Here is a 246,337-nt window from a genome sequence, read left to right as displayed (position 1 = left end):
ACTGTTTTGAATGGAAGAACTTCTAAATGGGGTAGTATTTCATCTGGAGTCCCCCAAGGCTCTATCCTCGGTCCTCTATTCTTCCTGATTTATATCAACGACTTGACAGATGGCTTAACGTGTAATGTGAAACTATTCGCCGATTACACATCGATCTTCACAGTTGTAAACGACCCACATGAAGCTGCACGTGATTTGAACAATGATTTAAACCTCATCAAGCTTTGGGCACACAAACCAATTCGACTTACGGCCTCGTTTTGAAAATGCCTCCTAACTTAATTATACGACTTTCTCAAGCTCAGATTTGGTTTTATCACCATAATTTTAGGCCGGATACAATTTTCCATATTATTTGTGCTTGTATTTTGGATTTTACGGTGCAATGAAGTTTGAAAACTTATAAGAGATTTGAGCGCAAAAATCATTCTGGGGGAAACTTGACCCCCCCCCCCCTAGTCGCCAATCACGGTCAAATCCCTTATAAAAATTTTATCTTAATGTCGTCATAAAATCAATATCGTGAGCAATACCAGAATGAAAACTTCCAAGTAGACTAAAATCATTGCTCTCAATCCGAATCTGAGGTCAAAAATTTTGTACAAAAGAATTTTTCAAAATGAGGCCGTAAGTCGAATTGGTCTATTGGCGATTGACTTTTAATCCTGATCCAACTAAGCAAACAGTTGAGGATATCTTTTCTCAAAGAAAACTCCAACGAATCATCCTCCCATCTTTTTTAATAATATTCCAGTAACGAAGGTCCACGAGCACAAACACCTTGGTATCATACTTGATTCTAAACTATCATTCGCTAGTCACTTTCAATCAATTATTTCTAAATGTAAACAAGGTATAGGGATGTTGAGATTCCTTTCAAAGTACATGCCGCGATATACGCTCAACGAAATGTATAAACTCTATGTCCGTCCCTATCTGGATTATGGTGACGTAATATATCACATTCCACAAACTACTCATGATTGTAGCCAAACTTTTACATCATAATCATATGCTCTTGTACCGGAAAAGCTATTCGTTAGATGTCCAAATGATAGCTCCAGAGCTATCTTTATTCCTCATACAAAGACATGCCTTCTTAGTTGCAGATGCAATCAATGGTTTCTTAGTCATAGAACAGTTCCAAGGAACAAGATGTTCGTAATATCGTAAATATGTGATTTAATGTACATCAATCGAAAACTCTTCTCGCGATAAGTCGAATGATGTATTACTTCAATAAATTAGACATACTTGTCTCAAATTATGGCCGTGAAAAAGATTTTCCAGGTGCCTATTTTATAACGTCATTTCCGGTCAACGCCCATCGAAAATCAAAATGTACCCAAGCACTAGCCTGTGCTCCAGACCCCTAACTTGAAAGTACTTTCAAGTTAGGGGTCTGGAACACAGGCTATCCAAGCACATTTTGTAGAGCGTTCTTTAAAATACCAAAAGCAACTTTAAAAACAAGGTCTACTGAAAGTTGTCACGGAACCGTAGATTTGACCCAGCTACAGGGCACACAGACATTTCTCATTCTATTGTTTCATGGGTGAAACCATTCTGTGATGAAACCAATATCACCTCATTAGGTGAAACGCGGTCATTGCCGATAATGGGCATAATCACGGCAGTCAAGTATAATGATGCGTGCAAAAGATTAATCGCAGAGGTTGGGGTGCAGCCAGGGGAGTGTGGGACGTGTAGTTAATTTAACCCCTTTAAAAGGGGCACAAAATTGTACAAACGATTGTTTAATATCGTATTTCTAGCGGTCTGAAATTACTCGAGATGAGAACTAAACTGAGGAGAGCATAATTAACTCTAAATTTTTATTATAAAATATAATTTTGTTAAAATGGCGAACAGACATGGACAATCAAATTATTACAAACTGAATAACTTCAAGGTGTTAAATACCACGAACTGCTGAAATATAGAAAATTTCTCCGAAAAAGGAAGTAAAGTATTATAAAAGTAGACAAAAGTAGGAGTCGCTACGAACGTTTGCTACAAAATGCATAAAAGTATATCGAAAAACTGTACAGGTATATATCTTTATATCACCAGGAAATATGAAGATCTATGAATCACGGTGGTCGTTGGGATCACACACAACTGCTCAATCAAACACGTAGCAGGTACACAATTAGACCCCGTTTACACTGTGCCGGATAAATTTTATACGCATCAAAATTAGTTCAGATAGGCGTCGCGTTTACACTAGACCAACGCTATCCGCACAAATATGAGAGCGGCTATCCGAACAAAATTAGTTCACCCAGGAAAGTGGATTAAATTAGTTCGGATAGCTATGTGGTGAAGTGTAAACGCTTTTATCCAGATAAATTTTTATCCCTATCGTATCTTGCTCGAGAGCGATTGGCTATTTCATTCAATTTAGTTTTCACTGTCTCCCAATCAAGACCTTTCGCCATCTTGGTTGCCTTGTTGTCGATAAAAACTTGTGTTAAAAGTGAAGTATCTTGCATGTCCACATAAAATTTGCATCTTTGTCAGCTTACCCTACTTTCTTTGCTTGCTCAGTGTCATTTTGTTTCAAGAACAAACTATTAAAACAAACTAGGCTTAATTTGTATTGACAATATCTTTGGATTTGGTCTAAAAGAGAACAAGATGATTCTGAAGAGAGAATGAAGTCTTTTTACGTTGGCGGGAATTTCGTTATTATTTTGTTGCCCAGAGAAGACTTCATTTTGGGCGTTCTGTGGATGATTTTGGTCATGTGACTGCAGTTATTCGGCACAGTGTAAACGGGAGGGCAAAGTGGACAAAATTTGTGCGGCACAGTGTAAACGCAAATCAATCCGAACAAGTTTTATGCGGATAAATTTCATCCGACACGGTGTAAACGGGGTCTTAAAAACTCGAATTAATTCTACTCTAGTTGAATTCCAGCAGAAACAGCTACAAAAGCCCCTTTTTAAGTATCTTTTTGCTGTTCTTTCAAATTCACCATTCAAATTTCAGTCAAATCAAATATCATCATTCAATTTTACAATCAATTTTCTAAAGATAAGAATTTCATTTTTCAAGAGCTACTGTGCTTTTTATCACAAAATTTGACCGATATCTCATTGCAAACATTTGCAATTGGATTCCATTCAGCGACCAGCCTCATACCCAGGGAAAAGCATTCGCAAAACCGCATCTAGTTCCGAATTGATATTGAGGTCCTTGCTGATATCATGTCTGCAAACGGGGCAAGTTTCCAGTCCTGCTTTGAACGCTCTCGATAAACATGCCTGGGAAGATAAAATTTGAAAATGCAAAGAGCTTTCGAACAACTCAATGCGTTTTCAAAAAATTCAAGTCCAAAACTGGTAGGTTTTTTGTGCTGAGTTATATGCAAAGAATTATGAGCAAAGAAGGCTGTAAAAGCTGTCCATTATCTATATGTAAAATCATCCTTTGCAATTGGCAAGTCAGTTCTAGCTGAACTTGACCAACGTCTTGCAACTTAGCTACGAGGCAACTGAAGCAAGCCTAGCGGCAATGTTTCTGTTTTTTAACACCCAACATAAGCCCCAGTTTAGGATATGGAACACTCCATGCACATAAAAATTCGGCGAAGCTACAATCTTGGAGAGAGCCGTTTAGACAAACCCCTAAACACATGCCCGGCAGCATTCATGTAAAGTCCAGACTCTACCCCCTTCCCCTATTCAAGGTTGGGGTGCACGCAATTTAATAACAGACATGTCAACATTTAGTTGCGGGGGAAGGGTGAAAAATCTCAACATGATCTGTCCAAGATGATAACTACATTATTACCATTCTGTTTGTGAAAAAAATTTGCATTGATCATACTTATACCTATTTTAATGAAAATATTCAAATTGGAAAAATGGAAAACAGTGGAGAACTAGCTGAACGGACAGAGGAGAATTAATCACATCAAAGAAGAGCTGCAATGTGCGTACCTTGCAAGTATTGTGCACGCATTTTGTTGTGACTGGCGCAAAAACAACTTCCTGACAGCATATACACATGAAGCTATCTTTGACTGACTCCAAGAAAGCCTAAGAAAATGGTATCACAAATCAAAATCTACTGAAAGATGAATCACAAACCCCCTTAGACAGTGGCGAAGCCAAAGGTCCTGCTGGTCCTGCTGAGCAGGACAAAGAATTTCCAAAGATAAGATTTACTGTAAACAATAAAAAATTTCTTCTTTGCAAAAAGGAAGTTTCAAATTCTAACTGATAAACAGTCCCCAGTTCCGCCAGCTGATACAGGCATCCCGTGCTAATCTCAAGGTCCTGTTCTTTTCTACGGCAACCCTGTATTTTGGTCCTGCTCATAACTATGATACCCTATGTTTGGTCCTGCTTCACAATGGGCTTTTGTGAATTTAGTCCTGCTTCACAATAGTCTAGAACAAAGAGCAGTCCTGCTCAATCTCGGGAGCAGGACCTCGTCGAAATGATCATCATAACATTTCGTAAGCAGTTGTGATTTGATTGGTCGAGGGTTCACCTACGTAGGTCAAAGAGCATTGTTTTGAAAACCTTTGGTCCTGCTATTTCTGAAAGCAGGACTGCAAGAATTGCCCTGTGCATTCTCGTTCTGCTATGAGACACTAGCAAGGAGGCCAGTTCAAGTATTATGGCGAGGCGATGTGAATGTGGATTTCCTGCTTGCTTTGGCAATACCAATGATATTATTATTGACAACAAAACTTGCCTCAGTTGAGCTGCATAAATTTTATTTGTAACAAGACAGAGTCCAAAGTTCGCGAGAAAGAAATGGCAAACAACAAGGATTGGCTGTTTTAGGCTCTCTGATTTCGGCCTTCGTACGATCTTTTGAGGCACGGAATATCATGATGGCCTAAATAAGATTTTCATAGACTTGGACAAGGACGATGAAAGCATAATTGAATTTATTGTTGTGTGATTGAAAGTTTGGAATTGGAGAATAAACCAATTTCAGCGGAATTTGCTTTTTTCCACCTAAATTGTTTTCTCGTCTAATGGTTTGGCTAATAAAGTTGTTTTCATTGATAACGCGACACATTATTCAATTGTACCTCTCTTTATCAGCTGCAGAATAATTGTTCTGCAGAATATGTGAACCTGCCCCTACAGACTTTAAACTCTGTTGTTTATTAAAATTATTTTAATAGAGTATCTAGATTGGTAAGGTTTATAAGACCAAAATCTGAAATACCACAAATATATAATATGCAACTTCAAATGCCACCCCTACCCCCTTTTATCGTCAAATTTAGTTATCACCAATTTGAACTTTTACTTCAGCTGTAGAGGCTTACTACAATTTAACATAGATTTTTTTGAAAAGTAAGCACCCTAAAGCACGTCTTTAAGTATGGGTTTATTTTTCAAAAGATAGACATTGATTTAAAATTTGCTTTTTACTGAATTTAAGAAAAAATTCATCTGCAAAAAAGAATTTTTGTCCATGGGCGTTTCCTATTGAATAAGGGCGTCGCCCTGTCCATATAGCAGGACCAACAATTTTTGGCTAGCTTCGCCACTGCCCTTAGAAAAGCTAAACTGAGGTATTTTGATTGAAATACAACTTGGGCCTTTAGTAGCCGTTGGTATAATTTTGTCCTTTGGAGAAGTGATTGAAGTCCTTTAGAGAGCTGAATTGGGTTCGTTGATATCACTTCAAGGATGTCTTTGGTTCTATCACCTTTTAGAAATCATGAGATTAAACAGATGAGAAAAAACCGCAATTATCAAGCAAGTGACTCCCAGTGGAGAGAAACCCTAAATTTTCCATTCAACTAAAATCATCTCAGGTAAATAAAGCGAGTCTGTGGGCAGGCTAGCATGTGACATATTATGGGAACGATGGAACAATCAATCATTTTACTGAAAGATAATCATGTCTGCGGATGAAGGCATCTGTGCTCTCGATCGACATGCAACAATCCAGTGTCTTTTCGGACTTAACTAACTCATACAATAACAATACAGTATCACAATTCTTTGTCTTATTGGTTTGCGACGACAAAATGAAGTCAGAACGAGCCCCAAGACTTCCAAGAAGCCTGGCAGTCAGCTGTAGCACTGTCAGACATTCAACAACATTAATAATCAGTTCTACCAAACACTACGATCATTGATCGATCATTCAGCATCACATCTCATCTCCGTTCAGGAGGACCAATCATATCTATCTGGCCTAAAACTTTATAACTGAATTGCTAATACAATAACTTTTGAAATAAGCTATTGTTCAAGTGATATTGTTAATAGAAGCACAGAACCAACCTGGTAATTTACAAGACCACTCGTCAGTTCATTCCAAGTCTTTTTATTCAGCATGTCTTTTTCGACACTTGACAGAACTTCATCCGGCAGGCTGTACACGTTTTTCGACTTCTTCTGGGGCGTTTCGGAAGTAGCGTCTTTCTCTAAAAAGAAATAAACCACTGCTAAGAAATTTCCGATTATTGTAGAAAACCCCTTTTTACATAGTTGAGAGTACTCTTTGAAAATCTTTTACAAAAATTTGACCAGACCATCTCAACCAAGAGCACCGTTTTCTTGTAAGAAGCCCATTGCACCAATTCTAAAATTTTTGTAAAAGTTTATGCATCTAGCTAATAGGCTTATTCTTTTAAAGGTTAACCCCGAATATGCGGGAAAAGAAAACAAAAAATTCAAGAATAAACCCACCTTGTCAAAATTCCCTTAAATATTGTCTTCATTTCTTACCCAAATATTTCGAAGTAAAATCACGTCCTAGTTACCTCTTTTCCTTTTGTGATTAGAATTCTCTTTGGCTGGAGTTTTGCTATTTTTTGCTTTTTCAGCTTCTTTCTTCTCTTGAGCTTCTAGATAGCCTTCTGGGTACTGAAAAATGAAATATTCAACGGTATTTAATTAAAATGATTCAACTAATAATTTAATATTGGTTGTTTTAAGAAGCAACAAATTTTTAAAAAACATATTTAAGCTTTTCACCTGAGACTCTTTAGATTATTAAATGTCAAAACATCGATCGAGACTCTAGGGTAGAAATATATACCTAGTTGCGGATCAAAATAGGCCAATCAAAAACGCGAGCACATGACCGTAATGGTGAATCGTCAAATTATAGTTAAAAAAATTGGCTATTTCACTGAGAGGGACAAACAACGAACTAAACGATTTCCCGCTTCTTGGGCAGCTCACGTGCACTACCATCACTCTTTTTATTTGCAGATTGAGAAACAATTATAAATTTGATAAAAGAATCGTCCAGTTTTAAAGAAGCGTATTTGCAAACATCCTTACCTGGACAGTTAAACCAAGATCCTTGATTAATTTCTTTCCTTTTTCGGACCACGGGGGTGGTGTCTAAAACAATGAGCGAAGAGCGTCAATGTAATTAATGTGCTTGTATAAGTTAGTAGCTTCTTGAAATGCCCTTCCTGGTCTGCAGAAAATGAGCACGTATGGTTATGGAGCACTTGGTTTGGAAGCCCGGCTGTGTGCAGCTAACGGCCGTACGATTAACTCACAGAGAAATCTCGCGAACAGAAAACACTCTACAGAGTAGGCCTAATGCGACATGTGACGTGGAAGCATGGTGAAAGGAATTAACAGGCACGGGCAATCAATAATAAAAGCAGCAATAAAAACAGAAAAGAACAGAATGAAAAGACGCCTTGTGTATGAAAATTACGCGTTCTTGTATCAACTAATTGTGAACTAAGATTGCGATTCTTTAAAACTCACAGGGTCATCTCTTCGCAAAAGATATCTCCATACAACGAAACCAGATTTCCCTTTCTCAGGCCAGTATTTTACGATCTGAAACACCAATTTATCACAAAATGAAAAAATATAGTTCGAAATATGATGTAGAGTTAAGAAGCAAGCATAGATATGAAAATGGCTAAGATATTCGTCAAAAAAGCAAAAAACGAAAACTGGCAAAAAGGAGAAATTATTCAAATAAAGGCCAGAATATTGCATAGCATGAGACAAATGATTTTAGTTCTCCTGGCGCCGTAATATCTGTCGTTTACACGCAGTCCAGACCCATCAATCTTGATTGAGCTGGTTCCTCTTGCATCGAGTCAAAAGGTTCTTCTCACATTTCCTTCCTACAGCGACACTGTAAAGCTCGTAAAATACTGTCATTAAAAGGGCAAATTAAAAAATGATTGGCTACCTTATAGATACCATCATACCGAACCCCTTCCTCTGGTGCAAATTTGGAATGTTTTCTAAACTTTGAGCTTCGAAGCTGGTAGCATAAAGAATAAAACAAACTCTTTAATAACAAGAATCAAGATTAAGTATATCACTATGTGATCTTTATTATTATATGATCAATATAAACGCACTAAACTGTATTTTAAGATATATAAGTTTTATTGGTACAAAAGTTTCATAAGAGAATTTTTAAAGGTTTGATGTTACGTTAGTTAGAGAAAATAATAAGCAGACTGAGGTTTCCTAAAGGCGATAATAACTTTGTTTTGCACCCCCTATCGCTAGCCTGTGAACTTCTTTTAGCAGTACAGGTTTGAGGGACCAAAAACCATTTTTACCCCTGTTTCTAAAGCAGCTAGAAAGTTTTCGTGAGATGTTTGATACTATATCGGATAGGGGGGAAGGTGAGAAATAGAGAGAAATAGAGTTGGAGGGGAAAGACGAACTTGAACAATTTCAAAGCCCGGTCATGTCAGAAATATACTGAAAAGAGGCGGCACCTGGAGAGGGTTATAGGGGCTACGGAATAGGTATCGACAATGTCGGGGGAAAACCCTCTTGAGTTTGGCCAAAAGAGAGTTATATCAAGACGTGTCGATATTACAGCAATTCCAGCACACCCCCCTTCCTCTGCCAGGGCAGTCAGCCCTTTCGTTGGATAATTTTTGGTGCCACCCCTGCTGTTCGAGTTACCAGAGTATGACAAGTACAGTATTTACCACTCTCACTGGTTTTCCTTCTTTCCAGTTCTCAGCTTCCCCGCCATTTTTATCATCTATTTTCGCGTTACAGTTCTTGGCCAGCGCCCTAAAACAAATGTTGTCAGGTTGAAAACACACAAAAGGAACAGCAAACAACGATTTTCTATTTCTACTGATTTCTATTTCTATTTCTATTTTCTATTGACATTGGTGCTGAATTTGAACAAACCTGTTCATTTTGGTAAGTTTTTGGTCACAAGATTGCTCAGCTGTTCGTTTGTTTCCAGAAAGATCTCTTCCACCGCTTCCGGTGTAGAAGAATTCTTCTCCCTTGTCCTACAGAGAAGATAAATTTGCTTCGTTAATAATTTTGAAAACAGAAACAATTTAAAGTAGCAGTAAATTAAAAAAAAATTAAGTATCAGACATAGCGAATACTTGAAGGTTCACGTGCACTGTCAAACTTTATATTCTTAATAGATAAAGTTTCCGCTATTTTAAGAAAAATATCAAAATAACATCTCAATAGCTTCTCAAAAAAGAAAGATTTCTCATAAGCCCGGTTTCTTTAAGGCTTCTCTCTGTAACTATATTAGATAATACCGCGACTTCAGATAGGTGGGATTATTGCATGAGCAGAATGATGAGAGAGGGCAGGGTAATTCAATAATAGGGAAGCACTGGAAAGGTAGAGGAAAACGGGAAAACAATTAGGCTCACCAAATCATCCTCGTAGCCACCGGCTAGAACAATAGAGTATGCTCCTTCAGTCTCCCTTCCGTGTATGCCACTTACATGAGGACGATGGACACCAGCCTCACTTGCCTGGAATCAACAAGAAAAGATTCAAAAAGGGCGCTTGTCAGGCCCAAATAAAGGGAGAAGTGAAACAAAAGTAGCAGGAAGACAGAACTGGATAAAGGCAGTTGAAAGGGTGAACGGTAAACTCACATTAACAAATTAAAAACTAAAAAAGTGGTGAAATCTATCGCAATATTATCGCAATGTTATCGTAATATTATCGCAATGTTATCGCAATGTTATAGAGCAGAAAGAGGAGAAGCGGTAAAAAAGACAGAGGAAGAGCGGGACAGAGGCTAAAACAAATTCAGGGGGGTTTAATTAGACAGAAGGTTAAGGGGAAAGAGGCGTGAAGGGGAAGAAGGAGAAGAAAGGATATGATGAAAAAGCATAAGAAAAGACAAGAGACAGACGGAGAACAAGGAGCGGAATAAAGATAAAAAAGGAATTGGAGAGAAAGATAAGACGTTGTGAAAAGGGAAGGGAGGGGAAAGGCCAAAATAAGAATGAATAGGGAATCTGGAGAAAAGGGGGCGAATTGTATAATGCAAAAGTAATGCAAAGGTCGATGAAAAGGAAAGGGGAGGGTATTGGGGTAAAAGCAACTGAAATTAATGAGGCAATCTGATCTTCTTCTTCAGGTATCTGATCTGGACTTGCAGACATCGACGATCATTCTTCTAGTCCGTTCACTCTTATTTTATGTCCTAAGAATTTCAACGGTCTTTCTCTGATGGTGTTGAGTAGTGATCTCTTGTATTTAGCCATTCGCATTACTACTTCGGTGGTTTTTCTCTCTGTCCATGAGACCCTAAGATTTTCGGATATACCACATCTCCAACGGATATACCAAGATTCCCTACCATAGAGAAAGACGGACTAGATATAAGTCCTCAGGGTACGGATTTTCGTGTAGAGGCTTATATTCCTGTTTGTGAACAGCACTTCATATTGTTAAATGTGGACTTGGACATACCCATTCTCTTCTTGATTGCGGTGTCGCTCTTCCCATCTGGTGTAGTAGTCTGGTCGAGGTATTTGAAATTTTTCTCTTGTCTAATAATCTCTCCTTTGCATGAAATCTTGCAGGTTGGTATAGCGGCCTTTTTGGAAATTACCATGCACTTCTTTGCGTTGAGATGTAGTACTTTCTTTTCATTTCTTCTGCCACTGTATTCAATATTCTTTGCAACTTTAATGAAAAGGTCTGTATTCACTACAGTCATTATAGACTCTAATTGCTGCTTGCTGTTCCCAGTATAGGTTTCTGAGGACTCAAAGATCTTACCCCAATATATTTAGCTCTGACAATAGGTCAAACAAATCTGAGTGTCGTATTTTGTCAAAGGCCTTCGAGTAACCTATGAAGCAGAGATACAGGTCTTTCCTTACTTCTATGGATCTTTCCATGATAGTCTTCAAGGCAAATATTGCATTTCTTGTACCTTTCTTCGTCATGAATCCAAATTGGGTGGCCGATATTTCTGGTAGTATAGTAATAAAGGAACTGGAGCGGAAAAGCGGGGAAGGTATGAGGTTAAGAAGAAACAAAAAAAGAAAGATGTAGAAAAGCGTAAACTGCTGGAAACAAAAGATGGAGCCAGGGTAGAAACTGAAAAGAAAGGGAGGAACAAAGAAGGAAACTGAAATGGACTAAGTGGTTTCTTACGATGGCACATTGAAGGAAGAAAAAACGTAACATGGAAAAAAGTGGAAGCATGAAAAAAAGAGTAGAAAAAGGGGAATGGACCAAATTAAGACTTTGGAAAAGAAATTTGTATTGGTAAAGCTAGCTAAAAACCGCAAACAAGAAGAGGTTAGTGCAATTACTACCTGAACCCTGAACCTCCAAGCTGAGCCTACAGGAACGCCAGGGACGGGTCCGAAATGATTTGATGGTACTAGGGTGCAAATCTTCGTTCTTCCAACACAGGCCATTCCCTTTGGAAAACAAAGGAAACTAACTCAATATTTACATGTAACAACTGACACGAGATAAAAGCTTGCTGCAAAAGGCAACTCTGTGAGATTTGAAAGCCTATAAAACCAGGTAATTTATAAACAGAGTTTGAGCAAAAGAAAAGTGAACGACATCTATCTCTTGCAAGCATATTTAAGCACAAGAATGAAGTCGACAGAAAATGGTAAGCATGAGTGGTGTGCAGCAGGTCTAGATACCATTTAAATATAACCTCAAGTTTCTAAAAAAATCGTCAATTTATACTTTTACAAAGATTTGTGAATATGGAGCCTAATTATACCGGTCAATTTCATCTATATCTGAATAAGAAATATAAAATAAATCAATTAATTGCTGCTGAAACAATAAAGACAAGAAAAAATACCTTTCCCCAATCTCGCTGGGAATTTCCAGAGGTGGAAGCCATTTTCTGTTTCCTTTTGCTTGATTTTAGCTTATCACCAACCTGAACAATCTGGGAATACAAACATTTAAACAAACTTTGTAAAAGTATGGTTACAAATTTACAGCAAAAAGGAAACCCGTCACACTTGATCAGATGTCATGCTTGCACTCTGATTACATTTTCAGGCAGGCTTGAGCTAACTTTAATTATGAAATCAGCATTGTCCTCATGGGCTCAGCCCTTTCTCTGGATAGCGTGAAAAAGAAAACAGCACAGTCTTCTTATTAGCCAACTCTTCATATTTACTAAGAAGAGCCTGATGCTTAAAAGTTCAAATTTTTAGACCATAAAAGCATTACGAGATCAAAAGGATATTAAGGAATAACTCTCAAAATAAACACCCCTGGACCCCCCTTTTTTACTATTTAATAATCAAATCATAATAAATATTTCAAATCATAATAAATATTTCAAATCATAAGAAATATTTCAAATCATGTATTGACTATAAAAATAAGTTACACTTACTTCTGTTGGATCATTTCTACACTCAGGACAGTACCTGAAAATTAAATGCAAATATTATAGCTTCAAAATAATCTCTTTACAATGATCAAACGTACACAGAACATCTATTTCCTTTTCTAGATTCCAAGATTCAATATTGCTTTTCATAACAAAAGAGAAACATATAGTTATATATTATGTTAAAAAATATTACGTAAGAAACCAAAAGTTATAAATTATGTGTTAAAAATAAACCAAAGTCACCAACATTCTCTGAATGTTCTTGGATTAAATAAAACAATAACAAAGGGCCTTACACACCAGCTTTAGAAAACAGCAGCATTGTGAGGGGGCAAAAGGGCGCTTTGCAGTATTTTGAAGTATGTGGTAAGGAAAATCTATTGGAGGAAGGCCCCAGACCCTTTGTGGGTCTGTACCTGCCTCTAAAAGCAACTGCTTGGAAAGCATTTTTTTAACAAAAGCTATGTACTTAAAAAACCCAAAAAGCAACAAAGATTTTGTAAAAGTAGGAAGATTTAAACATTAATCCCATAGCTACCATTCGTCTTCGTCTGGAATACTCTCTAGTGGTGGATTTAAGCAGTCTAGGTGATATGCCATTTCACACTCATCACAGATGATCTGTCTTTCAGGTTGATGCTTTCCTCCACACTTGACAAAATAACATTAGAATAACTGAGGATAGTCAGAATAGAAAGAGGGACTAATTCTGCAGTGTGATCAAACAATTATCAAAGTATCACTAAAAATGTCAATGCTGTTGACTTACCACACAACAAGAGCACTCTTTGCAGCTCTTTGTTGGGTCATCTTTGCAGTGGCTACAGTCTGGTTTGACTTTCCCTGAAGGCATAATTAAAATATATACTAACTGAAAAGTGAAAATCAAAAGGAATAAAACGATGATAAGTCTAAAATCTTAATGGCTATGGAAAAAATTTTGCTCATACACAACAAGAATGTTATCGCTATCTCATTTTTCCAAGTGAGAACTTTAAAGCTTAAAATGGAATCAAAATTTCAATACATGTTTGGGTAGAAAAAAATTGCATACAATAGTGAAACACTTCCTAAATTTTGACATAATAGAAGCAACTTACTTTTTTCAATATTTTCGTCATTGGCATTGGAAATATTTACATCACCTGAGGAAGGAGACATGCAAGATTTCAATTGTTTTAGCCTGCTTTACAAATTTACATTATTGTAGTATATATCTATAATTATAACATGAATAAAAATTGACATTAAATTTTAAGGTGGAAACAAAGCATAATGAACTGTTTAATAAATAATGGTTTGATTAGTGCTTGAATGCTTGAAGCAACATGTTTCTGCTTATAACATTAAAACATTCCCTTTATAATCTTTATGTTATCTCTATTAAAGTCTTTTGATCTTAAAAATGTTTATATCATCTTTTAGACAAGACCAGCATTGATACAAAACTTTGATGAAATTTGTCATACCTGATTTCTCTATTTTGAAAATCTCATCAACAAAAATGATCCTACACTCTTCTGAGACATCACCATTCTTTCTATAATCAAACATTTGTTTTCAAAAAGTACTTTGGAAAATTTCATTATAAGAAATGAGTTAGATTAATTGAAACATCTGATTACTGACACCTTCATTTTGACAGAAACCTTTTGCAACATACTTGAAAAGTATATAGCTTTAGCAGGCCTTTTGTTTGCCGTGACTGATCAATTAACCTTTCAGCATTGTTGATTTTAGATCATGGCGAGGCTTTATCTGAAATGTACATGATGGTGTGTGTTGTTTAACTTTGCCTGGAATGATCACTAGCAACAAGGAAATCACAAGGGCCCTGACCCATTTGCATTTTGTTACTTAGGAAAGGACCTGCTGTAGAGATCTTAATGTGATGACATGTAAATGGATTGGTAACAAGATAAATGAAAAGCTGCTTGAGTAAAAAGGGGGATTATTTTTATGATAAAAAATATCTAACTTATTAGCAACAGATCTATGGTTCACATAATTTGTTGTTGGTAGAAATGATTGACCCACCAAGAACAGAAAAGAAAAGATATTCCTTTTCTATTCAGATAATAAAATTAACAAGAGCCTTGACAGGTAACACATAGCTTTAGTGCCACAGGGAACAGAAAAATATGACTAACTTTTACTCATTACATGAAAAAATAGGAAACTTCTTTTAACCAAGAATATTGACCCACCAAGAACAGAAAAGAGAAGATAATCCTTTTCTATTCAGATAATAACATTAACAAGAGCCTTGACAGGTAACACAAAGCTTTAGTGCCACAGGGAACAGAAAAATATGACTAACTTTTACTCATTACATGAAAAAATAGGAAACTTCTTTTAATCAAGAATAGTTTTACAGGTAGGGTTGTTGTGGTAATTTTGGTAAATATGTAAATAGAAAACTCATGATCAAGAAGGCTTTTTATACTTGCCCTAGAAGAATTTTTCCATACAATATATTTGCTTGTCTTTTATTTTCCTGTAAAAGAAAATTTCATACATAGAGCATTGCAAATAAAAAAATTGCTTTGACAAAACACAAAAAATAGACAAATATAATCATAATAGATCAAAATATCACTCTTGGTATTCTTATTAAAAAAGAGAACTTCTTGTGATAAAACACGCTGATTATTCAGGATTCAGCACTTCATTGATTTTATAAAAGTGGAATGCTGATTACACTATTCGGTGTAGCCTAAGTACATATGAACAAAGCAAAGCAGCTTTGATTTTTTGCTTGATATTCTCAATGTAACACCCAAACTGTTTGTTGTTGTTGACAATCCACAGGCATTCCTTCCAAATACTGGGTTGTTCCTGCCTGTTAATGGACATTATATGCAAGTACTAAAGCATCCAACTAACAATCTGTCATAAAATTTTCGATGCTGTGATTTGTCTATCAACCTCATGCATAGCATGCTGGACAATAACAACTATTTATAATAAGCATCTTAAATTGATTGTAACAAGTCAGTGGGGATGGGCTCAGCTTGGTACAGGTGAATCAAGGTTGGTACTTATTGATTCAGGTTAGTGCAAAAGGACTCAAGTTTGAGTGAGTTGATGATCTGATAGTGCAAGACTATTTTTGTGTTTTTTGTGCTCTTTCTGTAACTATAATTTTATTTTGTGATTTTTATCAAAATATAGAAGACACATTAGCGTTAATTAAAAAAATGATCAAAGATACCTTTCTGGTCACAACAACATCATACCAAAATCCACGTTCTTTTGGCTCATCTGAGTTATAATTTGCCATTACTTTGTCACCAACTGTGATCTAAGAAAAAATTATTATGATCATTAGCATTAAGAAAATTCAGTTTCATAATGTGAGCAATATTTTCATCTCATTAATCTAGAGTAGTTATTGTTTTCTCTTAGGCATATTCTTTGTTCATGTATTTGTTGTGACTGTGTCTTGATGATAACTAAATTTAAGGCCTTTAGGCTTAGGTATGACAATGGGTCTACTTTTCTGATAAAAAAAGAAATTTCCAGAGGATTGAACATACATCACCTTGTCATGATCTCATCATTTTCATGGTACCTTACCCCTAAACATATTCATATATTTTCATAGGTACGTAAATAAATATATAATTTATTTGTAAATATGTAAATATTTATTGTATAGTATATCAACATCTCCTGAAGAGCGAGTTATTCATAAAGCAGGCTTGTAAAGATTAAACATGTGGTTTGATTTTTTTCAACTCTAAGCTGTATAATTTATTTGTATATATTAATTAGAATTGCCTTGTGCAACTGACACCAAGCACTGTTAAGTCTGAATAGACAACACAATCTGAAAAATATATAAATATTTATAAATAATATTTGGTAAATTATGTCCCATCACCTATCATCATCCTAGAATGTTTTTCATTCATGTTTTGTAATAAAATAATTTTGATCAATATAATCCTCTAATCTTTAAAGATTTTTTAGCTAGTTGATTAAAAATAAACATTTTTAATTGAATAAGTTTTTATTACTCTATAAGTACCCAACTTAAGCCTATGGTTCGTATTCCTGGGCCAGAAATAATCACCAGTTATAGCAGTGGCAAACACCTGGGGGGTGGGGGGGGGAGGGGGCAATTGCTTTACAATACTTTGGAGAACAATGTTCTTTTGTTCTAAAAAATGGGAAAATGTGATGTCATCTTATAAAAACAGTAGGCTTGCCCCCCCCCCAATATTTGTTCAAGTGTCAACCCTTGCCTTACAGGGACTACAGTCCCTTCTCAAAAGTGTTGTTCTAATGGAACAGTTGTGACAGTGCCTGGTCAAGTTAATGAAAACAAAAAGAAAAATACATTGCTAACATTTATAGAATGACAATAGGCATCACTTCATAACTTCACTCACTTATAAAACCAAATGCTTACTATAATAATTCTAACCCCTGTAAAACTGACAAACAAAGCTCCTTTGCAAACACTCAGCGACAATTCTTTTGTCCCCAAAGAAACTTTTTTGACCTGCCTGTTGACCACTTTTTCTCCAGTAAACTGCTTTATTACATAAGTTTCAATAAGCTGTAGACATTATGAAGCCTATATATTTTGCAGATTCATCTTATGAATGACATGAAAGGCTTAAAATTGTCCCCACTTGCCCTGCATACTCCATATTTTGTGTTTTTAACATTTATCAAAAAATTATTTTTCTTTCTTTTGAAAAAAAAATTTGCTAGTAACTTTTCTCAGAACAAATTTCTCACTATGTATTTGCTGATTTAGCTTATTTCAAGGACCTTTTGCTCTATTTTGACTTACTGTGATAATACTTTTTTACTTACAAGGCATAAATAAGAATGAGGCCAATAATTTTAATCAACTTTTAGAAGGGGAGTGTACATCCGCTAAGTTAAAAAGAAACTTAAGAACGGTTTTCACAAAAAAGAGTACTATGTTATCAAACAAAATCAGATTTGGTTGCAAAAAGTACCAGAAAAGTAATCTCAATATACTTAAGGGCATTTAGATCAACTTTACCTCATCCCACTTAAGAATCATTCGTGCTCTTGGTCTGACTTCTGATTCCTTGAGTTTCAGAACTTCATTTTCATCATAACTTGCAAAGAATAAAAATATGTCCAATAACATGATTTTTGCTGACTACCAAAGCATTTCTGTTGTATTATTTAAACCCAGCTTAAAAACTTGCACATGCTTGCATCTACACTTGACTTTTTGCACATGCACCTGACCAACAATATCAATCAAATCACATACATTACACTTTAGCAATATAACTGTGAGCTTTGTTTATTGCAGCTCAAATGCCTTCATTGACAAGTGGAATCTGATAGAGTGCTGTTGTGCAAAACAATTTGTAGTCAAATTCAAAGTCTACAAACATCTTTGCCTGTGTACTTAGCCTGGACTTGTCTTGGTACAGCCATAGGTTAGGAATAGGTTATTTTTGGTTTATCTTGGTTCATGTTAGGCTAAATGACACAAAACATGACCCCCTTTAAAATTGATGACAAGTCTCTATAATGAAAATAAGAATAAATCATATTAACAGTGTTCTTACCCTTCAAACTGTGCATGGTAGCATAATTTACTATCTATATCATCTTGTGTTACTTTGACTATAACTGCCTCAAACCAAGCACCCATTGTAGGATCCATTGCATCTACTTTGTCATGAACCTAAAAATCAGAGTAATGCTGTTATGAAAATATAATTTTTTGGTAAAACATTACACCTGTTTAAGTCCTAGTAATAGGCTTCCCACATGCCTGAAACTCCAGAGCCTGCATTTGCACATCCAACACCATGTTTGACTGGCCTTTTCTTTTCCTCTTTTTTTAATTTCTCGTTAATTTTCTTTATCCTAATTTTTAATTTTTTTTGTGTTATCTTGATAGCATTTCCCAAGAGCATAATTACGTTTAAAAACATGTATTATTTTTGTTAAATTATTTTGTTTTCTAAAAACTTAGGGGCCATTCTTAAAGGATGTCCTACAAAAAGTATTTTCGGACCCTCCCCCCCTTTGTCTAAAATTTTCCATTCTCAGAACCCTCTATCCCTCCCTCGGACCACCACCCATATCATACTGAAAGCTATTCAACCATGTATATGTAAAAAGAAAGTAAAAAGCTATTCTTGGCTCTAATCAGAAACTGACTTGACACACAATTTTTAATTTTCTAACAGGTTTTTGTATGATGATATATCAAACACAGCATTAGATATATAACCAACAAAAATTGTGTTTCTGCAGATGGCTGCTTCATAAAGGTGGCATTATCCACAACAAGAGCTATGTCGCCCACTGCTACTTCATATTTCTCATTTGCTGCCTGTAACACTCCTCAGTGCCAACTTTTTGTGGCCAGTTATCTTGAGATGCATTATTGCCAGCTCTAGCAAGGTGAAAATTTGCTGGCAATGCACAAAATGGCACTGGTATCTGCTGCCACCTTATTCTGCAAGCTTTTCTGCAAAGATGGACAGAACAAACACCCTATCCCCCTATGTCCGAAATTATTCAGATTCATCAAACCCCCTACCCTTTCAGCTCAGAGGTCCCTTGTAAATGACCTTAAAAAACCCCATACACTTTTTCCAACTGTGATATATTTTCACAAGTTGGTACATATTGTATTTAAAATTTTAAGGTCCATTTTTTATAGATCACACAACATCCCACGCCTTAACTTTTCAAGGAATATTATTACCAGGACACCAGCAAATTTATGACTGATGTACAAATGCAAGAACAAACAAATTTAAAATGAAATTACCTTGAACTGTGAAGCAAGTGCACCATTATTCTTGTCATCTGCTTCATTTACTTTCACCTGGAACATTAGAAAAAGGAATATGAAGAAACAAGTTCATGTTTTTAAAGAAAAAGACAATCAACAAAATTTGGTAAACAAATACCTGTAGGTCTTCTTTACAGACAATATTGTTGTTTTCCTTCTTTTTAGGTGACTTCTTATTTTTGTCTTTGGGGCTACAGACTTCCTCAATTCGGAACATAACTTGTATAAGTGCATTCAAGCCAACATTGTAATCAAACAGCGTGTGACCATTTTCCAACTAGAAATAAAATTTAAATTGATAGTTAAAGAAAAATGAAAAGCCTCACATGCCGCTCACATGAAAAGCCAACCTGACAGCAGTGTAAATAAAAAGAACGCCCATAATGGCTGGGACCATGACATGAAAAGTCACATGTTTCTGAAAACCCCTGCAGAGTTTCTTGCTTTAGCTGGACACATTACCTTTAAAGGTTTTGCAATACTACACAATATCAATTGTTCTGTCCTTGAAATGTTCTGTTGTGCCAAACTTGTCCAAGCTTAGAAGTATTTTATCGAAGGCATGATGGGCGATCTGACAATAACAAAGCCATGAGGAATTATATTGTTTGCTGAGGGATTATCATATATTTTTAGCTGAAAAGAGATGTTTAATTTGATCAAGTTATTTATCACTTAATGGGATTTTGATTTTTATACTGCACTCTTATTTGATGATAGATTTAAGGCTTTTTGCTCCTTGCAAATGCATGCTTTTATCTTTGCACAAACCCTCTAACCAGAAAAAATGCAGTCACAAGGTTTCCTCTCAAATATTTTGACAATTAAAAAGGACTATAAAGTGGACAAATGGCAATCCTGGAGAATTGTACTTCCAATTTTTTTTTCAAAAATAAACATAAAAAAATTCCCCCAAAGCTCTAGCAGAACAAAAACTCCAAATAAAGATGCAGTTTATTTGAAAAAAAGATCGAACAAGAGCAATGATTGAACTTCTTTAGGGTTTATTCGCAGTTTTCTAGCTAAGTTAATGAGATGGGTTCCCAGTCTCCTGTTTTCTTAATACAAACACTATTGCAAGTGCTAAAAGATATCATTATATTATGATCTTAGGCCAAGAGTATGAATAAGAAATAAGAAACCAAAGTGCGCTTATGTAAGCAAAATCAACCAAGCCAAGACAAGCTGTCAATGTGAACACAGCCTAACATATGATTGTACAGCAAGTCCTTGTCCCATACATACCTGTTTTCCACTGAAGAAAAGCCGCTGCCTTTCAGCACTAACACCAAACTCTCCAGCGATCTTTGCTTTTAAATCTTCAATTAAGGTCAATTTGCTAATTTTATCTATTTGGGTAGATTTCTTGCCATCCATAGTCCTTACTTGGATCCACATTTTGGAAGATAAGTTTGTTATCTATGAAAGCAATTTTGTAAATGTATCAAATGAAAAAATCAAATACAATACAATATTATCAAGCAACATAACGGCCCGTAATCATATGGCAAATCACAGAACTTATTGGCTAAACCTGATCAAACACATCTAAGTTCCAAAGGCAAGGGCCAGGGCCTAAACCATGTGGAACTCCACATTTAGAAATTATCTGCCTGCACTGTATACGTTGAGATTCAGATTATGTTTTGATTTATGGCTGTAAAATATTGCATTTCATGTTTGAAAAAAATTGTTTGCAATGTGCTATTCAAAGATTACTCACAGTTTCCTTGCAATCATCAAATTTATAGTGATCTACAACACACCATTGACTGAAATTTGGCGCGAACGAAACACGCATGCGCACGTACTGAAATCATAGGGGGCGTGGGAGGCGTGACGTTTGTTGGAAAACCACACAGTCCACTTGTAATTTTTGTTTTCTTAAGACCTTTAGCCTGTGCTCCAGACCCTTAACTCTTCCTTCAGGTTAAGGGTCTGGAGCACAGGCTAAAGACCTTATATGCGAATTTTATATTTGAGGACTTTTGGGATTTTAAATGTAAAAATCTTGTCTTCGTAAATGTAAAATTCACAGCCTGGAGCGGACCCACCCACTAAAAGGCCCTGTCACCGTTGCACTTGCACCGCTTTGTCTTCTTTTTGAAGGGGGTTAAGTTGAAGCAATTAACTTATTTTGAACAGGTAAAGGTGAATTTCCGGATAAGAAGCTTTAAATTTTAGAATCAGTAATCAGTATTGATTAAGCCTACAGTTTTGAAAAAGATCATACCCTATATTGATCAGAAAAAATGAGAGAGGGAATTTTTTAAGAAACTACGAGTACCGTATTTCCTCTAAATAACGCCGCGGCATTTGTTACAAAATCCAACTTTTTGATGCGGTATTTAGCAGAGGGCTGCGTTTAATGCAAAATGAAAAGTGTGTGTTAAATCAGAAATGACAAGAAAAATGGGATAAAAAAGAAAAAACAGACTTTTATAATGTCTTCTTTTCCTAAAAACACGTACTAGAGTTTGTAAGAAAATGTTTTAAAATTCGCAAAAGATGTGTTCACGTTGAGGAAAATTCAAGGAATGTCACTGTCTCCGTCAGAGTCATCGTCCCAATAATTTTCATAGCTTTCGAAGTGTATAAACTATTCGTTACTTGGTCGGTCTTCTAATAAACACCGCTGCCTAAGAATGGGCGGCGTTTGTCAGAGGGCGGCGTTCATTAGAGGAAATACAGTAGTTGACATAATGAGAAATTAAGAATCTTCAGCATTCTATATAAAACTAATCTGCAGCAAATAGCTTAAAAATGGACAAAGCGAAAAAGGAGAAGAATTACTGTTAATTGACTTGAAAGAATGTTCATTTTTATCATTATTATATTTATTCAAGATCTAATACTGGTGATGTTTTTATGTTCCTTCACTTCTTGCGAAAATATTAAATGTTCATATTCCGTTAATCCAAATTTAGAGATTTAGTGCTTTTATGCTAAAGACTAATTGTTTGAAGTAAAATGCTGGTAATTTTACAGAAACTAGAAATCTGGAATTAGGCTTTTTCCAAATATCAATATATTAGGTACAATAGAATTAAAGGTAGAACGAAAAAATTCCTCTGGTAAAGTTAGAATTTTCATCCTTCCACGACCGCCAACATTAGCCACTTGTTTTTGTACCCCCCCCCCCCCTCATGCGTAAATTTGTAAGACATAGAAAAAAATTACGATCGATGCAGTCAGGTCCACTCACTGCAATGCACGTTTGCAAGTTTAGTGTGAATGTGCGATTCTGTCGAAGTGAAGTAAATAAGTGATTTCCAAAATCAATTTTCAATATCGGTACCAATTTTATGCACCAACATGGCCATCGGTAGGGTGGGAAGTGGTGGGCGTGCGAAACCCCCATTGAACAACTTCTTCTCCAATTTTCAGACTTATCAACAAATGAAGGACCAGTCATCCACTTTCCTTGGTAAACGGGACTTAAGCACCACCTTGAGAACAATAGCTTGCGACGGCCCTGTGCATCAAATCATAGTGACATCCAATTACATTTTCGAGGGGATGCTTCCAATTAAATATTCACGATGTTCACTTAATTGAGAGCAAATAGGGGCAAGCTTCAGTGCCCTGTTTTTACTTTCAGGAAACGCATGACCTTAACATTTTAGCTCCAAGTGCTTTCATTTTTTCTTTATTCTTTCAAACCATATTTCTTCTTTAAGCGCACAGGGCCTTTTCATTACCTTACTAAGGATACTTCAGTAACATTTATGCGAGAACCTTATACAAGGGGGTACTTATTTGAGGTTACATGCTTATCAAACTTTAAAAAATAAAAACTTGAAATTTTTTTAAAACTGAACAAAACAAACCTCTCAATGCCAAAACAAACCAATTCGAATGTCCCAAAATTTAAAGAAGCAAGTTTCTTCTATGTTAGGTCATAATTATTGACATCTCCTTCCAATATCGTTATTTCTGTTATTTTGCTTATGTGTCAGAGTAAGTCACAATTTGAAATGAATTTTCAATGGATCATATTCTTGGGTAATGTGAGCTTTAAAGTATTTGGGGGCACTTAATCATGCTGGGGTACTTTTTGGAGGTGGTGTTTATTGGAGGAAATAGGGTAGAAAGTTCGTTCCAATGAACAGTGAGTATATTAACATTTAAAAATCATGGAAACCATATAACTTAACTGGAAATGGTTTTCAGCATATTGTACTTAAAAGTCCATTATCTTAAAGAGATCAATTAACATCATACCAAAATAAAATATGTTAAACTTGCTTTGCATAAATTCTTTGGAAAAATGAACTTCTTACAATAAAATTGCAGGTGTTTTCTTTCAATGTTGGTTGTATCTGGAGAGATGAAATCTGCCAAGCTCTAGACTTGTTTACAATTAAAATATAGAATTGAATTGAATAAACAGAGCAACTGCCAAACAAGAACCACCAGAATAACACAATTACAAAGGTTCTAATCCAAATAAATTAGCATTGGGTGATTTTGATTGTCTTAAAGTCCAATTTTTGTTCAATGACAATGATCATAAACTCATCTGATAACAATGGTCATAAACTCGGCTCAAAAAAAGAGGGCAATGGAATGGAAATTAACAAAAGCAATAAAAATTAACAAAAACAAACCAAGGATAGGGATCCAATCACAAATTTCCTTAGGTGCTTTAAGTTTGATTGCAAAAAGACATTTTTCAGTCTTCATGTTTTATGAACAGCTGACAAGTAAAAGATTACTAGCACATTAAATAAGTTGTTCAATTCAGAAAAAGTTTTTATTTGCTTCAACTGTATTGTATTCAGGTTAATACACCCAAAGAAAAATATCTGGTCTTTATACATATAAAATAACAAGCAGTACTGGCAGTCTTTGATGAAGAAAGTCCTTGTCTATGTTTTTACTTGATTGTTGTCTGCTTCAGATTCTGTCTTTAAAGCAACCTCATTCTCAGCACCTGGAAGTTGTTCAGCTCCTTTTTCTGGCTGCACATTGGCCTCAACAGCAAATCCTTCAACAGCCTGTAACAACTGCAAAAGATTTGCAGCCTGCAGTCCCTCCATATGTCTTTCAGTAACTTTATTGTTTTGGTCTAACTCCACTAAGACAATACCGCCTACCTGATTGTCTGCCAAGTCTTGTATACTGTTTGCAGCCATGCAATTTTCACCTAATACAGAACTGCCATCTGCTGCCTGAACAACTGCATAAGTGACAGCATCTTGATTTGCTGTGCCTTCTGTACTAATGGCAGCAGCATGACTTGCTTGAAGTGATTGAAGATGTTCCAGAGTAACAGTATTCTGGGAAACAACAAATTTGACAAATGGATGGTTTTCAGCTGACTGTAAGTCAATAATGTCTCCTTGAATGGCATCAAGTTGGCTATTTTCACTTGATGGAGGAATATTATCAACCACCATATCTGCACTAACAGAGTTTTCTGCAATTTGACCTTCAGCATCATTGTGATCTGCTTTGCATTTGATCTCAACTTCATCTCCTGATTGAAATTCCTGTTTTACATCCTCTTCTTCTTCATCTCCTGTATCCTCTACCTGCATAGCAGCTATAACATCCTCTCCTAGAATCTCCCCATGCTCTTCTAGATGCTTTACATAACTCTTATAAAGTCTAAAGTCTTTGTTGCATTTTTCACAAGTGAGAGATTTCTGATGAACTCGCTGATGTCTTGTTAAGCTGGAAAGGTATCCAAATGCTTTTGAGCAGACTTCACATCTGAAGCCTTTTCCTACTGTATGAAGCTTTTCATGTCGTTTCAAGCTTGAAACATATTCAAAACAACGTTGGCAATGGGAACATGGGTAAATTTCTTTACCTGAATGGGTCTTCAAATGCCTCTTTAAACTTGTTGCATACATGAAGGCTTTTGTGCACTCTGTACATGTGTAGGCTTTTCCTGTTGTTTCTTCAGAATGCAGTTTAAGGTGTCTCTTTAAGCTTGAATTATATTGAAATGTCTTTGAGCAGGCCAAGCATTGATAAACAATGGGAGAATCACCTTCCTTGTGCTTCAGCATGTGTCGCTTTTTGCTGGAAACGTGTGTAAACCTCTTGCCACATTCTTCACAAGCGTAATTGGCAAGTCTCATAGATGCAAGATTGCTATCTGCTTCACTTTCCATTTCATCTTCTTCAAATTCCTTCTTTGTAATTTCATCAGCAGTTGGAAGCACAACAATGTCAAAACTTGGTTTGTCAGTAGCATCAGTGACATTCTCTGCCCTTACTTGCCTTGTTTCTGTAAATTTGGTTAAATCAGTCTCATCCTGTAAAGCGCCGATAGCATCTTCATCGGTAATGGCTTCATCAATGGCGACGTCTCTTTGTTCTTCTGTTTCGGTCCCATGTTCAACAACTTTAGCTCCATATGCCGAAGAATTTTCAACATAAATTGTACTGTTCTTTTTTGAAATCTCCCCACTTAAATCCCCGGGTACCTGAGCTACCGTTTGACTACTTTTAACAACACTCGCACTGGACAGTATATCCGACTGCTGTAGGCCTTCGCTGTTGATGGCGCCATTGTCCTTTTCGGCCTTAATCGTTTGCTCCGCTCCATGCTCTGCCGCTAAAGCAACTTTTATCAACTCGATGTTTTCGTCCAAAACGTGTTCTTCCTGCTCATAACCATCGTCTTGTGATCCTTGAGCTTGTATCCTCACTTCGCTGGCTTTATCCTTCTCAACTTCACATTCAATTGCCCCGCTTCCAACAACAACGACAACACCATCCTCCATTTTGTCTATAGGCGGGTCATCCACTTGCATCGGTACATCCACACTTTTGGGCATTTCTGCATCCATTTGTCCAAAGAAAAAGTGAAATTAAACAACAATCTGGAAATTTATTAAAGAAAAAAGTTTGCTATTTGTTCTAAAGTCGAGTTATTTCTCAAAAAAGCTTCAAAACACCGCCATATTTGCCATCAAGCAACCGCAACCACAAAGCTTTTGGACAAACAACAACTACGCGCATGCCTTCACGTCACGTGATAACCTACCAGTCAATCAAACTCTAGGACCACTGCCACATGGTTGAGTGGTACCATCCAATTTTTGATGTTTAATACAGAATGAGATAAGACTTTCACCGCTTTCCAAGCCCCCCACTTTTACCAAGAATCTCTCAGCTTTGCCGATCGATAGCCTTGATCCTGCAACAGGGACAGATTTTGCGGGGGATATAGGGTGTGCGACACCCCCCCCCCAATATTTCTGTTTCCTTCGGTAAATTTATAATTTTTTGGTAGTCAGTAGGAACAAAGTAACGCTTTCTTACCTTCTTTACTTTTAAGTTAAAAACCGAATGTTAAATTTGTTTCCAGTGGGCGTTTCCATCATCCAGCAATGACCCGAAGGGTGTGGGATCAAAATCCAATTAGTGTCTAATATACCCCCCAATCGTTGTTACTTAAATCCGTCTCTGTCCCGGCTGAGACTTGGGTGATCATCTGATTTATTTAATAAATATAGAACACGAAAAAAGCTTTTAGGCTGATGGATATATGGAAAACCCGGGAGAGAGGTAACTTCCACGGTGGTAAGGGATGTGCCATTTTCTGGGGTATTTTGGTAAAATCAAACATGGTCATAAATTTTGGCATTGAATTTTAGCATGACCTTAAATTGTGGGGAATCGTTTTTAAAAGAAATGTAATATGTTTTGATTTACTTGATTGTGTTGTTGGATTTTTGCATTGAAATAAATTTAAGGGAATACATTCCATATTGTATCTAAATTTTGGGGTAGGGTTTTTGGAAAACTTATAAATTTTAGGGCATGTTTTCATATTTTAAAATGACACACTCCTGCCCTCAGCCTACTGAAGTTATCCCTGGGATGGAAAAGTCTCAAAAAGAGCTATCGAGCCACATTTCTTGTTGCTAGATTTTGCATGCCACTGGACACCACTGTTGGTTAAGTCTTACGCTTTATGCTAAGTCTTACAAAATTTTTGTGATTTTAAAGTCTTACAAGGAACGCTGAAAATCTTACGCCTTTTTCTTCATTTGCAATATTTTTTTTAACTTGTTTGTTTTAAAAAGTATGAAATTAAAGAGAACGTGCAGTTAACAGACGTGTTAATCAGCATATTCAGAAAAAATATTGAAATTTGAATATGAAGGACATTGCAATTTTGTAAAAATATGTTCTATATGAAGGAAGTTTGATTGGTTTGTCATTACGTAGTGTAAGGCAGCCAATCTTGAGCTTAAAGATTTAGAAGATGCTCGGAAAGAAGAATCTGGCCATCCAAGCCCAACTAATCCACATTGATCAACTAAATAGGGGGCATGATCATTGCGCTGTACATTACTATGGTAATTGAGTTGAAGTACCAATGCATCTTTCTGCCGCTTTTATATAATTATATCAAGATGAGGATCTATAGAAAATATAAGCTATGATCCTAAAACCGTCTTATTATTTTCATTGCTTTTATTTCCTTATTCTCTTTTATCAACTCAACACGTTTCAAAAGATTTTGCAAACTGTACAGGCTTTTCATAAAGTTAGCAATAAACTAACGATAGTTTTGATTCGGTTTCCAGTCTCATCTAGGCAGTAAATTGCCTATCCAAAAAATTCATAATTGCTCTTGATACATTGGTTAATGCATAGGCGTAGACTTGCATTTTTTTCAGGGGGGCTCATTATGACAATTCCTAATGGCAGCTGCTGATGTCACAGGATAGAAAGTGGATTAGCTAAGGGCTTGAAGGCGATTTTTCCTTGAATTTTTCATTAACGCAATTATCTAATGCAACAAATCTTATGCGTCAAACCAATAATATAACAAACTAATCTAAAAATTGGTAAAGCATTTCCTTATTTTCCAGGGTTTTCGTCAGGAGGGGCTGAAGCCCCAGAGCCCCCCCCCTGAGTTTACGCCTATGGGTTAATGTGTTGTAGCATGGATGTAGTCACTTCTTCAACTCTTCATTTAGCTTAAGATGGTATACAATCAATCTTCATATAATACAAACGTTTTCAAGGTCGCTGCAACAATAGACACAGCAGAATGGCTGGCATCCTGTGCTTTTCTGTCTCTATGTAAATTGTCAGCATATCTATGTTGAGCGCTTCAGCATATCTTGGCTTACACTGTGTTTCAAGTGTTATTCCATGGTAAGGGCTGTTTTGATTAAAACTCAGGCTGCAGAACATGCAAGTGAATTTTCCAGTAGTTGCATTGATGGATCTTATTCTTAGAGTCATCGTCATTTCGTTATACATTGCAAATCGAAGTGAGACAAAACTTGCTTGCTTTTCCTTGATAGGCGAAGATTTGTACGAGCGATATGTCAAGATACCACAGATTCGAAATAACTACGGATTCCATATTTTGAAATAATAAATTTTAGGAATGATTTGCCTGTATAAATATGTGAAAACATTATCGAAAATGAAACGCTGAGGAAAAAGGAGAAATTTTCTTTTCGATCCGTGTTGACAGAGATATACGATTAACAGGAAAGAGGCTTCTTATAACTGGCTTTCTTATGAAAAATGAGTGTCATGCAGCGGGAGAAAATGAAGAAATTAAAGAAACCTGCTGTGTTACTTAATGAAAATTACTTTCCAATCTTACTTCATAAAACAGTAGACGTAGACCGACTGGTAGAGAGCTGAAGTGTCTCGGTACTTATCACTTTAAACGGTACTTTTCAAAAGAGAAATAATTTGTAATGTAACAAAAAACTGCAGCATATGCAGTTTTATAAAACGTAGCCTAGATGTGTTGGCCAAACGTTTTTGTAAAGAATTTCCTTACAATTAAAAGAAACGTTTGCTTCCTCAAAAGACTTAGATCTAGTGAAAAGAGAATCAAATGACCGTTCCCTCAGACAACTACGTATTGATCTAACTAAGTAACACAACGAATCATCTAACCTAGAGATATTTTTGCAGTTTAATTCTTGGAATTATGTTCATTGATTGTAGTTCCTGGAATAGAAGCTTGCAGGCATAGGGCATCTGTAAAGTCGAAATATGTCTCGATGACTCGCAATAGTGGCACCTGAAAGAGAGAATATCAAAATACCGTCTTCACGTTGAAATCACCAGGTAAGGTAAAAGATGTACAGGCATTTTACAATTTTATTTTTGCAAACGCAAAACATATGTGAGCTGAATGCAGGCTCGAGGCAAAAATAGAGCTGAGGAGTGGGGAGGGATAAATTCGTCCTGATTCTGAAAAGTTTGATCGGGTACCCCCCAACTTCTCTTGATTGGTGCTTCCTTGAATCTTGCTTCCCTAGATTCGTCTACATTTTGAGTCTAAAACTGTTAAATGAATGGGTCAGTAAAGAGGAGACACGGACATGAGAATATCGACAACGGTAGAAATGAGCAAAGAAACTCGTGCCATACCATCCGGAGTATCCCATGAGCCCACAGTGCTCACAAACATCGACTTCAAAGGCATCGCTAGAAATCATGAGCCTTTCCAAAAGGAGCATGCTGCACAGAAAGAGGAAAGATTACAATATAATGACACAACTTAAAAATAAAAATTAATAACGAATACAAATGAAGTAAAATACAGCATTTAAAATACCACAATTCATTACGACGAGACACGAAACAATTCCAAACCATTTTAAGATTAAGCATGTAACATTTCTCTGGAAACATGAAGAACAAATTGACAGAAATAATGCTTTTAATAGCGATTTCGGTAGACTGAAAAGTTCCAATAAAGGCATTTTCACTATGCTGAAAAATTTCTTACAAGCAAGTAGGGGGAAGAAGAATAATGAAGCGATAGAATGGCTTGCTCACCTGGCCCCGTATCCGATTAGACAATCTCTCTCCATCTCACCAAGACGTAAGCCACCATCCCTGAGATCATAGAAGAAGAAGATCATGTCTAAATTGTAATTACCAGAAGAATCATTAAGGAATCTACCCAGGCAAGTATAATGTTTCCTTTGGTTGGCTACAACACTTTCCTTTTGGACACTAATACCATAAAAGATTAAGCTTTTGTGCCGTTCATCTGAAAGGGTCCAGGCCAGCACCTTTTTGCTCAAGGTAGGTCTCCTCTACCACAACGCCTCAATGCTTCAAAAGAAATAATTTTGTTCTACAAAATACATCAGCTGAAATAAAGATGATAACACAAAACTGAGAAGAAAACACTGACCGAGCTCTTCCTTCTGTAGGTTGCCTTGTTAGAACAGCTCTTGGGCCCTTTGTATACAAAATATGCCAACTGAGTTTCACTGCTAAAAATGCTGCACACATTGCTTATTTTAAGATGATAAGGGTCTCTCAAACAGTAAGGGCTTGAACAAACTGATGAAATAAATATCTTGCAGTTTTACATTTACATTTAAAAGAGAAATTTTCAAACTAAAGGGTACAAACGGGAACAAGAAACATGCAATGAACGATCAGAATTAGTGAAAATTTTCAGGACGCTAATTTCGAGTTGAAAGAGGGGATCTATGAAACGAGTAAGTGCTGATTGTTTGGGGCAAACCGAACACCGGTGTTCGAAATACGACATAGCATGGAAATGGCAAGTTCAAACTTACTTTTGCTCTAGCGTGCATTTTATCAAGAACCATATGCTTCAGCTTTTGGTAGTAAACTGGTCCAAAGAATATGTACGCATTCAAGGGTTCACTGAAACATGAATTTACAAAAGAAAAACATAAACACCGCGTACAAAAAACTTCAGGTCGACAAAGAAATAAGGCAATAAAAATTTAATCGAGTAGCTTTTAGGAAACAAGTTATTATTGTGAAAATGGAAAGCAAATGTAATTTGCGATACCCGGTTATTCCCGATGTGACGTAATCTTTTCCTTGGTAATTGAACCCATATCGAACCAGCGTTTCGCAGACATCTTTCACTTTACTTCCACCAAAAGCTGTCCAAAAATAACAAAGAATTCAAGCATCCAAGAAGAATAATGCTTTCAAGATCAATAAAAGGCAACAAAACCTTAAAATAGTAGGCAACGGCACTAGGTAATCAAAACGAAAAAAGACTAGCTAAAGACAGGCGACGGATAAAACGCCGAACGACAAAAACGACACTCGATCGAGCAGAAACAAAAAATTGATTTATCTTATTTTGGTGATTTGACGATCGTTTTCAGGGATCTGTTTGGAAGGGGGCAAGTGGAAGTAACTGGGAGGGATATTCATAGGTAGTTGCAAATCAAATTATAATCAGGCATGCGTTTTGCGTACCAGAGCAGTGGATCTGCAAGGATATGCAAGATTTCACTTCGACAACTTCAACAGTGTCGTGAAAATTGAGTAGCATTTTGGTACTGTATATAAACATGAGCAAACTCGTCGGGTATCTTCAAGCAACAACGAAGAGCTAATGAAAAGGTTCATTAGAGTCTGGGTGATGATTATGTGTTTTATTTGACCTACCATCTGATCACGTGTTTTATTTAAATTTCTACAAATGATAACTAAAATGGTAGCATGAAATTGAACACGTGTGGATTACAATAGGTGTTGTACGGAAAGAATGTAGCAGATCATACCGGTGCCATAGTGAAATTTGCCTTCCAAGACACCTGCTTTGCCAGCAATCAGTTCGATCAACTTGCCAACGGTCATTCGAGACGGAAAACCATGTGGGTTCATTATCTGCATGAATTTCAAATAGATAAATTCGGGTATAGAAAACTTAGCTATAACTAACTGGATAGAAATGAAAATAAATTTCGTTACTAAACATTAAGATTCTATCATAGTATAAACAAAGTACGAAAATGACAATATTATATAACAAAAATAAGGACTTACAATATCTGGGCATATTCCCTGTGAAACAAAACAGAAGAGTCAAAAAGAAAAGTTCATGAATACTTGGTATATATATATATAATCTTCTAACTGCAAATATTGTTATCTTAGATCAATTTTATAAACAATTAAGGGGGAAAAGCAACTTAAATCCATCACCTTTGGCCATTCTGCCAAATGTCAACATTTACTAAAGATTCTAGAGTGCACCAAAACCTATGTGGATAAAAATCAATTGGCAAGCAACATGGCCTTTTCATGAAGGCCTTTCGGAACATGTCTACATAAAAATGTTTTGGGAAATATCTAGGTACCCTGATTATTGTAGACAGAAAAAGTTCGTTTTTTCTCATTGACACATAAACTTAATTGAGGGATTAGCGGTCGCTGATTAATGAGGGTACCACACATACGCGTCATTCTTTTTCGTAAGTGACATTCGATCCACACCTGAATATAAATATCCAACTAATGATAGGTAGAACACGGCAAAACGAGGACATTCCATACTCCCAGGACTGTCGGACGACGATCGTGCATTTTCTTTCCGCTTTTATGTATTATTTTGAAACAGGTCTTAAACCTTAAACTTCTAATATTCACAACACTGTCGTCTATTAACCAAATTTGTTATTACAAATACAGGGATTAAGCGGCTTTTGTTAATATTTTGGGAAAGGTGTTCCAGGCCAAGCTTTACAAAGGATGAAAAATGGTGAAATTACCATTTCTGTAAATGGCATGTCTTCCTGATTGACTATTAGACCACAGACCCTAAGAAAAATGTATAAATCAATAACCATTCAACAAGAAAATTACTCAAACAATAAAAAACCAGTCAAGAAGATAACAGCAAAGTTTGTCATAATTATCGAATCGATACGAAAATCAATTTAAAGACCATTCACCCAATCAGAATGTGAAAAGTAATTAAAGATAACTGTAAAAGTTTCATCGATTTCTGAACTAACACATTGATCCAACATACAACATTATTGGTAGACAGAAGCTATCATAATGTTTGGTGACAAAATCAATGTTTGTTGATTGATGAATACGAGCTATGAATACAGCTTTTTAAGGAAAACTTTCGACAAACACAGCTTCATGAAAAACTAGAAGAAATCTTTAAACAGTATCTCTAACAGTATTATCATTTCCTCTTTCATTGACGTTTCTCACCCTTTCTGTCCATGTCTGCTGCTAAATTTGTCTCCAAGTTCAGGTCGTCTTGTCTGACGTAGCAAGATTTTTATCAGGAATGCCTGCAATGCAAGATGACATATTTAATCTTTTAGATGTTTACTGGCCTTGCTGAATCGCGAATAGAGCAGGATTGCCAACTGGCCTACTGGGGGGCCAAATTTGAGAAATCTGGCCTTTTTAAAGCATGTTTGGCTACGCAGTTTTGCTTTGGCCTCCGGCCTCATTTTGGCTATTTTTGGCCTCCTAAAGGAATGTTAAAAAATGATATCAAAACCACATAAAATCAAAAAAAAGAATGACCATAATATGCCCATGAACCAGACAGACATTTGATTTTATCCAAATGAACCAGTGCCTGAATTGCTCATGTAATAACGCGAAGTCATTGCTATAATTCAAAACTTTTTTGATCTATGTTCTAACGTTTTAAACTCATGTCAGACGAAAAGCTCTAGTATGACTCAAAATGTTTGCTTTTTTCAAACCCATTTTGAAATAAAATTCGCAATTTATCAATAATCAATAACTCGCATAATAGCAGAGATTGATCTACCCATTTGTAAAAAGTTAGAATAAATAGTGAATAATGCTTTAATTTTCTCGAATTTTTATCTACGATTACCAAGTGGCAAAGTAAATATGACACTGCAAGGAAGTACAAGAGTCTTGGGAAGCGCAATATATTTGGCTTACAGAGTCTAGTGACGGGAAGGGCAACGGATATACTGCAAACTGTGCTTGTTTTTTACTGCGCTTGCGCATTATGACGTTACTGTGTTATAGGTAAATTTGGCCTTTATTGACGTGATTCGGCCTATTTTCATAAACAGTTTGGTTACTTAGTACCCAGACCATATGGCAACCCTGGAATAGAGTGTTGGTTGTGATAAACTTGATGGATTTGAAATCCCAGATATCTCACATCTTAACTCTGACAGAAACTGTGAGCAAATAAGGTCCTATTGTAGACGACATCGAGTACGACGGTGTATCGTACGAATTATTTTTCTTGAAGTTGAATTGAAGGCAGGCAAAGAAAAAGAGCAAGTCTGAATGGTAACAAGAAGTGAGCATTGAGGAACCACACCTCTTCCATGGTAGACGTTATTAGCACTTTTTCGACATACGACGGTACAGGGCCTTTGTATCTGAATTGAAAAAGACAAAGCAGTGATGATCATTTCAAAACGCAGAAGAGGGATCGTAAAAAGTAGAAACTAAACTAATTGCTGAAGACAGAAAATTAAAATTATTTCTAAATCATTGTAAATTGTGGATAGCCAATAATCAAACGACCTTGCAACATTGAAATCAACTAAAAGAAATAAAATTTATTTAATGTAACAGTTTTTGCTTTATAGTGTATTTTTTAATAAGAAATAAAACTTTTGCTCATTGGCGCATCAAAAGCTTTGTGTCGTTTTATATGGCCGACTTATATGTTAAAACGACCCAATTCCATCTTTTAAGCTATCAAAACCTTCAAAGAAAGTTGAAAAATCAAACAACAGAGTGAATGCTGATCATGGTTGCCAAGCACAAAGCTAATCCATTGCATTTTGGACTGCGTTTGTCAAATATGCTTAAGGTGCTCAGCAACTAAAAGAGTTTACCTGACTGTAACCAGTTATATGTTGATACAAAAACGGCATCAAAAACTGTGTTTTCATGGGGACGCTCAAAATGGTCACATTCCTGTTGGAATTGTACCAGTAGGGTTCATTTGGGTTAAGCATTTTAGATTAAGGAGGAGATTTTGTGTTTGAGTCCGAAACTCAGCGGGGACCTCACCGAACAAGTTTGCAAAAAAATTGTTTGTTATTGGGAACCTATTGAAAAGGGGAAAGTTTTCAGGACAAAGTCTATGGCAAAGAAGAATATTAAAAGGGGAATGTTTACTGGAAATGAACGTATTATACCATAATTCAACTTGCATACAGATTGTTCTTGCCCAAAGTCTCCTAATGATGCAAATATCATACGGATTGTCAGAAGAATGTTTGAAAACATTTGTAGGCACTCAGCAATAAAATTACTCTATAATCCCATCTAATCACTTCTAATCCCGACCAATTCCACACAATTGTTTGTACTTGTATCAAAATTAACTAGGTCATTTTTATTTGAAGGGAAGTAGAAAAAAACCATTTGTATTGTAAAAGATGCTGTAGCTATCAAATGTTCTTACTTTATCTAAATTAATTTTCTTTTTTTGCTGGTAAAATTTTTTACTTTGGAAAAACTTTCTCCAACTTTAATTACTTTTCGGAACCTTGTTTTCAGTTTCCAATAACTTCTGCAGCCCTGCTTCAAAAAGAAGCCGAGATTAGCGCAAACGCAGCTAGGTATCAAATTCTGTTTACATCAGACCAATATATGCCTTTCAAATCTTTAACATTAGGAACAGTAACAATTCCTCTTTATCAATCATTATCAGGTCTCTTTAAATATTCATATTGAGCAATCTTCTCAAAATGGAATTGAAAGTTTTGCATACAGCGGCTTTCAAAAGAAAAAACCAAAGAAAACAACTAGGAAATTTATAAACATAGTTTCATTTATCATAATAAATAATTTCATCTCTTCCTGTTGAATAAACCAATCTACCAGTTTCGAAACTAAAATATTGATTTTCAGTCTACGTTAAAGACAAATCGACCGCATTTTATAAAAAAAGCCTGGAAGGAAATAGATAATTGCTGCGGAAGGAAAAGCGTTGGTTTCGTTATTTTCCTGCATTTTGCTCGATCAAAATCAGGGCCTTGTCAATGCGTAGTGTAAATACAAAGAAAATGAATATCATCTCGCTTTTCAGTAGAAACCATATCAAGGATCATTCCCCTTGAGCATTCATCCGCAAGGACTGTAAGATTCCATACGTTTTTAAGGAACTTTTTAACAACCAGCCATGACGCCTTCCAATCTAAAATTGGCGGATGTATTGCGAGAAAAAAATTTCGTTATTTGATTTCTGTGTTCTTAGCCAAAGAGAGTCCAGCGGGACATGATGGTTGGGTCATGACAAAGTGATCGTTCTCAACCAAGCGCCAAAATTTATGGCTTTAGAAAGGATTTATCCAATCATAACAACCAAATCACACCGTGCTATGTTTAACAGATAAGCTCGAACAGAGCTGGCTTGGTCGCTGAACAGAAAATCTAAACATGTAGCTTTAATTGCAAAACTGCATTGTTTTGAAATGATGAATCAGAGGCTTTCCCTTCGAGTAAGTGCCCAAAGTAAACAATATATTTCTTGCTTCTTTGGCAAGTTTTCGCAGCAGTTCTCTTTGCACTGTGTTATTCGCCTTACCATAGACTTTTAAACTTATAAGATAAAATAAATTGACGATAAACAAGCGATATAGGAGTGACAATTTAGAACAGGCACGACGATTATGAATTGGATTCTAAAACCCGCAATGATAGGCTGGCACTAGGGCGGACTCTTGCAATACCCAAACGCCGCAGCAACGTTTCTTTGAAGCCGGGAATGCGGTAATAGTATATGAACGGATTGATGATGGTATTAGTAAGAGATACTGTAATTATTATAATATAGATGATATCAAAATGTTCCTGTTGCAGAAAGGCCTTGCCAGATAAGCCACTTACAGCAACCAGCGCAAGGTATACAGCCAACGGGGAGTAGAAGAGAATGAAGCATAGAATAACGCTTGCGATCGCTCGTCCGGCCCGAAGCCGACTCGCACTTACAGCATCAGTGCCACTATTCTTGGCCATTGATCTAGCCTGCTTCAACTGCAGCTCTTTCTTTTTGACAATGTTCATAATTGTAAAATATGATTTTATAATAATGAACAACATCACAAAAGTATAAATAAAAATGACACTGGAGAAGAAGGCATGTCCGATACTGATGTAGTTCATAAGCGGGCTCAAACCAGGCAACATCCAGCATAACACAATTAGGAGTGCTGTTTTGCGAATCGTCATGTATGCGGTGTATTGATGGCCCTTCGAGAGATGCATGTAACGATCATAGCTGACCAGTGCGATGCAGCTCATAGACGCACCCGTCAGAAAAGCGGAAAAGAACCTTCGCACCGTGTTGAAGGGGCAATTATGGCGCATTTCCAGTGCAAACAACTGCGGGACAAACAAAGGTCCATGCAACAAGCCTCCACACAAATCTGTCATGGCAAGCGACAGTAAAGTCAAGTTCGAAGATTTGCGCAGTCGACGATCTTTCAAGAACACGTAAAATATCGTGGAATTCCCGATCAAAGACAGCAGGGAAATCAACGAATTAAGAATGCCAAATATCACGCCAACGAAGTTCGATATAGTCTCAAAATTGTTCTCGCACTTTTCCATTTTTAACCTTTCGAAGAAAGCTGAAAATACATGTTTGTAAGTATTATAAATAACTGTAAAAAGCCAACCCGTTAATGACCTTCAGCTGCAGCTGATTTGGGAAAACCGAACGTTATTGTTCCCAACATCCAATAGATAATTGACGGAGAGATTTGAAAACACCTGGTATTCCTTTGCGGCTAACTGCTTGAGTAAAGCGTAGAGTATATTATTTTAAGTAATCACCGACCAATTAAGATGGTAAGACATTCCCGATGCAACTTTCAAGCTTCCAGAAGAATGCTGGAGATAGCACTATTAGCAGAGCTGAATCGATAGATCAAAAACAGGCAATCCTAGCCGCTTTGCAACAATCCAGGCTGAAGAAAACACGCACAAATGATCTCCTTATCAAAAACGAGCCATTCCAAGATAAATTTTTACGAACACTTGGCAGTCTTGATCTTTACTTGTGCATGTTGTAAAGTTGAGTCACATATAAACTCCCAACTGGTAAAGTTGGCCTCGAGCGCTTGTCAAGCACTTAGTACTCCAAACAAAAGGCAGAAGCCAATAAAGAACATAGACCAACGTGCAGCAAACTTCTGCAGATGAGCTTCTTCTTAATAACAATGTCGCATTATCCTTAGCCCTTTGTCAGTAATGATCAAAGAAAAACTAACAAATCACCTCTTTGCGCACTGCCTTAAATTTCCTCAATATTGTTGCCATGGCAACCAAGAGTAAACGTCTATATACAGACAAAAGAAACTTCCAAGCTTCCCTCTTTGTCAAATTTATCCAGGGTTACAGTGGGTAGAATATATCAAGAAACAAACAGTCACCGCCGAAGAATAAATTGGAATAGGGGTTATCAGTTTATCAGTGATTTTTACCTTCTGGGCGGAGTTTACGAGGATTTTTAAATTAAAAATACAGATCAGGTAATTCTTAAATGGTTGATCACACAATTTCATGACAATTACTTTCGATGATGATATGGGGATTACAAAAACTCGACATCTGGTTTAATGGGAAAATACTCGAAAACAAATAAAACCTCATGACGATGAAAAGCTGAAAACTATATGCCCTGGCGAAGTGAGTCCTTGAAGAACAGGCAGTCACTGCTTTTTGTGATGCGTGAGCAAACACTGTTATGCTAATTCCACAGCCAAGCTTATTGCGAAACCGAGTTGGTAGAATCATTTTAATGTGTGAAACATTCAACTGAATTTAAAGACTCGAAGCAGTATCAAATTCATGAAACTAATCCCTACCATGAAATAAAAACAACAATTACATTCAAAAAATAACAGCGAATGTACAGTAAGCTAGGCTACTAAACACCAGGAAATTGGAAAGCTAGCTTCTCTTGAAAAGAAAGTAAACATCACGTTAAAACAGGGTCAGCAACATTAAGAATTTATTTTATGACATACCCCACGGGGACATCTCTGTATTCAGGTGGAGCCTGTGGGGCTAAAATGTTGATTTGTGATTAGAAATCAAGGTCGACAGACTGTGAGAACAATAAAATTGAAATCAGGATATAATATGCAAATAAAAAGAAAATGTTAGCAAGCCAGAGGTCGTAATAGCAATATATCCTTGTTCATATTTGTTCAAACAATAAAAATGCGCTCCAACGAGGCCTCCCACTTCACGGAACTTCAACGAAAGCAAGCTAACTGGTGAATGATCAATACAGTGATATCATTCGCCTAAAAGTTCAACTGACCTAAAGGACTTAGTAGATTGTAACACATGGCTCAGATGCTCAAACGTGCTTCAACAGTTCAGAATACGACTCGAATATTGCTCGGTAATAATAATAAGCTTCAGAAATTTACCGCTTCCCAAAGTTATTATTCAATGCTGTAAAAAAGTGTTTGAATCATTGTCGTTGATAAATAAATATTTTGAGCGAGAGTTTGGGTTTTCAAAGCAATCATACTGATTTTCCGAGTGCTCAGTGATAAAGGTCAAAGGATTCCGGCTTATTATTTCCACGAAACTCTTCTAATAACTACATTCCATTGCATCCTCCCCCCCCCCTCCCTTACGTCCGTCCCGTTGGCTATAGCTTGAGTTCCAGTCCTACTGGCCTACTAGTTTCAACGTACAGCAAACTGGACGAAAATGGGCGAGTCTAGTTTTTAAAAAAGCAAATTTTGAAAAACAATAATTGCCAATCTTCTTGCTTTGATAAAACATGAACTAATAGAAGGATAATCCACAATGATTCGAGCAAATACAATGCTGCTAAAATATTGAGCCTGCACAAAAGCAATTTGTCAAATACATACTTCCTTTGGAAGCCTTGGTGTACTGGTTTGTTACTGTAGGCATCGATTTGTTTACCAAAACTTGGCGATTTTCAACACATTCGCCTAAAAAAATAGCATTTGTTAGTAGAGAATAGCGAACCAGTCTTGACTGTTTTTTCAAAAAATTTCAGTTAGACTAAGACGGCAAAAAATGGAAGCTTAATGAAATAAACGAATTATCGAAAATACAGAACAGCACAATAAGCAGTCAGCGAATGATCAAGAGTGGCTAAATAAAGATACCCAAGGTGCTGAAGTCCAGTTCCCGTTCACTAATAAGAGGCTACCCTATAAGTACACGTGATTTCCGAATTCCCGCCTCGTTTTTTGCCCGATTCCCGACCATCAACTCCCGAATCACGGTGTTATCGATTCCCATTTCCCGATTCCCGCTCACAAAAAGTTGCCGATTCCCGATTCCCGCTGCCCTGAAAAACATATTAGGTACCCTCCTAATGACAATCATGTGATCCCATGATACCATCAACGAAAGAGCAAAATCTAGTGGTAGAAGGAATAAAAAGGCAAAGAACCAATTTTGTTCGCTTGTGAATAACTCACAGAAGTCTGACCACCATTTTTTCAAAGAGTATTGTCAAAGAACATCTATAATATGCACCGAGGAAAGAACGCTAAGTTGGCCAGTTTTTCATTCAGGGAGTTATAATAATAATGATAACAATCAATCTGGAATAATATAATGCGAGAAGCAAATGTTTTTCAACACGAAGATGTTTTCAGGAAGCCAAGGTGAAATATCATTGCAGCAAACAAGGCTTAATCAAAGTGAGACAAATGCGGACTTTGACAAAATTTTGTTTGCGGCTTTGAAGATACTTTACTCACAAATTATACTTCAATGAAAAGTTTTTGCAATAGACACCTTTCAAAATGTCCGGTAGCTAGTTATTTCATATCTCATGCCATAATGTCAGTTTTTCGGAGATAATCTCTACGTCAAATCCTTTAATCTCTCCTTTTTTCTATAAACCATAATTAAGGATCAATTCAAATGAACCTTCTGGCACCCAGGTATTTGAGTAGTAAAGTGCATTACTTTAAATTATCTTCGAAAATAAGGTTCGTTCTTCATAGGGCTCTCATGCAGTCTAGTAAAATAACTCAAAAAGTTGAAATATGAGGAGAAGTGCTAGGGACTTCCAGAGGCTAAAAATATTCTTTAAACCTGGGACGCCTTAGGACCCCGATTTAAAATTTGGATCTACGTCTTTCTCCATGGCTTTTCTCATATCAACGCAAAGTCCCGCGTCTCCATCTTTTTTAGGAATAACCACTTGCGGAGAAACATAGGGTGTTGGTCCATCAACACGCTTTATAGTATCTAGTTGTATAAGATTATCCAGCGCGGCTTCAACTTTCTTCCGCATGTGAAACGGAATTCTTCGTGCGGCCTTTGCAGCTTGACTTCAAAATTATTCAGCTGGCCTATTCCAGTAAAAAGCTGTGGATAACGGTCTCTGAGTTGGTCACTGTTTAGAGATGTTTTTGAAACAGTGTTCAGTTTCAAAGTGACTAGGCCTAATTCGCAAGCAGTTTTGTAGCTACGCAAAGAACCAGAACGTCCCTCTAACACATGAATGGTTGAAACGGCCATGTTGTGTTTTGATTCTATCACTGCTTCAAACGTTCCAAGCACTTTCAATGGTGTCGTAGAAGCAAATATTTTAGCTGTTGATTTCATAAGAGTAACAGGACTTTTAGGTCAAAATTTATCAAATGTGTCACTGTCCAGAATATCTGTAGAAGCACCGGTGTCAAGGACATTTTCACTCTGATGCCATTTATAGTGACAGTAGTATGCGGTGTCTTTGCTTGTGGATTTCCAAGAGTAAACAAAACAAATATTCATCGTCGCTACTTGAGGCAGACAGTTGGCGTAAATATGGACGGACGGTTGAGTTGTTGTACATAGTTATGTTCTTGACTGTCGTATCTGTCCTTTTTTGAAAACTGTAGTGTTTTTTGAGATCTGCAAACTTTAGCAAAATCGTTAGCTTTACCACATGCAATACAAGACTTTCCACGGGCGGGACAAAGTCCTTTTTAAGGTTAGCAGAAACCACAGTTGCCGCATATTGAACTGGCGGACGAAAAAACCATTTGCTGGGCGCGGATTGCTTTTAGATGGCTGTGTGTGTCGACGTGCTCTCACAAATTTGCATTTTTATGCTTGATTGTTACACCACTAGATGAATCTAATGACTCTTCTATCTCTTGTGCTTGATGCTCACTCACTTCAAAGGCCACTCTTACTTTGGACAATAAATTGGCTAACTTTGAAGCGTCTTCGCGGAGAGCGTATCTCCGGAGTCGTTTAGACGTACAATTTGGATTATTGTAGCTTTGATTTCGTTGTCGACATTTAAGAATTCACAATTTGTGGCAAGTTTACGCAAACGAGTTGCGTATTGATCCACAGTTTCTCCCTGCAATTGCTTAGCTTGACGAAACTGAAATATCTAATAATGCACGATTTTCTTCGGAAGAAAATATGCGTCCAACTTTTCGACGGCAGTTTGATAATCGTCAGCAGCACCATTATCTGGTATTGTGTCGAAAATTTCTTGAGTTTGTTGCCCAACTTGATACAAAAGCACGTTTACGTTTTGCATCGGTAATATCCATTGCTAAGAGATACGTCTCGAAGCGCAGGAGCCATGATGTCCATCGCTGACCAACAGAACTTGGATCAGTAAACGGGTTTAGGGCAATAATTGAGCAAGATCAATACGCCATATTTATAAATATGGCTGTAGCCATATTTATGTTGAAAAATATATGTTTAAATCCTCGTCGCCATTGATTATGTTCTGTGTCGCAGGTAGTACACAAGAAAACGTAAGTTTAGTAGGAGCGTAACAGAACATATATCAAAGCCTGAAAATGGCTTTGAAAAAAGCAAACATTTTACAACAAACAAAAAGCTTTTTCGTCTGACACTCCTCAGAGCATAAAACGTCAGAATCAGGGTCCGAAAGAACACGATGAAAAATATATACCCAGTTGTGTCCATCCATTCATCCATTCAAAATCCATCCATTCAAAAGGATTGCATCCCTACCAACCAAATAAGTTCCATCATTTATGAATTTACGTGCCAGTCTGATTCTGGCTACGTAGGACGCACCTCGGGACGCACAACCCAAAGATTGGGGGATAGGATAAAACAGCATGTTCCTTCCAACATAAGAAACAAAACTACCCCTCAAAGAGAACAGCCTCCTCGATCTTGTAGGTCTAGAAAAACTGTCAAAACAAGTGATTCTGCCATTGGTCAACATCTTTTAGACAACCCAGATTGTGCAAAACTCTATAATGACGACATGTTTCGGATAATTGGCAGAGCCCGGTCGTCCTTCCATCTAGCAGTTTTGGAGTTGATCTACATACGAACGAAAAAGCCGCCATTGTGTAGACAGAAGGAGTTCGCTTTCTCTCTTGGACTCCAGTGATAATTTTTCTTTAGGCTCGCGGCACTGATTGGTCAACTATACCGGTCTTGTGCTTGCGTTTTTCTGATTGGCCTATTTCGATCCACAACTGGGTATATATTTTCCATCGTGTTCTTTCGGACCCTGATTCTGACGTTTTATGCTCTGAGGAGTGTCAGACGAAAAAGCTTTTAGTGTGTCGTAAAATGTTTGCATTCTTACAGCATGGTTCTCTAATTATCATATCATTCTTATTTATGTAATGATAAATTAATATGTGCATAAATCACAACATCACACATGTTTGTGCGAATCGAAAGCAACTGATCGAAAACATAAATCTGAAAAAATAGACTAAGATGCGGCCCAAAATTTGAGGTATACATTTTTCTACCAAACCAAACTCACACAATCAACCCCTTTTTAAACTGTAATTGCATTCTACAAAAAACTAAAAAAGAAAACACATATTTTACTAAGGGTATCGTGTATGGAATATCTGTAAGATATGTAGCTAGCGAATCTCTTTGCTAGCCTGTTATCTTGATCCATTGTTGGGCAATATTCTAAAGAAATCTGACAAGCAAAAAGTATGAGGCGGTGACGCAGTGAAAGCCCATGCATTCATAAAAATAATAAGTACTGTTAATAGGAGATTTGCATTTGACTAAAAAGTATGCGAAAACTTTTTTGCTGTTGGGATAGTCCGGTAAAGCATCACCATACCTTTCGCAATATCTACCTGTCATCAATATTTTATAACTTTCACAGCTGTCGTGAATGATAAAGCGAAAAAATTAACAAACAACTGTAAGATTCCTAGCTGAATGATTTTCACTTCAACACTAGTGATAAAAAATAGTTTAAAATATTGAGAAAAAAGGGAGCTGTTTATAAATAATCTGTAAATCACAACACTTTCAAAGAATATTCTTAGCTGTTTGAACGTATTTCAGAAACTAAAATTAAAGAGCCAAATCAACATTGATCGCCTGTAAAAGAAAAAAGATTGCGGCATATTTGATGAAGAGGAAACGCTTTTAGCTGAAAGGAAAATATTCGGCACACCTGGAGACACTATTCCATCGGAGTCGAGGGCTTTGTGCTTGAATATAATGTCTCCTGTCTCAGAGTCCCGCGCTGGTCCTAATGTAGACAGACAGTAAATTAAAGATCTTGAAAACAAATAGTTTGACTGTACAAGGAACATAAAATATCAAATAACTCGTTCATTGAAGACTTACCCATAACTCTGTCGAAAGTCTGAAAATAAAGAAAAACGATTTTAAAAAAGTCATATCTTTTAAAAAGTCAGGGTCATATAATTCTTAGAAGCCTAAAATGGTCATATATTTTTTTTGAAATTTATATATGACATCAAGATGCAATAAACAAGTTTTAAATGACGGATGAACAGAATAGTATTCAATCTCGAAATAGCTCGATTGAGAATATTCAGAAGGTTTGTGCTGAAAAAGGGGAACCGAAGTAAGGCGTGTTTCTCTCAGCTTACTGGTAACAGCTTTAGAAAAACTGTCATATTTTTCTCAATAAATCAAATAAATGGTTTTATGCAGCATTATAAAAAAATAAAAAAAGTTAGCTAAGGTAAAATGTACCTAGGTACGTGCCTTATAAATGCAGCAATAATAGAATTTACTAGAATTAAATATACCTGGTTGGCATAACGCTTGAGCGTTGATTTGGCATTTCTGTAAACAAGACATCTGCCGAATCCTTTAGAAAAAGTTGATGAAATCGAAATTAAAGACAGTGGAACCTCTCTATTGTATGGAACCACTAGGATTACGAAGATTATAGGGAACCAAAAATTAATTTCGAAATACAAGGATTTCATTATACAGGAAAAATTCAATGTGGCCAACCATTTAGTTTGTTATAACAAGAAGTTGGTAATGAGAAGGGTTTTAATTGCTGTTAAGACGAAGTGTCATCTCCTACCTAATAACAACCACGTGCATTGTCAAAATTTGAGAATTCGAGGCATGTATAACTTGACTGACCATGATCTGTATCATAGCAATAACTTAACAAACAACAGCAATCGAAACTACATGCAAAACCCTTCATGCAGAACTACCTAAGCTTGATAATACACTTTAGCGTATAAAAGTATTGTATTGAAATTAATTTGCTATTAAGCAACTTATATGTGGAACTTTTACATTCAGCATTCTTCTTGGGAAAGAACATTTCTATTTTTTGAATTATCCACCTTAAAATAAGCATTAATCATCGAGGAGATAAAATTTCAAATAATCTAGATCACGTTACCTCGGTCGATGGAAGCTTTATTCAAGATCAAAGCATCCTGCAGGAAATTCAAACAATGAATTTGCAAACATATCAAGAAAACAACATTATACATTAGCAAATACAAACAGTCCCAAAGCCAAAAATTGATTAAATTAATAATTATTGGACTTTTGTGATAACATGTTGCATGTTTTATTTCACTTAAAAAACATCCTTTTGTAGTAACGCTACAATGAAAACAAACGCGATAGAAACAATCATCTTAGAATCTCGCGGAGACTCACATTTACAAAAATAATTGAGCATTCCTTGCCTCAAAATAACAATTACTTCGATATCATATCATCGCCTCAAAAGAATCCTTACCTCGATATCATATCATTGCCTCGAAAGAATTCTTACCTCGATATCATATCCACTGTAACTCATAACCGCCACTGTTGCATTATGCCCTTTGTTTAAAAAGATGAAATTAACTAAAAAGGCTTTTGCAATTCCATTCACTTTCATTCAATCAGTTATACGAAAGCTCTATTATTGCTCAAGTATCAGCTTGACTAAAAAAACATACGACAGTGTCTTAAATTGAGAAAGAAGTTTTGAAAAATTAAGAATTTTCAGGAAAATCAAGGGTAACCTGCGGGTAGCTTGTTGAAGTTGATGATGTCCAATGTCTGAAATTCAAAAAAACCGTTTGAAAAACTTCAAACATAGATAAAACATGTTTCTATTCAGCAGATATCATACATATTAGCTATAGGGATGTCTGCAGTCAGCAAAGAACATTGGCAATGACAGGGAAACCTGAATCATAGTGATTACTAATTAGATAAATCAAGGTATATGGGAAATTCAAGAGTTTTTAAAAGGGCTTAGAAACATGTGATCGACTTTAGTCAGTATGTTATTTGAGGTTGATCGAATGGATGATGCAGGAATAAATATAATCTACTCCACTGTTTGAAACCTTAATGTATTGTGATGCTAACCTTTGATTTGACAAGAGGTGCATGTGGATAAGCCAGCAAATACATCAAGGTATCGATTCGGTTCCTCTGGTTATACCCTATAGATCCTGGAAACAAAGACAGAATAGCAGTATAAGTGTTTATTGAGAAACAAAGAACGACCTATTTTACCTCCAGGCCCCTGATATACAGTCCTGTTACATATACAGAGGTAGTTCAAGGGCCGTTCAATGTTTTATCAAAGGTAGGCAGAATCGTCCAATAAGATTCTCACAATAGCATTTGGCTCTCATTAATATAATTCCATTCGTTTCAACATAAAAGAGATTTCCGCTTAAATTCTTACATTTTATACAGAATAGCTTTGAAAAAAGCAAACATTTAGTAAACTAAAGCTTTTCGTCTGACACTCTTCAGAGTTTAAAACGTCAGAACATAGATCGAAAACTCCACGCTAACAAATATATATACCCAGTTGTGGATCGAAATAGGCCAATCAGAAACACGAGCACATGACTGTAAAGGTTGACCAATCAGTGCAGCTTGCCTATTAGAATGTTACCAATGGAGTCCTAAGGTGAAAACGAACTCCTTTTGTCTACACAGTAGCGGTTTTTCCGTGCTTATGTAGATAGATTCTAAAACTGCTAGGTGGAACGACGATCGGGCTTTACCAATAATCCGAAACATGTCGCCATTATAGTTTTTTGCACAAACTGGGTTTTCTAGCAAATGCTGCCCGATAGCAGAATCGCAGGTCTTATTAGTAATTTTGGATTTGCAAGACCGAGGTGGCTGTTCTCTTTGGGGATGTGTTTTGTTTCTAATATTAGATGGAACGTGTTGTTTTATCCTATCCTCCAATCTTTGGGTGGTGCGTCCTACGTAGCCAGAATCACGTAGGACGCACCACCCAAAGATTGGAGGATAGGATAAAACAACACGTTCCATCTAATATTAGAAACAAAACACATCCCCAAAGAGAACAGCCACCTCGGTCTTGCAAATCCAAAATTACTAATAAGACCTGCGATTCTGCTATCGGGCAGCATTTGCTAGAAAACCCAGTTTGTGCAAAAAACTATAATGGCGACATGTTTCGGATTATTGGTAAAGCCCGATCGTCGTTCCACCTAGCAGTTTTAGAATCTATCTACATAAGCACGGAAAAACCGCTACTGTGTAGACAAAAGGAGTTCGTTTTCACCTTAGGACTCCATTGGTAACATTCTAATAGGCAAGCGGTGGTCAACCTTTACAGTCATGTGCTCGTGTTTCTGATTGGCCTATTTCGATCCACAACTGGGTATATATATTTCTTAGCGTAGAGTTTTCGATCTATGTTCTGACGTTTTAAACTCTGAAGAGTGTCAGACGAAAAGCTTTAGTTTACTAAATGTTTGCTTTTTTCAAAGCTATTTACAAGTTTTGTACCACCAAAAGATTATTTTATACAGAGTGATACAGAGTGAGTAATACAGAGTGGGTAATACAGAGTGGGTAATACAGAGTGGGTAATACAGAGCGGGTAATACAGAATGGGTAATACAGAATGGGTAATACAGAGTGGGTAATACAGAGTGGGTAATACAGAGTGGGTAATACAGAGTGGGTAATACAGAGTGGGTGATACAGAGTGGGTAATACAGAGTGGGTAATACAGAGTGGGTAATACAGAGTGGGTAATACAGAGTGGGTAATACAGAGTGAGTAATACAGAATGGGTAATACAGAGTGGGTAATACAGAGTGGGTAATACAGAGTGGGTAATACAGAGTGGGTGGGTAATACAGAGTGGGTAATACAGAGTGGGTAATACAGAGTGGGTAATACAGAGTGGGTAATACAGAGTGGGTAATACAGAGTGGGTAATACAGAGTGGGTAATACAGAATGGGTAATACAGAGTGGGTAATACAGAGTGGGTAACACAGAGTGGGTAATACAGAGTGGGTAATACAGAGTGGGTAATACAGAGTGGGTAATACAGAGTGGGTAATACAGAGTGGGTAATACAGAGTGGGTAATACAGAGTGGGTAATACAGAGTGGGTAATACAGAGGGTAAATCATGTGGTTGTTAAAGGAAACTATGACCAGAAGTGTATAGAACCCTGGGTAAGGAAACGTGGGCAACGAACGTCAAGAAAAAATAGAAGAAACAAATGTTTTCAAAATATATACAAAGAAGGGTTGGCAAATGCTGCATAAAAATTGAGTTGACTTGTGTACCCATTGCTTGCTTGCCCATAGCACACTGATACGTGTTTCTTGGGGACTGATTGTGATGGGGGTATGGCACCAGACCAACACACACACCAAGAAGGGTGAACGGCTCTATTTCCAGATGAGTTGTTGACCTATGAAATCAACAAGCTTTTCCATCATTTCTTTAGTATTTTATGAATACATATATATAATACAGGTGGGTTTAAATGAACGAGCCTTTCATTAGACAGAAATCACACAACACAATTATAGCATTGTAAAACTTATATTTTATCAATATTATCCTGATACCATAGCAGATTTAACCAAGATCAATCTCTCTAACAAAATCTCACGATGAAAGCTCATCGCTGAAGCAATATTCAAAGAGTCTGGGAGTCAAAAACCTGAATATCTAGGCGGTCAGCCTGAATCCTAAAAACTTTTTAGTAGCATTCTTATTAAGGTAAAAAGATATTCCACAATGTTTTGCCAGCGATATCAATGTTACGTAAGTGGGACAAAACTGAAAAGCAATTTGTCGGTTCGTAGATACGGCCTATCTGTTGTTGAAAATTATAGTAAATGATCTTTTTTCAAAAACTTCCTTATTCGTTGTTTTTAAAGCAAGAATTTAAAAAAATATGCAAGATTATAAAGTTTTCTGCTTATACCGGGTCTTTCATGCTTAGCTTGGAAGACACCTTTTAGAAAGTGGTTGAGGTCTTTGATTAAAGGACAAAAGAAATGGAAGTCCTGGGGTTTGCCCGCGGGAAAATTATTAAAAGCACACCATTCGAAGCCAGACACCTTTATTTTTTGTAAAGATTAACAGCACATTCTTAAGGATACCTCGCTTACCTGACTTTGCGAAAAGTAATCTTATTTCCCTCTATGTTTGTTTTGGGATTTAGAAAGATACGGATAACAAGATGAAGTGAAATAAATTGAGTTAAAAAATAGATCCCCATTTTTTCAATATTACTGTTAAACATTGTTTTACAAAACGAGGTTGCAAAATTGTGGGATAGGTCGTATCCTCATGGCGCCACGTTATGCCCTGAAATTTGAGGTGAAATCTAGTGCTATCATGTATGAAAGCAAACAGCTTTATTTTTTTACTAAAAAAGTAATCTGAGGTGAAAAGGTCCTGGTTTTCGTAAATAGCCTAATGTGATTAACGTACTTTGTTATGTGGTTTTCGTACAATGCGATGTCAGCGTCGTTTTCCTCGTTGACATCCAAGTACTCGACCAGTCCCTGATGGAGAAAATCTGCAAAACTCCTGAAAGTAAGAAAAAATATGTTACGTACATATCCTTCTCTTGGAACAAATTTATGAATTAAAAATCTGCTTGTTTTTTGCAAGAAAAAACTAACTAAGAAAAAAGGAAAAACTTCAAGATGAATCAAGTAGACAATTGTTGATCGATAGTTTTGAACCAAAGTTTACCTGACTCCTCTGATCAACTCATCTATGTGGTCCTGGACGACAAGGGGGACACCATTTTTCACGATTATGTACGGTCTGCAAAATAGATTGACAACTTTTATAGATTGACGTTATTAAAGGGCCTAAAATATGCATATCACACAAGTGCTTTTAAATCTTGTTTTAAGCTGAAACCTCTTCTTTGGGTGATTTTTTCTTTACTACTTAAATCATAAATAATGAGAAAGAAGAGGAAAATTTTTTACGAGTAAATCTTTTATTAGCAGAATACCAAGTCATCTGAGCACCTTTTGAAACTGAAAAAATCATACCTGCACATCCTTCCGCCATCAGAAGCGATGTAGACACATCTGTTAAAGTAAAGAAGTTAGAATAACGTTTCCAAAACTTTGCCTCATTATCTATGGTTTGTGTTGAAGAATCAATGAAGAAATCAAAACAGATAGCAATGCCCTAAAAATTAAGGACTTCAGCTTTTCATTTCGGACAAGTTTCTGAAAACACTTTCTGATAAAACGAAATGCAATTATAGACAAAATAAGGCCAAAATAAAGTTTTCCAGCTCAAATTACAGTAAGCAAACTGAGTTAGGTAATTCAAATCAAAATTATGTTTTCCTCTAGATAAAGTCTTCATCTTTATTGCTAGCAATAATGATAAAATTGGTCATCTGTATTGGTTCCGTGCTACCTGCCCTACCGAGCTCTTTAGTACCACATCGGATTCGTTTTCTGAATAATTAAACCATTCCATGAGCCATCTTGCTTGAGTTGGCTTTAAAAACGACAACTTATGAATAAAATTCAATCCCTGCACATGTTATCTCCTTGGCATTTCACAATTGCTTGTAAGAGCTGTTTGGCAAGTCTACTATTACCAATATCGAGGGGCTGAAAATTATGTGTGATGTTTATGGGCACAAATATCTTTTCGTTCGAATACTTTAAGACGGCAGTATATGATACACGTAGAAATCCATGTTTATCTGAATCAAATGACACATTTACGAATAGGAGTGGAAACGGTTTTTTAGATTCAAATGTTAAATCAATAATATCCTTTTTTTGCAAATTTATAACATGGATAAAGGGAAGTCCAAAATTTCAAATTAAAGCACAATATTTCTAAATTGGAGCCTGTCAAGAATCGGAATTTTACCCACAACGATCGACACTGTAATTTTATAGACAAGACATTCCGTAGGGTCTAAGAGCCTTCTATTTGTTTAAACTTTTGAAAAGTGTTTTCAAAGGTTCCACAATCAATCAAGCCTATTATAAACCCAAAACTATTGGGAAGAGCCGAGTAAAAAGGTCTGGAACACTAACCTCCCAATGCAGTTAGCCTCAGGAGTCCGCATCACAAATCTTGTAAGCATTTGCTGACTCCCACTGTTCGTCCCCAGCCACCACCCTTAACCCCACGAAAAGATTGCTATGAGCTGGACTTTAGGGAGTAGAGAAAACACTGCAGGAAACCAAGAAAAAAATACCATTTTATCCTTACCTTTGCGATGCATTTGCGTAGATAGAAACGAATTCGTTAATGTAGCCAGCTGAAATTTATTAAAAAACAAGCTCAAGATTTCATCAAAATGCGAATCATAAATGCTTTTAATGGACTTCGATAATAAGAAAAATGCAAGGATGCTGCACTGTTGCGTAAAATAAATGTAAAGGAAACAATTTTTTGAATAAACAGCTCATTTTCATGGCTTTGGAACTGTTGCCATGCACGTCTTAGATTACTAACTACTTTATATATTCATTCAAAGTCAACAACACAACCCATTCATTTGCCAACGTTGATATCCAACTTTTAGTTCAAAGCTATAAAATCAACGGGTTAGCATTGGTTCTAACAGAATTATTGAAACAAATAAAAAAACAGCAGAAAGGCTGCTACTGTCAAAAAGCAACATAAGCTCACCTCTACGCATGAGCTTGAATGTTCTCAATAGCCTTGCGTGGTTGCGAATTATTCCAAGAAGATTTCCTTAAGGGACACATAAACAATATTAGCTGAATTTACATGGAATGTGTCACATTGCATTAGAAATGTGGGCAATTCAATCCTTTGGGAGGGCAAAAGTTTATGTGATAACATGATGACATACTTTAGTTATTGACAAAATCTAAAGAAAAGAGTCATAATCTGTCTTAAACCGTTATGAACATATAAGAGACCTCGTTTTCATACAATAAAACATTTTGTGCGGAATTTATTATACGATCAGTCGTAGCCCTGCCGTGAATCTGGTCCAACAATGCTCTTTCTTCGTGGTACTAAATATTATGCAGTAGGTTAAGTGACCTGCAGTTTCATCAATACAATAATTTTTTGTTGCAGATTAATCATATATGTATATATATATATATATATATTGTAAAGCTATAGGTTAATGCATAATATACTGTAATAATAGCAAAATAATAACGACATATTATATTAGTATTATATCTCGTTAGGTTCAACAATACTCTTTTATAAAAACAGTTTTCATCGACTTGTGCTCTCAAACTATGAAGACCAAACTTCGCACTTTTCAAATGCATTGTGCACAATCAAGGTGCAAAAAACGAAACAACAAATAATGATAAAATCGGACTCACCATTTAAGAATACTTGATAAACATAAGGCGAGCTAAGCTCTTCTCCGGATAGCAGGTTGATATCCTACAATAATGGAGACATATCTCTGTAAATGTAAAAACGGGGGGAAGGGGGAGGCCCCAAATAAATTGACCAAGAAAATGAAAAGTATGCCTTTAAAACAGTTTAAGAAACCTTACTGCAGCAAATATTATTCATTTGATCTGAATGTCACGCATGCTGCGTTGATATGAATGCCTTTTTCTATTCCTGTTATAAAGATCCGTGTATAAGTTTTCCCCACCATTCCTTCAGTGTTACACAATAAAAAAACAATAACGCACAATACTTTGAGCACTGCTTCGGTGAAAAGCGTATCTACAAAGCATATCCTACTAGCAAAGGTAGTGAAATAGTTCGTTACGTCACTGTAATGTAGCACGATAAGGACTTTTCGCGGTTTAAAATGCAGTATTTTTTGGCTATATTGAACAGGATCAAAGATTGCTTAACGTCAGTCCAAGAGAAGAACTAATCTCTTATACAGACAACTCTCTTACTTTCGGTCATGACAAACGCCGACAAGCAATAAAAGAATAAAAAACAGGCTGAAACAGCACAAGTAGCTGGTGGAAAGAAATTTAGGCCAACATCATATGGCGGGTTCAGCAGGCAACATGTGGTTGACTACCTATAGTGAAGAGGGCAATAGGCTTTTATCTTTTAACAACATATAACATATAAACCCTTGAAGTGTTTAGAAAAGAACTTTGATTCCTTTAATAATCTACTACATTAGAAACACTAACCTCGACTCCCAAATTGAAAACCAGTCGTTTGATTGGCTCTTCGTCTTGATCAGTGCAGACATGAGTCATTAGTGCAAGGTTTTTCACTAGTCCACAGCCTTCTCCTTCGGGTGTGTCGGATGGACAAAGCAGGCCCCACTGGGAAGGCTGCAGTGATCTTGGGCCGCTAACTTTTCGCGTTTTCTCAAACTGTAAAATAAGCAACCGCTTAGGACGAACTTCAAGGTTGCGTACAGCGAACTTGATATAACATATGAAAATTATAATAGAATGTAAATGAATGAGTGACTTAGAAACAACGAACGGTTATGAAGATGCTTCCACATCGTCCTTACGCGGTCAAACACATTAGCGAAGTGCAAGCAAACACCAAGACGAAGGACTGGGAATATAGTCGTTAGGAGCGAACACAGAGAGCCTTATAACTTGTAGCCTTATTCAAATGGTTGTGGGGCAAATCATAACAAAGAAGGCAACCAATCCTGAACACAGGAAGCTTAAACAGATGAAATGGCGCTGCAAGAAGCATAACTCGGACATGCTTTTATTATATCTTTAGTTTAATGAGCTATTTCATACCTGACTTGTAACTCTTGTCATCATCCCCAACGCAGATATATAAGATAGCCTTGACAAAACCTGGAATAAAAATTGACTTAAGAAAACCTGAACTATAACGTTTAAGGTATTGCAAATGCGTCATTCGCTATTGCAGAGATAGCACATTCTAAAATAGCATTTATCTTAAACTATCACTAAAAGTCTGCAATTGCAAGAAGACACGCCATATTTTCACTAAAAGTCTTAACAAAACTACTTCATGCTACTTATTTCAAAAGGGGCGGATAGAGACTTGGGTTGAATTACGGGCAGACCTACCTAAAAATATTTCCTGCCTGCGAGCACAAACTGTCTTGCAAAAGTTGCCTGCAAAACTTTTTTCATACGCATTGCGTAGGAAATAAAATTGTTTAAAATAAGAGACATAAAGTAAGGTTTAATTACGCAAAGACCGATAAATTTTCAAAGAACTACTTTCACAGAAAATTACTTTAGAATGACGACGGTCTTAAAAAAATGGCGTTATAGAGTTTAAACAAACTTTAGCTTACGACAAAAAAAGAAAATGGCAGTCGGTTTTATTGCTTGATACTGTTTGATACTATAATTAATAATACAGCTTTTCTAATATTTGAACCATTAACAGCAATCACAATTTCCATCACTTGCGTGCAACTATCGGTTGCACGCCCCACCTAGATTGGTAGTTTGTCCTGAATTTTTTTACACGGAAGCCTTCAATCAATAACTGGTTCAACCGATAGTTTGCTGCAGCAAGGCAAACAGAATAAACAATCATATCAAGCTTTTTGGACATTTTCACAAAGCGGTAAAACTTAATATTAACATAGTGAAACCTATAGCTGAAATGTCTCTCTAAATTCTTAAATAATTGAAAACTTTGAACAAGTCTATCTAAGACTGCTTTTTCAGATGTGCCTGCAGAAGTAATTTGATTGGCATGGTTTGCCTGTGAGTGCCGCTCGCGCGCTCGCACACTTTAGCGAGACCTGATTACGGGTGTCTTTACTGAGTCAGAAAGCGAATTACTGCCAGATATGTAATGGCTTCTCTGGTGATTTAGCAAACTTTAAAAATACATTTAAAGCTACACGAACCTGTGTAACACCAACTCTATGCATATTAAATCTTTTAATTATCCAATTTCCCTGAAAAAAATTCATCATATTTAATCATGTGGCTAAACCTGCAATGTTGCAAAGATGCCTGACAAAAAACATTAAAACTACACAAATATTGTACTTTAAAATTGGAGAATTCCCATTCGATGCTCCATTTTTCGCGAAAGAAATCTTACATACATCTTACAAAAGTCTTACAGAAGCCTGATCATCTACAAACAGTCATTACTACAATCCCGAACAAGATTGTTGAGACAAAATTTGTTTTTGCAATTCTATCTTTGCGTTGCCCCTGTAAATTTGAATCCCTCTTTTCTCCCCAAAATAATGTTGAATTTGTAGTTCCATCATGTTTGCTTCAAAAACATGCATTCAATATTGAATCAGGGGGGGGGGGGGTCAAAAGAAAGAAGAAACATCGACTATACTTGGAAATTCTGGACAATTTTTGTCCGGGTTTGTAGGTTGATGAAGAAAACAATAAAGGACACAAATGCCATAAATACAAACACAAATACAGGATCGTTTTAATTTCGAGCGCTAATAGGTAAAGGTCAATGTGTAAAAATACTGTTGGTTACTAGTTAACGCTTTGATCACAGTCAAACCAAGCAAAGTCATTAAGATTATAATTCCAAGATTTCGCAAATAACAAATTCAACTAAAATGATACCAGATACAAAAAGTCTGGTACAAGATACTAAGTTGTATTTTCCAAAGAATGCTTGCTTCAAGAGGCTCTTACCGAAGAGATTGCTGCAGTCAATCCATTGGTTATGAGGTCTTGTCTCATGTGTTTTACAATGTCGAACTGAAATTTGAACGTATTTTATCATCGGTATTAGCTCATAAAACTCAACGTAGAAATCGAAATACATTGATGTAAACAAACAAACACACTTTTAGCAATTGGACTGAAATCAAGCTGAAATCAAGACCCTTGAATTTTAAATCTTCTCCTTTTGGTTTTGTACAGGTTAGTCCTTAGCACAAGAACAGCTGACGAAGGATCTTGCTGAAATATTTCACGGAAAGTATGATATACCAGATATTGCTAATATTTTTAAAAAGCTGTGCTTACAGAAAAAGTTCCTAGCAATGACTTTCTGGTTTTTCTTAATACCTTTAGATATAGATCATTAATTCAGACTCGAGTAAAGCTTGTTTACAGTTACTACAGCAAAATAAAATTAGTATGTTAACGCAGATATTAGATGTAATCTGCAAAGACTCACTTGTGCAGCCCTTGGTTTAGGAATTGTCAAATCAGCAATCCTCTTCAACTAGTGGAAAACAAAATGCTTAACTTCAAATACACTTGTAATTGCTACGTTTGCTTGCAAGCTGCACCAAAGAATTTTGTCAACCATTTTGCATAAATTACGTCATCATTAAGCAATTTGTGCTTTAAACTGGTAGCACGTGCTTGGTAAGAAGAGCCACATTCCATAAACATAAATAATATTTAAAAAACATATTTACCTCATTGTTAAATCTCTTGAACAAGTCTTCGAACAGGAGTGATACCATCTGTTACAAAAGACCAGAAAAGATGTAAAATAAAACAGCAAAATGAAACCACGTTTCAAAGAAGCTTTAATCTTTGGAACGTATAAAGTTACCATAGCAATGATTTGTTTACCTGCCCAGCTAGTTCCAGTCGCTTGTTTCCATAATAATCCCGATCATCAAATTTTATCTGCAAAAAAGGGTTCGAAACTCGTAAAAGACAGGCTTATACTATGCCCTACCTAAAATTCACGCAAAGTTAGCAATCTCTGGAAATGCATGAGGTTGAAAATGAAAATAATTCAAGAAAAAGCTAGAGAAACTCACAAGCTTTTTAGTAGCCAAAATGATCCTACGAACCATGATTGCAAGATATGCCGCTTTTGCTCTGAAATTGTACCCCGAAATCTGCGAAAAACAGGGGACTTGATAAACGAGATTCTTAAACTGAGTGCAACTAAAAGAGTTGTTACAATAACAATTGACATGCTTGTTACCATATCACTCTCGCTCATATAAGAGCGGGATAAAATGTAATGGAACGGGATAAAATTTATCAAGCGGTCTTTACACAACAGTTTAGCAGTTCTATGAACCTATAAATTTTCGACAAAATGCAATCACAAGAAGACAAACGAAGTACACCACAAAAGCTCCAGAAATTTGAAGCGAAGAACAACTGCGAAATTGAGGATACGGGATCGCATTTCGCGAGACACTAGCTACGTACGGGATTTATTATTATACTGTATGAAAGGAAATATCAGGAAAACGCTCAAGCAATTTTACAATGTTGTAATGTTTTTTTCTTCAAAGTCAAGGAAGCTTTGGTAACTGTTAATTGCATCATTTGCTTTTAAATGATTCAATCGTGACTACCCATTACAATCATGATGTGTGAACATGTGAAAAGTGGAAGCACTTATATTGAATTCTAAAAGCTGTTTGTTACCACTAGGTTTTGAAAATTTGAGATAAAGCGAGTAAAAGGGATAAATTATGTGCTCAGCCGTTGATCGAAAGAAGCCTATAGAAGATGAGGTTCGATGTGATTAGCTGCCTTTTAGCCAATCGATGTCCTCTCAGCCTGAAAGAAGAATCCGAGAGAGACAACTGGCTCTTAGCATTTAACTGAGAAGAAGATTTCTTCGCCATTATATGTGTGTTTTTCATTCCCATTGTCTAGTAGTAATTATCGATGCAAAGAATATTAAACAATGAAGGATATCCAGAATAATTAAAGCGGATGAAACCACTTTTGCAGGTCACTTCGCATACTTACAGGGACGTGTGCCAAAATGGTTCTTTTGAGCAACTCTCTAGCATCTTCAAATTTTGTTCGAGTTTTACCCCAAATGGCTTTCTGTTTCACTTTGCTTCCTAGGTAATGCAGCGCCTAGGAACAGACATTCCAATCAATAAAAAAGTGCATGAATTCAAGTTAAGAAAGAACCCATCAATCTTTTTTTGTTTTAAAGCTATTGAAAAATATCAAATTAAAAATGATTACAAAGATATAAATATTAGCACTAAACCATTAAAAAACAATTAGCCTTGACCTTTAAGAGGTAACTAAACTGGTTTAAAATTTACCTGATTTTTGGTATAAACTTGCAAGTTATTGCATTCTTCTAAGGATGAGGCGAATGCATTTAATACATCCTCTTCGGTACCAACCATTTGCACGATCTCCTGGTCGGATTCAATGCCCATTGCTTTGAAGATAACAACGACATTCACATCCTATCGAGAAGAAAACATTTCAGCCTTCAAGTTTCCTTTGGTTTATCTAGAGATAGGTTTAGCTTCTTAGCCACAAAGAAGGCGAAACATAAAGAATGGATGAAAATCAACGAAGCAGCGACAAACCTCAGAAAAAGTATTGTGCTTCATAAAAAATTTGCCATGTTTCTGAATAACAGCAGTACGACTTTTCACTTCGTGGGTTGAACTGCAAATATGAGGCATTTTATATCACTTTAGACAAAGTCAAAAAGTAAAGAGCAGCGCAAAAATGCCAGAAGGTGTTTTGTATGAATGAGCATAAAAGGATGAAGGCTGCGACAGAATTGTTTATTCATTTTGTCCTAACTTGAAAAGAGCGACCAATTTGGGGCTAAGGATACATCCACAAAAAGCAGGGCAAAAGAAAAAGATTTTGGTGGTTGGCCAAAAAAGGAAAAAATGTCCAACGGGGATCTCTGCAAAAAGAGAGCTCTTTGTCAAGGTTGACACTTGAAGATAATAATTTGCTGTCTTCCGGCAAGCTATTGAGAGCAATGTTCGGAAAATGCGATCGAAACAAACAAAAATGTCGGCAAAAAAACGCTGCTGATACTTTGGTTCAGTCGCTCACGGTTTTAGTCAGCTATGAGTCACACTATGACCCATTTATCCCCTCCCTCCCTCCCCCTCCCCTCTCATGTTTTTTTACAACTGCGTTATTTTTGCGGATTTTTAACAGGCAAAATATGTCAATGAGAAAAGATCTTGTGCAAAGCACAACGCTAGAGGTTACAACAGAGTTCAGCAACTCTTTGACACACAGCTTTTCTATGATTTTGATGCAAATCTCCAAATTTATTGCAATTTTTTGCTTACCTGGTTACTGAACAGCCTATAATACCTTTCGAATCTGGCTCAACAATCATACGATTCTTTGACAGTTGTTCTTGAATCAAAATAACTTTCTCAGAACCTCTCACAATGAAATAGCCACCTGAAGAAAATGGAGAAAGCATCGCATGAAATCTTCAACAATTTTACTGAGATAATTGATCAAACAGGATATCTGGTATGTGTGCAGTTCTTATTGGGCTTGAAATTCAAATGGAAAATTAAATGCTGGTCATTTCAAGCACTGTTAATTAATTGCTGATATCAAAAAGTATTTCTTCAACTTACTTTGGACCTTGAAATTGACATATCGAAGAAAAAGCGTCAAAACGAAAACATGGTAAACAACAATTTCTTTGGCAAAGAGGACAGCGCCACCAGGATAATAAACAAGCTGGTAAGGTGCAAAAAAATTGAAGGATAGCCTTATTTACAAAGGAACCGTTCTGAAATGAGTTTATAAAGTAACCAAAATTCCCTTTTTTGGGCAACACTTAGCAAAGATGAAGAGGTTTATGCTGCATTCCCAACTCCAACCACTTCATCTTTATCGACAAAAAGCCCTGAAATTATCTAATGCAGCAAGCCTTGACATAACGTACCTGGGTCCATTGGACATTCGTTTAATTTTGCTAATTCGGCTTCACTTTTGCCAGCGAGAACACAATTCGAGCTCCGCAGCATTATCGGCATCCTAAAAAAGAACTCATCCTTCACAACAGCACAAGGCTTGTTTACGCATAGCCGACTAAACCATTGGCAATGTTTCCAGCTCCTGTTGATATCGCTGAGCAGTTTTGTATCTCATTCTGATAACGTTCAAACAAATAGAATCTAGACACATTTTTAAAGGTTCCTTTGCTATATCGCTTCGTTTATTTTTTTAAAATGAATTCATGAAAGTATCTTGCAGAAAAAGTTCAGTGTAATGTTCATAAAGCAGTTAATGCTGGGACAAGAGCTACTGTTCCTTGTAGAGAAATGAGTAGTGAAATGCGAAAGGATGGACCAAAAGATCTCTAGATGATCGTAAAGATTTCTGCACGAATTCAGCAGAACTAAAGATTAGGCTACAACCTACCTGCCAATTGGTAAATTATTCCTCACAACTCTCTAGAAAAAAGGAAGAATTTGAATGAAACGGAACAATTTCTGTAAAAATGCTGGATGGCAACCTGAGCATCAACTCGTCTTCATAACTTGTGCAACCCTTTTATAAAAATTCGTATTTTGTTCTTCTGCTGTTGTATTAAGACATTAAGTCTAACACATTATAAGCAATTGTAACTTCATCAATAAAATTTTTCAGAAAGTGGATACACATCAATCATTTTTTTAAAACCATCTCCAGCAAATTAAGGTATTTGTTGCTATAAGCAGATATTCACTATTTCAAGAAATCTATTTCATGTTTTTGAGAGTGATATATGTAGACACATGCGATTGAAGACAATTAGCAAAAGCGTATGGAAGAGGCAGACAGAGGCACCAAAGAAGATGGGAGGTGAAATTCTATGTACAGGAACACATCCCTTCTTTCTCTAATCTTCTATTTTTTCTACTTCAAAATCATGACACTGTTGGCAACCAATATAAAAAGGTGAATGGAATCAAGCAAAGGGCAAATAAATTCAAAGCTGTACCCATAACGTTAAGCACATAAGATGTACACAACCTGCAAATGTAAAAGCTCCAAAAATATTCTTTGGGCAGTCATGTTGTGTGTTGTCCTACATTTAAATGTTCAAGTAAGGTGTTAATGGTGTTATCAAAGTTTGGTTTCACCAGCAAAGAAAAGATGTAAAGATTACTATAAAAGAAAAAATCTACCATCTTGTTGCCTTTTTCATAGAGTTTCGGGTAGACAATTTTTACTTTATATACATCACAAACCTGGTTGCCTCTTGTATATTCAACATCCACTGTGATTGGTGCAGAGTAACTAAGGTCTCGTAACCGACACTAAAAGATGGAACGCAAGACTATTGGAGAATCATATACAACAAGAATCAGCCAAATGATCCCCATGAGACTAAAAAAACATACATATTAAATAACTGAACAAACGAGTAAGAAAATAAGTATAAAACAGTGTTTTAATGTGATTGAAAACTAAGCAATAGCCAAGAAATTGTTTTAAGGTAGAAATCTCTCCATGTTTTTTATGAATAAAGAGCAGCAAGGCTTCTAAGCTTATGTTTAGTGCTACATGCATTGAAAATATTACCTCGTGTGGGCTGACAGCCCGCGAAACATTGAAGGACTCTTCGACATCAGGTGTTCCAACATTGATGTTTAAGTACCTATGCAAAATAAGCAGTATATTAGAAACACTAGTTGATAATAACTGAAACAAAATTATACAGGTGCGACTAGTCCCCTGGCACGAAATTGAAGAAATGAAGTGACCCCCCAAGTACAGTCGAGTCTTGAACAAATGGGGTGAGTGGAAATTTCTCCAAATGATGCTACACAGGTTGAATTGTGTGCATTCACTTTAAATTGCAAGCAGAAGGAATATAAGCCAGATGCTGATTTCTCAAGATAAAAAAAGCATTTAGATTATCACAGTATGATAAAAAAATCTAGTTCTTAATCAAGTTTGCACATTCTTCATTACCGATTTTTCATTACACTACCAAGAACTCATTGTACATCACCTTGCAGTTTCTTTACACACAAGGCTCAAAAATAGTAAATGAAGGCCCAGGAATAAGAATGCCATGGGTTGATTTTTAAAAAAGTTAGCACCTGGGAGGTTGATTAACATTCCTTTTGACATGACAGCAAAAAATACACAAAGGCGAAAAGAGCCAATTCTAGTTGAGCAGATGATGGAATACCGTTCAAAACATACTTGAGATACCAAACAGGGTCTGCTTCTGTGGTAACTTTGCCATTGGCTTGCATAATTTGTTTGATCTCAAATAAACATAAAAGAATTAGTTTTTTGTTTGAGGAAAGCATACAAATAGTTTATAGAAGTGCTACAATCCAACACAATTTAACTTTTGTCAAAGCAACTGAAAATTATCAAAATCTATCCTACTGAGGGATCATGTAAGGAACTTTAAAAGCTTAAAATTTGTAAAGTAGTGTTACCTCTGTATTAATGAAGTAGTTGAAGGAATCGATGTGCTGTTTGACAAGGCCTTTGACCTAAAAGACAAAATTTATACTTGTTAAATGAAGCTTTATTAAAGTATCTAGTGTTTGAATACCAACAGTGAATTGTAACTACTCAAAACAAAGGTGGGAGTACTCTACAATGGTTCCTTTCTTCACTGTCAAAATTATGGCAAAAAGTTAATCTTGGTTTCTTGTTGCATCCAAGCTGCTCTGCAACATCATAAAAGCTCTACGAGAGCCCATTAGGACAACAAAATAACCATAAACATACTTGGAGAAAAGCAGGAACAAGCTTCCATTTGTCCTAGAATATCAAAAAGAGGCAGAGCTCTTAATCAAAAACTCTTTTACATAACAAAGCAATGACAAAAACAAGCAAACCTAAGCTCTCCCTTTATGTGACTATTTCTATGTGCACAAAGTTAGCTAAGTGTGTGTATGAGTTAACACAATTTGAAACTAAAAATGTTTTCCACCAATACATCTATGTTTAGAATTAATGTATACATACAACTTGGTGAAATCCAGACAAATAGACAAACAGACAAGTATTCCATTGAAGATTTTCATTATAATTGTTTCCAATGATGTAAAAATGATGTAAAAAAGATGTAAAAAAATTTGTATAGGTCTTAACCATTAAAAATGCTTAACAACACCCTTTAGAAACATATCCTAATGAGATCAGAGGATTCACTTGTGGGTCAAATCATTACGGGGATTGTGAAAGTCCTGAAATGGTGACCTTCCAAATCAAATAAACATATTATTCTAATTTACATCTTACAATACATGTAATACATTTTTACCTTTGTAAATACTGAAAAAGGAAAACTTTTAAAATTATGTAAAAATGTAAAAAAATACAAATTCAATTGTTCTCGCAGACAGCACAGTGGCATGAAGGCAGTAAAATGGGGCAGGGGTGTCTCTGAGATAACTTCTGCAAAAAATACTTGAGTCAAGACTATAAATATGGTCAATACTCCACAGTTTTGCTCTTGGAAAAACACATTTGTCAGATTATGAAAGCAATAATTGACTTAATAGAAAGGAATACAGGAGGATTTAGAGGAAAATATGTTCCATTAATCTTTAGATGAAGCTAAACAAAGAGCTATAAAAATATACAACTTGCAGAATAAAGCACAAATGAACACCTGGAAATGGAAAAATAAAAATACAAGATAGGCAGGAATGCAAGGATTTTGTCAAAAGAAAATTTACAGAACTCCTAAAGCAGAGAAAAGCTCAGTTTAGCAAAACTTATTCCATATTACATAGCTTAAATGAACCTACTCTAAAGCTTATGCAAATATGATCAAACTTTTTAAAGGAAATATTTATAAAGAAAAAGTGTTCTTTTAGTCCATATAAACAACAGTTCTTTACTATGATTAAAGAAACTCACTTCAATGGCTTTCACTGGGCAAGAAAGCTCAAGATCACCAGGATCATTTCTGACAACCATGCTGCCAAGTTGATCAGGTGAACATCAGATATCAGAAACCTGTTAAATTTAAAGAAAACAAATATGAATTCAGCCCTACTCCTTCTTTTCAGGCAAGCTTTGGCCTTTAATTTGTTCACAGGTCCTTGAAGATAAACTTTTTTTGCAATATAACTTGGTTTGTATGGATTGCTTAGAAATTCCCAGTATTGTTAATAATCAGCTTCGTCTGTTCATCAAACACTGATAATCTTATCTAAATAATTTCATTAGGATAACTAATGAGAAAAAATAATTGCATTAAATTGTTCTTCACAAATTCCATAGAACAGTGTAGGGGAGAGAGAAAAAGAGACAAAAAGAATTTGTGCTAAATGGGTTCAAGCAATATTGAACCAACTGTAATGGGAGTAGAAAATTATTGATATTAGCCTGAAATTAAGACATAAGAAGGCCTCCACTCAAGATCTTCAAAATATCTAACAGGGGTGGAGCTAATTATCTTTATATGTTTTAATTTAGGGGGGGAGTGAACTTTTCAATATGATGGTTTAGAATAGCTTTTGGCAATACTGTATCTTACAAAATCAATTGAAGGCATTGGCCCCTGTTTTCTCCTGCCCCCCAGACACTGATGACCCTGTGGTAGTGTAGGTCATCCAACTAGTTTTGGGTGGAGGATAGGTCTTACGAAATACAAATGGACTATGGGTGCAGCAAACTAGGCAAGCAAACTTGTATTTTGATACAACGGTTTGCTGCCCAGTAATGGGTCCCCAAGATATTAGCCCATTAATTCTAATACTATGAGGCTTTTGGCCTGTGAGTAACATTCTATTATGATACTATAGAGATATGCAGCACAAAAACATAAGATGTATCATCTGATTAGAGAAAGTAAGAATAAAAAAAATGAGGAATATTGCCTGTGACTTTACAGAGTATTTTTTGATGCTTAATTTCCTGCATAACATAGAGAATCAAAACTTCATACAAAGCAACTGTTACAACGGCCTTTAGTTTAAACAAATTATTTCATGACTTCTGCTTTTTCTCTTTATATTCAGTGTCTAAATTTTGTCTATCAAATTATCCATCCAGAGGCATGGCTAGCAAAAGTACAGCTACATTTTGCAAATTTACAAGTTAATTACCAGCAATGTTTTTTCTATAAGCTTAGCCTCTGTCCACCATCCCTTCCATGACAGTGGCTGTCGTAGTATTGGAAATGAATAACTAATACCTTATTGCTGTTCACCCATTCTTCTATCATAGCTCAACAGAAGAATTTTACGTCACACAGGGCACAACAGACAAAGGAATTTTTGGGCAGTGTTATTAGTTTTCGGAGGCTAATACCATGGTTGGGGCTGTTGATTACGGCATGGATTAAACAATCACTTTTCAAAGATTTCAATGAGGATAAGGAAAGCTTTCATTCAACAAACAGAAAAGCAAAAATAGCTTGGCTATATGAATAGAGCTTGTTGCATCAATAAAATTGTTGTAAAAGAGTGGCAACGTACAAAAAGCAAAATAGATTTTTTAAGGATCTTAGAAAAACAAAGTCCTCTTTCTTTGAAAATAAAATGGTATTAGACTAATACCTTTGATACCACCCAAAGCTGTTCATGTCTGCATGTAGTGGTTGTATAGGTCTCTTTGTCTTCAATGTTGAGATGTGGGACTGAAGTGTAACCCCCCTACAAGTTCACTTGGCAAGTTGATTCTAACACAATTCAGTCCATAGAACAAGCTCTATGGAGTAAATTCTCGACCTTATAATCATGGGTTCCTTAAAGGGTTCCTTAATCTTGGGCAAAGCTTTTTTTGCAAAAGCATATATTTGAAATTTAAGATTAGGAAACTTGCAAATGCCCACAGTTTCAAGAAGTTTCAAATATCCAAGCTTGTAGTCTCAAGTTTCTTTCTGGCACCCTATGAAAACCTTTTTTGTTACAGACAATAACCTAAACTAGAAATAGCTCTTGCTAGTACTGCCTGCAAACAATTAGTTCCTTGAAAATGATTGTTTTGAAAATTTAGGTCAGGACATTCGAAGAAGACACCATCTTGGGTTTTCACAATATTATAAAAACAGCTATGTAGTTGATGCTAAACTATTCTTTTTATCAAGAATTTTTGGTGTTCAGTTTGCTTTTGATTTAAGTCCAACACCCTTTTGAAAATCATGAAGTTTTTCGAGGGTTTGACATTCATTTTTCGTTTTCTTGAAGTAAACAAAGACGTATGAAAATGGACACGTGATAGAACGGGTACAGCTAAAATCGATTGCGATACAGCGATGTACAGGCGATAATCACGACAATCATAACTTTTGCTCGTACGGTCTCGAGTTTTTGGAAGAAAGGTTTGGCATTCGACTGGTTTTGATTCCCAAAACTTCGAATCAAAACTTCCATCCATTGCGGAGAACCGAGCTGTGATGCAGCACCGTTTTGGTGCCAAAAAAAACCGAAGGCTTTTAACAGAGTCTTGGCAGAGCAACGCTCCGAAGATAATTGCCTTCTGCACAAAGTGGTGGTGGTTAACAACCTCCTCGACAAAGCCGATTGATTGACAATGAAATTGATTGACAGTTGTCATGGCAGCAGAAAAGTGACAAAATCTGCTGACATAGTGCTGACAACATGAACTGAAGCTTCCATATGCTACTTATAAGTGGGGTAGACTATAAGCCATTCACTTGCGTGCTATCGCGCGCAAGTTGCGGGCAATAATAGGCAGGTCCAAACTATTGCGACTTTTGGATCTTCTTAGCAATTCACAACTTTACTCTTGACCAGCCTTGGCTTTGGTCATTGGCAGAAAACCCAGGCTGGAGATTCTTAAGATCAACGACTTTAGCCTTATGCCATAATACGTCATTTCAAAATATCAAATCAAATATCCAATATACTGTGTGAGAAGGAAGAAGAGCAGGGTAGGCTGTCCACCAGGTTCTGTGAATCTTGCAATGAGGATAATATAAATATAAGGATAAAATTCAGGAACAAAGCAAAATGGTGACCAGAATTCAATGTTATAAAATATTATTTTGAAAATAAATTAAATTAAACAAATACTAATATTTCCCCTGGCATACAGGACTTCATCAGAGAAAATGAAACAAATGAGGAAAAAATTTGAAATGTGAGATGGTGATGCCAGATTTGTTGATGTTGCATGGTATGAATGGAGCGCAGTGGAGAAAAGGGAGGGAAGGGTGGTGGTGTAAAGGGAAGGGTAGTGGTGTAAAGGAAAGGGTGGTGGTGTGAAGGGAAGGGTGGTGGTGTAAAGGGAAGGGTAGTGGTGTAAAGGAAAGGGTGGTGGTGTAAAGGGAAGGGTGGTGGTGTAAAGGGAAGGGTGGTGGTGTAAAGGGAAGGGTAGTGGTGTAAAGGGAAGGATAGTGGTGTAAAGGGAAGGGTAGTGGTGAAAAGGGAAAAGTGGTGGTGTAAAGGGAAGGGTGGTGGTGTAGAGGGAAGGGTGGTGGTGTAGAGATTGGTGTAATGGGATGATAATGATGACTATGAATATGAATATAAAAACAGAAATAACAATAATAATTATGATGGAACTGAGAATAATGGAATGTTGATAATAGTAATGGTGGTGATAATGTTTGCAATGGTAGGGAAAACATGAGGACGGCGTGATAGGATATATGTTGTATTGTAAAGTTTACGGTCGGTGGTTCTGCTCATGCCGTTTGGGGTGAGGGGTTGGCCAGGCCAATGAGATATTGCTCTTAAGCTCGACGAACACTCTCTCGTTTGTCATTAAGTCTAAGTAATTGTGTAATATCCAGCAATATCCAGCCCCATTCTGCAGCAGAAATCTATCTAAGCCTGAGATGCAAACCATACTTACTCGTATTTCCTGAAATATTTGGATAAAATCGCTTTATCATTTCTCGTTAGTCTTGGATTGTCTCAAACAAGCCTTGAATCAAATGTTTTAAAACCACATCGTGCAGTTCTTACATGCCAAATTTCAAATATAAAGATGGCAAAAGCCTATGGTAAAAGTCTAGTAAAAGTCAAGCATGATCACCTCAATTTCCTCGTTTTGATAGTGAGGTTGCAAACATCAAGGAAGGAAAAAATGGCGCACCTAAGGCCGCCGGACGGTGAGTTTTTATCTTGTGTATGATTCAGTCACTTAATTGCAAGCTTAGTGTGAATGTGAAACCATTAGCTGCTTATTCTTTCTCTTTTTATGATACAAGTATTGGGATCAAGAATGTTCAACACCCTCTGCTCGCAGGGAGCCTCATATTTAAACTTTCGGTAGCCCTGGCTGGAGCTTTCCCCAATGTAATGACTGCGCTTAGTTTTTTGCTCAGTTTGCCATTGCCATACGGAGGCTCCTCCTGTGGATATTCAAGGGGCCCCAATCGACTTGGGCCCGAGGCCCCAACATATGTAAATTCAGCCCTGCATTGATGTTACATGTAAGGACGTTGTTACAACATGTAAGCAGTGGTGGTCTGGCCTTTTTCGCCAGGAGGGGCCAGCAGCAAAATAGCGCCATTCATGACTAACATCATTGTCTATACCTGATAGATTGGCAGTCTGGGAATGCTCTTATATTTTTTATGTAAAGGATAGACTGACCCCCACGTGAGCACAGGGTCCCAAATAAAATAATTTTTCATGGGGGTGTCAGGACAAGTTAGATCGACTCACGTACGAAATCGACCGTCGCTTCGAAGCCAATCCAAGTAGATAATGATAATTTAGATTAATCTAATTAGAAATGTGTCAAGAACATGTTTGGGGAAATTCCAAGAGTTATCCCTACGATGTGGTAAAATTAGGGTTTTGTTCTCTTTGTAATTGTTGTGTTCATTTGGCACCTTGGATGGGAATCAAAAGCGCCAGATAAAATATTTACCTTTGTTTTGCTAAACTTGTACTTTGCAGGCAACTAAACAAGCTTAAAACATACATATAACACAACTTACAGTCAGGGGTCAAATTAGGGGGTGTTGGGGTAACAAATAATCAAAAGAGTCGGTTACTCATAAGACTAGAAAATGCGATTTCTAACATATCTTTGAAATTTTTTTTACACAAGTGAAAGGTGCTAGAAATGATTATCAGACTATGTCATTTGATACAAAAAGAAGTAAATATTTAATCAAACTTTAAAGAAATATCTTTAAAGACCAAACAAAACGGCGACAAATTTGTGAAATGTGTGAATGTGTGAAAGGCCACAAATTACTATGACTACAAATAACAAAATAAACAAAGTCCAAACTAGCACTATTACAGGATAAAAGAAGAAGGGGTTTCCAGGTCAAGGTTCCAAAAACCGCAATGTGTCACCAGTCTTTTAAATAGTCCTGTTCCCAAACATAGGGTATCATAATTATGAGCAGGACCAAAATACAGGGCTGCCGTAAAAGAGAACAGGACCTTGAGATTAGCACGGGATGCCTGTATCAGCTGGCGGAACTGGGGACTGTTTATCAAAAAGAATTTGAAACTTCCTTTTTGCAAAGAAGAAATTGTTTATTGTTTACAGCAAATCTTATCTTTGGAAATTCTTGGTCCTGCTCAGCAGGACCAGCAGGACCTTTGGCTTCGCCACTGCTAGTCACTTGACTGGTGAGAATTTTTACAACCAGAATTTACTAGAACATAATTAAAAAATACAAAGGCAGATCAATCGGGGGTAGCTGTTATCTTTGCATGATGGCAGGCATCCAGGCTGGAAAACTTGCATAGGCTTTTGCAGTTATGCTTGACTTTATGTGCTGCTCCTTGGACCTCTTGTGACCCAAATATCAATGAAGTCTTGTATAATATACTAAGGTAATGTATATTTGGGCATCCTTGCTTGCAGCTAAAATGTTCCTGCTCATAGGTTGCAGCTGATAATATGTTTTTGGTCACAGTGATGCATTGGGAAAATCTGGGCTGCAGAGTACTGCAGTTTCCAATGAGATCTCTGGTGTGCAACAGCGAAATTTCAAATTTGCAAGTGTGCACCTCAATCATGCACAATAGTACACAGAACTATGTAAAATGGGGGTAGTTAGGACTTTGACATCGGGGAGCCCCAACATTTTTTTACCAACATATAGAAATGGCTTTTTTAAAAGTAACGTGAAGAGGTAATGTACAAACATGTACAAACAAACACAACAATGGGCGAGAAGGTTAACATGTGCATGTTTTGAAACTCAGTACAACCTGAAACACTTTTTAAGATCCTAAGAAAATCAATCAAGTTCTCAATTGAATATAAGCGATTATGTGCATGATTTTCCTTTTAAAGGTATATGCACAAAGGAAGATAATGTGCATGGCTGAAAGTTATTTTACTATCAAATCAATGTGAGATTTATGTCAATCCAGAATAAACTTAAATTCTTCATTTTCCCTAAGCAGTAAGGCACACCCACACCACACCCAGATTTCAATGTGCTACACCCTTTTCCAGGTGTGCAGGGACATTTTCGGGTGTGCGTCTTGGGCGAAATCATACATGGGCAGGCATTGAAATAAACAACATTCAAAAGTGAGCCCAAAATGTTCAATCATATGAAGATCTTGAATCCATGGAAGTTTTCAGCAAACTATTTTATGAAGATGTAGGTCAGAACCCTGAGAAGAAACCAGTTTCAAAAAGCATAAGAGAATCATGATTTTAATTTTTGTAATATGCAGTATGCTGTGAGGACCTTGAATTCATCAACATGGCAATAACTTGTATAATTTTTCGAGAACTCTGCAAGTTACAACAAAGATTTTCTAGTCAGATGAAAAATTGTAACTTTATCAAGATAGAATTTTCAAATATATTCTCAAGGGTTCTTAGTTAGGAAAACCATTTTAACTTACAAGGCACAATCATAAGATGAATTGCTTTAGTCTTCATGTTTTCCCTTTTGATGACCATGAAAGAAACAAAGATTCTCTTTGCAAAAGTGAAATTTTAAAAGAAAATTCTTGAAGAGCTTTATACATGAAAATTTTCTGTGACCACCGGCTATATGGTCAGGTTGGTTTTGTTTAAGGGTTGAGGGGGATGTGTGCAGTGTGAGAAATTCTTTCTCTATTGCCATTGCAATGAAGTTCAATGGAAGTCATAGTGGTGATTTAATAATAGTTAATTTCATTATAGACCTGGCCTCTGCAGGAGATCTGATTACTTGCATACCAAACGCAATCCTTTCTGAGCTGGTTAGTTAAAATTTGTTCTCGGATATTTATACTTTATTTATATAATTTATACTTTGAAAAATTTCAGTAATTATAAATTCATTTTCGTAGACAGATTTGCTAGGGTGAATGTCTCATTCATCTTTTTTAAAACTTCACCAAAAAAAGGCAGATTTTCTGAGATCTAAACATTTAATCTTTTTAAGTACGTTTGAAACTTATGCGTTTTAAAAGTATTTATATTTGATTCCTGAAACCTAAAAACTAAAAGCCCTAGAAGTGTGAGATCTCATCAAAGACTGTCATAACTTTTTTGTATAGCTGGTGAATTTGAAAGAAAGACTAAGGTATTTTCCTTAAGAATTTGTATTATAATACTTTCATTCTTTCATTTAGTGTATAGAAGACATTCATGTTTAATGGAGTTTTGTTATGTTTGTATTCTGAATCTCTGTCAACAAATTTGTCCAGCTTTCATTCTTTTTAGTGCATGAATATTTTGATGTTCATTCAGTATAAAAAATCTGATGTTCAGACATCCAGGATCCATGAGGTATGTTTTAAAGTTATTATATTATATCACCACTATAATTCTTATAATCACCATCATAGCTTTCAAAATCTTCATCATAATCTTTACTACCATGCCATCATCATTTAAACTTTTGTAACTGTCATCCTGGTTATCATTTTGAGTTTTTGGATGTGCATTTTTTCAAAGAAATGATGCCCTTTGATTTTAGCTACTTCAAGCACAAGATGTTTCTATCACTGTTTCAGAAGTCCAAAAAGCTGCAAATGCAATCTGTTTTCATTATAGGTAAGCAGTTGTTGTGATGATCTTCCAATCAGGTGGATGATCATCTTCTGCTTAACACCATATATTGTATTCTGCCAAACCAGTCTAGATTTATTTTCCTGTTTCCCTATTTTTTCTGGCTTCAAGATATAGAGTATAACTCACTTTTTAAGTGATACCTATTTTCCAATCGATATTTGATTTTATTTTGGAATAAACTTGATTCTTTTTCTAGATGCGCAGTGGCAAATAAGATGTCTACTGAAGATCTAATTGCAAGCCTACAAAAATACATGTTTTATGCAGATGATAAAATTAAAATTATTTCAGAAGCATGGAAATTGGAGGTAGGCTTTTTATCTCTGCCTGTGGTTTCGTTCCATGTGAATGTTAATTAGGTGTTCAAACGCTGCTAGTAGAAGGTTTAGATAAGAGTGATTGTGTCATTTTAAGCCATTTTCTGCTGTGATTCAATGTTGTACAACAATGTTGTATAAGTTTTCTTATCACCATAAAAAGGTGAGTGTCTAAGAGGAATAGTGTATTGACTGTTCAGCCCTGTTAAGATGGGTAAAGATATTGTCTGCCTTAGTAAAAATGTGATTTATTTTGAGTTCTAAGCATGTTGACTTGAATAATGTAGGAAAATATCCAAAAAATGAAGATCAGTCTGATTTAGTAAAAGTCCAAGTTGCTCAGGGTGCAACTTACCAGAGTTCCCCCATAAATACCTAAGCTATAAAATCTATAAATATTCCTAGACCATTTTCTCAACCGGTAATCAGTTATCAATTTCTCACGAACGTTTGAAAATATTGTTTTCTTCTGTTCTTTAAATTTGTCTAAAAGCTTTTGAGTTGTCTTTTTACTTTCTCAAATGTGGTTTGTTTCTTAATTTTTGAAAAACCAGGTACAAATCTATATTTTAGGGTAAATTTCTTATGGAAAATGACATAAAAGACCATTTGAATGTTGGTGAGGTGAGTATAAGCAATTAATTTTGCATGATGATGTAACACGAAGCTCTGTTACAGAACCATGTCATGTTTCAAGTGAATTTTTTTCTAATACTGAATAGCATGATTAGCTAACCATTGTACACAAAAGTGCAGTGTTACAAAAAGAATGATGACTTTGAAATATAAATTTTGCTTTGAGAATTTCCTCAATCTTTTTGTAGTTTTGGTTTAAAGATCTATGTATATATTTTTAAATCCCTCTTTCTGTAAAAAGTGCAACAACATAAGTTTATTAAAAATGTATTTTTTTCATTATGGTTTATTATGCTTGATAGGCAGAGCTTGAAAGGAAGAGCTTTGCTTTGCAAAGACAACTCCAGACATATATTCTCAGATGTTGTTCTCAGGGAACAGAACACATGCATATACTAAGTGACAGGTCAATCTATTCGCAGCACTTATTGTATAATTTGCTTTTAGCTGGTAAGTCTTGACTGGAAGCTGAGTATGGCTGTCAGCTCGACCATGTGCAAGAGTTTAAACGCACCAATCGTAACTATGTTCATTAAAGTTCTGAACCAAAACGGCGAAATTATTGGCAAAGCTTTTGAAATGACTGTTGATCAGTTTCAGGTATGTTTACAACACGTGCTAGGTAACCAAGGCAACACTTATGGTTAAAATTGGGGTCTTCAACTATGAAAGGAAACAACTCCCCCTTCCCACCATCAGTCAACTGCATTCAAACAGATAACTTCTTATTCTATATGAATTTTCAAAATTGCTTCATCTTAAAGTGTAGTGTTTTGAAGACTGTTTGTGGTGGTATCATTTAAGAGCACCAGAATTTAAAAATGCAAAGGAGTTGTAATTATGGGCTGAGCTTGCTCGAGCTTTTTCGCCAGATACCTTGGCCTTTTTAGTTGGGCAGAAAATCACCAATTCCATCTTTTTGACGTATTGTTTGCTGTGTTTTAGGCTGTGTATTAAATTAAAGGTTGTAATTTTAACCTTTTTCACAGTCATTTATTCTTCAAACATTTGTATCTTTTCGTCGTGCACAGAAAGATCCATTGTGGCCCACCACTGATAAAACTCTGCTTACTCTAACGACTTTACTTAGTGACACAGTTCTTCTCAAAAGGTGTCCATTTAATTTCAGAGAATAAAGTAAAAGTGTTTGGTAAGACAAGTTGACTATACTGAACATATACATTTGACAAATATGACTAAGATTACAAAAAACATACAGACATTCCTGCTCACATGCTAAAATAAATGCTGAAATAAGTCTACCCAGTGTTTTAGTTGTATCAACTTCTTTATGTTACTACAAAATATTTACTTTGCAAATTCTGACCAATTTTTTACATTTCCTTTTAGAAATTTTCAAAGCAGCTTGAAGACACAAAGTCTGTTCTAGATACTGTTTGAAAAATACCTGACTGCGCCTAGGCCCCAGGCTGCGATCTCCACAAGTGCTTTTGATTAAACACGACTGTCGACTTTTGTTTTACCAGGGAATCTTCGCCGGCAATAATGTACGACAGTATTACTAACTGATTACGTAATGCAGTTTAATTTAGTTCGGCAGTGGATCTTAACTGATTTTTAGTGCGATATTAAACTTGACATTAATTGTTTTAAAATATTAACAAATATCATTTATCGCACTTCCTTAATATACAAAGTCAATTCTGAGTATTCCAAGTTAATTCTCTGTAGCAAGTTAATTTTTTCCCCTGTCAAACTAAATCCTAAAACTCCTCAGTCCTCAGAAACTTTTGATAATAAACCAACATATTAGCGAATGTGTTCAGGAAATTTTCTCTAGCAGCCAATTTTTTACCCTAAAACTATTTGACCCTAACACACCAAGTATTGCCTGTGTACTTCAAGATTGATGCAAAAAAGTCAACTATGGCGATTTTCGTATACACGTATGCATATATTTTATCATACGTGAAACACGTGAATTACAATTAACTGCTTTAAGAAATACTTTACAATAACTACTTTGGCATCTATGAATTTTCAATCAAATTTAATATGTAGTAATAGAATTTGAATATCCAAATTAATTAAAAATTCGTTATTTTTTATGTGACAACATCAACGGGCTAGAAAATATCATATTATTTCCTTCCAAAAATAAATATTTTCATGAGAAAAATACATGCCTGACCTGGTCGTGGCACTCGCATTCATTTGTTCCAGTATATTAAAATAAGTGTTCAGTAACTACCTACTTAGCAAAATGGTAGCAAACCGGTATCCAAGAAAAAGATATAGGAGGCCAGGGGTGAATATTTAACTGGAAGGGCAACGTTTGTTTACAATTAAGCAATCCAGCTGACCAGAAGACGTCATTTCTATCATCTTTCAAGTTGCCGGCGAACGGGTCCAAGGTTCCACGAGATTGATTCGAAATAACTTATCATTTAGTACCGAAACGTACTCCAATTTCTAAGACTCTATAATATGACACCTTGAATAGTTATTCATTCCAATCGATGTTTGTTGACAAAAAACCACATTGGAAAGTACGAAATTAGAAGCTAAATACAACGAATCTTAATTAGTAGAGGTTGCGGGAAAATAACCGACCAGAGCGAATCTTCTTAAGAATTTAAAATTTCAGTTCTGAAAATTGTCTTCTGTCTTCTAGTGTAGCTCAAACGTGGTAATCTGAAAAAAGAGTCAGTTAATAAGTTAACTATATTCGGTAACTCCTAAATTATAGTTGACCAGATATAAATGATAAGTCAAAATACGAAAATATCGAAAAGATATCTCAGGAAATTCTATTGATAAGCAAAAAGCCTCATGTTTATTAATTAGAAAACAAAAATGATTAATTACCTTATCAAGGATCTGGAGCGCAGTCAGTCTCTGAAACGGGTCCAAGTTCAACGTCGCTTCATAGAGTGACAGGAGATTTGGCGACCCGTTTTCGGGTATTGGTGGGCTTTTTGCGGTGCCAATCTTTAAGCAAAGTGAAATGTTAAGCATCATCGAAAAATTTGAAAAAACCTTTGAAATGTTTTATTGGGTATGATTAATATTACTTATTATTACTAAGATGATGGCAATGCTGCTCAAGTTTCGCTGGAATCCGACAGCCGAAGGGAAACACCTACAATGCCAGACAAAAATAGTTGAGACTTCCAAGAAAACTTTATGTTTTCTCTTTCCTTTGAAAAATAGTTTTTCCCCCTCCCCCTATTCAATGTTGGATACATGATTTTGAAGTAAAAATGATAGAACTACTAATCCAATATTGCTTCGGGGGAAAAGGGGGGATTCGGATTTTCAGGGGCAAGGTAAAGTAGAAAATTACAAACATTGCATTTTGTCTCAACATTTTTGTCCGGGATTGTAGTATAATGAAGCACCGTTTCTTGTTTCACTGATGGAAATGTGACTGGGCTGAGATCGTCACTACCATCACAATTCATTCAACTAAACAATTTAACTGCGGAAGGCAACTTTGGAATCTATCCTGTTGACCTTAGCACTTCCCAAAGCCCTCTGCTCACATTTCGGTTTTATGTAATAATCCTGCATGTTCTATATTATACTTTGAGTTGCTCTCTTTCCGTGAGGTGGCCTTTTAAATCACAATAGCGACTGTAATCTATCTCACAGTCCAAAAACAATGAAAACGAAGTAAAATTCCTTGGAATAGCGTTATGACTATAGCGTTATGACTATAGCGTTCGGTCTGCGGTGTCATATATTTTCATGCGCTTAAGTTTTTGGTTCGTTTTCATTAGCACACGAAATTAATCATCCATGTCCCGAGTAAATCTTTCTGGAAGAACAGGTGCAGCCCAGAAAAAGCATATTGGAAAATCTTAATTGACAGCAATTCGATTAAGTTACGAGAATGCAACTGCAGCCTTGTTAACACTGTACCTCTCCATAGATTTCAATCAGTGCAGTCTCGTTTGTAATCAAATACTAACATAATGTACGGATAATGTGAAAATCGTTACGTTTAGATGCACTTTTCAAAAATTACAAAAATCTCAAATAATTGCAAATTATAAGTATGTTCAAAAAGTTCTAATTTGGCTACAAAATGTATTGGTAATGACCTAACCATATAAATGAAAGCAACTTCGCCCATCGATTCTGCTTGCTTCCAAGGAGGGTCCCCTGTATCCATGTCGACAAGCACGCAGCCACAGCTCCAAACATCAGAAGTAAAGGAGTTGACTGTCCCGTTCTTGATCATCTAGAATGGAAATGGCCCCTCACAAAAAATTCCAATAGCTATGAGTCAAAGGCAGCTTAAACAAGAGGCTAGACAGAGCTTCACTATTAGCTTACCAGTGAAAGTTTTTGTAAAAGCTATCGAAGGTAAAAGTAGAACGAAGAGGCCGTTTGAAGCCTCCCAAAACGCCGGGAGGAATTGATAAATGTCAAGCACTCGCGTTATCAACTATATTCTACACTATCTGCATACAGCAAAAATTCAACATTGATGTAAGTAAATTCACAGACCTCCGGGCTTCTGTAACGTATTGTTCCTCGTGGCTTCAATACCCCTCGATTATATTCTGATGATGTGGCATTGATTGCCAAGCCAAAATCCGCAAGCACTGGCTGATAGCCTCCACCATTTCGAGAAACCATTAGGATGTTTTCACCTGCAAGGAATGGATCATAATGAAACAAATTTTAAACATATATTCGAATCAGTGAGTCAAACTTGAAAAACTTGAATTTTATTTTACTTATTCCATCAATTTTAATTAATCAATCCGGGAGAATGTAAAACCACGTGTGCATAGTATGACCCTACGAAGAAGTGCCAAAGACAGCTTTGTGCGCATTCAATTTGTCATGATAATCATAACAAAATTGGAGGAAAAATCTTTTCTTTGATTTGTCATGGCCTTGAAAGAATGTGCAATAACTAAGCCAGAAAAAAGATTCTCACATCAAAGTATTCTGACTGCAACTCGGGGTATTGCAATGAAAAGGTGTCTGAAAACTTTTAAAGCGTAAGAAAATTACCCCGAGATGCATAAGCAGTTCAGCTATCTACCTTATTGATTGTAAATTTTACTTTTCGACATGGATTATTTAAATCATTTTTAGGAAAGGAAACGTTCGTTGAACGTCGAAATATGTAACAGTAAATGCACTCCAATCAGGTCGTAAACAATGCAACTTTGGACTATGTAATACAAAATATATGATGAATTCTAAACCAAGTTCGCCATTACCCTAAAACTCTCAACTATTGGGGTGATTGCCATCTTTTTTTGGTTATTTCTACGTTTTTCGAGCGTTCATTCTGCTCTTTGGAATGGTAGTCCAACATGATGAGACAGGGAAAACCTGTTGTCAACAGAAACATAGATGGCACAAAATATTTAAATCGGAGATGAGGGGGGCTCTGAAAAAAATGAAAAGGAACAAAGCCGCTGGACCAGAAAAAAAACCATTTGAGCATATATCAGCATTGAAAGAGTTTGGTGAAGACAGCGTTAAGACAACTGTAAAAGAAATGAACGACAGCGGAGAGATACTAGAGACTTGACAAAGTCGATCCTCATTGCACTAGCAAAAAAGCCAGGAGCCATTGACTGCGAGTTTTATCGGACAATTAGCCTCACGAGGCACACGACGAAAATACTGTTCAGAATAATTTTGAATATGGCAGGGAATTGGATATGACGGGAGATTGGCGAAGAACAATGCAGTTTTCTACCAGATGCAGGAACACACAACGCAGAAAGAGCATTAGAAATGCAAACTGCTCTGTATATTTGTTACATAGGTTACAGAAAAGAATTCGATAGGGTGAAACATGAAAATATTTTTTATCTTTCGGAACAACTCGACCTAGATGGTAAAGAGCTGTGAGTAATTCGGAACTTGTACTGGGAACAATCTGAGTAGGAAATGATCACAGTAATTACACAAAGATTGAAAGAGGTGTAAAGCAAAGTTGTGAAATAAGAAAAGTAGAAGGTATCACAATTGAAGGAAGGAACATCACAATTATGAAAAACTGCAGGCACTCTAAAATAAAGTGGCAAATGAAATCAAAACAAACTGCAAGAAACAGAATGTATGGCTATTAAAAAGGAAAAGCAACACCAAGTATGTGAATTGCAAGTAAATGGTAACAATAAAAGGCAAGTCAAGAAGTTCGATTACCAAGGAAGCATGATAATGGTTGATTGGGAGTGTGAGGCAGTAAACAGAAGGAGAATTGGCAAAGCAAAGGATTCATTTCAGAAAATGTGAAAAATACTCAAAGACAAGAAAATGGAAATGGAAAAATTAAGAGTTCTACAATGCTACATCTATACCGTTCTGAACTATGCAGTGAGAGCTAGAAGATTTCCAATATAATGGCAGAGTGACTACAGGCTATAAAAATGTGGATCATGGAAAATATGCTTAAAATATAATGGAGAGAACATTTCAGCAACAAAGAAGTCCTGGAAAGCTGGAGGATAGATAATTTTGCTTAGAACATTGAAAAAGAGGCAGCTAGAGTTTTTAGGACACGTTATGAGGAAAGGAGGGTTGGGGTGTTTAGCAGTCAATGGAAAAGTAAATGGAAAGAGAAGCAGAGGAAGACCACTTCGCAGGTGAATAATTTTCATTTCACAATTTGAGTCTTGAAGTGCCCATTGGAAAGTTTAAAGTTGCTATCTATTAACAGAAGGCTCCTTAAACTGTTGATATATTTTTCAACATATCAACTGTCTGAGTGATAAACCTGAGCTCACAAAATACGAAATTTATCATTTTAGATAATCAAAGCATTTTCTTAACTTCATTTTAGATCAATAAGAAAATTAATTATACAAATTTAGTTACTTTCAATGGTTATTTAACCCATATAAACCAATCAGTGTACAAATGATTGTATTTGACACAATATTACAAGAGGGGAATACAAACGTAATTTGCATGAGGTGGAATATTGAGTAAATATGTCGCAAAACTACTCACTCTTGATGTCAGCATGAATAATATTCTTGCGATGGCAATAAGCTACACCATGCATAATGTCATAAAAAAATTTCACAATTTCTCTACTGCAATGCAATGATGAATTCTTCTTAAAAGCACCAAGGAATTCTTTAAGAGTTCCTCCTGCAAATAACATCACAGTTTTCAATCATTATTTTCTAGGCACACGAGTGCAGCATAAATTTGTTAAATCTAAATGTCCTTAAAATTTACTTCTATTTACTCTAGAGACATTTTATCAGTAATGAAGAACACAATGAAAGCAATTTTTTAAAGCATTCCATTTCCTAGATAGTAATAATATTTTGAAACCATATTAAGAAAATATCAGTTAATGTAGTCATAAAACTAGAAGATGTTTACGTTTTTGTCTTCTTTTCAAAAAATATATATGCTATCAAAAGTAACATCAGTTAAAAGGATGTCAAACACCCTTGTTTGCACAATGCCTAAGATATTTTAAAAAATCGAAATTCAGAATGCCTTCGTTAATTATCTTTTTGATGTCCTGAGTTAATAGGAGTAAGATATGCACAAGTAGATGCAACAACCAAATGGTAATTCATGCTGAAAAAGACTTGAAAGTTTATACTATTGAGTGATCAGAAATAACTCAATGATATTTCACCTCTAGTTGATGAGAAGGTGGTCATCTATTAAGAACAACAATTTTTACATCAATCAATACAGTTGTTGTGTTTAGAAATAATGTCTACTAGCATTGCCAACAATCAAAGCCAAATACTGAGACTCAAGGAGGTTAGAGATTGATGGATTGTTACCTTGGGCAAACTCAAACAGTAAGTAGAACATGTTTATATCTGAGATTAGAGCAAAATATCTAATCACATGTTGTGAACTTTGAAGAATTTGCAGAACTTTTACTTCTTCAATATCAAACACCTCTTTCTTTATCTGCAACAAAAACAAACCACATCACTGAAATACCTTTATAGAAAATGCACCAGTTAAGGTTTATGCAAGAGAATTCAAAAGATTGTCTTGATAAGCCAACTTTTATTTTATATCCAGCAATACTTCACTCATTTTGCCAACTTTCTGGTATACACTGCCCTTGCAAAAGTATCCTGACAGTTTCGAACGCAGTTGCAAATTTGTTGTTAGAGAAATTTGTTTACAAGTTTTCAAGAAAACGTTTCCATAAATTTCCTAGACTTTTTCTTGAAGTGTTTTTGGCCTTTAATCTACTTGTTCGTTGAAAAAGAATAATCTTATCTTTATGTAAGCAAACTCTGAAAGGGTTTTTTTTCTTAAGATGGCATCAACTGAAACTAAAGAATTGACTACTGAGCAGTGTCTAGAAATAATGTTTTATCACAGTCATGGGAAGAAGCTATCATTATATTGTTAGTATCATTGGATGCACAAAGACTGCAACTTTCGAGATATGCAAAAAAAATGCAAACCAAGAAGTCTAAGAACCAAGAAGAATTGTGAATGTACCCTCGTACAGACCGATTTCAGCCATGGACCGAAAGACCAGGGGACCAGGGGGGCCTTGCCCCCCAAAAAACTTAAATAGTATAAGCAAAATACTTTTATTTTGTAAAATATAGCTATTTTTATACTACTTTACCAGGGCTGGCCCCCCAAACAAAAAGTTGTATCTCAGTCTATGATTTCAGTAAGACTTGCAGCTGCTGTAAAAGGAATAATATGGCTTTATGGCCCTGCACTGAATGGTATTGTTGCTTCGCAAGAAAGTTTTTAATCTGATAAATGTTACAAAATGTCATCCATGTTTTATAATTGATTGGTGGCATCTCCATGCAGAAATTTTTCCCAACTGAGAGTAAACACATTGTATTTCTCTTTATTTGAAAATATTTGTGCCTCAAGAACCAGTTTGTAAAAAATTATCATGTGTTATTGGCCTATTTTGACTGAGTCCAAGTCACCTGACTTTGCTATTCTCTGCATATTTAACATCAGTTTATACATAAAGCTTGTAGCGCAAAGGTTTCTCATTTTAACACAAAATGATTAGGGACAAAAAGCGCAGAAATTTTGCAGCATTTTAATGTTCTGGTTTATTTTGAAAGGGTTTCTCAAAAATAATTATAAATTTACAAAGTCGTTATCACCAGCCTATATTTGTTTTGTCTAAAAGCTCAATTGATATTTGAACTGTCCGGGTAACATCGCGAGGGGAGTGTATTGTACATCCATCTTTGAAACAATTTTTGAACTTGTTGAAAGAAAAAGAAAAAAATCAAAATTGCAATGCTTTCCTTATATACCACATCTAATAAATCATCAAATTCATTAACTCTGATTATTTTATAGCATTGTCACACTCAAAAAAGTGAAGGACTGTAAGGTATGCAAAAAATTATATTTGCACAAGAAGTCATGCAGAATGGATGGAAAAATGAATTCAGTATCAAAATTCTTATTAAATGTAATTCCCAATTTTTGGTTGAACAGCTACCAATGTGACAATATGCTCTCTAGAAAATTATAATTTCTCACACTTTCTGGGTTTACAGACCAATGTGATCTTTTCCTTGTAATCTTATAATTTGCTGGTAAGCAATACATGCTGACAACATGAGATATCATATTGAAATAAGTTGTAATGAACCCAGACTTTATTTTTTTGAAGGATGGATTGCAGTTTTGAGAAATTACTATTTGTTTTTCAAAAGGCAAACAAAAACTGAGATGTAAGTAAAATCCTACCAAAAAATTATACCATTGAATTTGTTCTCAATCTGATTAAAAAAATTTTACTTGAAAAAACAGTAGCATTCAGAATCCAAAACATCATATAAAGTTATTTGGTAGAAAATTTTATCAAGTCACAATCAAATAGTGATCTATCCAAAGGTTTTTGGCAAGGAAATTTGAGAAATTTTTTATTGGTGTTTCCACTCTTACCTGCTTTAAAGCATGGACCCTTCCATTGGCTTTATCTTCAACTTGAACACAAGTGCCAAAAGATCCTTCACCAAGTAGCTTAATGATATGTAGCTCTTGATTTTGCCACATAATTGGTACCTAAATTAAAGGAACTGAATAATCCCTTTGCTGTAAGATAAGGCATGCTTACCAAACAAAACACAAATAAAACATATGACAAATTCTAATGAAGCTTTAGATATTATTTTTAATTTCAATGTCCCTTGGCTCTTCTTACTCCTAAACTAAATATTGTTTCTTTGTGCAGCTAGTATGGCTCAAAGAACTCAAACAGCTAGAATGTGTCTGCTACCATTGGTAAAAGCATTACATTTGGCCACAGGAGTGATTGCGTTCTTTGAACACTAATTTTAAAAAGCAAGTTCTTCATGGGAAAGTTACCTACATAATTAGGATACTTGTGCACTGATTTTGCAAAAACATAAACAAACTGAAGTTCAAGAAAATTCTACTTTCCCTAACAAGTTAAAGAAAACTTCTGAATCAAGCTGCATAGATACAATGGCTAGGACTGTAAAAATCAATGTAATGATACTTTGTCTCAAAAGAAACTTTATTATCTAAAAAAGATTGGAAAGTTGCCTGAGGTTGCAAATTTAATGGCACATCTCCATTTTGTTCCAATGATCTCATTGACCAATCTGATTTTTCACCGTCACTATATTCCATATGATCATCTTGGGAACCCTGGAATTCATCAACTTCCATTCTTTCCTGGCTACTACTTTCATCATTTTTTGGTTCTTTTTCTTCTAGCTTGAAGTCACTAGGAGGCAAAGGTTTCTTCCTGTTTTTTCTGTCCTTATTTTCATCATCATCATCATCACCACCATCTCCAGCTCCATTTGCAGCTAGTCTAGTATGACCATTGGAACAAAGTTCTACTCTTTGCTCTGGGGTAGAAGAAGTGGTATCTTCCCCTTTATTTGTAGACCCTTCCTTTCCTTCACCTTCACAATCACCTTTAGATGAGATAATTGGCCAGGCAATTAACAGAGGACTGGTAGTGAAGCTTGTTTCAAGCTTGGAATTCTCCTCCAACTTCATAGTACATAGATCTGGAGCTGAATAGCATTCTCTAAGGCCTTTGTTGTGCAATATTGAATCCTCCGTTCCTATAAGGTACATCCAATGGGTTGCAAATGTGCTTAATAACTTAACACAAAAATTATGTTAAAAGGAAACTTGACTTACAATAAAAAACAGGTCAAGTAAATGTACATTTATTTGACATGGGATCTATCATCTAGCAAAATAAATTAAATTAATTTGGTAAAGATAAACAGGGATATATAGGGCCGTAATAACCAAAGGGCAAGGTGCCTCAAGTAAAAAGGCATCAGAAAAAAATTCCCAGCTTTTGCTTAAGAATAGTCTATTCTTTTGTTAACTGTCGCTTTGTTTTGAGCGTGTGCAGGCATCTTGTTAATGGATAATTGCTGTAATCAGACATGTTTTTACATGGTTTGAGAAATTTCGTCATCTATAAGACACTACAGTCAGGATTATATATATGACTCTCTTAAACAATAGCAAAGGGCGATATCAATTCTATGAAAAGGGCACTTTGTCCCCCTATATGTTATATTTAAGGGTTCGGAACAAGTGTATCGCCAATATCTAATAAAATATTTGGTGTTCGAAACTTAAAACCTGTATGAAGTAAAAATATAGTACGCAAAATGAAAGAGGGACTTTCCCAAATTAACTTTGTTATGATCGAGGCCAAAATGAGCAGGCATTTTTTCACGGGAAAACTGTAGATTTGAGGTCGAAACGTGCAAATTCCTCTAGAATATCGAGTTGCCTTTCCAATAAATCTCGAATGAAGATCCTGTAGTGATTTTGCGAAAAGTTATTTTTGATACTTCGATACGCAGTTTTCGATTAATGTCGGAAAATTGTCAAATTTTAGTAAGTCTTTACTAATACATCTTACGAAATTCTCAGTTTCCAAATGCTAAATTCCTCTTAAACAATCTTTAAATATGTTGTTAAAACAAAAATAAACTTAATATCTCTTTTAAACTTAAAGTTATTGATGATTCCGTACAGCGGTTTCCGTGCGAATCGTCAAAACGAATCGTCAGAATCGTCAGGCCTATATAATTCAATCGTAAACGTGGCCTCCCACTAAAATCGAAAAAGCATGTATATTTGAAAAAATCCTCACCTCCCTTCTTTTTTGCAGGACTTCTTTTGACTTTCACTGTTTCTATTATCAGTTCATATGCAATGTAAATTATCATGACGTAGCACAAACAGGAACTTGCCATGAATACGATCTGTACCTCCAACAACAAAAGGGCCAATCCCGAGAATCTATCTTCATTTTGACAGTTAAAATCAGGCTCAACGTATTTCAACGTATGCATGCCTAAAACATTCCCTACACAAAGTGTTTCTAGCTGACAGTACAAGGTCCCGCTTTCAACAGTAGGTCAGAAACGTCCTTCGCGTTTCAGTGAATTCACCAAAAGTCAATCAAAAGTCAACCGAATGTTGTTTTGAAAAATTGTCAAAGAATATCTTGTGATTGAGTTTGCTGCTCGATTGTCTTTCTCGTATGCCTTCCTTTTTCAACTTTATTTCGTCCTCCACTAGTCTCCAAACAAACTACTTAACTTGGAAGTCGGCGAGGGCTTTTTCGCGGAATTCGTGTTGCAAACGAGACTAATAAATGCTACGAGGCGAGGCGAGTAGAGTTCTCAAGTATGACGTCACAAAAAACTATTTTTAGAATTTTCGAATTTCGAATTTAGAAGATTTGAAATTCGCTAATTGATTACTATTATTTTGGCTCAGTTCACAAAGTTATGAACTGAGACCAAATTACAGAGGTGCCAAAGACTCGGCCAAAGCTTATGCTCATCTGGACATATTTCAGCCAATTCGTAATACCTTTAACTGATTTTGCAGATTTAGAGGTATTTCATTGTGCTCTTTCAGGATATGGGGTATAAGGTAGTGACGCCATCACTTGACAACTCAGTAGGGTATAAGAAAAATATTTCGTAAGCAGTGGCGGATCCAGACTACCGCCATTACCGCTCGAGCGGTAGTCAGATTATTCAAAAAATTATTAAAACAAGGATCATTTTTATGTTTATCCTATAAATCATTGTCATTGAGACAGAAATGCTTATTGCTATGGAAATTGCGTGCCGAGTGGCTGAGTCACGTGCTTGCAAATAAAAAGCTACACTCCTGGCCAAAAATAGCTGAGACATTTGAACAAAAATGGTTCCCCTTCCCCCTGGGGTCAATGTTGGTTAAGATGGTTACGGAATAAGTGGGGATCACTATATCGGTTACCAATCCAATCACAACATTGATTTGAAGGGAAGGGGGGCGGTCGATTTGTAATGTAAGTAGCTTCATTTTTTGTAAGTGTCTCAGCATTTTTGGCCAAAAAAAGATTGTAGCATGGGGGATGATGAAATCATGGCTTGCTAGCTAGGGGCGTTGAGTCAGTGTAGAGCGGATTCGAGCTGAACTGAGCGGTAGTCAGCCTGCCTAGACCAATCAAATAATCAGAAATCACAGCCAACCTGGGTGGATGCATACAAATTTTGTTGACAACCAATGAGCGACAGAGTTGACTACCGCTCAATTGAGTAGTACTGCCGCTCAACACGGCTCAAACGTTACAGAAAGATGGGGGGATGCCTACATAGTCTGCAAGTGGGCAAACTGTAACTTCTAAGCCGATGTGACCTATAAGTTTGTACAATACCCAAATATTGGTAGGAATATATTTTTTTTAAGAACATTAAGACTCAAATATTCTAAATATTTAGAAGGCATCAGGATTAAAAGTCAGGCCCACAAATTTTGCCGAAAATATGATTTTTTGTTTAACAAAAGTTGCTCTCAATAATTACAAATTTTATATGGCTTTTTGAACTTGTAATTTAGGCGACATTTCAAAATGAGATATTTTAATATCAGTTAAAACATAATATTACTTATAACTAGCTCTATATCAGCGAGTTTTGTCATTATAAAACCGGTTCCTATTTTTGAAGGGGCCTATGAACTCTTAACATTTCATCTTGTCGGAAAAAACCTACAAAATTTGCATTTTCAAACATTTTTCAAGGGAAATGCGGCTAGAATGTATTTTCAATGAATCTGCTAGTCTTAAAAGGTCTCCAAATGCTTCATGCGATTTTCCTGAAAAGACAGAAAAAATAGGAGCTAAAAGACATTATTCTTCATCATTTTCTCCTTCGATGAAAATCAGTTTATGACGTCATTTGTCTTTACACTTTCTTAGGCCTACCGTATCGAAAATGATTTATCTTCGAACTACATTCTTTTTTATAAGAGCCAGTAAATTTAATTTCAGGCTGGTTGTTCTTGAGTTTTTTCGAAGATTTACAGCTGGATGTGTGCCTGTACGTCCACACTGTTCAGGCTTTGTCGCTTGACCTCTCGCATAGTACCAGAATGATCAGAATTATCACCAGTTATTTAGCGAAACGTGGGGTGGTCTTATCAAGTAACCGTTTACGTTCAAAAAATGTAAATGATAAAAAGGTATCCAAATTATGACAAAATTTTTTTTAGCTATTTACTATTTACAATTTTCTTCTCAACTATCTACTTGCCAAGAAGGATGATTTATTTTTCAGGGAAACAGGGTCGAAGCGCTGCCGAAGGGCAAGCACCCTGATACCAGATGCTCTACGTCCTAGCTTGATACATACCCCTGTAGCCTGGAATTACTTTGTTGTCAAAAAGATTATTGACTACTCAGGAGAGTGTTTTGTGAGTCATAACTTCGGATTCATGTCCTGACTGAGTGTGATATCCTGACTGGGTGAGATCTTGAAAATCATCATGAAGGTTCATCGAAAAATCATCGAAAAATTACAGCCCTTGCAAATTGATAGAGTACCTTGGCACAGAAAGATAGCTCTCTGCTAATGCTCAAGATGCGAAAGATATCGTACGAGCAGTGCTGTATACCAATCTCTGCCAGCATATAAAATGCAAGAGGAAGAAAAGCCAGTGTTTGATCAATGCTACGAGTCAGCTTTGTTGATCAATTCTGAGGCATTAGCAAGACCAAGGGAGAAATAAGTTAGAAACAGAGTAGAGTCAAAAGTTGATGACATTGAGGAAAAGCAAAGGAGAGAGGGAAAATAGTCAGCGACAAAACATGCGCATCACACCAATAAATACGAGAAGAAAATTCGATGTAGAAAAGAGAGAATAACAGAGATTAAGCACAACACAAACGCTGTAGCATGTAGAGATTCAAGTTCAGCATAAGAAAAAGAATTTTTTTCTCTTGAAATTTACTCTCGAAAAAGGAATGAACAATTCTTTAAACAGCAATATTCTTCCGTAAGATATGAAAACCGGTAGTTCTTCAAATAATCAGAATATCTCTGATTTCAAGTTCGCGTTTAAATTGCATTTACGTTTAAGTTCATCGTTAAGTTTCGTCCCTCGGACAGATGTCTGTTTTTAAAATTCCAGCACTTGAACCCTATTGACAACAGGAACTCTAGTTGTATTCATTTGCGTTAGTTGCTACAAACAAAATTGATTGATACTTAATTGTTAATTACAAAGTATTTCGAATTTATTTTGCAAAATCAAGATATAAACATAAATATCTAGAAAACTTGTAGCTCTATTCAAATGCATTATTTGCAGGGTTTAACTACCAATGAGTATAATTCTGACCGTTTTATGGCGTCATCAACCGCGAAAAAAGCGTACATTTTTAAAAATAGTCATCAGGCAAATTTGGAAATTGCATGTAGTTTATAACAAGAATCTGTTAAGTAAACAAATATTTCCTTGTTTGTTGGATAATGAGAGCATGTCCGCGAAAAATACCTAGAAAACGGGCGAATCGGCTATCACGTATTGATCCCAAAGCTGTTCCCAGCAACCTTGGTTCTCCGCAGTGCTCTTTCCATTGTTTTGTCTAAAATTTTGTTTACATTTCAGTAAAAGGCTAATGTCTCTCTGATTTGTTTTTCCAAGCTCCGCAAAATGCTTATGAAGATTAGCCTTTAGTTGTTCTTGCTTGGAGATTTTTCTTTTCTTGCACTTCAAACTGAAAAAAATGAGCAAGTAGACATTTTAGGTGAATGCAAACAACTGCATTCAATATGAGGGAATATTTGGAAGCATTGACAGCAATCAATGGGAAGAAATTTAGCAACTACTAAAATTTACTTTCCTTTTCGACCATAAGGCCTTAACACCAAAACAAAACGGGTTGTGAAAAACATTATAGACTTTCCATGTCTAGGAAAACGCTACTTTGTCATATCATCATTGTCACTAAGATTATCATCGTTATAAACCATGTTATAAACAGAACAATCACTACAAAGCAACAACAACAACAACAACAGCAATAACAAACGCCTATTCGTCAACATAAATGATCTTGTTTTGCTTCTTCTGTGAGGAACAGATTTCAAAGTACCAAAAACTTTAACTGATTTACCTTGAAATCAAATAATCCTCTTCTTCGATGATTTGCTGATCGTAACATTCACAACACGCAAAAAGTGTTTCCAAATAAAACTGAGTTAATTCTTTTGAATGTAAAACCATCTCAATGATTACTTTCGCTGGAAGTGACAGAAATCTCTCCCAACATCCCGTCCCATTCTTGAATAGATTTTCTAAAAAAAGATATAGAAAATTTCCGCATGTTAAAAGTATCTTGAAGTAAAAGTCTAAGGCCTGGTTCAAACGTCGCGCTTCTCATGTGCCGAACCTAACTCGAGAATTAAGTACATGAGGGGCGCGACGTTTGAATCAATTTGGTACGGCAAATTTAGTTAGGAGCGGCAGACTAGTTTGGATCGGCAGAGCTTGCCGAGCTGCACGGCTCCAGCACGGCACGGTTTCAAACGTCGAACTTGTCATGTACCGAACTCAATGCAAAATTATATTTAATTTATTTTCCTTCACAGAATTCATTTCTTTCTTGGAGGGCGCATGCGTTTCAAACAAATATTTGAGATTGTGCGCCTTAACCAAGATACTTTATGTAACAATCCTAAAACCCATTTGGCGCGACATGATTAAGTTCGACGTTTGAAACGGGAGTCGCGCTTAACATGCTCAAGTGTCGCTCCAAACAGAGTTAGGTTCGGCACATGAGAAGTGCGACGTTTGAACCAGGCCTAAGAAATTGATCAGAACTAATTTGCTAAAAGCCAGCGTTACACATGACCTTAACTTGGCAAAGTAGCACTTTCAAATCATTAATATTTTAATAAAAAGTATTTTACTGATGTTGGCATTAAGTGAAAAGATATGAACATGAGTGTTTCCGTTTTTATATTGAATTGAATTTGATCGTAACATGTTCGTGTCTTTACAGTGACGAGTCATGTCGTACCAATATAGTGATGTATAATTGTCGTAATATGTGTTAATCTGTATCGGCGTCCTATTGTGTTGATCGGTAAAAAAGGCTTCCTTTTAAGTTGTTTTGTACTTGATTAAAGTTCAGTTGATTAAGAGAAGCACTCAAAGAAATACGTTGCCGATCTCTCTCGCATCTCTCTGCCGAACGCATATCGTTACATAAGCAAGAAACTCGGAGTAGCAACTAAGAACTGTCCTCTTTCCATACATCAAATAGCGTGTACAGTTCTGTCTATACGGTATCGAGCATTTTATGACAGACCAGTAAACAGTCATTTACATTGAAACCGTGATACGATTTCTGGCCCTTCTCTAGATAGAAATATTTATATAATAAGCTCAATTTGATGTATCACATCTTTTTGCATAATTATTCATCCATTTCGGAAGGCTTAAATTCTTAAAATGTTAAATAGCTGCGTCCTTTTTACAAACATTCACTCCTTTACACTACGAAAACACTTCCTAATAAGAAGCTCCACATGCGGATCAGTGTAGCATAACATGGAAGATATCGTCAAACACTTCTATTGAGGTAGAAATAACATTCATAAAATGACTGGCAGGCACGTTATAGATCTTCCTAACCATAAAGCTGATGTTACCTTTGATGTACTGGGTAATCAATAACATGGATTCAGCGTCTCCATCGCAGGAAAGATGAACAGCAGCGAGCATGATTAAGGCGACGCCTTTTTCACTTGATACAATGGCATCTAACTTTGCAATCCATTCTCCTTTAATGGAAACACAGCGTGGAAAACGATAAGTAACATACTGAAGGCCGCAAATAAATGAAGTGATTAATTGACATAAATGTTTGATGCTGTTTTTAAAAGTCTACCTGAAATATTCTGACAATTCATCACCTGATTAAGTTGATTATTTTTCAAGGTTACCAGATAATGTTAACAATTTTTTATTTTCATACATTTAAATGACCATCAAAATGCGTCGGGATGTAACGCATTTAAAAAAGGTTCCAGTACTTGAAATGAGAAAAAACCAATAAGCAAAGTGTTTTGTTGTGGATCCACATTACTACCTGAAATAACTATTGGCCCGGTTGTTGGACATTTTACACTGCTAGGTACCCTGTGTTGGGAAAAATGATTATTTGACTCGCATCAAATTTTATAGGTCAACTTGCATCTCAGATTAAAAGAAAGTTCTTCCCTGGATTAAGAAGTCTTTAAGATTGTATCTGCATGAACCAGCAAAAGGTTAATAAGACTAGGCTGAAACACCTCAACAGCTTCACGGTCATTTGATTACTTACGTTTGCTTTCTTTCCTTTTTGATTTACTCAGAATCATGTTTTTTAATAAACGTGCCCCTGTTTCAACTGACAAGCTTGTATTTGCATCTGTAAATTTCGCTGCATCTTCAATGTTGGTATTACGATCCTGTTGTCTTTTTTCACTGGCCTCTCCACTGCATTCGACAAAATGCTCCAAATAAACAATATCTTTAGCATTCAAAATTTCATTTCCAATTGCGACAATTTTCTTTGATATCTCTTGCATCTTAATCATATTTTGTAAGTCAATAGACAGTAATAGAGGCGCTTGTTCCATACTGCATTTCAGGTAGTATTGCTTTATTGTTTCAGTATATATCTCAGCACTGCACCAAATATTCTGGAGGATGCTACGCGCAAGCATCTGTCTGGCCTGCTTAAGATCTTCAAATCTCAACACCCTGCAGCCTAGTCTTGATGCCAATTGTAAACTTTGTTTTTCTAGCTCAAAGCAAAGCTGCTCTTTGTATTTTGGTCTTGACAAAAATTTCTCATAAACCTAGAAAGAATTAAAAGTAGTAAGGTTCAACCTTAAGGAAATTTGAAGAGATATTCTCTGCAGAGACAGTGCTGCAAGGCTCAGCTCCAGCAAAACATTTGTGTAGTACTTGCTCAGTTAATAGCCAAACAAACTTTTATTTCTTATTAGTTTATTGCAGAGATTATCTTACATTTTCTAAAAATATAATCTCCAAGATTTGAACTATTGGGAAACAGATCGTAAGCATCTCTCTATCTACCCAGGTCCCTCAAGATAAACGCAGTTGTATTTGATATGGAAATTTTGGTTTCCAACCTTCTAATGATCTGTTTTATGGTTTTTAGATGTGTGAGGCAATATATAAAGCTAAGAAAACTCCAAATTAAATATATCTTTGCTACATGTTATGTAAAAGCAAAAATATCAATGCTTAACTAAACCAAATAAAAACTTCAGCATTATTATTTTCTGGAAGAAACATTACTCAATAGTGTCATCAGTTAGAAATTATCTCAAATTGAAAGCAATGATAATTTTAGGTATGAGAATACATTTTCAAAATAGTCTGCCCATTGAAATGCTCTTGACAAAGCTTGAGTATCCCACTCTTGCAGATGGCTAGTCCTTGACATCCCTAGAACTTCTATAAATGAGACAGTGTTCTTAAGAACTTGCTCCATGTATCCAAGCTGGTCCTAGCAATGGAAATGATTTTAAATTGTTAAAGAAAAACCAATACACATATTTTGATATTTAAAGCTGAAAGAAATACATTTTAATTTTGTCCTAACTTTTCCCCCTCTTTTCTCTGATATTTTAAACTGTGTTATTGACACTTTTAGGGGGCTTGATTAACCCCAACTGTCCATTACTCAGGTTTTAAACCCAAATAATATCAATACACACAAACAATGTCTTTTGTAGATTTGAATGTCCTTTTGAAAAAGTCCTCTATACCCTGGTTGAAACTCAGGAATTTTCAGCAAACAAAAGCAAAAATTCCTTCAGAGCTTTATTGTCAAAGGGCCACAAAAACAAATGAAATCCATTATAAAAATGAAATTAATCAAACATTGTAAAGGTATGCCTAGAAAATCAGTTTGAATGATACATAAAATGACTGCAAGAAGTGCTCTAAAGTACCCTGATTTTTTTCATGTCCAATTTTTGCTAAAATATTTGGTGTGGAAGTTCTATGGTATATATATATGATTCTGAATACAGTATCAGCACTATTTCATATACATTTCTTGATCTATTTTGGCACAAATAGACTGGCAATCTAATTGGCTAACTAAAAATCTGCTTAAAACTTATTGAAAAAATCCAGAACTTCTTATTCCTGGTATCCTAATTTTACAAATGCACATAATCTTCAAGAGTTTCCAGCCGAGTCTATACAATTTTGGCAAGTAAACACGATATTGAGTTTGTGACTAAAAGACTAGTTGCTTTAGAAACAATTAGAGATTTAATTCCCCCTTTTTTCAATTTAAGGCGTAGCCAAGAACTAATCAAAATCAGCCACACTCTGCAAACCAGGCCCGTAGCCAGGGAGTGACATGGGGTGGCAATGCCACCCCTGGAGCAAGAGAATACCAGCTGTTTGCCACCCCTAGAATTTGTCTCTACATTATTTAATGGGGGTTTTCTTCGTTGTCATTGGATTGCCTTGACAATTTGATTCAAGCTAATACTTGTGGAAGGAAAATTGCTTATTAGGGTCTCTTATTACCCTTATTATCACTTAAGATTGTGCCTGGCGCTCAAAAAAATGTTCGCTGCCAAGCAAACACTTGGCGCTACTTGGGCGCTTTTCATGTGAACAAGAAACCTTGTGGACAATGTGCTATAGTATCTATACACCCAATCTGTGGTCAGCAACATTCAGCGAAGTAGGGCCTTTGTTCCAAAGCACTTTTATAATTTTGTCAGTACCGACAGAGATATTGTCAGCGTCAGTGTTTGTTTCCACTAACTCTACCCACCGCCCCCATCGCCACCCCTACAAAAACTGTGTTTGCCATCCCTACTCCACAGGCCTTGCTACGGGCTTGCTGCAAACCCTCTTTCGGCGGTGACGATAGCTAAAGCTACCAGCATAAATAATGCACAAAATATACATGTTATAACATATACACAAAATTAACATTAGATTTGAATGATTCGTACCAATCACAACATTATTCACGTTCTCGTTTTCTTCCCCGATTTTCGCGCCATGAAAGCCGTCAGAGCGAGGCTGATTTCGTGCGAACGAGGTGTTTCAGGATTCCTTTGTAGTAATCATGTATCACAGTAACACGTTCCCTGCAAAGTTATTCTTATCTTGAAAATTTTGTTTCTGGCCATATCTTTGAATTCGGTATGCTGCCAATAAACAATGCTAAAAGAGATATATCTATATATAAGTTACGAATTTTGACGCAAAACGAAATAACTATATTAGACCAATCTGAAGTAAATATTATAAAAAGCCACGAACACGAAACCATAAAGAGAATGTGGCCCATTCCAACTGTTTTTTCAAACTCGATGAAAGTTTGAATCAAAGTTTGAAGTTTAAAGTTTAAGGGCCACTGATCTTTGTAAACCTTGGAAACATTCTGTTAATTTACCGGAAGTCGCGTTTCTGGAAGCATGAAAAATGCACGGTCAGCGAAATATTGACTTTCGAATATTTCAAATCATCAGAAAGGGTTTGCAACGTGCACGTGACTTACCGTCTTCTGCCAGAATGTTCCCGAGGCTTAAAATGACCAGTGGTCTTTACTCTTATGGCTTAAACCTTCAAAATTTCGGTTAGGCTGGTTGCTAGTGGTTATGCAAAATTCCCAGTCAATCTGTAGCATTCATTTTGATTTCTTCTTGAGAACATCTTAACAGGGACCGTGGTGCAGGGGGGGGGGGCTAGGGGAGGCTTTTGCAAAAAATGCCGAATATTAAGTATCAAACTACCAGAAAAGCCTCTTTTTAAAGTTAAATTTTAGTCTAGGAGATGCATTTTTAGCCATTTAGAAGGCTTTAATTTTAAAAATTTTATTTCACGTCGGACCCAACCATGGTATCACTAAACTGGATTCTTAGCTCTACTCCACCCCCCCCCCCCAGCCAGTTTCAATTTGGGCCATCTCTGTTACTGTGTTATCACAATTTATGTCATTTTACCCAACTGCCTTGTTGCTTGCACCAATACCCAAATATGGCTTTCATGCAAAGTATGTGCCCATTTGTAGTTATTTTTTCCCGGCCCTCTTCTAGGAGCCACAACGGCCCTGGTTTTGATACACATTTGTTCAGTTGTTTCCAAAGAATAAGTTGAACAAAGCAAAGATAAAAATGTCATCCGGTGTCCCTAGATTCCCAAAAAAAGTGCCAAATGATCACCACAGTTCCAAAAGAATGAATTCCCTTTTTTACCCGAGTACGGGGTCCTTTGGCTTCTTTTTGAAGATATTTTTTTAACACTTTCAATTTTTTAGCTGCAAAGATTTATTTTGAAGACTAGGTCAATTTTGCATTACCCTGGGTACCAGACTCACTATATATATCCAACTTGCCCTGACATCTGAAGGCAGAATGGAACATTTAACAATTTCTAAATACTTTGCTTTGGTTATTTGAGTTAATGTCATCTCCCCTTTTAAGGCCTTGACAATAGTCTGACAATTTAAGAATAATGTTGACTGTTTTTAAGTATAGTGAAGACTCTTTAAGACTATTGGTAAATCGACAAATTATCAATAATTGGGAACTCTATTGGATGTCAGCTAATGTGTTTTGTTCCATCCATTAGGCTTACTATCTTAAATTGTCAAAGGAGACATAGCTGCAACAAGGGCAACCAAAAAGAGAGCAAGGCAAGGGGGCAAATTTTCCAAAAGCCTCGACGTCTAGGGGATCTTATAAAGTATTGAATTCCATTCAAAGAATAGAAATTATCAACAGTAGCAAAAGTATGCGTAAATGTAGTAAATCTTCCTTGTAAGCGATTGTAAGAAATGATTGAAAAATTTTTTAAAATGCATCTTAAGCTTATTCTGGGCGTGGTGGCAGAAATGTTCTTCTGGTTCCGCTCTCAGGGGGTCTGGGCCTCGTCTTCCGGTTTTGCCCCAGGGCTTCTGAAACCTCTCAGTGACCCTGGCTGAACATTCTCCAATGCAATGACTGCACAATGAATGCGATTTGCCATGCGGAGTTGCCGCTGATGAAAGAAGTTTCCCCATGCTGAAAAGACAAAAGAAAAACAAGAGCGCCTTATGCTTAATGGCAGCAAATTTTGTAGTGCCGTCGTTTAGAAGTTGAATTGTGCATTTTAGGATACAAGCATGAAAGTTAGTAAAAGTACATAATTTGACATGATGCTGAATAAGATGAGATGCAGACCCCATTTCAAAAACGCCCCCAAAAGCTATTTTTAGTTAGGGTTACTTGTACCTAGTCAGGGGCGTCACTTCAAACGTTTTGTTGAGGGGGTAGGAGTGGCTACATATTTGCCCTGCAGAAAAAATTTTGCCCTGGCAAAAGTTGGAAATGTTGGAAACTGGCCCTCATTTCCCGTAACACTAAAATACTTTTTAAGGTAAGTTGTTCTCGCTTAGGTCCTTGCTCAGTGTATCCACAAGTTCACCGATGTGTTTGCCTAACCTTGGGGAGACGAGCAAAAGAAAGTTTTTTAATGAGTGACGCAACCCTCCATCTTGGATTCGAAGAGCATGCGCTCATTTTTTACAACACACTCTTGATATACACACTAGCATTTCACAAGATGAGGGTAGCAAAGCTTCCCTCAATGTCATCAAAAATCATAATAGGCAAACATATATAGTGTTATGATAAGGCATGTGCTTCTACTGCTATCCAGTTTATCTATGCGTAGGAGAAAGTGCCAAGAATAAGTTGCAGTTGATCCAAGACAGAGCCCATAAGATCATAGCTCCTACTAAGATATCGATCGACGTGTTTAAGTCGTTAATTGACTCTTGCCCTCCACCACTGCGAAACATGTTCGAGCGATTTGATCATGGCAAAGACACACGAGGAAACGGCTCGCGTCTTGTGTTTCCAAAAGTTAAAGCAGAAGCTGGAAGAAAAACATTTGCCTTACAAAGCACTGATTTTTAATGGATTGCCAAGCGACCTTATGAATGAATCTCATTTTGTAAACTTTAAACGGAAGATAGATACCCTAAGTTTTGTATGAAAATTGTGTAGCATCTTAGCTTTTATAATTTTACGTTGTCAACAGTTTCTTTAAACAGGACCCTTATTGATAGCAGTATTTTACATGTACTGAAAAGGCTTACTTTGTATAAATATGTATTATCATTATTTTTATTATTATGTTCAATTACATTTTTTTTACGAATTAGGTGTTGAATTTGGTAAATTCCTTGAAAGCAGGTTGCAACAAGCTACCAAAGGTTTCAAGGCTTCATTCTCCGTGTCCTACATAGACAGTACTCTCCTTGAGATTCGAGGAGAGCCTAACAAAGTCGTTTTTTGTATTACTTCAATCCTGATATTGTCATCATATTCCTTGATGTATCCCTCAAACTTCTTAGTAATCATTCCCAGAGCACCAATCACCACGAGAACCACTTTGACCTTTTTCAGATCCCAAAGTCTTGCCATTTCGTCCTTTAAAGGCTGGTATTTCTCAATTTTCTCTATTTCTTTTTCTTGTACCCTTTTGTCACCTGGAATGGCGATATCTATTATTGTAGCCTCCTTAGTTCTATTGTTCAGCAATACAATGTCTGGTTTTCTAGCTTGTATGTGTTGGACGCATTGTATCATCATATCCCATAACAACTTTTACTCTTCATTTTCAGCACAGCTATTTGGCTGCTGGTTATACCACTCATTCGCTCTTTCTATGTTTGCCTTTTTACACATTGCCCAATGCACATACCTTGCCACATTGTCGTGTCTCCATTATTATTGTCAAAATTGTTTCTGTTGCTTTTTGTTGTGTCCACTATACTGCTGGCTAATGCCTAGGCAGACTATTTTTGTTGTTCTATTTTCTTTCATAAAAAGTTTTAACAATCTCGCAGTTTTGGCTGAGTACCCATTTTTGACATTGTTCGATTACTAATTTTGCCTCCTTCTCTCCTTCACATAGTCTCTTGATTTGACACTCCAATTGCTTGCTGTAACAGCCTAGAAAGTCAAATACAACATTGATTTGATCTATTTTGTATCCACGATTTAACCTTTCCAGTGACTTTCTCATTTCAGAATACTTGTCTTGTTTTTCTTTCTCTCTCTTGGCAATATATCCAGGTGCACATATAGTCCCCTCTATCAAACTGACCTTTTTCCTACTTTGTCAATTATCAGCATATCAGGCTTAATCAGGGCCGTCGCTAAGCACTTTCACTTAGGGGGGTGCCAGTCACCAATTTGCCGACAAAATAGGGCATGGCCCAAGATATTTCAATGTAGGGGTGTGGCATTTTGACGCAATTGATTTTGTTTATCAAAGAGGATGTTCTCGTTGATCAATCATCGTTTCAATTTTCGAGTGACTGTGGGTATTTGGGTTTCGAAGGCTTTGAAATAAAACCGAAAGACGAGGTCCCTCTGCGAGCGGAGCGAGCAAGAAATTTTTGCGACCAAGCCCTTCAGATTGTCTTAAAATGCATTTCAGAATATTTCTTGCAGTCATTTCTTGCAATCGTTTAGAACTTTAAACTATTTTAAGGCATACCTACGTTTCATTGATTTCATTCTTAAAATGGACTTCATTACTACTTGAGGCCCCCTTGACCTCAAGGCCCTGAGGAACTTTGCCCCCTTTGCTTATGTTAATGTGATGTGCCACCTTAATTTTTGAGATCTTATAGGTATCCTCTACAGGCTTGAAGCCCCTTCCACCACATTTCTGTGGCAAATAGAGCCTTGCTATTGATTCTAAGATACGTTTTCCTTTATGCATCTCGACTACCTTTCTGCTTTTCCTATCAAGATTTTGAATATCTGCTATCAACCAATTACTTGTCCCCATGAAGTATTCTAATGTAGGCATAGCAAAGACGATGCAAGCTGTCTGTTTTCTTGGTACTGACAAGGGTGATGACCATATAACATTCAATCTTCGTAGATACTCTTTTTCTGCTTGTTGGAACGTGAACTTGTCCAGCTGTTCGAAATTTTCATACTTTCCAAGGAATTTGTACTTGGCGCTAGATTCCATAACTGAGATGGAATCCTTTGCTCCTATTGGTAAATCTTCGCTCTATGATACTTTCCCTCTAACTACATGCAAAGAAGCACACTTTTCCAGGCCCCAGGACATCCCAATATCTTCATACATTTCCTTAACTTTCTTTGTCACGACTGATATTTTGTTCTCTGATTTTGCATGGAGTTTTAAATCGTCAACAAATAATAGGTGTGTTATCTTCATTGTCCTGTCGTGCGTCAGTTGGTAACCCTCATATCCTCTAATCGTCCAAGCTATTGGGTCAAGACATAGTACAAAAAGCTTGACAACAAAGCTGTCTCCTTGCAAGTATACCTCTCTTGACATTTATTGGCTTCAATTGTTCCTTTCCATTTACTGTATCGACGGTTATTGAGATTTTCCAGCCTTTCATTATGTTTTATTATTATTATTATTATTTATTATTATTATTATTATTATTATTATTATTATTATTATTATTATTATTATTATTATTATTATTATTATTATTATTATAATAATATACCAGTCCGTCGTGGTGTGCTTCAAGGTGACTGCCTCAGTCCCCTACTATTTAATCTATGCTTCAACACATTCATACAGTACATAAAAGCTGAAAAATACAAACAGTTAGGGTTTTCCCTACCTGAGCAGAACGACCGTGTGTTTCAACCAGTCCATTGGTTTCAATTCGCAGACGATGCTGCCGTTATCACCAGCAATGAGAAAGAAAACCAACTTCTACTGAATTGTTTCACTCGCTGGTGCCAATGGGCTAACATGATCATACGTGTCGATAAATGCATCACTTTTGGAATAAAGAAATTTTCCACGCGTTCTCTTCAGTATCAACCTAAGCTTTTCATAAACAACAAACCTATCCCATCTGTCTCGAATGGAAACTCTTTCAAGTACCTCGGTCGTCATTTTGACTTTGAAATGACAAACCAAGAACATAAATCTGACCTTTTGTCATCACTGTCAAACATGCTTAAACAAATCGATTCCCAGCCTCTTCATGCAAAAAATAAGCTACGTCTTTATCACAACTTCGTTCTTTCTAAAATTTCCTGGAACCTTACTGTAGCAGATCTTTCAAAGACGTGGGTTGTCGAGAATTTTGACAGCCTCGTATCCAAATACATCCGCCAGTGGCTCGACCTCCCAATAAGTGCTACCTTGAATAGCATTATTCTTTCTAAAAACCAGTTTGGACTCAGCCTAACTTTACCATCCACCAAATTCCTACAGTGTCAAACAGTTTTACGAAACGCATTGAAATCTTCACCAAACGATAACATTCGCTCTTTATGGAAAAATACCAGCAGTAGCACAAATATACAGTATGATATATATAGGAACACCAAAGAAGCATTAAAGGCTGTCCAGCATGAGCATAAAGATCGTCTGCAAAACATCCTAACCTCCCAAGGATCTTTATTATCACATCTCTTTAACCAGAATCTTCCAAAAATAAACAAACTTTGGTCCAAGGTGCAAAGTAGCATGCCTCAGAATATTTTCAATTTCACCATAAGGTACCTGAACAATACCCTTGTCACACAGAAAAACCTGAAAAAATTGAACTTGAGCCAGACCTCTGACTGTTCTTTCTGTTTTCTGCCAGAAACATTCCTTCACGTTGTTGCTGGCTGCAAAACATATCTGGAACAAGGCCGATACACCTGGCGACATAACTCTATCCTAAACTTTCTAGCTACGTCACTAAAAGCTGTCGACGAATCTACCATCTACAATGATATACCTGGCTTTCTTTCACCATCAATCATAACTGGAGAAAACCTTCGCCCTGATTTTCTCTTGAGGACTAACAACAATTATCTCTACATTTTAGAGCTAACTGCTGCCTTCGAATCCAATCTTGACACAAATGCTACAAGAAAACACAACAAGTATGCTCCTCTCTTATCTGGTTTACAGCGGCAGTTCAAATGTGTCTCCTTTGTTAATCTTTCTATGAGCTCTCTTGGCATCTTCGGTAATTCCTGCAATTCATTCTTCAAAATGTGTGACTCTCTCTCCATCGATCAGCAACAAAAACAGTTTCTCATTTCTAAACTTTCCAACATTGCCATCCGAACTACGTACTACATATTTTGTTGCAAAAATAAGCCATGGACAAATCCGGAATTACATCCTTTTTAACTTTAGTTGTTTTATTTTTTTCTCAGTTTTTCCTTTTACCTTACGATTGTTATAGTTTTTTCTTGTAAAACCAGGCTAGCCAATTGCAAATTACCTTGTAATAGTGAGATTTGTAGTTGAAGTTTTAACTGGAATTCAAAATGAAAAGTTTCCATTATTATTATAATGATATTATTATTATCATTATTTAATACCTTTGGCATTAAAAAAATCTCAACACGCTCCCTACAATATCAGCCAAAGCTCTTCATCAATAATGAAATCGTCCCTCCTGTCATAACTGGAGAGTCTTTTAAGTATCTTGGGCGTCACTTCGACTTTAATATGAGCAATCAAGAACATATGTCTAAGCTCAGCTCAATCTTCACAGAACTCCTAACGCAAATTGATTCTTTACCTCTCCATCCAAAGAATAAGTTGCTTCTTTATAACAGCTATCTTCTCTCGTTTTTTGAAGTTTCGTGGCACCTCACAGTAGCCGATCTATCAAAAACCTGGATCGTCGAAAACCTTGATAATCAAGTTTCTGCATTTATCCGCCGTCAGCTCGATTTACCCATAAGTGCTACTTTAAGTGGCATTATTCTGTCAAAAAACCAGTTCGGTCTTAACTTGATTCTTCCTTCTGTTAAATTCATGCAGTGTCAAACTGTTTATCGTAATGCACTGAAATCCTCTCCCAACAAAAACATCCAATCTTTGTGGAAAAATACCAGCCAGAGCATGAACATCCAATATGATGTTTACAGGAATACTAGAGAAGTATTGAAGGCTGTTAGATCAGAACATAAAGAGCGCCTTCAAAACCATCTTGTATCTCAAGGTACCGTTCTTTCCTTCATCTTTGACCACTCTCTTCCTATAGCCTCTAAAATATGGACCGCGGTTCAAAGCAACATGCATAAGAACATTTACAATTTTACTATTAAATATCTTAGCAACTCCCTTGCCACGCGAAAAAACCTATCTAAATGGAACATTACTCAGTCTTCCGATTGCTCTTTTTGCCATATGCCAGAAACGTTACTTCACATTGTTGCAGGCTGCAAAACATACCTCGAAGAAGGCCGTTACACATGGCACCATATTTCTGCTCTGCATTAAGCTTCCCAGCACAGTCTTCCGAACTATACCTAATTGCTCTTTACGTAGACCCCTCAGGTTATCTTCTACCCTCTATCATAACAGGAGACTATTTCCGTCCTGATCTACTTCTAGTCACTTCTGACCATCGCCTATTCATACTCGAGCTTACAGTAGGATACGAAACTAACTTGGATGTTAATGCTAACCGCAAAAAAGAGAAATACTCGCATCTCATTCACAGCCTAAGCTCAGCCTATTCTTCTATCAGGTTTGTTAATCTTGCTATCAGTTCCCTAGGTATCTTTGGTCTCTCCTGCTCCTCTTTCATCGACATGTGCAACGCTCTAGATATCAGCGAGAATCATCCCCGCTTCATGATCTCCAATCTATCCAACTTAACTATCCGTACTACCTATTACATTTTCTTCCGCAGAAATAAATCTTGGAATAATCCTGAACTTCTTCAATTCTAACAATCTCTGCTACTGACAACTTCTAAAACAAACAATGACGACCACACTTTTTCCTTTTTTTGTTGTTGTTAATTTCTTTTGTTTATGCTTGTAATACTTTTTCTTTGTGGACCCAGGCTTTGTGAAAGGTTTCCATTATTATTCTCGTCACATTATCAGAGGCTGCGCGCAACCGCCACTGGTAGCAACTTCAGTTACACCAAAAATGGCGCTTAGTCCCGTGATGCATTTCGGCCAAGATCAAAACGAAGGCGCCTAGCCACGAAAGGAGTAAAATGTGGCTGCTGTGAATTTGTAATTTTTACGATGGAAAATGCTGAGCACCAAGCCGATCCAGGAAAACCAAAGAAAGGGTTAGTATCCTCTAGTATAACATAGCTTTCTTTATTATTTATCTAAGGATTTACGAGGATGTTATTGGTTTTATTGGTTACAGGTCGGCCAATGATCGTTTGTTTTCAATACAATCAATCGTACATTCAACGAACATAACCCTATTTCGTTGTAAATAAAGCCGCTATTTGAAAATAACGTAGTTTTAAAATAAGAAGAGAATAAGGACAAGAGGATACCTAAAGTGAAACACTATGATTGTGACCTGTTTGCGTATATGGTTTATATTTAGAGTTCGGTAGTTTAAAAATGATGGCCTAAAATTAGAGGGAGAAGCTTTGATGGATTATAAGAAAATTTGGGTACTATTTTGGCGCGAAAACAGCCGTTGCTATCAGCCCTCTAATTTTCAGTGATTATGTTTTTGTCAGTAGTTAATAAACCTAGAAATGGAATTTATTTTCTATTTCTATTAAATAATTCCACAGCTTGTTAAGTATTCTCATTTCTCGTCACCAGTGGCACATCACCAATCTCAATGTTCTGCCTCCTGCTGATACCAAAATTTGAAACTGCAACCTGATTTTACAATAGAATTATTATTCTCTGTTCCGGCAATTTATCTTCGCATGCTAAAAATGGATCATAGAATTTGAATCTTCATGTTGAAATTAGTCTGTGCCAAAAATTTCATGCTGTTTTGGGCCATCATGCAGCAAATTATCCCATTTTCAAAATTTAGCTTTTCCTTTATATTTAAATGGAATTTTTTGCTGCAGTGAAGATTTTTTCACTACACCAGAAAATTCCAGTCAAATCTAAAGAAATTTCTAAATATTCAAATTGGCGTAACCTGTGCCCGAACAGTCTTTACAACATGAAGTTTTCAGTACAAGCTAATTTCAAGATGTAGGTTTCAAACTCAAAGTCCACTTTTGAAATAGGTCTGTAGATGATACAAAATTGATGACATCAACCCTGAATGGAGAATAGAAGCCCTCTGCATCTAGGGCACACACAGCTCAAAAATATATTTTTGGAGGTGATTCCTCTGTCATATGCAGGACCAAAAAATACCTTGGAGTCAATGTAGCACTTTTAAAAAGGAATTTTTAATGAGAGCTTCTTTGTTGTCAAAAATTTCAACAAGAAAGTATTGATTTAGGAATTGCCACATAGTTTTATCTTTAGATGGTACTGTTATTTGATTTCCTCAGTAGTTTTACTGCAGGTCTTGTTTCTAAATTTCCACATGCCATAGCACTGATCAGACACCTGTGTGCCCATTTATGAGCCCTCCACAATCCCTCTCCATCTTATTCTGTTGAAAGCGGTTAGAACCTCATCAATAACAAAGGGAGAAAATGTGGTATAGACATGAGAATCCTGATAAGTTGTGAAATCTAAATTTTTAACCTTGTGAATTATTCTTATCGTTGTGAATAATCCTCCTTGTAACCAGTCAAATTTAGCTTTTCCTTTATATTTAAATGGAATTTTTTGCTGCAGTGAAGATTTTTTCACTACACCAGAAAATTCCAGTCAAATCTAAAGAAATTTCTAAATATTCAAATTGGCGTAACCTGTGCCCGAACAGTCTTTACAACATGAAGTTTTCAGTACAAGCTAATTTCAAGATGTAGGTTTCAAACTCAAAGTCCACTTTTGAAATAGGTCTGTAGATGATACAAAATTGATGACATCAACCCTGAATGGAGAATAGAAGCCCTCTGCATCTAGGGCACTTTTTCTTAGAAGCCCTGTCCAAATGTCATCTCTCGCTGATCCTTCTCTCAATTTTGTGTCATCACCAAATAGTCAAGTTTGTTTAACAGATTTCCTTTCTTAAGGCTGAAATACACGATCAGTTTCAACTTCACAGTTTTTTGTCAGTTTTGACTGATAGATCTACCTGTTTACTCAATAAGTCAAAACTGATGACCTAGTATTATTTTCTTTAATTTTCACAATGAATCGTGACACAGAAGGTGCAGCTATAGCATTAGTTATAGCTGTAGTTTCAAAACGAAAAAGAGAAATTCCATATGGAAGGAAAGATCTTTGTTGGTTAGACCATGGCTGTTAGGAGCCTATGATAGTTGATTAAAGGCTGAAATACATTATCCTTTTTTATGTCCGTTTTTACCTAAAATAAACAAATGACAAAAAAGCAAGAAATTCTTTGGTGTTTTATATTTTGATGTATTTTACCGGTTTTGCCCACCGTCCCGAGTAACTATAATCATTTTAAAACATGAAGCAAATGATAATAGCATCAGAGCTAAAAGTAGTCCACTAAATTTCATTCTTAGGCTGCAGAAACCATTATTATATGACAATTTGCAACCATCTTCTAGCCCAGTGCTCATAAAAGCTAAGTCAAATTTTTTCTCATAGACCAGGGTTAGCATGCACATGTTTCTAAAATACTATTTTCAAATGGTAAATTAAGTTGAATTTTTAAACAAAAGGCTTCCAGTTTAGCCTTAGACCTGAGTTGGCATGCACATGTTTCTAAAATACTATTTTCGAATGGTAAATTAAGTTGAATTTTTAAACAAAAGGCTTCCAGTTTAGACAAGATTTGTGCCATATTTATTCTGATCTACTTTCGTAAATTTGGCATCTTCAGCAAGAAGAGTAAAGAGATCACAAAGGAGCTGGCCATATTCCTGAAATGGGGCAATAATGACATTTTAGGCTATAATATTTAAGCCCACGACAAGTGAAAGACTTTGCCAAAGGCCCATGCTGGAAAGCTCATTTTCTGTACGCTCTTGGTTTTACGCCAGTGATTTCAGTATCCAGTTCCTACCGCCAGCTGGGTTAAAAATAAGCAGAGCGTAAACAACACTCTCTAGAAGGGCTTATGCAATATGGCATATTTGTTCAATGGGGGTATCCTGTTCCTCAATGAATTATTCAATGTAGATTGTTTTCAAATAAAAGTGGAAAAATTCAGAAAACAGCAGGTTTTGACAAAGGCATGAAATTTTCAAGGGATAAACTTGGAAACAGAAGGATAGCGCTCTGGATTCAAAGAGAGGAAAATCTGCAATGATATTATTATGTTTCAAGCATTTGCACTGAAACTATTTGTGTTGTTGTCAAATGGTGCCATTTTCAAATTGTGCCGTTTTCAAATCATACAGTTTTTAAACTGTTTTCATATCCCTACTGATGAGACACAATTGAAAGTTGGGGCCAAAATATTAACATTTTTCAAGGGTGCCATGAAGACTGCCACAATCATTGGTGGTAATAGGGATTGCTGGGAACTGCATCTGAAATATTTTCAGTATCAAGTTTAGTAAAAAGATCCTTGGCAAAAGTCTTAAGCTTTCCTTTATTGTTATGCCACCACAGATATAAGTTGTGAGAAAACTGAAGAAATGACATAAGAATAATGGGTTTTTTTTTAAGGCTCCATATACTATGTAATCAGGGGCGGACTGGCTAATTTTTTTGGCCTGGGCCAATTTTGATCAAACCGGCCCATAATAATAGCAAATAAAAAACTTGAGGAAAATGCAAGTAAATTTTAGTCTGTAAGGAAAACAAGTTTTTAAATTCAGCAATTTTGTGCATGGTTAACAGAACATGGTTAACCGAACATGTTAAATATGTCAATGCTGACTAAATAGTAAATAAACAAAAATTTTAACTCATTAGTTTGACTTTGTTTCTAAATACAGTAACTTATATGTTGATAATGCGATCGTTCTGGATGTCTTCTAACAGGTGCTTTTCTAAGAACATTAACATGAAGGACTCCAGGTTTGGCTGCGAAAAATCACTACGTAATCTGATCTTTATATATTTAAAGTGGAAAAGCTTCTATCACACTCCACTTGTGACAAATAATTTTATAATCCTCCGGAAAACCAAAATGATTTTCAGCAGCCCAAAAATATCGATTTGTCAATTTCTGACCCCAAAAAGAGAACATGGGCACCCCTGTTGAAATTTTATCATGTAGCACCATACCCCTGTTGGGGGGGGGGGGGGGTGGTGCATTTGACTTATGATAGTATAGGCCTAATAAACTTACCATAACTTGTATGAGTTTATTGAAAGGAGCAAGAGCAAGACCCTGCTGTTTTTTGTGACGTTTGTCGCTTTTGCTTGATAAAAAAGCTGAATCCTTTTTTAAGCTATCGTAGCTGAATCCTTTTTCAAGTCTCGCAGCTTTTCCTCACGAAATTTCTGTGCATCACCTTTGGTCGAAGTCTTCTTGCTCATCCCTTGTTCTACGTATGTCATCTTCATTGCCTCACATCACAGAGCAAATCCCTTAGTGAGCTCAAATTTTTGGACTTTTAAATTTATTACATTTAGCAATAGCTTGTGCTTAGGGAAAAACATGACCAGCTTCAAGCAAAAGCTAAGTAAAAAGACATCAGGGCAGGTTAAAATCTTTTGTATCGCATTGAAACAGGGGTGTTACAGTATAATATGTCGCCAAAAAGAAAAATACCGTCAAGAGAAAATAGAACAAGATGTCAATAACATGTTTCCTGAAGAAGTGTTTTTGGGCTGCGGTGACAATAATGAATTCATAAGTTTGATGTTTTTGGAGTACTCGCGTGTATATTTATTCTTTTCCACAAAGTCTCTGAAAATTCAAGGCAAACAGATGAACTCATGGGTAAAGTTTTTTGCCTCGGATTCACTTTTTAAGCTAATTTATTTTCTTGCACTTTTATCAACCGGCCCCTAAACCGACCGGCCCTTCGGGCGATCGCCCGAATAGCCCGACCAGCCAGTCCGCCCCTGTATGTAATTAAACCTTTGTAGACATAAGACAAAGCATCAATATCACTCCATCACATCTAAAACAGTCTAGGGGTGCGAAATGCCACACTTGTGCTAATTTATTCCCAGGAAGGCCTGTGCAGGATATAAAAAAGGGATGACAGTAGGCTGCTTACACATATCCTTTAAAAAGGATTATTTTTCCTTCTTTTTGTCATGGGTAGGCCAGTGAAGAAAGCAGCTGCTGGCTGTTTACTACTGGCACTTATTGCCAAGCGTCTAAAAAAGAAAGGTAAGATTAAAGCAATTTGAGTGAAACCGTGGCTCCAGAGCAGGAGACTGTCTGCAACTTTGCTGAATGAATTTCATTTGGAGGATTGTGTCAAATATGAAAGGTTTTTGAGAATGGTCTTGAATTTTTGGATGGGCGTCAGCCTCACGAGGTGGTGAGAGACTCCCTACACTCTTTTTTTTATAAAAACAACTTTGTAAGAACACGAGTATCAAAATTGGTCAAAAGTTAAGAACTTATTGAGAACAAGCTGAAGCTGAGCTACTCTGAAATGCAACTTTGAACAATGTTTCATCTCAAAAACGAGGATTTTTAGTAATGTGTGAGTGCTTTTTTGGTAAATATTCAAGCTTGTCTGCAAGTGAAGGTTGTCTCAATCACTTTATTAGCAAATGAGGCCTGAACACCTCCCTAGAACGAAAAAGCTAGCAACTGTGCTGCTTACACCCTATAAATTTTAGAACACATTAAGAACAATCCAGACTCAGATATTTAAGAAAAATTAAGAACAGTCTGCTTGAACTTAAATTTACTGGTTCTTATAAAAAGAGTGTATCTATAACACCATGTATCAAGCCTGTGGAACTGTTTTGATTCCAAACCAGACGTCATGACGTAACATGAAGACATTTGAGACAAAGGTTTCATAGCCTTGTCAAAAAGACAAAAGAAAATCTATCCTTTTTTGCTGCAAAAGTTGAACACATCCAACTCGCATAGGTGAAAGGGAAATTATTACTGATGGTCCTTTTTTCCAATTTACACGACCAGTTTTTTCATCCTTGAGGTGAAAACATTCGTGAAAAAGGTCTGTGTAGTTCAGCCTTAAATTAGCTTCGCTTTGAAAAAAAGGAACTTCATCAAACTTTGCATCACCATCTTTGTATGAGCATCCCACAAACTTGGTTCTTCCTCCCAAACTCTAATAACAAATTCCATTTTTTTGATGCGCTTTGCATTGCCAGCCATTTCTTTTCAAAAAATATCTCCTGAATCTTCTAAAGCTACAATGTTTTTGAAAACACAATATTTCTGTTAAGAGAAAAAACGTCTTTATTCATTTTACAAATAAAATAAAAGGTATCTTGTTTAAGTTTTATTTATTTTGGTTTTGATACTGAAAAAAGGAGGTTATATTTTTTTTGTAAAAGTCTCTATTGATTAAACTTCTGTCAAATGCTAGAAAATTTTGATATTCTGCTTCCTATCTGATGAAATTTAGTTTTTGACCAAATTGTCTGAATGATGAGATTTTATTCTTCAGAGTAAGAACTCATGAAACTAGAAACCTGCTTTGTAGAACCGGCACTGACATTGCTTTTCATAATTAGATGTTTTTCTAATTTTTTCAGGATCAAACTTCTTTCCATTCTTGATAAGCTGCGAAGCAATGCAAAAGCGGATCATAGTCTTGATTGCAAGGTCTGAAATTTTTATACACTTATAAAGGTTGTTAGTTTTGTGTATTCTGAATTTGAATTTTTTTAATTAAGATGCAAGTTAGTTAGAGTTAAATTCAGTTTTGCTTTCTTTTTTAGACATATGTTTGTAAAAATATTTATCTCCCTTTTACAAGTGTTTTTTGTTTGCTACCCATTAATGTAATTAATTTCGTTGTGGAAAATGGGTTTAGACACAGACTCAACTCCATTCCCTACCACAAGCATTTTATTAGGCATGCTATTTATTTGCTCCCCCACCTGCTGCCAGGCAGACAATTTTAAAACTTCAGAGAGCCATTTTTGGAAGTCTTGCTGAGCTTTAAAGCAAAAAAAATAAAAATTTTCTTTTTAAACTATGAGGAACTGCCAGAGCTATGGGTTGAGGTCTGTCAATGTCTTCAACGAAGTTTAGGCTATTAACCAGACTTTCACTTGGCACAAAATTTAGTTTTTCACAATTTAGAATCTCCATAAAAGTATCTGAAAGTTGCTTGACTGATGAATAATCTGAGAAAGTATTTCTGGAAAAGCTTTTTTGGTTGTCATGACTACACTGATTTTCTCTAATATTTTTAACAAGCAACAAAGATGGCATTATTTAATAAAATTCAGTGGAAAAAGGATTTTAAAAAGATTTTGATATTCAGTGATAAAATGTAAACATGTTAGTAAATAATTGTCGCCGTCTTTTCAGCAAGGCCATTGGATTCAATTCTGTGGTCTAATTTTCTTCAATATAATTTTTTTGTCAGATATTTCCCTGTTCATACCAAAGGAAGTCTGTTGTCTGATAATGATTGAATGTAACTGCTCAGTGAAAAAGTTGGTAAAACCAAATTAATATAGAAATAATAATATCAATTTCTTCTTAATGTAGGGACAGAATGAAGATGATGACATGCCAAGGTAAAATGTTTCTCTTCACGTAGTGGTACACCTTACATCTCTTTGAGTCTGAGTTTGATTCATGCTATAGAAGAATAACATTGCTACCTGGATGCTTCTTATATTAAACAATTACAATAAGTGATGCAGGCTACACCACCAACGGGCTACACTCTAAACAAAAACCACTATACAACAATACAAGGACAAAATAGCCTGATGGGCAAAAAGGCCTAGTGCCATTGCATAAGGATGAAACTACGAAATGTAGTCTGTCCCAAACATCATGGCAAGACATGTTTTGCAAATTTGTTTTGGACGCTTAAACACAACAGACGGTTTTAAAACTGTCTGCAAATGCAATAGAATTTAATTTCTAAAGGTCATGAATCCAATCAGCTGCTTTTCTGAAAGCCTTTTCATCTAGATGCAACAATCTTTTTTAATTCATTTTTGTATAGTTTTATTTTCTAAGGCCAATCGCATGTACCAATCTGATAATATCCAACCATTTCATTACTTGTATGGCAGTGGTAACACCAGGAGTAATGAAACTTATAATAGTCAAATAACCCAATGAATTGTCAATTCTATCAGCAACTTACGTTTTTTACAAGCTTAACCCCAGTATTCAATTATGATCTATACAAAAGTGACTAATTTTCAAATGATAATTCGATAAAGCTAATATAGGTATGAGTTGATTAATTGAAGTTAAAGGTTTGTCCATCAATATGAGGCATCATGATGAACGAAGAGTTTTTAAGACAAAGTGGTACAACTGATGAAGCAAAAACTAACTGCCATATTTTCTCAAGCAGCGATTGTTTTCAAAATACGTTACGACAAGATTCATTGCTGGATAAAAATATTGATAACATGCCAGGAACGAAAACTCCTCAGAATGAACAAAGGAAAAATGTGACATTCCTTGGCCGATAATTCATGCTAAGACTATTTCCATTGTGACATATGTATTCAATGCGTTTTGTGTTTGCAAGCTTCATGTTGGCTACATTTGTAAGCTCAATAGTCTCGCCAACCCAAGTCTTTATCTCGATTCGTGGAAGAAAAATTGAACTTGAAAGCTTTTCATTTTTGCAGCGACAGGGTTCCAAATTCCAAAGCAGCTGCTAATAACGCTACAGATTCTGAAACAGTGTCCAAAAATTCATTTGTGAAGATATCATCCTCATCAATAGTTGATTTGGTGTCAGAACCTGGGGATGCTGGGAATGCCGGGGATGCCGGGGATAAAGAATTGCCAGTATATGACGACAGTGAAGCCATTACTGTAGTCCCCTTGGATGAGGAGGGTCTATACGAGGATGTACCTCAGAACAATAATGTTGAAGATATTGCTACAGTAAGTGGACATGAAATGCCAAAAATGGAGGATGACCCAGCAGAACCTTTGCAAAATATAGAAGAATCGCGAGAAAGCGAAGCAACTTCACACTTAAGTAACTATATTTTGTTTCATCTTTTGCCATCACGGCTAATGTTCCTGGTACTTTCGTGTTCGCGTTAGCCATTTTTCTTAACTTCGTTGTCGCTTTTTATTCTAATGCACTTAATTTGGATACTTGATCTACTTCATGCTTATTTGCTCTGTTTTTTGCTGCACCTTTTTCTTCTGGCACTTTTAAAACACTTATTTTGCATCATTCGTTTCTTGGTTGCTTTCCATCATCCTGGTTACTTGCTTGCCTATTCCTTGTTCATCCAAACGTTTATTGAAATATGCACTGCCTTTACACCCTTTCAAGGTAGATTGCCTTCCCATATCAAATGCACTGGATGTGGTGAGAAGCTGAAGACACACAAGGTTCTGCAGCATCCAGTTCTGGGTGTGCTCATATGCAAGGTATTTATCACAATAGAATTTTTAGCGACTTCAAAAAGTAGGGAATAATGACTTCAGACTGCAGGGAGAATAATGAAGTGGCACTACGTTTCCGCGGCTCGTCAATAAGTAAGGAGAGATACTGAATATTTAGTCAATAAATTCAGCATTAAGAGTTTTAGCATTTACCCATCTCGTTCTTGCAGAGTATGAATCAACCAGGGCTTGGAACCGAACCTGATTGGGATCATTAGTTGAAGACAGTGCAGCCTTTTTTGCTGCTATACAGGAATACGCTTAAAACACCTGTCTTAACAGGCTGTTTAAATTGAATTTTTTATTACCATGCCTTTTCGCAAAATCAAATGCCTCCGTTTGCTTCTTGTTAATTCACTGATCGTATTTTCTAACTGTATTGGCAGTACGAAAAATGCAATGTAATCGCAAAACATCTGATCTGATTGAATAGTCAGATTGAAACGCTGTAGCATCGCTTTCTTTGTTTCAGGCTTGCAGCAAATTCTACAACTCAAGCTCGTTCAGTAGAGACAAATTTGGCATGGAAGAATATTGTAAATGGTGTGGAGATGGAGGTGATTTGATTTGCTGCGACTTTTGTGAAAAGGTCTTCTGCCAAAAATGCGTAAAGCGAAACATGGGGGAGGAATTTCTCAAGATACTTCTAGCTGCCGAGGAACAGAAATGGAAATGTTTTTCATGTGATCCATCGCAAATCGTTCACTTCACTGATGAATGTAAATCAATCATAAAACTGATAAAAAAGATCAAAATGGCGGGCTACGCATTTGAAAACAAGAAAACACATCTTGGTGGGCCTAGCCAACTTGAAAGGAAAGATAGACTATTGAACATTACCCAAACTTTAGAGGATGCTGGGGTGGCTGCAAAGGAAGTGAAAATTGAAATTGATCCAGACATAGCCAATCTTATTCAAAAAGACGTGAATGATATTTGCGTGATAGAATCTGAGGATACCCAGCCAAAAGTGAACAAGAAGGGCTTGGCGAAGGTCCAAATTAACAAACGGAATTCAAAAGAAAATCTAAAGACATTAAACGACACTTCGAGAACAAACTCATTCGACAATGACATATTTATTATGGACAACGTCACAGAAAATTTTGCTATAGGAAGGCAAAACGGGACAGAAGACAATACCAATGTCGACCAGTTGTTACATTTGAAAGAAAAATTTAGCCTAAAGGACTGTAATGTATTGCTAGAAAGGGCTGAAATTCCAACAGACATACTCTTAGTATTTGAAAAACAATGCAGTAATGCCAGTCTTCACAATCCCAGGAATGATGACAAAGCTGACAGGCATAATGTAAAATCTTTATCGTTAAAACAAAATGGGACTGAAAGGGAGGTCCCAGTTTATATTTTGTCATCGGGAAATGGAAACAAGGAAAAAACCGAGGTCGATACAGGAGAAGGTAAGTTATGTGATGGTTATTCAAAGCCAGTTAAAAAGTCAACTACAACCAAAGATATTGTCAACCAGAGCCCTGTAGGGCTGGAAGGTAATGTCCTAGGCTTTGAAAGCGAGAGTGACGAAAGTGATTTCAAGCCAGATAGCGAAAACACTGAAGATGATGAGGAGGAAGTGAAGTCTGAAGAAGATGAAACAGATGAACTTGATGATTCCCAAAATGATCGTCTTCACAGTAATAAAGCGGAACTAGACTATAGCCATGATTTAAGCGATGCAAGTCACGGTAAAGGTTCAAGTGAAAGTGAGTTTGACTATCAACGGATTAAAAACCGTTCAATTAGAAGTAAAGGGAGAAAAACGACCAACGAAAACCGGTCCAAAGCTGTTCAGTCAAGCTCAAGCCAGGATTCTTCTGATGATAAAAGGAAGAGTGACAGTAGTAGCAATTCGTTACCTTTAAGCAGAGGAGCTAAGAGAAAAAGAAAGGGCTTTAATTCCTCTAAAGGAACAGAGTCATCCGAATCTTTATCGGATGCTGCACACAGAACGAAAAAACGAACGCGGAGAAGAAGAAAAGTGTTGCAACAATCTTCTGAGAGTGAGGACAGCAAGGATGATGACAGTGACGAAGACAAAGATGAAGAAGAAAAAGCAGAAGAAGAAGGAACGGGAAAAAAGGGTAAAAGGAAGAGTGGATTAAGGGGGCGAGAAAGCAAAGCTAAGCGTACTGGGAAAGGACAAAAGCGTAAGGGAAAGATTCTAAGCTCAGATTCAGACGAAAGTAGTGATGACAAATCTAAATCAAAACGCAAGGGGAGGCGAAATATTAGACGTATTTTAGCAGAGGAAGAGCTCACAGAGGAAACTCGAAAAGCACGCCAACTTGAAGAGGATAGGCGAAGGCGTCTTCTCGAGCGTACTCAAGCAACTTATGAAGAGGAGCAAGCACTTAAAAGGGACAGTGTAACTGGCACTTTGATTTTGGAAAGAGACAAAAAAACAGGCAAAGCATTAGTAGAAGTGCACCATAGCCTCGTTACCAATCTGAAACCGCATCAGGTTGAAGGCATCCAGTTCATGTATGACTGTTTGTTTGAATCACTGGAAAAGTTCAAAAATGGGGAAAAAGGAAGTGGTGCGTTGCTTGCACACTGCATGGGCCTTGGCAAATCTTTACAGGTATGACTTTGCAGTGTTTTAAAGGAATATCAAAGTTCTTAGAAAAAATCATTTTTTGGCAGCTAAACGTTTACTTTGAGCACTATTCGGGTAACAGTTAAATATCTTGTACTCTTGCCGCCTGGCATGCTTAGAATAATGACATCTGGTATAAGTACTACATGATAGCATCAAAGAAATGCTGAATCATCCTGAAATAATGGAGCTTCTGGTCGCTATTCTGAGTGAATAAGATTATGGGAAGTGAAATTCAGCCTCTCAGCAGTTGTGCAACTCCAGTTATAAATATAAAGCCATCAAGCGTTGACCTCTGTTAATAACCTACATATATTATTGAAACTTGGCTGGAGTAGCTACCCATGCATGTATAACTCTACTCACAATTAAAAAATCCCTAGTATACTTTTCCCAAATTACAATGGTTAAAATTCTATGGAGCATGGCTTGATGAATAAGATCCTTATTCACAAATTCTATAAGGCAATGGCCTCACTTTGTTTTTTCCTTATATTTGGATATTCCCTCGCCAATTTGAGTTTTATCTACAGTTGTTCTCCAAAAAATTATTTCACGGAAATTTACAGTATTGACAAGTTCTCATCGATTTTAAAAACTCACATCAACTATGTTTCAGATATTGAGAGGTAATTTATAGCATCAAAATAAAAGGAAGTAAAAATGTTGATTCTCTTGTTAATGAAAGACTGTTGGAGAAAGATTGGATTTTATAAGTACGTAGATGGGTGTCACATGCATATTTTGCCACAAAGTTAACCCGCTATCAAAATGATGTTATGTTTTTCCTTTTTTCTATCAATTCTATGCAGATTATAACTCTACTGCATACCGTGGCCAATCACCCAGAAATGAAGCTGAACAAATTTCTGGTGGTGGCGCCCCTTAACACAGTGTACAACTGGGAAACGGAGTTCGAGAAATGGCTGGAGCTGGATGAAAGGATGGATGTAAGTATTGCCATTCAGACGAGTGTTATCGGTTTTACGCGCTGTTATAAAAACTGTTTCATTTTTGTACTTAAATTATTTGTTCATTATATTGCCCTAAACAGTTTGGCAGATTTTATAGAGACAAAGCACTGATTTTGTATGAATTTCCTTTCCTTACGAATGCCATAAAGGTTGTACCTAAAGTAAGATGTGCCTTCGAGACAACCTAAACAACGCTAAGTACGTATGTATATGTTGGTATTTTAAGCTCTCAAAGTTGAACTGACTGACTGTATTGTGTCCTGTCAGCCAGCATGCTCAAACGGCTAAGTTACCGTTTGGCGAGACACTGTATTACATGTTTTGTCTTTTCAGGTCCATGTTCTCTCTGACTCTGGTCACAATATGAAACTGCGATTAAACATGTTGAGGAAATGGTACAGTCATGGGGGTGTCATGATCCTTGGTTATGATATGTACCGCAATTTGACCCAGTTCAGAAGAATTAGAAATAAAAAGCACAAGAAAATAATAACAGAGACACTTCTTGACCCAGGTGAATTCACTATTGCCTAGCTAAGATAGGAGCAGGAAATCACTTGTCACTACCCTTGCCCATAATTCAGATGTGACAATTTTTTGCATAATTGCAGCTCAGCATTAGCACGCTGTTTTCAAACTTTATTTTGCCAAGCATTTTCCAAACGTTCTCGACTTCTCCTTGAAAGTGAAATGTCAATACAGTTAATATTTCATCAAATCTTTCTCACTGTATGATTTCCGTCATTTTCGAAGCAGGTAATGAATGACACAGTGAATGAAGATTTTTTAGCAAAAGAAAACATCAATAATCTATTTGGCACGATATGAAAGAACATTTAATTATAAGCCATTTAAATTCCTATACCATCTTAAATGACACATGCTGCAAAGCTATTAATACAACCGAATCTCGTTCACAGCCAGCGCCACAGCAACGAAACCTCTTCGACCAATGCAACCTCTAACTTATTTAGAATATTTCTACTTAGATAGGTCGGGAATTTTCAAATCCGACTAAATGTCGTATGCATGGACTAGTTAGTAGGTTGATTATAGTAATTTATGTTTGTTGTAGGCCCGGACATCGTTGTTTGTGACGAGGGTCATGTTTTGCGCAATGACTTATCCGCAATCTCTCAGGCATTAACCAAGATCAAAACACTACGTAGGGTTGTATTAACTGGAACCCCTCTGCAGAACAACCTTCTGGAATGTACGTCTTTTTGCTTTTCTTTCCTATTTTTTCTACTCCTTGAGAAAGGCCCCTTTACGTGAACCAATTACTTAGAGTCTAAGGGTTTTCTGATGACCTCCATAGTCTAAACAGCTGGGGAATTTTTTACGCTTGTTCTTTACCCTCAATACCAATTGCTCTTGCACCCATGGAAGCATACAGAATCGCCCCTTGCTCCCATGACAGCTTAGTGAATCATATGAATTCTTTGTTACTGTTAATGCTGTTTTTCCCCTCTTGTAAGTTAAATTTTCAGTGACAGAATAAGCACGTGTGGACTATGCGTCACACTTTTTGTAGAAGTGTCTCGAATTAAACACGTTATTCCCTTTGGCCAGTACTTTGATACTAGCCTGTAGCTTGTTGTACTCGGCTAATCTACCTACTTAATATGCGGAAGGTTTTTCATCGGTGGGCAAAAAGAAGGTGTCAAAAGCTCGTTTTCGTCGTTTTTCAACAGAGAAATTACTATGATTCAAACTCTTTTTCCAGATTTTGTAATGGTTAGTTTTGTAAAGCCAAACCTTCTTGGGACAAAGAAAGAATTCACAAATATCTTTATGAATCCTATCGCAAATGGTCAGTGCTCAAACTCTACCCCTGCAGATGTGAAGATCATGAAACAGCGTTGTCATGTCTTGCACGACACACTTTCTGGCTGTGTACAGGTTTGCTTTCTAGTTTATTACAATTTATTTATATATTTACATTTATATATATTTATATTTATTTGAATTTATATTGTAATTGATTTACCTTGCAGCATTTCGAGAGAACAGCTCTCTTGTTTTGAATTCTGGTTCCATTTAAACCCATGTATTTTGTCTCTTTTTATGATCTTTAAGATTCTGTGTTCCTGCTTTGGATAGCCTCATTTTTTTATTGCTTGATTTTGTTCGGTGCAACAGAATTCGATTGGCAATGTTGTACGTTTCAAACTTTGCATCATATATTGGATTTTAGAGTTTCAACATAGTGCAGTTCACCTTATTTGATCTAATATATAAAAGTGACTATCTACATTTCCCACACTACCTTTATTTTTTCTTGACTTAGTAACACAAGAAGGAAGATTGTTTGTGTTTGGAATGCTGGAGAACAGCCCTATTTAAAAACTTTTTTTAACACCATTCGTTTTAACTTTACTCATAGTACTAACTCCAAGCTGAAGTAGGCTTTTCTCAGACAGCAGCTTTTGACCAATGTTTGCCAGGTTTTCAACTTCCCTGATATATAGCTGATTATCCCATGGTCTGGCATGGTTTATGATATGGAATAAGATTGATTCCCTTAGTTTAGTGTAAGTGAATTCAAGTATTACTTGTGTATCAAGGATTCTTTCAATTTCAGCGAAAAGATTATTCTGTTCTGACTCCACTTTTGACGCCAAAGCACGAGTACACTATATTTGTGCGTTTAGGAGAGCGACAGAGAAAGATGTATCAATTTTACTTGGATTCATTCGTGTGTGGAAATTTAGCCGACGTACGAGCAAGAGGTATATTTTATTCATTATTGTATTATTTTGTTTAACAAAACATTTGGAATTTCTGAGAAAATATCAGTTTTTCGTAGAATTTCTCATTGACACAGTACTCCAACGATAATCTGCCAGCACCATTTCTTATTTGGTCTGTTACATTGCATTATTTGTTATATCCTATGATTTTTGCTACCATATCTTCTGTATTTTATCTGGACGTTGATATTCTCTTATTTTATCCAAGTATTTTCTGCTTGGCAATCGTAGACAAATTTTATTCATGTGACATACTTTTCATAATTGTATGGGACTAAACCTGGCCTTGGTTTTGTCATGCAGAACAGAAACGGGTTCTATGTGATCTGGGCCTTTGCTCTTCCACGCCATGTTTCAGTTGTTATTTCGCTTTAAGTTTTCATTCGTATTTTTTACCTAGGAACTGGCATATTTGCCGACTACCAATGCTTGATGAAAATTTGGACGCATCCTTGGGCAGTAAAACTTGAGGCAATTAGGAGGCTAGAGAGAGAAGCTCTGGATGACATTAGAAACTTCTTAGATGACAGCGAGTCAGAATCTGAAAGCAGTGCTGAGGAAAAAGCTCGGGAACCTGGATGGAAGTCAAGTGGCAGCGAAACAGGTATTTATTGCACTATTTTGCGTGATGCAGTTTGTGATCTCATTTACGTTATCTTGCTTCTTGTATATAATTAAAGGTTTAATTCAACTTTGGGATAGCAACAGGGTCCTTGTAATGGGTAGCCAGATGATTTCCAACCAAATCAAAAGTTACCTTAAAGTGGTGTGAATTATCTTAGGCGAAATGTTTCAAATCCAAAAATTGAGTTGTGAAATTTGACTACAAATGTAGGGAATACATTTTGGTGTTGGATGTGGACTTATTTTGGGAGAGCAATTTACACGGAGGGTGTCTTATTTCTTGCTCAAGTACATCTAGTTTGTTAAAGATTAGTTTTCGAAATTTGCTATATCTAGGATTTAGATCATTTTTCCCTGACAAATAATCCCTGACACATTTTTCCCTGACTAATAATCAAAATGTTTTCACAGAAATTTGCCTATTCGAAAATGGAAAGAATTAATGGCGGAAATAGAAGCTCGTTAAAAATACATTAAAAGTCGCTTTTATCTCAAAGTTCTCGTTGAAAGAAGGCTGGAATTATAAGATGGCTCGCGTATAAACCCATTTCTTTGTGACGGTTTGATATTTTGTTTACAGAACCAAGAATGGCATCAAGTGCTCCTAAATCCCCAACAAATGCAGGTGAAATGGATACAGGCAATAGTGTCGAGACTGGACCACATAATCATCAACCCCATAATTCAATGCAAGATCGCATTAGCCATAGTCTCCGGTCTAAAAATAGCAATTCAGCTGCAACGCTTGCCAATGACAGTAACAAAATTACTCTAAAAGAAGGAAAATCCGAGTTGGCCTTGGACAGTAACGTTTTTGCTGTTAATGATACAGACGAAAGTTCTAGTGATGACGAGTGCCCTAAAGAAAATATGGTTACTGTGAAACCGGGAGAAGAACCAGTCCGGGGGATGGGAAGCACTAGGTCTGGTACTCGGTTTAAGGACGCAACAGAAATGGAAGAAGAAGTTGAGATTAGGGAATGGTATGACGATTTTATTGATGAGGGCGATGACACAAATGTGGAATTGAGTGGCAAGCTTGTGCTGTTGCTTGAGATACTTGCAGATGCTGAAATTGTTGGCGATAAACTTTTGGTTTTTTCACAAAGCCTCGTCTCCCTTGATTTGATTGAAAGGGCTCTAGGTGGCGGTAAGATTGGCGGGAATGAAATGAGCTGGTGTAAAGGGGTTGATTACTTCCGTTTGGATGGATCAACTCCAGCCAAAACAAGACAGAGATTTTCAGAAATATTTAACGATGTCGACAACACAACGTGAGTCCAGAGAATTTTTTATTGCCAACATTAAACAAATAGATAGTAATAATGACAAAATGTTTTTTTTCATTTTTTTTAAATCTCCTTTTCCCTTGACAAACATTTACCTTTCAAATATGTTTCCTATGTTAATGGATTGATTAAAAAATAAGTATTTTCATGCTGCAAAGCTAGTTATGCATCCTAAAAACAACAGGTAATATTGTCACCAATCAACCATTACACTGCCCCTATTTTTCTTTCAGCGCGCGTTTATTCCTGATCTCGACAAGAGCCGGATCCTTGGGTGTGAATCTGGTGGCAGCCAATCGCGTGATTGTCTTCGACTGTTCTTGGAACCCATCTCATGATGTCCAGTCAATTTTCAGGGTTTATCGTTTTGGGCAGGATAAACCTGTCTATGTATACCGATTTGTTTCACAGGTGAGGAACTTAGAACACCAACACCACGAACCAACGTGGAAACGTTTTCCCCTTTTCACATAATTCTAAATAAAGTGGTATTGAAAAGGAAAAGCGGTGTGATAAAAACTGTCAAGTATTCATATTGCTTACGTTTTTTCGTACTCTTATCATAAGTTGTTCGTTTTTCCGTCTCTCTTCCTGCAGACACCCCTGCTTTTATGAGGGTATTATCCACCTCTTCTGTTAGTTTAAAAGACAAGTGAAGGCATTTCAGGGAAGGGGTAGATGCTTTGAAAAAATTGATTGGATATGCTTTTGGTCACTCTTGTTTTTTGTGTTTGCATTCTTTTATCCTAAGTAACATAACTTTTATTAATACTTTGTTTCTACATATGTTAACGCTTTATTTAATCTGTAACAAAGTCAACACTACATTGACGGTGCAACTGATCAATACTTCTACATGTCTTCTGCATATTGATAATCTTAATATTTTGTTTATTACAGGGAACGATGGAACAGAAAATTTACGAGAGGCAAATAAATAAGCTAGCGTTGTCTGGTCGGGTTGTCGACGAGCAGCAGATTTCAAGGCACTTCACCGACGAAGAACTGAGGGAACTCTATGTATTTAACGCTGAAGAATACAAAGAAGGGGATGACACTCCTGTCCCCCAACTACCAGCTGTAAGTGTTGCAATTAACTAGATGATAGGTGAACAGCCGTTAGTTACAAAAGATTGGGAATATTTCCTGCTTCTGCTCAAATTTTGTTCTAAACTTTTGCGATTCTATTTTCATAAAGGACTTTATTAGTGGTCCGACCTATACAAAGATCCTGCTTATAAACTCTGACGTATGTGATTAAGATTGATAGCATGTATAGCAATTTGGCTGAGACCACGCCTTTTGTCCGACTTGTGAAATGTCTGACTAATGCGAGTCTGCCCTAAGCGAGTGTGGCTGTATTTGGTCATGGCTTCTATTTGTTGGTGTGCAATCATGTCGTATCTTTGCATGACAGGATCCCCTGCTGGCCGAGGTTCTTCAACGACAGCATCCAAAATGGATTGTCAAATACCAGGAGCACGACATCTTGCTGGAAAACGTCGAAGAGGAACAGTTAACGGAAGAAGAGCGGCGACAAGCTTGGGCTAGCTACGAGGAACAAAAAGACCTGGCAAAGAACGCATTTGGTAAGAAAAAGCCGTTCCCTTTTCGGCCTAGCCTATTTTTGCAAGCTCTTTCTCGCTTTCAAATATAGGCTTCATCGCTGCGGGTCTGCTCGCCCCATACTTATAGCGCCTCGTAATGTAATATGATCATATGATCTTTAAAGAAACCATTCTTAGGACAAATCATCACAAAATGGTTCACCAGTTTTTCGAGACAGGCATTAAATTCAAACCAATTCACTGAAGGTTTAAATTTGTTAATGTGCTAATGCGAAAGGTAGTGATGGGCAGCAGATGGCCAATTTTTTTCTAGATTTCTGCCTTTTAATTGTTTCTTTCTAACCTACCCCGACATTTTGTTGAAGCTAAAACTGGATTTCGAATATCATTTTCATTTTTCATTGTTATTCATCTGTGTGAAAAACAGATACCGTTAATCCATTCTCGCAACTTTTTCTTAGTCATCATCCTATTAGACAAGATTTATCAGACTAAATACCATTGCCTACCTGCATATTATAGCGAAAGTGAATGAACGCATGCGCATCGCCCAAGAAAGAATGCAAACGATGCAGCAACAGGCACAGCTTTACCGAGAAATGCAGCTCCAGCATCAACATCAGCTACTTAGTGGCCCAGAAGGCCTGTCACAACAAAATCAAGCAATGCGAACACTTTATGTTATGCGCAACCCGAATCAAAATGTCAGCCTAGCCCCCCCTCGGAGTATGCCAGTGACGTCACTTTCAAGTGAGGAGAGATTTCGCAACCTACAGATGGTGGCTCTTGCCGGTATGCAAAGCCAAAGGTTACCATCTTGGAGACCAAGGACCCTACCTAGAGACTTTAGGCCAAACATCACGAATACAGGGCCGCAAATGCCCCCGCTGAGGTCAACAGGACATCAAGTAATCGATTTAAGTCAGCTGGAGGCTAGACAAGTACGGCCAAACATTCCCACAATGCATCCATCGAGATCTGCAATTAATTTACCACAAGGAAACAATTTACGTTTTGTAAACCTTCAAGGCTCTTTGCCTCGAAGTGCTAGTGTTCCTTCGAACCCCGTGTCTTATGTACCCCGTAGAACTTGATATTATCTTTGATTCTTAATAGTGGTATATATGCTTCTAGTTAAGGCCGGTTTGTTAGTTCCAGTGTTCCTATCCGAAATGTTGTCTTGATAATGCTACTTCTTCTGCCGGCATCTTCATTGCTGTTTGCTCGTTCTGAGCTGAAATTGTTTCCAACGATCGTTGCGCTTCATGGCCAGTACACCAACAAATGTTGCATCAGACAGAACATGCCTACCAGTGATTAATTGCAATTTTTAGAACCATAAACCTCAAGAAAGCAATCGCAATACCCAGTAAGTTCTATTTTAGATATATGAATTCTCTTAATGCGGCTTAACTCGGAAAATTTTTGTAATTCCCCGCCGACGTCAAGTTCCCAAAAAGTGTTTTGCGGAATTTTGTTAGAATCCTTTTATTAGAATTTTCATATCGAAGACTGGATAGTGGTGTTTTCTTAGTTAAAGGATAAGGAACACTTCGATTGCATTTGTACAAAAAGCCTGAACCACGCAACAAAAAGGTACCTTGCATATGTAGAATTACATAAATGGGCAATGCTAAAGTATTCATAGCAAGCAGGTCATTTGCAAGCTGTTATATTTCTATGCTGTCTAAGCACACATCAAGACTTTGCACACATAACCCCATTACCTCATTTGGTAGGTGACTCAATAAAAACCTCCTCTTCTGAACAAATTTCAAACAAATGTGCGCAAGGCCTCAAAGTTTTGACAAATTTAGTTCACGCTGCGTCGATAGCTTACGTATCGATTTGCATTGTTGCGAAAACTATGATGTTGTCTATAAAGTTTTTGTTTAAATCCTGAATATCCAAATCCAGGATGAAAGTAGTTGCTTTGTAGCTTTTATAAGCATTTGTAAATAATTTTTTGTTCTAGTTGACGATATTGCTCAGCTTCGTTGGCTTTTAAGTCAATTAAAACATGCATCGATAGAAAGAGGGGTTTGTTTTAAAATAATTATCGCTCGCCTCCTCTTCACATCGAGGCTCACTGTGCTTGCACAGTTTTATTCATTCTAATTGGAGATAGCTCCTGATTGGCAGTCTCTATCCTCTGCTTCAATACCACGGACGCCCATTTGCAGCCTCAGTATTTTCTGAGCGGCTTGTGATTGATTCCCCTGTGTTCAAGGACTACGATGGACTTTATTCCTCTCTCAGTTGAAGAGTTTCTACGCCCTTTTCCATGTTAAAAACCCTACTAACACGTGACATTTTCTTTGGTGTGTATACTTGGTTTCGCCAATTCAGAGTTTTATTGATGGCAATGCCGACTTATCAAGCTATATCGCACCACCACAAGCATGAAGAACTCAGCTTTAATTGTTACATGATTTTTTTTAAAGTGGCTTTGAAAAAAACAAACATTTTACAGCATACCGAAAGCTTTTTCGTCTGACACTCCTCAGAGTATAAAACGTCAGAATAAGGTTCCGGTTGTGGATCGAAATAGGCCAACCAGAAAATAAGAGCACATGACTGGTCTAGTTGCCTGTATAGACCAGACGGAAATGGCAGGGAGTACCACTTTTGGGCGGGGAAGTTTCGATTACCGGTTTCGAGTTTTTTATCAACTGGGGATATTGAGTTGTGATGGTAAATAGAGATTTTCCGCTGTTTTTTGGGGTAAAATGGGGGTTAAATCAGGATATGTTCCTGCTTATCCTCTGCGAAGGAAAAATGTGGCTGGAATAACGTTTTTAACAAAATAAATCTGGTCTAAGCAGAAGGATAGTTTATCCTTTTTGGTAGAAGTACGTTTAAAGTAATAAAATGAGCTTTAATTAGCCACGTGATGTCTAATTACCCCACTGTCCCTATATGGATATCTTATTAAAATGGGAAGCCAAATCATCCTTTGAAGTTGGAAATTTACCTTAGCATGCAATTGACTATCAGAACTTTTAGAAGGGATTGTCGTGGTACTCAAACTATGAAAAGGGACTTGTTATCGTTTTTGTCAACCTACATTGATAGTATTGATTGGTCACAAAGAGTGCTATATATATACGCTTTGCTAATACAGATGAGATAAACACGGAATCTTGCTGACGAAATCAAGAGCTAAAGCTATAAGTATGAATGATAGGTAGGAACAGCACAAATCAAAAGCAATTCAATGCAAATGAATCCAATATGATAAAGCAAAGTTTAACAATAAATTATAATTTTGATAGGAATTAATGTACTTTATTGTCTTTCCTGTCTCGTAAGGTAAAGAACTTCGTCTTAAATTCAGCAACCAGGGTTTTTTTTCAGGAAAAGTTGGAGTTGCACATTTTTCTCGGGAGCACTGTGTTGAAGAAATAATTATTGGTTCTTATAAATATAAATAAAATTTACACGATGCGCAGGTACAGGTTGCTTCTTCTCCAGACTAGTGGCGTAGCCAGGGTTAGAAGATTGGAGACGCAAAGAGGAATTGGACTGCAGAGGGTCCGGGGCTTTACCCCCGGGGGCTTTTTACGTCGCAATGTTTGGCTAATCAAACACAATGAACGTCATTAGTAGCTTTTTGTGGCTGACTATATTCTACAACTGTCGATTTCCTTCACAATTTCTCTAGCGTTTATATTCTGAATTGTGTAAGGCGAGAAAGCTCTACATGCAAAACTGATTTTACAAAGCTGTAAGCCAACATCTAAAGATAATAAGCAGTATGCATAAATTTCAAAGTTCATAATCCTTTATCCATTATCCTAATTTTAAAAGTTCATTATCCTTGGAGCACAATCTGCAAAGTCCCCGGCAAGCACTTCAGAATTCAATTTTTTAAGGATTGAAGCGCTTTAGCATTTCAATTTCTATTTTATCGGGAATTTTCAAAGAACCTGAATGACTTTTCTATATAAACCCTAAAACGAGGGGAAATTGTAAACAATTCAGTAGAGGTACAGACGAGATGCCTTGCAAGCGAAGCGAGCAGGACATTTTCGCGACCACGCCCTTTAGATTAACTTAAAATTTCAGAATATATCTTACAATCGTTTGCTTGCAGTCTTTAAAAAAGTTTCAATTTTGTCTGAAATGTCAACTCCACCCTGAAGTGCTAATTTTGTTGCAGATTTGCACTCTTGTCAGACACCAACTGTCTGTGCATTGGGGCCGCCCCTGCCCTGCCCTGCCCCTGCCCCGCCTCTGTCTCCCCCTCCCCCTTCGCTGCGCTGCTGCTCCAGACCCCTTACTTGAAATTAGAGGTTTGGACATTGTTAATATGCATGTTCAATTGCCATGCTCATCGGTAATATAATTTAGGCCTATATAACAACACTCCATTAAAAAGAAAATCTTTCAGAATACACTTTTAATTTAATATCAATTTGCAGAAAAAGCAAGTAGATTCAACTCAACTTGGAAACAAAATTATAAAGTACATTGTAATAGAAAACCAAATTTTCAAGCATATGACAACCATTGTGAGTTTTTGGCTATATAGAATCACAAAAAATCAAAGTTAACCATATAGATCCTTGAGAAACAAAATTTTTGTTTGTGGAGCAACATTTAATAGCGATGTAATATATAATTTTTTAAAAACTTTAATAATGTCTTTTTTCGAGCTATGTCAATTAGACGGACGATAGATGAAAATAGCAATTGCACATCAGCTTGAGAAGTAAATTTTTAATTGTCAAAACTGGTGACATGATTTATTTTTTGCTCTGAATGTTCTATGATTTTCTATGAGTTTAAACAGGCTCCTGCTTTGAAGCTATCAATTTCGTTGTTCGTGTATGTGTGAGTTGGCACTCTCAATAGTAGCTTAATAGGAAAATTCAGGTAATATCGGTTTAGTGGAAGAGATAGTTAGGCTATTTAGGGAAGTTAGATACATATGATATCCACATGAATGTAAACAAACTAAGCGTTAATGATTTTAAGCTTTCTTGTTGGCATTAAATCCAAAAAAGGAGGCCTCTCCTGGCATCAAATTTCCTACAGTTTTTCGGAAGAAGCGTCAACTGCAATTCACAATGAGGTTCAGATCTTTTTAAACGCATTTAAGAATTTCAAGATGGGAAGAGGAAAAGACCGAGATAAAACTTTTTGTTTTAGGGGGCAGCCCTAATAAATAAGTGTAACATTAGCCATATTTCATAAAATAAAAGTATTATACTTATGCTACTTATGTTTTGGGGGGTTGAGCTCCCCCCCCCCGGCCCTCTCTGGTATTTCAGTCCTTAGGAAGAGGGGCCAGTCGAAACCTTATGATAATCTGAAGAAAGCCCATCCAGTTATGTTGCATAAACTAAAATATATAACAAGGGCACCATCAAGTAGCTTTCAGCCTGTAGATTTTTATTCAAGTGTAAGTCAAAAAATTGTTCGAAATAGAGCATTTTTCAGCAAACTGAAAGCATCAAAATTCGAAAATTTTCTTTTCCTTATTATAACAAATAATATATCATTACATCAAGTTGCCACAACCAATAATCCTTAGCCTGTGCTCCAGACCCCTTTTACTTTCAAGTTAGGGTTCTGGGCAGTGGCGTCGCGTGACCATTCTTGCTTGGGGGTGTAAGAGATGCAAAACCATATTTTACCGACAGAAATTCTTTTGTTACATTAATATTTTGTTATAAATTTAATTCTACCGACGAGTTCTCTGAAAGTTGGGGGTGTACAACCCCCCAACCCACCTCCCCCCACACCCCACCTCCCCCCACACCCCACCTCCCCCCACACCCCACCTCCCCCCACACCCCACCTCCCCCCACACCCCACACCCCACACCCCCACACCCCACCCCCTGGTAAAGGGCCCAGAAGAATAATTTTTCCAATAGATCTATAGGCTGAATTGGCAGGGGCATAGCTAGTGGTGGGTGTAGGGGTGTGATTACCCCCAATTCTTTATGAAGTTTTCGGTAAATTTTTTGGTTGTCGGTAAAATCGTCTATCGGTAGGTGAAATAGCACTCAGATTTTTCTTAATCTTTGTCTTCGTCGGTAAATGACCCTCCACCCCCTAGTCTGGAAGGTCAAGCGACGCCACTGCGGATTGGCCCTTTATCTAAATACTAAGTTAATACAAATAATATACTTAATCACCAATGAACAAAGGAAATAATTGACAGAAAACTTTATATAATTTACACATTTTGAATTAAGTAGTGTCGAATCAACGGAGAATTGATTCCTGGTAGTTCTAAAAATCAATGATTGTTCTAAGAATTTAAACTGTTCTGAAATTTCTCACATTTATGATTTGATAGATGAATCATTTTAGCAAGAAATTTTATAATGCCAACATTTTCTTGACTCCTCAAACAAATGCATTACAGGTTGTTGTGCATGGTTTTGATGATTATAATACCCTTGTTTCTTAGTGTTTTACGAGAAGGCTGCGAGGAAATTGGATCCAGGCCCCCTGGTAGCCTCGTGTGAACATTTCTCGAAAATTCTGGGGATTTCTAATTCCTTTTAAAAGATGCAGTGAGAGAACCAGACTGGAATTTTTGAGAGTTCAAAGCTAATGTTGGAATAATGTCTGTTGTTGGATTCGATGTCGGAAATCTTAACTGTTTCATTGCAGTTGCTAGAGCAGGAGGTATCGAGCTCGTAACCAATGAACAATCTGAGAGATGTTCACCGTAAGTTCTTCACCTTACAATTTTTCTAACATGTTCTCATCACATTGTATCATTCTTTACAAAGTTGTCCATCGGCATCAGAGGGTATTTAGGGACAATGTACACCATGTTCATTTAGGTTGAGTTATGCACAACTAATGACAAACAGGAGACTCTACGCAGGTGCATCTCACGGAAATCCCAAATACCAATGAAGGAATCGGACGTAAAGGAATTCAAAATTGTAACACAAACACCAGAGCAACTATTTGACCGTTTGAAATATAATATTGCCCCTCAAAACCAAATTATGTATCTTTAAGCATTAACTTGAATTTAATCGTAAAGTGAAACTTATATTTGGATCCTTATATTTGGTAAACTATCCTCACTGTTATTGTATTGAATTGAAATAACAGTAAAATATTCCTATTAAAACAGAAGTTTTTATGTTTTAGAATAAATGTTAATAGTAGTTTGTCTTTTGCTTGAGCCTATGGCTGATTCTTTTTGTGTCATATATGTTTTTTAGGTTACACACCTCATTAAGCAATCATATTGTCAATATCCCTTTTCAACATGATTTCAGGATGGTGTGCCCATTTATGGGAAACTCTAGATGTCATTTAGTTTAAGTCAATTGTAGTTGTCACCAATCCCTTCTATTTGTTTGTTTTTGACCTTTATCTATAAAATTAAAAGCCAGGCTGGGAAACATATGTTTTATTAGTGTTTGCCTATGGGTACAGGGAGTACAGAAAAATTTGGCAAAACTCCTAGTAAAAGCCACCTAGCCAAGGTGGAATTAATAGTGAAAGAACTAGCAGAATTAAGGATAAGGTGGGAAGGCCAATCCATGGCATGTCTAAAAAGCATAGCATAACATAAACGTAACATAGCACAACAAAACACTTAAAATAAAATAACATAGCATTACATGCATATAAAATAACATATATCATAATATAGCATCCAAAGCAAAAACAAGATTTGTATGTGATGTGTCTGCTTTTTCCCTCTAGTTGCAGATATCAGGCAATTTGATAAAAATATGAAAGAGAATTCAAGAAAACTAATTGCCTGGCAATGTTGGTTGTTAATTCAAAATAAATTCTGATTAGACTTGTTTAAAGAAATACTTTTTGATAGAAGAGCTTGTAATTTGATTGCCAGCTAGGTTTTGAATGCATGTGTGCTCTATAATTGAAGTTAGCTGGTATATATATATAGTTTTCCACTTTGCCCTGTTGCGTAAGGCATGAGTACTTTGGCTGCAATGGTCTTGTAAAAACCCAACATTTTTCACAAAGCAAGGCAAAAATTGACAAACTAATTGTCTGTCAATCACTGCCAAAACACTGCTTTTACCCTAGTAAAGTCATTTTTCCCTGTAAGAAAAATTACCAGCAACATTGAAAACGCTCAGGTAAAGAGCCAGCTTGGAAGCTAACCATGACAGTCAAGTTTGTTTTGGTCTTGTTTTTCATTGCTTTGCTTTTAAAAACAGATGTATTTGAAAATAACTTTAAAACAGAGCAAGATGAAAATAAATTGAATTAAAGATGCAAATTTACAGGGCAAAAAGTAAAATATGATGGTGTCGTTCATCCTTTAAGTGGAATGTGTGAACGCATAGTGGTCTTACAAGGATTTTTATATGAAACAGGGATTCTATAAACATTATGTGTTCACATAATAGGACAGTGATAGAAGTATGAAGTAAGCGAAACAAATATGGAGAAGTTTATCTAATGTTTCAGAGGACCTAGAAGGGTTTCTTTGTTATTTTATTTATTTGATTGATGGAAAGGTGATCACCATCATAACATTATTATATAGGCAAAGTGTTGTCCTGCTGAACATGTTTTCATGAAAAGGCCTGTATATTGGGGTCTGTTATTTAAAGATGTATACCATCAACAGTTGTTCACAAGAGCCTAAATTCAAGCCAACATCACAATTTGGCAATTTGGCACAATTTTGGATCCTCCTTTTTTACTGTCTTTTTATCATTTGTTCAAGGGCTTTTATCTCCTTCAATGAAAACCAAAGACTTACAGCATCTGCTGCTAAGAATCAAGTAAGTGATATTTTGAGATATGCTGCTGTTAAAAATAATTTACACAGACACAAGAGAAAGACTATTGATATATTTGGATAACTGATTTTGTCTGCAGTTTACAAAGGAAAACAAATCAGGTTGCTTTTTTAATTTTTGTTGGTAGTTTCCCAATTACACATTAATTCTACTTTTATTTGAAATCAAGAATTGTATATAGCAAGGGAAGTCACGTCATGAAAACAATGTGTGCAAACTGTGCATACAATATCTTGAACAAGGAAAGTGCATTCAAGGCTTTTTTGACCCATATTCCTGCTGTTCTAATAAAAAGGTTACATGTATTGAATTCACCAGAATTTACAATCAAGGTTGAAAAGAAAACTGCATAATGCAGAAGCCAAATTTGTACAATAGACGAGTAAAAGAAAACACAGAAGATTCGGTAGCTAGGGGCTATGGGAAATTATGTAGAATCTATCTTCCTGATATTGATGATTAGAAAATATGTGCAAAAGAGATGATAGGCTGTTGTGCAAATTAAAATAGATGTGTAAAGGTTGCTGCAGAGATATGAAAAAATCAGGATAAGATTAGTAATAGAACCAAAGTGTGTGCAACTGAAAGAAAAATTTGGCAAACACCAATACTATATAGTAAAAACTATTTTGACAAATTTGCACATATGCCTATCTTGTGCTTTCATCATGCCTTCTAGTTAAGAATTCATCTGCCCGCTTGGGTAAGCTTACTAGGGCAATTGCCTGTCTTACAATTATTGTTAAAGGAAGTCCTCCAGGGCCTGAGGGAGGTATTAGGGTATCAGCTGTCCACAATTAACTTTCCTTTTGTTTTCTAAATGCAATATTCTTTGATTACTGAAAATGTTGTAATCAAACAGTTTGATGTAATAATATAATATTCAAATAATGAATCAAAAACGCTTTTCCTTTCCTGCTTTTTCTTAAATACTCTTCCTGTCTCTTGCGAGTGAGATATATCTTTGCAAGGGCAGTCAACAGCCCAGGCCAATAATTCAGGGAAGGCAATTGCAATTGCCAGCACAAAACAAAAAGGCCTGGATTTTGTTCTATTTCCCCTTTCGATATTTTATTTAATGATGGCTATCTTCGGTGAATTGTCTGACCAATTCTGTCTGGAATACTGATATCCCAAAACTTAACTTACAGCTTAAATGTACCTAGAATTAATGTTATTCCCCATTCATACTGGTAAAGACAATCTTGTTACTAATGATTTTCTTGAGCAGTAATCTTGATAAATATTTACTTCCCTTCACAAGTTTCCTTGATGCATTCTGCTCTTACTGTCCTGCAACACCTGCAGAACATGTTCCTAATGCAACATCTGCCTAACCCACAAACTGTCTAACTGCTAACCACAGGAAAATGTCTTTCATTTAAAAAAATTTTTGCAGCAGAGAGCAAATCTACCTATCAATTACCTCAATCATATAGAATGCAGCAAACATCACAGTGGTACCTTTCAAAAGAAAATCTTGAAAAATAAGGGAAAAGGGACAATAATTCCTGTAATGTTTTTTCATTTTATTCCCAACAGATGGTGACAAATGCAAAAAATACAATAAGCAACATAAAAAGATTCATTGGTAGAAAGTTTGATGATCCATTTGTTCAGCATGAAATTGCTCTTGCTCCATTTAATGTCATCAAACAAGAAGATGGTTCTGTTGGCATCAAGGTATGACAACTTGGCTTGTTCATGTGTGGCACATCAGGATTAACAGACAAATTGAATGCAAAAACAGGCTTAAAATTTTGAAATTTAATTTTATATATAATAGCTTAAGAAATCAAAGAAGACTATTTTAAAAGAATATCAACAGCAGTTACAAAAATTACGAATACGAAAAAGGATACCACAAATTAACAGTCAATGTCTTGTTATTGCCTGCCTGATAATTTTCGAATTTTTCAAATTCAACAAAAACATTTTAGCCTTCATATTTATTTCTATTCAGGCCAATGCTTACCATATAAGCTTTTTAAGCCACAATCGGTTTGTTCAATTATTTAGGCTATAGAGGGAGTGCTTAAAAGACAGGGGTGCTTATTTAAACTTTATTTTGTGGGGAGGAGTTAGTCAAAAGGTGTGGAGAGAGGCTAAATATAGTTTTTACAAAAATAATTGAAACTTTCAATAATTTATCCTTTTAAAATAAGCAAGTTATGATCATAAGTCTTTGAGTCAATTTATCTCTTAGTCTCTGTTGTCCTAAATGCTTCAATTATATTAGATTTTATTTTAATGAGGTTCCTGTACTGATATCATAAGCCAGGGCCAAATATTCATAGTCTTTATGATTAATCAAGTTATTTTATCTTTGACTTCAATTTTTTCACTTATACTGAATTGCCACTTTCCCAATAAGGCCTCACTCTTAAATCTCTAATAAAGAAGGGGAATAGAAATAAACAAAATTTCATTTTTCTGCCTATAAAAAATTGTATTTAAGAGTTAATCAAATATTTTTAAAGCACTGCAGCATTTAAGAAACATATAATTAGTTTTGAGTTACTTTATAAATGCCTTTGTTGTTGATGGCTCAAACTATTAGTAGAGAACTTCAAGGGAACCTTGAGAAAAATATTAATGTCTTGATCTTTTTGTGTTAGGTAAGGTACCTAAATGAAGAAGAGGTCTTTACTCCAGAACAAATACTTGCAATGCTTCTCACAGGTTTAAAGAACATTGCTGAATACAACCTTGGCAAGCCAGTACAAGACTGTGTTATCTCAGTAAGTGCAATCTTTGGTAACATAATCTATGCATTATAAGCTTTAAATGCATTTAAAGTTTTGCTATGTGACACACTGCTGTGTCTTATCTATTTAAAATGTACAGAGACGTGACTGAAATCAAATGAAGCTCGAGAACTGTTTTATCTGCAAATGGTGATTGTAGAATCTATATGAAGCAACTCATTTTTTCCTGTTAATTTATATTTAAGCTACTATCTTTATATTTGGCATGAGAGTTATATAATCAGATGGAATTCTCAATGTTCAACAGGTACCCTCATATTTTACTGATTATCAAAGAAGGGCCCTTCTCACTACCTCCAAAATTGCTGGACTTAACTGCCTTCGACTCTTGAATGAAACTACAGCAGGTATGAATTTGTGAATATTGACCTTTTTACACTTCATTTGAACAGGCATTACTTTGTCTTTGTATTACTTGGATATTGGGTTTTTTAGATAGAAGTAATTTTGGGACTTTATCTGCAAAGGTTTGCTGCATAAGGCTTTGATGTCCTGAATTGTCAGTTTTTAGTTTGCCAGTTTTGGAATTTGAGAGCATTCTTTCTGTACTTTTGTTTTTTTAGCAACCTAAAGCTGTGAACAATAAAAAAATTAAGTTGTTGCGTATGATATTTTGACTTAAATTGCTTGAATTTTTTTTATTCCTTTTTGTTTTGATTGATAGTGGCCCTGAGCTATGGGTTGTTCAAAAAAGACTTACCAGCAGCTGAGGAGAAAGCAAGAAATGTTGTTTTGGTAGATTTAGGACACTCGGCCTGTCAAGTTAGTGTATGTGCCTTTAGAAAAGGCAAAATCAAGGTAAATCTTCAATCCTTACCATTTATCAGTTGAGCCCCTAGCTACACTTATGTTAGAATCACACTACCTTCCTCATATCAGATCATGGCACACCCTCATCTGCAAACATTTATCGCTCGAAACGTCATTAATTATTTTAAAAAAAATTGTCCTGGTACAATTTACTTACATTGATTGTTATTAAAAAAGTTATATAATCTCAAAGAAGAGGTGTCAAATGTCACTGGTGAAACTTGCCCTTGAATTATCAAAAATATGCATATATAGGGGCTCTTTAGGTATGCACCCAAATGAATAGTCAGATCTTTTGTGGCCCTCCAGATAAGAAGTTGTTTTTTTCTATCTTGATTAGTTAATATGTTAGCAACTTTTTGTAAATGGCTCTGAATGGCTGATTAAAAGATCTAAATGCCAAATGAAGGTGAAAATCTTACCATTTTGTAAAATAAATTAACAAAGAAACGCTTTTGATCGATGTTCAACAATAGTTGGTTTAAATTAGCTTGAGTATGCATAACTAGAAATTGTACCAACTTTAAATAAAGAAAAGAAAATGCATTGTAATTGTGTGCATTTTTTTCTTTGTCTTTTAGGTGCTCTCCACTGCTAACGACCCAATTCTTGGCGGAAGGGATTTTGATTACATTCTCAGGGATCATTTTAGTGCAGAGTTTCTTGTAAGTGGCTCGCTACTAATCTTTCGTTCAAATTTTCAACATACTCAACAATTTTTATAACTGTCTTTGAATGTTCTATATATGTTTATAAATATAAATATACAAATATATAGAAAGGAAGGTAAAATCATAATTACAGTGACGTTTAGTAGCTAATTTAGATCGTTTAAGGTTAAGGCGAGATTCAATAATCATTATGAGATGAATTGCATGCACAGTTCTTCAATGCTCGCTGATTTTCAGAAGGAAGAAATCACATCATCAGAGCCATGTAAAAGAGCCAATTCATGTTAAAACATTTTGTTGCCCTGCTCAAAACATTTAAATGCAATTATTGTTTTAAACTAGATTTCCCTTTTGCAAAAACCTCTGAGGAATTACTTTTTTGTTGTCACAAAGGAGAACTTTTAGCCTCGAGTTATGCACAATTAGTTAAAGGTATCACTTTTCTGTCCATTTGCAGAAAAAGTACAAATTGGATGTTCAGTCAAAAATCAGGCCCTGGTTAAGACTGTTAACAGAAAGTGAAAAGATGAAGAAACTGATGAGTGCCAATGCAACGGACCTCCCTTTAAACATAGAATGTTTCATGGAAGATAAAGATGTATCTGCAAGGATCAACAGGTAACTTTGAGCATTATAGCAATGAAGGTTACTGTAAATGTCTACCGTAACCTTAACTGCTCTGCATATTAACTTAACTTTTAGATTTCTTTTAAATTTTCTCCGCCTGCAAGTTTACGTCATGACAGGGTTCCGTCTTATGTCATGAATTGATGCTTGCAAGTGGCAATTCATGTTGGTCAGTGTCCACGTTATTCAACTTGTTTATATCTAGTTGTCTTTTTCTTCTTTCTCAAGGTCTACAATGGAAGAGTTATCAAAGGGCATCCTGGAAAGGCTACAAATCACACTAGAAGATGCTCTTCGGGGATCAGGTAACACATATTTTCGCTTTGGCCAGTATTCTTAGGAATACGAATGCAAGGTATGACAGAAAATTAAGCGTAAAAGTGTTGATATCGCTTATTGAGGTATATGGAAGTAAAGCACTCTGGTGAAATGAGAGCAGAAAAAGTACAAGGGAAGTGAATAGCCCTTGATAAGACTTTGTTTATATATACTTTTTATAATGATACTAGTCAGTTTGAAATCTCATTTCAGATTGGGTGATTTTCATCTTTGAGGATATTTCTTTGCTATTTTCCTGTTTGATTTTGCCTGAGAACACTGATGTAATGTTGTCAACATTTCAGGTTTGTCGGCCACTGATATTCATTCTGTTGAGCTGGTTGGTGGGAGCACAAGGATCCCAGCCATTCGAAATGTTGTGCAAAATGTTTTCAAGACAGAACTTTTCACCACCTTAAACACAGACGAGGCAGTGGCAAAAGGATGTGCTATTCAGGTACTTGTTAATGTCATGTTTGTTGCAGAGAATATTTATCAATATTATTGTTGAAATGTAGAAGAAATAGGTATTTGATAACTGCAGCTACTTTGATAACCGCATAAGTTGCAATGTTCAACCTTAATGTATTTACAAAAGTATGCAATGGCTGTTTATGCTTTTTTATTATCCAGTGTGCAATGCTCTCCCCTACTTTCAAAGTGAGAGACATCGAGGTTGATGACGTAACACCGTATCCCATCCATTTATCTTGGAAAGCACAGTCTGGAGATGAAGATTGGTTAGTAAAGCCTTTGTTTGTTCTGTTTGTAGATTTGTCGGTAAGGCTTCATTGCTCCACGTAATCTTGGGATCTTGATTGCCTCAAACGCTATTTTTATCTTCAACCCACACCTTTCGCTGGCCTAGAAAGTTTATCGTTGAAGGTTTTTGTACCAAAAATGGGTAACAATTTTGCATTGTGTGAAGATTTTTGAGATATTTTAAGTTTTAGATGCCCAAAAACACACTTAAGCTAACTTTATTTTTCATCCTTGCCACATCGACATTCTATTTTCTTATCATTTTAATTGAAAATTAAAACACTTTTCTAGCACTTGGAAATAAATATAGAAACAAGAAAGGAAGTATTTGATAAAGTTTGTTACAAACAGTATTTGATGTGGACAGCTGATCTTCTATTCACGTCAAACGGTGTCCACAATAAAAAAGAACAACATAACCTATTTTACATATATAATTGTTAGTTTTGTTTTGTTGGTTAGTTTTGTCATTTCTTTCGACAGTGAAATGGAAATATTCTCCAAGGGTCACAGCTTCCCTGCCACAAAGATGCTTACTTTAAAGCGAAAAGAGCCTTTGGAATTATTCGCCTACTACAAAACTGAATCGAAAGTACCTCATACGGAACGGAATATCGGTTTGTTGTGAATATAGTTTGTCGCTTGTTACTTGACGACCTTTTTTGAATATTCCCCAACCTTTCCCTAACACAATCTACTTTAAAGTTGTTTAGTTATTGTAATGGTGCTTCATGCTGCTGTGTGCACCTTCGGTGCAAAAATTTTAATATTTTCATGAGTTACTAAAAGTTTTCGAGAATGGAATCTTGTTGTTTCACCAACTTTGCTTTGCGCTGATTTCATTGTGAAGGAGACTGTATGCCTTTTACAATGTAGCACCTAGTATATATCTGCAGTGGCAGTATTATGAGTGACATGTACGACAAGCCAACTGACAATTAAATGTTAAGTCCCATCAGTTCTTAGGTCTTGAACGCCTCTGAAGAGAGGGAGTCTCTTTGAACAATTTATTGCTTTTTTGCCAGGCCGTTTCCTTATAAGCGGTATTACCCCTACAAGCACTGGTGAAGCTGCAAAGATCAAAGTGAGGGTGCGTCTTAATATCCACGGAGTTTTGACTGTTTCAAATGCATCCATGGTGGAAGAACTTCCCACCCCGCCGCCCAGCCCAGAGGCAAACAAGGAGACGCCTGGAGAGCCAATGGAGGCTCAGCCATCTGATGGTGCTGAAGCAACAGCAAAGGAAAATGGCATTGTCCCAAATGTAGAAAATAAAAATGAGGATGAACCAATGAATACTGACAAGGAGCCGGATAGTTCAAGCAATCAACAAAAGGTTTGTATAAACATCTCTTGTGAAATTCTTGTGTAAACCAGTTGAAGGGAATCTAGCCTCCCGTTGGGTTTGTTTCAGAAGTCAGATCGTTATTTATCTTAGCAAAATACCTTTTGAACAGGCTTGCCGGGAGGAAATATTATTCAACTACCTGTACAGTTATGTTTAGTTTAACAGAGAAATGTCTGTTAAGCTGGTTTTAATTATGTTAACGATATCTTCTTTCTTTTAATAGCCCTTTATAAAAATAAAACTTAAGCCGAAAAGTTTGCTGTCTTGATACATTTTAATGCAGATAAATCAACAATGACATGTTTTCTGTTTTGACTGTTTACTTTTGAAGGCTTGGTGTTATATTGTTCACCGTAAATCCTCAAATGATGACTACCGTTAATTCTCTTTTTACTCTCCCGGGGGCTTATTGTTTTCAGCACTTTAAAGGGGGCTCATAAGAGAGGGGGGCTCATAAGATAGGGGGCTCATAAGAGAGGGGGGGCTAAATTGAAAGAGGGGGCTTAATAAATGTTTTGTAATAAAAAACCATTTATAGTAGTAAACTAATTTTTTTATTTGCGAAATAAAAAACTTAAACTCAGCCTTCTATACCAATAATATTGTCATCGTCGTCAATTATTAATTCTAAAATATCTTCTCGGGCCATGTCGCCTTCTGAAATCGAGCATTCGAAAAGGTCGACTTCATTCCTCCGAGTACCAATGGACTGTGATTTTGGTAAAAGGCCCTCACATTACCCGTGCTTAATGCACATTAAATCTTTGTCTTCGGATCTGTCGTGACTGGAAGAGACATGGTGTGAATTTTGATTTGATGCGAAGTGTTGAACGACCAATGAATGAAATGAAGATCTCTGTTTTTTGTCAAGTGAAAATTTTTTCGGCATAAGTGAAATTTTTTTAGGGAGGGGCTAAATTGAGAGGAGGGCCTATTGAATTTTTCCTTCTGAAAAGGGGGGCTAATAAGATAATTTACGGTATGCACAAAAAACTAACAGTTTACTAACAATCGTTTGGTGGCATTGTTTGCTTTTTTTAAAGCCACTTTAACAGTTTAATGTTCAATAAAGTTCTAGATCAAACTGAATGGTAAGATGCGACCTGGAAAATGAAAACTGTGCAACGCCTCCCCCAAATCAGCACCCCGTTGGAATGAGCGCCCCTTCAGGCAGGCAAAAATGTAACGATTTACGGTATATTGTTGTGAATGTAATGTTTGTTAATGAACTAATACGTAGCTGTCTTATTGTAGGAGAAAGCCGATGAAAATTCAGAAAGCAAGCAGAAGGAAGGCGAAAAGAAGCCCGAGGAAACGCAGAAGAAATCAAAGAAGAGAAAGATCACCAAAGATCTCACTGTAGACTCTTTTGTACCAGAATTAAATGACCAGCAAATTAACAAGTTAGTCGAAAAGGAATGGGAAATGATTATGCAAGTGAAACTAGAAAAAGAAAGGCACGACGCGCTTAATGCGGTCGAAGAATACGTCTACACAATGAGGGATAGAATTTATTCAGTTTATGAAGCGTATATACTAGACGAGGTTTGTGCTAGAATATTGATTCTAGTTTTCTGTTTGTAATCATTATTAAGTTTACTTAAAAAACCGGAGAGAATTCCTACTGCGTTTACGAGAACTGACTACAGCAAGTGATGTTTCATCATCGCCTTTGAAGCTGTAGTCTCAACAAGCACCGACCGTAGTTTCAGTCACAATAATATTTCAGCGCATTTTTTTGCATTCTGCGGCTGACGTGAATTTCTTTTTGAAAGAGAAAAAAAATTAGCACATTCTCCCTCTTGACCGAAAATCTCGGTAAATTTGATCACAATTTAGAAAAACAGCTCACTAGGGTAGGGTCTATAGAGCAGTCTGTTATTTCAGAGATTCGTTATAGATACCAACATTGGAAAATGAATTTAGTTATTTCCAATTTCCAGCCTAAATTGGTTTTTTTTGTTTGTTATTATATTGTATTTTGTTACTTCTCTAGGATAGAGAAAAGTTTTCGGCACTTCTCAGTGAGACAGAAGATTGGTTGTATGGAGATGGCGAAGGTCAGCGGAAAGATGTGTATGTCAAGAAGTTAGAAGAGTTAAAGGTTCATCTTTTCAAGATTTTCAAAAAATTTGCTTTCGTTTCAAAGATGGAAACGCTCTGTATTTTAGCTGGTTTTTTTCTTTTAGGAGTTAATGCTTTTCAAATATACAGGTTAATGAATTTACCGTATTGATAATGTCTAGAGCCAGTGTTATTTGTAATTGTATTTGCAATAGTTGTTTTGTTTTTATTGTCCCATGATTGATCTTCTAAATTTCCCGGTTTCCCTTGTTCATCTATTTTCTGCCATCACCAGCAGTTGCACTTATAGCGAACCGCACGTGCCTGAGATGTTCTTACATGTTTCTATTTAATTTTCCTTATTAAGTGATAAATATCTGACCCTTTCCACAGAAATTCGGACAACCAGTAGTTGAAAGGTGCACGTTACATTCAGAAGTGCCTGCAGCATTTGAATCCTTTGGGCATTCTTTTATGCACTTCCGAAAGATAATGGACCTGTACCATAAAAAGGTAAGCCGGATATATGTTTGTATTCATTTACAAGAATTAGAAATTGTCACATAAACTTCAAAATACATGAAAAGCGGAATATCAGCACATCCTCTATTTTGTCCGGTACTCCTCCAACGTGGGAAAGTGTCCAAAAGCTAATTGATGATTCAATTCGATGTGTGATCGAAAATAATGTAAGAGGGAGAATATCAACTTGATTGTTTTCTTGTATTTGACCAATCATTAGACCAGAGGTTAGGAATCGGTTCAAAGTCATAGCGTGTGCCATTGCGTCTTTGAGTTATGGATGAACCTAGAGTTAGATTCTTAGATGTTCAAGTAAGGAAGGCACATGGCTTGCGCAAAGAAATTTCGCACAATAACTAGCGCATCAACAATGTTTACGTAGCCAATATAACTAGTTTCATTTTTTATATCTTTTCAAAATAGGATGAAACTTACTCGCATATTGACAAGGCAGAAATGGAAAAAGTCCAGAAAAAGATCGATGAAAAAATGGCCTGGCTTAATTCAAAGATGGTGGAGTTCCAGAATACGCCGAAACATGTAAAACCAAGTATAACTCCATCCGACATTCAATCAGCGAAAAAGGTAATCAAACCATGTGACAATTTAGGTATCGACAGGTGCTTCACGGTGATACAGCTCCTGACAAGATCTGCAATTTGTGTAAACTTAAAGATTTTGTGAATTTCACAAAACAGTTGTGATTTGGCTCGACATTGATATTTTTATAATCTGTTTTTATAGGAATTAGAAGATTTCTGCAATCCAATTGTAACGAAAGCGAAGCCAAAAGTAGAACCACCGCCAACAAACGGAACCAAAGACTCAGCAGGAGAAGATAACAAAAATGGCAAAAGTGATGACCAGAAAAAAGAAGAAAGTGCCAAAAGTGAGCAAGGTGCCAAGAGTGAGCAAGGTGCCAAGAGTGAGCAAGGCAAGTCAGCAACACCCGAGGCTGAGCAAGCTGGCAAAAAGGAAGAAGATGCAACGATGGAGGTCGATTAGTCGTGATATATAATTTATTATGCAAGGATTTTGGTAAAGATTATTTGAATACGAATTTAGTCGTTTTACTACTTTCTGATACAGCTTTCGTTTATTGTATTGATACCGGTTGAATTTCAAACATTTGCTTATAGGTAGGGTGAACTAAGTAGAAATTAAATTTAAAGGTATTGCTCGTATTCAAGTGAGAGGAACATTGAGAAAAAATTAAAAGAAAGCTGGCATCATGTTGCGTTGTTGTCTGTTTATGTTCTGTTCTGATTATATTCTAAAGTGTAGTTCATAATTTTTAATTTATCTTCAAACACAGCAAATGTTTACTAGATTTCTCGATAGAAGGCTCGTAAACACGTTTTTTAAAGGTTTTTTGGAGATTTCCTTGAAAACTAAGCTCTTTGATTGGGCTGCATTCGTCTTCGATTAATGCCAGTATCTTGTTACCTTCCAGGTAGGGTTTTACAACCTCCTATTACCTTTGCTCAGTTCCGTATGTTCCGTATGTTCCAAATCATCAATGATTTGATAAACTGATTTGTCTCCTTTGGTAACATTTTAATCTTGGCATACAGAAACAAAAAAGCTCTTACAGTAGATTTTCTAGCACTTAGGTGTGAAAGAACAATTCAAAGAACAATATGAACAAAAGCAAAGTAGAACAGTCGCCCAACAGTATGTAGCCCTTTTATGAATGCTTCTATCCAGTTTAAAAGCTTCTGGGCGTCACTACATCTCTAGTAGAATCCAGGCTTTGAGAAGTCAACAGCATCTGGACCAGTGTAACATGACTGGATATTTTTTATACATTCCAAAAAGTTACGTAAAAACGATACCCCGGGGAGCATCAACTCTGTCTACCCCGGGGCCATAACATAGAGAGGGAAAATGCAAGTTTGTAATTACAAATACTTAGATATAAGATATAAGAGGTGGGTTGGTCTATGAGATGTAAACTTAAATCGAAGCGTTTGGTTTAAAAAAGATGCTTGATTGCGAGATTTAAAATTAGCTTGTTAGCTTCTAAGGTCAAACCTTCATTTCCATATCAAAGGATTTTCAATATATTGTCATCTAGAGCCTAAGGTTTACCATAGGCTTCGAGTACATTTTTGACACCAGCGAGGAGACTTCTTCAAGGGTCATTAAATGAATGGCAGAGCAGCAAGAAGTGTCCCGTATCCTCTATACCATCGTTTGTTGGACATAGTAGGGGGGGGGGGGGGGTTGTTGTATCTTTGAAATTATGCTTGAATTTAAGAAAATTCAGTTTGCTTAGTCCTACCCTTAATTGGGTTAGATATGCAACACCTTTTGGATTGTGGATACCATACACGGAGTGGAGACCTGATTTGTGAGCCTAATTTCTTCTTACAAATGCTAACAGAAGGAGATTCTCTTATTTCGGGATCAAGTTTGTTCCATTTAAGCAAGGAGTTTGGGTAAAAACTAGATTTAGATTTTTCAGTTCTTGCCCTTATTTGCCCAACAACAGATTGATGTCTAAGGAAATAACTAGGTTCATTAAGTACTGAAATATAATCCCTTGTGTACTCGGGAGCCATGTTGTTTATGATTTTATAAAAAAGAATAAGACGTCTACTTCATCTTCTAGCACTTAGCGATGCCCAAACAAGTTCGTTTTATGGCTTTATCTAGACGCCCCTCTCCAAGTTCCTGATACTGCTAGAGCAGCCGAATACTGAACAGATTCAATTTTTTCCATCAAATAATTTTCCGCCGTAGTCTAGATGGGGTCTTGCGTATAACTGAAAACAAGCAACGTACTTCTAGACAAATATTTCAACGTTCCGATCGCTTTTCTAGAATTAGCTATAGCCGTTTGTATGTCAGCTGAGAAAGAAAGTTTAGAATCGAGTGCTATGCCTAAGTGTTTATGCTGGACAACTGTTGTTACGGGTGTTTTATTTAAGGGGTCGTTTACAAAAGACGTCCAAGCTGAAGGGGGCGGAGAGGGGGGTTTGGTGATTCAAGTCTCAGTTTGCATAAAAAAAATTTTGAAGGTGGGCTGCAGTTGACTAGTGTTTGGGAACAACCTGTCAAAGAAAGAAAGATTTACATAGGTCTTCTGCAACCTAATGACAATATCACATCTGAAACCAGAAGGATACGAGCAAATGGACCTGCCGTATGATTTTTTCTGTACATCTGTGCAAAAAAGCAGAAAAAGGTGGCAACAAATACCAGTGCGGTTTTGTGAAATGCCGGCAAAATTTCGCCTCTATAGAGCTGGCCAAAATGCACCTCAAGATACCTGGCCACAAATGGTTGGCACTGAAGAGTGAAGAGCGTCACAGAGTGAAACAGCAACTGAGGAAGATGAAGTAGCAGTGAGCGACAAAGCTCCTCTTGTAGATATTGCCACCTTTTGCTGCTTATATCCAATGCTTTATTTGAATATAACATCATACAAAAAACGTATTAGAAAATCAAAAATTATTCATCAAGTCAGTTTCTGATGGAAACAAAGAACGGCTTTTTACATTCTGGCTACATTTACATTGTTGAATAGCTTTCAGTATGATATCGGTGGATGTCCGAAGAAGGGGGAAGGGGCTCTGAATACGAAAAATGCCGGACAAAAGGGGGGAGGAGGTCAAAATATTGATCTTTTTGCTGGACGTCCTTTGTGAATGGCCCCTGAGAGGATCACAGGATTGTCTATTTCCTTACATTTCCTTGAAAATATTAATTCAACAGCTTGTTTTCGAGGATCCGGATAGAATCACTTTCTTCAATTGTGTGCCCATGATGTTATAAGATCCAAGTCATGGTTTAAGTCACTAGCAGCTACTTTGGGATCTTGTACGATCCTAAAAAGTGATGTATCATCCGCAAAAAGTTTCACCCTGCACCTCAATTTCTGTGTTCGATCATTTATGTATATTAAAAACAGTAAGGGGCTCAAAATTGAGCCCTGCGGAACGCCAGCAGCAACATTACCCCAAAGGGAAGTCTAGCCATTTAATGGAGGTCTTGTTTCTTGTTTGACAAGAAAATTTGAAGGAGTAACAGTGGATTTCCCGAAACACCACATCTTTCTGAGTGTATAGATTAGCCCTTCATGCCAGACCGGGTCAAATGCTTTCAAGATGTCAAGATAGACAGAATGTACTTCTAGAGTAGGGTCGCAGCCAAAAGCTTCGTGAATTGAATGAGTTATGGAGAGAAGTTGATTTATTGCTGAATCGCCTGAACGGAATCCAAATTGGTAGGGGTTTAATAAATTTTCTCCCTCTAAAAAGGAGTACAAAGTCTCAAAAACGTTTCTCAAAAAATTTGCTAAAGATTGGGAGGAGAGAAATGGGGCGGTAATTTTCCTTAAGATTTTTCTTATGAACCGGTACCACATTTGCTCGTTTCCATATTTCAGGAAAAGTACCACGATGCAAACAATTTTCGAAAATCAATTTCAATGGGATTATTAAAGAGTCGTCACACATTTTTATCAATCGCTCTGAAAGTTCATCCCAACCGTGCGCTTTGTTTGAATTCAGATTGCGGATAATTTTTAATATTTTCTCATCGGAGATCACAAAATCTCGAATTTCGGATGAGGTCACAAGTAAATAAGCGGTTCTTCCTTCTTACACATTTAATTTACTTTTTAACTTGTCTGGTATAAAATTTGAACTGATATTTAAAAGTACTTTATTGAGAATCTCAACTTGATTATCAGGATTTGTTATTTCTTCAAAAGTCTGTTGCCAACGGAAAAATTCTACACTTTTCCGAATTTAGGTTGGCCTGTAAAGATAAGATCTAGGCAAGATTGTGATTGGCCAATCATATGGGTCGGCCCAGATATAAACTGATGTAGTCCAGTCAAGAGACACTTCAGTCAAGAGACACTTTCTTTTTACAAATACAAACAGAAACAGCTAGATACCGATGTAGGCGTATCTGATGATAGATACCTGATGCAGTCCAAGGTCGGACATTAGAGGTTCGAGTTGTTTTCCCTCGTCGTTCTCATTATCTCTTTCCCATCATTGATGAGAGCGACAGTTAAAAATCTCCAGTTACCATGATGGCCTATGGCTCCTCAGGAGACATTTTAGATATAATTAGTTCGAGATTATTCATGAAACACTCAAACTCTTGCTGACTCTGACTAGAACTTCTGTACACAACAACGAAAAAGTACTTTTTCCTCTCGAGAGAGAGTTCACAAACAATACCTTCAGGCAATGAAGTACATGGGCTCCGACAAAGGTTGAAAAGTGGGGGGAACCAAGGGAAAATTTAACACCCACAACAAAAGATTTTGAAAAAAACTCTATTGTTTTGCAAAAAAAGGGGGGGCCAAGGCCCCCCTGGCCCCCCCCCCTTCGTCGGAAGCCCTGAAGTAATATCTGGCCTTTCTTTCTTGGGAATTGACTCTCTAATATACAAGCAAACTCCATCCCTTTTGATATTTAAAGGTTGATTGCATTTAATCAAGCCATACCCTTTCAAAACGAATCTATCCTGATCAATTAATTGTATCATCAAGATGGGTCATAATTAAATACGGTGTTGTATGCCTGTATACTGGATGTTTTTTATATGATATTAAAGATAACATGCGGTTTCCCACTTTCCTGTTATAATAAACACTGCATATTTCCCTAGTTTTCAAGCTTAAAACTATGAAAATTTGTTTCTTTCCCTGTAACTATTGAGAACCTAGTTAAAAACATATTTTCTTTCTTTGTACCTATTCATATACCTCTATGCAAAGGCAACCTTATCATTGTCAAAAACGGGTCATCTACTTCAATAATTTTTGGATTCGGATCACGTAACCTGAAAGAGAATCATGAAGTATCTTGAACTCTGCAAACTCAGTTAATTGTGCTGCAAACTGGCTGGAGTAAGGTCACACGGAACATTTTCAACAGATTAAACAGATTTTGCGCATTTAAAAGTCTTTCCTTAATGGCGTTCTTCAAGTAATGTGGTCTTAAATAAAAATTACCAAATCATGAGTACAATATTCTTCATGTTATCTATATTGCAACATTTTGCGCAAGAGACCCACCCCCTGGTTATTTTGATAGAACCTTACCCCAGCCTCTGTGTCATATCTGTAGCTATAAATTTTAAATCAGTTCAACGGAAATCAAGTCAAATTGGAAAAAACTGACAGAGGAAGACGGGTCCAATGGGGCTTTGTTTGTCTCTAAATGTTTCTTTGCAAACAGCCACATTAGTGTTGGAGGTTTAGTTGGGACATAGCTTGCTTTGTTCTAAACCACCCAGGGCCAACGTGCTGATGCTGATCTCTTTTGAACCAAAGAGCTCACTGAAATTGCATAGTTGCTTGTGCTATAGTTTTCTTAATTGATGACGTCACATATATAATTTGATCCCATTTCTTGAAAGAGCATCATGAAGTACCTCTAGGGGAACAAAATAAGATAAATGATTTACAAAATTTTCCCCTCAAACCTCTGTAATTACATAATCATCACTATAGAATGTTTATTGTGTGTGAAAGGAGGAGGGCAATTTCCAAAAAAAGAGATGCAATTTGATAACATGTTAAGATTGATTGAATATATAGGTTCTGTTAAAATGGGATGTAAAATTTGTTTGCTAATTGTACACAAATCTAAAAGATGAAAAAATATCCTAAGAATACTTGGTACTACAATTCACAAAATGAGATGCAAAAAGAGCTAATAGCTTGTATGGTGGAAATGCCCTCGAGAACATTTGGACTCAAGGTTCCAGAAGTTTAAACTTGGTTTCACTACATCGCCGTAATAGTTTAATATTGTCAATGTTTTCATCTCATTTGCCAAGTCAGCTAAGAGATCGTCTGAAATCTTGTTGCACTGGCGCAGATCGAGAAATTTTAGCTTTGGCATTTCAAGTGGCACTCTTCGAAAAGGTATTCCATAAAGTTCATGTAGCCCACACAGATGCAGCTCTGTAACTTCATGACAGGAATCCATTATGAAGTTTATTCCATCATCAGTTACTTCCCAACACCAAGAAAGATTAAGTACAGATAAATTTGGACAGCTGTTAAGAAAAAATATTCCAATATCGTAATAACTATCATTTTCCTCAGAACTCATACTTTATATCCTAAGAGTGCTTTTCAACTATAAAAAGTTTGAATATATCTGTTGTCTATAATTTATGTAGCATTAAGGCTCTGATTTTTTACTACATTTCTGAAAAAATAACTAGATTTCAATAGATCCATTCGGCAGCAGTAGTTTGTTATGAATATCTTTTAGTAACTTATCAACATGCAAAATTTCTAAAAATTGATCAACCACTATAATATCTGTTAACTGCAAAAATTTAGCTTCCTTCATCTCCTTCTATTGTACACTTTGCTAGTTTTCATTGAAAGCTGCCACACCTCTTTTCAGGCACCTTGCCTCCTTACAATAATAATCAAACAAAATTCATTAAAATTTAAAATAATCTAAAAATTTATTCTGCAAGATTTAGTGAAAATGCTTTCATCTGCATAAATGAATTTTCCAATATTTAAAGAAAAATCAACAAAAATTTATTTTAAAAAACATATCCACACTGAGGGCCTACATTGAAAAAAATTATGCAAGTAATATCTATCTTATAGGATAACCCTTGATTCAAAGCCAGGTTCTAGTTTTATAAATCCAGCACAAGGAACAACATTTTGAATACCAATATCGTCTAGACAATCAAAATCATTCTATAAAAATAAAATAATCTTATTGATATTTCTGCCAGGCAGATCATTTTAGCTCCATTCCTTTCAAGTACTGCAGGAAGAAGTTCACCATATCAAATAAGAGAAGACAGTATACCTTTCTGATATAGCCCTCAAGCACTGATCTGACAGCGAAGAGCATTCAGCAAGACCAAGAAATCCCAAACCGGGACTCTCCAGGTATCTTAAGTTTTTTATTAGCTCTAGCATGGCCTCACGGCTGAAATTAAGTCCTTTTTTCAGTTGCAAATGCTTAAGATATTTGAAGTGTTTGATCCCGTCCAGAGATGCATCAGTAAGAGCATCACAAAATGATATACTTAGCACCCTGTAAAAATAAAAAATGATAAGTGAAAAATAAAAAAAGATAGCTAAAAACCTGATGCTTTGAGCATTTACTCATTATCAAATGGCTAGAAAAGAAATGAGCCGAGCAAAGATGAAGCAAGATTCAACAAACAAGAAAGAATGCATGCGACCTACCTAAAAACAAAATAGGGAAAAGGAGGGATATAAGAATAGATTAGCAGTTACATTGCATCTCTTATTCTCTCCCATTTGTCAAATTTAATTTAGCCTTCTCTTTGCTCAGCTCATTTCTATTCTGGCCACTTGATAACAAATAGATACTCAAAATGTTTTGTTTTTAACTATCAAACAAATTTATTTCACTTTGGTACTCAATCTATTTGCTAGCTATACTATTGTGACTTTGGTTTTACTTTGAAAGACTGAGAGACCAATTTGAAACCAATCTGTGTAATGAAATTTAAAAAATAACAATCATAAGACAACATCTTAACTTCAGGTTGTTTTTATGGCAATTCTAATATTTATTGTCTTCAAAAAACACTAACAAATCTAAATGAAGAAAACTTGCAGTATATATTGCAATTTGAATTTAAAAGCCTGATGTCAATAAAAAAAGTTGAAAAAGGAAGATGCAATAATTTGAGACCTGATATTCTGGCATTGTGACAATAGACTAACACACTCATCCATCAAATCGTCACCATCAAGTTGAATTTCAGTCAAGTTGTTGCGCTGTTCCCTGATTAGAATCTCAACAGAATTTTGTGATATCCATTGTATGCCATCAACATTGATTGAAGTGATGTTTTTAAAGTTGTTTGCAATGAAAATAAGTCCATCATCACTAATCAAGTTGCAGTGGGATAAATTCAGGCCATGGATAGGTTTTCCTATTAAATACATCAATGAAGCATCTGAAATCTGGCATCCTTCAAAGTTTGCAAACATTAAATTACAACAGTATGTTGACATAAGCTTTACTATCTCATCATCAATTTGGCTACAAAAGGCAAAGGAGATGACCTCAATCAGTGGACAACTTTTGAAAATTGCCTCAAAATCTGCTTTCTTCAGATCTGTCCGTCCTTTGATGTCTAAAACTCTCAGAAGAGAGCACCAGGACAAAATGACTTTCACTAGTAGCTCACTTGAGACATCTTTGAATTCCTGTTCAGTTATTACCTCCCATAAAGTGCTGTCTCTTGCATATGCAAGCCAGGTGACACAGACTGGAGCAACATATCGACAAAGTTCTGTAGGACTAAAATAGGAAAATATTCTCAACATAATTTCATCAGGTAAATCACTTATGTTGTAACACGAACTCTCGTTAGATATTGTATTCTGTGCTTGAAAAATTCCAGGTTCATTTGCTGGATCCCTGTCCTTCACATCTAGACACCTTATGGTGACATCAGTCCAACTGCTTGAGCAAATGCAAATTTCCTTGCTGGAATTTAAACTGCTAGTATCGATGTTTTTTGAGGATTCGTCGTCAATAGCAAACTCATTTCTCCTATTAGATAAACAATTCCTACATATTGTGAACTCCTCGTTACCATTGGCAATGATTTGTTCTTTTTCCTTGCTATTTTCGACCTGACTTTGCATGATAAGTTCATTATCATTAATTTTAGAATAGCCTTCATGCGGCTCTTCCTTCCTACCATCCCTCGACCTTCGTTCAATTGTTACTGGGCCATTTTCTTCCCATGCCGGTCGTGGAAAACCAGGATGAAAGACTGCACTGCTTTCCTGGTGTTCATCAACGTTATTTTCATCTTGCTTAGCATATTCTTGCAACGTTGGTAACTCAGCATCGATATCGATTATTTTAATTGTGTCTTTTTTGGTCTGTTTTGCTTCTGCTTCATCAGCGCTCGATTCTTTTCTTCCTGTATTAAAATTTTCACAGCTTTTGAACTTCGTTGTTTCCTCGTCCATGTTTATCAGTAAACGAAACAACGACAACAACGAAAGAGGAGCTCCCGGCAAAGGCCTCTGAAACGACGATCTTGCGCAAATTGTGATAAAAGCATGAAAATCTGCACAACTTCACAGTTTGATATGCTGAATAAGATGAGGTCGGGACCCAGTCTGAGAAATTCTCCTAAATGCTATTTTTAGAATGCTTAATTGTTCCCAGATTCCTAAATTGATTACCTCTATAACTTTGTTGGAAACGAAATTAATGACATGAGAATTAGTACAAATGCTAATCATAACACGGTAATGTGATTTAGAATCACATCCATCGTCAAAATGCCCCCGAGCCCCCGAATACTATTTTTAGACCATGTACCTGTTCCCAGACCTCTAACACGCTTATCTCTACAACTCCGCTAAAAAATAAATTAATAGCAAGCAATTTGGTTTAGATACTAATTATAGCACACTATAAGGATTTGGCTCGATTATGCATCTTCAAAATGCCCCCAAATGCTAGTTTCAGAATGCTTAATTGTTCTCAGACTCCTAAATTGATTATCTCTATAAATTTGTTGAAAACGAAATAAATGACGGAAACAGAAGATAGGAGTGGAGAAGGGGATTTTTTCTTCTTTTCGGCTAGACGCTCCTCCGCTTCTCCGCTTGAGTTTTTCTTACGCATTAAAAGTTTTGTGGAGTGACTGTCTCTCTATCACGACATATCTCTTGGAGCTCATTCTTGTAACTACCGCTCTTGCTATCTGATCTACTACGCCCATGTGTGTTTCCGTTATTACCTTATATGGCATAATGACCTAGTCCTATGACCTATCACATGTATGTATTGTTTCCTATGCGTGGCTGACTTGTGACCTTTGCACTTATCACTTGCTACTGTTCGCTTTATTTGCACACGAAGGATAATACCTGAACTTAAACTTCACAGCATCTATTTTTATAGAAATTTATATCTTCTCTGAATCGGACTGATGGAAAGAAACAAGTAGTTTCTAAAAGGGGAGTTTTCTAAAAGGGCCTCAAAATTTCGGTCACACATTTTTCAGCCCCTTCCCCCCCCCTCGACCATACAGCATTTTTATACCATTCAAATTTCTCTATAACTGTGCATGCTCAATAACGTGAAAATTACCAACTTTATGTTAAGAAAGTATTAAGAAGGTTTTAGTGCACAAAATAGGAAAAAGCTATGAAAGTCTGAAGGCTTAGCTTAAAAACTTCTTATGAAAAAAAAACGTGTATGAAATTTTGGGCTTATTCAAACCTTTCATCTAGCAAAACAGTGAGAGGGATTGGAAAAGCGAAAAAAGGTACATTTGTAGCAAGGAAAGGCAAATTTATAAATTGCAAGGGAAAATATTTGAATGGCATTACGTGGTGTCTAATGTAGTTTACAACATAAAATTGCATATGAAATACAATCAAAAAGCTAACATGGGATAACAGAATGAAGTTGACTGATGATCGCATTCAGGGCCCGCGCCACGAATTTGAAAGTAGGGGGGCCAAGGCTAAAAAACTTGGGGGCAAAGGCTTCTTACCTCTTTTACTGCAGCTTTTAAACTATTTGCTTCGCAAAAAAGTGGGGGCCATGGCCACCCCGGCACTGGGCTTTTACATGTAGAAGGCTGGGACCGCGCATAAGACTTAAAGGAGCTAAATTACAACGAATTTAAAAATGTAGCTAAAAGAAGCTACAACCTGACAGAGGCTTATAAAAAAGTTGGGACAGCATTTGACACTATATTTAAGCTAAAAATTTATCTATTCTTATCAAAGTTTGTTTTAAAGTTTCTTAGGAAAGCCTATAGCCTATAGGTATTTTTCGACCACTGCTCCCTCCCTGACTTGTATATTCTGTGTATGGCCATGGCTTTGAAATGGTGTCAGCCCTGATCGATATTCTTCAGTTTGAAAAAATCTTCTACTTTAGCACCAGTAATAGGGTGTGATAAAATAAAACGCTCTGCTCCAAGCTTGATCTGCTTAGTATCGGTGTTTCCTGCAAATCCTGATCATCTGAATTGAAAAAAATTTCTTTTGATATGATGGAAGCCACACAGGGGCAAAGCCAAAAACCTTCTTTTGGAGAGGTAAAGAAAGGGCTTTCGCCAAAAAGGGCGTGCGCGTGCCTCACTCTTTGAGGGTGTAACTAAAAGATCAATTATCTTATATGCTGCTTTTATGCGTTTCTATTTCGAAGTTCCTATTTTATATAGTGCCATACTTTGAAAGTTCAACTACTACAGAAATGTTAATACGTTACAATTGTTGCAAAAAAGTGACACTTCAGGGTGAATAAAAAGTATTCCTTTGCCCGGCAAAAATCCTTTTGGGAGGACATTATTGCCATGTCATCAAGAAGTGCTAGCCAAGAAGGCACTGTTACAATAAAGAATCTTTGCTGTCATATCATAACTATTCGTTTACGGTTGTTTGCAAAATCTCTGTTTTTTCTTATTAAAATAGAGTTAATCGGACAATGTGCTTTCAACAGTAGCCATGATTTTGAACAACTTGGACATTGCCCACGCCCCTGAACCAGCTGATTCTTACAACTTTTTCTGTGAATAATGAAAACAATTCTCAGAAAAAGCAAACGCCTATGAAACCACCTCTGAACACCTTGAGCAACCACTTCTGAGACCAAATACAATTTTTTTGTTTTCCAAAGTTGAAGTAAATATGTACGCACGCTGATGTGAATATAATTAAGTCTTTCATTAACCTTCCTCAAGTAACTGAATTAAAATACAAAAACGAAGATACCCCAGAAGTTTGCTCATATTTCCCTATGAGGTTGTTTGCACAATAGGGTAAAGTGGGTCTTTTGCATAATATCATTCAAAGCTGGTTTGACCTAAACAGGTCTGAAATGAGGCAGTAGTATGTCATACACAACAGAGCCTCGGACGAAGGGCGGGGGGGGGCATGGCCCCCTCACTTTATTGCAAAACAATAGAGCTTTTTTCAAAATCTTTTGTAACGAGTGTCGAATTTTCCCTTGGTCACCTCACTCTCCAACCTGTGTCGGAGCCCATGTAAAAGGCAACAACAGAATGCTTTCCTTGCTTATTTGAAAACCATCATTAGCTAGGGTGAGTCTCCTTGTTACTGCCAAAAAGCAGCCTTTTTCTAGCCTTGGCCTCTTGTTCTTTTTAGATAACTAAATCCCAGCCTGTGATAGTTGTAAAAATCTATGTACTCTGACGACCTTGTTGTACTGAAATATTTCCTAATATAACATGCACCATGCTGTATATGCTTTTAATATTAATGACCTACAGATTTCTAAATAAATTGACACCTTCAGAATTTTAAATATGTCAGATAAAGCAAGTGAATAGAGTAGAAAATTAAACAGTCAGAACTGATCTTAGTTATTGTGTATGCTAGTATTAACAAAAACAATTAATACTGTTTGCTTTTGCATTTCAAGATAATAAGCTCCATTTTAATATCAAAGTCTTCACTGGTGACAAAAACTGCTCCTTGGTCAACTTTAAAAACCACAATAAAAACTTTTAACATATTATATGACATAATAACTAAAGTGAATATATTTCTAGTAGTTACAAAATGAAACAAAACAAGAAAAGAAACAAAATTGTCAAAATTTCAATGTCTCTAATTTACCAGACTTTGTAATATAAGAGCCAGAAAAGCCAGCAGGAACAATAGGTTGCTTCAATAAGTACTCCAACTCCCTTTTTAGAGACTGTAACACTTTGTTATCCTTTTTCCCTATCTTCTCTGTTGGATTCTGGTCAACATCTATTTCTAGATCAAGTGACTTTGAAGCTTTTTGAAACCACTTCTTTTCAGTTGATAATTTGTTTATCTTATGTTCTTCTTTGTCAATTTTCTTTGCTAAGCTAACTCTTCTCTTTATATCAGGTAGTAGTCTTGTATCAATCTCTAAATATGGAATGTTTTCAGTCAATTTCATTATTTCAAAAATTTTTCTGTATTCTTTTAGATCACCTGGTCCTTCAAGTATAATGCTCTGTCCAACATTCATTGCCCGAGCTGTCCGCCCACTTCTGTGGATGTATATCTTAGGATCCTTTGGCAAGTGATAGTGAACAATTGTATCAACATTTGGTATATCAAGGCCTCTTGCAGCCACATCAGTTGCAACCATTACTGAATCGCTATTTGCTGAAAATCTATCTAGAGCTTTTAGTCGCTGTTTTTGTTGTTTACCAGCATGCAACTGCAAAGCTTTTTTTCCAAGAATTGTAAGAAAATTGGCAATCTTTCTTGTGGTGTTGATGCTGTTTACAAAGATCAATATACGCCCAGTAAAATTGAGTAGAATGTAAAAGAGATAGAGATCTTTCTCTTCATCAGTACACATGACTCTATTCTGCTTTATTTGTTCTGCTGCAATGTGCTTCTTGGTGAGGTCAATAATTTGTGCCTTTGGGCTCACTTGTGCCTTGTCAACTAGTTTCTGTACACTTTCTTCACCGCTTTGAGATTTCAATTTTGCTGACCATTTTTTGTGGTACTGTGGTACCGCCAACGTGGCTGAAAAAAGGAATGTTTGCCATTTTGATTTTCCAAGTGACAGTCGCCTCAGTATCTCTGTTGCTTCTTTAAAATGTCCAAACTCAAGCATTCTGTCAACTTCATCAATAACTAAAAACTTGATTTGATCAACCTTCTGTAAATGTGGATCACCATCCTTGATGATGCTGAGCAAACGACCTGGAGTTCCAATTATTATTTCTGGGCATTTTCTCAAAGTACGTTCTTGTTTTTGGACTGAAAGTCCTCCAACGATGGCAGCACAGTTGACTGAAACATACTTTGTGAGATTTTTCATTGTTCTGTGGATCTGAATTGCCAGTTCCCTTGTTGGGGTTAGAATGAGTGCATAAAGGGGTTTCTCTAATGTATTTGTGGTCTGCACATCCTTAGATATCTTATCAGCCCTTTTCCTCTTATAATCCATAATATGCGTTAACACAGGCAGAGCAAAAGCCATTGTTTTACCTGAACCTGTTTCTGCCGCACCAATTATATCTTGATGCTGAAATATTGCCAGTGGCAAGGTAGCTGTTTGGATTGGCGTTGGCTTTGAAAAACCTTGCTCAGATATTGCTGCTAAAATTTCGTGAGGTACTCCTAGGCCCTGCCAGTCACTCATATCACACTTCAGCTTTACGTCTTCCTTATCATCACTCTGCTTCATATTGTTTTGATCGTCTCCGTGTTCTTCTTTGGCCACCTTTTCACTATCTGCATTCGTTTCTTCGTCTGTCATCATATCAATTTGTTTGGCATCACTTAATGACTGGTTACTTGACACATTCCCTTTTTTGGTTCGCTGTTTTCGTTTTTTCTTTTTTCTTGACCGTTCCAAAACAGCAGGCTCTTTCTCTGATAGGCTTTTTTCCCCAACTTTTCTTTTCTTTGGTCCACTCTTGGCCGTGGGTTCTACAAAATCTGCTACATTGTAATCTATAAGTTCTTCAAAAGAAATCAAGCCCTCCTCTTTAAAGCTAAAAATGTCATTATCTTTAAAGGGAACAGATTTCCAACCTCTTTTTCTTGATGTGCTCTTCTGTTTTTGAGAATCGATGGACGCCATTTTTTCGTGAAGCATTTTCACGTGTGGCTAATGCATCTGAACGAGACTAATGTCACCCCCAGAGCCGCTGACCAGCTGACCTCATCTTTTAGCCTGCACGCAGTAGCTTACCAGGGGAGGATCCAGACCAGATTTAAAATGGGGACGCTGAAAAATGTTCAAAATCTGGTGAAAAGAGTACGCTGTAAACAAAAATTTCCGACCCTAACTTCTGACAGAATATCCAAGTTGTCCTCAGTTAAAATAATTTCAAAACAATTGTATCAAAGCAATTATATACACTTAGTGAACAAAAGTATTGCACCAACCCCCCCCCCCCCCTTCCTCCAAAATGGCTGCATCGCTGCGAACTTTTTATAGCAAATCCAAATTCAAATTGCTAAAGCAAGTTAAATAAAAGCTTTAAGATGACCGTTTGGGTGGGAAAAGTGGGAAATTTATCTAGGTATAGATATGAAAATGAAAAATGCAAATATATTCTTTATTTCTTCTTGTTTTTTAACAATGTCGACCACCGCGAAAGCATGAAAACTGAGCAATGATGTAATATATTTGCAACAAACAAGGTTTTTCTTTGCACAAACCTGTAAGATTTCATTAAGGCGAACTTGGAAATAGCTACTTACTTTTTGCTTGGTTGCCCAAAACTGTTAATTTTTCTGACTGTTATTAAAGGCATAATTTTGGATACCATTTCGTAACATATTGCAACAGAATACAATCAATAAAACATGCCAGTAGCCTTTAACTCCATCTATTCCAGCCAATTGCGATGTTGTTTAGAGAACACATATTACAGCAATATGTTCAAAACAACATTTCATCTCCTCATTGAATAAGAATACCAAAATTTCTGCGATAAACAGTCGTAAACAGTGACCCGCCAGTGTCCAAAAAAACCCTCATTAAAAAACGGCTGTAAAAGTGTTGCTTTTCGTTAAATTCAAGGCCATTAATGATCTTTTGGGATCTCAAACAACTATCTAAATGTGATCTTGCCAATGTTTACTGAAATTTATCATTCAGCGTTTGGTTTAATTTAACAAGTTTTATAAGGGTTTCAAAGCTTCGAGACTGTCCAATGAAAAAATTATATTTTTTGATATTTTAGATAAAGTTTTGTTTGATTGAGCTATAATCATGGAATGACGCCACAAAAGTGGTTTGAATTTCAAAGGGCATGTTGTTTACAACGCTGACGCCATTATTCATTCATCGAGGTGGTGCAATACTTTTGCTCACCTAGTGTATAGTTTGAGCATGAATGAGTCTTTCTTGTTCGGTAAATTTGCTTGCTGAACATTAAGTTTCTATTATTCTTGGCGTAGCGTAACGCTCTAAAACTTCAACTGTTGTGAGAAACATGTTCCTGTGAACTGGTGAAAGTACGAGGCTTTCTATTTGCCGCTCCATCATTGTGGCTTGATCTGTTGTGATCATACTGGAATGATCTTTCCTTAGGGCCGTAAATTCAGCTGTATCATACGGGAAAATCCAGCTGTAGGGCCGTAAATTCAGAAGGGCGTCACTGTTGAAAAAGGTAAGGTAAAGGCTACAGCCTCAGCTGGCGGCAAACATATTGCAACTATTAAATTCAAGGAACAGCTGGAAAATGAGCCGGAATATTCAGAACGTTGATTTAGAACCAAGGATTCTTGGCACAGTGGACAAACATTTTATTATGATTATGATAGTCTTAGGGATCGTTGGGGCATGGGGCACCACAAGACATGCAACCAACATTCGCCATTCCTCTCGTCTCCCATCGTTTCCTCTATCTGCCTTTTCTTCACCCTCCCTGTACGGTGTTTTGGCAAGTCTTTAAAATCTTGTGACATGCCCATACCACTTCACTTTGCGCCTTTTTTCCACAGACAGGAATTTTTCGTTGGGTCCAATGGCTTGCCGAATCTTGTTTGGCACCTCTTTGTGATATGGTCTTTGTATGAGATGCCGAGGAGACGTCTCCTGAAACTTCTCATCTCCAATGTCTGCATTTTCCTCTCTATCTCTGCTGTTTAAGTCCAGGTCTCACAAAAATATAGAAATATGGCCATGACCAAGGAGCGCAACAGTCTGATCTTTGAGCTGAGGTCTACGTTCTTGTCACCCCAGATGGTCTTTGGTCTTCAGTTTTGCGAGTTCTGCTATGGGCTGGGCAATCCTGGAGCATATTTCAGGCGTGGTTGCGTGGATCCTTCATCGGTGACTATGGCTCCCAAATATTTGAAGCTTTGAACAGTTTCCAGCGTCTTGCCATCGACATTGATGCTACTGCCGATGCCGTTCGTGTTGTTGGTCATCAGTTTGGTCTTCTTTGCGCTGATTTGCATGCCATATGCTATAGAAGTCTTGTCCTCCGACTGAGCTAACTCTGTTTCTGCGCCTGCCAGGCGGTCTTTGTTATCTGCAAAGCGTAATTTTGCGATTGTCCTACCTCCAATGCTGATTGTCGTTTTGTGATGTTCAAGTGCGTCAACCATGATTTTTTCCAAAATATGTTGGAGAGGGTCGGGAGAGCAGACAGCCCTGTCTCACTCCAACTGTTGTTCTGAACCTCTCTCTTGTGCTGCCATCTGCACTGGTGGCCTTGTCATAGAGGTTTTGTCATAGAAGATACGTATAGTTGTAGATCAAGTTGATTTCAGCAAGGTTACTAAATTGTTAATCATTGTTTCATAAAAATCTATGAGTCGAAGTTATAAGCTCAAATGCACAGAAAATTGATTAAATTTTCTCACGTTCTGTGATCCGATGGACATCATTCGAGTTTTGCATGAAACAGAAAGGACCTGGAATCTGATTGTGAAAGAAAATTGCATAGCTATTGATTTTCTAAGATCAGTGTAAATTTGACATATATTTCATGTAGGAATTTTCCAAAAGGTTCGTTATTGCCATCCACTCGAGATCATGAAAACGGGCTTTTTGATAAACCATTGTGGAGGCTATTTTCAAAACCTGTAATTTCAGGAAGTAAAAACCCAGTTTGCGTGTAAATGCAAGCCAGAAATGCAAAAAAATGAATTTTGTAAAATTGTATGGATAGAGCCTATGGTTACATAAAACAAAGCATTTTTTAATCCAACTTACTAAAAACAGAACATACACCTATAGTAAAAGGTCATCGCTTCAATAAATTGTAAAGAAACAGCCTATTCCTGAAATGTAGATTCTTTAATTTTAGATTAGAGACAATGATATAAATGCTCTTTAAGGGCGGAATCAAATAATCAGAAGCGGTTATGTAGAGGGTATGGCTGATTGCATGGACAACTTTAGCAGCCCACGCCTGCAGCTGATGAGTCAATAACGGGTGGTCAAATGGGTGTTGAAACTTTCTAGAGAATTGAATTTACCCAACCCCTGTTAATAGGTCCTAAATAGTGTTTATTCTCAGCATTACTCATACCAAAAACTCCACTCCAAAAAGGACAGGGATGAGACGTGCAAAGAGCTATTTTCGTTTATGAAAAAATTTGAGAAATGGATGATAATGTATTTGCGTGTATATCCTACTCTACTTCAAGAATTGTTCAAGAAGTGTTCTATATCACTACAATCAAAAGACCTAATGCTTGTTGATTGCGCAGCTGAACTATGTGAGAGGTTGACGATCTCTGATTGGTGAAAACACGAGAACCAATGAAAAGAACTTTATTACGTTAATCCATGGATTAAGACATAATTTAACGTTATTTAGCCTAACTGTTGCAAACTCTTTCAGACCCCGTTTACACTGTGCCCAGGGGCGGACTGGCTCTAAATTTAGGGGCAGGGTCAAATCGTCGAGAAAGGGCCCCGAAAATCAATAATCTTCACTGGAAATTTAATTGTGACGTAGGATAAGATATGAGAGAAAATCATGACATTGCGAGGGAAAAAATTATTGTTTTCTAGCTGAAGGACTTTTAAAGGGGGGCCTCAGTGATAAAAATGGAGATGGTATTTAGAGAGGTCACCTTTTTCAATCACTGAGGCTCTGGTACCCAGGGTAGAACTAAATAAAATATCTAAGTTATTCAAGAAATATCTAAGCTATTTAAAAAATCTTGATATATAATTTTCCAGTCAAAACATAATAGGGGTTGATATTTATCCGCTCACTGGTTAATTGGTTGCCAGGCTAATTGGTTGTTGCGCAGCAACCAAGATGGTAACATCAGTAACATAGGCAGGGCAGGTGAAACGTCGATGAAAGTGGGGAAGAAGGGACATGTTTGGATTGTTCAGGGGTTAAATAAAGGCCACCACCATGACTAGGAATTCTGGTCGAATTCAAGGAAAAGTTTCGAAATATGACATTCTAGGGGTGGACAGAAATGCACCTAGAATTCTTGCCACATCAAGTTTGTCGAAAGGAAGATCCTAGGCAATATATGTAAGCTTTCATTTACAATAATTCCTCATCCCCTAATAGTTTCTAATTGCCAAAAAGCCAAGATCTTATTCTCAACTTTTAGCGACACGCCCAGCATTTTCAACACACATAACTTTGAACAAAATTTCTAAATGCAATTATAAAAAGCCCTGTCTTGTCTATTGAAGACAGTAAATAAATGTTCTCAGTAAGAAACTTTTAAGAATAACGAGTCATTCCTTTCTTTGTTTAGATATCAATTCATGTCTACATTTCTATGAGCATAAAGCTTGTAATGCATCTCAGTCTTCCAGCTGTATCTCGTTTCTTTTCCTTGTTTAGTTTACAATGGGAGACATTTTAAACTTCTTCATTTTTATGCAGGCCTGTAGACTGCAAAACTGGATAAGGAGCTTTTCCTTTATCTTCAAACACAATTTTCGCAAATTATTGGACATTGCCCCCTACGGGCCTGTTATTTTACAAAGTTCGTCAGGGCAAATCTCGCATGGTTTTCGCCACGTCAGCAAATTTTTGAATAAAAAACTAGCACAGTCAGACCATGCCAATAGTATTATGCCAAAATTTGGCGTAAGTACCGATGTTTTATGCCTAAGATCTTTTGCGAATCATTCATGTTTTATACTGGAGCAAAGTATGGATGTACTTGAGCAAAACTTTTGTCAGAGCTATGGGGTTTGAGCCCTTCTGCTGTTTTGATCTATACTCCCAATTCTATTTGGTTAGCATTGAAAAATGTGCCTTCCTAGAAATTGAGTCACAAAAATTGTCATGTCCTTACCACCTGAACCTATGATTTAATGAAAACATTTAATTTGAGGGCCCGAAGAGAACATTTATCAGATTTTGGAAATTCCAGTTAAGTATCGTATTATTGCATTAAGGACAGTGAGCTCTAGGCCCAGAGTTCTGCGTGCTTACATGGGGCCCAAAATTTTGGAAAATGCTTTTTCAGTACTGAAATACCGCAAAGTGATCTTTTGATTCATTCCATATCCACTAATCTTGAGAGAGTCTCGGTGTTATGGCAACAGAAGAGGGCCCCTACCAAACAATACGAGTTTTCATTTAATAGCAAAAATAAGAGAAAACTGCAATAATTTTGGGAGGGTAGCCCGACCGGCCAGTCCGCCCCTGACTGTGCCGGATAAATTTTATACGCATCAAAATTAGTTCAGATAGGCGTCGCGTTTACACTAGACCCACGCTATCCACACGAATTTGAGAGAGCCACAAAATTAGTTCACCTAGGAAAGTGGATTAAATTAGTTCGGATAGCTATGTGGTGCAGTGTAAACGCTTTTATCCGGATAAATTTTTTACACATCGTATCTTGCTTGAAAGCGACTGGCTATTCCATCAAATTTAGTTTTTACTGTCTCCCAATCAAGACCTTTCGCCATCTTGGTTGCCTTGGTGTCGATAAAAACTTGTGTTAAAAGTGAAGTATCTTGCCTGTCCACGTAAAATTGGCATCCTTGTCAGCTCTCCCTACTTTCGTTGCTTATTCAGTGTCTTCTTCTTTTTCAAGAACAAACTATTAAAACAAACTAAGCTTAATTTGTATTGACAATATCTTTGGATTTGGTCTAAAAGAAAACAAGATGATTCTGAAGAGAGAATGAAGTCTTTTTACGTTGGCGGGAATTTCGTTATTATTTTGTTGCCCAGAGAAGACTTAATTTTGGGCGTTCTGTGGATGATTTTGGTCATGTGACTGCAGTTATTCGGCACAGTGTAAACGGGAGGGCAAAGTGGACAAAATTTGTGCGGCACAGTGTAAACGCAAATCAAGCCGAACAAGTTTTATGCGGATAAATTTTATCCGGCACAGTGTGAACAGGGTCTTAAACGTAGGGATGAATTATAATGGACTTTATTCTGATCTACTGGGAGCAGTAATAGCTTTTTAAAAGAAATCAGGGGACAGTAGTGTGAGCGAACCATGAAAACGAGGCTACGATATTGATAGGTGTGGCAAATTGGAGCTTATTATTATTATCAAAACGCTAGCAAACAGACGTATCTACACACTATTGAAAACATTCATTCTAAAAAACTCTTGCGAAACGTCGTTGTATTGAAATTTTCACGAAGATTAAATCTTATTCGAATCATTCTTTGCTGTACGGTTTTTTGATGAATTTATGGTATTTCTAAAGACAACCAGGTGATTTCTTTCCATATTTCCATATTTCGATCAAACTATTTATCTTACATTTATTCTGAATATATACAGTCCTCTGAAATTTAACTCTTGCAAACCACTCTGTTATACTTTTTACCCTACAGCGTTTACGCTCTTTATGTTTATGTTTACGCTTGAATCTGATTCTAAGTGGGGTTTCTTAAAACTAGCTCTGATTTTGCTGAGTACCATAGATCCTCGATTCTGCCCAGAAGTTTTATACATTTTGTTTTAAGCCTATTTGTGCTGTTTTTGACTTCCTTGGGTATAATAAAGAAGCAGTAGTTCTGGAGCTTGTGTTTTGGGTTTTGCAAGGAAGAATTGTGACTTAAATGTTTAAGCGCTTTGGGTAAGGCTTATCTTGCCTTTGGAATGCTCCTTCCACGCTCTTCTTATCTCCCGTCCCTCCCTTTCTATTGATAAGAAGCAAAGTGTTTATCATCGAATACCTGATAATTTTTATTGATCTTTTAGAGATTTTAGTGCATCGGTTCCATGGTGGGGAAAAAGAGGGTTTTTGAGTCTATTCTCTGTCCAGAATTTTAAGTTGCATTGTAATTTGTGCCATTAAGTTGCATGTAAGGTTCAAGGTTTTATAAAGGTTAGGTGAAGTGACTTGTGCCAATGTACCAACAACCAATGGTCGCTTCCTTTGATAAGGGAATGCAACCTCAAGACCTGAGTTGATGAGGGATGTTGCAATGTCTTCTGAGGGGATCCTTCATTTAAATTTAAGAACTTCCTTCCCGAGAAAGAAAGTTAACGGAAACGAAACGTTAACTTTATCCATAAATTATATTCTGCAAAATATATTTTCAATTTCCACAAAAAGCCTTTAACATACACAAATCCACATTAGTGTGTGAAAAAGCAAAAATTTTGATTCATAATCCAGACAAAGACAGAGATCTGCTGAGGTAAAAAATAATAAGTTTTTGTAAAAATATTTCGTCTTCGCATTTACGTTTCTTTTAATAATAAATTTACTACAAAGATGAATTCTTTAGGACCCTCATTTTTAGAAATTTTTTCCGGGGTGTTGGGGTTTGCCTAGCCCTCAAACCCTGTTGTTGCGCCACTTGTTCTTCTTTCCCAGTCTCTTTCTTACGTCCTTGCGAAGGAGCCACGGATAAACAGGATGTCAACATGACCAATGTTCGAAATGAAAAGGGACTGAAATCAGGACACGAGAAGAACAGAATAGGGGTTTTGTCCAAGACTTTAACTGCTGTTATAACACAGTATATGAAGCAAAATAAATGTAGCGAGGTATGGAAACTTTTGTCTTTATCAATCAATCAAAGCATATAGCTTTGATAAATGACTAACTTTTTTTCGATTTAATTATTGAACGTTGGACGATCCTGTATTTCTCTGGGAGAAAATTGATCGTCGTTCTACTTCCGACGCCAAATCGTATGACTGCGTGTCATTTAACTTGTAAGTGCCAGGATTTTATATTCTTAGAAAACAACTAGCATTTAGTACATTTATCATTATGCCGGCCCGAATTTTTATTTTTCATGGCCGAAGCCTGTTTGGAAAGAAAGTTAATGTCGTGAAATGTAAGGATAAAGTAGGCCTTTAATGGGAGTAACCATTCCTGTGGAACAGCAAGTCGAGTTCTACATTACGAGAATTTGATTTGAATCAAAGTCAACCGAAATCAAAACACAGCGGAAGAAGTGCAACGCAGGTGTGAAATTAGGGAAACAGGATAAATCAAGGAATGGCTGGATTTGAAATCCGTTTTGTGATAGTAAACAATTTTTATGAGAAGAACCATGCCACAAGTTTACTCTTTTTGAATTAGCACTGTGACTTTACAATACCCTTCCTTGTTTAGTAATATTTTCTATAAGGCTGTAAACATTCAGGTAGATGCATTTTTCACAGCATTTCTAGTATGAAAATAAAAAAACCTTTTTGGTGGTAGACAGTTCTCAGTTGCAATCTTGGGTTCATGCTTAATTCGATCATTAGCCTTCTCAAAACTATATTATAATAGTTTTATGTTATTGCTTCTATTAACAAAAATATTCTTTCAGTTATTTGCTTCATTTTTTAAATAAGATTTTTGTTAGTCAAAACTTGTTTTTTGTAGAAAGTTGTAAGATATGTAATGTTTGAAAGCTGATTCAATTTTTGGACATGCAAAGCTTTGTTAAGTTATTTAATAAAGGAAGTTGCACATTTTTATGCCAATAGAGATTGCGGAAGTGATCCCTTTTTATATTTTTCAATTTTATTACATACTTTCTATCAAAGGTAACTGTAACTATAAAATATATTATGAATATTCAGTATAGTTGCCAAAAGCTAATACATTATTATGGGATATTGCTTTGATATACAATTATAATGTGATGAAACAAGATTAATTATAAAGAGGAATAATTTATAGGTAGAGAAGCTTTGACCCACATTAAGGAGAGAAGCCACAACCCCCTATAAACCTAGTTTTCACACTGGGCTAATATTGGAAGGTGTTTCGGTGGTTTGATAAACACAATAAATTGTATTTTCTAAGCATATTTAACAAATATGGCAAGGATAATTACAATAATTCCTCTTTTGTACCGATTTCAGTACTAAATGTGAATAGCAATAAGTCAGGCTGTCTTTTTCAATCAAAGGAAAAGGTATTGTGTTTCTTTTGGTGAATGTAGGTGAAATTAGAAGTCTTGCGACACAATGGTTATACTCCGAAATTGTAATGTTCTACAAGTTTAAGGAATGCTTTCACTCATTATTTACATCAGGGTGGTAGGTTTTTCGGTGTCATCTTTGCCTCTTTTCTCTGGCCACCCATTGCATGTTGCTGTGTCCTAGCTGTAATAGAAGTCTTTGTTTTTTCAGCATCTCCATCCATTATCTAAATAAATAGGGTGGTAAGACTGAAAACAGATCCTGTATTGTTTGTTTCCTTTTATGAAACATACAAAAATTCTTCAGTGAACACAGATATAAAAAACAGTTCCATTCCATATTGGTTTTCCAATTTAACGCACTATGTTTCACCCAGACAACTTTCACCACCTTTTCAACAGCTTGTGTATTGCTGTTAGTTTGGGAATCAAAATCCTCAGACAATAGCCTTGTCAAACAGAATCATGATTTTGATGAATATCTCCCAAATTGTTGTAGAATAGTTACAATTTTCAACAGGAAAAGGAATGATGATCATATATTATTATCATGAAACAATTTTCATAATTTTATTAAATTGACCAGTTGATTTTGAAATCAGCACATTGACACTTTCAGGAGTGTGTTACTGCTAGTTGGTAAACATTAATGTACATGTGTCCATTTGTTTATCCATTGTAGTGGAATCATGGTGTATAACTACTTTTGTGATATAAAAGAATATGTTTTCTTTGTAGCCATTCATCCAGTTGTCTCTGTTTAAACTGTAAGGAAATTATTTCCTTTCAACTGGTCTAACGTTTATTTTTATTTTTGATGTGCTTCAAGGAAACCAGTCAGTAATTTTGATTCAAAAAAGTTTAATAAAATCATTGTAGTGATGTTTGTTGCCTTTGTGGTATGTACTAAGGAAATTTCTTTCTCAATGTATGGGTCCTTTCTTTTTGATTAACCAATCTCAGTAAACATTAAAGCATGTTATAATTGGACACCTGCAAAACTGACTAAAGAAAGACTCTCCAATCTTATTGAGATAAGCTAGGTTCACAAGCCTGAAGTGAGTTTGAGAGGTGTGATTTAATGTAAGTAAAACCATCTACATTTCATATTAACAATTAAATATGCAGTAAGTTACTGGCCCTGTGTAAATCAACTTGAAAATGGCTTAAAGTGCCATGCAATTGAACAAATCTACAGGAAGATATTTGAAACAGTAATGGCTGTATGTATAAGACCGAGGAAGATTTTCAGAACTGCATTTATTTGCAAACAAACAGAAGTTCTGTCCTTGTGGTTTTTCTTTGAAACCAAATCAACATTTCAGAACCCTCATCTTATTGAGCAAATGAATAATATGCCAGTGAAATTTTGCAAAAGAACAGGCAAATGCAACAAAGCAAATATTTGTTCAGATTGTGTTTTTTATATTGCTGCAGCTCATGTTTATAAGTGAATTCTATTGAGAAATTATATAGAAATTGCTTAAAATTGAAGACAGGTAATATATTTGTGAAAAAAATACTTTGTGAAAACTCATTACTCATTAATTTTGTTAAAAACCTAGAAGAGTACTTGTTGATAGGGCATGGCAGTGAATGTTTCAGTGTTAGGACTGCTAGAGTTTTCTTCAGTGGAAAGCTGCTTGCTCTGCAAATTTTCACAAGTTTAAAGTTTTAGCACATGATTCTACTCAAGATCTACATCCATGGTGAAACTGTGCATCATGATATCAAAGAGTTGGGCACCCACTGCTTGCAGATGCCTGCAAAAGAAAATGCGAGTTAATTGACTCAGATTTTCTAGTTATTTATCTTTATATTGCATATTATGTTGACTTTTTCCTTTATGAAACTCGTGGACTAGTACTTGTGGTTTTCTAATGGCCTTACTAACTGTGTATTCATTTTTCAGTAATTAGCCTTTACCAGGCATGATGAATTTACTATCAATGAAACATCACTTTCCCTTGGTAGTCCGTGGCTACTGAACATTAATCATATAATTGCTCGGAAATAACACTATTCTTCGTGTTTTTGGCAAGGTTCCTCCAGTATTAGGACATTAAAACAATCTGGAATGGCGGAAAGTGGGGCAGCGTGGCAAGCGCGCATCTTGCCCCCTGATGGCCCTTGATAGGAAGGACAAAGGTGCTCCAAAAAGCCCTATCATTATTATTAAAGGAACTCTATGCAGTATTTTGACTAAACTGCTTTTCTCAGTCAATTTTTTGTGACGTCGTTATTTCTAAACACTGTCATGTGCCAGAAACTAGACAGCTTTTTCAAGATGCTGACGGCAGGTTTAAATCGCCATACCAGGTATGAAAGAATCTGTAGAAGCTGGGAATCGATTTTCAAATGCATGCCCGTGTCCGTTAGTCTGCTCCGACGCCTCGAAATCGTTCTGGCTTCATCATATTCAAATCAGAATTGTTGTCCCGAAAATATATATTTTTCCATCTTTTTCAGGTCAAAAAACCTCCGTTTTGTCCACCTTGATGAACCCAATATGATAAAGTGGTTTGACGCCGAACAGTTTTTCGTTCAGTATAATAGTTAAGTCATTTTCAAAATGGAGCATTAGATGGGCGGAGATACGGCACATACCACAATAAAAATCAGCGGTATGGTTTGTATGTCATGTGTGAACTCTATAGAGAGCCAGCTCGGCAAGCAGCTGGGCGTGGTCAGCATCAACGTCATCCTGCAACAAGAGCTAGCTGAGATAACTTATGACCCTCTTCTGACTTCAGTCAAAAAACTTTGTAAATTGATTGAGGATATTGGATTCGAGGCTAGCTCGTCGCCATGTGATAATACCGATAATGATAGTTATGATGACTATAATGACATTATGGAAGTTGTCATCGACGTAGAAGGAATGGTGTGTATGTCTTGCGTTGAGAGCATCGAAAGTGTCGTTGGTGACCGCCAGGGGGTTGTTGAGATTGCAGTGTCTTTAAATGAAAAAACAGCTTCTATCAAGTATGTTGTTGGCAAAGAAACAGAAGCCAGCCTAATAGATGCAATTTCAGAAATGGGTTTCGATGCATCTCCAAAAACAAATTGTACAACAAGAGACAACAAGAATGTCACAGTTGATATTACCGGTATGACATGTAACTCGTGTGTTCAATCCATAGAGGAAATGATATCTGGTGTCCCTGGTGTGAGTCTCATCAAGGTTTCGTTAGAAAATGAAAACGCCTTGGTGTCCTACAATTCAACCGTTACAACAGCTGAACAAATTTGTGATCAAATTGAAGATATGGGTTTTGAAGCAAAGATAGCTACTCCAGGTAGGATCAAACCTTTTCTTTTTATACATCTTGTCATAGTTTTAAAATTTTATCGTTGTTTCAACAGTTACAGGTTTGTGCTATTGCAGCTTCCGTGGCAGTTTTGTACATAGAATTAAATGCTATCACCATGTATTAGCACTTGAAAAGAAATGATTGGCAAGATGTCAGTCTTATCCTGCTTTGAGTCAAGTTACTTTGCATTTTTTGGGACAAAATTTTGTATAGCCCCAAAGTGATTCTGAAATTCCTGAAGTTCTTTAAGTCATGTCCAACCTATTCGAATGGAAACGACCTAAACAGCACAAGATTGGCACTTTTGTTTCTGTTGGATATTCCATTCCATCAGTAGTCAAAATCAAATTTATTCGTCCGTGTTCCGATTAGCCACTATAAGAATCAACCCACTCAGGCGGCAAATCATTGCTTTGTTTTTGAAATGAAGTACTTGTTATGGAGTACGATTATATATGTTAGAGTAAAACGCTTTGTACCCGGAATGCTGTTTGGTTTTGTGAAACAAAACGCCTTTAAAAAACGGATCTTATCGAAGGGTCAACTGATGAATCATGGCCAGAAGTCTACCTTTCTGATTCATTTTCAGCTATTTTAATGTTGGTAAGTGCAATGTTGGTAGGTTGGTCACAAGTCTCGCAAAAAACAGAAAATATTTTGGGAAAAAGATAGATCTTCAAGTCGCTGTCCTCGAGGGTCGAGTTGCAAGGGTTACGTTGCGGGCTGGATCGCGGCAATGTTTGCAATTGTGTAATGATTATGAATAAATTAAAAGAATTCTTCCCAGTTCCTTTGCAACAACACTCCGTTCATACTCTTATGTCGTGTCCAACCTATTCATTGGACAGTTGATGTGTTCCCTTTTCAAATCAATTCAGATTTTCTTACTGACAGGGGATTTTCAGCGCATGGAACTTTAGAGTTTAAGCAAGGCCTAGACGCGCTCTGGGTGTTTTCACTAATACAAACATATTTTCTAAAGAAAGATATTCTTGATTTCAAATGTCGAATGGAAATTCGACTTGACCGTCAGCGCGAGAAAGGTGCCGAAGGCTTTTTCTTTTAGTTTCTCCTTGCATACCGTCTGATTTGTTTGCTGATCTAATGATACTGATACATTTTTGTTTCCTGGGTGTCTTGCAGTTCTCCTCACAAGATCAGCACACGGAAATCTCTCTCGAGACACGGGTGCACAGAGGCACGGATGATATCGTAAAGTAAGCTGTTAATACCGAACCAAGGTACCTGCTGTCTGCCTGCTGCACTGATCAATCCAAGGCACTCTCGTATAAGCAAAGAAATGTGCTTGTGATTCTTCGCATAACTGTTTCTGATTTAGATTTTAAAAGATGAGACGGCAATGCCGTTTTCGCTAGTTTCGAGTTTCAATAAAGATGTTTCAGAACTTCCAGAAAGCGCAAAATGATTTTGTTTCATTTTTTCAGCGGTGTATTCTGTGGAAATGTAGGAAATAGAAACGTGCAGCCTGTGCTTGTCGTTAGCATTTCAGGTATAATAAGAAGAGCATTCCTAATAAACGTGAAAAAGCACGTCATTGCCTCACCAACCGCCACACGAACAGCTTACTGTTCAAAATTTCTGATGGTTCCTATGTGCAGGTTGTGTAAGTTCTTCGCTGTTTTTGCCACCTTCGACGCAGTTTTAGGTCAAATCTTCTTTTTATTTTGAGTATTCTTTACCAAAGTTGGTTATTAGGTTTGTGCTGGGGTACAAGTAGAGCCAGGAGATATTAGGCTGTTGGTTGCGCTTGAAATAAGTTAAGGGTATTAACATTAATAATTCATCGTGCGAATTAAATCTGGAAATCAGGAGGGAGGTATTTCTATGGAACATCTGCTATTCGAATAAAATTCCATCGTTGAGAAACTGGCCAGTTTGTAAAGCTGAACATTTGAATAAAGAGTTGCTCTGTGCAGTTGGAGCGAAATTTGATAGCTTTGGAGCCAGTCTGCGAAACGGTATGAAGGCAAATTCAGTTCATTTATATTCAAGTTCATTTTGCAACGTTTGGTAGATTGATGTGTGCAACTTGAGCGACGATCTCTTCTAGGCGCCCAACTATTCTAACCGTTTTGTGTTATATATCAGCTTGAAACTAAAAATGAAAAAAGGAGTGAGTTGTTTTGGAATGCTGTCTTGTTTAACGAATGCCTAACGAATCAATACTTGTTTATATACAGAATGTTCAGATAAAACTACAGACTGCATAATTCTTTGTTTTACATTTCAAAGGAGCTGTTGACATTCATACTTTTACTCTATTTTATGTATTTGCAATCCATGGTCGGAAAGAACCAAACAGAGCTTTTCTCAAAGGAATTGATTTCGTAGCCATGTAACTATGCATACAGAGCTCTTCAAATGCTAATTAATGATGCAGATTCCGGTGTTTCTAATTGGGTCAGTATTGCCCGTTCCCTGATGACCCTTTACAGAATACATACAACCGATAACTCTTCTATCGTGAAATCAAAAGTGTCTTCCAATTTTAGGTCAAAAATTATGGAAAATTTAAAGAACAAATTATTCTCAAAAAAGCTTTGTACATATGCATCTTTCAAAACTGTTTATAAGTTTGAGCATTACTTAGACTTGAAACCTAGCAAAGAGAAAAGATCCAACTTTGCAAAACTACGTCTCAGTGCTCACAACCTCAGGATTGAAACAGGTAGATACGGAAAGAATCCTATTCCTAGGATTGATAGAAAATGTTCGCATTGTCAATCTTTTAATAAAACTGCTGTGGAGGACGAAATTCATTTTTTATTAGTTTGTCCACTTTACAAGACTGCCAGGAATTCTATGTTATCTATGATTTATTCAAAATTTCCCAGAATATCATCCCATGATCTTTGTGATAAGTTTATTTGGTTGTTGAGTCAAGAAGATACGGATTGTCTGATATCGATAGCCAATTTTATATCGCTGGTTTTTGAATCACAGGAATCTTTTGGGAAGTCCTCTATGTGCATATTTTCGTAACGTAAACTTTCTAGCTTATAATCATTTTTTCATCTGTTTATCTTTGTATTAGCTGTTTGTTGTTTTCTGAGATTTTTTGTTAATTTGTAATTATGTGGCCATTTCGGCCTACAAGCCTTTCGCTAAAATGTCTAGAAAATTTGAAGAGAATCTTCTAATTCGTCAATTCCATGGCGAAACTAACAGTTCAGAAAAGATCAGTTGTCGGTCTTCACCATCATCAGGGGTTGTCTAAAAATGGCTTATTTATCATTCGAACCAATATTATCATAGCACACAGCAGAGATGCATAAGATTAGTTTTTACTTTTCCTGAATCAAATCAACCTTTAAAAGAAGATATTTCTATGAGAATTCGTAGTAACATTTTCTCTTTCTCTCTTTTGTTTCCTCAGTTTTCTTTTCTCGTTTGCCCACACTCTCATGTTTCAGCGTTGTCGTGTAATTAATTGGCTAAACCTGTGTTCTGTATAAGATTAGATTGCTCTTTTTTCTCGCTTTGTTGATCGTCCTTTCGTTAACCAAACCGTTTTTTGCTCGTTTCTTCAGTCGCCTGTTCAACTCTTCGTGGTCCTGTTTTCTTTCTCGCTCACTATCCCTAGTCGGTAGACCCCTATGTGCGTTGTTCTGTTGTGTTCATTCATTCGTCTATCTTTCATTCGCAATGTGATTTGAATGAAATTTGATCCCAAGACCTTATCAATGCAAAATAATTCCGACTTTAATATTACCGCCTTGTTTTATTTGAAAATATATCATTTAGAAAGCGCTACAAACTTCAGTTATGTTTTCATTGAAAATGGAGTATCAGGCTTCTAATGTGTTAGATAAAATTCATCTTTTCTAGCTTTGAACTTTCGCCCAAGACGTTTAATTATGTGCACTTCCTCTTTTTCAAACAAGAACGTCATTCATATACTTTGTAGTTTATGAAAAAATCTTCACAGAAGTGCGAAAATATCTCGAAATCACCATATCTCTCTTTCTTTGTGTGCAGCTAGTTTTTGTTCGGCCTTGATATTTGCCGCATTAATAATTGACAAGTTCTTTGCTTGAGACGAAATCAAGTTATTGCCACCTGCATTCTGCGAAAGACCCGGCTCATTCAACGTAAACACACAAATTAACGTGTTGTAGATGTGTTCATAAATCTTCAATTCGCCTTCAAAGTCGGACTGTAAAGCTAAAGCTCTTTCGACGATGCGCTTTTGAGACTTTGGCCTATCACCTGCTTAAAGTAAATGTGTTGAATATTCGAATTTCGCGGATTTGTTACATTTTAAGATTATTTTCCTAGTTTTCAGACAAAGTTCTCTCAATGCATTTGACGTCAATAAATTTTGGTAGATCTTTGGATTCTAGTTGATATTTGGGAATGCTGCGTAGTATGTCTCTTGTAAACTTAGGCCGCGACGAAGGCGTAGAGCTGGAAAATGATATTCAAATTGAGAGGGCTAAGTTGAATTGTTCTAAATACTTGCGAAAGGAATCTAAATGTATCTCAAAATCAATTTTTATCTCCTTTCCTGCTTTTGAAAGGCTTTCCTGCTTTTGATGTATAGATGAAGAAGATTTGTTGAAGATTTGTTGATAGTTTTGCTGGGGATGATCCTGTTGGAGTGGAAATTTTCGTACTGAAATAAAGACCCTGCTTGGTTTTACGTCCATTATTTGATGTGCATGCTTCATTGACATAGATTTAGTAAAGAAAATGAGGAACAATGAAACTCGCCGAGATATGGAAAAAAGGACGATAGGGAAAATGTTGTTATGTGTTGATATTACGGCCCGGCATACATGGTTCTTCAGAGCTTCCTCATCACTTCATGGCCCACCCTTTTATGGTGGTACCTGTTTGATACCCCATGTTTTGTCAAAGATCGTGAAGAATTATTTGTTCCGTAGTGCAAAAGTGCAGCTGTTTTTTTCGTACTTTTAGGCCGTGGTATCACCGTGCCTATTTATCTTGTCAATATTAACACGAATTCACACAATGCACTTCTGTTCTTGAAACTTGAAACTAGAGTTGAATCATCTGCGTACTTCTGAGCTGGGAGGAGGGGAGGGGGTAACACTGGTCACGGCAGCTATTTTTGCATGGAAATTGTGCTTCAATTCAATATTTTGCTTTTAGTTAATGTTGGTTGTCAATTTAGATTATATCTTTAGCTTATATCACTGAATACGTTGTGATGTATTGGCTCTTGGAAGACATTTTGTGATAATGGCTATATTGGGCTCTAAACTGTGCCTTTTCTGTAGACGTACGAGTTCTGGCATAAATCTCAAAGTTGAACAAGATTTATTGCTAACACGAAAAAATTGAGTGCATATCGTTTTCACATGCTTGACAACCTTCCTATTACTGCAGAGTATAAATAATAAGTAAACTGCCGTTGAAACGGGAAGACGAGCAAATCTTTTCTTAGTTTGTTGCAAATCGAAAATAGTGACGTGAAATTGGCACTGTATTATCCCTAAACACAGTTTCCCACTCAGGGAAAAACGGTATTATGTTGTGATGCTGATCAGTGTTGGCACCTGTAGCCCCTGTGCCCCATCGTGCAATGCAATCACCCCCTTCTTGGTGTACTACTGAGGAGATATGCTGCGATTTCAGGCCTAGGTATGTCGTGCATGGACATGCCTTTTCTCGCTTTGCCATAACCGTTAATCCCTGCAATATCCCCCTCGTTATGTCGTCTACGTAGTTTAAAACCTTCAGTGAGATTTACGCAGATTCTAGCAGTGGATGATGCTACAGTTGCACAATCGATAACATTTTTTGTCTTAAATGCAATGGATAGTGTAGCTATACCTTCCACAAATACTTCAACCCTCCATTCGATCAGTTCCCTTCTCCATTTCATGTTGAAATTTATTTATTTATTTCTCGACATTTTGTTTATTTCATCATAAGCAAATTAAATTCACTGATAAAAGCACCAAGCATAGAAATGTATTAGATGCAAACAAGCACTGGATAATTGCAATACAAACTCCTGGTATTTGCAACTGGAAGACACTTGGCAAAGACTAAAATTAAAGTTCGTCTTGTCCATAGTCTATTCAGAAACCTTTCCTCTCTTAAAAGTCATCTGCCCCCCCCCCTCCCCCAACAATAAAATGTCTCAATAAACATTCACAAATTTTATTAATGTCACAAGCTCCTGAGCGGTGAAGTGTTTCTGAACCTTTAGGGTCACACCTAAGTGCCTGGCTGTACTCGTAATGGTAAAAGCTGCCACAACAGCACTCTTAACAGCATTCGTTGTATGTTGCGACAGCATTACTATGTCTTAAATTTAATCCTAAATTACTCGCACTGAGGGGCTGTCCTGTAAACCTTTCGAAAGTGAATAAACCCGTAAATCGCAAGTAAACTGTCTCTGGGATGAGACAATAGTTCCTTATTTACAAATAGTGCAAACCGCTTTACACTTTCATTTTCTATATTAACTGTCTAAGTCTTGCCTGCTAATGTTTCTTGCACTTTCTTGATTTTTGGTAAATCACTGCGTCTCGCGTTCTTTGAACTGATATTTCTTTAATAGAAAACGTGTAGTATTTTGAAGTTCCCCACAAGTTGAAGAATTATGCATATTAAAATGAACGCAACGACCAGTAATTAGAATTACACGTCAGTGACTTTGCACTGCTTAAAGGTGGACTGACACGCAAAATTAACATGATCTGATACATTATTATCTTTTAAGATTCAACACAGTTTTCGAGTTATTGAGCGTCAAAGTAAGCCACGGAACATTTTCCGAGCACGGACGAGTATGCCCGAGCTTCCCCATAATCGTGACGTCACAAACACCATGTTCAAATCAAATCACCCGTACTTTTATGATTCGGCAGAAGAGCTTCGATTCATTAATTGAGTAGGTTTTGGCTCCGTTTCGACAACCTGATTGGAAAATAGATTATTACTCCTTTGCGAACCTTTCATAATAAGTTTTGCAAAAATATCGTATTATTCAACGCGTTTGAGGGAGGCCCTTCCTCCGTCTCGCAAGACCCAGTTTGTTGCGAGCCAACATAAAATCAATAAAGGATCCAGCAAAGGTAGTTGCTCCGTTGGTTAAATATGATATTCTTTGATATGAAGGAAGTTAAACAAACTAATGATTTGAAGATTTGAAGATTTCTTGTTGGCACTAAATCTAAAAATCCACGCTCTCCTTAGGTGAAATTGTGTCCATTTCCCCTAACGTTTCTCGGTAGAAGCGTCAACTGCAATTCACTATGAGCTCCAGATTTATTTTAACATTCAAACAGCTTGCTTAGATGGAAATTTAGATGGAGGGATCTAAATTGAAAACCAGTGCTTCTTGTTGCCTAGCTTTAGAAGTAACTGACAACATGGTCTTTTTCAAGACCACGGCAAAATTGTACCAATTGTTTTCATCTGCTGTTCAATTTGTTTGCAAATAAATAATTTTCAATAGGATTAGGATAATTGCTTTTGTGAAATGTGCTTAAAAGAGTGCATCTCCAGGGAACTAGAAGCATCAAAATTCGAAAATTTCCTCCTCCTTCGGCGGCAACCATAGTGCCGCCTCGGCTAGTAAAATATCCGTTACCCGTTCCGATATAGAGATTTGACAAAACTATTAGGAAAATCCCTTTTTATAGTATAAAAATGAAAGTTGCTAATTATATGCAGAGTAGGCTTGACAAAATGTATTGCAGAAATTTGTGACAGCAAATAAAGTATTTCAGGCAAAATTTTTTAAATCAGGTAAATTTGTAGTCCACACCCCCAACAAGGCTTGCCTCACGACGGCCTTGCGATTTCATTAGCCTCGAATTTTCGTATATCTTGGATCAAAGGCTACATAGATCTTCTCGAATAGTAAGTGAAAAAGATGAACTGAACTGTGCAGTTCGTGCGTGATTTGCATTCAAGGAATAAAAACACGGTGTTTGTGACGTCAAGCGCACTGGGTCACATGAAATGCCGACAATGTTCGAGCACTCAACGATAATTTCATGACATTTTAAGTGGAATTGCATCAAAACGGACAATAATAACTAGCCGAAAACTTGAAATTAAGATTTGATGCATCATTTTCTGCATATTATAAAAAAATGGTTTTGCGTGTCAGTTCACCTTGAAGTGTGTTTCAACTTTTTCCCTGTGAAAAGTTTACTAATTTCTCGTCTATGTTGAAAGTGTGAGATTGCTTTAAAAAATAATTGTCGCGAGGCTGTAAAATATAAGTAATCTGATTACAGGATCTGGAAGCACTGTATTTAAGCTAAGCCCGTGCAGCTCGCCAGAAGCTAGTCCACAGCTCAGCGTCAAATTTAGAAGAGTTGACAAGATACCAAAAGTCAATGGTGTTCACTTTGATGCGAATCAGACTGATGGCCTCGTTACCATTCCTCTGAATGACAGCAACATGGATAAGTTACCGACTGCCAAAGGCTTGTATCTCGTCACTGGAATGAGCTGTTCCTCGTGTGTAGCAAAGATTGAAAGAGAGGTTGCAAAAAGGCCAGGTTAGATCACCTTCAGCCATATTTTTATAAAGTGATAAATTTATATGTTACCTTGGCCAGGCAAAGATAACTTTTATATTTTAAGTAGATTTTTTCTTTATGTTATGCTAGAACTCTTCCCTTTTTCGTAGCTATTGTCATATTGCCAGGGAAAGGCAAAAAAATTAACGTTGGTTTTTATTGCGTTCGAATTAAACTTTTTCAGCATAGAAATGAGGGTTAGTTTGGCAGACAGGGCGGGGGGCGCTGCACCTTTCTCTATACTTGCAAAATCTTTAAATCTGCTTTCCAATGGAATATTTTGTATGAATAAAAGCTTTTCATTTATATAAAATAACTACAGATTGTCTATGGTTATGTTTTTCTTTGTATGTCACTTTTTATGTTCAGAAACGAAATGAATTGAAGGGCACAAATAATTGCAAAGAAGCAAAGTTCTTATTCCTCACATCGTAAACTTCTGGTGATGGAACGGCTCATTTTTGTGCGAACAGAGTCCATTTTTGTGAGAACAGAGTCCGCAACTTAATGTTTAGACTCCAAAAGGTGTGAAATGTCCCAAATTTTGCCACAATCTGCCTTCACAATGAGCTCACTAAAACGGGAACAAGTTAAAGTTATCCCTCTCACCATGACCCAAAAGCTTGCCCAGATCTGCTTTGAATTCAGCGGTCATGTGACATCCCAATCACGGAAGCAACGGAAGTGAACAACGCTATTTTTGTTCCAAGAACAACCTCTGTCCGATTGCAGCTTTTTTCAACCATAGTCATGTTTCAACCTACCTGCTTTGTATTGAGTTGAAGTTTAGGTTAATTATGGAAATGGCATTTGCAAATGCACATATTAACGATGTTGCTACACGTGATCGAAATTCTTTGCAGGAATTCATTCGGTTCTCGTAAGTTTGCTCGCACAAAAGGCAGAAATAGTGTATGCCCCCGAGGAGACTGACGAACAGCTGATTAAGAATTATATCAAAGATCTTGGCTTTGGTGCTGAAATATTAGAGGCGTCTGCAGGACAGCACATCGTTGAAGTTCAGGTAAGGTTGACCTTCACCACATCCACTAATAATCTCTACAAGCTATAGCATAATCGAGATGTGCTGAACATGTAAAAACTGATCGGCATGGACAAAAGCATTTCCTAACGTATTTCTTTTGGATTCTTTTCAATGTCAAAAGAAAATATGCAGATTTAGGAACAGCGGTGTGGGAATAAGGTCCCGGGATTCGGGTAAGGCAGTTTTAATACCCTCTTATGACCACCCCAACATATTGACTGGTCCGTGTTATTGACTGTCGCCGGTTGCCTCTGTTGATGATGATCTCTTCGCTACGATGCATACACCTCCATAACGCGGACCAGTTGATAATGATTCTGTTGATGGTGGTGATTATGATGATGACGCTTAATATAAACAATGAGAAGAAACAGGAAGGGAAATAAAGCCATGTGGGAAATAAGGAAGTGCAGGGAGTTTCCTCTTTTACTTTCATTTTTCAATGGGTCGCAAAACCTTATTGAGCAAGCGGGATAATCGTTCTGATATCGCCAATTTTCAAATAGAAATTCGTTCTTCTCAAATTACTTGGTAGCTGACGTCCTTGTACCTAGGGCAATAAGAGTCCTACACACTCAAATATACCGTTACGTAAAAAAGCTGACATACTAACTTTGGGGGTAAAAGCCCTTCCACCTTTAGTGAAGTTCTTGGTTATGAAATAACTTTATTACCCCCAATTTTATGGAAGGCTTGCCCCTCAGCTGAAGCCTAAAAAGTGGTCGTTGTCTTCTTGGCAATGATGTGTATGATTTTTAATGAATATGTTTTGATCTCAAAATTTCAAGACGATTGAATTTTCATCATTTCTTTTTTTCTGCAAAACTTGTCTTTTGTTTCTTTATTGCCCAATTAGGAACGTTTAGTACATTTTTATGACCAATCACACGTTAATGCATCTGATATTCAGCTCACGCTTGATATTGGCCCCATATGGCTTTCAAGAAATTGCTTTTTAAAGCAGTCATTTGACAATATGTAAGATTTCCGTACAAAGTAGATATAGATATAAAAATAGAAAGGTAAATGAAGTTTGATATAAAGAACAACATGTGATTAAGCTATGCATTGTCCTTCTTTTTTTCTCGAAATCGGGACCATCTTAAAGGAACCGTGAAAAGAGTATGAAAATCGCTAGAAAAGCATTTGAAAACTAAAAAAGTTCGTTTCATAAATCCTGGTGGCCAAAGTCTATTTATCTCTCTTCAAACAAGCATGATGCAATGCCAACGAGCATTATGCAAAATGTGTGTTCCCTGCATTCTTCCTCATTTGCGAATTGGCACTAACCGTTGCTTTTTGTTAGCTAGAATTTAGCAGGACAAATTGCTGACTTTAATCGTAATAATGACCACAGCAACAAGAGGGTTATACAAATTGTTTGAATGTGGTGTTTATTTGAGAAAATTGAACTTTAAAATCCATAGGATGGAAATGAGACTTCTATCTTTTGCACAGGGGAGGGGGAGGGGGGGGTAGCATATCCTTTTTACTATGACACCAGAAGGAGTAACTTTAAATGAAGACAAAGTGATAAGATTTGTCAAAGCGTTGTGCAAACGGCGGTCATTGAGCTTGCATGGGTTAATGACAATCTTGTGAGAGGCCGAAACGATTTATTATCTAACGCCTTTTGCCAACCCCCCCCCCCGCCTCCTCCGTCACTACTCTATGAAGGTATGGTGATGTATAATTTTAAGGGGTCATTTTGGTCATTTAGCCCTATCAGCACGTATGTTGAAAAAGGCATGTTTTCATCCCAAATGAAATCTCCGAAATGTATCTGAAAATATCCCATCCAAGCTTTTTTGTCCGAAATTTTATCGTCTAAAAATATTTGCATTAAATATTATTTGATCTTGATTTCCATTCACTGTTTCAACTGTGGTTTAAAACTCGAGAAATGTCATGACGAAGAATAACTTTAGTTAGTGTGTGAACTCGCGAAGGAGTGGTGTCTGATTACCGTAACGTTGACTCTATTCAGTAACTAAATTGCAAAAATTCCAGGATTTCCATAACAATTGTTGCTGTAGCCAAGCATTTTCCAAACTCATTTCTTCAACCAGTATATTTGCTTCTACCGTTTCATCCTTTGCCAGCTGCTACCTTCACATGCGTATCTGAAGTTGATTAGAAAAACAAGATATTAACTGTAAAATTTGTTAAAAATATTCAACAGATTCCGAGCATGGATGACGAGGCTGCCATTTATGCGGTGACTACCGCTATCCAGAATAAGCAAGGTGTCAACTCAGTTTCGCTTGATTCATCCTCAAAAACAGTCAAAGTTTCTTACGAGCCGTCACAAACAGGAGCTCGTGACATCATAGATGACATCAGGAAAGCAGGCTTTCCAGACGCACATTTGGCTTCAAAAGGAAACAACATTTCTAGTCACGGAGAGGAAATACTACAGTAAGCAACCCACAGATTTATAGTATTGTTGACAATTTTGTCAATCAGAAATACTGTTGATTTGCATAACTACCCTAGCAAAGACAATCAATCTCTTGCCCCGAATCTTTTTTCTCAGCAGCCTTTGCATTTTTCAGCAATCTGTTTCAGGTGGAAGACCTCATTCTTATGTTCTTTGGTGTTTGGCCTTCCGGTCTTCATCGTTACCGTAGTTTACATGGTGCTACACCATCGCAGCCATTTCGAAGACATCAAAATCATCGATGGAGTTTCCTTACAAAATTTTCTGCTGTTTTCTCTCTGCACGATTGTCCAGGTAAGAAAGTTGGCGTACAATTGTAGAGTTACCTAGCTAAGCATTTAATTCGATGGAAATGTGAATTTTTGAATAAACTTTGTCAAAAGTTTCAAATAAAAATAGTCCCTGAAATTCCGATAAATTTGCTACTCGGTTTTCTGCATGCCTTAATTTCTAGCGTAGATTGTTTTTATACAATAAATTCTTTCCACTTTTCCATGTAATGTTTTGTTAACCCACTCAGTCTTTTTCTTGGGGACCTTGCATGAGAATCGAAGTGGAATTTCATGGAGGGATGAGTTACGTGTCTCGGTCATGTCAGTGGCAAAGATAACCGGTCATGTCAGTGGCGAAGATAACCAAAAACAGGTGGTCCTGCCGAAAGGGGGTCTGGGGGCTACGCTGCCAAAAAAATCGCGTGAAGCCACGCCCTCAAAACCCTCGGAAAAGGGGGAACGCCCTTCTGGATATGTTGAAATCAAGATTACAGTGAAATATTTTTCACTGCCATATTTTGGAAAAAAGGGGACGAGGGTTCGGATCCTTTCAAGTTCCTCCTGCCTTACATTGAAGAAGTCAGGCGAAGGTGAAGGATCCGGTTCGGATAATCCGATTAACCTCGTGTCGTACACGACAAGGAGTTTTTTGACTGCATCAGCGAATCACATGTCGCCTAGGGTCAGGGAACGCTCTCCTAGAAATATGACATCAGGCAAAACATGGTAGCTCTCCGGATTGTTCATGTCCGCCAATAAGTCAAAAGAGCATCACAAATTTTTTTCCAAAATATGTAATATTTGAAAATGTTTTCATTGATTGAAAAATTTGAAATCATTAAGTAAAAAGAAATTGCTTGTACAAATTGTCATATACAGTTGTAATACATACTGGAAACGTAATTGATACAAATTATTTAAGAAAGTAAAAATATTTTGTCACAACATGGATAGATCTGATTCATGGTAGATAGGGTCACCTAGGGTCTTGAATTGATTTGTTTTGAATATTAGTGGAGATCCCTGACATTTTGCCAGTACAATACAATCTGTGTCACAGAATAGGAATGAAACAATTCTTGTTCTGTGTCTGAGTCACAGAGTATCGTCGGGACCTCTGAATTGTATGGTAGTTCCCTGTTAAGGCAGGTTGACGAACTGCTGACTGAAATAAAATTCAAGGAAGCCCGTTTTTCTGTCATGTACACTCCATCTCCCCTCCATCTCGACTTTCCTGGTACATACAAACAAAAATCGAAGATTCTCTCTCGGCAGCAAACTTTTTCTACTTTTTATAATTAGGCCTTTGAATATGAAAATCTTTTGTGACCACGGCGCAGAAAATCAACAAATTTTACCGAAACATAGGGCTCCAAAAGTCTAGGTCCTGCCTTCATGAATGAACAGTAGTGCTATTGTTTTCTTCTATTGTGAGGCAGGACCAAAACAGGGCTACGAGGCATTTGCCCATTGTTGGGCAGGACCAAACATAGGGTTTAGTACTGCCTACGTGTATTGGGCAGGACTGGCCACAGGGCTAAATTCTCGACGATATCAACCTACGAACGGGATACTCGAAATTCCATCCCAGTCACCCTGTGTCTCAAAATTGAAAAAGGGCACAGCCATGAAGTATAAGGGTAAAATAAGACAAGAAATGCCTTTGAATCAGGCATATAATGATTTCATAAAGTGAATCAATTTTTCTTATTTTAAAAATTGTTTTTTGGAAATTTGTGTTCCTGCCCAGCTGGACAAGCAGGACCTTTGGCTTCGCCACTGGCTTCTGTTCTTGTTTGTTATTGCTAGGGTGATGAGATTCCCTGTCTCAGTCCATTCTCAAATGCTTATTCATAAGTGATTCTCAAATCAAGCTCATTGCTCCTACTTAACATTGTATTCTTACATCTGTCTCATCTCTTTAGGTACTGCTGCCGAGCAGATTTTCCTACTTTCTTCCAAACTCGTCTCCTGAAACGTGTGGTCATCTCCATCTTCTTTTGATTACCTACTCTGTTATGGTTGCCGTCTCGGCACGATCTTGATTTAATCCACGTGGCTGTTCGGTCGCGTTATGCTTTTACTTTCTATTATTTGCTCACTTCCTCCCAATTATAATGTGAACATCTAGCATATGTAATACTTTTTCATAATATGCTGTCTTTGTATGAATTATTGTTTAGCTTGGCATAAATGTTTGTAGCTATTGATGTCAACTATAAATTTCGTCATCATTGATTTATTTGAGTAACAAAAAATGATATTTTATTTTTCGGTCAGGTCGTTGGTGGCAAACATTTTTATGTATCGGCATACAAATCCATGAAGCACAAAGCAGCTAATATGGATGTATTAATAGTTCTTGCGACAGGGATATCATATCTGTATTCTGTAAGTTTAGCTTTCAGTCGCTATAAAGTAAAATAATTGCTTCTTTATATTCTAGTTTCTTTCAATATCTGGTTTCTTTTCAATTAAATAATTTGCAGCGTTCTCTATAAAAATGGTAAATGAATCAAAAGCCGAGAGTCTTGTTTGGGTATCTTTTCTGCATTTTCTAATGTTAGTTGCCTCCTTAACGACATTCTCACCTTGGTTTGGAGGAGTAAGGAACCGCTCATGGTGACAAGGATCTTCTACTTTTCACAGGTCATGGTCTTGTTCATTGCAATAGCAGAGCGGTCTGCACATAGTCCGAAGACGTTTTTTGAAACTCCGCCTATGCTGTTTACATTCGTGTCCTTGGGGCGTTGGCTAGAGAACATTGCAAAACGCAAGACATCAGAGGCTCTCAGCCGCTTGCTTTCGCTGCAGCCAACCGAAGGAAGCCTAGTCAAGATCGACAAAAACACAAATGATATTTTATCGTATGTATTCATTTTGTTTTCGAAGTTATAAAAGAACAAAGTTGTCATTTGATTTTGGTTTTGAAAATAATTAAGAGTTTGATCATCTAAAATAATTTCTCAACTCTTTCATTAGTGACTTCGTCAGGCACGTCTCGTTCACTAAAAGTGTTATTGTATTGAAGTCATGTGAAAATCTTTTGTTTTCGCTTTTCAGAGAACAGAAAATTGATGTTGAGTTAATACAACGTGGCGATATTTTACAGGTATATTATCATTTTATAGGTTTGCTTTGCCTCTGCAAATCATGATGAAATTTGTCTCTCTCTGCTGTTCATGATTTTCCTAGGTTTTTAGTTTAAATTAAAAGGCTAAGAACACCAACAAGTACCTTTGTTGCGGGACTATTTCGGGACCTGAAATTGCCAATCATATTTCTCGTCACTTGACAACAAGACAAGACATAAAGTCCCCGATTTAAAAGAGCCAAGTTTTTGCCGCTATCATGTAAAATACAATTCCAAGAGCAAGGCTTGTGACAGCTGGTGATTGTGCCTCTTCAATTGCCCCTTCAGCTGGGGTACAGATGGCCATTCGCATTGCGGGCAACAATTTCATTAGATGTTTTTGAATAAAAATTCAAAACCTGTTTTATTAAGACTATTTCAATTAGATTCTACTTGATGTTTATTAAAATTAGCATCGATTCTACCCATTTTAAGTTACAAGTTTTTTACAACATTTTTACTGACCCTTATTTTTGTAACAACTTATGTTTAATGTAATTTTTTATATAGATATTGTCTTAAGCGCCTTTTGATACTGAGGATAAATGGTGGAATATAAATGTCATTTACTGTTATTAACATTTTCTGGTCAATAGATCTGATATATTTAAATAGAGCACGAATACATAACGACAGATAATCAATACTGTTGAAATGCTGAGTATGGTAGATGCACTTGCAAGGTCAGTGTAGTGCTGCACGTCAAAATTCAAAGTTGAACACCAAATTTATTTTATTGCTGTTATAAAAACCTTTCTTTTGCATGTCATATGAATAACGAAAGGGAGTTTGTACACGAAAGACATATTTGTGATGACAGTCACGCGCGAGAGCTTGTCGAAAACTGCCAAACTCTACAGACCATTTGAAATGATTTGAGAACCGTTCTCCTGTTGTTTCGTTTACCCTTACGATGTTATTTCAACTAATAGACGAACAAATTGTTAATCAACAGATCAATGTGTTTGTTACTTTGAAATAAAATTTGGCATAGCATTTAATTTTCGATATTACTTCTAGGTCAAACCTGGTGGAAAGATTCCTGTTGACGGGAACGTTAGCTTTGGGTCATCTTCCGTTGATGAGTCAATTATTACGGGCGAATCCTTTCCGGTTGCGAAATCTGTGAAGGATCGGGTAATTGGCGGGACAATCAATCAGGATGGTGTCCTTTTTGTAGAAGCGACCCACGTTGGCCAGGACTCAACGTTGTCCCAAATTGTCAAGCTCGTCGAAGAGGCGCAGACATCTAAGGTACGTCGCAGTGATTATGATGTTTATGTTTCCATGAAAATTTTGATTTCAGAATTTTCAATAAATGTTATCACAATTGCAAAGGCCGTTCATTGATACGCGTGACTAGCAAGCTTTTATTTAGGTTGAGAATTATTTTTACTGTTGGAAAGTCTATGTTACTACGCTTGCTTCAGAAAAATGTCGTGAACACAAACGATTGACAAGGAAAATGTAGTGAAATTTTTTTCAAATGTTCACCATCCATTGCAATTGCACGCACTGCTAAGCAATATTGCATACATCTTATTTGTCAGTAGTTGTTATATTTACACATTACCGTCGTATTTATCAAAGAGATTTCCCACACTACTAACCATATTTTCTTTACACGATTGCATTATTTATTAGACAAAATAAAATTTTAGTATTGAACAACAGCAGAGAATAAATATCAGCAACTAAGCAGTGTTTTGCCATTGAGATTAACAGTTTTCTTGCCATTCTTGATTTTTTAGGCTCCAATACAGCGTGTTGCTGACACAATTGCTGGGATTTTTGTACCTACCATTGTATTTCTGTCTTTGATGACCCTAATAATATGGGTTGTTGTTGGATTCTCGCGTCCGGATTGGGTTCATGAACATTTCAAGGTAAACTCTACTTAAAGCAAAAAATTAAGAAACAATTTAATTATAAAAAAACCAAGAGTTCAGAAATTAGTTGGCTTTTCGAGAGTTTAAACAAAGCAAGTAAATTAATTTTTACCAATCTGAGTACAGCATTAGAACGAATGGAAGAATTATCAACAATTTTCGTTTTCTTTCCTGCTGCAAAAACGCTCCAAGCAAGCTTCCGTTTGAGAATTTCGTAACACGAAAAATGAATATCGGACACCGAATATCAAAATTAATGATATCATCGTTAAAAATCCCTTAAGAAACAATGAGTATTGGAATGTTCTAAATCGTTACGAAACTCGAGTACTCAACTTCGATCTTTTTGTTTCCTATAAAAAATGAGTCTAAATTTTGCAAATCTTCTTTAGACCAAAGTTGACTATAATGTTTTAACTTTTTTTTATCATTGTGCTTTCATATTTGGATTCTCAGAGATTAGTAGAAATTGCATATGAATAAAACATGAATATTAAAACGAACTAGATTAAAAACTAAAATGAATCACAGATTAGACCAAGTAAAACACAGTCCTTCTACAATTTCAATAAAACCTTTCTTGCTAAGAGTAATTGAGTTAATTTGAACGGAAAAGTTTGGGCGTCATTTTGGTTTTAAAGGATGTTATGCAGCTTCGAGTGATTAGATCAGTCTACCTATAGTTGAATAAAAAAATATTCTTAAAATCTAATGCTAAAGCTGGTTACCTGTCAAGTATCTGCAAGTTGATGAAGAACCGTTTTTACGATGTGATGTCATAGCCAAATTGTGCAAAAGGCTTTTTGTCTGCTTTCATTCAGATTTATCCGGTCGATAAACTGAGATACGAAACGATGTTATCTAACATTGGTCAAGTTTTATCATATGAATTGGAAATAGATAAGTATAAGTAGACAAGAGTGAGCTACAGGCAACTTGTATTCATTTGTCGAATGAAAAAAGTTTGAATCGTTCGATAGAGCAACATCAATGCTATTACCTTAATTAGTGACATCTGATACACTTTTTAATCTCTATTGCTTTCTTTTGAATGGTGGTCCATAATTACTTTTCCTTAAGTTATTCAGGAACCTTACAGGATCTTTCCCTTATTGCAAATGTTTCAGCTTATTCAAACTGAAACGAAGCTAAGTAGAAGTGATTTCATCGTAGACTCCACTTCATAGAAAGAGTGAGGTCATTGTACAATTTGCATTCAGATGCGCCATCTCTGTATTATGCATTGCATGTCCTTGTGCGCTTGGTCTAGCTACACCAACGGCTGTAATGGTCGGAACGGGGGTCGGTGCACAGAATGGGATTCTCATCAAAGGAGGAGAGCCATTGGAAGTGGCGCATAAGGTTAGAATATGCATTACGCCCAGTAAGAATTTGTCCTGTCATTTGCTGTTTCAGTCACTTCAAAAGCTTTCTGGGTGCCCGCTCTCCCCCAGAAAATATAAAGTTTAGCGGAAAGGTCATTGTTGGGTGTAACCAGCAACCGATTCTCTACATGGAACATTTTTGAGTAGCATAAACGCTTACTGTTCTTATATTCAGTGTCGGTACCAGTGCTTCACTTATCGCTGGACAGATTTCATGACTTCTATACCCAAGTCTTGTACGTTAGTTTTCAACAAAATTGCATCCCTTGGAGAAACTATGATGCCTTGTTATTTGATATAACTTGCTTTCACTGTTTTATCATGATTGTTGCTGCCACTATTTTGATGCATACAATGTGTTTTGGATTTGTCGTAGAATGACGTAAAATGTTCATCTTTTTTTGCACTGCCCCTACCTTCGCTTACCATATCCTTCCTACTTTGCAGTTAACTTTCACCGAGGCGAGGGAGGGGGGGATGCTAACATAATATTTGTTTGGCGGCCGATTCACTGGGATACCCTTTTTTACGTATGAAAAATTATTACATACGATACGAGTTTTCTAAAGTGGCTTTCTTTATTCATTCGAAAGGTATCAACAGTTATTTTCGACAAGACTGGGACAGTCACTCACGGCAAACCGAAAGTCACGAATCTTACATTGTTCACTGATCTGAAAAAGATGCCTTTCAAGCTGATGTTAGCCTTGATCGGGACTGCGGAATCGAGGAGTGAGCATCCTCTCGCCAGAGCTGTGAAGGAGTACGCTTGTGAGGTAGAACGCTGCTTCTTATTGCGTCAATTTCCCATTTTGTTGTCTTCATCGCATGGTAGTTGCCTCGATCCCATTGTGATTAATCAGTCATTTAATTTGAACTTTTATCTCTTGATAGCTATTTAGTGTTTCAAATATATAAACATGAGAAGTAGTGCGCAGGAGTAACGCATATTGACGATGAAGAATGGAATATAACTAAATAAAACTCTTGGTACGGAAACAATGGCTATTAGCGGAAAGTCGATTTTTCTCCGATTTCCTGGAAAAGGCTTTGTCATTTTTCCGGTTTAAAAGATTCATGATAAGCAGACTTATCCGTGAAACGCCAAACCATCCTTTTATTCGTGATATTTTTATGTATTTAAATTCTTATTGTTGATTATTACTTCAATGGCGATTTGGGAACGATGAATGACTGATTACATGAATAGTTATAAGTAAGCAAATCTCAACCGTGCTTATGTTGACATTTTGTGCTCGGGATGTAAAAGAATGTATTGACAAAAATTGAATGAAAAGGTGTTTGTTCCGGTGATGTACATTCATAGCGCACGTAGTGCAAAACATAGACTTCTCAGAATAAGAAAGTCAAGTTTCTCCCGCTAAAAAGAATGAAGCAATTATAAAAAAGAGGACGCCAGACCCGACCCAGATCTTCAGGGTTGCAACTTTCCTTAGTTTAAAAGGTTTTTCCTTCAGTTTGAATAGTTTCAGCTGTGTATAATCTTTGAAAATTGATTACGTTTTAGATGCTGGGACTGGAGACACTCGGACGGTGCGTCACTTTCATGGCGCTGCCAGGCTTCGGTTTGTCATGCAGAATCAGCGATGTCGACTTCTTAAAAAAGACTGGCCCACTATCGTCGTTTAAGCGAAGTGCGTTAGAAGTGAGGGTAAATGGTGTATTGTGCGAAAACGATGTTGATAGAGGCGTTAACCGTAGAATCTTGACTGGTTAGTATGCATTGAGGATTTCATTTTTTCTTTCGTTCAGGTTGTTTCTTTTTTTAATTTTTTAGCTATAATAGCCATTCTAAATCCTAATAGTTAAATGCCCTCAGTCGTACCAAATTAAATGACACGAGTTGGTGTTAGGTTTATGCTCTGTTTTTCAGATCTTAATGTTGACGATATTAATGAAAATTCGGAACTGAATACAAAAGGGCCTTTTGATGTTTACATTGGGAATAGAGAATTAATGAAGAAACAGAATATTGAAATTGCACCAGATGCAGATCAGCAGATCAGAGAGTTGGAAGAAAAAGGCAAAACTGGAGTTTTTGTGGCTGTTAATGGTAATAACTCTTTTGATTGGTTTGCTTTGTTTATTTTACTTTACTTTTCTGTTTTACTTTTTTGTTTTACTTTCTGTTTGAGGTCTCGTTTGTGAACGTTATGACAACTCGTAGTGGATGCTAAAATATGCACAGCAGGAAAGTTTAGTATTCAAACGACTTTTTATCAAATTCGAAATTTCAAAAGGAAAACAAAATGACCATGTATTTGTCATTAAATGCGTTTTGAATCTCATGTGGTGTTTCACTTAACGCCTTAGTAAAGCTTAGAAATCTGTTAAATATTAGACGTTTTGAGTCGTTTTGCTGATGCTGTGAATTCTCATTCAGGAGAACTGGTAGCAACGGTTGCCATTGCTGATTCTCTGAAAGATGAATCAAAATTGGCAGTTAGCAGGCTGCACCAAATGGGCATGAAGGTAATTCTACTGACGGGTGACAACGAGCGGACAGCTAACGCCATCGCTAACCAGGTAAGTCAGTAGGCTCTACGCCCTGCAAATATTTTACTCTGCTCTGCAATTTTCTCAATGACTTGGCATAATTAATATTTCAAAACAGCCCCAGCCTTAGGTGATTGTGATGCAGTTATAGGGTCACATTTTTGTGATTCAATAGCCTTTCCAGTTTATCTTTGATCCAGTTCTCTTTTGTCGATTTAGTGAGTCTTGACGCCGTAGCAACTCAACTGGCTTTCTTAATTCATTTCTAAAAGTTCACCTGCTCGTTTCATTTCTTTATTTTCCTATCCACATGAGATCATCGCTCTTTTCGTTCGCATTTAAGCTGGGTATAGACACCGTGTTTGCTGGCGTATTACCTAATCACAAGGTGAAAAAAGTTAAAAGTCTTCAAATGGCTGGCAGTGTGGTCGCCATGGTTGGTGATGGTATTAACGATTCGCCAGCTCTGGCACAAGCAGATCTTGGTGTTGCCATAGGAACTGGAACTGATGTCGCTGTTGAGGCCGCTGACATAGTGCTAATCAACGTAAGGGGCCTTTAACATTGTATATCTTTGATTTTGGCCTTTTGCTAACACTTTTAACACTGGTATTCAAGCGATACTTTCTAGCAGCACTTAGGCTGAAAATCCCAGGCTAGTTGTCCTCCTTTAGTTCTATAAGCATTTTGTCACGATTCACTCGTTTCTCAGTTAAGCTGATTGATTAAGCAAATAAGTGCATTAAACGCAATAAGATTAACTCTAAAAACGCGTTTATTGTCATATAGTTTTTTAACTTCATTTCCAAAGTAGCACAGAAAGCTGAAGATGTTATTCTAAATAGTAAATACTTAATAGCATTCTTTTTTGTATGTCAGAATACAGTTGAAGTTGTCATTAGGCAGTAAGATAGCAGTTCTAGGAACTAAAATTTGGACCTTGGAGAATTTGCAGAGAATGTTTCTGTAGCTTGCTGCGGTTTTTCAATTTGAATTCTGTATGAGAACATTGCATGTTTTGCAGAACAATTTGATGGACTTTGTTGCTGCAATAGATCTGTCCAGGAAGACTGTCAGTCGCATTCGTATCAACTTCGTATTTGCACTTGTTTACAATATGATTGGAATACCGATTGCAGCTGGCATTCTGCAACCGGTTGGTGTTGTCCTGGAACCGTGGATGGCAAGTGCTGCCATGGCAATGTCATCTGTTTCCGTGGTAACATCATCCCTGTGGCTTAAACGGTACGCCATTTCTTCGAATGGACAAGTTAATCGTAGTGCATGTTTGTTGGCAGCCTTTCCTGTTTGTTAAAGATTAATTTATTTTTCACCTCTGGCTCTTGTGGTATTTTCCTCTTCATTAACACTTTTTTGACGAGTTCCATCGTTTTAACAGCTGCTTTTACTCACTGTGTGTTACCTCCTCCGATTCGCGCAAAGAGCCCAAGGCCCTAGACGCACCGAACAGGAAGAACTTTTGACACACTTAATCTCTACTGCTCATAGAGAAAAGGGATTAAGCTTGTTAGTAAACAAATGCTGATTTTCCAGTGCGGCCACCCAAATTGCCAGTGAACCAAATTCACTAGTCCCTCAAAGGTTTCGTCGTCCTGCCCCAGAGCAGGACGAGCTCTGGAAACCGGAAATGATTAGCAATTAACGCATTTTTCTGGTGTCACACAAAACCCAAAGTCAAATCGTTATTTGTTTTAAACCACATTACATTAGCCTAACAGCAAACAACCACTTCACGCACGAGCTGCAGCGCGCTTGAATTTCTTAGCGGAAATCGGATTATCTTTGTCAAACTTGAAAAAGTATCCTCAATTTTCCACTTTGACAAAGATAATGAGTTTTATGTCAGAAATCAGTGCGTCTAGGGCCCAAGTGAAGCCGTTAAACCTCTATACAGGGCCAGGATTATTGTCCGCTGTTTTGACGTTCCGTTGTAAGGAAACCTCTGTAAGTGCTTGTTTCATTGCGTACTTATAAAGTATGATTTAATTAGGGTTTCAGTATTTTAACGCTTCTGCTATCAATTTTAATGTTTCTTTGTTATGTTTTAGGTATAAAAAGCCGTCTTATCATGAAAATGAAGGCGACAACGAAAGACGCCTCGTAAAGCACCGGAAGGGGAAATACCGGGTATTTGCAGCAATAAGCCGGCAACGAAGCTTGTCTGACTCAGAATACGGACTGCTGTCTCATCAGGATGAAGAATAGCATTGCAATTAAGAGTTTTTTTACAAATTTAATGAAAATTTATTTGAACCGATGTTTTTAGAACAACGTTAATGTTTATAGAAATGGCATTAATCTTACTTCAGCCGATCAATTGGACCTTGTATTCGTAATGGAGTGGATCTAATCTTTCATATTGGACAGATGATCCTATTCAAGATTGACTTCATCGCTTAGTGGCGTGCGTCTTTGATTTCTACGGATGTTGGATTGTTTTACATTGTACATTGCTTTGACGGCCAAAATAAAGCTGACTTCAGCAGATTTGCTATGTCAAGGCCGTAGCAGCTATTGTTCTTAGAAAGGGCTTTAGTCCCAAAAGTTATAAAACCCTTTGTTCCCAATTACAAGTCCCTTTTGCCTCTATTTTCTCAAACAAAGGTTACTCCAATAATTCTATTCTTCCTACGTCACTGCTGTGCTTGCAATATTGGCCTCAAGGTTTTAGACTTTTAGCTAGATATATACATATTATTTATTCCCTGTTCTCCTTTTCCGATGTTTTCCGAAATAGAATTTTTTATATTGCAACGAAAATTAGAAACAAGGTCTTCGGAATTGACGTGCTGGAAACGAATTCAAGACGTTTGTTCATTGATTTGCTAACATTTAGTCGCGACTCGCCCGTTTCTCCTCGTCATGAGCAGGCATCGGTTGAGTCCGCAAGTACCAGAAATGTCTCCTAATTGGGTCAACGGTGCAAAATCCTTTTCCCGGATCTTGTATTGCCATACTCCTTCAAATTACAATTGTAACAATCATTTGATGGCGCGATGTTACATTCTATCGCGCTTTATTCTGTTGGTTTAATTATGGAAAGATGGAAGAGAAACCAAAAACTGTTTTTTATTTTGTTATCTTTAAAGAACATGCTTGTTGTTTTGGATATTGATAGGATTATATTATTGGTTAATGTCTTTAATTTTTTTGTGTTAAATTCTCTAAGGGTAGGAAAGTTTTTATCGTGATTACAATAACTTTGATGCTGACTCATACATCTCAGACCTAAGACAGGTGGACCTCGTAAAATTAATAAATGCTGAAAATAATCCGAATGCAAAATTTAATGTCTTTCAGGATACACTGTTAAATATTATCAATAACCACGCCCCCTTAAAGAAAATGCATAAAATGAGAAATAAACCCTGGATAACAACTGGTATTCTTAAATCAATCTCAGTGAAAAATAGATATTACTCGAAATTTTTGAAAACGAAAGATCCCTCATGCTACCAAAAATATAAAGGATATAGAGACCTTCTAAATCATCTGATAAGAAAAAGCAAAAAGATCTATTACATTTCCTATTTTGACAAATTCAAAAAAAATTCGAAAAAGGTTTGGTCTGGCATTAATGATATCATTCAAAAACAGAAAAAGCACTCCAATGACCTTTGCCTTTCAATTAATGGTAAATTGACCACTAATCATAAAATCATAGCAAACTGTTTCAACGAATATTTTACAACTGTTGCACAAAGAATAGTTGACAGAATGAAACCCCCCACCAAGAAGTTTAAAGATTATCTTAAAACACCAAACCCAAGAAGCTTTTTTATTCAACCCGTTACACCTCAAGAAATTAATGACTTAGTTGCCAACTTAGACGAAACTAAAGCCAATGACTCATATGATCTACCCGTAAAACTCATTAGACTAGTAAGGTACACAATTTCATTGCCTTTCTCTTCAATAGCTAACTCAACATTTGAAAAAGGAATTTTTCCAGAGAAATTGAATTTTGCGAAAGTGACACCAATACACAAGGGCAAATCAAAACTTGAACTTACTAACTATAGACCTATCTCAATCCTACCAATCTTTAGTAAACTTCTAGAGAAGGCAATGCACTCTCGTTTGGTTAACTTTTTAGACAAGTACAGAATAATTTTCAGGCATCAATTTGGATTTCAAAAAAATAAATCAACAACATTGGCAATCTCAGATCTCTGCACAAAGCTAGTTGAAAACATTGAAGGAAAACGTTTTTCATGTTGTATCTTTCTAGACTTCTCTAAAGCCTTTGATACAGTCAATCATGGTATTCTGTTAGATAAGCTCGAACACTATGGAATAAGAGGAATTGCCCATTCTTGGTTAAAATCCTACCTTACAAAAAGAAAACAAACTGTCTCAGTTAATGGCGAATTGGCAAACGATCTATCTATTAACTGTGGAGTTCCACAAGGAAGTGTCTTAGGCCCACTTCTCTTTCTGCTATACATTAATGACATATTCAACAACCTGTTCATTAAAACAAATATACGTCATCAGCATGAAACAAGACAGTCTTCAAATGACAACTTCTCTTTCCCTTTGGTCTTGACAAATTACAAACAAAAGTCAATTGTATATGAAGGAGTCAAAATTTGGAATTCACTGCCATTGCAAATTAAAAAGTTACCGAATAAGTCATCCTTCATCAAAAACCTGAAAGTTATTTCTTAAAGTCGAATTGATATACTTATTTGAACCCAATTATGAACATTATCATTAAACATATATTACCACCATGCATCTCACTATTGTGTTTTTAGTATAACCAATTAACATATCTCATTATACTAACCCTATATTATCTTGATATTTCTCCTTTTTATTTTTCATTCACATTCTTCTTTTGAAATCGATCACCTACACCTATACACGTCCAATCGGGCATTTGACCTAGATAGCTCCTTCTGAGTTCTTTTCATATGTCCGACAGCAAACATACCAAACTTTGAACTATCTACTGTTTGTAGTTTTTCTTTTTTGTAAAAAATGATTGTTATTTGTGGTTCAAGTATTAAATAGAAATGTAGTAGTTAATTATTGCTGTGAATGAAATGTTTTGAGTTTTTTTTTTGAGTTTTTGTGACCTAATTTATTGTCAAACAACAGATTTTGTTTAATCAATTAAATGTTGGACATTCTATCTAACCGATTTTAATAGTGTTTTATAGACCTTTGGAATCGTAATAAGCTGTTGATGCAGCTTTGCTATTAAAAAATTTCTGCTTTAGTTTCACGGTTTTGTTCGGTTTTACTGTCCACTGCAAAAATGTTCTTATTCATGTCTAAGGCTACTATAAAAGAACCCTTGAACACGCATCTATAAGGATCCACGTAGATACACTGATTAGGAAAAATTCAAAAATATAAACCGGTAAGCAGAGGCGGATCCAGGCTAGAGTAACCTATGCAGAAGCATAAGTCAAATTTTTACAGCAACAAAATAAAATAGAAACTATAAAAAATTTTAAATCAATAGTTTCTTTGGCAAATTCTTTAGCAACGTCCGTCCTGGATCTGCCCCCGTTGATACAAACAATCTTCAGATGACAGGGCATATATTTTGCTGACTATCTCTCGGCCTCTGCACAGAATAGTCGAGAGGCGATTCTAGGCATTTATCTGGTCCGTATTTTCTGAATCCAGAAACTTGTTTGTCCCTCGAGAGCCAATCACCGCTTTTTTGACCTATGCAAACGTCGTCTAAGCCAATCAGAGTGTACTTTACCTCTGCAATCATTTATCAAATCAAAAGTTGAGCTTGTCTCTGCAGCGGTACAGCCAACCAATAGGAATCAGAGTTGACCTATGCAAATGTTTATAGTGGTACACTGCAATTGTTTGTTGCAACCAATGAAATGAGAATTGACTATCACTGCATCACCTCTGCTAAGGAACTTCTAGCTAAGTCAGTCAACCTTGCAGTGTCTGTTCAGTACTGTTGTGGTATGACCATGGCGTTCGGAATATGGGGGCTCTGGTTCGAATCCTACCGGGATCGGGCTACCCAAAAGCTTTTTCTTTCGAATTCCAGGTAAACTGAGTCTTCTCTTTGCGAGTCGTTTCCTTAGAATTCCTTTTTGGAACCCCCTATTAAATATCAGTGATACTGGTTTTATTCTGAAAAATGGCGGGGGGACCACGGCCTCCCAACTTTTCTGCAGACCTTTTTTAATTTTAGACAAAAGTGAAAATTAATGTAGTATATCATTCTGCAAGTAACTGTGCCTTACATATGCCTTTAGCTTTAGCTTGGTTGCTATGTCTTTACCATAGAAGACATATAAATCTGAATATGGGAAATAAGATCAAAGAAATCGGTCATTGTCTAAGTTGTACAACGAAAAACAGCTTGGCTTAGGAAATAGATCGAGAAACCTGATCCAGAATAACTTGGTGCCAGCACAAATTGACGGAGTTTCGTTTTTTTTATTGGCTAAACTTGGCTCACAAGGTGTTTTTGTTAACAACCATTTCTCAGGAACATTACAAAAAAAAGTCGCTAGCGATGTGGAAGGGAAAGAAACTGACGAAAAGAAAATTTTTGAGGACACGAGAAAGAAAGAATGTGCAGATTTGTTCTATAAAAGTAATATCAAGAAAACTTCAAGATTTGATTGTATCGATAATCCATTCCGACTAAGAAAGGAAATCTAGACGCAATTACAAATTCTATTGAAACTATTTTTGACCAGTGCAGTTTGAAAGTTTTAGAATCCCGATTTTTTGTTAAAAGCACCTTTTTTCCGAAATATTTAAGATAAGATGTTACAAAACAATATCCTAAGTGTACAAATTGCTTAATTTGCTTTTATTTTGGTTGATAGTTTTTCTGTTTTTGTTAAATTTATACATATTGATTAAACATAGGTTAAATATATTGCCTCGGACTTTTCTTCCATCTATTGTGACGAAGTAACACTAACGGCGACAAGGACGAGGTGACATCATCATGGTCGATGCCAAGCCGTTGTTCAGGTCAAAGCCTAGTCATTGTCAGTTGAGTCATTGAACCAGAAGAACGCCATCGGCCGAGCGATGGCTAAGAAAAAGTTGATGTCTGTGCTGTGTCAGTAGAGTGAGTGATGGGCGTGGCTGTGTCAGTAGAGTGATTTATGGGTGTGGTTGTGTCACGTGATTTGTGCTGACGTCATTTCTATTGTGACGAAGAGTCTTTCGGTTTCCTGAGAATTTGATTTGTAGAAATAGGGTAAGATGTGTGTTTCGTGGCGTTTGCATTCCCTTGGTTAATCTAGGGGTATTTCAGGTTTGGGCATAGTGTGGGTCTCACCTTGCTCAGTGAAGCCACAATACAAGTAGGCTGTTTTATTTTCCCAGCCCTCCTTCTCTCGTTTTGTTTATTCATGCAAAATGCCTTTCGGTATAGCTTTGCGTGTTGAGTTTCTTTAACGGTACCGTCAAAACCTCTCATACCTTTAGGCACCTTTTATACTATTTAGCGTCTTTTGATGCTAATAGGTAGGACTTGTGCATCGGGTATTAGTGGGGAAAAGAGGCTTTTCGTGTCCATTGCCTCCCAATTATCAATCATATTTGGGGATTATTGTGTAACTCCCCTTCTAGTGAATGACTTATAGTAGGTTGAGCGATTTGCAACGATGCACCAACGGCCCAACTCGCTGTCGATGATGTAGGGACGTAGCCTAATGACTGACCTTCTGATGTCTATGGCAGCTATTCTGAGGGAGCTTTTCATTTCATTTTTCAGATTCAATTTTCCCCTTTATATGGCATTAGTATTTCATTCCTGAGTACGTAAATTAATATATAGATGGTCATTTTTCTTGTATCAGTTGTCACTGGAAAGTTGGCCAGTCTCGTTGTCGCTTTGCTGAAATGATTATGAAATTGAAGAAATGAATGTTTGTACTGTATTGGGAACGAGACTGGTTAATGAGTTGGACTTCAGATAAGAATACCTGCATTAATTAGCTCATAACACGATAATAAATGCATCGAGTTAGTGACCACAAAATTGTGCGCAAATTGATGCCTTATCAACGATAAAAACTTCATTATTGCTTTAATGACAATGAAATGACCAAAATTATCATTATTTTCATACTGTTGATAATTTGTCTTACGTTGATTACCTTATGGCCAACCTTTCCCTCGCTAAAGAGTTGGTGATAATCATGTCTTTTTAATGAAGTTGATGATGATTTTGAAACATTAAAATTCTCACATGAGCTCTTAACTGCATCGCTATAAATGCTTGACACAGGTGAATGCAATTTAACCAAGACAAAACAGAGGTAGTGCAGACAAAACAACTCTTAAATTATGTGATAAAAATATTTTATTGCCTTCCCATTGAATTTGGACTGCTCTTTACTGTTGCTATCTTATAAGACCTTTTTTATGAACTACTTCGTGAAATCTTTTGCTTTGGTTTTCTCAAAAACTACAAGGATATGATGGAGTTAAATGAATATTGTTTTCTTCATAAACATAAAGGTATATTGCAAGATCTCCAGGAGGCGAATCTTTTGTCTTTTGCTGTTCCTTACTTTTTGAACCACAGCCACTTATGAAGAGAAGAGGTCTGAGCTACTCTAGTTCAGCTGGTTGTTTTCATTCGGACGCCGTTGATCTTGCAAACGTTGTATTGGAAAGAAAGGGTTAGTTTCATCTGTCGGAAATTTGTCTTGAAATTGATGCATTTTTGCTAGAGTGAGCAAGAATGGTAACTTGAATCTAATATAAATTAATTTGATTAGGTTTTAGCGTTATTAGTCGTGACCATTTGATAGAAAAAAGCCAGGTTTAATTTTCATAACCTAGCCCGAGATATCAAGATGACGACCTCTGACATTTGAATCTACCGGGCATCGACTCCAGATCTATCTGTTAAGTCCATCAACGACTATCTGGGGTCTGGGCACGCAAAGGAACATAACTTTTGCGAAAGGAAAAATTTATGTATTTTACCAGGTTCCAAATCTTTGATTGGCTGAGCGACCAAAATTCTGCATACCTCATTAGCCAATCAGAATTCAAGAATATGACAAGTGCCACACAGCTAAATTTAGGTCAATTTTGGACGTTTTTACCACTAGCTACGAAAATAATGGTGTAAAATGTGCTGAAAGATAACCTACACTTTCTTTTAAAAATTGAATCTTTGATGAATTTACGAAAAAACTGGCGTTGTAGTCAGCAAAAATTTTTCTGCGAACGTTAGTTACGAAGGCTTGAAACTTTCCTTTTCAAACCCATATAATAATTAGGGGGGAGGGAGAACAGCAAAATTACTTAATTGCTTTTAATCCTTAAAGGTTGTTTTATCTACTAAATTAACAATTATGAACTTACCTTTACAATCCACTGTTAAAACAATTTCTTGTCGGCATTGAATCTTTTGTTACTGATAAAAAATAGCTAGATGAGAGAAAATGCAGGCCATCTTTTTCTCAAAATAGCTACAATTGTACAATTTCTCTTGCCCTCAGGTACTTTATATATGTATTTTAAAAGCTTGAAGATCGATGAGAAGCTCGCGTCCTCTGATGTTCACTGCTACGGCCGTGTAAAAGCTGAAGCAATTCATCAAGGATGAAAAGGGCGGGAAAATAAAAATGCATCATTTCCGAAAAATAACTTTGCTGTGTAAAACATTTCATTTTCTTACTTTTCATTTGATCGGTGATCCTTTCGCATTTTTTCAGACAACCAGAGATTTTTCTTCCAAGAAAAGGTAATTTTTGGAATATGAAGCATATTTCATTTCGTATATGTGGAACAAGCAATGTAGATAATAATATGTTTATGATGTTATTTGATGTTCTCGTCTATTTCTTTGAGATAATATAAGCCAAAAGAATTTGCGGTAGATTTTATGCTATTGGTATTTTTCCTAAACGTGAAGCATGAAAAGCCTTTTAGACTAGGGGTGTACCGGATCAGGATTTTCAGAATCCGGCCGGAACCGGATTTACCGGATTTACCGGAAACAAAGGCTAGACTGGTGAGCAATTTAAGCCAAAATGCTCATAAAAAGGCCAAATCAAAAACTCTCTCAAGAATCCATCGAGCAGGCACTGGTTATATTTCTACGCTTGTGCCTGTTAGATAATTTCTTAACTTTGATAAGAATCTTACTTTTTTCCAAAACCCTTTGCTAATATCAAGATATTATTTAGGTTAGGTGATAAAATTTGAAATTTGGTTAACACTTTGTAGTTAACTACTAACTATTCTATGAATGTAGTAATTACTTATTAATTTTGGACGTCTGCTGAAAAGGCCTAAAAAGCCGATCTGGCAACCCTGGACCAAATTTGTGAATTATATCATCCAGTCCTCCTGTTTCGTGATGACGAGCACTTTCATTTCAAATCTGTTTTCAAGGTGCTTGTTTTATCATCGATATTGTTTAGTTCTGGAAAATCCATTTTTAATCACTGTATGAAGGGAGTCTGACTTGGTTTTCCAAATTTTCTTAGTTTTGATTAAAGTTTTGGAAAATCCGGCAACTGGCCGGATTTCGGAAACAAATCCGGCCGGAACCGGATTTTCAAAAAATCGGCGATCCGGCGCCGGATTATCCGGCCTACCGGATATCCGGTACATCCCTATTTTAGACCCCTAGAAAGATTGAAAAAATTAAAAGAGCAACCCAGGTGTAATATGGTTGGTATCTTAACAGGTCTACAGATCAATAGTCACTCGAGTCAATGCTTGAATTTAATAGTCTCTTATATCTTCAAGTATTTGTAATTACAAACGTGCATTTTTTCCCTCTCTATGTTATGGTCCCGGGGTAGACAGAGTTGATGCTACCCGGGGTATCGTCTTTGTAGTGTATGTAAAGTAGCGTGTAGTTAAGGCATTACAGTAACTTGTTATGTAACTTTTTGGAATGTATAAAAAAGTCAATGCTGTTACGAAGTAGATAATTTTCACACAAAATTTAAAGAGGTATTCAGTTATTTTGTTATTCCATATTTCATACTGGGAAACAACGTTATTTCATACTTCATGACTGAAGGACCTAAATATTTATATTTTCATCAATTATTTCATATTTCGAATACCCCTTATAGGGCCTCATAAGAGTGAAATATCCTTTTGGAAGCGTTTCCGAGTTTCAGGGAACCCTTCAGTTTCTTTCAAAGATGCCGAGAAAAACTGACGTAATAGGAGGGTCAAGGAGATCGCGTTGGCGAAGTTCATATGGTATTGCCACAGAATATTCTCTATTGTGTGGTATTGCTTTCGATATGTAAGTAAAATAGTTGATTAGTCATAGTGGGTCACTACTTCCTCTTTAATCTACTCTGATGTCACGGCTCCTCCTCCATGGAAAACATTTCACTGACGCAGTGCAGGGGCGATCATTAGAAACCAAAAGGAAATTCTTCCGCAGTTGGCCCTTTATCTGGCAACTTTAAGTTACAGGAGAACAAGCCAATAGTTCTGTCTATTAGGGGACCCAGTCCTCTAGAAATTAACCTAGAATGCTACGAAGACTAGTCTTTGTCGTTTTTCTTGCCATTTTGCTGGACAAAAGTATCAAGTTTTCATACAGTCTACCAAGACATCTTCAAGAAGGTAAGGTCAAAATGGGCCTTCATTTTTTCTAAACAACGATTTTTTAAAAGTATACTTTTAAGTTGAAATAGTTGGGAAAAGATATGTTCCCTTGAGAAAGTGTCCTTAGTTTCCGCAATAGTTATGAAAAAGTGTTGTTTTGCGGCTAAAATATCAGCCAAATTTTCCTCAAAGGTTTCTTGTTTTGGTCGTTTCTAAGTCGATAACAAAGTTGCCCTTACCCTTCTTTTGTTTTTCCAGGAAAACTAAGGCCTCTCAATCAAGTTTTATAAAAATCATGAATTCCGTTTACCGTAACTTGGAATTGAAAGATCCCATTTCTTGTAAATATCTGAGAATCAGGCTTTGGTATCCTAATGATAAAATAAATTTACAGATCTATTTGCACCCGGACCCACCTATATTCATAAGACGAATTGTTTATACTTGTAAGCTCAAAAACAGTTATTTTAAGTGTTTATTCAATCACAGTCTTCGATTGCTTGCTCTTTTACCTGCCACTCACCAGCTGCATTCAACTATCGTTTTTGCAGGTAGTTTTATTCGGACGAAAGTAGGCCAATCACGGTATCTTCAGTTCACCACTCGCTGCCAGGAATCGTTCAAGCGTGGAAAACAATCAACGAATGCTTTTGATAGCCATGAAATTTTGATTTCTAATTGTTGAACATATAATGTCGTTGTAGATCAAAATTAAATGCCCTAAATATTCAGGTTTTAGGAACATATAAATAACTTGATTCAGAATTGATGTAGTGTAGGTAGTGGAAGTCAAGTATTCCACGAATCTTGCAGTGGTGAACTTTGATGATCGGAATTTGTCTGTGTTTTAGCTGACGACTCTTTTGAGAAGTTAGAAGAATTGAGACGGTTTGAGAAAGATAGAGAAAAGGATAGAGAACATCTCAGAAAGAAGACCACATCTGATGAAGCAGGAAATATTGTTTCAAATGGAGGTATTTAAGGCATTTTTTGTGTTACTGCAAACTTATAAATGTTTAGTAATGGTTGGGCATTTGAGTTCAGGTAGTTGGGACTTAATCTTTGTCTTCTTACTGGAGCACACTGAGTATAGTGTAAATGTTATCAATCTCACAAAGTTGATTTGCTTGTTGACTTTATTTCCAGCCTATACCAATACCCATGATATCCATAGTACAGACAATTTCTGTACCAAGATGATAATTTTTTTCTTTATAGCAAAAATCAAATGACTTCGAGGAAGTTCCTGACATTTTTTGGTTGTTCCATTAAAATTAGGAAAGCTGATCAACTTGTTTATCAGCTTGCAGAGACCAGAATTTTTTTCTAAGTTGTCAATAACATTTGCCTTGCTCATTATTGTTGTAAACATTAAAAAAAAATCATTTTTTAATAAGTCAATCATTTTTTCTTTTATAGAGCTGTTTGAAGGGGACATGATTATGGATGATGACTTGAGACAAGCTGTTTTAGGAGAAGCTGACAAAAGGAGCATCCTCAAAAATAGCAACAAATTGTGGCTCGATAAGATTGTACCCTACGAGTTTGCTCGAAATATTAGTAAGTTTTCAACTAAACCTCACCTAGCCTACAACAACATATAATTTCTCATTCAGGGAATCAAGTGAGGGGGGGGGGTGGGTGTTCATGCAACAGTGCATGAGCAATAGCGTGTTTATGGTGTAGAAAGCACCATATAAAGACCATACCTTTTCAAGAAACATTGGTTATGGTTTGAAAATATGACGAGCAATGTGGCAATTCATATCTTTATATTAGCTATGGCCCATTTCTTGTTGGAGTTCAATTTATAACATGAAAATGACAATGAAGAATTCATAATCAGCCAAATTGGTCAGAAATTTAATTTAGAGCAAATCTGTGAAGTGGAATGTATGATGGAATTTAGATTTGCCAAAAAATGATATAAATGATCCAGCCAACGCATTGAAAATTCCTGAGGTTATACTGTGGATAATATTGTTAACAATGACAGGAAAGAGGATTCAGTTGAGGTTTTGTACATTTGTCTAAAAAGGCTTGGAAATATATGCATATATCCATGCAGATATTGAGATATGATATGGTCTATCTACAAACCTGCCTTTATCTTGGGTTTTTACCTTCAACTTGGTTCTGTTGACAAGGCGTTACTCTATGCTACACTAATTGAAGTTAAATGACAAAAAATGAATGACTGAAAACTTTCCAGTAGATGGCTGAAGCAAAACAAATTACACCTTTACACATTTGAGCATATTTCAAATGCATCCGTGCAATATAAATCAATATCTCTGATATGAATTAATATTTTCCAAGTAACGAAATACATGTACTTTGTACCTATCTATGGACACCAAGATTCATGTTGACTATTATAATAAGTTGTGGAAATGTTCTGACTCCACACTATTAGTTGACCTTGTCTGACAGCCCCCCCCCCCCCTCCAAAGGAAATAAAGAAGATTTAATTTATGTCCCTGAACAAGGTCATGGAAAAAGAACTGAATTTGCAACTTTGTTCAATTAACCTGCCTCTGTTTACAACACATCTGCTTACAATCTCATCTTTTCAAGCAACTTTTATGTGACAAAATCCACTCACTGTAGCATACTACATATATGTAAGTCTTTGGCATCCATTTTTGTATTGTAAACCAATGTTAAGCTGTTCTGACTTCTCAATTTCAACTACATTTTCAAAGCTTTAAAATTTTCGAAGAATTTTAAGATTTAACTTCAAACCCTCTTTTTTTGCAGATGAGGCTTCCAAGGAATGCATATTAAATGCAATTGAATCATTTCACAAACACACCTGCATCAGATTTAAAAAGAGAGAAAAAGAACAACATTACATTTACATTAAGTCAGAGCCACGAGTGTGAGTCAAGATATTCTTGGTTATTAATTCAATATACATCAACTCTCAAAAATAAAATGCTGTTTGGATAACAAATTTTGCAATTGAAAACAACATTCATTGCCCTTTCTATTTGCATAAAATTTTGGGTAAGGATTTACTGATTACATCAATCGAATCTTGTAATTTTCAAAACCTGTACAGTACCACCTTACAAGCTTTTTAAGGCGAAAGCGTGGATAACATCACTAAGTCAATCTTTTTAGCAACATCACATTCAATACTCGGCAAAGCCAAGTTATTTTTCAGTTAGCCATCATTCTTTGTCATTTTGATGGTCCCACTTTGCTAGCCTGAGTTCAAGACCGTTGGAAAGACGCTTTAAACAGGCTTTCGTCTGAAAGGCATGGGATCGCACGCGCACGCCCTGGTGCACGTCTACTGCTTTCAAGGAGTGCAAAATATGACACGCCTTCTTTTATTCTGAGAGCGAAATTCTCTATCAATGATTGGTTTTGTTGGTTTTTGAGACGGTCTAAATGTAAATCTTTCCTTGGTACTATTACTTCATGCCATTTCAAAATAGCTTAACACCTTGTCAGGAGTGTGGATTAAATAAAAAATCATAGGACTAATCTACAGTGGAATCCCGATAATATGAAACCCGGCTATAACTAATTTTCCAGTATAACAAAAATATGTCTGGCCCCTTGGATTCTGTCTAACCCCTTACAAATTCCCTCAGTGTAACGAATCCCGTACATAACAAACTCTCATTCTTACCAACTGAATTGTATGCCCCTTCATCATGATTTTCCTTGATATGGCGAACTTTTCTATAAATTTTCACCATTATTTTGGTCTACTTTTTCCCCGGTATATATTTATCACTATTTCTTCGAGGAATAATTATTTTTCATCGGCAAAACAGACATTGACAAACATGCGCTTTTTATGATGCAAAAAATCGAGAAGAGATTTGTGCAAAAATTTACACCTTTTCAAGGCTTTTATGGCATTTCAGTGAACAAATCCAAATACAGGGGACTATAACAGACATTTTTGTCTCTGAATTTTATAAGGAACATTAAGTGTTGTGAATAAGGTTTTCATTTTCGCTCGCCAATTTAGTGAAAGTAGCAGATTTGCCAACTATGCAATAGTAATTAGCAGATTTGTGGATTTTGCTACCCCCGTAAAGCCCCCTATTCAGACTTTGCTTTGCTGTAAATCTAGACTTTGGCAACATTTAAGAAGAATTTATGAAAAATGGCCCATTATTATCATTTATGCATTATCTTTATGGATTATCAACATCTAGCCAGTGAGGTACATAAAATAGCTGTCATGCTAGATAACGGAGGGCCCTCGGGGCACGGATTTACACATAAAAACTGTCATTACAATCAGATGAATGCCAAGCCCCTGCTGACTCTGTTAAGTTATATTATCGAAGCTGATAAAAACTATGTAGAAACTATGTAGAGCCAATTTGAATGTTTCTAAAAAAGCTGAGTTTTCCACTTAGACCCATCTTGTCTCAGCTCAGCTCAGCATGACACAAATTGGCTGAGTGGCTTTCTGAAGTTTTGGACCCTTTTCTTCAAAAATATTCAAAACATTGCATTAAGGATTCTTTTAAATAATGATTTAGTGTTAAGCTTGTTTCAGTTTTGTGAATAAACTTTGAATTTTAGGTGTATGTCTTATGTTGGAAAGCAGCATGGTAAACAACCTCTTACAATTGGTAAAGGGTGCACTCGCCTTGGTACCTGTCAACATGAGCTTCTTCATGCATTGGGAGTTATTCATGAACAAAGCCGTCCCGACAGAGATGAACATGTCAATGTTGTCTGGAGCAATATAAATGAAAGTAAGCATTCTAGGATATATTCTAGTAATTTTATTGATGGATTTTGATGATGGTTGATGGATGATTTAGTATGTTGCTCATTTACTAAGTATTTTAATTCTTATTTCCTTTCACACAGATCTGTTATTTCTCTCAGACCTTTAATAAGACTACAAGTATTGTTTCTAGCCCAGTTAATGTTTTTCCTTAGAAGTATTTAAAAGCTACAGTAAGCCATAGGTATCCTAGCTTCATTGTTATCCTTAGAAAGCTGGAAATGTCATTTCGAATTCATTTTGAATTCATGGAAAAAATTGCAAAACAGTTTACTTTTTAGCCTATACTCTTAATTACTGACAAAAGGGCTCTTGGTATGCAAATATAAAAGTATTGATAATATTGGTTCTGTTTTGAATATCTTTCATTGACTTAGGAAATCAACTGTTTCCAAAACTTTTAAATCTATCAATGCTTTTTTATCTGTTTGTTTTTCCCTACTTTTTACCTTCATTATTTATATTTTCCCGTAGACGAAAAAAATAACTTCAGAAAATACAGTTATCTAAAAGTGACTGAAGAAGACATACCCTATGACTTCATGGTAAGGTTTTAGATGGTGGTTCTTGGTTGCATTGTTTGGATTTGTATAAAAAAGTGCTATACTGGCAGTACTCAGACAGGCAAATAACAGGAAAAATTAAATATTGAATGCATCTGTTTATATTCATTACTTGTTCCTAGTTTTATTTCCAACAAACATGAAGAAAATAATTAAGGACTCACTAAGGAATTTTGAGTACTCAAACTTGGTTAGTTAAGGAGTTTACAGTCCTTAGCCTTAGCCAAATTTCCTCACAAAAATATGTGTTTACTGCTTTTAATGTGTAAAAAATGGCAACTTAGAACACTTGTTTAGAAACATTGAGCCATTAGAATAGACCAATCAAATTATCACGTCACTACTAAGGTAGGAGAAGGAATGCACAGAGCATTTTCTAAAGGTGTTCCAGGGGAGAATTCCTTCACATTTGAAAGCTCCCTCCGTAACAAATCAAAGCATCAATTCTGTTTATGTTTAACTTAATGCAACCTTCATTGATAGGTTGAAAGCAACAAAGATCTCGTTTCAATACCGTATTTACTCGAGTGAGCGCCGCCCCCGTACGAGCGCCGCCGCATTTGAGACAAATAAAGTCAAAGAGCGCGGCCCCGAATGAGCGCCGCAGTTATCTATTTTGTAAATGCGGCGCTTAATCGAAGAACTGTTAGAATCCTTAGAATCAAACAGGAAAAAAACTGCAAATCTTAAATCAACCGCGGGAATTTATTTTCTTGTATCAAAACACACTTAGTTCAAAATAAGAAATTTCAAAGTTTTTATCTAACTCTCTCTTGAGAATCTTGGCAATGTGTACATTTGTCGTGGAAACAGAGAACTTTGCTGGGACAACAAGGCCAATTTCTCTTTGTTTTTCCTGTCACTTGTGCGACCAGTTTATTTCCTGTGTTGGCTTCGAGAAAATTCTTCATCAAACAAACAATCTTTTGGTGGTACAAAACTTGAAAATGGCCTATGTTCTGACGTTTTAAACTCTGAAAAGTGTCATTTTTACAACAACAACATGACCAACAAGCGTTTTTTTGTCGTTGGCAGAAACATCTCCAACGTTGGCAGAGTCATCTCCGACGATAGTTGGCATTCAGTTGGTCTCCGACAGTGAAGACGACAGTGAAATTGAAATTTTATGAACCTTTGAAGATATTTTCAAGCTTGTATGTTTCACTATTAAATGATTGTTTTTTTTATTAAAAAATCACAGTGTTTTTGAAAAGCGCCGCCCCCGTTAGAGCGCCGCCCCCGAATTAGCACCGCATCGCCGCGGCGTTCACTCGAGTAAATCCGGTAGTGCAATAATGCTCAATCAAGCTCGTGAAAAGTGAAAATATTCACACCAGTGATTTTTCGTAAATTTGCTTATACCAGCCCCTAATTATTTGTTGGCTTCCAGTATAATCTCACTGCTTACTTCTTAGAGTGTCATGCATTACCCGAACCATGCATTTGCCAAGGATAGAAGTGAGCCAACACTCGTTTCATTGAAAGATCCCTCTCTTGTATTTGGCCAGAGAGATATGTTTACTGTTGGGGATGTTGCAACAATCAACAAGATGTACAAATGCCCGAAGAATGACTTCAACTCTGAGCTGCCAGATGTACTTTCTGACGAGGAAGTGGAAAAAAGAAGAGATATGCGAGAGACTTTTGACTTTTCCTTCTGATATATTAGTTTCTTTATTTGGGTGCACAGTACGAGAGGAGAGCCTGAGCAAGTAACAGTTTAAAAGATCTTCATTTGAACCGCAGATCCTGATAAATGATTGGAATTGAATCAGTTAGATTGGCCATACAAAATCCAAAACTGTAGCCTGTCAAAAAACTTGAAATCTGGATTCCTTGTTAATTGTTCCTGATTTGAGTACAGCTTACTTCTACAAATATTGCTCGAATAGGTAGGAAATGTCCTTTAAAAGTTTCTCTCTGTTTTTCTTTTCCTACCTATACCTAGGCTCAAAATTTTAGTATCTGCTTGGGATGATGATCATGTTAATTCAGTTACTTGCTGGCAGTACCCCCATTTTCCTTCTATACCCCAATGTAACATTAGCTATTTTAGGCTCTTGCTTGTTTATTTGTTCAAGCATGAGAACGTTCTGAAGACAGCACAAAGTACGAGAACAATTTAGACACGCCACACTTCTTTGGTTCTCAAATCTTTTGTCCTGCTATAAATTTATCAGCAACTTTAACCGAGTATGGATGCAACCCAATTTGAAAGATGAAACTCTTATTGTGCTGTTATTTTGGTTTCATATATAGCTCTCCTCTGTGCACTACAAGTAATGGAAAAGAAAAAAGGTGTATTTTTTTCGTGGAAACATGCATGATACTGCTTGTGACTGAGTTGAATACTTTTTTAGTAGCTCTGGATCAATGATCTCCAGATCAATTTAAGAGTAGATAATATACAAAAATGAAAAATACCAGAAAAATACTTTAGCTAATCACGCATGTTCTCACTATTAGCACTTTTTTAAGTTTTTAAGGGTGTGTAAGTCTTTTCTTATTACTTTATTATGTCACTTTGTAATTCTCTATATTTTGCAAAGGGCCGTCAGGGTCTCATCACATTTAAAATCAAGCACAAATGTATTGGTCAGATATGAAATTGATGTAATTGCCGAATTGATTGGTACCTTATGACAGGCAGAAAAGGACGGGAAAATGTAGTGTCAAGCTGTGGATGTCCGAGGCCAGGCTAATTCTTTGTGCTTGCTTCTAATTGGTAGTATTATTTTGGTAGTATTATCAATCAATGGTGCTATATTTTGTATCAAGGTGATATAAAGGGTTTGTGAAGTTAAGTTACAAAAACGTCAATATTAATTTAGTTTCAAAACAGTTCGCCAGTATACTTGGAAAATCAAATTATTAAAATTCGGACTTCACAAACTCTTTTGTCACAAGACTATTTATCTAATGTGGACCTTTTGTATTGGTCGTAAATCTATTTTTCTATTATCATGAAAATATTTTCTGCAAAGTGGTGTCTTTTTTAATTGCTTCATCTTTATACTAACTGCATTATGGCTCAAGCTTTATGAATGCCACCAGAGGCAAGGATATTATATGTTTGATCAAATCGATTTGGATTTCATACGAAAGATAAGTAGGATAGACATCAAGGTAGACAGATGCAAACATTGTTAATATTATAAACTGTTATCTTCGGCATACCTTTTTAGGAGCACACGTCAGACCATTTATTTTCATTAAAATAAAACTCTTTAGATTACGGAGAAATTTTACAAATACTTGATGAGATACCCCTTATTTCAGTCTTTATTCGAATTATTTCAATTCCAGCCTCTTTTCTGACATGTTTGCAAAAAAGTGTATTTTTGCAAAGAGTTATAAATCTCCAACGTTCCACCAGGCTAGCTGTAAACATTCTTATTTCTATTTTAATTTTTTTGCCTCAAGTTCGTTTTCAATTGACAGAGTTAAGGCAATTTGCGTTAAAACCTGGATTCTCTGACAATATAGTTGACCTATCCTCCATATCGATTCTACTTTGCTTCCTGTGGAAAGGAGTGCTGTTGGAAACAAGGCCCCAAATGATTTTAATGTTAATTTTATGATAATAGTGATTATAATTATAAGTACTAATGTTAGAATTCTTCTTGAAAATGACAAAAAAGCAAATACCAGATATTGCCGAATGGTAATTTTGCCGACATTTGGACTCAGGGGGTAACTGCCCCCCTCGCCCCCTAATAACCGCCACTGTTATACACAGCCTGACTACTGAATCACAATATCTCGAGCTTCATCAAGCAACACGGGGTTTGTGTGAATGAAGCTTATCCGTATTGAATCATCTGCATCAGTGTTCTTTGAAAGGGCGTATAGTGCCCTTGTTCAGTGAAGAAAAAATCGCAAAATTCTGCTCACAAAAACTGAAACTTCTAATTAGAGACTCGTTGAATGAATCAAGATCATCAAAAATAATAAGAGACCCGTCAGCAACAAAAACGTTTTCCATCTAAAATCTCTCAACATACAATTTTCTGACAGTTTTAAAATAAGCATTAACTGACAACTGAACTGTTCTGGGCTGGGCAGTTAAGTACACCAACATTCTAGAAAATTTGCTCTTGAGATGAAAACAAAGGATTATAAGAATATTAATTCAAAAGAAAAGATGCCTGCACATATGGGTAGAAATCAGCAAGTTTACACGAAAAAAGAAGAGAATGGGCAAGCATAGCTTCCCAAAGGTGTCCCATTATGGCCTAACTTGTTCAACCTCTCTATTTTGCTGCCTAACTTTATTTAAATATTTTTTTGCATCAAAAGGAACAAGATTTAAATCTTCCTATTGTAAATTATGTCGGTGGTCAAGGATCTATTTCTATAACATTTAAGAAACTTTTCACAAAGCAAGCATGTCGATCAGAGGGAAAATATATCAGACTGACCTCATCATAAGTATCATATTGAATTGGATATCATGTGAAAAACGAGTTAGGGATATCATTAAGACAATTAAATCATTTTGTCCTTTCTGTAAAAAACAACTTCATTCTGCTTGTATTCACTCAAAAGTTCTTCTTCGATATTTTTCATCGCCCAGTCATGATCAGTTATCTCCAGCGCTTCCCATTCGGCCTAAAGACAACAAAGTATAGAGAGTATTAAGTGGCGTAGATCTATCTATAATTTTGACCGGTTCGTGGTATTTTTACCCGTTTCCTCTCAGTCCATATTTACCCTGTGTGTTAATTGTACATATATATTGCAAAAAGATGTACTGGTAGTGAAAATTCACGAGATTGTAATTAGTTTGTCAATTTCATCTTGATATAAAAATTTTTCTTCATGAATGCTGGTGTTTTAAGCTACTCTACGTTCAACAAGAACACGACAATGGCCCAAGTTGAAAGGATAAGCGGATGAAGGATAAATTGATGTAAAAAAACAAAGTGAAGATTCCAAAACCACTGGCCAAATGAAGCAGCATTGTTGCATGATGCGGCAGATAGCTGGAGTGCATTTGAAATTGTTACGCCGATGCTCAAAACAGCACTACAGAAAAGAAATTTTTTTCTGTGACAGGACCCTTCCAAAAGAGAAATTTAATGAAGCAACGAAAACAAGGAAATAAAATTTTCGATGAACGATGCAGAAATCCAACTTCAGTACCAGATGGGCGGAAAAAATTGCAAGAGATATTGCACCGTTTGGCCAAGGATTCAGACTTGGGATCATCACGTGAAAAGCGTCATTCCCAGCAAAACCATAAAAAGCTATTTCCACAGAACCTGTCACTATCATGTCACAAATAAATCGACCTATCTTTAACAATTTCATATGCTTGCTGTCCTAAATACAATTTACACTTCAACATGCAAGTCACCAAAATACAATTTACACTTCAACTTTCAACAGTGAAATTGATTTACGTTGGTTTAGAACAGGGGAACAAATCTATTCAAAAAAGGAACACAACAAACGGCCCTGAAATTTGAAGGCACTCGAATTAATGCCCTGTGCCAATGGAAGAGCACAATTATTTCCTGAAAACTTTTTTTATGGGAAAGAATCTTTAAATGATTTCCATAATAAGCAAACTTTTAGGTACTACAAAATTGCCGCATGAAATATTGAGGTTTTAGGCTCATGCAGAGGTTCAATAAGCATCCATAACGAGGAAATGTTCCTCTCATCCGGACACATTCAGGCACGTTTCCAGATGAGATTTAATATAAATCTTGTTAGGCTAAGGCAACTCTAATGGGCTTTCTGGAGACTTGAAAAGACAAGAATAGGAAATACGTAGACAAGAACACTTACATCAAATGCTTTGCCTGGGTCATTTGGCATTGGACCGCCAGTCATTTGCTCTTGCATCACCCTGCCCTGATCTGCAGCTACAACCACAAACAAGACGTTAAAAACATAAAAAGGAAACCAGGATACGATCAACCAAATTGAAAATTTGCATGGGAATTTCGAATTCATCCCCAGGATAAATGTTCTTAGGAGAGCTGGGCTTTGTTTGTTACAAAAACTAATAGGATGACATTCAAAACATATTAATATTCTTATGGCTATAAAAATCTGAAAGTTTAGAATCATGTCAATAGTTTACTTGAAAAAAGGAAAGCAACAGTCAGATTTTTTTATGCCACAGCGAAATAATCTCGAATAACAATTGCTGAGGCTCTTACAATAGTTATTAAGGTATTGAAACCATTGCATATAAGTGGCATTGACTCACCATTTTCTTCTCCCAATATCAGAGAATACAAACTTCGCAGACCAAACACGTTGAGAAAATACCAGGACACAGAGCTTACCCTTGAAACGAAAGGTTTTTAAGAAACAACAGTTTTATACATGAAAAACGCAATTTTAAATTGCAGCGAAATTCTTAGTACAATAACGAATCCTTGTCAAAGAAACCAGGGCGAACACTTAATATTGTACAGACATGCTGGAGAATAATTCACATAAAACGCTGTTAAACCCCTAACTGGCATACAGCTTGAATAAATATACAGAAAGTGCAGAGCAGAACATCATCGTCCTCCCAGCCACATAATACCCCAGTCGCCATCCCGAGCCACCGTCCAGTCCACCCTATTTCGTATCCACACTCTTGTGTTATTCCGAGCCTCTGTGATGTATCTAGCACTGCTTTTATCATTATTCGCATCAAATCATTCGAAATCTTGTATTCAACTTCAACTGATTGCATAAGAATGAATATCGCTTATTCTAGATCAGGGGTGGGCAACCTTTTTGGAGACTGGGCCAGATCCTTCCAATTTTTCCTTTAAGCGGGCCAAAGGTAATAATATAAACAAATACGATAGTTGTAATATAATGATGATAATGATAATTAAAAACTTTCAACTAAGTTCCATAACACTGCAATTACAAACCTCTTAACATAAATAGTTTGCAATGATAGAAAAGTCTTATAATCGTATGTGCAAAATAAGGAAAACTAAAATTACCAACCAAAAATGAAAAGGATGTTATTGAGGAATTTGAGAAATCATTCTGGGAAGAAAATACAAAATTGTCCACTAATCAACGTTAAGCATTACCCTTTAGCTCATACCATTCACTTGAATATACGTAAACACCAATTTATCTAATCTTGAATCGATATTTTTCATTCATATTTGCGACCCTTCTGAGAATCATCCTTGCCAACCAAAAAATTATAATAGGATTTTTTTCTTCTCGCGAGCCACACAAATTCTCTTCTCCGGCCGGATTCTGGCCCGCTGGCCGTAGGTTGCCCACCCCTGTTCTAGATATTGCAAAATCCAACTTCGTCTTTCAGATGCACAGCGATTCAAATACATTTAAAGGCACTGTGTTCTGTTGAATTTCGGTAGTCACATGAATTCCTAAGGAATAGCATATTGCTAATTCTTGAATCGGCAACATTAGACAGCGGTCAAAGTGCCTTTAAGCTAACATCAGAAGCCTACTTTTTGTAAAAGTGATGAAAAATTTGAATTAACTAACCATGAAGCATCCAAGCTTGTAAGTTCGATTCCACGCTGGAGCATAGCTTTGAACCTTAGTGTCAATGGAAATGGAACTTTTGCTACAAAAGATGTTACCAACTATAAGTAACTTCTTATAGAGTTTAGAAGAGAGGGGATACTTGCTTACATAAACAACTATACCGGCCTTTAGTTTAATCAAAACACACATGGGCCTTCATAACTGTTATATCAAAAACACAAGAGAATGGCTTATTTAATACAACAGAAAAGTGTTAAAGTAACAGTTATTCTGGTGACACCTACTGTTTATAAGGTTGAAACGAACAAATATTCAATATGATATGCAAAAATAATTGGCCTAACATTTACATGAATTTAAAAGATCACAAGAGAAAATCAAATCAATTTACTTGTGATGAATCCAGAGAAAGTCCAGTTGATCCACCCACCAATGACAATCATTGGGAGGACATTTGTAAGATTGCCTTTCATCATGTCCATCATCATCGTTGGATCTGAAGCAGATAGGTCAACATAAACATTGACAGATTTGTTCAAGATAACAAGATTTGTACTGAAATTCAATCTAACAATGACCATAAAAGCTTAAAAGTTGTTTACCAATACAAAAATGCATGTGGAATAATGATACAAAAAAATTGTTCATTCTGGGGAAATTACCTTGCATTGGGTTCTTCTGAGCAGATTTTGGCTTCTTTGTTTTCAAATATCCATTTTCTTTATCATTGAAGAAGCTTTTCCGCATTGAAAAAGACTGAAAATACCATTAAACATTTTAACATTGCAGATAAATATAATGATGCAGATAACACTTCAAATGCTTATAGCCAAATTTGTTCAATGTATAGGTTTAAAACAGCAATTTCAGACAGAACAAACTGAGTGGGAAGCATATCAGAAAGGGGATAAAGGTACAGTTGTTCTCAATGATTTTGAAGATATTTCCAGAAAAGGATTTTGAAGTCTTTCCACAGTTCAGATATTACTCATCTCTGAATGGTACGAATACAGCAGAGAGGTGAAGATGTACCAATAAGCAGAAAAATCCTGGTTTTCCCGGTCCTGGTATTTCCTTTTCCCAAAAAAATTGCTATCTTATAAAGAGATTGTTATTGGAACATATGCAATTTCTCTTAGCAAAGAAAAGATGAATAAACCTAGGTATTTCCTTTATCCAAGTGTCTGCAGTGCATTGTCATTAAAGAACATCACCCCCCTCAGGCCCCCACTTTGGTACTTTTTCTTCCCCAAATAAAGAGTAAAGTGCCTGCTATGGTGAGTAAAGTGCCTGCTATGGCACACCCCTGGTTGAAAGACATTTGAAACTTGAAACTTGATGAAAACTGTGTTGATACTTAACACTTTTGTATTACAACATTTACCATGCTCAAGAATCAATATCAGACAATATTTCAAAAATGAGTCAATATTTTAAAAAAATATCAGACATTGTAAAATATACTAAAAGCTTTTTAAGACATCATAAGCTCCTAGTACTACAAACAATACAAGGACTGAAATATTATTTCTAAAATAAAAAAACACTGCAACATGCCAATAACAAACAACACCAAACACCTGGTATATGTTTTTCAAAGCTCAGAGTTTTCAAGCAATGCCCTAACATTTTATACCCTAAAAAGTATCAAAGCAATTTTTATTTCTGGGATGCCAAAAAATTTTAAGAATATAATCAACAAAACATTAAAAATGGAGAAGAGTTGGATTTATATAAAATATCAATAGGGAATACTAACAAAGACTTGAACAACAAAAGAAAACTCACTTTTTTGGGAATATATTTTCCATGGTCTCTCAGGAACCTTGTTCGTATCAATGCATGGCTAAAAGTAAATGGGATATTAACAAAAATAGATAAATATAATGAGTAGCTAAGATTTATCAGAAAATTTAGGTTGGTTAAAATATGAATTTTAAATTTCTTGCAGAAATAGATGGTAAATGTGAGCTTGTAGACGCTATCATACTTTACTCTGCAGTGAAAACAAACTGCTTGAGATGATGATGAATGTGATAATGAACAATGTTTCCTACTGACAATATGGAATTCACACAACATTCAAAGCATTCTTAAAATGACAATGGAACAAAAATTTCAAAAAAGTAAAATACGAAAAAGAGAAAATAGTTGATAATGAGTGCTGAAGATTTGAGATTTGGATAGCTTGTCACACAAATTGGAAGAACTTACTTAATCCTTTCAAGGTTTCCTGTCCTTAAGTAAAAATGTAAGTTCCCTAAATGAGGCCTTGCTATTAGATTTGAGTTAATAGTAACAAGGCTAGTCTTGCCATTCTTTTTGGAGGCTGGGGTAAATGACTAGCATTTTGAATATAAACATAGCTTCTTTCAAAGGATTAAGCGATGCTATAAGAAAGCCAAAAGCAATATCACATAAAAGCCCTTCAATTAGTGTTGTACAAAATACTAAGGTGAAACATCAGGAATGCATTGATTTCAGGCCATTTAAAAGAAAACTAACATTTGACATTTGAAAAAACGGTTATTGAAATTCATAGAGTTTTCAAGTTGTAAGTTGTGCTAATGGCTATTAGATTAAAAGTAGGGCTAACCCATGAGCCCAACAAAAAAACTTTTTTTGATAAATAAAATGGTACATATAGCATAAGAATATATAATTCCATTTTGGAGCAGTTACTCTTCTAAGTGCAGCTGTATTGAAAAAACAATTATCTAGTTTTACATGAACAAAAATATTATCTTATATATAAAAATGTCTTTACAGTAGACTCTGGTCATAGTCACACCAAACAGGCCTCTCTGTATAGACTTTAGCAGGTGAAAGCGTGTTTTGAAACAAAATTTTTCATTATTCATAACTCCCGGTATTCATAATACACAGGAGAGCAGCAGTATCAGTACTATTGATGTTACAGCTTCTGTGCGGTTTCAAGTTTGGTGATCCCAAAGGATTATATAACGTTGGTCTTTCATGTTTAATAAGAACAACTTCCTTAATTTGAATATTACTTAAAATTTAACGATAACAGTGGCTAAGTAGATTGTGAGTCATTCTTTCCTTAAACTCAGCATGTAAGACAGTTTTTCATTGTTTAACTTGCATATTGTGTTGTGCAATTGCCTAAATAGTGAAAGCAATAATTTTAAAATGACTCTGGGAATAACGAGACAAAATTTCTGATAAAAAAATTATCTTTATAAAATCCAAATGTCCAATGTATGCAAAACCACTGCTTTTTGAGAAGCAGGTGCATGACAAATTGCGCATCTAGTCTCGCTTAGGCCCATGCCAAGTTTGACATGTTCTAAGTCAAACTGAGAGGTCTAAGACTAACTAACTGTTGATTAAAGTGGCACTGACATGAAAAATGGAAAAACTTCATAAAATCCATTGATTACATTTTAGTATAGAGCTGGCAGTGCTGAATCCAAGGGTGTAAATATTTCCTTCATATCTTTTCATTAACATAACATTTTCAAGCTCCAAAGTGCTGGCTTTTGTCAGTTTCGTCAGGGTACAAATCATGAGAAGACACAGGGCCGGTTTCAATCCATTGTCTTTGCCCGCCCTGTGGCCCATAACAACCCTATCAAGTTTCAATTGATTTTGAATAGTCTTACGGAATTGAATCAAAGGGAAACATATATACATTCGACATTGCTCTTATAGAGCTTCAGAATGGAGCTGGAAGGGAGGCATTTCAGATATTTGCACAAAATCAGGAAAACACAACAATATCCAAAAACATTTTTAATACATTAATTCTAGCAACTCTACAAAGTTTCAAAAGATTTTGAATAAATTTATGGAAGTGAAATATGAGGAAAAAACAGAAACATAAGATCGCTGTTATAAGACTTCCATATAGAGCTTGAGCGAGGGGCATTTCAGATATCCTCACAAAACCAGAAAAAAACAAGAAGGAACTAAACATATTTTAAGTACCTTAATTTCAGTAACTCGACAAAGTTTCAATCAGTTCAGAAAATTTTTATAAGTGTATTTAGGAGTTTTCTATGTCTTCAGACAGGGGTTTTCTCTGAGCTTGTTGATGCACAGAGAATTTTATTATTGTAGTTTTTCGCTTTGAATCAGTATACACTCGAAAAAGGTAGTTTTTATGTTGTTTTGAGTTGATTTAGTGGTCTTGCTTTGGCTCTAGTGTTGGAGATCAGTTCAAATCAGGTTGTGATGTTTCATAGCAAATGTAAATTCACAGGAACATTTGGGCCGCGTCAAAAAAATTTCTGCTTACCATTGGATGTATGTGCCTCTTGTTAAGAAAAGAATATATTGATCAACACAAACTCAATCCAGGTTTTTTGCTTTGAAATAACTTTTTGTTATCTTTATCCTAATTAAAATCCAAATGATTAGTGAAGGGTCGACTTTGCCACCACATGTTCACTCATCCTTAGAGGAAGGTGGTAATGGATCATTCTCATCAGGTTGTTACGTCATTTCAACGTTCCTGTCTTCAAAACTTGTTCTCTCACTTCTGATACCACTTCATCATCGTTAGATGAAACATTTGAATCTGAAAATTTCTATCTGACCTTAGGTTGCTGGACATTTTCTAGGCTCAGTTGGGGTTTTGTGACCGTCAACCATAGAATAACGCACCAGAATGTGTCACTCTCCCCAGACTCTTTTCGAAAAACCTCCTATGACTCAAACCTCTCAAAAATGAACTTATGGCCCGTAATTTGAAAAAATATTTGCAGATATTGAATCAGTGATGGTCTAAATGGTGTTAAACCTGTATCTCTGTACATATACGCAACGCACGTGCTTCGCTAGTCTTCACTACACTCAACACTAACAACAACAACAACATAACATTAACTATAATTTTTTTTTCTTTGCGGATAAAATAAAGTCAAAATGTCACAATTTTAAACTGAAGAAATCCTTAAAATAGTTTTCTTCCCTGTTGAATGCACTTCAGTAAATCCAGACATGATGCACCCAGCTTTGTTAATGGATTAGCTAACATCTGTTCCCCTGGAATCCATTGAACACTATTTATGATTTTTCTCTCTAACAATTCTTTAACTGACCCAACATCTATACGCAAACGTTTGTCTTCAACTGATTTTGTGGAGTAGACAGCTTCTACAACTGATTTATTGTCAACAAAAGCATCAATGGGAATGTCATCAAATGAAGTAAGCTCTGAAATAACTTGTTGTAGATAAATTGCATGATCTAATGCATCAGCCAAACTGAGCATTTCTGCAGCAAGAGTAGATTTGACTACTCTTTTGATCTTTGCACATGACCATGCTATAGCAGCAGCTGCATTGTTCATTCCAAGTAGCAGAATGATGTGACCTCCCATACTAGATACACCATCACACATATTGGCAAGAGATGCATCAGAGAAGACAAGAATATGCCAATTCTTACAAGGTCCAAGATGTGGAATTCTGATGATTGAATTGTGCTGCCTAACTCTTAATAAACTTTTGTTGGCCCTCAAAAGATCTGACACTTGGCTGCTGTTGAATTTTGAACTCATTTCAACAACATCAAATGCAAGATCAGGTCTTGTTCCTTGTGCAACCCAGTTGCACTGTCCAACAATTCTACGGAACAGTTTCTGTTCCTCAGATGTTAAGGGGCTTTTCTTTTCCTTGGCTCTTCCTGGATCAATTTTAATACTTTGAATATTTTCAACATATGCCCCTTGACTGATAGTAATACCTTTATGGGTTTGCTTGATGTCAAAACCAATGTATGTAAAATTGTCCTTTGCACGTCGCCCAACTGTAAATCTCTCTGCAAGTGGTTTCAAAACTTTCTCTTCAAAAACTTCATTACCACAATGCAAAAAATCATCAATGTGCATAATCAGAGCACCAGTAACTTGTGTATTTGATGTCATGTAAAACAGTGATGAATCAACTTTGGATTGTTTCATCCCAAGATTGATTAACTCCTCTTTTACACTGTCAAAGAATTGTCTCGCAGCATCCGCTAGCCCATAAAGGGTCTTTTTAAGTTTCCACAGTGCCCCATTACTCTGCGCAGCTTCTGGAGGAGGTTTGATGAACACATCTCTTTGAATTTGCTTTCCTTGAAGAAAGGCAGATGTGATGTCACTAGATTTTACTGTCCAACCATTGCTAGTAGCAGTTGCCAGAAGTATTCGCATGGTTGTTTTTGCAACTGTTGGAGAATTACTTTCAATATATTGGGTCTCTTCAAAACCTCTGGCAACTAAACGGGCTTTTATCCCACCATCTTTTTGAGTTATTACCCACTTAGTGGATATGCAAGGCTGACCAACATCCTCAACTTCATCGTAAACATCAAAATCTTTTAATTTCCTTAGCTCAACATGTTTTGCTTGCAAAACATCACTTAAAGTAGATTTGGTATCAGAGACAGTCACTAAGTCAATTTCTTCATTTACCTTTTTCCAATCACTCAGTTGTTCAAAGTTAAGACTTTTCTTTTCGCCTGTGTCTTTGTCCTCTACATTGAACCAGTATTTAGTTGATGTACTTGCTTTGCCTGCTCTCCCTAAAACTGTCCCTGTAATCCATGGATCGTTTTCATTTATCTTGTATTCGATCTGGTCATTTTTTCTTAATGAGATCTTTTGTTGGTATGCAAATTGTGGTTGCTCTTCCATATCATGTGCATGGTGCTGGGTATCAGGGTCTTGTTCCTGACCAACCCTTAATGCACCCAGGTTTTCACATAGCTGTGGCGTTGAGATTGTAGCACAAGAGCTATTATCTCTTTGCAAGGGAACTGACATATTTGGATTTGTGTCCCTTTGATCAACAACCACATCATCATTTTTCAAGTCTACATCCTTGATTAGTCTGTTTGTTGACACACGAACATATACACCAGCATGGCGTACAAAAACAACTTTTCCATCTTGATAAAGGACTTTTCCTGGACCAAGCCATTTATGACTTCCATCACGCTTGTAAAACACCCTGTCACCAGGATTAAATACATCATCAGTGGCTCTGATAGGATGTCTAAGTGCTCTCCGTATGCGTTCATCAGCTTCACATTGAATGAACGCTTTCCTTGCTGAAAATAGGGCATCCAAATGCGTTTTCAGAATTTCACTTGAAGTGGTGCCTTGTAGTGCTGGAAGTTTCTCTGACATAATGTTTGGCAAGTTTGGGTTTTTTCCAAGGACAAGCTGATAACTGCTAAAACCATTCCACATCTGCAATGAATTTTTTGCTACATTTGCCCATGCCAAGAGAGTATTTTCATCTGTCTTGGGATTCTCTTCTGTTAAGATTTCCAGCATTCGATCAGTAATTTGGTGATTTCTTTCGCATAGACCATTGCTCCATGGGCTTTCAGCAGGAGTAGAGGAAAGCTGGATATTGAGAATACTAGCCACCTCACGCATTTCAGAATTATTGAATTCTCCACCATTATCAAAAAAAATTCCTTCCATGACACCCCATCCTGCTCCAATCCAATGCTGGATGATTTTCTCAACAACAACAGGTGGGGATTTGCTGTTAATAAAAACTGACACACTCAGTCTTGTGAACATATCTATCATGTGAAGGATATACTTTCCTTTCCAGCTCTTCAGATCAATGGCTATTTTTTCATTGAATCTACTTGCCATTGGCATACTGACCACTGGTCTTGCTGGTGTCTTTTTATACATCTTGCATGTCTGACAGCCATCATAAATCTCACAAAGTTCTTCATTGTATTGATCTTTCCACACTCCAGCATCAGCCTTTAATGCTTTTAGTCTGGGCATAGATGGATGGGCAAATTGTTTGTGCAGCTTCTGCAAAATTTTCTTTCTTTCTTCTGGCATAACATCACTCAGAACCACATTGCAAACTTCCTGTACCCTTATCTCATCAGTTTTTCCAATAGGAATGCAATAATGACCACTTGAAGTAAAGTTTAATGGTACTTCGGTCCCAAAAAACTCTGCTGTATCTTTTTCGATGTTCAATTTTGCATTGGCCTTTTTAAGAGATTTTAGACTCAACAAAAGAGGGATGGCAGACATAACAACATCCACTTCAATGACAACATCTTTGCCAGCAATATTACAAGGTAATTCACAAAACAAGAGAGACTGTAGAACTTCACCACCACCAAATTTGAATACCTTTTGACCCTTGGTCTGCTGTATTTTCATCAGCTCACCATCTGGTAAAGTGCTTAGGTAACATTGAAACCATTTTTGCCCACAAACAGTAGAAGTACAAGCTGTGTCAAGTACAGCACAATTTATTGCTTCTTCACCAAGAACTTGCACTGCATCTTTGTTGTAACCAGTAAATAAGACAACTTTCTCTGCAGGGTCTGAAAGAACTTGTTGGGCCATCTTTGCATTTTCATAAGAATAAGGGCAAGATGCAACTAGATGGCGGTAAGAACCACAAGCATGGCAGGTTAAAAGTGAACCATCAGGGCCCTTTTGATTGATTGGCCTTACAGAAGCACCACCTGTACTCACTGGAATCCGAGCCATCTTGCGACTTTTGTTACTGGGGAATATCCTTGAGCCTCGACCCCTTGACCAAGGCCGCCCCCTGAATGTTTGAAAGTTTCCCATTGCCAAAACATTTTCTGGAGCAGCAACAAAGGCAGGTTCCAATTTCATTGCAGCTGAACCTGAATCATCACCAGAAGCCAAATCTCCCTTAAATTTCTTTAAAGATTTCTTAGCCTGCTCAAACAAGTTGTCCTTTTTGTCAAAATTTATCCCAGACAAAATCAACAATTTTTCAGGCTTACTTATATTTGCACTACTTAGAAGCTCAAAACAAATAATTTCTTGCGGTAACTTAATCCCCTTTTTTAGGATACGGTTATATTTCTGTTCAAAATCAAGAATAAAATCACTTATCTTCTGGTCAGCAACTCTGGTACAATTTTTAAACTCTTCATACTTTTCTAGGCTATCCTCCATATCATCTTTACCGAGCGTTTTTTCCATGAAGTTGAGCAAAGTGCTTAAGCCATCTTCCTTTTTCAAATCATCGAGTGGAACACTTTCCATCACCTGCGCCCGTACTGACTCATTTTCAGGAAGAGAAAGAGCAACAGCAATACCCATTTTCTTTTTCTCCAGATCCGTTATTTCACTCCACATTTGAACTTCCACTTCCCATCGCTCAAACGTTTTTTCACTGCTGTTGAACACAGGTGGATTTAATTTCATGGCGGCCATGATAGCTGACGGTGCGTGATTTAGGCCTAGGGCCTGACCGGCTCCGTAACGTAAAATAGGGAAGGAAGTAAATAGATTCCAGTACAAACGACACAAAAATCAGTCAAAATGGCACAAAAACACTGATATAACGCTCCTTAGAACTTTTTTTCCTCTGCTACCACTGTTAAACCTGTATCTCTGTACATATACGCAACGCACGTGCTTCGCTAGTCTTCACTACACTCAACACTAACAACAACAACAACATAACAAATGGAATGTGACTAAAAGATTGCTATGATTTCAAGAGGAGTGAATATAAGCAGAGTTAACTGTATTATAACATATGTATAAATACAACATATAATAATTATAACTTGTCATATATTTCTCAGCTGTCAATTATATGATACCTTAGCATGTTTTCTTTAAATTTTGGGGTTTTCCAAAAACCTTCCAAGCATTCTTAATGTGCTCATCTGTTGTTAAAATTTCCTTTGTAGTTTATTTTTAAGTCACTTATATTTACTTTAAGAGTTCTAGAGCTTGTCAGCGCTCAACAACTGGCCAGTATGGATTCCCTGGCAGCTGCACTCCTGACAAATTTTTGTAAAATTACCAGTGCACTCTTGCAAAGCCAAAATATGGGTGTTGCTTTGGGTGTGGCTCAAACTAAAAAGCTTTTTAAAATATGACAAAATTAATTTCTAAAGTTTTTCATAACTGGGATTGGAAAAAAGTGATCATTCTAAATTAAATTATCTTGAGATCAGGGCTGCCGAGAATTTTTAGTGGCCCTGGGGCAAGTCAAAAAAACATGGTCCCTTGCGAGCAGAATATTTTTTAAGCAGATTTTTTAGATTAGTTTAAATACACCTCAGAAAATTTTTTGCAGTCATTTTCTTGCAGTTGTTTAAAATGTTTTAATATTTTCAAGCATACTTCTTTTATGTTTGGTTAATTCCATTCCATTCCTTGGACAATTTGCCCCCTGTCCCCCTTCTGGCATGCCTGCTTGAGATAATTCTTTAGGATAATCATGCCTTTGGCCTTTCTATACATAATTTCTAAAATCATTTCTGTAGTTGTGGAACCTTTATTAGGAATTTGAATTACAGCTACTGATAGTAGTGGTAGGTAAGCAAAGCTCAACTCTTGATCATGAATTTCCCAGAGATGAAAAATTGATGTAAACAGGATAAGTGCTGGGGAAAATATGCACACACACAAGAAAATTTCGTGCACATTCAAGTGTGCACACAAAATCACAAATGCACTTTTGCACTCCCGGGTAATATTTTGTGCACTCCCAAGATCGCATTGACAACTGCCATGAAATCCAAACTGTCCAACTGGAAGCTAACTTGTACAGTATATTTCAGGCTGGTTCCAAACCAGACGCATTCATTTTCAAACATATTGGCCTAACCAAAGCACATTTTCTTTATACACGTGAATAAAATCTAACTTGGTTTCTATATTACACTTTCGTTAAAGATCTTCTTCTCGGGCATTCATGATAAATGAGTGAATCGTTCCAGTCCCAGTGCAAAAATTTATCAAGATGTTTATCATGTGACTCATCTTTTGGTTAAAATAAATCCATCTAGACCCAATAAGGTTCGGGAAACAGCAAAGAACGCGCATTACAGCTGTGGAGAAACATCAAAGAACAAAACAACCTCTCACCTCTGCTTCACCTGTTCAACGTCAAGTTTCGTAGCAGACTGTAAAAGTATCGAAGCGTGATGTCTGATCACCCCAACAAGAAAAGTTATGAGAAAAATCGGAACAATCACCCATAATCTAATCGCGGGGTCTAGAAGTAGATCCTCCATCTTGGCTCAATCATTTGGAAACAATTAACCTCGTATCTGGTTCACAGAATGGAGGCTTTGATCGTCTCAAAATTACTCGTCGCTTCGCTTGGTATCTTAAAAAAGTCAGAAGCAATTGAACTCATTAAAAGGGTCGAAAACTGCAAAAGCACTGCAAAGCAAAGCACTCACTGATAGTTAATCAATGAGGTTTTTTCCTCATTGGGGTAAATAGCATTTGTCATTATCATAATCATATTTTCAGCAAACTTTCAGCAACATCCACATCGTAGAAAACCATCCAATTCAATCGTCACTAACAACAATAATAGTACAGAGTGGCGGCAAACTTTCAAACGCAAACCATAAGTATTTTTACTCAAACACAAGCTTTATTGCCCTAGCTTCGTAGAGTTTCATTGGTACTTTTCTCACTCATTGTTGGAGTTATAGATCTTGTTCTTTGGTTTAGCTGCCGCTTGACAGATCGCAGCGTTTGAGAAAGAATGGATGACTCTACTTTGTCGCGTTCCAAAATCACATTCACAGGATCATCTCAAAGTCTTTCGACTGCACAAAGTACAAGTAACAGTAGCTTTTTGTCTGGTGAGTATGAAAATACCACAGCAGAATACGCAGCCGACTCTCTACTTGCCTCCTTAATGACAACAGATGAAGAATCAGGACCAAAAGTCACAAAAGCAATGATAAATAGCAAGCAGTTAAAACATGACTTACAGCTTGCAAATATAGAGTTAAGTCAGAAAAATTTGATGATCGACAGCATGAAATCGGAATACCTCAGCAAGATTGACGACTTAGAAGAAAAATTGGCAGACAGTCTGTACCAAAAACAGCTTCTGATTGCCCAATTCAAGAATCAAATCCGAAACTCAACAGATGAAATAAAAAATGAAAACCAGCAACTAAAAAGAGAAATCAAACTGCTTCAAAAACAGCAGCATGAAATCAACAAAGACAACAAAAAGCTAATGGAAAGAGCAATAGACTCAAAAGATGTTTTGATAAATTTAGAATTGAATGAAGAGGAATATTTGTTTATCAAAGGAAAAAGTGTTGAAGACCAAACTCTCAGAGAATTCATTGCTGTAAGTTACTTTCAAATGGCTATACACTACTATGCTTACTTGTACATATAAAGTTAGTTTTAGAACTTGCTGCTCTTAATTTGCCTTCACCAGCTTTCAGAAACCTAGAAATGAAATTGATTTGAGATCATCAGTTTTTCAATCACCCTAGATAATAAAACCAGCAGTGTGATTATTGCTCAAATGACCCTAAGTTATATGCCTTGTACCAAGGATCATACCTAGAAAATTATACTAATATATCTTGAAAATGATAATTGGTGTTATGGCTTTTACCATTCACAGATAAAGTTTTATGAGTCATTGAAGCCTCTGAAGATTCAATGTGAAGCACTACAAAACAGGATTGAGTTGTATGCAATAGGACTTAGTGACAAAGAAGAGGAAGTTTCAAAAGTGTTTAAGGTTTCTTTTTAGATATGTTGCTGCTCTGCTAATCTCATGTAGCTATTCTTCTATTATTCAAGTTTTTCTTGAACGAGATGTGAATGTAGTCAGAGGTTTGAGTGGGTAAGGTGTGTGAATGCAGTGGTAGACATTTAGGTGGGCAAGGTGTCTCCTCCAAAAATTTGCAAGTCAAATTAAAAATTTCAGCGCTGAAAATATCAAATGATAGAATGGAGCACAAATTTTAAGCAAAAATGCCTAATCCCAACATCCAGTTATAAACTCTGTATTCAGTCCTTTTGATAAATCCACTTCAAGCTTAAACATCCTGCAAACATTTGCAGCAATTGAAGCAAATTTGTAAATGCAAAAATTGTTTCTAGGGCTTAACCATTACTTAACCCACATCAAGTAATGGTTATCCCTTTTTCCTTTTCTTAATAATTACAAAAGTGGTTGAAGCTCTGGCACAGGGGCGGACACTTGATCAAATATTGGGGGGGCAAACCTATTTTTTTAATAAGATGATGTCACATTTCCTATTGTTTTAGAGTATTGGGGGCGGTTCCTCTAGAGTATTGGGGGCGGTTGCCCCCCTCGTCCCCTCCCCCCCAAGTGTCCGCCACTGCTCTGGTAGTGCAGTCTTTATCTGAGATCATGACTTGAATGTGTATGTAGAGAAGGTGTTTTACGAAAAATTAAGGCTGTTGAAAGAAAGGTAACATACATTCCAACGTTTGAACACTACAAAGAAGAGACAATGACAAAAAAATCAATCAACTTTGGAATAAGCAGATTGAGGTATAAGCAGATGTTGAGGTATAAGCAGATGCATTTGAAAGCACACTTTGAAAAGGAAGCAAAGTGAAGTTGATAAAACTGGGAATGGCCACAAAGTTGCTTTCAGATATCACTTAAAAACTAGATACTTTTGAAAATGCAACAAAAACGGTTTTCAAAAACTGCTCTAACACACCTTTGCATAAACTTTGTTGACATCAAATACAAGCTTGCAAAAATGTTCTAATTTGATACAGATATGGCCTACTTGTACCTGGTTGGGTTTCTGTTTCCAAGTCTCGTTTTCTTCTAAAATCGATTATAGCAATAAGGAATGGCACAAGTATAGATTAAAAACCATAGCAAGAAACTTACTAGAAGTGTCTTTTGTACTTAAAATTTCAAATTGCCATTTCAGACCATAACTGCATTTTTGCTATGCAACAATTTTCTTATTCTTTATATTGAAATGCAATGTTTTACTTTGAAAAGGAGTTAGATGAGGAAAGGCAAGCTAGAACAGAAATGGATGTTCGATGTCAAAAGTTGCAGGTTCATGTTGAAGACCTTAGATATCAGCTGAAACAAAGAGATTACAAAAATGAGAATTTTGACTCTCTTAGATTGTATGTATTAGAAAATCTATTACCCAAAAAATTTAAGTAATTATTTCTTTCTTAAGCAGTGTCTTGCTATTTTTGATAATTTGACAAAATCCTCCTTGTGTAGTCTTCCAAATGTTAACATAGGATTATTGTTAATTCGAAATAAGAACTTGATCTTATTAAATAGCGCAGAGGAAATAATTTCAATGATCTAATCTGGTGGAAAAGATTGTGACACTTAGAGTAATCTTTTACAAATTGCAAATTGTTGATCATCTGTTGTGTCTTTACCTCTGCCTTCATTTGCTCAAATGCTATTCCTCTGTTATGCGTATCTCTGAATGAGTAATACATGTTATACAAGGCTATGGAAAGTAGGTTAATCACTAAATGTTAAACAGTTATTGTGAGAAACATTGATTCATCCTTGCCATCCTCTGTCATCTGACCCAAACTGCGACATTATGTTATTGACTTGCATTTTAGGGAGAAAGACAAATTAGAAAGAGATCTTTTAGAGTTTAAAAAGAAGTTTACGTTGAAAAGCACAGAGCTAGAAGCAAAATCGTCAGAAAGTGAACAAGTTCGAAGCGAGGTAATGATAATTTTGTAATATTGTGTGATTTTCTGTTGGCATCTGGAAACCAATTTCCTGAAAGATTTGATTCAACCATGTCATTCTACGTTGAAATTAAGTTCGACGTTTCAAACGGGTGTTACACTAAACAAGTCTAGGTGCTGCACCAAATTGAATTTAGTTCGTCACATGAGAAGTTTGACGTTTGGAACGAGCCTAAAATTCTGTTGCCAAATTCTCCAGGTGCTAATAATGTTGGAACAAGGTGCTGTGCCTTAGATGCCCCTGGGGTACTATAGTTTGCTTCCAACTTTTAGAATAAAACTTAGGTTAAAGAAATTAGGATCTAAAGTTTTTTTCATAGAAAAATTCTGAATTGCTAGGGTTGTAGCCACAGTATGTGAAATGGGTATCAAATAACAGGAGCTTTTCAAATAATCATTTTTTTCAATTTTTCTTCTCCTTCAAATCATAAATCGATTGTGACAAAAATTTAAAGAAACAGTAATGGATGCAGTGGGATGTAGGTATTTCAGAACCCGGAAAACATGGGAGTTATGAATGTGAGAAAAGGCCAATGAGAAGCAAAAGAAAATTAACTGCCACGGCCAAATCCCGCCTTACTTTCTTTGTTTTCTGAGGAAGGTTTCCCAAATTTGATGAAAATGTCCAGAGAAACAATAACATTTCTTTGACTCTAAGATATTTTTTAGAAAGCTGATGTGGAAATCTTCTGCAAATGTACTTATATTTTAAAAGAAATTTGATTGATATCAACATTAGAATTATTTTAGGTATTAAACACTGTTCATTTGTAGTTGAGCTTGTATTGTGCTGAACAGTAATGACAATAAGTGTCGCATAAAAAAGAGCAGTGGCTCATACAAAAACTGGCACCCTTGAACAAATCCAGGCTACGCAATCGCAGCAGTAGAATTCATGCTAAATCAAGTAACTTGTCTTTCTTTCTAGTTCAATGACCTTCGGCAATCAGTCAGCTTGCTCAAACAAGACAAAGAATATTTATCAAAACAACTTATGGACTTGAAGCCAAGACACGATGTCTTAGAACAAAAACTCGCAGAAACTCTAAAATCGCTTGAAGATTTAAGACAGTCAAGAGAAGAGCTATATGAAAAATATATTCATTCAAGGTACGATTGCACCCCAATTGATTATATCGTTTATTACAAAAGAACATTTACAAATGAAGAATGATAAATACATGCTTGAGACCTTGCTCATGTTTTGCTAGACATTATACTACATGTCTTACCGAATGTTGTCGCAATGATTGTAGAGGTACCTTTGCATAGGAAACAGTACGGCAATACACAGCCCAGCCAGAGTCACATATAAAAACCCTTTTTTTCTTGTGTCTGTGACAGACGGAAATAAGTTTAAAAGTATCTCAACAGGCCATTAAATGAACAAATATGATTGGGTTTAAAGCCGGGAGAAGCTATTTTTGTTTGGAACAAAAGCCAAGCATTATTTTCTCTGCAAAACTGATAAAAAGCACATTTCGACTCTCGTTCGCAAAAAGCACATTTCGACTCTCGTTCGCAAAAAGCACATTTCGACTCTCGTTCGCTCGTTCTCTTTCCAACCTAACAATTAATAGGAATAGGATGCAGGTAGAAGGTTTTTTTCCAACCGATTCTTTATTTGTTTTTCGTTTTACATATTTTCAATGCATCTTTGATTGCCTCAAATTCCATAAGCGTGTCATTGTGGAATATTGTACATTGTTTGTTAAAAGCTCTTTTGTCATACACCGGCAAGACAGTTCCGCGCAACTTTAGTGTCATGGAGCAGAGCCTTCGTTGATTTTCAATTTGGTCAATCGATCAGGAATCTGCTTTATTATAGCAGGGGCGAATCCGGCAAAAAACCTGACTGAGTTCACGACCAAAGATAGGGTCTTTCAGATAATGAGATAGATGGTTTATAAGTGTGCCAAAGAAAAAAGCAACATTATTATTCATATGCTTTTGTTTGTCTTGAATGCCACAGCAAAGTTTTTTCTTTTGTTTTGTTCGCATTTCAATGTCAACAATAATATGAGATCACTTTTAGATTGGGCACAAATTTATTGTTTTGCCTTCAAAGACCCCAGCAAATTCATCAAGATATGGTGTTATTATTCCGTCTGAGCATAGATCCCCCTGTCATCAAAAACTGTAATTTAAAACCAAAGCAGTGAATGCTCCTGGAGAATTAACGACATCAACGAATTTATCTCAAACGCTTAACAAGCTGCCAGAATGCTGCGAGGGTCGTGAATATAAGACATCTGAAGTGGCCCGCCATTTCGAATTCAATGTAATGCACTCTCACGCCAGAACAGAAACAATAGGCAGCCAATCAACTACAGGCTATTGTGCAGCTATCTCACAAATATGGTATCATTTTCGAGTTACAGATGGTGTTCCGACTGAGTTCCATCTGTGTTCCAAACAAAAATTCCATTATTTTATTTAACTCACTTCCAAGGCACAAATCGTCTATTTCCGAGTTCTATGGTTAACTTCCTTTTTTATCAAAGATAGCCTAGTGGTCTGTTGTCCTTCACAGCGTCTAGGAAATCGTTTCTAAATCACGACAGAGAAGGAAAGACGACAAGGGCGAACGTATCATATCAAACTGGCAACTTTAAGATTTTGAAGAGACTGTGATAAAACTTCTAGGTTTCACTTTTTTTAGTATTACCTCTATTACCTCTTTTACCTACAAATATTACCTCTTTCAAGTAGCACTTTTTTATATCGGAAAACTGACTGAATTCTGTGCACAAAGAAACTCACTCTGGATCCGCCTCTGTTATAGGAAACTTTTTATAATATTTTCCTTGTTACTTAGGACTGTATGCGTAATTTTGAAACATTGATGAATGAATATGCTAATTGGTATGAGTTTGTGTGTTTTTAAGAGATCATTACAAATCAGAGTACGAAAGCCGATTAAGACAAGAAGTAGACGATCTGTCGAGAAAGACCTCTCTGGAAATTGAAAAAATCAAGATGAATTCTCAGGAGATATTTGAACGTGAAAATAGGTAAAGTGGAGCTTTTTTGTTTTATCTTGTAAATAAACTTTTCTTTAAATACAGTAGCTAAATTCTAAAACTAATTGTAAATTTTGCTTTTATGCAACCTCGGAAAAGCAAACCTGATTCAGCCTGATCCACTGATAGTAACATGGCTACACGGACGGAAACAGCGGCCTCACAGAAATAATATACAAGCCAAGCACAGCTAAGCACACGCAAAATTTGTCAAGTCGAGCAGATCCGCAATTCCTGTTGCGATTTTCATCACACATCTGTCCATTAATAATGCTTTTTTGGAGCAAGATAATACAAGCTGTAAACTAATTAATCAATCTGATGGTTAGAATATTGTAATTCGAGGTTTAAACTAATTTTAAAGTAATTTTATGGATGAGCAATTTTTATGAATTGAGCTGTCAAATTGTAACCATTAATCGCGTTTCTTTGAAGTGTTGCCGTAAAAACTTTGTAGCTAAACAGAAAATCAACTTAAAACACACTTTTTCCACTTATCAACTTAAAACATAGTTTGTCATCAGAGTGCTAGGTGTTAATTGCTTCAAACCATTTACTGCATTTACCATGCGTACAATTTGTATAAGCGGATGATGAGTCTTCCTCAAATGTGAAAACATGTGTCTCACTTTTAAACAGTCTCGGTCACAGTAAGAGCGTGGTAGAATAATTGATCATGACTGGACCGAAGACAGATCCTTGAGGCACACCTTTGCCTATAACGGGAAAAGATGAATTACCTTATTGAATAGGGTGTTCCTGTTTCCGTTCAGCTTATTTAGCAAACTATTCTTTATATTGCTTCCAGAACCACAATTTGTCTTTTCCAAGGTCTTAAGGCTGAGATAAACGCCTTGAGATAAACCATCAGTCAGTTAGGCGCTCGGGACATTTTGCTGGCAGTAATCAGACTTGAAGATGGCGTACGATAAGAACATTGCTAGAGAGTCCTGTATCCCTAATGAATAGCTTGTCTCTATCTGGAGACACCCTCTTTTGCCTGCAAGTTTAGCAAGTAACTTGCTTGTTCTTTATGGTAAACAGCACCTTGCAAGTTTTGAAACAGCTTTTTTCCACGACTGTTTTCTAATATGGTTTTCAATGTATCGAGTAACAAGACGGTGTGTAAAGAGGATAACAATGCGATGGGCAATTCACTTTTGCAAATAGCGTACGAAATTTCTACGAAAACAAAAGGATTTCCGAAGATTTTCAGATGAAATAAGGATTTCCATCAAGTTGTAATTCACTATAGGTAAGGTGTTATGATGTAATATACCACATGTAAACATGAAGCGTTTTCTTCCTTTCTTGGTTTCATTAAGGAAGGAAGCAATGAGTCGTTCTCTATGTTTACCTCATTTGCTTGTCGTTTGCTGTCAGTCCTACTTTTGACAAGCAAGTCAGCTGATCGCTGCAATTAGTTTAAAAGTCTTTTATTTTTGGTAGAAGAGATTATAGGTAAATAAAATGGTTTCGATCTATAAAGCATAATGTGGCAACGAGACAAAGACAGTTTTGTTTGATTAAAGATGTGAAAAGTTTATAAAATATCATTTGGTTATAGGATTTTTATTTGCAATAGATAAATTGTTAATATTGCGTTTTTATTGCTAGAGTTTTAAGAGAATCGAAAGCCGATGCTTTAGCAGAGAAGCAGCGGTTTGAAGTGATTGCAAAAGAAGCTGAAGAAAAGTACAAAGAGCTAATGGCCGAGTAAAACAACCTTTCTTTTCCCACTTTTGCTGCATGCAGTCTTTTGAAGATCTTAGCGTTGTTTTGTGAATTTCGTGACCTCGATCAAGTGCTAAGCAAAAAGTAATAAGCCAGTTACTTTATTACTTTCTTATTCCAGGGCTAACAATATTTGTATAGGTGTGTCCTCGATAGCTTTCATCAGTAAAACTTTAACGTTTCAAGCTTCTAGAACTTACTTGATTAAATCATTTTCGCAAACTCCCTTCACAAATTGCATTTCTAAGTAAAGTTGTGTTTTTATTCATCTACATAGAGCTGGGTCAATTATCTTTGATTTTATTTTCTTTTGATTGCCCTAAATATGATTGTTTTTAATTTTCCCATAGGTTTAAAAGTTTGCAAGTTTCTTCCGATAGCAAAGTGTCTGAAGGATTCAACGAATTAAGATTGAAATCTTACGAGCTTGAACGTTTGCAGCTAGTTCACGAAGAAACAGCGCGAAACCTGTCTAGTGCCAACCACGAGAACGAGAAGCTTCGCAAGCAAAAGGAGGTGGGAAGCTTTATTTCCGAGGCGTATGTGGCTGTGTTCCGGTTCGCTGGAATGCCTCCTAAAGAATTCGAATGTTTCTCAAATTTGCTCTGGTTTAAACTGAACTCACTTTGATAATGGCTAGTTACTTGTAGGATTCTAATTTACATAGGTCAACAAATTTTACCTAATGATCATGATTATCATCAACCATTCCAAATGTTGTTGGACAAAATGTTGTTGAATGATGAAGAGGAATATGATTAGAAAAGGTGCCTGTATTGTACTTATTATCACGCATGGTTGATTACTTTATTTACTAACAAGCTGTTGAGGATATAATCAATCTGCAATGTCTTATTATTTATGATATAATCTTAGTGCAAATTAGAGTAGAAAATGAAGTTAATCTTTCATGGAAAATTTTTGTAGGCTGTTGATAAAGAATACAACAATCTTCAGCTCACGGCAGGAAGGAAGATTTCCGAATTTGAGAGCAAATGCACCGAACTATCTAAAAAGCTTTCTATATACGAAAAAATGGAAGATGAGCTTGATGACGTCATAATGCAAGCTGCAGAAGGCAAGTGGTCATTCCCATATACACGTAAACTTTGGAAGCATTCGTGTTACCGTACTCAACTTTTAAAAAACAACTGTTTCTGAAGCGTGATAGCTGAATAAGAATTGTGCCGAGAAATGTTAACTCTTAAGAGAGATAAATATTTATAAGTTCTTGCGAGGCATTTTTTAAATTTGGCGTTTTGTATTATATCTCAGGAAATAATGAATAGCTTTAAAAATTTCAAAACCCTTTGTAAATTTGCAGGAAAAATATTCTTAATGATTTATGTTTGTTTGTCTTACTGATTATAATTAATAAGATTTTGCCAATTCCGTTTCTCTCTAGTGCCTGATGGACAAGAAGCTGAAAGAGTTCTTTTTTCTTATGGTTATGGCGCCAATATACTAAGCACTGCTAAGCGTAGAATGCAGCAAAGGTACCAAAGATTAATGCCTGCAAAACAGAAGCATCTTTGCTTACTATTTGATTTCCTGTATAGGGTCAAGGCTTTCCATAATTCATTGATTTTTTATATTTGCGCTTTGCTGTGTTTATTGAACTGAAAAAGAACATATAATCTTTGGTAAAAATTTTTGACACAAGTAAGACGGAAATTACTACAATTAATTATATTCGGAGTTCTTGTAATTCAATTTTCTTTATTTCTTTTTATTCTTTAAAGAATTGTTTACACTGAACCTGGTCTTGACTTTAAACATGATTATTTTCTTGATTTTAAAGATCAAAGTTGCAGGCTTCATCTATTGCAAGATCATGTATACCCTGTGTTTTGTTATCTGTTCACAGCGTACACCTTGCCAAGCGGGTCCTTCAACTCGAGAGGGCAAATTCTTCGCTTAGACATGAAATAGAAAATGAAACAAAAAAGAGGGAACAAATCTCCCATGAGGTATTTGATAAACTTGTCTTTTGATAACCATCTTTTATTAAATTCAATGCTTGCAATATAGACAGCATTCTGGATTACTTTTTGGTATGTAGAACAGGACGGTTCTAAGTTGCTACATTGAGTTTCTCACTGAATGCGAGCATCGTGCAACTTAATTTATAACTCTGCCTGTACGGCATCGAGTACTTTATAAAAGACCGAAAGACAATGATTGCCATTGCATATAGACTGCAATAGAATCGACTGAGTTCTCCATTTGTGTAGGTTTTATCACCGCAGCAAAGAAACTTTTTGATACTATTACCCTTTACGATTTATTCTGCACCATTTCTAATGGCGCCTTCTCTACAGCTTTCTAGGACCACAGTATTATTATCTGAGGCAAAGCAGCCGTACAATTGTCTTATTGACAGTATTAAGATACGGGACGATGATAACAAGCAAATGAAAGGAACCATAGACACTTTAAACGATGACATCAGGTTTGCACATTAAGTTTTCTTCTGCTGAAAAACAATCTCCTTTTGAATGTTCGATCATAATTGCTTCTGTGATATTTCGAATTCCTTTTGAATCTCCTTTTGAATTTTGTTATTGTCATTGTACTAAGACCCTCTTCTGGTGTTCAGATCATAATTGCTTCTGTGATACTTCGTCAAATATTTTCTTGAAACAAATGCCTAAAACTAAAACTATTTGCGTAAATTTTAATCAAGACGAATGCAAAACATCTGTTGTAAGTCATGTTTGACTTTTCCTATTTTTTTACATTTCATTTATTATTCATTAGGGAGTAACTTGTCTCATTATCTTTGGTCTTCATCTTGCTTCATTTTATCTGTCTGATTTTTCATTTTTAGCATTCAACTTTAATTCTTAAGTTTTTGAATCAATTTTCACCCTTTGGTCACAATGGTCACAAAACACACATCCATCTTTGCGTGCAGTTTGCTGCGTGCTGCTCTGCTTTGGACAGGCTTATGCTGCAACCTGTTTTGTGTCTTTTTGTGTTTTCTGCTTCTTTGCCATCTTATCATAAAGTTATCTTTCTTGCCTATAATGTTTGTTTGCCGTTTTTTGGTGCCGATTTGAACTGTTGGAAAGCGTATTTTTCAGGCCCAGTTACCTGTGATGATATTCGTTGTATTTTGTTATATGTTTTTCTAAAATCTCTGTGAGCTTTGCAAATGTCCATGCATTTCTTTTTGAATTCTTATGATTACGAATGCTTACGATGTATTTTGTCCTTAATTTTTTTATAATAAGGCGGTTACGGATTGAAAATTCCACTTTGAAGAAGACCAATGATCAAATGACTCTGGATCTTGAAAGGCTTTTGAATCAGAGAGAGGTATGAAACACCCTTAAAAGCTTTCAAGAAGTAGCTATTAGAAAGTTGCTCGATATATTCTGCATGCTATTGCTTTCTTCTTGAGTGACCGATACCCTCAACGTTGTTGATCAGAGACGACAAAGAGACTTCTTCTTTTTTGCATAAGTTAACACTGCTGTGCACAAAACACGGGCAGATCGCGTGCTGTGCTCTCAATTGCTGCCACATTTGCCATCTAAGTACTATGTTTGTAACTTTTTATCTACTTTTCTCTGTAATATTTAAACATTTTGGTTGTGCTTGGGACAACTCAGAGCTGGGAAAGGCACATATTCTTCTATGTTTTCACCCAATATTTATTTAGTGGCTTTCACATCTTGAAAGACAAATTTAAATTCCTCGAAATTTTTTAGGAGATGAATTTATTGAAGCAAGCATTGATTGGCATCCAGTGCTCGGAATCAGAGAGAGGCAAACAGTACAGCAAGCCTGTGACTAAACGTAAAACTGTTCTTCTCGAAAAGCCGCACGAAGAAGACGCCGCTGTCCCAACACCACGCCCCGCAAATTTGGTGTGTCATCATTAAATATTGTCATTGGTCTATTACCGATTTGTAATTTTGAATTGGGCTAGCTTTGTGAGTTTGTTGAAAAGTTTTCACCTTTGCACGTATTATCTGAAACATGTCATGTCAACGACAGCGCTATTTAGAAGCAAGGTTTGTGGAAATAATCTTCAGAAGTTTGTTGATCGAATCATTTAATGAACGCTGTTAACCAAATATTTGTTTTTGCTTGTATAATGCTTGCATCTTGTTTAGGAAAATGAGAGCATTTAATTCAGTTGAAATCTGCTTGTTAAAAGCACTCGATGCATAAGCTTTGTTTGCATTTAGATTGCTTGAGTTTGTTTACGCCATAGTATTTTTCAAGCAATAAAGCCAAACAAACACTGAAACGTTTGTTCATTAACGATTTGTTATAACTTCCTTTTCGAGAGTAATTTCCTCGGGATTCACAGACTTTTGAAAGATTTGTCATGGTGATTCAAGGCCTCTATATATTATGATAATATAGCGAGCGAATAAATTTAGTGCAATAATGAAATAAATTTAGTTTCGATAGTTAAAAACACAAATGAATAAGAAACAATTTTTTTATTTTTTCTTATAGATTTTTTTGTGTTAAAGGCTTTTTGTAAAATAATTGATAGGTTTAATTGCACGCAACTTTCTATTTCCAGTTTTCTTGTAGTTTTAAAGATATGTTTTAATTTCTTTTCATTCCTGTCTCTTGCTACATATGCAGGCAAGAGAGACACCGTCTTGGTACAACAGGCTAAAAGCACTAAACGGGAAAGAAGCAAGCATAAGATGAATGTATTTGCTGGATGCTCATGCGACAATGTTTTTTTCAATACACTGCAGTATTGTAGAACTGAACTATAGATTGTCAATGGCTCTTTACAATTTTCAGTGGAGCCCATAAGTAGATTGAAGCTTCTTTTGTAAATCGTATATCGTTTTTATGGAAGATATTTAAGTATATAGAAGAACGTTGAGATGATCTTTTTCGTTTGTTACGTTTTTCTTTTTGTGTTTTCTTATTCCGAATCAATGCAGATTGTTGATGATGTCTTCCGTATAACGAGAACTCGAAATTCTTAAATACTTTGGCACTTTAATTTCTGTAATCCCCAATCTCAATGTGTGTCTCGATGGTTGCAAAGGGTTGCATCTTTTCTTGCTTTTCTTACACTTATAATATTGTTAAATTTAGATAGTTTCTTGAACAAAAGATGTTTTTGAGCATCTTCCTGAAATCTCTTCTGATCAAAATATACATCCATGGGTTCAACAAACTGTTCGACGCGGCAAGGCAAAGAGCGAGTCGCCGAAACCATGGTACGGCAAATGTCCTGCCGATAAGATATGCAAGACGATATGCGCAAAGTGGGACCCAACACAAGACGAAAATAATAACGACAGCAATACAGGTCCTTAGTATTCTGTCTTCGTTTCTTCGTGATGCTAGGGCTTGTATCTGCACATCCTTATCAGTCGTGTTTCTAAATCCATTTGCCTTGCTTGGGGCAATTTCGTACTTGGAAACACTCATACTTTGAAACTCAAGAGTGTTCACTTGCCTGTTTTTAACAGCAGCCGGCTGCCCCATTGGTACTTGCAAACGAGTATCTTTGAAGTCACAATTACCGCCTTGCGGCCAAGTGACAAGATTTGGTTGGCTTCCCGTTAATTCTTGGCTGCTTTTAGAACTATTTTGCTTGCCTCTGTTCCTTATATTTGTCCCCATTTCACTTAATACTCTGTTCTGCTTTTTGAAGCTTGATATAAGGTAGGCGTTTGAAGCTGTGAGAACCGTGGCAACGGCAATGAAAAAGACAACCATTGCTCCACTCCTGACTTTCAACTCAAAATTTGCAGATGTATATAAATAGACAATGATCTGTAGGCCAGTTACTAGAACTGGAATAAGCCAAAGAAGAATAAGCACCCTTGTCATGATCCTGAGATATGATCTATGTCCATATTGAAATGGTCGTTTGATAGAGACCAACCGGTCTGCCGTGAGCAATGCCAATGACCCCTTTGACACAAACATGCTTCCAAATAATGGTAAAGTACCTGCTATTTTATAGAGCATTTGCGACTGACCCGTGAGCAAGAAAATGCCAAGTAAAGCCCCAAATAAACTCACAAATATGTCCGACAGGACCAAAGAGAAAAGAATACGATTGGCACCATGGCGTAATAATCTGCTTGCGAATTTCCAGAAAACTGTCAGCATGGCTAGATTCAGCAAAAAAGAACAGCAGTTGATAAGAATCAAGGACCAGCAGAAAATAAGGAAGCTTGTTGCGTAGATTGTAGCTTCAGTTGCCATTAATGTGCTTGTTCGACGTTCGACGTATTTGAAGCACCTCCAAAAGAGTGAGGTTGGGCCGGCTTTGTGGTGACGAATAACTTCTTGCAAAGCTTTATACTTTCATCTGCATTGTAGCCAGCTACAACAAACATAAGACGTCTGCTTGCTTCGCTGTAGATCTAGCATTTTCTGCTTTATTTGAAAATCACGGCCTCGATTACCAATCTTTGAATATTTAATAGATATTTAAAAATATTTACTTACTTGTTTAAACTCAGTGTGCTCATTATTTATAAGGCTGTTCTTAAAATGCTCTATTCTTTCTCGGTAGTATCCCGTTGAGAGCCAAGAGCCCAATTTATCATGCAGTTGTTTATTTTCTTGTTTTCTGCTCTTAAAGTTTAATGAGCAGCTTATTTTCCTGGTGAACGTCTGCTCAATTCCTGTGAAGCATCTTTCTCTCAATGAAAAGCAACTATGGCCTCCAGATGTAAACAAAATATAACCAGTTTGGGGCTTCCAAAGTTCATCTCTGGTCTTGGTATCCAGAAGCGTTCTGAAAATGTTTAAGCCAATATTTATTCTTGATGTTTTATTTGAACTTGTTACGTTTATTAAATATTAATGAAAAAGAGGGATAATCAATCGAAAGCACAAGGATTTGTGGACAATGACTAAGTTTAATGAAAAGATTGAAACGCTTTCGTTTCCTGTGAATTGAAGACTCACCAAAATTGCCATGATTTCGTAATGTGAGTCTCAAGTCTTTGATATGCTTCTCAAACTGCCTTAAAAGGATTGAAAATCGCAGCCACCTGTTTTGAATCTAAAGCTTTGATAGTGATCACTTTCGCCGTCAAATCTTTTTTATCAATAAATTATAGTGCTTTGTGCTGTCTGCTTGCATCACTAGCGTTTGAAAGTTTTATCATCAAATTAACTAAGAAAATTGAAAGCGATCTTTAAAAATTTCCAGTAAATGTTATTCAATCTTAACAAGGCGAAAGACAGTATCTTAAATGGATCACCCTAACCCGTTCAGGATGATGACATTTTATACATTCGCTTGGTCAAGATAATGTAGGCTTGGTCTGTGACGTGGCTGACAGACAAAGAGAGTCGCTCTGGATTGCATAAACTCGCTTGCATGTTGCGAGCGAAAATGTTCGGAGTCAGACTTTCTTGAAGAGGATGGACCTTTTGTCCTAATTCTATTTTGCGGCCTTTGTGGGAGAATACAGTTTGCATATTCAAAACCAGCGGTAAACGGTATGGGGATTCACAGATGAAAAAATTGAGATCATCGATCAAACATTGAGTCTTGTGAGGTTGCACGCCTCCGCATGAATCCTTGCGTGCGTATGCATCGACTTCTTCTTTGAAGAAGTTTTGGTGCATTAAAGGGAAATATTCATATATCAAAAGAAAATACTAAACTTCTGATTTTTGTTGTCCGTCAATTCATTCCTTGCTACAAGATATTAAAAATATCTCCCGGCAACATCTAAACTTTCTCCGCTATAGACATCGGATCGATCTTAACGATAAACTCTCATATTTAATATAAAAATTTGGAAACTGAAGTTTGTTCTTCTCTAAATCAAAATTATTGTACTGGATCAAGTAAAATAAAAAATACATTGTAGATACTTAACAATGTATCGAAAGGAAGAAGATTACTACATGATTCCGTAAGTTATAGCCAGTTTTCTTTTAAAAGTTCATCAAAGCGCTATTTGATTTTTCATCCAGAAAGTAGCATGGAAATTTAACCTTTTTATCTGGTAATGTCTTTCTTGCTGATTTTGGTTTTAGTGACAAGATTTAATGATGAGGAGGACGACCGGAAGATGATTTAATTGATTTTAATAACACCTAAATTTACAAATTCAAGATTGATGATAACCTTTCAACTAGATTCTTAAGAACCTTGTATCAAGATGTTACTGTTGAATCCCGCTATCTTGAACACAGTTATCTCGAAAAACTCTCCATCTTTAGCCGTTTCCTATAAGGCTTGGTATTGAAATAAGACTCATTACCTTGAAGTCGCTTATCTCGAACTATTCGCTATCTCGAACGAAATTTTTACCCTTGAAAGAGAAAACCCGGTTACCTCGAACAAAAAGTGACAACAATTTTCAGCTATTAAATATCACAGCAATGATAACTCATCTTTTCAAAAATAAAATGAACTTAGGTTGTCTGACAATGATTAACTTGCAAGGGACTTGCACTCCTTTGTCATCTCAAAAGTTTACACAATTGCCATTCACCACACAGGAATTAAATTCATCTGCCCTGAGTCTGCTAGAAGAAGATCGTTTTTGCAAATTTGTCTGTCTTGATTTTTGGTAAATGTCATACAATCGCTTGTTTTTCTATACTCACACTGCGTATTTGTGGTTATGTTGTTTGGCTCCATCACGACCTTAAATTCCTCTCCAATCTTGGGCTGCCAAGTAGAATAATAAACATGGTACCCTTGGATAAAAGAATTCACTTCAAATTCAGTTGTGTTTATAATGGGTATTTCTTCTTTTACTGTTACTTTGACACCAGAAGTAAAAATAAAACCATTGTCATTTGCCATTTTGCCATGAAGAAGTACACCAAAATATAAAACAATTTTCATTAATAGACTACTTAAGTTCAATTCAATGCTTAACAAAGCTTTGGAGAGAAATGAGCTCTTTTCTTCGGTTCATATTCCACTTTAAACACAGAATACTTAACAAACAGAGATTCCTTTTTGATCGAAAAAATCTCGATACCTCGAAGGATACCTCGAAGTCCCTCTACGTCGAATTTTTATTTCCTGTGCGAGTTCGAGATAACGGGACTTGACTATAATATCACCTGCAAAGAGATGGTGGACAAAAATGGAGGTCTTAAGAACAGATCCCTGAGGTGCATTAAAAGTGATTTTCATGACCAAGTGCCTTAAAATAATAGATCATTGAACAATAGAGGTCTTGAGAACTCTTTAACCTAACTCTTTTACTGTTTTCTTCCGTAGCATTTATAAAAAAATATAATTCAATTATATACGGCTAGAGACTTTTGAGAATTGCTGCCTATCTTTCACTTATTCGGCAAAAAATGAATAGTGCACTTTTCAACAACCAAATATTGTCAGACATTGTCTGAAATACGAAATTTTGTGCTCGAAATTAATACATCCTTTTAACAACTGAGAAATATCATTGAGACATATCCTGTTTTCAAGAGGCTATCATTTTACTAGAAAAGAGAAAGGGAGAAAACAAAGTTTTTGCAACACATCTTTAAATGAGGATCTGGTATCATATTTAGTCAAGTGTTTCTACTACCTAGCTGAAACTGAGACATTCGTTAAAGAATTTTGTATTTTTGCCGTTTTTTATCATCAATCAAAACCTAAAGAGAAAAACAACTTACTTTATTTGCACCATGTAGTGGGGAAGGACATATAGTCATCTGGTCCCGACTGCAGATGGTGCTTACAATTCAACAGAATTACAATAGTCAATAATAAGTTTGTCACACATTAGATGTCGGAAGAAATCGGTCATAAAAATAAATTCTGAACTGTCATTAGACAGTCCAGAATGCTCAAAAATGTTGAAGGAAAGTTCCAGGAATGTCTACGTTTGAGTGGCCGACATCATGTCTGTTAATCCGGTGATGGGGCTTGTTACCCTGGATTGAAGCTTTTCATATCAGTTATTTCTAATATTTATTATATCCTTATCGTAAAATTTGGTCTCCAATTTTTGTTCTATCTGTTCTGTTTACGTCCAGTTCATTTGAAATGCTGAGTACCCTACCAAGCAAAACAATGTTACCTGACACAATATTTATATCTTTCCAAGCTTTTCTGCAACGTGATGACCTTATCTAGAATATATATGAAATGTTACTTCACTGAAATGTTAATAGAACAGTTATTTGATACTGTCTTTTGTTTAACTTTAAGTTTATCTTGAATTCAAATTTAAGTTTCCCATTAGTCTTTAAATCAATGTTTGCATTTCGAGTACCTCCGCTTTGTCAAAGAAAATTTTTCTTTCCTATATTTTAGTGCCTTAATGACGCAGCACACCTTACGTCTGACATCGAAACAAGTTATCTTAACCCTTTTAGTTGACATTGAAAGGGAAAAGTTCATAAGTAGTAAGAATTAATAAATTTGTCTACGAGATTTAAAATTTCGACTTCTTTTGATTCAACCACCTACAAGCATTTAAAAAGTTTCTCCGACTTTCATCGGACCATACCCAGTTGCTATCACTAGTTTCAGTTATTTGTTTGCATCAAGAAGAAAGTATGTGTATGACCAATGGTTTATCATTTCAATCAGATTGACTAATCATTTGACAAACGCAACGTATCTTATAGCAGAAAATTAAATTGAGCTCAGATACCATGCTCAGGGCAGTCGAAACCGGTGGGCCGGGGGGTCATTGCCATCCCATTTTTCTGCAGAGCGAAAGGAAAATTTTTTGCAAAAGTGTAAAGAAATGTAGTATATCATTTTGCAAGTAACTGTGCTGATATTCTCTCAAATATGTCCTTAGACTTACGTTGGTTGCTTTGTCTTTACCAGACTTATATAAAACTTATATAAAATTGAACATGGGGAATTAACTGAAGAAATCGGTAATTGTTCAAGTTGTAACAGCTTGACATAGGAAATAGGTCGAGAAACCTGATCCAGAAGAACTTGGTGCCAGCACAAATTGACGGAGTTTCTTTTTTTCTATTGCCTAAACTTGGTTCACACAGTCTATTTGTTTCCAGCAAATTTCTCAGGAACATTACAAAAAGACAGAAATCGCTGTTGAAGGGAAAGAAACTGATGAAAAGAAATTTTTGAGGACATGAAAAGAAGAATAAGCAGATTTGTTCTATAAAAGAAATTTTCAAAGTTTGATTGTATCGATAATCCATTCCTACTAAGAAAGATAAAATCTAGCCGCAATTATAAATCCTATCAAAACTCTTTTTGACCAGCGTAGTTTGAAAGTTTTAAAATCCAGATTTTGTTGCTAAAAAACCTTACTTTTTGAAATATTTAAGGTCAGATGGTACAAAACAATATCCCAAGTGTACAAATTGCTTAATATTTCATTCTAGTTGACAGTTCTTCTGTTGATATTCCATGTTAGTTTTTTTAAACCTTTTTTCATTCATTTTTCTCCTCCATCTTATTTTGGGTACTTTTGAAATCTAAAAAAGAGTTTGATTACGAGCTATATGATAAACGTTGCTCTGAAACTTTACAAGACCTTTCCTTTTCAAAGTCAAGATCACAACAGACGAGACAAGGGACATGTTAATAAAAGAAGAAAGCTTAAATATATTGCTTCAGATTTTCCTTCAGTCAAAATCCATTTTAGACACAGTTTCTGGCACTCAAAGGTACAATAATTTTAAAAATTATCTTGCCGCCAACCGGTGGCGGTTTAACCTAAGCCCTTTCAAGACTTAGATATTCATAATTTAGATTAGATATCAATGTTGAAGTCAAAATATAAAGAAATTATTACTCTTAATATTTGACTAGATTAGGCCTTGCTTCCATATGCGTCTTCCATCTACATCGTTTGAAATTTATTTGTTCTTTTTATCTTGACGGATGTCCACCCCAAGAGCTTTTCAGTACCCACTTTCAAGACGTGCAAAGAAAAGAAAAAATAGCTGCTTTTTAGTTGTTTTCTCACAATTCAGCAAGTATCTGCCTAAAGCCGTTCACCTTAATTGCCTAGGAATGTGTGAACCATTACCTGCTGTCGAAATGCATTTTGGCGAAAGTTCTCAATGGAGGGCTTTTTCAGATCAGAAGATTCCGGTTTAGGGCAAAAAGGCAGATGTTTGCAATACAGCTTCAGTGCAAATTAAAGGGAGTACACCTATTA

At 36.3% G+C, this 246,337-nt stretch overlaps 15 protein-coding genes across 20 annotated transcripts; 6 read left to right on the top strand and 9 right to left on the bottom strand.

The window, feature by feature from the left end:
• Positions 1 to 2,944: 2,944 nt before the first annotated feature.
• On the bottom strand, positions 2,945 to 21,231 carry LOC135686181 (E3 ubiquitin-protein ligase UHRF1). The gene is made up of 25 exons (XM_089108981.1): positions 21,138 to 21,231; positions 20,660 to 20,833; positions 19,533 to 19,691; positions 19,391 to 19,447; positions 18,171 to 18,289; positions 17,627 to 17,705; positions 15,815 to 15,904; positions 15,047 to 15,097; positions 14,070 to 14,136; positions 13,701 to 13,745; positions 13,370 to 13,443; positions 13,139 to 13,251; positions 12,601 to 12,634; positions 12,052 to 12,141; positions 11,540 to 11,647; positions 9,626 to 9,730; positions 9,135 to 9,241; positions 8,924 to 9,011; positions 8,161 to 8,235; positions 7,722 to 7,796; positions 7,278 to 7,340; positions 6,752 to 6,854; positions 6,270 to 6,412; positions 3,948 to 4,046; positions 2,945 to 3,269 (listed from the first exon to the last, which is right to left on the bottom strand). The coding sequence occupies exons 1-25, from the start codon at positions 21,213 to 21,215 to the stop codon at positions 3,129 to 3,131; spliced, it is 2,337 nt and encodes a 778-aa protein (XP_088965107.1). The 5' UTR covers positions 21,216 to 21,231; the 3' UTR covers positions 2,945 to 3,128.
• A 2,908-nt stretch (positions 21,232 to 24,139) lies between these two features.
• LOC135686463 (uncharacterized) lies at positions 24,140 to 29,104 on the bottom strand. The gene has a single exon (XM_065202692.2). It carries the CDS (start codon positions 26,218 to 26,220, stop codon positions 24,286 to 24,288), a length of 1,935 nt encoding a protein of 644 aa, XP_065058764.1. The 5' UTR covers positions 26,221 to 29,104; the 3' UTR covers positions 24,140 to 24,285.
• Positions 29,105 to 29,256: 152 nt separating this feature from the next.
• On the bottom strand, positions 29,257 to 68,281 carry LOC135686461 (DNA-directed RNA polymerase III subunit RPC2). Its single transcript, XM_065202691.2, has 48 exons — positions 68,085 to 68,281; positions 64,176 to 64,274; positions 63,036 to 63,068; positions 62,738 to 62,794; positions 62,493 to 62,557; positions 61,863 to 61,938; positions 61,529 to 61,597; positions 60,717 to 60,748; positions 60,238 to 60,329; positions 59,621 to 59,738; positions 58,889 to 58,970; positions 58,613 to 58,762; positions 58,302 to 58,415; positions 57,347 to 57,427; positions 57,153 to 57,209; positions 56,993 to 57,040; positions 56,746 to 56,793; positions 56,256 to 56,321; positions 55,487 to 55,537; positions 54,387 to 54,446; positions 53,808 to 53,996; positions 53,019 to 53,082; positions 52,336 to 52,401; positions 51,913 to 51,961; positions 50,718 to 50,756; positions 50,407 to 50,481; positions 50,140 to 50,238; positions 48,978 to 49,105; positions 46,769 to 46,854; positions 46,417 to 46,453; positions 46,182 to 46,231; positions 45,798 to 45,834; positions 45,178 to 45,239; positions 44,747 to 44,765; positions 44,571 to 44,648; positions 40,030 to 40,113; positions 39,163 to 39,202; positions 34,491 to 34,551; positions 33,380 to 33,462; positions 32,923 to 32,971; positions 32,198 to 32,215; positions 31,933 to 32,038; positions 31,203 to 31,299; positions 30,961 to 31,051; positions 30,567 to 30,613; positions 30,203 to 30,262; positions 29,792 to 29,881; positions 29,257 to 29,438 (listed from the first exon to the last, which is right to left on the bottom strand). The coding sequence occupies exons 2-48, from the start codon at positions 64,233 to 64,235 to the stop codon at positions 29,312 to 29,314; spliced, it is 3,390 nt and encodes a 1,129-aa protein (XP_065058763.1). The 5' UTR covers positions 64,236 to 64,274; positions 68,085 to 68,281; the 3' UTR covers positions 29,257 to 29,311.
• Positions 34,562 to 39,151, bottom strand: LOC135686466 (adenosine receptor A3). Its single transcript, XM_065202696.1, has one exon. The coding sequence runs from the start codon at positions 37,739 to 37,741 to the stop codon at positions 36,800 to 36,802; it is 942 nt and encodes a 313-aa protein (XP_065058768.1). The 5' UTR covers positions 37,742 to 39,151; the 3' UTR covers positions 34,562 to 36,799.
• A 13-nt stretch (positions 68,282 to 68,294) lies between the features above and the next one.
• LOC135686467 (COMM domain-containing protein 6) lies at positions 68,295 to 74,806 on the top strand. 2 transcript variants are annotated; one of them, XM_065202697.1, is made up of 8 exons: positions 68,295 to 68,343; positions 71,352 to 71,410; positions 71,877 to 71,942; positions 72,133 to 72,209; positions 72,424 to 72,535; positions 73,118 to 73,168; positions 73,628 to 73,780; positions 74,531 to 74,806. In XM_065202697.1, exons 1-8 carry the CDS (start codon positions 68,319 to 68,321, stop codon positions 74,579 to 74,581), a joined length of 594 nt encoding a protein of 197 aa, XP_065058769.1. In that variant the 5' UTR covers positions 68,295 to 68,318; the 3' UTR covers positions 74,582 to 74,806. The 2 variants fall into 2 exon arrangements, with proteins under 2 accessions (XP_065058769.1, XP_065058770.1); XM_065202698.1 differs by lacking the exon at positions 73,628 to 73,780.
• A 306-nt stretch (positions 74,807 to 75,112) lies between these two features.
• Positions 75,113 to 85,751, bottom strand: LOC135686464 (uncharacterized). The gene is made up of 9 exons (XM_065202693.1): positions 85,269 to 85,751; positions 83,674 to 84,210; positions 83,054 to 83,169; positions 80,935 to 81,067; positions 80,132 to 80,275; positions 77,657 to 77,802; positions 77,253 to 77,387; positions 76,010 to 76,132; positions 75,113 to 75,835 (listed from the first exon to the last, which is right to left on the bottom strand). Exons 1-9 carry the CDS (start codon positions 85,468 to 85,470, stop codon positions 75,812 to 75,814), a joined length of 1,560 nt encoding a protein of 519 aa, XP_065058765.1. The 5' UTR covers positions 85,471 to 85,751; the 3' UTR covers positions 75,113 to 75,811.
• A 2,861-nt stretch (positions 85,752 to 88,612) lies between these two features.
• On the bottom strand, positions 88,613 to 98,992 carry LOC135686465 (uncharacterized). The gene is made up of 6 exons (XM_065202694.2): positions 94,462 to 98,992; positions 92,841 to 92,984; positions 91,788 to 92,307; positions 91,114 to 91,245; positions 89,574 to 89,754; positions 88,613 to 89,174 (listed from the first exon to the last, which is right to left on the bottom strand). Exons 2-6 carry the CDS (start codon positions 92,967 to 92,969, stop codon positions 88,952 to 88,954), a joined length of 1,185 nt encoding a protein of 394 aa, XP_065058766.1. The 5' UTR covers positions 92,970 to 92,984; positions 94,462 to 98,992; the 3' UTR covers positions 88,613 to 88,951.
• A 4,413-nt stretch (positions 98,993 to 103,405) lies between these two features.
• On the top strand, positions 103,406 to 123,755 carry LOC135686460 (uncharacterized). Its single transcript, XM_065202690.1, has 17 exons — positions 103,406 to 103,559; positions 109,939 to 110,008; positions 110,906 to 110,934; positions 112,018 to 112,376; positions 112,683 to 112,780; positions 113,268 to 115,394; positions 116,222 to 116,359; positions 116,717 to 116,897; positions 117,459 to 117,596; positions 118,110 to 118,285; positions 118,968 to 119,115; positions 119,537 to 119,740; positions 120,341 to 121,034; positions 121,283 to 121,460; positions 121,950 to 122,129; positions 122,467 to 122,638; positions 123,140 to 123,755. Exons 1-17 carry the CDS (start codon positions 103,513 to 103,515, stop codon positions 123,709 to 123,711), a joined length of 5,511 nt encoding a protein of 1,836 aa, XP_065058762.1. The 5' UTR covers positions 103,406 to 103,512; the 3' UTR covers positions 123,712 to 123,755.
• A 5,367-nt stretch (positions 123,756 to 129,122) lies between these two features.
• On the top strand, positions 129,123 to 142,506 carry LOC135686457 (97 kDa heat shock protein). Its single transcript, XM_065202687.1, has 18 exons — positions 129,123 to 129,307; positions 131,309 to 131,366; positions 132,927 to 133,067; positions 134,003 to 134,125; positions 134,400 to 134,499; positions 134,817 to 134,950; positions 135,544 to 135,627; positions 136,091 to 136,251; positions 136,489 to 136,565; positions 136,884 to 137,035; positions 137,212 to 137,318; positions 137,824 to 137,957; positions 138,366 to 138,676; positions 139,943 to 140,233; positions 140,685 to 140,792; positions 141,146 to 141,265; positions 141,698 to 141,859; positions 142,019 to 142,506. The coding sequence occupies exons 1-18, from the start codon at positions 129,201 to 129,203 to the stop codon at positions 142,277 to 142,279; spliced, it is 2,631 nt and encodes an 876-aa protein (XP_065058759.1). The 5' UTR covers positions 129,123 to 129,200; the 3' UTR covers positions 142,280 to 142,506.
• Positions 142,507 to 147,851: 5,345 nt separating this feature from the next.
• On the bottom strand, positions 147,852 to 151,369 carry LOC135686459 (putative RNA-binding protein EEED8.10). Its single transcript, XM_065202689.2, has 3 exons — positions 149,953 to 151,369; positions 149,092 to 149,322; positions 147,852 to 148,306 (listed from the first exon to the last, which is right to left on the bottom strand). Exons 1-3 carry the CDS (start codon positions 151,248 to 151,250, stop codon positions 147,958 to 147,960), a joined length of 1,878 nt encoding a protein of 625 aa, XP_065058761.1. The 5' UTR covers positions 151,251 to 151,369; the 3' UTR covers positions 147,852 to 147,957.
• A 3,255-nt stretch (positions 151,370 to 154,624) lies between these two features.
• On the bottom strand, positions 154,625 to 156,923 carry LOC135686458 (uncharacterized). Its single transcript, XM_065202688.2, has one exon. The coding sequence runs from the start codon at positions 156,865 to 156,867 to the stop codon at positions 154,864 to 154,866; it is 2,004 nt and encodes a 667-aa protein (XP_065058760.1). The 5' UTR covers positions 156,868 to 156,923; the 3' UTR covers positions 154,625 to 154,863.
• Positions 156,924 to 164,532: 7,609 nt separating this feature from the next.
• On the top strand, positions 164,533 to 193,006 carry LOC135686075 (copper-transporting ATPase 1). 5 transcript variants are annotated; one of them, XM_065202232.1, is made up of 19 exons: positions 164,533 to 164,690; positions 168,539 to 169,368; positions 177,630 to 177,896; positions 178,781 to 178,941; positions 181,145 to 181,380; positions 181,531 to 181,696; positions 183,955 to 184,065; positions 184,324 to 184,541; positions 184,738 to 184,786; positions 185,828 to 186,061; positions 186,559 to 186,693; positions 187,870 to 188,058; positions 188,675 to 188,857; positions 189,610 to 189,814; positions 189,976 to 190,155; positions 190,486 to 190,628; positions 190,942 to 191,145; positions 191,623 to 191,843; positions 192,668 to 193,006. In XM_065202232.1, the coding sequence occupies exons 2-19, from the start codon at positions 168,654 to 168,656 to the stop codon at positions 192,822 to 192,824; spliced, it is 3,774 nt and encodes a 1,257-aa protein (XP_065058304.1). In that variant the 5' UTR covers positions 164,533 to 164,690; positions 168,539 to 168,653; the 3' UTR covers positions 192,825 to 193,006. The 5 variants fall into 5 exon arrangements, with proteins under 5 accessions (XP_065058304.1, XP_065058305.1, XP_065058307.1 ...); XM_065202233.2 differs by lacking the exon at positions 164,533 to 164,690 and adding an exon at positions 164,705 to 167,152; XM_065202235.2 differs by lacking the exons at positions 164,533 to 164,690; positions 168,539 to 169,368 and adding an exon at positions 169,397 to 169,986.
• An 8,956-nt stretch (positions 193,007 to 201,962) lies between these two features.
• On the top strand, positions 201,963 to 210,486 carry LOC135685975 (hatching enzyme 1.2). The gene is made up of 7 exons (XM_065202100.2): positions 201,963 to 202,190; positions 203,024 to 203,146; positions 203,592 to 203,732; positions 204,933 to 205,053; positions 206,730 to 206,905; positions 207,415 to 207,485; positions 208,919 to 210,486. Exons 1-7 carry the CDS (start codon positions 202,097 to 202,099, stop codon positions 209,162 to 209,164), a joined length of 972 nt encoding a protein of 323 aa, XP_065058172.1. The 5' UTR covers positions 201,963 to 202,096; the 3' UTR covers positions 209,165 to 210,486.
• A 979-nt stretch (positions 210,487 to 211,465) lies between these two features.
• LOC135685976 (ER membrane protein complex subunit 3) lies at positions 211,466 to 226,010 on the bottom strand. Its single transcript, XM_065202101.1, has 8 exons — positions 225,862 to 226,010; positions 216,783 to 216,840; positions 215,657 to 215,750; positions 215,386 to 215,490; positions 214,992 to 215,073; positions 213,727 to 213,806; positions 213,300 to 213,376; positions 211,466 to 212,114 (listed from the first exon to the last, which is right to left on the bottom strand). The coding sequence occupies exons 1-8, from the start codon at positions 226,008 to 226,010 to the stop codon at positions 211,992 to 211,994; spliced, it is 768 nt and encodes a 255-aa protein (XP_065058173.1). The 3' UTR covers positions 211,466 to 211,991.
• Positions 226,011 to 226,359: 349 nt separating this feature from the next.
• Positions 226,360 to 242,061, top strand: LOC135685974 (progesterone-induced-blocking factor 1). The gene is made up of 15 exons (XM_065202099.2): positions 226,360 to 227,098; positions 227,384 to 227,503; positions 228,758 to 228,891; positions 229,357 to 229,465; positions 230,420 to 230,601; positions 232,380 to 232,505; positions 234,132 to 234,230; positions 234,599 to 234,764; positions 235,176 to 235,326; positions 235,654 to 235,744; positions 236,116 to 236,218; positions 236,570 to 236,700; positions 237,485 to 237,569; positions 237,965 to 238,123; positions 238,860 to 242,061. Exons 1-15 carry the CDS (start codon positions 226,496 to 226,498, stop codon positions 238,926 to 238,928), a joined length of 2,328 nt encoding a protein of 775 aa, XP_065058171.1. The 5' UTR covers positions 226,360 to 226,495; the 3' UTR covers positions 238,929 to 242,061.
• The last annotated feature ends 4,276 nt before the right edge of the window (positions 242,062 to 246,337 follow it).

The sequence above is a fragment of the Rhopilema esculentum genome, chromosome 6 (genome assembly GCF_057945365.1).
Source record: "Rhopilema esculentum isolate cy_ngs chromosome 6, ASM5794536v1, whole genome shotgun sequence".
NCBI classification, from domain to species: domain Eukaryota; kingdom Metazoa; phylum Cnidaria; class Scyphozoa; order Rhizostomeae; family Rhizostomatidae; genus Rhopilema; species Rhopilema esculentum.
The sequence above is the reverse complement of the archived record's forward strand: the minus strand, read 5'-3'. Positions and strand labels throughout refer to the sequence as shown.

Bases quoted from the DNA above. Each gene is read 5' to 3' on its own strand.
- LOC135686461 (XM_065202691.2), bottom strand. From the start codon at position 64,235: ATGGTTGTCAGAAATGATCCTGGTGATCTTGAGCTTTCTTGCCCAGTG. The intron at 33,463-34,490 runs GTGTGGTTCCTC...CTTGCATTGCAG, and splicing joins TAACGTCTACCATGGAAGAG to GCATTCCTGATAAAAATCTT. The intron at 29,882-30,202 runs GTGAGCAAGCCA...CTTTCTGTGCAG, and splicing joins CTAATCGGATACGGGGCCAG to CATGCTCCTTTTGGAAAGGC.
- LOC135685975 (XM_065202100.2), top strand. From the start codon at position 202,097: ATGCTACGAAGACTAGTCTTTGTCGTTTTTCTTGCCATTTTGCTGGAC. The intron at 203,733-204,932 runs GTAAGTTTTCAA...CTTTTTTTGCAG, and splicing joins CGAGTTTGCTCGAAATATTA to ATGAGGCTTCCAAGGAATGC. The intron at 207,486-208,918 runs GTAAGGTTTTAG...CTTACTTCTTAG, and splicing joins ACATACCCTATGACTTCATG to AGTGTCATGCATTACCCGAA.
- LOC135686465 (XM_065202694.2), bottom strand. From the start codon at position 92,969: ATGGAGCAAGTTCTTAAGAACACTGTCTCATTTATAGAAGTTCTAGGG. The intron at 92,308-92,840 runs GTATTCTCATAC...AATTCTTTCTAG, and splicing joins GGGCAGACTATTTTGAAAAT to GTTTATGAGAAATTTTTGTC. The intron at 89,755-91,113 runs GTAACATCAGCT...ATCTTTTTTTAG, and splicing joins GATTACCCAGTACATCAAAG to AAAATCTATTCAAGAATGGG.
- LOC135685974 (XM_065202099.2), top strand. From the start codon at position 226,496: ATGGATGACTCTACTTTGTCGCGTTCCAAAATCACATTCACAGGATCA. The intron at 227,099-227,383 runs GTAAGTTACTTT...TACCATTCACAG, and splicing joins CTCTCAGAGAATTCATTGCT to ATAAAGTTTTATGAGTCATT. The intron at 228,892-229,356 runs GTATGTATTAGA...CTTGCATTTTAG, and splicing joins AATTTTGACTCTCTTAGATT to GGAGAAAGACAAATTAGAAA.
- LOC135686457 (XM_065202687.1), top strand. From the start codon at position 129,201: ATGTCTGTTGTTGGATTCGATGTCGGAAATCTTAACTGTTTCATTGCA. The intron at 134,951-135,543 runs GTAAATCTTCAA...TTTGTCTTTTAG, and splicing joins TTAGAAAAGGCAAAATCAAG to GTGCTCTCCACTGCTAACGA. The intron at 135,628-136,090 runs GTAAGTGGCTCG...GTCCATTTGCAG, and splicing joins ATTTTAGTGCAGAGTTTCTT to AAAAAGTACAAATTGGATGT.
- LOC135686466 (XM_065202696.1), bottom strand. From the start codon at position 37,741: ATGGAAAAGTGCGAGAACAATTTTGAGACTATATCGAACTTCGTTGGC.
- LOC135686458 (XM_065202688.2), bottom strand. From the start codon at position 156,867: ATGCTTCACGAAAAAATGGCGTCCATCGATTCTCAAAAACAGAAGAGC.
- LOC135686075 (XM_065202232.1), top strand. From the start codon at position 168,654: ATGGGCGGAGATACGGCACATACCACAATAAAAATCAGCGGTATGGTT. The intron at 169,369-177,629 runs GTAGGATCAAAC...ATCTGATTACAG, and splicing joins AGCAAAGATAGCTACTCCAG to GATCTGGAAGCACTGTATTT. The intron at 178,942-181,144 runs GTAAGGTTGACC...AATATTCAACAG, and splicing joins AGCACATCGTTGAAGTTCAG to ATTCCGAGCATGGATGACGA.
- LOC135686463 (XM_065202692.2), bottom strand. From the start codon at position 26,220: ATGGATGCAGAAATGCCCAAAAGTGTGGATGTACCGATGCAAGTGGAT.
- LOC135686181 (XM_089108981.1), bottom strand. From the start codon at position 21,215: ATGCGTGTTTCGTTCGCGCCAAATTTCAGTCAATGGTGTGTTGTAGAT. The intron at 15,098-15,814 runs GTATCTTTGATC...TTTCTTTTACAG, and splicing joins ATGTTGTTGTGACCAGAAAG to GAAAATAAAAGACAAGCAAA. The intron at 7,341-7,721 runs GTGAGTTTTAAA...TCATTGTTTTAG, and splicing joins TTTTGCGAAGAGATGACCCT to ACACCACCCCCGTGGTCCGA.
- LOC135686467 (XM_065202697.1), top strand. From the start codon at position 68,319: ATGGCGCACCTAAGGCCGCCGGACG. The intron at 71,943-72,132 runs GTATGTTTTAAA...CTTTGATTTTAG, and splicing joins AGACATCCAGGATCCATGAG to CTACTTCAAGCACAAGATGT. The intron at 72,210-72,423 runs GTAAGCAGTTGT...TTCTTTTTCTAG, and splicing joins GCAATCTGTTTTCATTATAG to ATGCGCAGTGGCAAATAAGA.
- LOC135685976 (XM_065202101.1), bottom strand. From the start codon at position 226,010: ATGGAGGATCTACTTCTAGACCCCGCGATTAGATTATGGGTGATTGTT. The intron at 215,074-215,385 runs GTAAATTGATTT...CATCTTTTGTAG, and splicing joins TTTCTCTGGATTCATCACAA to CAAAAGTTCCATTTCCATTG. The intron at 212,115-213,299 runs GTAAGTGTTCTT...TGTTGTCTTTAG, and splicing joins ACCCAGGCAAAGCATTTGAT to GCCGAATGGGAAGCGCTGGA.
- LOC135686464 (XM_065202693.1), bottom strand. From the start codon at position 85,470: ATGCATACGTTGAAATACGTTGAGCCTGATTTTAACTGTCAAAATGAA. The intron at 83,170-83,673 runs CTTTCCAATCTT...TAATTTAGGTAC, and splicing joins AAATTTGCAACCTCAGGCAA to CAATTATGTGGCAAAATCAA. The intron at 75,836-76,009 runs GTAATTAATCAT...CTCTTTTTTCAG, and splicing joins CGCTCCAGATCCTTGATAAG to ATTACCACGTTTGAGCTACA.
- LOC135686460 (XM_065202690.1), top strand. From the start codon at position 103,513: ATGGAAAATGCTGAGCACCAAGCCGATCCAGGAAAACCAAAGAAAGG. The intron at 110,009-110,905 runs GTCTGAAATTTT...TTCTTAATGTAG, and splicing joins ATCATAGTCTTGATTGCAAG to GGACAGAATGAAGATGATGA. The intron at 122,639-123,139 runs GTAAGAAAAAGC...TGCATATTATAG, and splicing joins CCTGGCAAAGAACGCATTTG to CGAAAGTGAATGAACGCATG.
- LOC135686459 (XM_065202689.2), bottom strand. From the start codon at position 151,250: ATGGACGAGGAAACAACGAAGTTCAAAAGCTGTGAAAATTTTAATACA. The intron at 149,323-149,952 runs GTCTCAAATTAT...TTATTTTTACAG, and splicing joins TCACAATGCCAGAATATCAG to GGTGCTAAGTATATCATTTT. The intron at 148,307-149,091 runs GTATACTGTCTT...TTTTCTTAACAG, and splicing joins TTGAGGGCTATATCAGAAAG to CTGTCCAAATTTATCTGTAC.